At 39.3% G+C, this 288,358-nt stretch overlaps 1 protein-coding gene across 5 annotated transcripts; it reads right to left on the bottom strand.

Moving 5' to 3' along the window:
* Positions 1–95,313: 95,313 nt before the first annotated feature.
* On the bottom strand, positions 95,314–186,346 carry ZNF608 (zinc finger protein 608). Of its 5 annotated transcripts, XM_072860386.1 has the most exons (11): positions 186,028–186,228; positions 183,031–183,113; positions 181,860–182,907; positions 143,571–143,826; positions 106,662–106,749; positions 103,739–106,190; positions 101,549–101,966; positions 100,816–100,988; positions 99,762–99,915; positions 98,420–98,501; positions 95,314–97,375 (listed from the first exon to the last, which is right to left on the bottom strand). In XM_072860386.1, exons 3-11 carry the CDS (start codon positions 182,745–182,747, stop codon positions 97,369–97,371), a joined length of 4,518 nt encoding a protein of 1,505 aa, XP_072716487.1. In that variant the 5' UTR covers positions 182,748–182,907; positions 183,031–183,113; positions 186,028–186,228; the 3' UTR covers positions 95,314–97,368. The 5 variants fall into 5 exon arrangements, with proteins under 5 accessions (XP_072716487.1, XP_072716488.1, XP_072716486.1 ...); XM_072860387.1 differs by lacking the exons at positions 183,031–183,113; positions 186,028–186,228 and adding an exon at positions 186,248–186,346; XM_072860385.1 differs by lacking the exon at positions 183,031–183,113.
* Positions 186,347–288,358: the final 102,012 nt, after the last annotated feature.

Raw genomic sequence — 288,358 nt, 5'->3', positions numbered from 1 at the left:
TCCCTTTCAGTTCTGGAAGGGTCAAAAAGAACTTATCTTATTCAGGGAAATTGAGAAGGTCATCTGAGTCCTTCCAGGATGACCCTTCCAGTTGACTGGATGTCACTCATAGCTTCTGAGATCAGTTTTGTCAGACATATTGCAGTAAGGAGGCACACTCTGTGTATGGGGTCTGGACAGCATGGATATACGTTATAGGGCCACAAAAAGGGGCAACAAGAGATCTTCCTCCATTCCCTGCAATTCCGCTGTGGTGCCAAAGATCTGATTTTTGCCATTCCTTGGGGAAGGCATACCAAGCGGGTGTTTCTGAGTGCTTGCACTTCTAAGCAGAATGTAATTATTGAGGAAATTAACTTCACTGCTAAAGACTGTGGTGTCATGATAATTTAGAGGAGTGGGAAGGATGTTTTCTGAGCAATCACTAATCTTTTTTCCCCTTTCTTTTTGGTTATCACTTAATAGCATTCATTAAAACTGATAACAAGAATTGCTTCTCTTTAAATGTCCTACTGAGTCTCAGTTTAGTTGAGTTAAACTTTTCTTGGAACAATATATTACTGTCATGCTCAATTGACTTTCTTTATAAAAGTAATAAATCTTTTGTACAGGTTTATTCTTAGCAGCACTAGAAACTGCAAAAAATACACATGTTGCTGGTTTCTTGTTAAAATAATTGTGAATGCCAACTCTAGTTGTCAGGCACAACCTTTCTACCCTGGTGAGTAGCAGCTTATTGAAGTTCTTTCTTGCGGGTAAGCAGTCTTTGCCTTTGCAGTCAAGAAGAGGTTAGCAGACAGCAAAGGTGTAGGCTTCCATTGTTATCAAATCCTATTCTCATTTTTTCGTCGTTTTCCCACTGAAGCTTGCAGCAAGAAAACATGCTGACTTCCAGGGCAATTGTTTTTCCTCTGTTTAAGCTCAGTTATAGCCACTGGTCATACCAGAACAAATACTTTGGTCATCCTTCAGACAAAACCCTTCTATATAGGTTAATCCATAGTGAGCAGAGGAAATTTTGTGAGTTTTGATCCATGGTGCTTTTCTGTAATAGCTTCCTTTTGGGATGGCATGAGGAAAGTTGTTTCTCAAGACCCTCTCCCATTTTGGAACATAAAAGAGTGAAGTGTGTAATGGAGGAAATCCTTCACTCTATTTACTGTCTGTTGCCCTAAATTAAACTACTAAAAATGTAGCAACATTATGCGTACTTAGGAGGTGGCTGTAGTGAGTGGTGTCACTGGTTATGCCTATTATGTGTGCTAATGGAACCAAAAAAGCAGAAATAAAGATGAGTTGTGGTTTCCTCATGAGAATCACAGAATCACAGAATGCTTTGGATTGGAAGGGACCTTTACAGGTCATCTAGTCCAACCCCCCTGCAAGAGCAGGGACATCTTTAAATAAATCACGTTGCTCAGAGCCCTGTCCAACCTGACCTTGAATGTTTCCAGGGATGGGGCCTCTGCTACCTCTCTGGGAAACCTGTTCCAGTGCCTCACCACCCTCATTGTAAAACAATTCTTTCTTAAATCTAGTCTAAATCTGCCCTCCCTTAGTTTAAAACCATTGTTCCCTGTCCTGTCACAAGAGGCCTTGCTAAAAAGTCTGTCCCTGTCTTTCCTATAGGCCCCCTTTAAGTAGTGGAAGGCTGCTGTAAGGTCTCCCTGCAGCCTTCTCTTCTCCAGGCTGAACAACCCCAACTCTCTCAGCCTGTCCTCGTAGGAGAGGTGCTCCAGCCCTTGGATCATTTTCATGGCCCTCCTCTGGACCCGCTTCAACAGGTCCATGTCTTTCCTGTGATGAGGACTCCAGAGCTGGACGCAGTACTCCAGGTGGGGTCTCACCAGAGCAGAGTAGAGGGGCAGAATCACCTCCCTCGACCTGCTGGCCACGCTTGTTTTGATGCAGCCCAGGATACGGTTGGCCTTCTGGGCTGCAAGTGCACATTGTCGGGTCATGTCCAGCTTTTCATCCATCTGTACACCCAAGTCCTTTTCTGCAGGGCTGCTCTCGATCACATCACCCCCCAGCCTGTATTGAAACTGAGGATTGCCCCGACCCAGGTGCAGGACCCTGCACTTGGCCTTGTTGAACCTCATGAGGTTCACACAGGCCCATTTCTCCAGCTTGTCCAGGTCCCTCTGGATGACATCCTGTCCTTCTGGCATGTCAACTGCACCACTCAGCTTGGTGTCATCTGCAAACTTGCTGAGGGTGCACTCGATCTTGCTGTCAATGTCATTGATGAAAATATGGAACAACACCGGTCCCAGCATGGACCCCTGAGGGACACCACTTGTCACTGATCTCCATCTGGACATTGAGCCATTGACCACCACCCTCTGGATGCGACCATCCAACCAATTCCTTATCCACTGAACAGCCCACCCATCAAATCTGTATCTCTCCAATTTAGAGAGAAGGATGTTGTTGGGGACCATATCAAAGGCTTTGCAGAAGTCCAGATAGATGACATCCGTTGCTCTTCCCTTGTCCACTGATGTGGTAACTCCTTTGTAGAAAGCCACTAGGATGGTCAGGCAGGACTTGCCCTTGGTGAAGCCATGTTGGCTGTCTTGAATCACCTTCCTGTCCTCCATGTGCTCTAGCATAGCTTCTAGGAGGATCTGTTCCATGATCTTCCCAGGAACAGAGGTGAGGCTGACAGGTCAGTAGTTCCCAGGGTCATCCTTTCTACCCTTTTTAAAAATGGGAACAATGTTTCCCTTCTTGCAGTCACCAGGGACTTCACCTGACTGCCATGACTTTTCAAATATCATGGAGGGTGGCTTGGCTACTACATCAGCCAGTTCCCTCAGGACTCTGGGATGCATCTCATCAGGTCCCATAGACTTATTTATGTTCAGGTTCCTCAGGTGGTCACGAACCTGATCCTCCCTTACAGGGGAGGGGCTTTACCCCACTGGTCCCCTACATGTTGTTCATTGACTCGGGAGGGCTGAGGAAAGCGGTTGCCAGAGAAGACTAAAGCAAAAAAGTTGCTGAGTACCTCAGCCTTCTCCTCGTCTGTTGATACTAGGTCACCATTCTTGTTCATCACTGGAGGTATGCTTTCTTTAACTTTCCTTTTCTGGTTGATTTACCTGTAGAAGCCCTTCCTGTTATTCTTTGCATCCCTTGCCAAGTTCAGCTCCAGCTGTGCCTTGGCCTTCCTGACCCCATCCCTACGCAAGCGGGCAGCGTCCCTATACTCTTCCCAGGTTACCCGTCCCTGCTTCCACTGCCTGTGCAGTTCCCTCTTGCTCTTTTGTTTGACCAGCATGTCTTGACTCAGCCATGCTGGTCTCTTCCCTTCCTTGCCTGATTTCCTGCATCTGGGGACTGAGAGCTCTTGTGTTTTATGGAAAGCATCCTTAAAGATCTGCCAGCTCTGTTCTGCTCCCCTGTCCCTGAGGACCGTTTTCCAGGGGGTCCTACCGACTAACTCCTTGAAGAGCTGGAATTTGGCTTTCCTAAAATTTAGGGTCCTGACTATACTCCTCACCTGTCCCATATCCCTCAGGACTGAACTCCATCAACGTGTGATCACTGCAGCCTAGGCTGACTCCAATCTTGACATCGCTGATGAGCTCACTTGCACTGGTGACCATCAGGTCCAGTATCACATCCCCTCGGGTAGGGGTGTCTATTACCTGGGTAATAAGCTTATAAAATGCAGGGTAGTCTATGAAAAAAATGCACTGGCTTCCCAAAACAGTATCTTTTAAAAACAGTCATAGAAGAAGGGTTATGAAACTATACCCTATTCACTCCACCAAGCTTTTACCCATTTTGCTGAAAGAACATTTAATCAAGAGCAAAGCCTCTGTTAGCTGCAAGAAATTGCATAAATATAATTTTGCAAAAATGAAAGATATGCTCAATACATATCACGTGAACACTTTTAGTCATCCAAACAGCATTACATGAATACACAGGAATAAAATGAAAACAGCATTTTACATTATAAGTTCATTTTTATTGAAGCAGTAAAGAGTCACATGACCTTGTATCTAGCCCTTAGGATAGCAATAGAACTCACTTTGACAGCCAGGATGAAAAATATTGCCGTTTCACAGAGAAGGAAAAGTGCTAAAATTGATCCAGTCCTTGACTAGTGGTGATGAAAGTAGTACACGGGTGATGGCTATTACAATTTAAATATCATATGCAGACGTTTTTATTTCAATAGTCTCTACTCATGTATGTTATCAAAATGGAGATTGGAAGTCAGACCAAAATGCCATTTGTCTGTTTCTGACTGCTAACTGATTGGCTGCTAGAAAAATTCACTGGGCTGCACTCACAATAAGGCACAATATTTAGGACTTTGTACAGTGGCAACATCCAGAAGTCTTTGACGATGTAAGGTCTGTGTAGGTCTAGGAAGTGGAGATACTTGTAACCAAAGGTTAGGTGCATGTAGGAAACAGAAAATATAAACAATGTTTTCATAACACACAAGGTCTGAATTGCAGGTTGGAACGTGCACACAACTGAATAACAGATTCTGTTGTGGTCACAAGTGGTGCTGCATAAAAGCCAGCATGGCCAGCAGTTTATTTCCTGAACTAATGTGACACACAAGTGTTTTATAAGCAATTTTCCATCAGAATCTAAATTATACTAGTATGTATATCTGAAGTTAGTGGAAAAACTGTTATAAAGTTTGCATGTTTTGAATTGGAGTAACTAGTGCAAAAATCTAATAGTGCTGTCCCAGAGGGGAGATTGTGACTTCCTTGGTCTTTTTCCACAGCTTTGAAATTGGAAAAAACATAGGTGACACAAGAAACAAAATGTATCAGAAAATGTACAACATGGCAGTTCCATACTAATTCAATTTCTAAAACATTTCTTATTTCACATTCTCATGTATACATCCCAACGCAATTTCAAGAATGCTAACCATTCATATAAAGATTATACACACTTAGACACTTTTTAATATGTTTCAGTTGTACAAAGTACCCAAGAGACAGCCCTGAAGTGTGAAGCCCTTTGTTTATCTCTCTATAGCTATATTTATACATCAGAAATGTAAAGAATGGGCAAAAATCCAGCCACTTTAACTTTGCTATGTGGCAGGATTATCTGCTGAAGTGAAGTGATAAATCTTCTGCTAAATCCTTTAAATCCTGAAGCCAACAAGGGCACTATTCATGATGCTGGGAGGCAGCAAATTATGCTACCTGTAAATCTAACTTAATTTTTTTATCATAGGCCTAAATATCTTTCATTAATACTTTTGGCTAGTGGAATTTATGTAAACACCTCATAATAGTTTGAGTAGTTAAACTGGACAAAGTAAATCTCTTCAGATGAGTGCATTACTATTGCAAAGTACAAATTGGCTGTCTGATAGCGTTTAAGATTGTTCATTGAGTTCGTTAAGAGTAAATAAAAATAAAATTAATAAGAATCAAACTTTCTCTGGCATCTGTGGTTTGACTCAAGGTCCAAGATGTGAGTTGGAACCTATACTTGAAGAGGTGCTAAAGAGCTATTGTTATATCACTAGTGCTCCAGGTTGTCAGATAACAGGAATTCAACCTTCCCAAGAAGTTGCTATCATGACAGCATTCTGAGAAAAATGGTTATTTCTTTCCATGCCTTACAGACAAGTCTCTACAGCAAAAAGCATCATTTACCTCTTCTTTTTTTTCTTCTATTTCAATTGGTGATACTGTTATACTGGTGATACTCTTAATAATAGTCAACTTCACCATGCTTGTGTTTTCTCACTTTTTATTTTGCTATGTTCCAGATAGTTTTTATCACTTATATTACAACTAAATTATCTGGATTCTACTATACTCTGCTATACTTTCTCACTGTTCCCAATGGAAAACCTTTCATTAAAAAAAAAAAAAAAAGAAAAGATAACAACATGAACTTCTCAGCTGCCAACATTGAGATAATGGTTCCTGTTGTCCAAAGGTGCTACTCATACTGTGCTTCTTTTGTAATTAAGATATTCAGTAAAAACTGCACAGAATTTGTATGGCAGTCACAGGAAAGTTAAAGATCTGAAGACTAGTGCAGATGGGTGTGTTACAGTTTCTGGGAATGGAATTAATTATTTCTAATTCATTCTGTGTTTTCTATCAAATGGTCAATGGCCTGAAGATTTGGAGACAGGTCTAAACTGGAGTGTTAATGATGATATTATTCAATACCTTCTGAAGTTGTATTAACCTATTGTACTGTACATATTCTAGTGTCAGTATATTGCATCTAAGAGAAAGGGGCCAGTGATCTCACATTAATGAAAGAACAGAAAGCTTTGCTGCTATCAGGGAAGCTGCTAAGCAGAACCAGGACAAGAAACTGGGCTTATGTTAGGCAGAAGGGTAATGAAGTTTCCAGAGAAGAGGCAACACTACGTTTTCCTTCCCATCTGGGTGGTTAACATATCAGGTCACAGATCCTGTGTGTTGATGATTCTTTATTTATTGTTCCTGGACTCTCCTGTGATATAGCTGCATGAATAACATCCACCACTTGAAGCCAAAAGCCATCCATTTCTCCGAGGGCTTTTTTAGGGCTTTTTTTGTTTATTTTTTTAATCATAGCAAATTATTAGCTCTCTCCATTGCTTTTCTTGGTGGTGTGACAATTTTATAGCATAATCTTAGTTTTCCTATCTTTAATGTCTTTGCTTGCCATGCAAACTTCTAAAGACTATTGAAAACATAGGCTTTTCATTGTTTGTTCCTTTTCATATCTCTGTTTTGTTACTATTACAGCCTTTTCCAATATGAGAAAGTTACAGGCTTCCCAAGGGATGTTTTATATGCTTGTTCAGATGATGTCAATATCATTATACTGAATTAGCATGATATTATGAAATTTGAGTTTAACAATTGTTGTTAAAATATGTTTTAAATATTGGTGTTTCCATTAAGATTTGTGCCAGGTGTTCATTACCTAAAACATTATAGGTGAACTGTTAAGTAGAAAGTGAGAAAAAGTCTCTTTTGTTATTTTTAGCTTGGTCTGATTACTCATATGTAAGAGAAAATGGGGGAAAGAGGAGTTAGGTCTGGCATCCCTAGGTGTGATACCAGTTGGGCTGACAGCAAAATGGGGATTGTAAACTGTGCTACCATTGCTGAGATAATACGACCAAACAAATCTTTAGATATATCATAATGAACACTGGGGCCTCGAGTTGGTAAAACTGGATTTAGCTTTTGATGCCTGGGCAAGTTCTCCCTAAAGAGTGGGCAGAACCAAAACATTAGGTCCAGACAACCAAGAAAACAGTGAAATTGTGGAAGTCTCTGGTTCAAATGAAACCAGCTCAGAGTTCTAACTAACAGTTTTTAAAAATGTTAATATTGCAATGCCTTTATCTACGGAGCCGGACATATGTAATCATATACAACATACCACACTGTGCCATAAGGAAACTACTTTCATATCTAGAATATAACTTTTTCAATCTTTTTTGTATCTCAGTGCAGAAGAACAAAAATTCTGACTCTGACCACCTCTAAACTTCGAGATATCAGTGTTCCACATCAGATATTAATATATACTTGAATTTAATACATAAGCCATATGTCAAGAATAGTCCAAATAAAAACAGTATTCTGACTACCCATACTAAACAGTGTTTCCTTAGATGGAATCTGGTAGCACAGGCAGGGCAATAAAATGTACAATAGGAAAAGAAAACATAACCATTAATATTTGTATTGAATGCAAGCATGACAGAATCTTTTCTTTACTTGTAGTGCACAAAATAAGAATGCTGATGGAAGCAGAACATCCTTGTAATCTAGTAAAATTATGTTTTTGCACTGAATTGAAATAGTATAAAATTGTAATTGAGTTTTGCTAGTAGATCCAAGCTGAAAGGTAGTTGGTGCATATTAGACCATCTCAGCGTTTCAGTTTTTCTCAACCAGACTACACAGGAATGCTGGTCTTTAACCTCGGGAGATTTGGGCTAAATCTTAACCTAGATTGCAACCTTGTATTAGCTTCTCATTCATACGAATGATAGAAATCTATTCCTGTGACAAATTTCCCGCAATGTGATTGACAATCTCTGCTAATAAGCAATCTGGGCTGAGCTGAGATGTAAGCAGAATTTAATTTGCAGTAAGAAGTTCTGTCCTGCCTACACCAGCATAATGCCCACTGTGAACAAAGTGAAGTATTTTGCAATTTCATAATCACCTCAAACACCAATAAGACTACGCAAATTAAATAAAAAATCAGGATTTATAGCATAGTTACACTGCTATGATCTTTCTACTTTGCTCTATTTTATTGCTTTCTGCTTTCTTTTCAGCTGTCCACCATGTTACAGTACCAACTTACAAAGTAACATGTGGAGAAATACTACCGTGAATGGCCTCAACTATTAGCAAAGTAGGCAGATGCATAGGAGAGTGGATAACGTAACAAAGTGCACATGGAAGAATCATGAGTAATACCCCTGCTGTTCATATTCCCCAAGTTGTGTCTTGAGAGCACTGTCCTCTGGGATCCACTGCAGATCCCCTTCCTTCCTACATGGAAACTGTCCTATTCCAAGGGCAGTGACTCTGAGGTTTGCCTACATGGTTGAAAAACCTTGAACCAGCATTAGAACTGTGTTAAGGTTCACTAACAGAGTTGAGATATATATAACAACTGGTCTCTCATTACAGTTTGTGTAAAAATCTCCCTCTGAGTGCTAGTTGTCGATAAATGCATGCCTACCAGACATACACCAAAAGAACTGGATGAAATCCAACATCTGCTAGTGTAGGAGGACTTTACATTTCCAGAAATTCAAAAGTTTGCATAAACATTTTTAAGTTTTTACTGGTTTACAGACAGAAAGTAATCCACAAAGAATGATCTTATCTTCTCAGAATAAATAAATCCAAGTTTTGTTAGACTGTTAACTGTGAATGTGCTCATGTGATGAAAGAGAGCAAATTGGGGCATGTCATTTGGACCTTAGACTGGCCTCTAATTTAAGCTATTAGCAGCTTGTGTCCTAGAACAAAAATACACTTTTGAGTATTTTGTTCAGGATGAAAGCTTGGAATTTTCGTTTAGTTTATTTTATCTCTTACAGCATGAAAATGATTAGTAAGTACATGCACTTCTTTCATCTTTTGTTTTTAGGAAAACTAAGTTGCTTCAAATTTACACAGAAATTTTGGTGGTTGATCACACAAGGCTAGTTTTGTAGTTCTGGAGTAAGGTTATTTAATGCATACTTTCTAAAATATCTAGAAACAGGATGTGAAGGAGATAAAGACAGTGAAAGCTGGATGATATATATGTTGAGGCAATAAAGTATAAAGAAATTTGCAAGGAATTATGCTCTGCACATTTTGTAGACAGGACTTTCTGGATATCAGTTTATATCTTTTTCTGTATAGGCAGCTATGCACAAAACTAAAAGAAACATTATTTATTACCGAGCTGGAAATAGAAGCAAAGACACTCCAAAGAACAGGTATCTTATTTAAGGGAAATTTAGAGTATTTAATTTCAGCTGGAGAGCAGTAATACACTGGGTATTTCCAGAAACAGGCCCTAATATCTTTCAGTTTATATGCTGGGCTAGATACTGCATGTGTGCACTTAGGGAGCTAATACATTAGAGAAAACATGCACAGAGGAAGTGGCTTACACAAAAAAAAGAGAAGTCACCTCATTCAAAAGCATAAACCTGAGCTCTGAACACTTGGCATTGTGGCTGGCCTCAAACATCAGAGCATGTGTATCTTGGTTGAGGTCTGACCTGTTGATTTGCTTTGTATAACATCACATTCAGCCTTAGGCTCCTGGTTTGTCCCTTTTAGTTTCCCTGCCTCGAAATGCTTGAAACCTCTCTGTGTTGTCAATATCCAACAACTTTCTGAAGAGCGCAGTTATAATTATCAAGAATAAAGATGTGTGAAAAACTGTCACAAACATCACTAAAATGGTGACACTTGTGCTTTGGATTTATGACTGATTAATTTTGCTGTATGCAGGGGGAAAATTCTAATAACTTTTTCTAATCAGAAAACCTGCCCTGTGCATAATTCAGGGAATTTAACTGTCAGACAAATGGAAAATTAGCTAGAACATAAGGAATGAGCATGAGCATGTCATATGAAATAGTTGAACCACGTGACATGGAAGACTTTATTATTATTTACTTGTTTTTAAAGGGTTATTTCCCATAGGAACTTAGTTGTTTGACAGTCAAGGTACTGAGCATTAGTAAGCAAAGGAAATGGTTGAAACTGCAACCTCACAAGAACAGCAGTAACATTCACTCCCTTCTGTTATCTGCTTGTATTTCTCTTCCACTTCTGGAATTTCTACATGTTTAATGTGATAATTAGTGCAGCCTGTTGGTGTGCATTTCCAAAGGGGCAAAACTGGCTGGCTCTCATTTTGGGTGTGCAGTGCGTTCTCTTCTTTCTTTCCTGTGCTGACAGGCTTGCTTGCTTGCTTCTGCTCTGAGGTGCACGTGACTTGGATGGTGCTTTGGAGAGTTCAGCTGGTGGTGCTGGCACCTACTGTCTGGCTGGTCATCTCACTGGACCTTCAAGGGAAACAAGATGCCACTCTTCTGGCAGAACAGGTGGCTTTCAGCCAACATTCATGGTTAGGTCCCCATCATAAGCAGCATAACATAAATGTGTTTGGGAAATGGAAAAGCCTATTTGTCCACAGCAGGTAGGTCTGTATGCTGCCACCACTGTCAGGATTGCCTGGGGTCAGGTTTTCCCAGGGGGCCCTTTACCACAGCATGTATTTACTTATGGGGTAGCATCTGTCTCCATATTCCAGTGAGCTCTTGGAATTGTTCCTTATAGCACAGTTCTTGATGGACAGCTGGACATCTCACAAATCATTCTTTGATAAATACATCTACTACCCACGTTGCAGAGGAAGTTGTTGCCCTGGAACTGGGAGCCCAGGTACATGTTGGCTCTATCCAGGAAGTTGTTTCTGTCATACCCTGTATGGAGACCACAGATTGCATGTGCGTTTACGCTAAAGTTCATCCTTGAATGACCAATTATAATTTCTCTTGCAAGAGGAGTAGTATTTCTTTTTTTCTTAACTATTCACGTGTTGGAAAAATACTTTTGCTAATAAATTACAATTTAGTTGGATACAACAGGGAGAAAAAGTGATTTTAGATATCAGCTAAGTCTTCCTTCCTTCTTAAATATTCACTGCTTTTTGCCATCTTTTAGTTATTCAACAATCCTTGATTGGGTTTACCTTAGTACTTTAGCAAGACCCAGTATACCTTCTTTTCTGTAGGCTCAGTAAAAACTATATGCCCATCGTTCCACTATCATCCCTATGCTAAATATGTTATTATAGCAAAACTGTACAAGTCTCATTGGGTGCTTTCCTGAGGTCAAATACCTGAAGCTCCTCACCTGAGATCTTTACTATACTGGTGTTGTCATTCAGAGACTCCAGTCTCAATGGGAAAGTGGCTAAAATGTTGTTCTTCTTCCTTTGCCTGTGAAAGTTACCCTAGTATTTCCTCTAAAAGATTTTTCTAAAGAACTTAAATGAAAAAACTCAGGTTCAATTCCCAGCACATGCTGTGCACCTTATCCTCTCCTGCCACAGTGTTTGGTTCTATCACTGTATTTCCCACTCTTTTGTAATTGCAGCTCATGATTGTCCATTTATAAAGCAACCTGGGGTTTGACAGTTTCCTAATGAGATGTTACAAGCCCTCATTACAGCTACTTTCAAACAGCTGAATGTGGTGTCTTCGGGGTTTTTTTAGATCTTTTTTGTCACGGTTTTGACTTCAGTGAGAAGGTTAAGCAAGCAGGGATTCTTTTATTTCATTTGTAGCCCCTTATTTTCAGTTCTCTAGAGAAGATGATTAACAGAGCAGCCCTAGAGAGCTTTCAGTTTTAAATGCTGAACTCTACCTAAAGCAGTCAGTTCCTTTTCCCTGTTTCAGTCATAAGTTTTGACAACTTAGAAATACATTTTCATTCTCAGGTACTCTGAACAATAGCTTCTCTCTAACCCGAGCTAATCTTTGGAGGGCTGTCTGATGCCCTTCTTATGTTGTTTGGCAGACACATGAAACAACTGTTAATCATCCTCCAAGCCCTACCTTGTCAGCTGTATCAGAGGAGCCTATTTTCTAGGCAGATTAATCTATCTGTTGCTACCTCATAACCTACTTTGAGACTTCAGCCCTCATTCTGCTAGAAATACACAGCGTAGTGTTGGAGAGAAATCAGCTCCTTTGCAGACTGTAAGGCTGTTACCAAGTCACTATTTTCTGAACTGTTGCAGGACTGTAGTATTCTAAGAAAACAGACAGTGGAAGTTTCAAGTTGGACACCCAAAAAAAGTGGACATACTTCAGGATTTGGCCATAACATTTCAGTGATACCAGGCTTCATTTGCAAAATGGGTGTGTTCCCATGGATTAGGTTTCAGGCACTAGATCTCTCAGTCTGCTGCTCATACTGTATACATGAAATGAACAAGTAAATATCCACTCTAAGTGACTTAAATTTTAGGTGTCCAAACAGAAATACTTCAGAATATGTATTTTTAAAAAGCAAATATGCAGTTCTGTAAAAATGTTCCAAGTACATCATTGATTTATTCTGAAAAATAAATGTGATGTGCAAACATTCATTTATACACATATCTAATAGTGGAACAGCAGCAAACACACACATAAATACATTCAGTCACATATGCACATTTACAAAGAGAGGTGGAAAAAAGGTAACCTTTTTTTCTGTGAGGAAGTAATTTTTTATTCAAATATAATCAATTACCATTTACAGTGCCTATTTAATCTCCCACTACATTTAGCTTCAGTGATATATTTCCTTAACTTGCAATTACCTCTGGAATGATAGTCCTGTACATTCTAATAAACAATTGTCTATTAAACTGCTCCCTACCTTTACAGAATTTGGAATACATAGCGAATGAGGTAAGGAACAGTAAAACAAATAAATGATATCTTTACTTAACTAGCTAAAAATCAAGCTAGTTACTGAGTCTCCCCCTGATGAGGTACTAGCTAGTTGTTTAAACTGATTTTTTACCTGAAGTCCATTGAAGTTCCTTGTTTTCTAAGCACTCAGCTTGAGACGTCGGTGATGTGATTAGCAAATTTCAGAGCTTATTGCTGTCTCTATCAAGGAGGCTTTCTTTTGCATTTACCAACTGATGTAAAAATCTTTAATATTCTGAGAAAACCAGCTGTAGATGTTCCAAATTGGGCACCCAAAAAGAGTGGGCATACCTCAGAATTCAGCCTTAATGTCTCTGTGATACCGGGCTCCATCTTCCACATAAACACAGCCGCACCTGATACAGAAGTCCCTAAGAAAATCTGCATCTCTATGTTGACAGGAAACTTTAAATAGTGTGCAATGAGTAGGACCATAACTTGAATAGAGGGAAACAAAATATTAGCAAAAGCACCAAATTAACCGAGAGAATGTTTTTTCCAGAGAGGACCACTCATTTGTGGTAATGAGTAGGTAGGTGACCTGTGGAAAATAGCATCTAATTTCATATCATGCCCAATGTATTCAGTTAAAACTTTCATTTCACTTCCAACCAGAATAGGAAGGAAACTCAAATTATGATGGAATGAAAGACCAATACCACTTATTCGCCCAACGATTGCATTTGTTGCTTCACTGTGAAATTGTATTATTCCAATTATACTTTAAATCATTCTAATTATATTTCCTTTAGCAACCATTTGCCTGGCAGAGTCCAGATCACTTCAGAAACTAATAAAAAAAGATTATTTTTAGCTATAACTCTTACTAAATTGTGGACATCCCTGTGGCACATGGATTCTTATACAGGAAATAAATGAGAAACAAAAAGAAAAATTGCCTTTTGCTTATATTGTGGGTATGAAACTTAGGAAATAATGTAATATATGTCAACATAAAACTTCTCTACCTTTCTGTTACCTAAAATAAAACAGAAGTGCCTGGAAAAAAATAGCTCACCTGCACCACCCCCTACACGTGTCTTAGCTCCTGTGTGTCCTTTGTGGTTTGAGCAAAACTCAGTTTTACTACACCCTTCCTGATCAAAAGCATAACACAGATGTGGACTATTTCTTTTGCCATCTGCCTTGATGTATATTCTCACAGCCATGAAGGATGGGAACAGTTGTTTAAGTTGACCTCTATTAGGCTTTTGGATTATTTGCTTAAAGCATCTATAATTAAAATTCTTTGTAAATTTTCATGTGGATGTAAGATCTTGACCTTGGGTTCTCCTATTGTTCTGGGTGTTTGATCCCATATAAACCTACTATGTTATGAATCCACCGAACTTACCCATTACATGCTGCTCCTTACTTAGCAGAGAACTCACTTTCAGAACTAAAATTTGGGACTGATGCATCTTACTAAAAATCTTCTACCGAGAGCACATCTCTGTTGTGAAACTTCCACAAAGTGCTACAGGGCATTTTTTTCAATTATCACATACAATAGTATGAGCCATTATTTTGTAATAGCAAATGCAAATACCTAGAGTATTTCTGAGGCACTGTTCCTTTGTTAATGGAAGTATAATGCCAGAGTGAAGATAAAACAGGAATGGTTTAGCACACAACCGTTTTCAAATAAATAAATAAAAATAAATTTACCATTTTTCCTCACCTCTTACTTTATTATTGTGTCCCAGGTTCTGGAACTGTCAGTGGTTTCCTACAGCACTGTTAGTTAATAAGTATACCTTTCTTCTTTCTTTAGACAGTGTAGGCCTAAAGACAGCATATCAGTCAAACTAGACTGAATAAGAGATTTCAGGCTGCCAGAGATTAAGAAACCCTCACACTGTAATTCTTCTGCTATAGATAAAGGATTTTTTTGCTCTTCTTTGGTAGCTTTTTTTTTAAGGGAAAGTTGCTTTGCACATGATTTTTACTTACAATCTCTTTTTAAATCTCTTTAATATGCTTAAGATTATTGCAACCATTTTTTCATATCCAAAAACTAGACCATGATACCATTTTATCTGCAAATCCTAAGTGCACATTTTGGAAGGTATCCTCTGGGATGATTCAAAATAATCCTTTATTTTATGTTACTCCGTTGTCTGGTCTCTGTAATACAGCTATTTTTCTTCTGCAGCTGATATAAAGTAAATGGAGAGGATTCTAATTTTACTTTGCTGGTGTATAAATGTGTCATTTCATACAACTAGCTGTTTTTCTTTGTTGTAACTTCTTTCTCTCTGTTTTAGCCTGCGGCTTCCCTTTTTATTTGATCAGTATAGTTTATATCATATTCCAGGCATCACTTCTTCCCAGGAGAAAAACAGGATTTCAAATTGCTACTCATGATTCCTAAGGCAAACTGAAAGGGCGCTGACTGAATTAATGTTTCCTTTACTGTTTTCAGGGCTTATTGGTTTTATTTCCATTAGCTCATGGATGCATTGTTTTTTCTACCTCTAATAACATTCTTTATCCAATGATTGGCAATTATTTTTTCTCAGTAGTTTACAGTTCACCAGAATACAGTTTCTGTTAACTAGTAAATTAATCAATCTGATTATTACCTGACAAAAGAAAAGAATTAAAAATACACAAAGCCTACCAAATTCTCTATCTATGTCTTCAGAGGGAAAGTCATATAGCCTGGTATTCAGGTTATCTACTCTGCCTCCATGAACAATTCTTCCAGAACTGAAACTGTTGCTATGAATTTCTTAATATATCCATAAAATAATCCATAAAATGATTTATTTTTATGCTTAAAATGGTTTCCTACAACACAATAAAACAACTATAATTAATAACACTTTCAAAGAGAATCTTATTCTAAGACTAATTAAATTTCCACTGAGGAAATTCCCACCCCTTACAGTCTAATGTTAGAAGCTAAAGTTTGGACATTGCCATTATTTTTTAAAAAATTAATCTTTTTTTTTATTTTCTCCCTCAAAATCACTGTGCCTCTTTATTGTAAACTTGATGTTACAACTTTGAAGCCATTGGCAAATCTGCCATTGACATGAGCAAAACAAATCCAGACTTTAAAAATACTATTTGTCTTCCATATTTGTATACAACAGCATAGATATAGGTTCCTTATTCCCCATATAAGTAACATCAGAAGCTGTAATTGAGACAGATAGTATAACTGAACTTAACGTTGAAGATCTATCCTCCTTGTCAAATATTCAGTTTACAAGAAGATCACCTCACAGAAAATTTTCTGTAGTCCAAGGTTTGGTACTAAGTAGTTTTATTTATAGAAAATAAGTTATATCAGTGCTCTTTACTTCTGTTTTCCATCTCAAATCCAACTACATATCATACTATACTCCTGGAATTTAAGAAAATGTATCTTAGAGGGGTAACACAACTGCAACAAAAGGCAGCATTCAGACCACCTGACTCCAGATCTTGTACTTACAGGACAGACTATTAGATGTATTTACAATGAGGGTGGTAAGACACTGGAAGAGGTTTCCCAGAGAAGTTGTAGATGCTCCATCATTGTAAGTGTTCAAAGTCAAGTTGGACAGCGCTTTGAACAACCTGATCTAATGCAAGATGCCCCCACCCATGGCAGAAGGGTTGGACAAGATGATCTTTAAAGGTCCCTTCCAACCCAAACCATTCTATGATTCTGTTTTTCTGTATACCACTGTCTTCCAGCTCACACAAAAGGATGATTCCGCACAGTCCTGGGCCAAAAAGTCGGACCATCTGTCTTTCATCAATGACTTTGACAACTTTATAGATTTCAAGCTTACATAGATTTATTGATACTCTGTCATTTCTGTCCAGGTAGCTTTCTCTCAAACAGTTATTCATTTTTTATGTTGGCCTGGAAATTTTTTCAAGTAAATGTTAACCCTCAATAGATATGTGGAAAAAATAAACAGGCAGAGGGGAAAAAAGGAACTCAAATCACCTGTGAGGTGAGAGATAAGATTTCTTCACAATTTCATGTTGCAGTGCAATGTATTTGTGTTTTTTTCATGCCAGTCAGGATATTGTTTGTGGATAGGTCACAAAAAAAAGCTATTTTCTGGTAACAATCTATTTAGTGTTTTTCATAAAGATGTTTTTTAACATCTTCAATAGCCCTTGTTCATAACTATTTCACAATACCTAATGAAAAGATATGTAAAGTTATGGGTCAATTTTAAGTATTTGGCACTCTGTGCATTTTAAAAATGCTATTAAGTTAGAAGTCTGACTGTGTTCCCTTCCACTCTTAGCCTTCAGCATTGATTGGAGAGAGGGGCACTTCCAGTGGTTACTCAGATCTCAGCTGGACTGAATCTAGACCTTGAAGTCTATTTTCTATTCGTTCTGTCAGGTGGACTTAAAAATTGACTCAATGCACTGACGTGTTTTACCTTTTCTTGATTAGATTAATATACTTGCAGTAAGTGGAGATGACAGGATCAGTTCACTGGGTCTTTGATTATCTGTGGGAAGAATATGGAACTTGGAGAGGCTGGGAAATTAGGATTAAGCAGTTACTATGATGTTCTGAATCTTTTGTTTCGCCTTTTGATGTAACCTTTGACAGAAAAGTCAAAGCTTGAAAACATGTGCTATTACAACGTTGTAGGCCAGAGTCCAAATTCCAACTAATTTTCCTTCTTCGTATTCACACAAATTAGTTGTGTCTGCCACAGTCAATTTTGTCTGTTTTTTTTAATTGACTCTGTATCAAGGCTCTGGCCAGGGGTTTGGTCTGTCCCTGCTGTGAAGGGCATGTTTGTGTTTGCCACCTTCATCCTATTAAAATGCATCAGCATCCTGGTTATTGCTTTTGTGAAAACAGTCTGCGTCACTGATGCTGAGCACTATTTCTAAGCAGGGGTCAACAATATATTGTATACCTACCACATTAACTCATTTTAACCATCCGTAGTTTACTAGAAGTCATCAATACCACCAAAGCTAACACTGAATGAAATGTTGTGTAACTCTACGAACAGATGCAGATAAGTCTGCTGTTGTTGTCAGGGAAAAGAATTAGTAAGTATGATGTGTGGTTAGGTGCTTCTCTTGATGCCTGTAACAACTTCCAAATCAGAGCCCTGATCAGGAAGACACTGCATCCCTCTTGCTCTGTGTTAAATAGCATCCCATATCAAAATATTCATTTATAACAGAGTGTTTCTCTGCACTAATCTTTATTTTTTTGATGGCAGTGTGGAAGTTTATTGGATTATTATCACTGGGGGTATTAAAAAACTTGGGAACAGTCTTGGAAAAGGGGTAGCAGATACTCCATGCTGCTTCCTATGTCCTGATTTGGAACAAGAGTGGAGCTCAGCAAGTCCATTCTTTCCAGCATATTAGCTTGGTTGTTTGAGTTTATTTTTAGGGTCTTTATTAGATCATACTTAATTAATAAGAACAATATGAAAAATAGCAGAAGAGTGAAGATGTCTCTGTCAGGCAAAGAAACAAAAAACCAATACAGGGAAAATCTGATAATCTTTGCAGCATTGCTTGGTCAATGCAACCTAAAACTTCCCACCCCCACCCTGTTTGGAAGACCCAGTAATCTTCCCCATTTTCCTGCCTCCTGCTCCTCCCTCCCAGCCCCCAAGCAGTCTTTCTGTCTCAAGATTCTTTGGAAAAATTGCAGAATCTACAGCTTCTGTTGACATCAGAACTTGTTTTCAGGTAATCACAAAGTAGATGTGAGCAGACAGCTCCATACTCAATTTCTCTGAACTTCAATATATTTGCCTTATAAAGGTGCCTGTGAAAGGTGAATATAGCTGTGCCTACCAGCGTAGCCAGTGAGTTCAGAAATTACTTTAGGGATATTACTTATAATAATAGGACACATGCAGGAGTAAAAATCCACCTACGTAGCTCATTGTAAAATTTACCTTTTAAATACTTGAAAATGACTGCCAGACCTTTGGAGGCAATGAATTACGTAACTGTTCTGTATAAAGAGGATCGTTTTCTCTGCTTCTTCTCCTTGGCTCCACAATATGACAATGTCAGAGTGACAGCAGCCAGCAGTCCCTGGCCTCCTTGTTCTAATTCTATCAGATACCAGTTGACAACACCACAAAATGTTGACATTTTTTTCACTGACATTACAGTATGTAAAACTTTACCTTGGGATGGACTGCAAAGTTAAGAAAAAATGCTGGTGCAGCCAAAATACTGCTGTGTAGTGCTGTTGTGGCAATAAGGGACCTATTGTTTTGTATTATCCTTCGCTGAACAGAAGCACCTTATAATAAAAAAAAAAGGCATTTGCTTTATGAACACATTTCAAATCCTATTTAAAAGCACAGCATTGATTTTTCTATACTGTATGTTGTTAAGGATTGCTGTATTGTGTAATAATGTTCTTCAGCTGTATCATGCTTTTCCAGAAAAAGTCTTAGATTAACTAGGGAGTCTTTCCTTTTTCAGTAAACTCTTCACTTCCCAGGCACCACTTATAGCAATGTTACTCCAGGAGCAGACTCCAGAAGAACCCCTGATTGTATGAACCCTGAGACACCCAGATATGATGGTTCCCACCATTTTCCCAGACTCTCAAACAGCATGTCTGATGCATCACTGTAGCTTCCCACACTGAGGACAGAACTAGCATGTAGCTTTCTGATAACGGATCTCAGTGAGAAAGAAAAGCAATCAAAGCCAAACAGGTCAAATTAGCAGTCCTGGAAAATTGTCTAGCAAAGTGAAATATAAATGAGAAGCTCTGAGCTGCAGAGGACATCCCAGAGAACAGATGAGTCAAGCAGTCTTGACTTTTAAATAATGTTTCACCACTTGTCTCACTGCATGGCCTTGCACACATTACTCAAACATTCATTTCTTCCATCTGTAGCACAGGGAATCTAATGTTTATTTACCTGCCTAATAGGTATCTTGTGAGAATTAAGGAATCGATGTTCAGTAACACATTTAACTAATGTAACCAAATGAAGCTAATTAAATGTTTAAGCACTGTTGTTAAGTGGCTGATCCAAAGGAAGATAGAAGTCATACTTGAAGGCAAGCTGGAACCATAAAATTTGGAGCGAGGAATCCCGTTCTGTTTCAGTTCATCACAGTCCATGATCATGACATCTGCATTTGAACTGTACAAGTGGATTTCAAAGCATTTCTGTGATGTTATAAGTTCCCCAGATCCTGAGTTCATGTTAAGTAGCTTGGAAGTCAGAGAGCCTTGCTGGTTTACTTTGTGCTGGGGAATCAGCTAACCAGACCTCTAACCATATAAACTGCTCTGATTTTTTTTATATAGGGGACCATTCTTCTGTCTACAGAAAAGAGTAGGTTGATTAGACTGCCACTTCTGACTGGAAAGTCAAAATACTCCAAAAGACTAGCTAGAGTCAAAAACTCTAGCTAGTATTTCCCCTTGAGACTGGAAAAATCTAGTCAAGATGTGTTATAAGTTGGTCCATTCCTTTACGCCAGGAAACACAATTGCTGACTGTATTCTGCAGCAATTAGTAATTGGACTCTTCCAAAAGAATGGTTGAGTACCTGGGGAAAATGTTCCCCTCAAAAGTATTTTAAGAGCCCCAAAGGAGATTTAAGCATTACTCTGGCAGAAGACAGCAGTCGGAAACTGGAAAATTGTCACTGCAAACCTTATTTGAATTCAGTGATTCAGATTTTGGACCTTGCAAATTTCCAGGATCTCTTTTCAGGCCATTACAGTTAATGTGGTAATCTGCTGCAGGAGGTTTTCCTGGCTAAAACTAGGTGTCCTTAAATGCTGAAGTAATGGTATTAACTAAAGCAGACTTATTTTGATGTGACTGACCTTTCAAACGTATGCTTTTTTCTTACCAGATGAGATACCTAAGAATTGCCAAACCAGGTTGGAAGAAAGGTGTATCAAACATGTATCCCATGTTTGAAAAATACCCGTAGCAGACACTTTAGAATAAGGAATAGGTCATACAAGAAATGATTGGTCCCCTCTCATCTTCTTCCAGCTTCTTCCCCACAGCAATTTCTGGACTTTCTGTGCTAGAGATTGAATTTGGACAGTTATGTTTAACAGCCACCAGCAAATCTATCTTCTAGTTCCTTTTTAAACCTCGTTATACATTCAGTCTTCTGGAAATACTTCTATAGTCTTCATTTTTATGTGTCCCATGAAAGAATATTTCATTTTATTTGTTTTAAACTTCCATCCCCTCTTTCTTTGGAGAAGCCATGAATAATCTCACTGCCATTCATCTTTTTATAGATCTCTAACATGACACCTCTCATCCAACCAGTATTATTCTAGACTATTTCACATGCACATGCAACCCACCCCATGCATCTGATCACACATGTGTCCCTTCTTGGTTGTGTTTCTGTATCTTTTATGAGAAAAGCAACCAGAACTCAAGTGCAGTATTCAAGAAATGGGATTTAGACAATGACCAAGATGGTGATTTCTATCTACTTTCCAGCTCCTTTTCAATTAAGTGCAAATATTCTACTTGCATTTCAGACTGACACTGACCATTAAACTGATGTCCACAGGGAGCTATTCAAGTGATTCCAAGTCATATATTTGTTTTCAAAAGCAAATGTAACCAATACATACAGTTTACTATGATTTATAGCTACTGGGAAGAAGTTATTTACATTTCTGGTATTCCCAAGCCATCTTAAAATAAAGCATACTCATAGAGCTGTCTTGATTGCAAATTACAAAAATTAAAAGAATGTCAAATGTCATTCCAGTGTGTATTTTATTGCCATGGTAACACAAAGGTAACTGAGTAGGTTAAGCTACAAATTATGTACTCAGCTATTTAAAGACCTCAATGAAATAAAGTCACTTAATCAAGCTTATCATTGCTTGTGCTGTGTAATCAAGACAACCCTATTAAAGCCAAAGTCAAAATGCTGGATGTGTCTGTGTTGTCTCTCTTCAAACAGCATTCTGTATGCTCTAGTATATCAAACAAGGCCAATCAATGAACACTACTCGTTGTTACAAGCTATGTTTTGCAACCATGTTAAATAGGACTGTGTTTTCTTTTTCAGATACTCCACATTGTGAGTTTTCCTGTATCATTTATAATTAAAGCTTAATCTTTTCAAATATATCCTTTCATATGCTAGATGTTCTCCAATTGCACACTTCTCAAGCAACAACAAAAACAGATGCACTGAAAAGTACACTCCTGGGTTTTCTACTTCTAACTCCAAATTATATGCATGGAATACAATCTTAAGCTGTGGCTGTTGCCAAGCAAAATTGCATTATAATCAAAAGCACACAGAACAAGGGCAGAAAATAGAAAACCCCTTCTCAGCTGAATTCAGATGCTGTGCCAGGATACTAGAAAAATATTTATTTGGAAAAATCAGTAAAAATATTTGCTACGATTTATTGTCCCAGTATGGCAGTAGAAGTTTACATTATTTAATCACATTAACATCAGTAATAACTTACATATGCATAGTACCTTCCATCATGAAGTACCCTGTAGGGTTGTTCTGCAAATTGTAATACCAATTACGACTCACTCCACAGATACACTTGCCCTTAGCAAGTGTCCAGAGTTTTGTGGTCCCATGAACTCAAATGCTGTGTTTGTTTTTTATCCATATCTAGAACTTTACTTTACCAGAAATTGAAAAAAAAAAAAAAAAAAAACCACCTGTTTTTCCAAGTTAAAATACAAGAAGAATTTTCAGAGGCCTGGCCAATCCTTAGTGCAATGTTCGGGAAGAAGTCTGCAAAAACCCAGAGAGGAAATGTCCACTTGAATTTAACTCTGAATATACTAATGGAAACATTTTGTTCCTCTATGACAATCTCATAGGCTTGACACTTACGTTACCCTTTATTAGCATGAACAGTCTACACCAGTGTTATGATAGCTAATTAATGTAATAATGTCTAAATAACAAAGTGGCTACTCAAGTGCTACTACTTACCCTATCTTTACAAAGCATGTCACAGGAACAAAAGTGACTACTGTGTCTTGTTAGGGACTCCCTTTCCATTGTCTCCTAATGGACAACTCCTGCAGTGGAAACCTACCGAAGGATTCAGACCCCAATCCAGAAAATCAGCGATGCACCTATTTAAATTTAAGCAAATTTAACCAAATTAAATTTAATACTTAATGCTTAAACTTAAGCATATGTTTCAGTTAATGCTGATGAGGACCTTTGGTGTACTGCAGAGAAACGTGCCACCTACCGTTTCATCAACATCATGTCCTACAGCACCTGGGTTTTCTTTGGAAATTGTCCATCTTGTTAAAAAAAAGGGCCAAACTTGATTAGCTTATAAAATCTTGAATAGCTTGCAGTCTGAGGTAGCTCAGCTGCACATGAGTGGGCAAAAGAAGTTTTGTGCCAGGAAAATAGATTCCCTTATTTTTCAAAATGAGATAATTTTTTCCAATGGCTTTTCATTCATATCAAGATAAAGTATTAGAAGGAAATCACAGTTTATTCACCTCATGAAATATTTACAGTCTTGTCACTATTTTCATCATATCGATTTGGGCCTCAATCCCATTCTCTGTGATTTCAAAGGAAACAAGATCAAACCTATAGAAAATAAAAAATAGCTTTCAGCAACATAGTTCTGTTAAAATCATTATCCAAAAATGAATAATTTTACTTTATTTATACAAGAACAGGAATGTTTTTTTCACATTCGTGTATATTTGAGGTTTGACTCCACTAAACCAAAGGGAGAAAACCATAGCTTTAACTTCCCAGAGAGTTCGGACCAGGTTCATGTCTGGCCTCACTAGCAGTGACTAATCACTCATTCCAGAGCAGCTCATTGTATCTTGTGTGGCACACAATGTGAAAAGATCTTCTTAATTTTGTATGATTTTAATCAATAATACATTGAGGTGTAGGTGTATAGCAAGACAGGAAAAAACCTTTTGAGGTAATCCAGAATAACACTTGACTATTTATAAAAAAGTTACCTTTGCTGTAGCTCCAGTATTGTGTTACACAGAGAATCAGTTTTATGCACATGTGCATGTCTATGGTTAACAACTCCATTTAAACATCGATGGAATTTTCTACTGCATTTGCTCTGGGGCACACTTTAAAATGTTCATAACTCCATTATTTTACAATCAACTCTTATACAACCTAGCAAAATATGTACTATTCACTGGAGACTAGTTACATGCTGAGTTTCATATATCAAAGTTTTGTCATTTCTAAGTTATGCTAAGGAGAAAAAATCCAGTTGCAACAACTTTTCTCTTTCTTTATTAAAAAGAAAAGTGCAGTGTTTTCACTCAGGCAAAAATCAGAAACAGCTGAATGCATTTTACTCTAACTGCAAAAGGGGGAAAAAATCACCTTTGAGCAGAAACTAGTTATATATAATCATGAGGCAGAAAGGTGGGAATTTTGGAATAACGAGCATCTGCAAACAGGTACTTTCAGCAGCAAATGTTTTCAATCTTAACCACATCTCCATCTCTTTTCCCTAGTCTCTCTTCCTCCTCAGTGCCTTTCTGGTCTTTCTCTCTCCCTTTGCTTCCCTTGCTTAGGATAGTTACCAATTTGTCTTTGCCCCTTTTCTAACTTAGTAACCTTCCTTCATCCCTCCTCTCATTGCCCAGTTTTTGTTGGTTCTGTGGCTGTCTGTTGATACCTGGGAAGCAATAAACTCATTTGTAATTTCATGGCTTGAAAGACCCTGGTAGCAACAGGAGTTTAGTATAATTAAAGCTAATGTTTGGATTTCACTGAACTAGAAGCACTAGAGTTGCCTGCATGGTTCTAATGCCTACAAACCAAACTTTTGAATACGTACTTCAAGTCATCCTTGGAGGATGGCAACATCAAAGCTAAGGAAGGGGAAAAGAGAACATGGCAGAGAGGTGCACGGCAAATTCTAACTGCACTTAGTACATCCTAAAAAACTATGATTTGTGGGCATGATTATATTATCGCCATGAATTACACATTTTCAGAAATGCTTATCTGTAATTAATTTGCCAATTACACACCATTAATTTATCATGCAACTCTATTTGCCCCTCCTCTTCCCTCATAACCCCCTCTAGTGAATTAACCAGATGAATCCTTGGTAATGAACTGAGAGACATGAATGATCCTAATAGCCATAGGCCATCCTCATTTTTCTTTTTTGTCAGACATAAGGTATTTCAGAAGAGGTCTTTACAGTGTGCTGGTTATGTGTGAATAGAAATGGTGCTTGAGCTTCACAATTGCACTTCAGAGGCAGTTTTTTCTGTGAGTAGCCCAGGAACATTAAATGACCCACTTTGGTGGACTCAATCAAGTTTATCCCAAGGTAATCGGTGAGCTCTCTGACAGAGCCTTAAGAAAGTTTCAGTGCTGCTGTGCTGATCAAAACCAGATGGCTGTCATTAGGAGTTTGAAATCTGACTCTGTCATGTTGCTGTACATCAAGTTCAGCTCTTCACGCATCCTTGTATGTGACCATGACCTCTTAACTACTTAATTTAAATCTGAAGTCCCCTGTAAGCTAAATACACCAAATTGCTGATGTACACATATACGAAGTGTGTATGTTTACAAAAGGACAGCTCCAAATACATGTGCACCTCCCCAGCAACTGCTTCTCTGCTAAACGGTGTGCATAGTGCTTCATTTCATAATGAATTTGTTCTTCTCTGGCTATAGCATTATCCCTGCCATTTCTGTAAACAGAGGTGTAATACAACCAAGTCCAAAAAATTATGTATCTGCAACTGAATCTGAGCAGAAAGCTATCAATCCACTAACATACAAACACACTGAAAGATAATGTGTGACACCTCATTCACCTTAATTAGAGCTTATTAGAACCTGCTTTGATTCTTACAATGATGATTCCAATGCTCTTATCTGACAGGTTAATGAGGATCTGAAATGAATAGTGTTACTAATGAGGATCTGCTGAAATTAATCATCTGTTATTATTAACAACTCCAAAAGCTAAATTCCTAAAGATTAGATTATGCAAGATAAGGTACAAAAGGGAAGCAGCCAAAGTGAAATGTTATCAAGCAGTAGGTTATTTCCAAGCCAAAAGCAGGGCATCAGTTGTATTTTTGAGGGAGGAAATTCAGCTATTTATTTCTAAGAGAAATTATTTTGATCCTTTCAGAAGGTTTCTTTATAATCAAAATTTGAAAAAGGGAGAAGTAGAAAAATTTCTATGAGAAATCAGTTAAAGTTGAATAATGAAACACCTTTGTCATAGTGGATGGGGGGACTGTAGGATTCAAACTGGACTTGATTCTACAGGCCTTGAAAAGTGAAGCTGACAAAACTGAAGCCTCTAAACCAATAAAATGCCAGGTGTACTAGCCATACAACCCTAATTTAAGAACTGTCTCTGTTTATCACCTTCTTCAGCCTTCCTGGGCATCACCAGTCCCTACTTTTGGAAAAACAGCTTCTGAGCTGTGAAGTTGGCTTCTGTTGTCATTCAAAATTTCATTTCTCTATAAAGCAGACAACTGGGGAGGAACATTCTAAAAAAGGTTGTTCCTTCGAATATTGTAGCTTCAGATCTTTAAAGGAGTTGCTTCTACTGACATCATTGCAGTATTGGAAAGAGGACACACGAGAAAAAAGAAAGCGTATGTTGGTTTGATAATACTCTCCTGATTCACTCAGTACATAATTTTTATCCTTTTTCTTCCTCTGTCTGAACATATGGTGGTTTTAAATCAGGTGGGTTAAGCAATAGTGGGAAGGAAAAATAACTCTTCTTAGCAATTCATCTGAATTTAGAACTAATCATCTGCTGTGTATTCTGATTCATTTTCTGGTGAAGTGGAGTTGCGAGATGGCCTTTTCCATTACTTCCATGACATAGCTCTATTATGTCCTCTCTTATGCCTCTTCTTCCTGAGCTAAACAATCTTTTCAAATAACTGTTCAGTGAGCATTTTCTATGTCATAACCATTTTCATTGCCCTTTCCTAGACTTTTTCATTTTTCTCTTGTTAGCTGATATTTTATCATCTGAGATAGGTTGGCCAGAACTGAACACTGTATCCAAAGGATTCTGTGCACTAAAATAACATTAGACCACTTTCAGTGTTACTTGTACTTTTCCTAAGACAACATAACATCTTGCTTTCTGCTGTTTTTTTCCCCTCATTGCTGCAGATTTTTTTTTTAACAGCATGCATGGTAGGATGCACTTTTTTCCTGAATTAACAATTCATGTGTTGTAAGATGCTGGATGGTTTCTTTCCATTACAATACTTCACATTCTCTTTCATTCAGTTGCATTTCCTTATTGATTCTTCTGAGAGGATCTTTAAGATTTCTTATGGCACTAATCTTGCCTGATATAACTAATTTTGACTCATTTGAAAAGGCAGTAACATTTTTCTTGGTTTATCCACCCAACAGCAGGCCAATGACTTCCTCAGCAGAAGCATTGTTTGCGACTGTCATCAATGAACCTATCCGCTATGACCTTGTCTAAATTGATTCTTTTTTTTCCAATCCCCCAATGTCCTGTGCCAGAGAATTTCACCCTCTAACCATGTGCTGTGTGGTTTGTGTTAAACGTGCTGCTTGATAAATTCATTGAGCACCCCAGTCCCTATATTGTGAGACAGTGAATAAACATTCCCTCCTTATCTCCTTGATCCATTGATGGTTTCATAGGCCTTTCTTTTCCTCTTTTCCCTTCCAACTCATGTCTTTTCCAAGCTGAAATTTCTTACTGTATTGACTCTTTGGAGATAAGATGGAAAAAACTACTTTCTGCAGTGTTAAAAAAGGGCCTACATCATGGATTTATACATTGGCATAATGTGGTTTTCTGTTTTATTTTCACGTCCTTTCCTGATAACTCTTAACATCATACTTGCCTTTTTTTGATTCCCATTGAAATTACTTTTTATAGAACTATCCACAGTGCTGATAAGCCCTCTTTCCTGAACCAGTTAACAACCTCTAACTGTACATGCATAATTAGGATTTTTTTCCTGCATGTGCATTACTTTGCATTTATAGGCACTGAGTTTCATATACTGGTTTATCACCTGCTCACTCAGTTTTGTAAAATTATTCTGCAACTCTTTGCAGATAAATGCAAATATCATTCCAGACTTGAGGAAAGGAATGAAAATCTATTCTGGTGAAAATCTGTGTCCAGACAGAGTAGAGCATGTTTTTTGTGTAAAACACATGGACATATTTGGAGCATCTATACAGGTCCTGGCTGTCCAGTTGGTCTCCCCTACAGTCAACCAGACTTTAATGGCCCTACTGAAAGGTCTGAAAAACTCCTGCTTACTTTACAGTGCCTGAGATTTCACTCATACACTTTTGATCCAGGGAGAAGAAAGTTGTTGGAATAGAGTGGCTGGAAAAGGAATTCATATAAGTATGAAATCAGCTTTGTACAGTTGCCTCCAAGGAAGCGGACTCTCAAAGAAATGCGAACAGCCCTCACTTCTTAATACCTAATACTTTAAAGGTATTTCTTAATCCCAAAAGAAAGACCCACAGGAATGCAATCGCAGATTTTTTCTTTCTCTCTCTTTCTTTCTTTTCTAATTTTTTTTGACTGTCTCATGTTTTTGTCACACTTTAGCCAGCTCTAATTAGCATATTTTTGCAAACTGGTGAAACAGGCAACATTTTCAACTTCCCTCTGAACATTTTGTGAGGCAAAACACAGAAGTAACACCTACATATAGAGGGTTATGCTATTGGCCTTGTTCCAAGCATCATTTGAAACTAGCTGTAAGAAATCTAAGAGAATTAGACAAGTTGGACCTTACACACCCATATGGAACTAGAAAATCTAATGACAACACAGGAAACTGTCAGCTGGTTCTTGAAGTGTCACACAAGAAAGCAAAGCATTACCAGAAAGCTAGTTTATTGAACCTAACTGACATGAACAACAACAAACCAAAATTAGTAAAAGCATGTGCCTAGGGCAATCTACTGCTGTTTATTTATGTTAGGTTTCCTAAAGCTGCTTATTCCTTAGGTTTCTTTGTTGGATATTGCGATACTTGCTATAGTAAAATGCTATATTCTGAGGGGAAAATTAATGACAATCAAACAGAAAATACGTTTCTAAAGAAATAAAATAAAACCTATATTTATTGCCTAATAAATGTAATATTTTAAAAATTCTATTGCAAATACATAGTTTTCCTGTCATGGCCTTTTATTTCCTCTAGTATCAGAAAAAACAAAAGGTAATGGACTTCTCAAAGTACTAGCTTGCTTTGTAGATGAAACTGAGAAGGTATAAAGATTCCCAGTTCCCTTCAAGTATCTACATCTCACTGCCAGACCTGAAGAGGGCAGAGCTCTTTGCTTTGAATGTATGATCCCCACTTCATTCCCAAATATAAATGGATCAGAGGATGAATTCATCCTCTGGTCTGCTGAGTTCAAGCTGGAGATAGTTTGCCAGTTATTCATGATCTGTCTCTGTTCAGACCTTCAGATGAGCTAAAACATTCTTCTTCATAATTCTGCTTGGTTTTTATTTTCCTCTGAAATACTCTTGTCTCATTCATTATTTATTCAATAAATAGATTCTGAAGGAAAGCTTAAGCACAGAGGACTCCCTCAAGCACCACATCCAGCATCCAGATGCCACTGGCACACACAGTCCCTGGATAGGATCCTGAAGCCTTCCAGCACCTAAGTTTCAAGGAGTAGTCCCCCAGGGTGTTCAGCTCCTACACATTCCCAAGCTCAGCCCTGTCCTCTACCTATCTCAGGCCTTGACCCAGTAAGATGTGACTGAAACACGCTCTAACCAACCCCACAGAAGAGGCAGCTGGAGGGGGTTCAACCAGTAGCTTTAGCCCAGGGATCAGTGCACTCAGATGAGAATGAGGTAAGCACTGTTTCCACTGTCTTCTCTGTCTGAGAAGGTTTGAACCACAGCCTCCCATCTTTTTGGTAAATATGCTAGGTGGTAGATTATTAGGCACATATTACTTCTGCCGAAGTTATTTCTGTGATATGTTCAGGCTTTCTTTAAGGAAAAACACCTCCTACATTATACAGCAGCACTTCATATTGGGAACATAGCTTTTGTTTGAAAGACATAGAGATGCTGGATTTGCAAAGTCTTGTGCAACTGGCTTTTTCTTCCCTTTCCCTCTGTGAATCCATGTCTGCTCTCTCCCTGGTACCTCCCAGTTAACTAATGCTACCTCAGACATTTTCCTTGCAGGCTCTATTCACCTTTTCTACATAGGCTATAATTTCAATGCTTTTCCTGCAGCCCAAAAGCCAGTAAGATATATGGGCCAAAATTTGGCCTTGGTGATATCAGGTGGACTCCCATTATTTCTGTGGCTTTACTTTTATTGTACATGGATACAAACTCTAATTGATAGGAGAATTTGGCCCACTATATATAATGACATGTATTCACAACATAAACCAATGATTAGATTACCACACTGTACAGCAAATTGTCTTTTAGGCAATAAAAAGCATTATCAGCTACAAAGGAGCAATTACACTGCATACTGTGAATGCATATTAAGAATAATACACAGAACTCCTCTTGGTCTAAATTAGTGTATTGACATGATGGTGGATCTGAAGATGGAAGAGTGCAGGAGACCTGGGCATTCTGTACATTAAATTCTCATCAGGGTAACTAAATTGACATAAAAACATCAGTGAAGACATTGGAAGCAGATCTTCCTCTGATGTAAAATACTGTTGATTTCAGTAAATCTAGGTTAGCTTAAACCAACTGTTCTTTACTCTTTAACAGAGATAAAGTAAACTGGTACAAAGGGGGGAGGGGGGTTACGCTTTATTTACCTAATCAAAGAGAGTTTGCCAGCCTAACTTCTACTTTGTACCAGTGCAACACATCTGCCTTGTATTAACAACTCTTTAGTACTCATTCTGCAAATGCACGGGGCCTTACCGACAGGTCTGACCCTGCCTTCTGTGCGTGTCCTCTGAAGGCAATAGGAGTGGTGTGAGTGTAAAGGAGAGGAGTGTTTGAGACCAAATCGTTGTCTTACTGGGACAGATGGACCTTGATCTCTTCCACTGCTCCACTGTTCCACACAGAAGCACTCCTGTTGTTTTTATTTTGCTTTCTCTTTTAGGCATTACCTTGAAAGTATGAAAGGCTGGAAGGAAGATTACGGGGGAAGATTTAACATTACACAACCCTGAAGAGAACATTTGTAAATCCCCTGATTCCACTTACGTTGTTTCATTCAAAAATCATTGTTTCTCTTGTAAACTGCAAGTCGATTACTAGCTTTGTAGAGCTGGTTTTAGAATCTGCCATATTTATTAAATTTGTTAAAGCACAGACATGGAAGACTAACTATGATATGTGAAATCATGTTCTTTCACTGCTGCACTGCAAATCTCGTTGGAAGCAATGAATTTCCTTTATTTAGACCTATTCCACATCAATAGGTAGGGAAATATTTTTTTTTTCATTTGTATGAACAAGAAAGACTTATTACTGATTTACCACTGATGTTTATGGATTTCTCTTTAGCACATGCAGTATATAGCAAATTGTTTTTAGGCAATAAACAATAAGTGCATTTTAGGACTCAGAGGTGTCAGTGCCATATCATGTTCAGAACCCTGGTAAATTTCTCTGTTCTACCTTTCTTCTGCAGACAGAAAAATATAAGACAAATAAAGTTTCTTGACTCCCAGCCTATCTTTTCTCTTTCATGCTACATTTTTAGATTAATGATACTTATAAAAATATATTTTAAAAATGTTGCAAATGAAGTTTTGTAATTATGGTGCCTGTTACCCCTCAAGGACCCAGTAGAAAAACAGAAACTTTTAATCTAGAGCAACTTTACAAGCCACCAGAGCTAAAAGTTAATTGGAAATTAATTCCATAACCTGTGTAAATTATTTGTGTTAAATCATGTGTTACTGTATAAATAATATACATTTAAACAGGCTATTGTAAGCACAAGATAATTAACAATAAACAGAAAGCATTATTCTGCAATAGAATGCTTTGGCCACGTCCAATTTATTTTTCTCACTTATAACACTAAAAGAACATCTTACATTTGTACTTTATATGCAAGTCACAACAGTTCTGTTCATAACCACACTGTGTCTCTTTTATATATTCAAGCCATTCGCAAAATTTCCATGATCTGCACAACAAAAACCAGACATTACCAATGGTTTAAGGGCTTGGGTTTTTAAACCCCAAAATAATTTAAACTGGTTTTATTACAAAACAAATGATGGTCTAAACTGGGAATAATTTCAGAGCAAATTCTAGTCTCTAATCCTGAATCCAGTCCATCTGTACAGAAAATAGATGTCATCCATGACTCTTAGATTTTGGACAACACTCTTTTCTGATCAGGTTACTGACACATACATAATGCTCTATGCACAGTCTGTGTTAAATATAATCCACAGATTTTCTACCTAAATGCAGACACCTGAAAACGGCTATATGAAACATTAATTGATTTTTTTTTTTTAATTCATGTCTGGCAGTAACAAATACTGAGCAGCTTTTGCTTTGTTAGTGTAGGTGTTGTTAACACACTTTCTGCATCCATTTAAATGCAAATCCTCATGCAAATAATCATCTGAAGGAGGAAAAAAAGGAGTATGTTCAGCTGAAAACAAAGCTGGAAGGATAATAGAAAGCATGAGCAGAGTGTCAGTGAAAGGCTTTACAATAAAAAACCCTTTTGGAATGCCAATGAAAACCCATTAACGACTGCATTGAAAATTTCTCAATAGAATATTACAGTAGAGTAGTATTTATACATGATTTCCAGAAAGCAAAATGAAACAAATTAAAATATATATATGTTGGATATGTGTTTGTGAACATGTAGTACTGCATATGCATTCATGTCAGAGCCATAAACAGAGCCTCAAGTATTGGCTACAGGCAAATATTTGTTATTTGAATCTAAAACTGGAGAGTAAGAATCATTAAACAGACTACTGTATAACCAAATAATGCTTTGGGGTGGCATTTGTGCAGAAAACAGGAAATGAACTGGGACTTAATAAACATAATTAAACTAGAGAACAGTAATTTTGGACCTGTTTACTCTGGGGAAGCATGGTCTTGGAAAAAGTTGCAGTTTACACATTTCTCAAGGCCACTTAAGTAGCTAAAAACCACAAACCCCTAGACTGTGCTAGAACATAGGAATAAGCTTCCTGCCCCCTTTTTAATATTTCCAGCATCTCTCACTGAGTCTGTTAGCCTTTCTGACATGCATTACCATGGATAGAGAGAGCACTATAGTTTTAATGCACTGCAAGCTTCCTGGCTTACCACTGACTCATTTGATAACAGCATCATGATGATAAAGCCTGGAAATGCTGTTCAGCCCATAGGCTGAAAGACAATAATTAGTCTGTCTGGAGCCAAATACTCTCCAGTGCAGGGCAGGCACCTTCTTTCTTGGAGATCAGTTTCTGGAATTCCCTGCCCATGAGCTTGGGAATCCAAGAAAGTTAATAATTGAATTTTGAGAGTGTTTGTCTAGATTATGCTGCAAAGGCCTTGTGCCGGAAACTGTGCTGAACACCACCAGGTTGAATTTCTTAGGTCTGTGAAGTTGTTTAGTTTGAACCACTGGGCAGAATGGCACAACCATACTTGGACAGCCATATACAACCCGGAGTTGTTGGCTGCAGAGAAGGAAGGGGTGTACAGTAGGGAAGTACAGAAAGTGGGAGGTCTATCAGGGACTGGGAGAGGTGGAAAGAGTAGGGGAAGAAGGAGATAATTTGTTAGAACGAGACCAAAATAGAGATTTATTCCCTTGCATGGTGGACAGAGGAGGAAGGCAGAATGGAAAACAAACTTTCTGAGACAAGGGAGCCAGAATACATTTAACGTGCTGGGTGTGTTTGGGTAAAGTGTATTAAGTTGTTGCTTACAGAGGCAGGAGAAAAGAAACTCTATACAGGAGCCCATGTGTGTATCTGTCTTTCTGTCCATCAGCTCAAGTACAACTCTCTCTCAGGCATCCTTTCTCCATTAATTAACTCTGAGCTGGTTCTTTCTTCTGTGGAAATGACTATATCTTTAGGAATTTTACAGGTTCCAAAAATTGTCACTCTTTTTCTTCTTCTCAGACATGGAAAGAAGACAGCTTCAGAGATTTGTTTTCCCCCTTCCTGGCCAGGGGCAGTAGTAGCAAAGGGGATCCTTTGTCTCAAGCTTGAAGCCTGGGAAGAGAGGGAGGGAAGGGACAAAACATTGATAACCAACATGATTTTCCTATAGGACAGGGAGAAGGATGAGGCAAAATAAAAATTTCCAACCTAAGGCAAGCCTTGGAAAATAATTGTCAAATATGACCCTCTACAGTGAGAGGATTTTTTCCATTGCTGGACATGGCAAAATACCTTACTGATTAGAGGCAGTTGGTGGCCTCCTTCTGCAAAGAGTGTGCAAGAGGCACATTGTGGCCTTCAGGTGATAGACGTGTTGTGAATCAAATATATAGCAATAGCATTGTTTTTATCCACCTTCCTTGTCTAATGCCTTTGCTTTTTGCTGTTCTCCTTCTAGATCAGATAAGTACTAATCAACACAATTAGAGTTAAGCGAATAATTTGCAATGAATAATTTAGCAGATGAATTTAGCTTATTTTCCTGACTATGGAATATTGCTGAGCAGATCATGATCTCCTTTAACATATTCATTATTCTAATTTATTCTGAAAATGTTCTCCATGAAAGCTTCTGTATACTTGGCACTCAACATTTCCTCTTATGTGTGTTGCCTGGCTATGACTGATCAAATAAATCACATGGTGTTGATATTGTTGCCTGACTGGGTAAACACTTGAATACAGTATATTAAATTAATATATACTAATTTATGTTTAATTTAGTTACTACTTAGAAATTAATTTTCTGTTAAAAATCCACAATAGAAAGATCTTGTCTTCTTCATCTTTATCATCCTTCAAGAGACCGAAGGGATTTTTGGTTCTGAATGTAGCTTGTGTGTGTGTCTCACCCACCCCCAATGAAGGTAAGTGCAGAAAATTCTGCAAAGTCTGGAAAATGCTTCTCTTTCCATAATCTCTTCAACTAAATGACTCCCAATTGTGTGATGCACCAGCTGTATTTGTATAATGGTTTTGACCAGTCTCTTTTCCATCTTCTAATGCAATAAGATCTTGTAGCATACACTGGTGGTATTGTTGGCACTGATTTGTGTACATCTTTACGATCTATTCCTTGCTGTGGTGGTGTGGAATAGCTGGAGAGTGAACTGATATAAACACTGATAGACTGTGTAAGAGGTATTCCAAAATACAAAGCAAAAGTAAATCGAATAATAAGCATAAAATGTAACATCTCAGATGTAATCAGTTGACTGTGTCTGTAACTGCTTGCAAAATCACAAAGGGTATCATTAAAAGCCATTTCAATCATATGGTTTGAAACCAACCCTAAAATGTGTCCCAAAACCCACCTGAATCTAACTAGATCAATTAAAAAAAATGAAAAATATGAGCAGAATTATGTCTTCAGAATTTGGCATTTTCTATAGGCTTGTTACAAAGCTCAGAACTCTATATGGATAAAATTGAAGTCAGGATCAAAACCTTTGTTAGGGCACATAAATATTCTTAAATCCACTTCCTACCATGAAGACCAAAACAGAGAAGCCACTGGCTTACCCAGAATCACACAAGGATAGAGTAGTAGACTTACCACTGCTGACCACTGAGTGATGGCCATAGCAGAAGCAAGATCTTCAGGCCCTTTCTAAGAGACAGGACACAGTTTTCTAGAATTGGTTCAACAGATCTGACCCATCCCTACCAACTCAAACTATCTTGAACTGATTTTAAAACATACTTAAAATAAGTAACACAATATCAGCCAAGAATTTTCCTGTGGAACAATATTCATCACATGCTAAATGATGGCTAAAGCGTTGGTTTTGACACAGTTGTGACATAACACACTGGAGGATCTTTGTGTTTCCCAGATATTCCAGGCGAATTATGTTGTCTCCCATGATGAAGCCATGCCCTGCATGCCCTGGTAATGCTGCCATAGGTCTAAGATCCTGGAAACACTTATGCTGCCCAGTGTCAAACGTTTCAGCCTGACAATGACAGGAAAGGTTTCTGCACTCTGGGTTTCTCACAAATCTGCCAAAAGGGAGAGTTAAGAGCCTTGAACTTGAGTTTCCAGGGTTATCTTCAGCTTGAAATTCTATGGACTATTTTTAAAGTATTATTTTTTCCCTTCTATAGGAAAGCCTCAAATGTATCCTTTGTGTTTCAGGGTGGGACAATTGCCTCTCCTCTCCCATTCTCCTCCCAAATCCAGAATTTCCTATGAAATGGAAAGGTCAGCTCTTGACCCTGTCACTTATAGAGAGCTGACCTCTGTGCTACGCACATGAAACACAGCCAGTTCCTCCACACGCAGACAACTCAAACTATTGTATGGGTTTGACCCCAAGTTGTTACTCTACTTTCTGTAACAGCCCATACGGTGATTTCATGAGCAACCACACTGGGCTTTTTCAGATTTCAAATTTACGGATGTTTGCAGAAACATCCTAAATGTTACAGGTCAAAGGGTATATGACAAAGAAAGTTCATCAGAGAATAACAACAGTGTTTATTTTGGGAACTGGATTTTCTCATACTTTGTGAAGCAACATTTTGAAGTGTTGGAGATGTGACATTCTGTTCCATCACAAAGACATCAACTTCATGTGCTCCATCCATCTCAAACTGAGCATTACTATTTATTCCCTTTTACAGTTTACAGGAGCAAGTTCACCAGTCTCCTTATCCCCTACTCCCACCCAGTTTTCATTCCTACAATGGCTGGGAAATCCAACACTAATTTAGGCAAGCTCTCTGTTACTCTGTGTCCTAACTCACAGCAAAATGCTCAGGTCCAACAATGAGACTTAATAATGAGCTATTTAGCTAAGATTTTTAATGGCTTAACCAAGTATAGCACTAAGGAGCTTTAAAAAGCCGCATCCCAGCATACAGTGGACTCACTCTGTAGATCTTGTGTTGGATTCTCTATGAACAATCTCCTCTGCCTGCCCAAAAATCCAAAAGAAAAAAAAAGCTAAGACTCCTTTGGTATAAAATGGATCATTCTTACTCTTTCAATAGAATTTACATTACAATTCAATGGAGTTTGTAATACACATGGTGACAGTATAGAACTCTTACTTAGTATCCACCATCACAGTAGTCTACTGCAAATCCTAACACATTGTCAGCTACACATTAAGGACATTAAATATGATTTTGTATCTAACTTCAGCCTTACTTATTGGCAATATATTTGTTGTAAAAGTTTATACCTATAGGCATCTTGCTGCCACTGAAGTAAAAGAGAGTTTCGTCATTAGCCTTTGAGAGAAACTGTGAGAGTAAATATATTCTCATCAGTTTTGAACTGAGCAAATAGGCAAAGGAAGGCACATAATAGTACTGGGTTTGCTAATCTAATGGCAGCATAATTATGTGCAGGTCAGGTTTGTGGTATTTTGAAACAGTACTTGACTTTCTTTTAAATGGCTTTATTTATTTATTTATTTATTTATTTATTTTAAGGAGCTAGTGTGCTAGTAAAAATTCTGATTTTCAGCAGTGATGTCAGTCTGACTGACTATCTGAAAGTCTGTGTTTACTTTTGGAGTTAACAGGTTTTTTTCTTCTATTCATCAGTTACTTAACAGCTGTCTTAATTTTTGATAGTTTTTTGGGAAAGCAAATTTCCTCTGTTAAAATATAGTCAAAGAACAAAAACATAACAGTTGTATTTGTTTTCAGTGGCAAACACATACACTCCCCTCATCAGAGCTCAGCCAGTAGTGCCAATAAAACTTTACAATCCTAACCACTCAGATTAACAAATTGCAGTTCACACTGTGTTACAGTTTCACTTTAATATTCTGGTTTGTTGGGGTTTTTTTTTGTTTTTTTTTTTTTTAATGCTGATCCAGGGATGGTGTTAACACACATCAAAAGGGATTTATTCCACTCTGTATTGAACAGATGGCAGCTAGAAGACTGTGTGAGTAAAAAAGAATATAGCTGTGGGGTGTGTGCTTGCTGATACTAGCTGGGCTAACAGTTCTCAAGCTCCATTATGTGTCTGTGTGCTTGGGAGTGTTGGTTTATGAGGATTCTGCCATTCAGCAACTCATTGAGATATGAGTACATGAAACAAATTCCTCCCTGTCAAATAGATATTAAAATTAAAAAGCGCTGGTTTAGTTCAAACATAACTTTGCTGTCATTTTGGGCTCACCTGTACTTACTTTGAAGGTCAACATAGGAAAGCCACACACATGCACATACATATGCAAACAAAGATTTCAAAAGGAAGTCCTTCCTGCAGCTTTCAGTAAAGCTTTTGTTTTGTTTTGTTTTTTAACAACTAACTCTCCTCCCACACTCCAGGCACCTGGTGACCTCCTCTCTGCTAATATGGGCCACAAGGACCAGGTAAGCCAGGATTACATCAGACTTCAGATGCTCTCCCTTATGCTACAGTACTTGCGGCAATTGCTTTTTCATGAAAAGCCTTTTCATGAAAAACCTCAGGAAAGTGCTATAAACACCATTATATACAAATGTACAAAAACATTAATACCTGAGATACAAAAAGGACAGAGGAGGACACAATTATTTTAGACAAGTCTATATAAGACTATACAATCTTATCTTGTATCTTGCCTTAATAATGTTACAATATGAATTTGTGATCAGAACTTTAGAAGGGGCTTAGAGACTATAGAAATGATCCGAATACAAAGTCCCTCTTTAAAAACATGCAATTGTGATACAATTAATGAAAACTGTGAAAATTTATTAAAACATGTCTATTGTCTGCAGGGATATGATAAGTTAATGGTTCAGTTATCAGGTAATTATACAGTAACGTTGGCATGCACTGTCATGTAATTACCATGCACTATTTTACATTAGCCCATGGCACCATTTTATTCTATTATTTACATGGGGAAACTTCATAAGTAAGCATGTGGCCCTGAGGAATCTTCAAGCTGTGATGGAGAGCTTACTCTTCTTATGTTCTGTTGGTGCAAATAGGATTTAATTTCCATTAGCTATTGTCCTGCCAATACCTGGCACAGACAGGATAACAGTGCAGGCTTACAAAATTCTTGCAAAATATAAATTAAAACCAGCATGGCAACAGTGACAACTTCAGCTTTTGAGTGCTTCATTCAGCTGGGACGGTCAGACTTCATGTGAGTATGGATCCCTTTAGACAGGGTTAATGTTAGGATGGAACAGTGAAAGGCCAGATTGGCATACCTGCAACATGTCTGTATGCATGTATTAGCTTTTTGGCATCTTCTCCCATATGAAATTTACTCTGTTTTTTAACCCAAATGCACAATCATGTCCTTATACCAAATCACTTGTCTTAGACCCTTTTACTTGGAATTTGCTTCAACTTCCATACCTTCAATGCCATACCTACTATACACACACTACATACTAGACACAAAAGCGAAAATCTTTCATTTGTGCTGTTGTGTAATGCTGTGCAAGAACTGAATGCAAAGAATTGAAATAAAATTCCACTCTAGCAGAACTGCATCATAACTTACGGTTTTCATAGCACCTGAATTAACTGTGTGCATGATATCACACAGAGGTTTATATTTCAAGGTAAACAATCTTAAAATATCCAAATGTGAATCCTTCACATGATGATCTACCTCTCTTGTGAATACTGGACCAGCCCTTACATGTCCCTGTTGCTGTAATGTTTCTTAAATTTGGTCTTTCTGCAAACTGTTTAACAAGAGAGAAATTATTTTAACCAGTCATCTTTGCATGTTCTTTCAGCTGCCTAGTGGCATGCCTGACAGACCTTCTGGCTTCATTCTTGTGTGTGTCTGAAATATTTTCCTCTTCTTTCTTTGGTAACCCTAGAGAGAAGCGTTATTAAATTCTGACAAATCTTCACACTTGTCATCTATCCTTTCCATTTAATAGCTTGTACTTTTCAAAAGCATTTGTGTTCAGATATGCTTGATATATGTATATAAGACCTCTAACATATCATATGGTAGTAAACAGCGCTTGATTTCTAACTTTTATTTCAACATAGTAATTTTATTTTTCCACAGATCAACCTATGTGAGCAGGGACCTAGAAGGGACATTTTAATTTATTTTCTTCCTTTATTTTTTTTTGTTTTTAGATTTCATGACACTGTCATGTCACTCTCAAATGGTCTGCACAATCTGTCTACAAGATAGGTACACAGAGATTTCAAAGTTGATAGGATTTTTTTTGATGAAGGGATATGAAGTTTATAGCGTATTCAATTAGGCTATAATACGACTTAAAATACAAACTTGCATGTGTGTTCGCATTCAGAAAAGTAAAATTTCTCTTGCAGGTGCAGCTGGGATTAGAAAATGTAATTTTAAAAGCTGGGTACTGATATCCTTGCTTTTTAAAAAGCTATATATTTAGCTAATGCTAATAAGGATAGGCATATAGCCCTTTTTTGAAGATATGATGTGTTTCATGACACTAACAAAGAACGACCAATATCACTATTGTGCTGTATTTGAGCATTTGTTAGTAGACACTTCAAACAGGTCGGGGCATCATTGTGTGAGAAACTGTGCAAACATAACAAAAGATAAGCCACACTATGCCCTAAGAATTACTTTAGAAAACAGCACTCGGGATGAAAGATATATCTTCCCTATAATAAGTTGTAAGATATCTTTGTATTTTCAGTTTGGGTGAGTCAGGGATCACTCATTTTCAGCTCACTGTTCTTTTGGACTTGCATGCCTGCACAACTAATACAAAAACATTCTGTAACAAAAGAGAGATGCAGGTGGATTGTGTTTTCAATAGCTGTTGTGGAACAAAATACTCATATATGAGAACTGAAAGGATCTCAGAAGAATATGAAAAGTGTAAAACCCAGTGTCCAGAAAGAGATGCAAAAGTAAACTACACTGAAAAGTCATCTATTCAATGCCTCTGTTACTTGCCTGTTTTGTAAGCAATGTGCAATACTTTCTGATTCTATTAACACATTTATATTTGTAGATGTTAACAGACCTTAAGCTGTTTGTACAATACACTGGAATTCTTAGCTTCATTGTCAAAACTCTTTTTATTCCTTGTCTGAGAAATGAATATATCAGAGTTCTTCAATTATGAGAATACAATAGTGCCATCAGGCTCTTTTTAGCTCTGTTTTCTGTTACTGATCATGGCCAGTTACATTTGCTAAGGGCAGGATTATGAGAAGCAAAGCTACCGTAGTTCTTCCTCCTTGTATTTGTTGTCAACTTGTTGATGCAGGGACATGGACCATTGTTCTTAACCACTGATTATGCATGTGTATCCTGGTGAATCCATCTCCAGAAATGTATGTAATTTTATGTTCATACGGCATACATTAATATTTTTGTCATTTAAAATAAGTGGTAGTGGTAAGTTCCACAGTTCTTCACACCTTTTTTCAGCTTTAAGTCTTCTGCCTGGTAGTTTTCTTTGGGTGGGAGCTAGTTCTTATGTTGCATTAGATGTGAATCATTGCTTCATACCCACGATCTCCGTGTCATTCAGCATTTCAGAGGCTTCTGTCACATTTCACAGTCAGTCAAATTCTGCTTCTTCTCAGTCTCCTCCGGGTGTATTCATACAGAAGTTGTTCTCATCTCTGATTATCTCCTTTATACTTTTTACAGTATTCAGTCATGTAGCTCAATATTTTCACATTTCAGACAGCTTGAAATGCTTATCTTTACAGCTCTACAGACTCATGTAATTTCTTGTATTTAGCTTACCTGAAAAAGATTATTCTGAAACATAAAGCAGTGGGAAAAAATGTTGGAGAAAAAATAATATAGTGAGTTTATCTTGGGAAAGTGGCTTGGAAAGCAACAGCGGGCTATCATATCTAACATTTTTACCCAGTTTAATGTCTATAAAAATAATGAGGTGTAAATTTTTAAAAACAAATATTTTAATCATGATACTTCCAAATAGTAGGGAAAGGCTAGTCAGATTAGACTCATTGGGTGTTCAAATACATGCACTGCAACTCTGCCAAATTGATCTCAGTATCTCCAATTTGTTCACCCACACAGATATACAGCTGATACCCCCACAGCTATACACAGCTGATACTACTGTGTGTAAAACAGCAATGCATGTGTTTGACATTAATGAGACTGTATAGGCATATTTTTTTTGTAAAGCAGACCCACTAATACTTTTATAGCTGAAAAAAATCTCATTTCAAATTTTTTATCTATAAATATGTTATGAAACTTGGCCTGAAGTGATTTGGTTAAAAGATGGTCAATTTGTAATGATGTTGTTGCATATAATTTGCATTTCTCAAATTACAAAGGTATACTTTAAATTGTTCATTCAGAAAGCTTAATTTTCCCATCTAATCATATGCTTGCCACCTATATAGTACCTGGTGCTCTCGTCACCTCCTCCCAAACATTGACGTAGATGTCCTCACTATGCCTCTGGCATTTAAAATCATCATTCTCCGTATTTTGTAGACAAAAATATTCAGGCATCTAAGTATTGTGTCTCTTAAACTATTAAGTATGTCATACAATATGCAAAAGTCAGGCACCTAAGAACATCAGTGGGTTCAGACTAAGTGATTTCCCCAGTTTCAAGCTGTGAGTAGAAAAACAACCAACACAGTCTGCCAAGCAGATGAAGACACATGGCTCTTCCTCCTTTTCAGACATTGTCTTCTACTTGAGACAAAATATGTCCTGTTTTCAACCCTTTCTTGAAAGACTTCATTCTTCAGCTCACTTGCAGACTTTCCAAATGCAGTTTTCCTGCTTTTGCAAAATTTAAGCTCGACCCTGTCTTTGGGGGAGCCTTGCTTGTTCTTGCTGCATCGTGCATCAGATAGCCAGATGGGGAGAAAAAACCTTTGCTTGTCAAGGGAAACAAAGATTCAGCAAAGATTTAAACATGGGTTTAAGTATAGCCATAGACAAGCAAAAAATTGAGTGCGGTCAACTGTAAGTACTGCTTATTTGTCACTGACTTAATGGGATTTCAGCAGGCAATTTAAGATGCACTTGTACTTATTTGGAGTCAGTGGAATGTAAATCAGTGGGACCTATATATAACTTATGTGTTCTGTGGGAGAAGGGTAGGCTGCTGAGTGAGATGTCCATAATGTTTTTTAACTCCCTGAACATGCTGAGTCTCAAATTTAGGCACAGAGAATTTTAAAGCACAATAATTATAATGCATATCCTTCCTTTTTTTTTTTTTTTTTAACTAACTCCTTGGACTGTTGCATCAGACTTAATCTGATGAGGAATAATTATTTCATTGTTTTCTTATATATGTTACAGTAGATGCATGTATATAGCTCATTCAAAAGACACCCTAAGATCAACAGTTTTCCATTATGTAGTATTTCCTCTACCCAACGGCCAGAACAAAGACATGTAACTTTGCTTTACGTCATTTGGTAACTTCACTTTGAAACACAGGTTCAATCCTAAACAGATTTTGAAGTGCCATATAATGCAAGGGCAGATGCCTACGGGCTTTATGTAAATGTAATTAGTATGTAAGGTTTACATTTTATTGATTATTAATAAAAAGGGACCACATGAATTTCTAATGATTTCACAGAAGAATACAAATATACTTCTTTCTGGAGTCTCCAAAACCATATCCAGAGACATCTTTTTAGTTTTATCTATAAGTTTCAACAATAAACAGAATTAAATTACATGAATTATCCACATTGAATGATCTAATGCATCTCTAAAGTGGACTGCACTTATGGGATTACATTGTTTTGGGAAGCAAGAAAAGCAAAAGTCATTTTGGAACATATAAAATCCCAGCTATTGATGGACTTCAGTTCTGCATTTCTTGCACACAAAAACCTCATTATCCTACACCATGTGTTATGCAAGAGCATGAATGTAAGAAAGTGTGTAATTCCGCAACTGTAGAATAACAACAGGACATCAACACCTTTAACCAAAATAATTTCTTAAGATATTCACAAAACAAAGATGTGTTGTTCACCACTGTAAAACAAAAGTGCTTTCCTGTAAAGATGTAGTGTGGAAAAGCATCGAAGGCTAGCAATGAGGTGACTGTGGACTAAGAGCAGTGGTAACTTAGAGCAAAAATACCTTTCTCCACTTCAGCTCTTCTAGAAAGATAACCATTGAGCAATAGATTTACTTCACTCTAAAATTAAACAAGAAAAAAAAAGAAATAAAATCTCCTCAACAGACTGTTGCTAAAAACGTTGAACTCACTCCTGGTAAACTCTTCCCTGTTGTGTCTTTTTTATCTAAAGCAGGAGCTGTGCACTATTTGGTGGGATGTAAGGGAGGTGCATCCACACCCTGATGCATGGCTGGCACTTGGGAACACAAAAGAGATTCCACTTTGCTATCTAGTCAGGGTGGGGGGCAGAGCCGCTTTGTCTCCTCTTTGACCTAGGGCAGCATCTCTTCTCTGAGAGTCACAGAAGTTAGGGTGTCTCGCTTGTGAGGGTCATATTCATCCCATTGTGCTTTTCCTGCCAAGAAGAAAGAAGAAAACATAAAAAATGTAGAACTTGCACAGAATCTGCTATGCCTACAGTAGCTGTTCCTCCTCTTCCAGCACCTTAATTATACCTTTCAGAGACTGAATTCTTTCTGAAAATTAATTATTATGTAATATTTTTGCTTCAAAGGAAAACTTGTTTGTTGGACAAAGGAGCTTTCTCTTTTCTGTTCATTTATGATAGGGCAATTAGACTTCACCAGAAGCTTCTCTAATAATTACACAGAGCAAAGAGAAAACCTTAATTAAATTTTAATGATGAGTGTGATTGTGCTGATAATAGTGGTCATTATACACTATCGCAAGACTTCTTGTTTATATTGTATGTTGCTAGTACCACGAAGCTTATCTCAAAGTTTGTATTTATCTTAATTTGGTAATCTCTGTTATTATTAATTGCAAACTCCATTTACACTGTCTACAACTCATCACTACCATAATATTGCTACATGTTCCTCAACTAGGCATGTTTATATGAATGACAACAACCTTTCTGTAATATACGTAAACATTTTTCTCATGTAGATTCTAGGAGCTTGGTCACCTGAAGTAGATTGGACTTTAGATTTGAGTAAATTAAGTGCCCAAAATGTTGACATGGACTTTGTCTAAAAGCTTTGTTTGCTCTCTTTTGGTAAACTGACCAGATATTGTACAAGGTGGGCTGCAGGACTTGTATTGATCTCTTTTTCTGTGACCATCATTGTAATACCTTTGAGGCTGGCAGAAATAATTGGAGCATAGGGCCCTGTGTTGAGAGATGTTTAGACACAGCCATGGCTCAGCCCCCAGAGTTGTAATGCAACACATCTGGTGTGTTGTGATTCCCAATAACTAGGCACCTGAGCCATGAGAGTTATTCATGAGATGGGTAAATTGAGAGATGCTGAACGTCCAGATGCAGTCAATAGGAAAAGCTAAACACAGATCTGTTTGCAAAGGTCTATAATGCTGACCTGTGCATTTGGTCTCTTCATACCCTTCAGATGTACAGAGCCAGACTTTCTAGAGTAGCAACAGCAGCCTCATAAATGAGAAACATGATGAGTCACACTACATGAGATACTAGGCTACCTTCCTCTGATAGTGTTCTTATGTAAAAGCAAGATCAGATGTACAAGGTCAACAGGAGAAAAAGCAAAGCAGAGACTCATTCAAAAAATCCCAGTGACAGTGCACCCTGGGGAGAAGAGAAGTCTGCAGCCTGGTGGTAATATCTCTGTGGAAGCACAACCTCTGGGAAAAACAAGTAAATTAAATCAAGGACTTCAGCCTCTTGTTTGAGGGTGTAAACCTCTGACATTAGCTGTAAACACTCACCTACAGACTAACAAAGTGTGGAAAATTAATACAGTGTCCCCTTTTGTTGCAAGGCTTTGTCCACTGCCTTGAGGTGCTGGGAGCCCAAGCACTTTATATAGTGACTTAGATCATGCTCAGGTTTCCACATTGCCCACTAGAGCACCAAAAATGCATGGAGTTAGAATTTGAGCATTTAAATGTAAGAGAGCAATGCACATTGCTTATTTCCACATCTCAACAGAAAAAAGGAGTCGAGGAGGACACTGTAATGTTACAGGTGGCTGTGGGTAAATACGAAGTATGAAGGCATCAGTGCTGTATCAAGGGCCTCTGCAGGATATCTGAGGCATATTGAGTCTTAACTTACTGGCCCCACTGATCCCTTTTGCATCAATATCAAGGTAGGACACTATGTCCTCCAGCTTCCCTTCCCCTTGTGGACCTCCCATCTGCACTGCTGGGTAGCCTGGGCAATAATTCCTGTGTACCCTGATACAAATGATCACTAGCAACCTTGTTGTTTTGTCTTAATTCACAAGGTGGACAATGCCACAAGTTATGGCATCACAGCATCCACTCAGAAGAAATATTTGGTTCCTTGTCCTCCCATGTCATTAGAGTATCAGTCAGTCTCAATTGCCTCCATATGCACTGCAATTACCTTCGTGATGGGCACCCTGCAGGCTGCTGCTTGCTGGCTTACATACAAGTGGCGTCCCATTTGCGGATAAGGGCGTATGATTTTATATCAATGCGAACGTAAATGACAAAATCAGACTGAGATCTAATTGGCTGACGAACATGTTCATGCTCTAAGGTGGCTGAACGCAAACAGCTTTGCAGTGTCAATGACTAGCTGCAGCTCACAGTCCCACATGCAGGATGCAATCCTCCAAAGGAGGGAAGTGTGAGTTAGCAGGAACAGAAACAAATGGTTTGGGATGAACGAAGGGCTCAGCCTTTGTAATTTAGTATTTCAGATTTCAGTGACAAAGGTACAGAGGACCACGTGGGGCCTTTATTAAAGGATGTCTAAAGAAATAATGAACCGTGAAGAAGTGACATGATCAATAGATTCGCTCCAGTTTACATTTGTTATAATTCTCACCTAATTGCTTGCTTGGGTCTACCCATGGCCTTAATTGCATACTGGTATGTCACCTTTGAACTCTGCTCTGTTAATTTTAATTGTAAACAATGGATTGTCTTTGAAATATTTCCTCCAGTTTTCTTTCTTTTCTGTCACAACTGAACCTCTGCCTCCCTGATGTATTATAAAAAGGAAATATTTTCTCCCTGCTGTGCCTGAAGACTGACTCTAAGTCAAAATTCAGAAGCTTCTAACGGCCTAGACCTAACACTGGCCCAAGAAACACCACCATTATTTACAATAAGCAGGAAAGGTGAGTCACCAAGTATGGCACCCGTTTAATATGCCCATATACCTGTGAGCACATGCACACCCTATGTTCAAAATATTTCAAAATGCCATGGCAGATAGGAGTTCTCTCAACTGTACAGAAAATGCTGCAGAATTTGTGGATTAGGCTTTTTTTAACATTGCTTGCAGACCTTAAAGGATAATGTTGCACCAGTAAGGTCCTTCAACTTGTTCTAATATGAGCCAGGAACAGATCTTTCTATCCACAGGGTAACATTTACATTTATTCCTTTGTATGTCATACAGAGCCATTAATCATTCTAGCGGCCTCTCTACCTCATAGGAGATGTAGGGCAATGATAATGTTTTATGTGTGTAATTAATCCTGTGGCAGATGTGTAGTTTCCAAGACTACTGCCATTAGAGTATTGACAGGATTCAGAACAAATATTCAGGCACTGGGTTAGTAATGATTTTAATATGATAATATCCAGTTACTCATAAACACAGAATATTCAGAGCTTAAGTTTTACATAAGTGTTATTATTTGTAAAGGCTTTCAGAGAACTAGTGAGGAGGGTTTTACATTCCTAATGCTGCTGTTGAACAAACAGCACACAATTAACATAGCAGCTGGGTGTGCATAATTCGTCAGTTCCCCTCCACTCTATGATAGTCACCATTTGTGAAGTGAGAAGGGTAATTTATAGTGAAAATAAAGGTTATCCAGGGAAAATAAATGATGCCAAGCAATCTTCATATACCTTTAAAGGTTTGCTTTTAAAATTATGCTCCCTTTCATTTCTGCTAAAAAGACTTCCTGAGCTGGATTCTTGGCAGAGACAAATTCAGTTACATATCATGATAAAATTGAGGAAGTAAAAACCTCCTAATTTTCTTTCACAAAGCAAACTCTTTGCAATGTGTATGGATCTTCAGCTGAGGATGGGCAGGACTGCTCCTTTTCCATGTTTTGATGCCTTTTCCTCTATTGACTTTTCATTATCTGTTACTGCCTTATTCCCTATTCTGCTGGGAGGTAGGTATGCTGGTGAGCCCCACGAATTTGAAGGCGACACTTTATACAGACGTGATTTTTCACACAATTTTAAAACAGTATATGCTTCCTAAAATGCATAAAAGTGTGGACTGGTGGCAGTGCCTCCTAATTTCAAATCATATATGCAGCTGATACACCTCCTTACGGAGTGGAGAAATGTATTTTATATTTAGTTTGGACCATTTTGATTCTCCAGTTTGGTGGGAATAATGAATGTATTAATCAACTAGTCCTCAGTTTGGGGGCTCTCTGTCAGACTTGCTCCCCAGACATAAATGTGGACCAATAGAAGAAAGACAGAATTTACCTGCAATGACTCCACAGCATGGTTATTGAAACTGATAAATAGCTATAAATCCTCTGCTCTCTATTTCAGACAGAGGTTTTGTGGAAACTGTTGCAGAGTGGGGGAGAAGTAGGTCTGCAGTGTTTGTTTCCAATTCTCTAAGCCAGATGAACAAAACAGAGATGGAGGGAATCAACAACTTCTCATGTTCAGAAGAGGACTTGGGGAAGGTGACTATTCACCAGAGAAAGCTTCATGAAGCTCTTGTGGATGATGAACACTGCTCACTCTCAACTTTTATCTGTGCTCCATTGTGTAACATTTTCAAACTTGAAAGGGAAAACACCCAGACGTCTATAGGACTTGGCAGACCAGCTGTCATATGCCATGTGCAGCAAAGATGAGTGGACAGGAATTTCAGCCCTACTGTGAGCTATCTCCACATCTGCTTTCTGCAGTACAGCCATGATTCACTTCAGATTTCCTGCTTCTTGCCTCTTTCATTGCCCTGAAAAACTCTGTCCATAGTACTCTGTTGCCATTGGGACATTTTCATCTCCTGCTCTGCCTCTATGCCATTAACTCACATGTGGAGACAGGGAAAGCATGCATGCCTCTGTGGACAGGGGTTAGCCTCAACTGCATGCGTATTGACCCTCCCCCAAAAAATGCATGTGACTTTGGTGACTGAATGCTTTGGATCTGCTTAGGAAATGTGAATTAGGTAGGGTTTCTATTAATTGTCCTCTGTCACTGCTCTGTGTGAGGACATTTTGACCTATTTCCTTGTAATAGTCTCTAAGCTATTTTGCAGGTTCAAGGAACTGGATTGTCAACATTATTCACAGACTTGACTCAGGATGAAGGTAGTCTCAGTAGTTCCCCCAAAACCAGGATATTCATCTTGGAGGCACTGGGAATATATAGCCAGTTTCATCATCTGTGTTAGATGTGCTTATCTGTTCTCTGATATTTGCCTCACTTGATCCACTTACTGAAGAGGGATTTTTCCCTTTTACATTTCCTTCTGCAGAAGCAGTAGCTACAACTTGCTACATGATTTTCCATATGCTGAAATAAAAAAAAAGTTCACATCACCTAAATTAATGTTTTATGGAGAATTTAGTTTAGCAAAAAGTTATACACATTGGAATGTATGTATGCTTTATTATTGTTTGATTACCTTTCATTTATACAAAACATGTTTGACTCTCTATTTCCATTTTTTTCACCAAGTCTATAGCAATATATGAGTTCTGCACATAATATTGAATTGCTATTAACAGCATAATTAACTGTAGGGATTTTTTTAAATGTTAAAATAGTGAAAGAAAAGATAATAAACACGTTGTCAGAAATGTTTGGAACGCCTGAATTCTGTGATTAATACCTGTGAATCTGTGAGTAACTACTTGCCAATTTGTTCCAATTAAAATGTGAAAAAGAAGGTTATTCATTATAAATAGCACAATTATTATGTATACTGCTCCTTTGCTTTTTTTAGGTTAGAATGAAGCTAGGTTCTTCATCACAGAAACAGTATGTGGCAAGGTTGAATTTGGTGCCACATTTTATCCTATGTAAATCATTGTGTTTAAGAAAAAACAGATTAGCCCCATGTTCTGTCTTTACTCGTATAAAGAAATAAGAAGGACTGTAACAGGTCAAATCAAGTGTCTGTCCAGCTCAGTAACAAACAGTAGTTGTTAGTACAAGGTGGTTCAGAGTGGTATACAGCATAGTGTAGCACTATGGACCTACAGCATAGTGTAGGTCCTAGTTTCTGGCAATCCATGGGTTAGAGACTCTCTGAGTTGGAAGTTGCATCAAGAGCCTCATTTTTAATAGCCACTGCGTAGCCTAATCCTCTGAATTTGTCAAATCTCTCCTGGAATTCACTTACCCTCAAGGCCTTCACAGTCTTCTGTAGCAATTAGCAGTATAATGTTAATTATATGTGGTATGGAGAAAGAAAATTATTTTTGTTTCTTTTAAAGTTGTTGCCTGGGATTTCTGTTAAATGCTCCCTATTCCTGGTATTACAAGAAAGAGTGGGGAAACATTTCCTTTTCACCCTTTCAGTACTGCTTATTATCTTACAGATGTCTGTCCATCACGTTTCTCTGGAGTTGTCTCTGATCCTACAGAACCTTCCAAGCCAATTTAGTTTCTTTGTTTGAAAATCACTCTATATGTCTGAGCATCTCTGGTGTCCCTTCCTGTGCTTTCCTGCAAAACCTCCTCAGATAAGGTGACCAGATCTATACTTAGGAATCAAGATTAGTGTTTTTAGGTGTAGTCAAGGATTTATACAGTAGCATAATTATATTCTTTGTTTTGCTCTAGGTTCTTCATATGCTATTGTCCCCTTTGCCTGGTTAGTGGTTCATCACATTCGTATCTGATTTCTTTTGGAAGTCTTGAATTAATGCTGGCAACAAGGCTACAGCAAGAGGAAAAGACTGCATGAGTGAACTGTTCACCTTCCTGACCCTTCAGAGATGCCTAATGGAGCATCTGAGCACTGGAGCTCCATCAACTGCTGGGATTGCTTTCCAAATTACAATGTCAATAAAGTCTTTTTTAGAACAAATCCACAAAGGGGCTGCAAGTCTGTAATAATGGGATAAATGGAAGCAGGTGGAAGGAGACAGAAGAGGAGTGAAAACAAAGCGCAGAAACCAAGCACCATCCTGAATCTAGACTGTTTCAAGGGGGTTCAGTTTAGTAACTGGCTCCCATTTCCCCTCTTGATTTGCTAAAAGCAGGTTTTATTGACAATTCAACCTGAGCAGTTCCGTAGACCTATGTCATGCAGAATGGACCCAATCAGTGAACCTTTAGGATTTTCTCCTGAGTGAAAGAATGAAAATAACCCATTTTGCTTTTCTGCTATGATTTTTATCTTCTACACCTCAATCACGTACTAGTTCCACTAGCTCTCTAGCCAGGTTCCTGGTTCTGAGGCAGTTAAATATACTTCATTACAAGTCTTTTTGCTTTTAACAATTTGCTCCTCAAAATCTTTTTTACCTGTTTTTATTTCAGTTTCAAATTTGACTTGTCAGAGCTAATATTTTCTGTTTTTCTTTTTTTAGTATCACTTCTATATTCTTTTTAAGGATGATTTCTTTTTAACTGCCTCCTTTTTAACTTCTGTTTTTTAATTGTGAAAAAATATTTTTAAAATATCTTTTCTTTGTGGGAAGAGAAGGGTGGGTTTTGGTATTTGTGGTATTATTGTCGCTATTTTCAATTTTTTCCCACAAGCTTGGAAATAGGGATACTGCAACCTCTTTCTCTTCTCTCTAGCTCAAACCTCTGTTAATTCTGCTGGTTCACTTAGTTTTAGGACTCTTTCACTCTCTCATGTTGCTTGACCTGAAAACATACAGTTAACTAACTAGAAGACACAGTCTACAACGGAAAAAGAGAAACATAAAGAGTCAAGTGAAAATAAAGTTGCACTCAGTTAGGTCTCTGACAAACAGCCTCGATAAGAAAGGCGATAAACATAACCATTCATATGCAGACTATTAGTAACTTTGTGCTTAATTTTAGCACAGAATGAATTATTAAAGTACTACTTCTTTCAAAAACAGAGCATGCAAAGAAAATTCAAATAATAATGCAAAAATGTAATGGGATACTTGTTAGTCATTTCAGGCTAAGAAATAGTTGGTATATGTAGATTTTCTGTATTCCTCCAGTAAATCCAGGTATACTTTTCTTTTAAGTAGTTTACTAACATACACTGACAACTGGGTTATAACTAATTGCATGACATGGTTTATTTGGAATGTATCCTCAGATTTTTCCATACACATTTGCCAGTCCTATCAATCATTTCCAACATGAAAGACACATTGTTTAACTCCTGCCCAGCTGCACAGATTTTCATGTTACTAATTTGAATTATATACAGTGTATGAGCTTACCCTAAGAACCATGCAATGCAGTATATTGTTTCCTCTTGGCAGTGATTATAGCTGTAAGAGAGGAACTAGTGTAATTTTTGCAAATTGACATAATATCTGTTTATGATCTCTCATTAGCACATGCTGAACCCATTTGTACTATCACCTGCTTTTAAACTAGATACCATGAGCTGTGGAGAAATGTTGGCTATTGCAGCATGTCAAGATATAATACGCCTTCATGCATCCTCTCATCCAGGAGTGTTGGGCCAGACAGAAATGCCTAAGAAATTCCAGGCTGTTAAGCAGATTTCAGATTTGCTTTTTGAAAATCCCTGTCATGCAATAAACCATGCACTGAATAAACTGTGAGTAAAAATAGCTTTGTTATGCCTTTAAGCTTCTGGCATATCTTACCAAAATATGTGGAGCTAAGGCAAAATGGCTCTCCAGTTTTAGGGAGATCTCCTACTGCTGACCAAGTAGCAATGACAGAAGTAGTGTTGTCTCACAGACTGCGTTTTTATCACTGTATTATCCACTATTACTCAGAGCAGATGCTCCTTGATTTATGCCAAAATGCACTAAATTCAAGCCAGTGATGTCCATATGAAACAGTTTAACCCACAGTTAATCTAGTATACTATGTGGTCCCTGTTTCCTTGTGCTTTCAAGACTGTCATTGCATACAAGAGTAAAATGTTAGGTAATGCTGCTTCAACAACAACTGTAATTAAAACCCTATCAGAATGACAATCCACAAAAAATAAATTATGGAGGGGAAGCACAGGGGTTTTTTTCATGGCGAAAACTGCTGTGGGATTAATGCCAGTGGTACTCATAGTGTTAATACATAGGGTAGCCTTTGCACAGTTAATACATACTGATCAATATTACTGTAAATTAATTGACAGGAATTTACTGCCTCTGGTTAAACTTGAACAAGACCTAGAGAAAATGCTTTTGAATGATTTATTTTTCTTCATCACTCATTTCACCGTTGCAGCAAATATCTGATTTCTTTTTGTTTAGAAAATAATTTCACCCAGCAAACAAAAAAGCACTATGTAACACAAATGTTTAAAATAAGTCATTTGGGGGTTGATCCAAAGCCCTTTGAAGTCAATGAGAGGTTGCCATTGACATCAGTAGCTTTTGAATCAGATCCTCTAAGGGATAAATATAATAAAAGCTGATGACAGAGAAGAAGGTTAAAGCTAAAAGGTAGATAAAAGGAGATGAAAGGAGGAAAAATTGCCACACTCACCCAGCTTCATACCACCTGCGATGAATCCATCAGGATATTTAACCACTTAAACTAAATAAGAGTTTATCTTTATCATGATCTATTAAATGATAGGGAGAATACACAAACCGTGTCCCAGATTTTCAATCAAGGTAGGCTCCCAAATCAGGCTGTGTGATGTTCAAAAGTGTTGCACTTACAGAGGCTGCCATTGATTTCAGAGACAGTAAAGGCTTCACTGAAACACGTATGAGATGTTTAGTGTCTTTCATGGGTGGGTCTTTTCTTGAGAATCTCTGTTTAGCCAAGAAATGAGATGCCAAAGAGCTATAACATGTCACAACTGAAAAGAAATGTAAATGCCCTTTCAAATATATTATTCTCTTTTTATGGCTAGGTCTTTTCTTCTTGAAAGATTCTCCTTCCAAATGCTACCCTTTAAGCACATTTTGGTTGGCTTTTTTTAGTAGAAACATTTTCTCATTCATTTCCACCCTTCTGTAGCATCCGTTCTTCAGCCTTGTATTTTAAGTATGCATTTTTCAGCTGGAACAAGCTGAAGTTTAAGCAAACAGAAAATAATTTTTTCAATCATTGCTGGCATTTTCAAATATTAATATGCATTTATGGAAAGACATGCTGGTAGAAGGCATCTCATTAATATCAGGACAATCTTTGTCAAGGTAATTTTGAGACACTATTTTCTGAGCTACGTGACTATAACAGCATGGGCACTTCCTGTAATACTTGCCTGCATTTTCCTGAAGTATATACATAGTTCAACTGGGAATTTATATGACCTCTTCCAGCTTTAGGCCAGGTCTAAATATCTGATTCATTTAAATGTTTTTAATTTTCATATTTGTATCAACTATGAAGTTTATGTTTAGTTCCTAAAGAACACTCCTGTTTTTCTTTCCTTAAGCAATATGCCTTACACTCCTTTCTATTGAGCCCACAAATATTTAACAGTTATGTCTTTCCCCAGATTTTTCTAATAGCTCTTTTGGAATTTTCAGATTTGAGTATAAATAACACAATACACCAGCTGTGTATAGTATGTTAGAATCTGAGTAATTTGAGATCGGGTTTATTTTGAAAGCTCACAATCTAGTCTTTACTTTCATGATTTATCATGTCAAAGCTGCAAAAAATTGGCATTAAGTACAACTAGGACTAGGACTACTTTATACAGTCTGCTGTGAACACATGTACCTGAAATAAATAAAATGACAAAAATTTTCCCCAAGAAGTGCTAAGTTCTGGTGAAGATTTAGAGAGCAGAAGCATTGACCTATTTAGCACTGTGTGCTGGGGAACTGGACAGGCATGCCATCCCTACAGCCTTAGATGCAAAGAAATCACGTGAGAGTGTAGTATTGAAGTATTTCATATTTTGAAAGTTTTGTAATTTTTATCCAGCCTTTATTAACAATCAAGGCACTCTCAGCCAAAGGGAAGAGGTATAGTTCAATCCAGCCTTTATTTTCATGGATCAAGGTCCAGATTAATTAGCTTACGTTCACTAAAGTTATCAGTAAGGGTCAAGTAATGCCCAGTGATAAATTTGGCACAAGTGTGGGACCAACACTTTTGATTGTACAATAACCACAGAGCCTCCATCTTTTGTAGTAAGACTTACAATTTATAGAGGGAACTCACACAGGTAGGGAGGAACATATATTAATGAGATTAAATACTTCTGCTAATGAAGAATCCTGGGCATTTTTCCAAGGATCTAATGAACATTCTGGAAGATTTTGCTCCATTCTAAATGTGCAAAAGCAAGTAGGCAAATTTTTTTTTCACTCTGAATTTTGCTTTATTGTACAGAACTTTCAACTTGAATGATAAAACTGGTTAAATGGATAAGATTTTTTTAATTTCTTGCAATTTTCCCCTGGATTCAGTTATCAAAGCTATAAGTTACAATGCATAATCATATTTTCTGAATGCTAAACATTCTTACAGAAATTAATGCTGATAAATATTAAATACTATATTGATTCATTAAAAATGAATGAACAGGCTTTTTAATTGTATTTCTATAACAAATAAATATGTGCTTACACATACCTGTTCTCTGAAAATATACATTCTCAGCAGCATGTACAGAATACATATCAAGGGTATAGTGAAATGGGGGGAAGAAATCAAACCATTTGGGGGCATTTTTCTTCTCTGTGGCATTATCTGCAAGGGCTTCAACAGATCAAAACCCGTTACTGTGCTAAAAGACCACTTGGATCAACATCATGAACTGAGCAGTGTGCATCTCAATAAAAGGGATCTTTTGAGATGCATGTTTAGTGATTTTTGGAACCTTTAAAGTTTTGTCACTGCATGATAATGGCTTCTTTTGGTTGGGTTTTCACATTAACAGCTTTGGTTTTCTGAGACCAGTCAAGTACATGACGTAAGCTTACCATGCTGGAGTTGCACAGTCTGCTATTTGCTGCTTTTTTTATGCTATGCGTGACTTCCTTTTATGGAAGAGACATAATTATAAAGTTGTCATTGTATCCTAGCACCCTTCAGAAACGTTAAGATGTAGATAGAGTTAACCTGGACTTTTCAAAACAGTAATAAAACCTGAACTAAATCAAAACTGAACTAAAATTATTATAAGGTATTTTAATCATTCACATGACCACTGTTAAATAAGAAATGGTCCATGCGATAGAACCCCACCTGCAAATGTTTAGCAACTTAACTGCTAAGGAATTAGAAAGATGCTTTGTAAAAGCTTTTCCTTGCTATTACATTCAAAACCAAGATCTTACAGTGACAAAATGTGAGGAAAAGCCTGCTCTTCAGATGGCCAAACTGTGTGCCATGTCACCACAGATTTATAGTCTCAGGATAGCCAAATACTTTCCATGGTGGAGGCCAAGTGGCAGCATAAGCTGGGAGCCGGGATGCTGCGTGACTGTGGTGAGAAGGGCTCAGCAGCACATACATGTGGCTGAGTCTCTGTTCATGGCCCAAAACCTTCTGCTTGTTCTTCTGCTGGCCCATGTGAAGGGGACTGGGCCCAGCCTGGAGGTGCCATGGCTCTTGGATGGGGGCTCATGAATCATGGACTTGCACAGTGGAGAAGGGATGTGGGGAGGTCATCTGGGCCCACCTCCTGCTCAGAGGTGGTCCTGTTAGATCAGGTTGCTCAGGGCTGCGACCAGTTAAGTTTTGACTCAGTTCCCTCAGCCTCTCCTGGCATGCTAAGTGCTCCAGCCCCCTGACCACCTTGGTGGACCTCCTTTGGACTTGCTCCAGCGTGCCCACATCTGTCCTTCAGTGTGGAACCAAAATAGGACACTGCACTCCAGGTGTGGTCTCACAAGTGAAACCCCACAGCTGAACAGTTACCCAGCATCTCCAATCCCACTTCTTTCTCCTCCCACCCGGATGCAACAACTCACGAATCTAAGGACTCAGTTCCGTTGCCTACATATAGGTGCCTTGCACTGTTAAAAGAAGGCCATTCCCAGACTTTTGTGTATCTGAGATACCTGCTAGCTTCATGGATAGGTGATGCCGGAGCTTGGGAGGACTGTGGCTTTCTGGAGTGGCAGCTGGAAATCGGCTCAAAGGTGTTTCAAAGGACACTAACATCAGTGTGTGAGCAGCTGAATCCCTCCTTCAGTGCCTGATTGTACAGAACCACTGTAGGAGATGCTCAGATGCTGGATGTTAGGAGCTGCCCTAACAACTTTCCCTGTCTCTTTCAAAGCAAAGGTGATGGCCTTCAAAAAGTCATGCTGTGGCACACACCTGGCCACCCACTTGGTTTACAAGGTGCTTTTAGTTGTGCTTTTTATCGGTCCATCTATGTGAAACGCTCTTCACCTCCACGAACTTCAGTGTTTGTCTGTCCTTTATTCATCTGATAGATACTCCATTCCTCCCTGTCATCAACACCAATATGTCGTGATTTGGAGCCCTGGGTTACAACTATGCCAAATAGCTGTGTTTAGAGTAGGGTATGTGTGTGGGGGTATGTTGAGTTTTTATTCATGTACTTCTGAGACATAAAACTGCCAGGTGGGAACTGAGAAAGGAAATTTGCAGTTAGAGTAATAAGGAGGAAAAGGCATTTAATGTAAAGCTGTAATTCTGCCAATTCAATTGAATTTAAAAGCAGACTGGAAATCTAGGATAATAAAGTTCCTAGAATTTGTGTGAAAATTGGCAGCTGAGTAGAGGACAGAAATATTCCCAGTGCCCCTGCAAAAGGGAAGAGTGGCTGCTCTCAGCCATAGCAAGTGCTGTCTGACAGCAGCTGGCTGGCCAGCGGCCGTGCGAGGGGCTCCAGAACAGCCTGTCCCTGATTGCAACGGGATCGGGAGGAGCGTAGAGGTGCAACACTGACGAGACGGATGGCACTGTGCAGGATAAAGCATGCTGCTCTGTAGAAAACCTGGTTTCATTAATTCTCCTGTTCAGTGAAAACCATTTTTTTTAAACAGCAGCAGCAACCCACCAGCAAGCTCATGGTACTAGCAATAATGTGGGACTTAATTACTCTATTTGTCTAAATGCGTTCACCTCTAGCCCTTCCTTTTCCTGCCAATTTAGATTGATGTTTTCAGAAGCAGAGCTTGTCATGCTGCGGGACCTTCACAATTATTAAGAACATTTGCTAAGGCACAAAAATTATGTCTACTGTTTAGTACAGTGTGACTGACTTGGAGCCCAAAATAACCCAGATGAGTAGGAGAGCTGGATTTGGTAGCTGATCTGGAGCTGTCAAAACTGGCTCAGCACCACAGATATGTAGAACATCAAACTGAATAGCCAGCGACAAGAGAAACCAATACAGCATCAACACAGGGACTGACAGCAGGTGTTAGATCCCACAATTAGCTACCTACAATTACAATGCAATTAACACTTGATGCTACAACAAGCTAAGACCATTTAGAGATCAGCCAAGTGAGGGGTTTTTGTGGCAGGGAGGACAGAGCTCATGCTACAGCTCTGGAAAAAAATGGAGACTGTAGTTTCATGTTTGGTGGTAGGGCCCACCTCATTTTTTTTCTGCAGGATTGGCTCCTTAGTCCAGGGTCACCTTGCACCCTTGTGGTCTCCTGTGCTGGCACTGAAATGAGTGATGGATGAATGGGGAAGACTCAGCGTTCTATGCCTTCATTGCTACTGAAGACATTGTTGTGAGATCGTAGCTTTAGTTTCCACTATTTCACCATTTGGAATAACCTGGAGATCATCACCTTTATGGAAGGGTTTGTAATTAGCAGGAATGGCTCCCAACAGCCTAAGGGGGTTATGCAGACTACTACCAAATGCCGAACTCATTTTTCAAATAATCTCAAAACTGTTTTCACCCAGTCCTTCTAAAGTTCAAGAACAATCTCTTGAACCCAGTGTAGCTTAGGGCTAACGAGACTTCTCCCTTACCATTTCTCTGTTCCCTGACCTAGCTTCAGAAAAATCTTCCCATGGAATACGCAGTGGAGATATCACACCATGCTTATTTGGCTTTCTGATGATACCAAAACAGTCCTAGACACTTCTATTTTGCTGATCAATGGTACTGTACCTCCAAACAAGCTGTATTGCACTATGAGCTGGTCTCTGCCACAAAAATGCACACATGATGTATATAAATACATATACATACATTCATTTATATTCTCAGCACAGAGGATGAAATGATTCTGCACCATGTATGTTTTTGTGCTGTTAAGGCGCACTGTTGCTTTGCAAGCGAAACGGTAGATCTTTCATTTGCTGGTGACATTGCACAAAGTGCTTATAATTCAGTGTTAGCTTATCAGCCGTCCAATCTCCCACTCCAGGGAATGTGTCAACCATCAAAAGGAGTAGAGGAGGTGTGCTGAATCTTAATGGCTTCTATTTCATCAGACTCACTTTCTTAAGGGCATTTAATCAATGAGGACAAGTAGTAGGCAGATTTTTAAATAAATGTGTCACTTTAGGTTAATCCGCAGTACAGTTGAACGTATTTGTTTACGCGATTCCCCGAATATGTTCCTCTGCTGCTCAGCTGAATTGATAATCTGTAAATCAAAACATGTTACAAGTAGTTTTAAACTAGCCCTTGAGCAAGAACTTCATTTGACCTACTGCTATCTAAACCATCCAGAAGTTTCAGATCCAAGGGTGTTTAATGTCAGTGTTTCATATTCAGCAGGGTTTCAAGCAAGCTTTTGGTACAGTGAATCAAATTGTTTTTTGGTCATTGCAGGTTTATAAGAATATATTTGTGGATTGTTTTTATTTGAATTTTTCTTTTTTTCTTTTTCCTTTTTTTTTTCTTTTTTAAGCAGTCTTTTGGGAAAAAGAAAAACCAAATGAGAAAGTGGAAAAAAACCCACAAGCATTTGCACTATTTAAGCATTGCCTCTCAGTATTGCTTATTACTAATTATTTAACAACTAATGCAACCATATGATAGGATAACATATATAACTTTAAAAATTCTACTTACTTTTAAAACAGTAAAAACACACAAACAGATAAAATGGGTTGTATGGATATGTAGATACATTTGTTTGTGCTTGTGCAGGTGATAAGCAGCTATCCACGAGTTCTGATTTACTACGTTAACTCCCTGCTAATTAAAACACTGAAACTGTTTATCCTTCCTGCTCAGATATGAAACAAAGATTATCAGAAAATTCATGGGGGAAAAAGCACAGTGCATTAGCGTACATTAATCATGTTTAGTCCATTGTAAAATGGATCTAAATTAGCCACTGTTACAATGATACCAATATATATTGGTGTTCAGAGAAAGGGAAACTGACAAACTAGTGGAAAAAACAGGTAGCCTATCTGTACTTGAGATTTGCACTGATGCGAAATATTGGCAAAGCTGCTTTGATTTACACTGATATGAACAAGATTATAATCAAGCCTAACAGCTAGACTGAATGCTATTTGTGTTACTCAGCTGTGAGAACATATAAGGCCTGACTGTGTAGTTAAAAACCTCCTTGGAGACCAATGCTAGTTTTAACCTGCATAATGACCATACAGCTGTACTGTAATAGTGTAGAAATTATTCTGTGCTGTAATAGAAAACTTTTACCTACAGCCACTTATTGAGGTCTCTGGTAGAAATACTCTGCAGATCGAAGCGTGTGACATTGCAAAGGACATCTGTGACTACGAGAGGCTGCTTGTGTTACGTAATATAAATCATTTGAGCATGGGCATCCAACCAGAATATGACTTTCCAGTCCATGTGAAGAGTAATTAGATCAGCAAGAGTGCACCACGTGCAGTGAAATAAAATAAAATGCATCAACAGATCTCATAGACAAAACAGAAAATAGGGCTGAGGAGGTGTTACAGGTGCTCTCAGCAATGTTCTTAGGATTTTAAGGGTGATTCTCACATGACCTTAGTCTGCCACAACTGCTCTGTTTCCAAACCATGCAGCACTAGCATTGTAAGTGCTCCCATAAACATACATATAATGGGTACTTTCAAATGTATATTCATGTGCCAATTTGTACCACAATTTCGCTCTTCTCCATTCAAGACAAATTAAACTCATTCCTGTGCATCCTACTGGCAATGTACAATTAGCTTCCTAAGACTGCAATCTATTTTTCTCTCCTACCTTGCAGGAGGCTTTGAAGACACCAGGTAAAAAACACCTTATTGTTTTAAGAAGGACCTTTAATATGGATCTGAATGCCATGTAAATCAAACCATTTTATAAAATGTGCCTCAATCTCTTTAAACGTATCTCCATGTTAGCTTTAACATCATTATGTCCCATTGTGATGAAAATGGACTTTCTGTATCCTGTGATAATGAAAATAGCCACTTTATGCAGTTTCTGTCTGCAATTATCCAGGCTTTTCTCAGACTCTAGAGAAATCTAAGCTAATTGCTTTGGGACTTTTTCTACATTTCCAAAAATTCTTTGTTAATTTTTCATGAGAAACTGTTATTGCAGTTGGCCTTAAAGTTCCCATTGTATTCAATAATGTAAAGAAGTCATTACGAAAACATAACCAATTCACTAGTGCCTCCATCAAAGCTACACTCTTTTATCTACATGTATTCTCAGGTGAGGCTGAATGACTCATCCAAACCCTTCAATGGCTCTTTTTTTATATTTTGATACATGCTTTTCTTCATCTGAGCTTACTCAAAGCAAATCTAAAAGTGGTTCTATGTGGTGCGTGACCTTGTCATTACAGGACATGAACTGAGTTTGCATTATCTGACAGTTGGCTGTGGAATTGCTTTTATACCTACTCATCAAGCCAAAGACAAAGAATTCTGTTTTAAGTGACATTGTAGTAATAAAAATGAGGCACATTTCCAAGGGAACGCTTCACAACTTGTGATGTTGTATTTGATTTATTGATTATTTTGAACTCAAAGTCATGATTTCTGTAGACTAGAAACAACAATAAAATATTAATCTGAATCCACTGTAGTGCACTTTGTGCAGATATTCAGTAATAAAAACACAGGCTCTACCTTGATGGGTGTTGAGCATTTCTTACCACGATCATTTTTTTCTTTCCTTACCCAGCTGGACTTCAGTACATTGATGCACATTTTCCTCTGCAACATTCCCTTAAAATGCAGCGATTATGAATGTTAACTGTTATTAATTAGATAACGCCCTACAAAACAGTGAGAAAACTGATTTTGGATGAGGGGTTCTGGGGTAACTGCAGTTCTTTGCAGGCTCCTGAAATAACAGCAGCTCCGTGCAGCTGGCTACAGCTGGTCAGGCGCTTTGCGAAAAGAATACTACACAAATTAGAAAACAAGAACTGTCAAAAGCACGGCTAAAGTTGTGTTAATGACTGTGAAAAGGTATGTCACTATCTTCTTCTGCAAGCTGCAGTGTAAAAGCTTTGACTGCATTCTTGTCCTCAGAATGCAGTCTCAATACAAAAATCAGCAGATTTGCATTCATTCTGGTGGCACCATGCCAGTTTACAATCGCTACACCACCAGCCTCAATGAGGTCTGTACTTAAACAAAAGCATCAGTGCAGTCCACTGAAATGCCACTTTTAAAGTCCCCGAACCGTATGAAACCTGCTTCGCCCCCCCAGACCCCTGAAAAACACTAATAACAATGAAAGCATCTACCCCATTTTCAGAGCTTCTTGCATATTACAGATTTTCAGCATTTAGCTCTTTCTGTTGTGATCATAAAACATTGACATCTTTGTAATCAGATGCATGCCACTGCCAGCTCTGAAGCAGTTAATGTAATTTGCAGTGCAAGACAGACTTCTGCAATGATTTTCCCTTGAATGTTGCAATAGAAGAAAACATACACTACTAAGAAACAAAAGAAAATGAAAAGGATCAGGGTGAAAAAATCACCCTGAAAAATCAGGATAAGCCAGTATTTGTCTAGTTAGAGAATATTGCTTAGCGATGTGATTTATGGAAAGCACAGGTTTTGCTGATATCAATAGTAACCATTATAGATTAGAACTGAATCATTTAATGACCTATCTTTCTCTAAGGTCCTCTAACGTCTGATTGCTGAAAAAGGCAAGGGATTGCAAGCAAACCTCAGAAATCTCTAAGGTTTGACTCAGAAACATGCTCACAAATCCCATTGCTTATCCTAAGCTTTTCTAAACCTCTTCTGTGTGGTAATGAAGCAGAGGATCATTGTATGATTGGATCTCTTATTCTCTTGTAGGTAGGTGGTCTAAAATACAAGAAAACCAATACTTCTTGCGATATTTATCTTAATCTTAACTAAGCAAAATGCAAAACCCTTAAATAAGTAAAATGTTAGCTGTACTTTTTACTTTCTCACCAAAAAGATAAAGCTGGCTTCAATCTTGTGCACAGACTCAGGTTTTTCACACTTGTTAGTGATTTCCCTGTGCTGGAGACTATCGATTTGAGACCTGTGCCCTTCCCATACTTCCCAGGAGCTGTGGTGCTTTATTCTCCAAGGAAGTGACTGACGTGAATGGGAATATTGGCAGCATATGGCACCACTCAGGACGTCTGAAGTGGATGGTGCGTTGTGCTGGAGGGAGATTTACTCTGTTTTAGTTCTCGTTGTGCACGCTCCCGAGCGGTGCACATTCACAGCCTCTCTGAGATGGCAGTTTTACTAGCACTGCTTTTTGAGGATTTGCTGCCACTGATGCTAATGGTGAGACAAGTGAAAGAAGCAGTACAGTAGCTAGCAGGCTGAGATTCTGACTACTAAGAGTCTTAACTATTGGGTTTTTCCTTACTGCAGAAGTAGCAAAAATGGTGAGTGGTATTAGGAAGCTAAGCCTTCCATGTATATCACTTCAAAAGTGCTTGAACACAGTATAGCTCTACTTCATCCAGAGCACTGGATATGTATTTTTTTCCCCAAGAGGTACAGCCACGCTCTCCACATTGGTTTTCTTCCACACAAAACCGGGTTTGCTTTGAAAGAGAGAAATGATTGAAAGGCGTGCCCTCATCCCAAAAGTCTACACCTGTTGGAAGACTAATGGTCTTAACAGCTGGTCTGCCTTTCTTTTCACCGTCTTCCCTTCAACTTCTGCTCCAAGCAGCAAATCCAGCCCCGTGTGTTCAGAGTTGGCCCAGGGAGGAAAAACAGACCCACTGGCAGGGGTGGAGGGCCTCTCAATTCATAAAGGATGCGAAAGGCAGGAAAGTGCAATTATGTTTTTCCCTGTAGTTGCTGAGTGGATCTGAGGAGACAGGATGTTATTTGGGATTGGGCTAAACAAGGCATTAACTGAGAGGGGTGGAACAAAGATTAGTGGAAGAGACATGGGACATGACATGCTGGAAACTAAGAGATCCAAATACAAAAGGAGATATAAACACCTATGCTTGCATGACTGTGTGTGCACATCTGTCTGCTCACACAGAATTGAGGTGGGAGCCAAAGGAAAGAAAGGAAAGAGGAGTGGAAAGGTGCAAATGCAGGGAGCACTTCCAAGTCTTTTTGCTTCAGAGAACAGCAACAGCCAATGTTTCTTGTACAAACACTGCTGCAGTAATGCAGGAAAACAGACTTTGAACTTCTGGGGACTAACTGAATGGTTTTGCTGTGCTTCCCTAAGCAAGTCATTCTGCTTTGTTTGTACACGATAATTGCAACAGGCTTTACAGCTAGTAGTCCCTTTACTGGTAAAGAAAATTTCACTTGGGTAAATTCAGTCCAGCAGGCCAGGTTTCTTGTATCTTTAATATATTCACAAGTTCAGACTAGGTAATTCTTTCTTTTGTAGCTGGGTCTTAATGGTGTTTTCTTTTACATATCCGTTACTTTCTAGCTTTTTGGTATTTTGTCGCTCTGATACTGCCTGAACCATGATAGCAAATGAATTGATTACATGAGCTAGTGAATATGGCTTGGTTCTTTTCCCTTTCCTTTGCCTCAGTATCTGCTAAATAAATGAGAGAAAGACAGCTGCCTGAACTATTTGGGAAAAAAATAAACAAGAGCAAACACATACAGTAAAGTAGCCTTAGATTTTTCCAGAGCCCTTAGCATTTAGTTTCAGTCTACCAGACAATAAAGAATATTATTTAGGAATATATACACAAGGCACACATAAAATTTTCTCTGAATTGTCAGCTGGATATGAGACTGATCACCAAAAGCAACGCAAAAAAGTCCTTTCATTCTTACAATAATCATTCTTTTTCTATTAGCTGAGTGTATGGAAAAATCCCTTGACATACATACATATAGCACCGATTTCCATACAAGTGCCGTCCAGCACTACCACATTCCAAGTAGCGCTGCTGTGAAGACAATTGTTCATTGAAAGCTGCTGGGAAGATAAAGTTCACATGTTTTCAAAAAAAACCCCAAACCAACAACCAAAACAAACAAAAAAAACCCCTGCAAACTTTTGACTGTTAAAGTCCATTATGCATTACGTTGTTCTTTACTTCAATGAAGGATCTCACAGAAATGCTGTTACAATAACAGTGAAAAACACATTGCTTTACATGATGCTTCATTTGCGAATTCCCTGTGGCTAGTGCGTTTCTTCCCCAAACTGAAAGAAATAGTGTCATGTGTATCAGCTTGTTCTTCTTTGCTCACATTCCTCTTTGTGTTGATGAGAATTTTTCAGTACAAGAACGCAAGAATGGTACTTTACTTAAAGATACTGCGTTATGTTAAGCAGACAGTATTGTCATTATTTAGCAGCTATGGTAGACTGTGGATGCAGTCCTGTTGATTTTATTAAAGAAGCTGTCAGAATCTATAATTCACACATCATTAACTGCTTCATTAAGACTACAGCAGCTCTGTGAGCCCTAAACTTGTAGCAGTTTCAAGACAATACAAGTAAATGCTCACTGGCTGAGACATACAGGCATCTCCAGTGACTTGTTCACTGTATAGTTAAAAGCCAGTACTGTTTTTTAGGAAACACTTTTTTCAAACTATAAGCATAAATGCATAAAACATGTTCACTTAGAACTGATTTGATTTAAGTTAAAAGCATTACTTTGCAATGAGGTGTGCACTCTCACATCGTCAATCAAAAAAAAGGCAATAACATACCAAAATGTACAGTCATTTAAGTATTTTCATATGGTTTAGGTTTTCTTTACTGGAATATGAAGCAGCCTGTGTGCTGAAACAATGTGAAGCAGAACTCTAACAGACATGAACAATATGGATCATATTTATTTAAGAATTTAGAATTAATGGAGCATTAATTATATAGAGAAAAATTTTATTTTCCTATTACTTTCCCCAAGTCCTTCTACATTACCATTCTACTATACTAAGGACCTTGTGAGTGCTTTCCCTTCCTCTCTCTTTCAGTAGACACCTCCTTCCCTCTCTCCTTGCTTCTTTTGTTAGAGCTACCAACTCAGACATAAATACATAGCATGGCTTTTGAGCTGCACTTCGGAGCCTGATAGACTTGAGCAGATTTGGAAACAAGCAAAAAGATTTGCACCTCCATCGATTATGCAGAGCCGACTCTGGAAGCCTCCTGGGTGGGATGCATGTGCAGCTCTCACAGCACCGCCCCTCTTCCCCTCTCTTTTCCCTGACCTTTTTGCCTTCTTCCATTGCCCCCCGTTGCATGGTCACCGCCATTTGCGCACCCCCTGGGGTGCAGAAGCAGGGAACGGATCCAGGGGCCAGGCACTGCTGGTTTTGGCTGTCACCCCTGGTGCCTCCTCCCCCAGCAGAGCTCTTTGATACCAGGGCACTGCTCATATTCTGCAAACGCATGTGTGCCAACAGGGAAGGAGCTTTCCTTCTGTTGCCAGCAACCACAAATTTCCAGCCTTCCCCACCTCGGGAGCTGCAAGCACAGCTTGCTGGAACAGAGCCACCAGCCGTTTCTCCTTCCATGTAAGAGGGCACTTTGCTCCATGGGGTCCCTGTGAAGATCCTGCCCATCTGCCCCCAGAGACTGCCAGCCTCCTCCCACAACTCCTTCACCCTGAGCACCCCGGTCCTTCAGGATAACCCAGCAGCTCAGCCCCACGGCCACCCCTGGAGCTGCCCTCGCTTGGGGCCACAAGGCCGTGGGGCAGTCACTGGGCTGGGGCCAGAGGACAAGGCACTACGGCTGCTCACCACCATTGATGCTCCAAGTCTATGTGTCCTGACAGGACTGTAGCAGCATTTCTGGGGCCCAGCATCTTGTACTGGGGCTCTCCAGCAACAGCAGCTGGGCACCCCTAAACCAGTGCTCAGCCCAACCTACAGGTACTCCCTAACAGACAGAAAACCAAAATCTACTTTCTTTGCAAAAAACAAACAAAAGTTATGCTGATGGCTATTAAGGGCTGGCGGTCTTCTGTGGGGCTCAGCCCGCTGCTAGCATTAGGGTTAGGGTCAAAAGAAGAGCAAGCCCAAAGCTACACTAAGAGTGGGGTTGCAAAGGGGCTGCCAAAAGAAACCAAGGGCTGCCTGGCAGTCACACTTTTCACAGGTTTCTATCATGCACTTTTTGAAGGCTGCTAAACAAAATAAGTAGCATGATACTGTATTTGTTGTTATCAGCCCAGGAGCACTACGCAAAGCATAATTGATTCATGTTACCCCAAAAGTCCACTTGAATTTTGCTAACTTAATTCCTTGCAGCTTTACTGACAATTTAAATAGCATAGTTGTTGCCATAAAGTAAATCTCTAGGTAAATGTACTGTCAGCAAATATACTGTACCATTCTTGGAGCCAGTATGTGAATATCTGTATTGATATTTTTGTAGGGAAATAAGTCAAATTTTTATTTTCAGGTTTTTTTTTCTCCTCTGCATTTACCTAGAGAGACGTGCAGATAGATTTCTGCTCAGTCACGGCAGATTCTTTCAAGGTTAAATCCCAGGTCTCCAGGGGAATGTATTATTCTCTCTGTGAGATGTCAATGTTCCTGAGAATGGTCTAATCAGGAAAAAAAAAAAATCTTTTACCAACAGCACAATGCTGACAACTATTTTTGCTTTGGGAGAGTGGTTGCATAATGGTCACCACTTACAACATGCTTAGAATTTATTGGGATGTCTGGGCTGTAAAACTCTGGCTAGGGTTGAGATTATTCTATGTTTTGGTGTACTAGTGGTTACTGAGAAATAAGATCAGCTATGGTTTTCCAGACTTTGTCTTTAGTGCCATCCAAATGTGTCAAATACTATACAACAAAGCTGGCTTTTGTAAAAGGGGACTGAATGAGGAGCTCCATGTTTTTTTCCTGTATTTATCATTGGTGAGTATTTGTGCTCTCAACAGCAAAAGTACTGGGTATGTTGAGAGCTGGTGGATTTTGTACAAACCGCAAGGGTAGTCACTGTGTAAACAATTAGAGGCCAAGATTTTTCACCGTGACCTTGCACTGACCTCGGCCTTGAGGTATAAACTTCTTTGCGAGAGGTAAAACATGATGCCTTCCTGTCTGTCCAGGACAGATGGCCTAAGACATGGTAGTAAATTCAATGTGCCCAAGGCCATTCTCTAGCAATGAGGCCACAGAACAGCACACAGCCTTTCCTTTAAATTATCCTACTGTTCAAAACAAGGCAGCCAAATCCAAACCTGCAACTTGGGTACCGTTGCGTCCCACGCCCAGCAGGCAGTACGGGCCAAAACTGGGCTGAGGCAGCCCTGGCATTGTGTCAGTATGGATGGGTAAGCCTAGTCCCCAGCACTGTCCCCCAGCTCTCCTTAATTTAACAGTATAGAAATAGCACGGTGGCTTCTTCTGGTAATCCTCCCTCCTTCTGGGGAGGAAATCTACTCATTCCGTGTTCATTTTACTTAGAAAACTTGAAGGAAATACAAGCAGTTACCTCTTAAAGGAAGGTCAAGAGTCACCACAGAAGCATCTGAGCAAGTCAAATCACATCCATACATCTTCCCAGCATAACTAGCATATTCCTTTCACAGCCTCATCCTTTCCCTGCAACCTGTATTCATTCTCAAGTTTAAAAAAGATGAGAAAAAAATCAATCAGCTCAGATATTCCTAGCTGACCTGATTGTGTGGAGGGCTGTTTGTATCCAGAGCCAGGATGGCAAGAGGATTGCATCCATGGCAAATCAGTGAGCACTAAATGCTACAGAAAGTTAGCAAGGCTTAATTAATTAATCCTGCAAGATACCATTGGGCAAGTCAACAGCAAACTATTTTTCCCTAAGAGATCATCCAACTTTGCAAGAGCTGAAAAACCCAGCCATCTGTGATTATGCACCGCAAACAGAAACAAAACCAAAAAAAAAAAGAAAAATAACTGGAAAAAAGAGAAATGTTTTTCCAATAGGTGCATAAAAAGCTAAAGGGGAACTGCCCTATCCATCCCATGCAATTCCAGAAACCTGCAGACATAATGAAAAGATACTGTGAAAGCAGCGAGTATATCTGTAACATTCTCATGGACACTTCTCCCGCTGACAGAGGATCATCACCATTTAGTGTACTAAAGCAACCATGGTCTGTGCTTAAGCCATGCGAAACTAAAAAGCCCTCTTAGGAATATTTAGGTAGCACCATAACCTTTTTAATTAAACAAAAAAATTTAAAATAAAGTAGATACTGGATGCTGGCTAGATCTCAGCTCGAAGTGTTAGCCTCCAGAGCTCATACCTTACCAATGCTTCAAAAATCAGCTATAGATGATGGCCTAGATGGCCAGTATTTTGGACTACAAGAACTTTTGGTAGGACCTCATAGGACAGTCCTTAACAGTCTGCCTTTCTGATGAGTAATGTAAACCTCCCTTACTGGAACCTCATTCCTTTACTTCTCAGCCTATCCACAATAGTCAGGCAGTAAAGTTACTTTCATTTTTTGTTTTTACTTTTATCCTTTTTTAAGACTTTCACCTCTGATCAGATTCTTCTCAAAACTGAAATCCTTCATTTCTTATCATTCTCATTCTCCTTCGGACTCACTCTACTTAGTCCATATCTTGAAGTGTAATGGCCAAAAGACAGACAGGGCATGGAGCTGACCTTCTTCCCATTGCTCAGTAGAGAGGGATCGTTAGTTCATGTTTTATAGACTGTGCTGTTTCATATCCCAGCATGATGTGTTGATGCTTTCACAATAGCATGACATTGTTGACATTGTTCACTTTGATCCATGATAAACCCCTACAGAGTCACTACCTAACCACTACTTCCACAGTTTATTTTCCTTACCTATGCATCACGTTTTGTCTATGTTTTGCACTGCACTTTTCCAATTTATGAAGATTATTTAGCACTCCAGTCCCATCCTTTTTAATGCACTTCCAGCCCATTCCAGTTTGGTAGGAATCATATATTTTAAAAGGGTATATACTCTATTTCAGTATGTAAGTTATTGATTAATATACTGAAGAGTGGCCTCCGGGCAGCTGAATGGGAATCCCCTCTCAGTACACACTCTAAGTTAGACCAAGAAGTGTTGATAGCTATTCTCCAAACTCAGTCTACCAGTCACATTTGCTCCTATTTCACAACAGCTTAATCAATAGCACACCTCCCTCACCTTTATTTGGGAGCATTGTGTAATACACAAAGTCATACTAAAGTCAAGATAGGTAACATCTGGTCTTATTCTCTTAATGTCCTATCAGAGAAGGAAATTCAGTTGTTTTGTCTTGATTTGTTCTTGTTTTGTTGAATTACTCAACTTCTTGTTCCAAGTGATTACACAGTTTATCATTTGTTGTAGTATTACTCTGTGATTTTGAAGATAAGTTAGCCTCCTAGCCTCAGCTAATAAGCTGTGCTAACCCTGGATTCCCATTTTCTCCTCCTTGCAAAACTGGTGGAATTATTTCTGCACTGTGACACACAAAACAAATCCAATGGGTCCAACTGCTTAGGCAAAGAATCATTTTTTGCACGCTTGCACAGACACACTCCAAACACTCAGAGATTTGTAAGCATCTTGTGGCAGTCAGCTGTTTCAAGCCAATTATTTCAACCATAAACATTTACTCCTCTCTGATCTTACAGCAAGTTTTGCAGATGATCTCTCAAACATCGTAACTTCCAAGTCCGAGGCTTGGGAAGAAAACAAAAATCAGCAACTGATGATAAAAGAAATAGATAAAAGCCTATTAGGAACTAAATAGAAGTCTCCTGGCATAAACACTTTCTCCCCTAAGGTCCTTGACCTTCTCACACTTCCAAAGTCAGACTGACAATTCAAACGGCTCACCAGCAAAAAGTGAAAACACCTGCTAAGTTTCAAGGTGGAGCTTGACTATGGCTTCAATTTCGTTACTGCTTCAAATAGTGTCATGATACTCAGCAGATGCTGATTAAGTTACACTATTAGCTAAGCAGGTATCAAAATCTCTCATCAAAGTCCTAGAACAACTCTACAAGTTATAAAATTCAATTGCTTACATTCAATTGCTTACAATCCGGCCCAGATTTCTGACGTGTTTCTGAGGCCCTACAGCATACACCAAATCTGTGTACACAGCCAGGATGTATGTAATACACAGAACATGCACACCAAGCAAAGCATTTCTCACATGCAGCACTGTGCAAACACAAGCCCTTACATGCACACAAGCCTGAACAGTGTAGTGACCTCTTCTTATACATTGATGGTCTTTATCTTTCAAATCCTTGCTATTGTTTTTAGGCTTAACATTAATCAAACAGAGCAAAACTTTATTTACAGATAAGCAGGTTTTAAATAAATTAAAATGGCAGTGGCTTTAAAAGTGCCTTTTCTATAATGGAAGTAATGTGAGGACAACTAATTCAAGATTATAACATTAATGGAAGTTGATAAAGTGTTTGAGTAGACAGTTGTATGGATTTATCAAGTGAAGCATGCATCTTAAATGTATTAGAAAATTATCATCTCACACTGATTAAGGATGTAACATTTCCTTCCATCGAGATGTGCTTTACATCTGGGAGGCTGTAATGTGTCTTGCAAATGGCTTCCTTATTTCACAAATTACATGTTTCTCACTTCCACATGTTCTGTCACTAAGTAAATGGAGACACTGAAAACTCAGCTCTAAAAAAAGTTCACTGGTTTTCCATCCAAAACAGCCTTTTCATTACAAACCAACCTTTTTGCAAGGGCTTTAATCCATTTTGAGATGTTTCTCTTATATTCCCTTAGTAAGCTATGACACAGTTAGACAGACATGAGGAAACTTCAGCCCTGTGAACACTTGCCCACCAGAGATATGTAATCCCTGGCAGTAGCGCTTAATCACATTCCTCAGTCAGGTGTCAAACAGAGCAAAGGCACAAACACACAAGCAAGTTTTGTTTAGAGGACCTCAAAAAACCAGCCAAGTGGCAAATTTGGACATCTGTGCTAGACTGTGGCTGTCCTGTTTTTTCAGTCTAATCTGTCAAGATAACCATTTCCCCATTCTCTTAAACAAACACAGACTTCCTTGTTTAAACACTGCAACAGCTCTAACAGAACACAGGTTTTAATCATTCTCTGCTAAGTACACTAGCAAAAGACTCAGAAAAGAAGCAAAACATCTCAAACGTAAGCTGCTGATTTTGCTGGGTGCAAAAGAGCAGGGCATGTGACCCTCAGATTTCAGATGGACTCTAAATGGTGGGCTTGTAAGAAATAAGTGTGACTCGAAAAGAGATGAGCTCTTTTTTGGCCTCAAATTCAATTCCACTCTGAAAGAATAATTAGAATAATTAATGGGTGGGTGTCACTTTTCATTTTTTATAGGGTATCCTTTCCTACAGATTCCCTCGCTACTCAGATTATATTAATGTAGCACTAGTAAAAGCTTTTCCATGGACAATATAATCACAAGATGTGACAAATTATGAACATCAGTCTATAGGTAGCCACTGCTTTTAATACCAAAATCTAGGAAGATAGGCCTCTCACAGAAAGGCTATTAAATCTAGACAAACAAATAAATCCAATTAAAATCAGTCCTCTATTTTTTCTGAATATTGACTTATCTTTTTATTTTCTTCAGGCTTTTCCCCCTCCTTTTCTTCTCTATTAGTTCTGATTCATTGCATTCACTTCTGTATTATTTATCTTAGATTTCTATTGTTCTGCACATTGTTCTCTTACCTTTCTCTTCTGTAACTATTTGGGTTTTTTCTCTCTGAAAGGAGCATTTCTTTTCTATTCATTCTTTACTGCTTTTATGTCCAGCGCCCTTTACTGACCCACACACTTTCTCTCTCCTTCTCCTATGATCTTTCTCTTCTTTTGTCTGTTTCTTTTCATTGCATTCTACTGTTTCTTTCTTGCTCTTCCCTACCACATTCATCCCTCTGTATCCTTTATCCCCAAAGTCTCCTTTTTCTTGCCATTGAATCCCTCCCTTTATCTCTTTCTCATTCTGGAACTTCCCCACATCCTAATCTTCTCTCTTTTCCTGTCCACATATGGTGCCTCCTACCCTCTCATTTCTCGTGGGGTCCTTCTTCCTGTCCTGCTCCAGAGGATACATTTCCATTGACAGAAATGCTACCCTCCCACCTTGCTCTTTCACCTCTTGCGTTATTTACACTACAGCACCAGCTGAGTCTTACCACATGCTTGGGAATCAGTCAACCCAGCATTTGGATCTTGTGATTTCCCACACAAACCTGATTGTTTTCTACATGCGAGCCACCTGGGTATACAGTGGGTGTGTATTCTTTGACAGGAGCCTCCTTCTCCCTTGGGATGAGGGTCTTGGCCACGTCAGTGCAGAAGCTCCCCATCACGAAGTTTCCTTGGTAGTTCATACAGACTTTCAAGAGCTCCTCTTTTGTGGCACTCTGGTCAAAAGCATTTCTCCTTGGAAACCATCATTAAAGAAAAGAATACACAAGGTCTACACAGGAATTTTTGAAACACTTTATTCTTGGACAATACAGGAACCACACAGGACCATGCACAAACAAGAACACCTAAGTATGTCTCTCAACTAGAGTTTATCCTCTCCTCCTTAGTGATTCTGCAAGTTCAGTTGATGGTTGAGGCAGCTATACTCCTTTCCTCTTCTTTCCTCTCTGTTTTCCAAGGCCAGTTCATCAGTGAAGTAGGGAGAGAGAGCAGGTAGGTCTGGAGAAGATACTCATATTCCGGTCAAACTTTGCTCACCCCTGTCAGGCTACTCATCACTTTGATACCCTGGTCAAATGGCTCATATCCAGCTCTCAGGAAAAGACTACGACAACTGGCTTCCATTAGCTTAGTCTAACTGCTCTTGGCAAAGACAGTTAATGAAATATCTCCTTTCACCTCTTACATTCAGGATAAAAAGAATTAGGCACCTGGTTTTATAGCACAAGCAGGATGAAGCAATCCAGAAGGAAAGTGTCATGGACAGTGAGTCTGAAATATAGTCTTTTGACAAAATGAGATGCAGACAAACCATCATGTTTTCTTGCACAGTAATGTATAGACATTACTTCATCAGTAATGTATAGACACTGGAAATAGCATGTCACATACCTGGAAAATGTTTCTTCTAACCAAAAGGTGCAGTGATCTCCTCAGACCAGTACTTCAGATTGAACAAAATAGTAACTCTTAAGTGCTCCAGTGATACAGCTATTCTTTTTGCTCATTGCTGAATAGTGCCAACACCCAAACTAGCATTCAGAAAGAAGTAGTAGCTGAGGATCATAGGCAGCTCAGATTCAGAAAGAGCCAGAAGGTGTGCATGAAAGTCCTAGCAGGCATAAAGTCTCAAATGCTTGGAAACTGGAAACAAAAGACTGCAAATTCACCTAGAAAGTATCTCAGGACCAGGGAAATACTAGTCCTAGCCACATGAGGCAGAAGTGAAAAAAAACAGCCCTGAACTGACTAATTGGAAAAAAAACCCAAAAGAAGCAAGACCTGGCTAGGGCTTGTAACCCAGGTTCTGATTGTCTCAAGGTGAGTTCCCCTCATACTATGCTCATCAAGCCCAAACTGCAGTTTGCTATAGGGGGTGACTTAAAGTGCCAAGTGCAGAACAGCTGGTTGTCCGTAGTCTCCACCTGAAAACAGTGATTTTAAAGCTTTGCAAAGATTTCTAGCAGTACTTACACAGAAATCCCTTCTGTTGCTGAAGAATGTGAGCATCCTTAGAAAATCTTTGACTCTAGAACTTATTTAAAGATAGATTTCAGAAATTTCTAAAATTGTACTGTACTTCTCCGTGCTTATAAATGTATGTCCATCTTTGGGTCTTCTATTCATGGTATCATCTCAGCATTGTGAAAAATAGGTTGCATCCTTCAAAATTATGAGGTCTGTCTTGGAAGATTTCTTCCAACTACATAGTTGAGGTCATCCATCAAAACAACACATCATTGCTGTGTGGAGTCTTCCACTTAGCGTTAGAAACTTCTGCTGAGGGCTTTTATGTTTATGCAACATTATGGTGCCTTCCATCAGTTCTGATAAGAAGACTAACAGATTCATGGAAGGATCATGAATTAGAGACACAATGTTCAGATTTCCTTCCATATGTTCCTTCCAATCCTGCTCTACAAGGGATTCTGCTAAACAATTTCATAATCCATCAAACACTTGAACATTCTGCAGTTATTAGTCACCTGGAGAAATTTATAGCTTGGGGAAAAGGGCATAGTTCCAACATGAATCCAAATATTAGTGAAGGCTGAGGTTACAGAGTTAAAGGATTTTCTCACAAAGGGAATATTGTCCTGAAGATTTAAATGTCAGAAGTTTATGTGGGAAAATACCATCTCACTCAGTGGGAAAAATTAGGTTTTTATAGAACTAGATGCAAAAAGCATGAAGTAAGGAATTCAGAGAAAGACAGGATGGATGCTGCAGGAATCCAGAATTGGAACTGAAACATCAGAGGCACCAGAATGGAACAAGTGACCAGAAAGGAGAAATCTGAGAATGAAGAAATAGGGTTCCGACAGACATGGTATATGAGTCTGACTATCCAGATTTCAGGTTGGTGTCAAGGCTAGGATAAAATTTGGCCTGACTGTGGCCCCGGACAGGTGTGCCTTGCTGCCAAGGCACACTGCTAGCTCATGCTCACCTTGGTGCCCACCAGGAACCCCAGGGCCCCTCCAGTCAGCCCCCAACCTGTGCTTTTGCTTACTGTGTCCCAGGAGCAGGAATTCACATTTACCTTTTTAAACCTCACACAATTCTTTACGACCCAATCTTTCAGCCTGTCAATGTCTCTCTATAGAGTGGCTATTCCTTCCTATGTGTATGCATAGCTTCTCCCATCTTGGTGTCAAACACAAACTTGGAGCAGGTGCATTCAGTCCTATCATCTGGATCAGTTATAAGGATATTGAGTACCACTGGTCCCAGTATTCACCCTGAGGTTCTCTGCTTCTGAGTGGCAGACAGTTTGACTTTGAGCCACTGATCACCACCAGTCAGTTCAGACAGTTTTCCATACATCTTGTGGTCCGTGTGTCCAGTCCATATCTTAATGGCTTGCCATCAGCAAGGATGCTGTGGAAGGCTGTGTCAAACACCTGCTAAAATGTTTGACATCATGTAAATGATGTCCTTGGCTCTCTGCTCACCACTGAGCAAGTTGTTTCACCACAGAAGGTGACCAGATTGGTCACGCACCCTTTACCCTAGCTATATCTGCGTTGGCTTTTCCCAGTCACATTCATGTCCTTCACATGCCTGGATATAATAGCTTGCAAGAGGACCTGTACCACAATTTTCCTAGGGACAGTGGTAAAGCTTGTAACATCCTGGATCTGTATCTGCTTTGACCCAACTGTGATTTCCTGTAACTGTTTTCAGTTTAACACCATATATATTGGAAGGACACAAAGGAAGTGCCTGCAAAGTTCATGTACAGCACTTGAGGACAGGTCACACAAAATGGCACAGGACAGACAGATACTCCTGTAACTCATTTCGTCCCTAACAAGCTCTTTAGAGCTTCATTTGGGTCTTAGAGCATCCTGTAGTGTAGCTCATGGAACAACCAGAGAGCTGTACAAGAAAAAGAGAAGAAAAATCCTGTCTGAACTGTGAAGAATGTCTTCAGTACATACGTCAGGGCAAGCACCAACGATGGTACCTCTCCCCGTTTCCCAGTGACCCAATACATGGCCAATACTGTGTTGCCTGTGCACGCATGCATACAGAATCTGAGCATGGGGAGGTCCTGTGTGCCTGTAACATCAGTACCTTCACTAGCCTGCCTTCTAAGGAGAACATACACATATACTTTGGGGGTTTTGTTTGTGAATATGCTGTGTGAGAGTGTTTATTTATGATGGCCACAACGTTTTGACTTTACACCTTAAGATGTCTCTGTTGAGGAGCTGAATCTCTTGTCTGAACACCCTAAAAACCCAGGAGGAGAGGATAAATATTTGCTTGATAAATTCAATAGAATAGATACCTGAATGCATTTCTTACAGGGCAACATGAGAGAGATCTTACAAAATAACAAAACTTTACTTTGAATATTTGCCAAGAGAATAAATAGGCTTTGCAGAATAACATAATAGTGAAGAAATAAAGTTGTCGCTAACATATTTCTACCATCATATATCCCTGTGTCACAGAGGTGCGTGCACAAAATCAAATTAGGCAGGTGATAAACAGAATAAACTTTATTTGAACCAAAATTGCTTAGCACAAAACTAACTAGAAACGAGGCTTATCAAAATCATTCAACACTCTGACAACATCAGTAAACCACAGGTTCAGGATAATGTACAACAGAATTAATACTGCACAGCCAGCCTTAGAAATGAGGATCCAAAATGCACGCAGTCACTCACCCATGAGATGAGGGCTCAACCTCGAGGAGCTGCCTTGGGCGGCATCCCGACCCAAGGGGAGAGTCCCCCCTGCAGAGCCACTGCTCCGAGGAGGACTGACTCCATCTGCCCTCCGGCGGGGCTCCATTTATACCCCGGTCTAACCTGTGACCAATTCTGATGGCTGAGGGCCTCAACTTCTGCTCCTCGCCCAAGGTGTGTACGTGCCGGTCCGCACGCGTCTCCGTAAAGGCGCCAAAGTAAGGGCGCGAACAGTAAGGACGCAGCGGTCCTAATGCCCCCGGTCCTCCATCGGGGCGGGTGCAGCTGGCACACCCTGCCTTTACTTTTAGGCAAGGTAATTTCATCTTTTCTACTGTACAGATAGCACATAAAATCCCAGAAAGGCTGCATTCTTTTTCAGAGGAAAGTGGATATTAGCTATGCAACAGTGAGACAGATTCAAGACCCATGTTGGCACAATCGATATAGTTTTATGAATACGTAGTTTATTAGTGTCATAAATAATTAATTCAATCCAGGTAGACTCCTTTAAAAAGCAATTTACTAAGCTGTCCAACTATACAGCAAAAAAATACCAGGAATACACTTTGCTAAGAGGCATAATTTTAAAGAAGGATTTGTTATTATATTAAAAATATGATAAATACCTTTTTTCTGAACCAGCAATTCAATTGCAGCATTGTCTTCACAAAAATTCACAACCATGTAAGGTGGAAGGACAAGCAAAATATTTTAAATAATAAAGATTTTTTTTAAAAGTAACATACTATAAGAGATATTTCCCTTCTAAAGGAGGTGGTAAATGAATGTATTACCTAATTCAGAATGATTTAAATATTGCTCAATAATTAATGTGCTGCTGTGCTAACGTGGCATTATAGAGAAGAACTAATTCAAAGGCAATTAGTAGCATTGGATGAAAGTTTTGCTTTGGGGACTTTTATTATTTAGAAGCTATTTTTTGTCACTAATTTGAACTCGGTAGCTTACGCCTAAGTTTAGGCGGCTGTGGCTGCGATGCCACAGGCGGAGATGCGTAGCATTCTCAAGCCAGTCAGCCCTCGCAGTTCAGAGACAGCGATGCCAGAACCGCTCCCTGCATTCAACCGGTCCCATGGGTGTGCAAACACTTTTAACCCCGCCACCTCCTCGCTATTGTAGCTAAGATATAAGGGAAGAATACAGCGTCCCGGCTTTGTCTTGCACTTCAGTCCCACGGAGAGGCAAAGGTTAAGAATGAGGAAAATTAGGCAGACAGCCCTGTGTGGCCCAGAGAAAGACATGCTATTCTATGGGGGCCAACTCCCCTTACATAAATGGGAGAGAGCTCTATGAATGAGATCATTTTGACTTCCCTTGCTCACATGCTAATGCGGGCTCTCTTTCCTTTAGTTAAAGCCGGTCAGCCGTGCCGCAAGGCTCAGCGCCGCATTGTGAACCGTTTCCGAAGCCCCGGTGCCCACGCTGCCACTCGGCCTGCAGGCCGTGACTGGCGCGGCCGCTTCCCGCGCTGCAGCCCGCCGGTGAGGGCCCGCCGTCCCCAGAGCCCGCCGACCCCAGAGCCCGCCGCCCTGCTCCCGGCCAGATCCCCGCGGCAAAGCCCTCGGCCGTCCGCAGGCCCGGAGGAGCTGGGGGCAGCGGGCTGGATTTGAGACCACCTTTCAGGGCCTTATTAAAATCGGATTTGTGTACGCCCAGCCCTCATGGACAGCACGTTGAATTTTCGCGGGGGGCAGCTCCCCGGCGTTTAGGAGTGCCGGTCATCCCGTACTAGTCACAGTGGTAAGCTGTCAGACAGACACTCTTTCTGCTGCTGTTTGTTTGTGGCTTTTTGTAATCCTTGGATTACTTTGCCCCCAAATTCTTTTATGGTTTGCTTACTGAATTATGTTCACTCCAGAGAAGTGAATCCAGTTTCTTCTGTTCCCACAGTAATCATCAATTCAAGCTGAAGTGAAAGGGTCAAATTTAGAGGCAAGTAAATGGTGGTGTAAATTTCTCATTAGCAAATCAATGCAAATCTGTGAAATTCAGTGTCATTGAACCACAGTCTGCCCTGCTTTAAGTGAAAACAAATTCCATTAATTTCTGTGGGAATAGCAGGCTTTTTACTTTGCGTTTGATCCATGGGGCCAAATTACCTCTACGCCTTTGACATCACTGTGAATTTGAATTAATTAGGGAGGTCAGCATCTCTGACACAGAGAATGTAAATCCGTACAATTCACCTGCTGAGAGGGGAATGGAGCTGAAGTAGCAAAAAAAGAATCAGAACAACAAAATAAACTTGGCCACTATTACATTTTTATCATCCCCTTGAACCTCACTGGTGGTGGCAGCTTCTGCCTTCTCAAAATGCACGCAGCATTAACAGATTCATACACTCTATGGACTTGATGAGCAGATGGCTGGGAGGTGGGAGATAAAGTGCCCAAAAGGAGGCTGTTGTGCATGCAAAGAAAATCCCATCACTGCTGCCCCACAGCCCACCCTTGGCTGGCACTGCCCCAGACCGAGTGGTGCTGCTGGGGGAAGGAAAGTGGCAGGACCTCTCTGGAGTATTGGCTAAATACGTGCTGAAGGGCACTAGGTTATCTTACACGTATTGAAATATTTTAAAACAAATCAGAAATAGTGATGAATTAGGAGAACCCCACACACACCCCAAAACCTGTAAGATGTCCTTCAACCAACTAAAGAGTCATCCCACAGCTCTCCACCAGCACATGCTGTCTGCTTGACTTCCCAGTGGCTCACAGTGCCTCACGTGCCAGGGAGGGTGGTTTATCCCATTGCACTGATGAGAGTGGTGCAATTTATTGCTTCTGGTACAAGAAGGCAAACCTGTCACAGATGTTGGCCCGTGCTGGGGTGCACTCTGGACCAGTGGTCAACAGCAGTTCACCACTTCTGCATCCACGGTCTCTGCATATGCTGATGAGACTCCTTAATCCCCACTGGTTTATTTGAAAAATAGCCTTTAATCAGGCTTCTGCACTTATGGAGAAGTCAATTAATTATTTTACTTATGCCTTTGAAAATATAACATGTATTTAACTGTTTGAAAATCTGTAATGTAGTTTTACATATATATGTGCATGTATACATACTTATATATACATATATATCTATCCATACAAAATTTTAAAAGTAGACTTACATAGAATATGTCACACATTAGAAATAAGAAAAATAGAAAGGGAAAGAAATACACTTTACTGTGTATTTCTAATTAGGTCTAACTATAAGCTTTTTAATGAGTCTTTATTCATTTAAAGTTTGCATCAGATCCAATTTTCTCCTCTTTTTCAAAAGACACCTTACCGATGCTCTATCATATTACAACCCACCATAAGAGACTTAAATTGTTATGAAATGGATGCACAAGTCAGGTTAGGTCATGTTCAGCAGTAGTGTTGTCAAGGACAGCCTTGCCTGCCTTTTTTTTATTATTTATTTTTCACATTGTCCAGATTTCCTTTATATTGTTTTGCATTTGTAGCACTGTTATCTCTGAAAGCCAAAATGACGCATTATACTACAGTCTTCTTATTATCTCTGAAATATATATGAAAAAAGGCATATGCAAAGCATAAGCAATTTGGAAAAAATACTACATTCAACACTGGAAATATTTACTGGGTCAGATTCCAGTTGGTCCCTTTAGGTAGAACTGTTTCTTCCCCACAGACGCATGCAATTAATACTAATATGCTTTTAAAGGAGATTTGTGGGTACTTAGCTCTATGTACTTGCCTGCACCAGAGCCTTACAGAACTCCTGTAGTGGCTAAAATGAATTTGTGAACAAGCCAAAACAGGATGATAGCACCTACAGGTGTAAAGGCCACTGAACTGTATGCCAAACACATGAGGCCTTGCCCACTTTTCCTGCAATAGATATCAATCTATGTTCAGGCAGACCATGTTGTCTGGAGTTGGCACTGGGGTCTGAGTTGCTGTCGTGTATCTGTCTGCAAGAAAAGCTGGAGCTTGGTTTGCATTCTGCAACACTGTTCCTCATCTGACACTCACTAAACACACTTTTTGGAAATGGTAGAGAATAGCAATAAATTTCAGGACTGTAGATGTGAGGACACACAGCCTGGATTAAAATTCTTGGCTCTGAATGTTTTAGATTTCAGATCTGGATCGCAATCTAAGCAGACAGTCAATGTTGGATTTGCTGTGGTCAGAGTCTCATGTGAGCTGCCAATTGTATTTCCTATCAAAATAGCAGGAATTTTATGAAAGCAGCTGTTCTGGAGAGATTTTTTGCTGTTCTCCATACTGACTTCAGCTGATTTGCCTTTATCTACCTTGCACCGTACTCAGACTCTGGGAAATGTACTTCCGTGTGCTCTGTGGAGTGACTGAGAGATGAATCTGTCCATCACCAGCAGACTAAAAAGACTCATCTCACCTTCCCACTTTACTTGCTGGTAGGCTTATATATGTGAAATAGTGAAATGGCAGAGGAGAGCTGTGTGGTGTAGTATCGCACTGTCAGATAGAGGAACAAACACCCAGCACCGTGGTGAAGGCTCTCCCTGCCTCCCTGATGTGAAGCCGCATCCCTTCTGCTGAGAAGCACAGGAATATCCAGAGCAACACACAGCTGCTGGAGAGTGCGAGACCTCAAGAATGTGAATCAGCAGTTAAAACCTCAGCTGGTCTTTGCAGATCCACTCTGATGGTTCATGGTATTGAAATCACTTCAGTCTAAGCTAGAGCATCCTGAATTGCTTTAATTTTTACTAGCTTTTGATGGCCCCCTCTGGGGCCATTATTCTATTAGAATTGAACTTTGTAGCACACACGCTCTCTGCCCTGGTACGTACCGTACATATTACATCATTCAGCCAATGCTTCAGGAATTATTAGTCACTGACTTCTAATGCAGTTCTTCAGATCTAACCACCTATTTTTGAGTGTCGTAATTAAAAAACTTGTTAAGGATTTCTTCCAGCTCCGTGTGGATAACACTCGCATCCTGGCCCTGTCCCATTCATTATTAAGAACAAGAACTGAAACATGCTGCTGCTGCTGCTGTCAAACCAATGCCTCACCTCTTTTTGGCTAAAAAGAACTGGGTTTGTTCAGCCTTGAGAAAGGAAGGCTGAAGGGAGATTTGACTGCTGTCTATAGCTACCTAATGGGAGGATGTAGAGAAAGTGGAGCCAGACCCTTCCCAGAGCTAGACAGAGGTAGGAGAAAAGACAAAAGATACAAGCTGGAACATGGGAAATTTCAACTAGGTACAATAAAGGCAATTTTCACTGTGAAGGTGGTGAAATACTGAAACAGAGGCCTAGAAAGGGGTGGGATTTCCATCCTTAAAGATATTAAAAAACCAAGTGGGCACAGCTCTGAGCAACCTCATCTAATCAAACCTTCTTTGAGCCAGATGTTGGACTACAGACCTCCACAGGTCTCTTCCAGCACAAATTATTCTGTGATTCTAAGAGCAAAATAAGGAGGTGGATTTAATAAAATATGGCTGAGGGTACATGGTTTCTCTTCATCCTAAATTGTCTCCTGAAAAGTCTCCTAAGGACTATGCCTCATCTGCCCTATTCCAAGTCTGTATAAAATCTCAAGACTATTCGCAGAACTAGATTAAAACGTCAAAGTTCCCATAACTCTAAGTGACTTCACTTCGCTTTCATGCTGGATACAAACGCGAAATGCACTTCCAGGCTTGGCTTCTGTATACCATTTCTGTCAAAGGAAGTCCTGTCCTGCCTTACAAGCCTCTTGACAGTCAGGGGAGCAACAAGCATATGGAAAAGGATGATTCAACCAGATCGCCGCTTTGACATTGTCTACTTGGCTTTCCAAAAGGCTTTTGACAGGGACCTTCACCATGCCTTTTAAAGAAACTCACCAGCATAAAAACACATATAGGAAAAATAACTGGCTAAAATCCAGGAAGTTAAAGGTGGGAATAAATGGGCTGTTCTACAGTGGAAAGATAGATATGAGTCTCTACAACATAAAGGACATATTAGAAATAGAAAAGGTTCAGAGAAGAATGACAGGGATGATTAATAGGTTCCATATAGGAAAAAGAAAAAAAAAATAAAAAAGATTAGGCTGGGAGTGTTTAGGGTGGAAAAAAGATGACTTAAGGTGGAATACGTTAAAGTCTATAAAATCACGAGAGGTATAGGGGGAAGATGACTAGGGAAGAAATTGTTAGCTGTCACTTCCAATACAAGAATCCCGGGTCATCAAATAAAGGTAGGAGGGACTGCATCCAGGACACACAGAGGGTCTTTAAGCAATGGACAATGCATGTGGGAAACTCCTTGGCAAAGGAGGACATTGTGGATACAAGAAGCTTATACTGAATTCAAGAGGAGATTGAACAAGCACTTTGGAAAAAAAAAAAGTCTGTAAATTATTGCATAGAAAAACCACAACAGAAAATGCCGTGGCTGAAAATTGTCAGAAGATAGGAGAGTATTAGTATAGATACGTGCTCTTGTCTAGGCATTTGCTTGTGGCCACTACTGATGACTGAGCTAGCTGGAAAGTGGTTGGGTTTGTGTTCTTTGACCTTCCTTTACCCAGAGTACAGAGAAGAGTGTTGAGTGAGTAGATCCCCACACCATGCCTGAGTGCAGCTGGCTCACCCGCGGCCATCGGCTTTCCTGCCTCCTGATAATTCCCCAGCGCTTTGAACTCCCAAGATGGCCAATGTATGGGTATCCTCCTGAGCAACGTAAGAAGCACGTCCAGAGGCTGCCACATGAATCTTTGCCATGAGGCTAAATCTCAGCAGAGGCTAAATCTCAGCCATGAGGCTAAATCTCACATGAGGCTAAATCTGAGACGGTGGGAGTGGGAAAGTGAAACCACTGGTGGCCTCTGCTGTGTGGCCTGAACCTTCCTATGGCAAGAGCAGCTGGATTTCCAAGAGCGTTCAGGCTCTTTGCAGGAATCTCAAAATGTGTTTCACAGGATAGTTGCCAGATGCCTAACTCCTCTTGATTGCAGTGTGATAGCACTTCTGAAAACACATAAGACACTATCTACATCTTTAGGTGCTTAAATCTCTCTAGCGTGCTGACCCTGTGCTCTCCAGAACTTAAAAATAACTTTGCCTAATTGGACTCCTACTTGACCCTGTGTGGTTTGAGGCCTGCTCCATCTGCATAGGTTGACAGGGCAAATGAAAATATATTAAACTGAAGTGAAAAGCACTTATTGCAGATGGAGCAGGATCCCTTGAGGTACATTTCTGTTATGGACAGTCACAGCAATTTTAATATTAATACTATGTTTTAAATAATAGAGAAGATGTGAGATTATCAATTTATGGCCTAACAAAATAGGAATCACACTGTTATATGCCAGATTAAAGGACTGCAGTCTATAAATTTTCATGGTTCTCTGTTACAACAATACTATAGTGGTAAATACTATTAAACAGGAAATTGATATATGTGGGGGTTATTTTCCTCAACACAACAAAAGAGAAAGAAAGGAAGAAGGAAAATGACAGGGACAGGTCTCTCTCCGTAAGTGTGTTTGTGCAGCATTGAGCTGAGCAGGCTGGAAGCTTTGGTGGGTAGGGTAAAATAATTTAAACTCCAAACAAAAGATCTCAGAAAAGCAAAAGACAGAGCAGGAGGCATGTCAGACAACAGTATTACACTCACTGTGTGTGCACATGTGCCGAAGGTATATCTGATCACCAGATGATCTCACACGTATGCATATTTATCTAAGCGTTCCACTCTTTTTTTCTCTCTGAGAGTAGTTTTGTTATCAGACACAGGCATTCCCATGTTTGGCATATTCAAGATTCATTCCCATGTCTTTGCTATTTTTTTTCCTTTGTTTTTTTCCATTGCAGTATGAGGCACTGTAAGAACATTTTTTTGGCTCCCGATTAGGCAGAGAGATCTTCTTGTCCAATTCAAGGATGTATTCGCTCACATTTTCAAAGCAGATCATTAGCTGTCCCAGGCTTTGCCAAGACAGTGGGAGTTGCATAGCTAAATCTTTGTGCAGGTCTTTGAAATTATTCTCTCTTGATAACTAATTGCAGCAGCTGACCTTCCCAGTTTCACATCCATCCACAGTTACCGAGCAACAGTGCAATGCACCACCTACTATGCCAGTTATCCGGTGGCCATTATTTGCCAAACTGCACAAAAAAATTTTTTTGTCCTCTGTACTTAGTGCACTGCTTTAAACTCAAAAGCAGGTAAATGGGTAATGTTGCGATCCTGGGTCTGATCCTGCTCATCCAACTTCAGTGGTAGCTCAGAGCTTTAGGATGTTGGTACCCCCAGCTGCCCACCTTACCTTTTTAAAAGAAAATGTCATGCCCACGTGAGAAGTAGCCAGCCAGGTGGTGTGGCTGTGCCTCCAGTCTCCCCCACTGGGGTCGGTGCAGCCCGGGACAGACGTGGGGCAGCTCTGTGCTATGCCGCAGTGCCTGTCCCCAGCATGATGGGTGCATTCAGCCATGGGGCAAGCGAGGCACGCATGGCAACAGCATCCTAAAGCCCCAGAGTTAAAATTGCCACAGCTCTTCTCCCTGCCTCCTGAGGTTACAGCTCAGGAGGAGCAGGATATACGGAGGAAACTCTCCTGTTGCTCTCCCAGCCTCGGCAGAGGCAGTCTGCAGTGCACTTGAAGGGCTTCTCTGGGGTACAGTAATTATTAGCTGAATGTTTACTGGATCACTTCAAATGGAAACAGCATGTCTTCAGCAACACTACAAAGGGCATTTGATTAGCAGTGGAGATGAGCCTGTACCAAAAACTCGGATTAAGAAAGTTCATGTTCAGCCTTTGTGGCTGTAACCCTGCTCAAGTCAGGATGTACTCTTCCCCCAGCTATTTATTTAGCTGAAACACATAAAACTCTTGTTAGTGCAGCTAGGGTTGGATATTTCCTTTTTCTCTGTTCCAAGAGAAGCATTGTTCTACAAGAAGAAACAGCTTGTGTCTAAAAGTAAATAGGTTAGCAAAATAGCTGGTGTCAATGGGCAACAGGAGCACTCTTCCCATAGAGAACAGCTCATTCATTTGGGTACTTAAGTAAGAAAATAGAGTCTGACTTTAGATGCCCAGATTTGAAAATATTGGCCTACGTTCCTGAACTGAGTCCTCTCATGCTCTAATTCAATTCATATTGACCTTTCTGTACAGCAGACTGGTGAATCCTAAAACTGGATGTTTGTTGTAAACAAAGAAACAAAAAAATCACTCTGCAACTTCAATGACAGTTATCTGAGCTCAGCACTGTCGTTCAGGTATGTTCTTTGCTTGATATTTCCTAAAACTAAATGTACATGTGCATGAAAGGGGAAAAAGATCCCCAGCAGCCGCACCAACCTCATTTGAACATTAGATTATTCACTTTCCCAACTAATCAATAATTGTTATAATTAAAATTGATAGCTGCAAATAACATGACAGAGTGCTGCTGCCAGAATACTGATTGTGTATTTGGCTTGGAAAGATAGGCAGTAGCGTGGAACACTTATTTTCCAATTTGCTTTTAGCTGTGTGCAAATTGCTTTAGCTGTATCCAGCTGATTTAGACCTTGCCTGGAGGTACACTAGATTAATTGGGAGCCACACATTCATTGCTTACAGAATGGACTCTGTAATTGGTGAAATTTGTTAGTGCCAGTTATAAAATAACTATATAGTTCTGCTTTTTACTTGTCCTTTCATTACTCTTTCAGGAAAGGAGAAAAACAATTAGAACCTTTCAGACAATCAAGATTGCTTTTAAGTCTTTATGTAAAACCGCCAGTGTGACTACAGTCAATATTTTATGCAAGCAAACATTAGTGTGAATATGGTATTGATTTTTTTTCAAGACTGAAAAGCTCTTCAGCATACACAAGTGGGATTTTTTTTTGTCCTTGTTGTGACTGAACTTTAGATAATGAAACCATTATGTTGTTACTACCCAGAGCTTTCAAAAATAACTTTGTTCTTTTTTTGTATCTGAACTGGCTTATTATTAAACTAGAAAAATTCATTGTTGTTTGTTGGTGCCCAAAAGCATTAAAAAATACTATGGCCATAGCTTTTCTTAAATCCCGGCTCCTTTTTTGCCTATGTGTATATAACAGGGACACAAAGCCTACAGCTAAATACATAAATATAATGGACTACTTCCAAGTTACACATTCTTGTGATCATTGATGGATTTAGGAGTCAAGAACCATGAGCCAAAAGCCTAGGCTTATTTCAGTTTCCCTTGTTCATAGCTTTACCCTAAAACCAAACCAATTATAAACCAGTTACTTTTCTTTACAACAGCTATGATGCCAGAGATCTTCTGCATCTTACTTGTGGTGCAGAACATGGTGCAAGAGACTGGAGTAATTTCACAGAGGGTCCACGCCTGGCCCTGAACACACCCCAACTTTGTGAGGGGAAACAATGCTGTTATGCTCGCTGCCACCTCTAAGGTTTTTGATTACTCAGGATACACACACAAGGCCATGCAGAGGAGACCCTTGCACAGCTCTCATTTACAGTTCCTGTGATCACCCCATACGTATAACCTTTCCCTTGCACATAACATTTGAGCCCATTGACCAGTTGCAATTAAACTAGATACTCCAAAGACACTATAATTTCACAAGTATTGGTAAGCAGGCAAAGGAGAGACAGCCTGTTATTGGCCTCATTTAGGAAAAATTTAAGACATTCACACTTTTTTGAACATCTGAGAGACTAAACAGGCAAGAAAGCCATTGAAAACTGGTCTTTATTAGCTGCATTGGTCACAGAACTACTTGCTGTTCTTCAAGTCTCTTTTCCTTGGTGATTAGCTAGCAATTTGCTTTTGATGGTGTCAGAAGACAGGAGTAATTCAACTGTTGATTCAAGCAGAGCATCCGACCTTGATGCTATCACTAGGGACTAATGGATAGTAAATATAAGAAGCGAGCCAGGGGCAAAGCATAATCTAAAAAGGGGTGTCGGGGTGTGAAAGGGAGACAGGGAAATGGTCTGCATCCCTCACAGCCCTTAGCTACCCTGATAGAACCTTCTCCTGAAACCAGCGTCATGTGTTTGCACAGAAAATCTCACATAAAGAGATTTTCAATTCTCATCCTGCTGATCACTGTAGACTAGTCAAATGAGCTTTAGTGTGAGTTAGAGTGGTAATCGTATTATTGATAAATGTTGTCTCCATGAAATCAGTGACTTGTTTTGAAATTTGTTTTCCTTTGGATCTGCTACCAGATGCTGCCATGAATCTGAATGATGTGTGAATAAATTTTGTCCTTTTAAAGAAATTGAAAAAAAAACCCAAACCTGTCAATGTTGAATTCCTGGAAGCTTATTTTTCCCCTTCAAAGGAACAAGATTTAAAAAAAAAAAACAAACCCAAAACAACAAAACATCAGTAAATATATGTGGCACTTAATATGAAAGTCTAGTACCAATTTTGAACTTACGAACATATGAAATACTGCATCCTGAAGATTCAGCTGAGACCTCATCTAAGCTGCATGCTGAAGTGCTAATGTCTAAAAATATAGCAGCCAAAACAAAAGCATCTAGTAAGGACAAAACTATCATGTCCCATGTTGGAAGTATCTTTCTTAGAGAGAAAAATACTCAAGATGGGTTCTTAAACACGTCTCAGCCAATTAATGAGGAGATATGGGTCCTTTATACTGGTGGCTAGTAATCTAATACTGCCATTTAATGGTCCCCAGAAGAATGTAAGAATCGATCTACTTAATGACAACAAACAATGAAAGAGAACGGGACCAAAGGTTTCAACTTACTGCCATGAGAGGAAGTGTAAATGGAGACACACACTTCTCGTTTGCCACATATGGTCTCCTGGCTGATAATTTTCTACTCTGCAATAAAGTTCTCTTTCTCTATAGAAGAGGGACTCCTCTTTACTCCTGTCTTCACATGGCAGACAGAAAAGACTGGTTCTTGGTGTATAGCAGTTGGAAGCAAGTGAAATCATGTTCCCTTGGGGTAGGGGAGTTGCATGTGAGTAATGAGACAGGTGTAGTGCGTTCCAAAGACAAAGTTGTCAAGGCCATGCTTGAGCTTTAAGGCTGCCTCTTGCTTTATCCCGTCTCATCTTCTGTAAGTTGCTCAGACTTAATAAGATAACTCTCACCATTCTTTGGATCGTAAACACCCTGTCTGTTGATGCTGCAGACCTGTGCCACTGAAGAAAGCAGAGCATATTGAGAGAGCAGCTCATAAGCCAGCACCATGTGAGCCTGTAGCAAGTACCCGAGTGCTTCAGAACAGTCCGATCTGCTCCGAGGGCATTTGCTCCATGTTAGCTGCATGAGGAGCCACTGCAGTGAGGAGCCCAGTGTCAGTGTTTGGGGACTCACCTGCGCTTGCTCAGCTCAGTGACTTATGCAATGCCACTGTTCTTTGTGCTGCTTGGATGACCTTGCAGGACCCATGACTCTCCAGATCCCTGTCTTTCGGTACAGAGGTCAGCACTGGAGTCTTTAGAGCAGACTCAGAAGTTTTCAGCCAGGTCATTTTTACGTCAAAGCCTCCTGTCCTCCCTACCCATCAGGGCCAGCTTTAATCATTCCCTCCCCTTTCTGTATACATCTTGAATGATTTGCCAGGCCCATACACTGACATATACATACTACTCTTCTTTAATAAAACAGAATTTTAGTGTATCCACAACTTAGAATTAACCCTTTTACAAGTGGGACAGGTTTTAAAAGCTCACAACCTAGTGTCAGGTGCAGAGATAAAACTCCAAAGCTGAGCAGTCATTAGTACCCTAGAGAGCTATTTTATTGCCAGTGGGCTACAGAAGGAACCCCTAAGCAAATTAATATCAAATCATGCATATAGCATTTATGTGTGACCCTGTAACAAAAGACAGAGTGAGTACATGAGCATCTGAGAGAGACTTACATGTGCATGTACTCAAGGAAGAAGAGCTGTACGGAATAGCAATTACTGCTCTGCCTCAAGGGACCAAATCCTTATCTGAGTTGCGGAAGCAGAACCCACCTAAGGCTAATGAGAGGTGCTCTAGCATAAAAAACAGTGGACTCTTGCTATTTTTAGTGTTTTCTTTCTATAGGAGTTTCTTCTGTACCTTAGTTCTTTAGGGAAGTAACTCCAAAAATGGGGACAGACTTTTGGCAGATAAAAGGGAAAGTGGTCAGCTGGTTTCATCAAAGCCACAAGCCATTTACAGAGGCCAAGCATTTGGCAAATTCTCTATTAAAGGAAGCCAGCTTCTTTCCAAGTAGGAAGATCATGAATTAGTACAGCAGATACTTGCGGCGAAGCTTGGTATTAAATTGTTATGTTCCAATGTACAGCATGGGGAGACATATTGTGTCATTGACATTTTAATGACCTTTTCTGTCTGGAGCTCTGCTTAAAAATCAGTGGCTTGATGAGGCTCATCACTGCAAACACTTAAACTGACTTAGTGACAGAGCTGGGGAAAGGTGCGGACAAAACGAGATTATAAAAGCCTTACTCTGGCATGTGTAAGCAATGGAAAAGCAGAAACTTCAACTGTCCCTGCGGTCTGTCTAGCCCTTGATCTGGTTCCTCCCACTTTCCTCTGGGGAACACAAAGCCCCAAAGGAAGGATGCAGAGTCACGTTTCTGAAGCAGTCAGCAGAGCTGTCCACTGCTGAATAGGGAGCTTATCAAGGAGAAACCTGTTCTGTGGAAGGAATGTACCTAGTTTGAGCACATGTATTAAGGGCCAGCTCCTTTTAAAGCTAATTGCAAATCTTGTCCTTTTCAGTCACCCACCCACATTAGATGCGGAGAGGAAAAAAATCCCCTCTCCCTTCAAGTTATTTCTAGTGTCACTTGGACTCTCAAACACAAGTTTATACTATTGAGGAAAAAGGGGAAAAAATAAGGAAAAAAAGGACTTTTTGCATGGCAGCCTGTTAACTATGCAGGAGGTTCTTCAGTCAGAAAACTCTGGGGCTTTTTATTCCACATCTCATTTCCACTATTCTGTAAGAGTTTGATTTGAAGCATATAAAGACAAACTTCGTCGTCACCTGTCTAATTAAGAAAGTATTAGTAAGAGTCTTACTGAAGTCCATTCCCTGCATACCATTCTATTAGAGACAGCCTAAACCCAAGTCCTCTAAGAGCAGAAACTGCACATCCTTGTTCACAACCACAAGAGCACACCCAGGGCTGGGGTCTGCTGGGGGCTCCTGGGGGCTGGCAGGTCCCATCCCACCAACCCCAGCCAGGGAGCAAGACAACTGGGGTACAGCCCCAGCCCAGGGCATCAGGCGGCCCTGGGGCAGGGATGGACAGCCGTGGGCTGAGCTGAAATGGAGTCCTGGGCCCCTGAGCAGGGGTGGAGGGAGGCTCCATGGGAGGCTGGGCAGGGCCAGCAAGGCTTGGTAGTGCCCTCAGGGCCCTGAAAACAATGAAGAGAACTGCAGTCATTTACTCTACCTGTCAAGAGGTATGCTTTAAAACAGGCTTGCCGAGAATCTTTGCTTCCTGATTTAGCTCTTTTTTTAGCAGGCATTGCTGCACCGTTCAGTTTAATGAAGAAATCCTGTAGCATTATGCTCAAAGCAATAACCAAGCACTATTCTACCGTCAGCAAACTCAAATGATGGAATTGTGTAATTAACATACACCATTATACCATCCAAAATGGCTGCAGAATGCTGCTGAAACGACTATGAGGCTACTGGAACTGAATGACAGGTACCAGCCTAGTCTGCAGGAGTTCATTTGTCTGTAACAAAATCTGCTTTCAAAGTCCCCAGAGCACTTCTCTATAATATTATGGTGGAGAATAACACGTTTTCTGCATGATAAATATTGCCAGGCTGCAAGTAATAATTACCTTTGCTAAATCCTTAAGTTTGCTAATTTATCAGTCCGGACAAGAAGTTTCAGAGCTGCTACTTGAGGTTGAAAGCACTATTTAGCATACGCTGCACAAAAATTACTAACAGCCAGTATGGGGATTTTAATGGTGTCTACCTTCCCACCACTGCAACATGTGTAACTTCAGCTGATGTCTCCTCTCCTGAATTAAAACCTCTTGCATTTCTTGGTAAAAGTAACAGTAAGATTCCCTCCAAAAAAACTTACAGAAAAGGCTGAAGCTATGAGAACTTAGGAAATACTGACCTAAGAAAAAAACCTACATCAAGGAGAACTGTAGTTCACAGTAATGCTATAGACTGTTTAGTACAGAAAGCTAGATAAAGGCCTAAAACTGATACAAATTAAGAAAACAGCTCTCTTTCTAAAGCAGAACAAAGCTGGTTCATTAAGTAATGACTGTATGTCTCCAGTTCCCTCTGATACAAGGAGATACAGCTTCAAACTTGCTATGTGGGTTTGGTCTCATTCCCAATTTTTGGGGCATTAAATGGTTTCAAAACACCTTTTAAAACTGTAATGGTTTATGTCAGTTATCTTAAGCTCCTTGTTAATAATGGTCTGCTCTACATACTCATGGCATCTTGTGCTATCATCTATGAGATTCTATAGCTATTATTCAAAGGGAACTATAAATATGAACTACGCTGTATGAATTTGAAGTGAGACATGTTCTCTGTCCCAAACACTTTAGGCTGGAGAGAGACAGGATACATTAACACAGCGTAAGATACAGAAAAAAACACAGGTCAAAGGAGGGAGTATGATAAAAGGAAAGAGGGAACTTATCAAGGACTGAGATCATAAACGTATGCAGAAGGTTTTTAGCTGCGCAAATAGAGCGAGTTTTGATGATATCAAATGGATGTAAGAGGGTTTATGAAGGGGGCAAGTGGGGTAGAGAGGGGAGAGAAGAAAGGAGGAGTGAGAGAGTGTGGCAAGCAAACACTAGAGTGAGATTCTGAGGCAGAAAGCTGAGGACAGTACATTTGTCAGTTGTGATAAAGATAGTGACAAGACTGTGATGCCAGAAGGAATTATGAACTAGGTTCCCTGCTTGACTCCTTCACTGGTTCCCTGAGAAGAGCCAGGGTGGAGAGCTGCAGAGGGGTACTGTGGTGTTCTTTGCTTATGCCAGTTTTTGTGCAATCAACAATCCCTGGTGTGTTTTAGGATGGATTCAGGGGTTCTCTAACTTCATGTCCTTTGGGGGCACTTGTCCTGCCAGCACTTGTCAGAGTGACAAGTGGGACTAATGACCCAATGGTTAAGCCCAACCAATGCACCTTTCAGAAGCAAGCAGGGGATGGCACAGCACAGAATCAGCTCTGTGAGTTCTCAGGTGTTCCCCAGGGCCACCAGGGAATCTAAAATTACAAAACTGGAGAACTGTTACTCGTAGCCCCCATTTTCACCAGCTCTAGTCTAGCGCTGCTCGCCAGCCAGCTCACTCAGTCAGCTCAGCCCTGTCCTGTTTCAGCCTCTAGAGCTACACGATTGCTCAAAATACCCTAACCCCTTCTCTGTTCACATCCATTTTTTCCCAGTGCAAGCACCACAGTAGCTCCCTGGCTGGGTTTTTTGGGTCTGTGTGATGGGCTCCCACTGACAGACCTTTCATTTCTCTAGCTGCATTCCATGGTCAGGCTAGAAACTCAAAGAAGTAAGTGCAATGCATAAGCCCTGCTTCACCTTTGCAAGACATCCAGCATGAAAGATAGGAGCAGGGTCACTGATTGCTGCTGCTAGAAGAGCAGAATGGTAGCGGTGTCAGCTGGAGGTAACAAAAAGTACAAGCCCTTCCTGTGGAAAACAGAGTGCAAATATATCTGTGTCATGCTGCTTCAGCTGCCCCTTTCCAGTGACCAGCCTCTGTAGTTCTTAGTTCCCAGGTTTGTAAATTGTCTTCCTTGTATTACTGCTTCAGTTTGCTCATCCTTTGGATGCTCACACAGTGGTGAAACAACCGTAACAGCTGCATGTCAATTCTCAGTCATGTGGGTGGATACTTTTTGGCTTTGGGGAGTGTTGAACCAGGGAGTCATGCTCACTGTTGCACAGCCTTTAAGGAGGTCAGCACGGCAAGTGTTAAACCAAAAGGAAAGCTATAAAGACAGGGGGAAGACAATAACCTTAAGTGGAGGAAGACAAGAAATGGCAATGGATGTTAGCCCCTCTTACAGACTTCAAGGATATAATAAAGGTATAACATTAATTATCATTTTAACTGTTGCTTACCCTGTATCAATCAGAGTAATTCATTCCAGTTACTTATGACACTCAATCTTAAACACCACTAAATCAAAATCACCAATAGTGTGAATTTATAGGATCCGTTTTGCTGCAGAAGCATTAATGGTCTAGGCTGAAAAAAAAATCAATGGTACATTTCAATACAAAAGCCATCTGAGCCTTTACTATAGAAGTAATAAGGCATTTATTATTTCAAGAGCCCTGCATTCACAATATCCCCTTTCCAAAGAAAACACCCCTTCCTTCCCATTTTTTATGAGGCTAATTTGTAACATGTCACCACTGTGAGACTTCTGAATGTATTCAGAACAAGACAATAAGAGTAAGCCACAGATGAATGATGTGTAGTAAAAATCAATAAACCTTATAACTAGTCACTAAGGGAACAGATTTTATGCCTATAAAAATAAAACAATTATAGCAATATTAATGGCAGATTCATCATAGTAATATAAAAAGTCCAAGTGTGCTTGTCTGTTGGGAATCTTTAATTCATCCTTCTGTATTAAGTATTCACAAGGTAGGAGAAATGGAACCGACTTCAAGAACAAGCTTTAACTTGTAGTAATTCACCCTGTCAAAAAAACAGACACAAAAACACAAAAAGCAGTAAAACTTTAAAAAAAACTTTTGACAATCAATATAACTGGGATATGCAGGAAAGGACAAAAGTTAAAGCCTCAAAAACCTGACCAGTAAATCTGATTTTTTTTCATCTCATGATTAGTGATTTCATATTACTGTGTACTGTGTTAACCGCACTGTAACGAAACAGGTGGTCTAGCCACATAAAATATTTATTTTGTGGTAATGCAGGTTAAGCACAGCAAGGGACCTTTTTTTGTTTTTAATTGACAGGTCCTCTGTTTTTAGCCATCTATTAATTGGGGGGAGGGGGGCAGCAATACAGATATAATAGAAAAAATTTGCCTATAATTTATAGCACGCAGAGCTGCTCTAAAACAGGTATTAGAGACTTAAGTTCCACTAATACTATCCAAGGTGTTACTATGGGCCTTTTTTGAGCCGATCAGGGTCAACTGAAAGAGGTCCACTGCCATCTGGCTTGGGCCCCACGTCACCCGCTGGGAGAGGACAACACGACAGGCCCAGCAGGGAGGCACGGGAGGCTGCAGGTGCACACCAGTAACTGAGCCTCAGGGAGAACCTCTGGGGATGCAGACTAGTAGCTGTGTGGTAGCTGCAGCCTCTGCTACCTACACCCATGATACATCTTTCCAAGTGGCCCTTAGACACCAGGAAAGTACAAAACCAACTTTTTTTCTTTATTCTGATTGCCAAATTAGTTAAGGCAGGTATAAAAATGAAAGCATTCGATATAAGTTTTACATAAAATAAACTAGATTACAGCATAAACCAAGTAACCAGGCAATGGCATTGAAGTCTCTCTTCTAAAACTGGGTAATTGTAAACATTAAAAAAAAGACTGCAGGACTATTCAAGTAATAGAACAATCACAGATGTCTTCTGGTATGCAGGCTATTAGGTTATCTGCCATTCAAGATTATCAAAAAAGACATTTCATTATTCACAGATGCTCATTATCTCCATTTAAAATCTATACATTATATACAACACAGTTTTTGTGGTACTAGAATCCCCATGCCTTCCAAAGGTATATTTTTCACAATACACAATTACAATGAAACAGTGAATACAGTAACATTTTACACTGATGCATCTTAATAGGAGCCACCAAATAGACGTCTACATTGTACCAAAGTGTCATCACAGTTAGCCTCTCTGAGAGCTTGTGGGAAATATCAGAAGGGTATGCAAGGTTCAGGCACACTGATACATAACATTATTTATTTACAATTGGAAAGAAACAAAAAGAAGAAAAAAAAAGGAAGAAGAAGAGAAAAGAAACAAACAGCCTTTTGCGGTTAACGCTTTCTAAACATGACAAATACATATCTCCTTTTACTGTGTGGTTCGCAACTTAGCAGCAGACCCTGTGTGCGAGCCTTGGTACTGATACAAAAAAAGTAAAGAATATATATATATTTTTATATATATATGTATATATATATATATACGCATATATATATATAAAAACAGAAGTCTAATTACAGCAACATTTGTTACTCTGTGATAAAATCTGCAATTTACAAAAATGAAATGACTGGTTTTTGCCTGCCATTAAGGCATTTCAAATTAACACCATGGAACTGATGTCTGTAATAAAGCGCTTCCTCATGTGATCCAGTCACATGACAATGTTCATCTCCAAACTCATCATTCTCTGAAAAGAGAAAGAAGAATGTTTTAGTATGCAGTATCCTTTCCTCCTAGGTTTTTTTTGCACCTTGGACACACTATGAAATGAAATCTGCACAGTACTCTCAATCCCAAGAAGGAAACACAGCAAGCCATGTCCTCATCCCTCCCCTGCCAGGAACAACATACTAACAAGTAACCTGTGCTGGGATTTATCTTCTGGGTTCTGACACCCTAGCATCCATCAGCTCTTTCAGGGCTACAAACCTTTCTCACTCTAATAATTCCAGCTAAGAGCCTTACATGTTGCTTCTTTTCAGAGTCAGCTTTCAGAAAGACACCCATAACCATGGAATGTTACAGTACTATTTAATACATTAAACTCTGAGGCTTAACATGACAGCGATGAAAGAAACCCTAGTGTTAAGGATGCTTTGGGTTTTTCACCTGAGATATGATCATTATAATACAGAAGAGTCTCTTTCCTCTTGAAGAGTAAGGGTCTTTCCTCTTAAAGTACTCTTTCCTCTTGAAGAGTAAATTCTACTGAAAACCTAGTAAATAACTGAGAGGCAAATGTGTGGAACAGGTATGTAACTTAAATACAATGTCACCTCTAATGAACTCCCAAGCAAACCGCTCTGAAAGCAAAATCAGCAAACAAGGCAGACTTGCAGAATAGATAAAATCTTAAGTTTTCCTGGTAGTATATGGATCTAACTGAACATGAACTTTAAACTCCTTTATAAAAAATTTGGATCTTAAATTATATTTCATAATCACTTGTTTTATCTTAATACCAATCCTTAAAACATAGCCTAGTGAAAATCTCAGAAGACAGAGTACTTGTTCCTTCTTAATGATCTATGTAACAGTTAAAGGACACAACTAATGACAAAATGTCACATTAAAGAGAATAAAACTACAATTAACCCAAAGTCCCGAGTTTTTCTTCATCCTTAAAAACGGTGTCATACATGGAACTGCAGACCATCAGGCTACAAAATCTATGATTTGCTTTCTTCTCTCTATGTTAAGATACGTAATTTAAGATGTACTGGCTATTTACCTTCTTTGTGCAGGAAACATACCAGATGCAGATGCCTGTGCAGCCACCTGCTGAGTGGCAACAAGGGCAGCAGAGGTCAATCCTGAGGGAAAGAAGAAACAAAGGAATGTTGATGTACTTCTGGTTTTAATGGATTTTTGTGCTCAGAGAAATCTTAGGAAGTATCTCTAAGGCAAACAGACAAAAAACCCCACCATCAGAAAACAGTGGGGTTTTAACACTACATAAATGGCAAATATTTCAGGCAACAGTGTTAAGACAGTCTGCCCAGTATGATCAATATGCCTTCATTTAGTAAACTGAATTGTCCTTGATAGATATTTTACAAGAAAATACAGCATTCCTACTTATTGTATTCCTTTCCAAGTAGTGCACTGCGTGATGCTAAGTGGTTTGTATGAGTTCCTGAATAGGAAGCTCAGTAGAAATAATAGGTACCAGGAAACAACAAGAATCAAAAGTCACAGTGAATTACAGAAACGACATGCCAGCTGCTCAGAATACAATACTTCCATAATAACTTATCATTTTTACAGTTTTCCTACTGAACAAGCATAATGCATCCCAAAAGGCATATGGAATCACTAAATCAAACTGAGAAATGTCAAGACTTTTACACAGGAAAAATAACTGCTGAGGCACCAAGTGAACATAATGAATTAATGTCATTTAGCCACCAATTGTGATAGCATGTACTTTTCTGCATGGGAGGAAATCACCTTTTAATTCAGCTAGAGTCCAGGGTTAGAGAAAAACAGTCAAAGACTGGTATAAAACCTAGGGAGAATGAATCGTATCTTACTGTGCTGCTTTTTCCCTGACTGCAACTTTGTGCACTGCATTTGCCAAAATACAAAGAGTCCTCTTTCAGACGGTCAAATTATAACGAGCTCAAACCCTTGTGACTGCAATGCCTTGTACATAAAATATGTTCAGTATAAAAAGCTTTTGTCTTTGCTACACTTCTTCCATTGCTTACACAACCCTAATTATACAAAAAGGAGGTTGTTTGGTTTGGTTTTTTTACTGCCTTTCAGCCAGTTAATGTCAGTTTGTAGTAGGAATCAAAACATTCACATGAATGACAGCCTAAACTGGTACATCTTTAATAATGCTCTAACACCCAGTTTGGGAAACAAAACTTGGTATTTCTCAGGCATGAAGCTATTAATTTGCTGTTAGCCCATGCTGTGAATTTTCAAGCCTTCTTCCTCAATGTAAAGCACTTCTGATTTAACAAGGGGGTCTCTATTCAAAATGCTTCACGTAGGCCTGATTTCCAATGTCAAGGTAACAACTCCCTGAGGCAAGCTAATCCCACCATTGGAAATCTTCTGCTCACCTTGAAATGGGTCATACTGTCCAGGTATAAGGGGGTAACCCATTCCAACATGTGTGTGATGGTGCGTATGGAGATGCCGCTGGCTAAAAGGAGAATGACGGTCTCGTTCCCTCTCTGCTTCCCGTTCACGCTCAGCTGCTGATTTTTCCACAGGCTAGTAATAGAAAGTGAAAGGAAACTGATGTGAGAATTTCAAGAGGGACGAAATCACAACAAAACCACACTTGCCATTACCTGGCAACAACCTTTTTGAATTCAAATGATGAAACTGATTTTTTTCTGAAGAAGTATCTTTACTGGATTATTTGCACTTGATTCTACTCTAAAGCTGGTGTAACTGACTAATGGAAGATTTTCCAAGGCACAGAGGTTTTGAGGCAACACAGTGCAGCTTGAAGCCACCATGACTTCTAGTTTTGGGCTCCCTAAAGCTTGGCTGACTTGCCAATGCCTGAACAACCTAGTCGAGCTGCTGAAAGCTGATGTAAATGAATCCTCAGCCCTCTTTAATGCACTCTGGGGATCAAGCCTGCCTGAATAGCAAGAAAGCCCTAGTGAAAATAGAATCAGAGTCAGTGACTTGCTTACAACTAAAACTAGCACCAACTTATCTGAAAGTAAAATAACAGTATTTGCTCCAATATGGAAATCTTCAGAAATGGGGGCTGGTAATCTGCTATTTGTAAGATATGGCTTCCTGGCAAATATAGGGACGGGTTATTACCAAATCCCACAGCCCAACTTCTCATTTCATTATGTTTCCAAACAGGAGCTTCCTGTTTAACTGCAATAAACTGTGTACCAGGAGGTATCTCTGAATCTATGTTTCTACATAAATCCATTCATTTAAGATAGGAAGACTCTGAGCACAGAACTGTCACTTCCAGTTTATGCCATGGAAGCATCCTGACTATAAACTGCTTTTATTTTAAGCAGCACTATAAAGAAGAATAATGCATTCAGAGCTTGGTGCCAGATTGTGTGCTTCTTAAAATGATGTTCTCTACCCCTCCCCATATGTACTACTCTTCAGTAACAACAGATGAAGCCTTACAACAGGGGACTTGCTGCGATACTGGTTGGCATGCTGCTGGAGCAAATCCAGTGCTTTGGACTCAGTGGTTGCTTTCGCATTGATGCTCGGGCTGGTATTGACTTTCTCTGCCTCTTCTCTCCCTGACATCTTCCCATAAACTGGATAATGAAATCCTGGAGAGAGATAGGCCCCTGCAGGTAAACAATAAATACCACATCAAGTTATTGTTTTTACATTTTGGTTATATCAAGGTGGGAGGAGGGGATGCCAGGACAGAGGATAACATCAAAAATGGATCACGTGACTATCAAACGGCATCTTTGCTCTTCAATTTCTTCACCTAATTTACCCTGATGAATGGAGGTTATAAAGAGGGTTGAGCTGATAGCCATTTCAGACATTTATGGGTCCTCTTTAAGTGAAAGGAATAGTAACTATAATGGTTCTGACAGTAAGTGCTTAGAATATTTTTATAGGCAATAAACTATGTGTCAGTCTAACAGCAATAGCAGACTGTCAAGGGTTGAGAAAACTGCAGCTGGGAACTGTGACAGTTCATAAAAGGAACATCTTGTATTAAATCAGTTTCATCTACAGAACTTTCCCTAGTGGAAGCACAAGCAAAACAAATGTCACCCATGAAGCTTCTAATTTACCCTAGCTACTAACAGAAATATTAAAATGCAGGCTTTACTGCACTTTGAGGGTGTAAATCTTAACTAGCGAGCAAAGCAAATTTCCGAATACATACCAGGATAGCTGTGCATTAGGACAGGAGAGACTGCGCGATAGGCTGGATGGTTGGGATCGTACATCTGTGGATAAGGATAAGCATGCAAGTACTGGATATATGACTGATGCTGACTCATTGGTGAGGAAACTGCTACTCTAGCACCCCGAGAGTCCTTCCAATTTACAGGAGTCTTTCGATCATCATTTTTTATCTTGCTGTCATCCACTGATTGAGAATCAGAACGCTTGACCTCTTTAGGCTCCTCTTTAATGCTTGCTAATGAGACAGGAAGGTTAGGCAGGGAACTTTCCTTGTTAGGTGTTTTTCTAGGGCTGTCTTCTTTTAACTTTTTCTCACGATCAAGTTCTTCTGATTTTTGCTGATCAAGGTATTTGGGCTGATAAACATAATGATGCCATGTTCGTGAATCTGGATCCTAATATGGAGGAGAAAAAACCTTTTATTCTGAACTTAGATGTTGAAATAAGATCGTTATTGATATTTCCCATACTTCAGTTGATGTATTTTTAATAGCTGTTTTAATAACATATCCCTATTACATAGAGGAGAGGTTTGCTTGCTACAGAGTGCCTTGAACTCAAAGTCAAACCAATATTCCCATGAAGGAGCAAGAGACTATTATCAAAATTTAATTCAATTGCTTCATCTTATATCCTTCTTCATGCCTTTAACTAGTTTAATCATGAAATACATATGCATTGTATCAAAGTTCTGAGACCACGCTATTCATAAAACATTTTAATTAAAGCCCACACAGAGATTTTCCCACTAGAGAGCAAAAAATATCTGTGAACCACAAAATTAAAGCTGGCTAATGATATGCCAGAGCACTCAGGTTACCTGGAACAATGAACCTGAAAAACTGATCTAGCTGGAAAGATGCTAATGCTGCCTCTGATATTACAACCATTCAGGAATCAGTGGAAGTCAGACATTAAGGCAGACTTCTTCAGCTGACAGTCTTATTTCAAGTTTGTAAAATTACACATGGATAAGTATTTACAGGATCAGGACCACATGGTTTAAAGAACATGTATAAGATATCATAAATAAATTTTTGCATAATATATGATATAGACCAGTTTATAAACATGTTATATAATTAGGTAGGTGGGTTTTTTACAAGACTACACCAAATCGGTAGTGAGCAGTAACAGGAAGGCTTTTTTTTCTAATACAGGATACGCAAGAGCCAATTGTAAACATTGTCTCCAGTTGATACACATTTATGGCACATGCAACAGAAACATAAGCATACAACTAGATGCTTGGACACTCTGCTTCAAGTACTCATTTGAATCAGCAGAAATCTCCTCCTACTCGGGGCTGTACCATCCCACTTCCTTTAGAGCTCCCTAACTCCCACTCACCTCACCCCACCGTATCTTGAAAGACAGCCCGTAAGGGTGAAGTCTGGGATGTACCGTACACCAGAACATGAAAGCATCAAGCACTGAGGCTCGGGTTCAGAGCACAGAGACAGTCACATTGCCTCGAATGAAGGCAATGTGACATCTAGGAAGGTCAGCATGAAGCCACTGGATGAAATTCTGATTCCACTGAAGTCAATGGCAAAACTATCACTGACTTCAATGGAGAGAGGATTTCAGCCATTGTGTAGGTCTGTAGGGGCTTGAGGTTGGTTGAGGAGAGAAGGGGAACTTAACTGCTTCAAAAAGGTCACCTTGGGTTAAGATAAAGAGCTGAGCTTCAAGCCAACTCTTCAAAGAACGAGCTCACCCATCTTTAGTAAATGCCAACTGTCATTTAACAAAAAAAAGAAACACTTCAAACCATGTTTCAAATCTACTTTAAGTCTCTCACAATGAAAGCGGCTTATTTTGCTTGAAATTTCTCATTTCTGAACTAAGCAAACTGCTTAGAATTTACATCTAAAAGAGAAATCTAATTCTATTTTATTCATGCATGTAATTTAAAATAGTCTGTTCAGGTCTTAAGCCTGGGTTCTGTCAGCACCTTGCTAGATTTTTTTTTTTTTTTTCCCCTCAAACAGCTCAACTGAAAGGTCTATTGGTCTATTCACAGACTACAGTACTACCCAGCATGAAAAAAGGATGGTGGAGCTTGTTTGGCTGCAAAGGCAGAAGAACATAGCAGAATCAGGGACAAAATCTCACATGACAAGGATAAATCAAGGCACTCTTGTTGCATGTCCTGTGATCTCACCTGTTTAAATCTTGTGGTTGGATCTACTCCTGTTTGCTTCATGGAGTCCATAACAGATTTCATCTCCACAGCCTCCTTTATGAGCTGGTGGTTTTCCATTTGTTTGGCTTTGAAACTGTCAGACTGAAGCTGCTGCTGGTGATTGGAAAGGATCTGTGATTTGCTTGTTTCCTCACCTTTGTTAGGGACTGATGACCCTATTTTAGTGTTATTTTTGCTGGACTCTGGAGTTGAAGGGGCCTTTGAAATAGTGGCAGATGGAATATTCTTCTGCTTGTTGTCATCCTTCCCAATCTCCTTCAAGGGGGGGTCATTCTTCCTTTCACAGTCCCTCCCAGTTTGTGCCATTTTCTGTTCTGCTAGTCTCTGGTCCTCATAGTATTTTTCATACTGCTGCCTGTAAGCAGGGTTAGAGGCCATTAAGGACTTTTGGTCCATATAGAGCCCATAGGCATACTGTCCATAATAAAGTGACTGAGCAAGTGCAGGGTGTCTTTGCGTTATTACTGACTGATGTTGTGGCTGCAAATTAGAGGAAGTGCTTTCGCTTTTCTTGGCATCTGACGGTTCTGCCTTCTCTTTCTTTTCAGCCTCTTCCTCAGCCTCTTTTTTGATCTTCAGTCCCTGTGGGGTACTGCTGTTCCCACCTGCTGGGGCACTGACCTGTCCAGAGTGCATGTAACTTGGGGAATAATAAGGATCGTAGCCATGGTAATAGGGAGAATGGGACTCTTTCGCTTGAGCCGATTGTGCTGTGGTTGAAGAATGTCCTTTTACAACACCGTCCTTATTAGAAATAATATCCGACGGAGAGCTGGCCTTTGACCTCATGCCCTCTGACCTGCTGTCAGAGCCACCATCATCAGCTGCATCAGAGATATCCGAGTAAGCAGGGCTGTTGGTTTTAGCGGCTGCGCTATCTGCACCGTTTTGTGTCAACACGTGCAGTGGCGCCATGGCAGATTGTCCATTCACCAAAGTGCTGCATTCCATCCTGGAGGCACTCCCTATGGAAGGGCTGGGCGCATTGTCTGTGAACGTGTAAACCTTATCAGCTTCAGCCTTAATACTTGCCATCCTGCTCTCTTGAGACTCTGACAGTCCATTAGCTAGCACTTCATTCTTGTTGAGATGGTCCTTTAAAAAATGTGCAGACAAGTCTTTCCCAGACCCTTTTGAATCCTCCAGCTTTCCCAGCTTACCGTCCATCTTGGGGCTTCCTGTCTCCTTGCTTTCTTTGTCCTTCAGCTTTCGTTTCTCCTTTTTCTTTTTGTCTTTGAGTGATGTGAGAGCTGGGTTTACAGTGCTTGGTTCTCCCATAATTGTGGGCTTTGGTTGAATAGGTTTTAGCGGAGGGCTCTTTGGTGTAGCCTGAACAATAGTTGTTGTTAGAGAGGGCAGACCCGGTATTGTCCCTGTAGTGGTGGTTGTAAAGGCTGTAGTAGGTATAGCTATTAATTGGGGAGGAGTCGGTGCTGGCGCTGGGGCAATGGGCCTGGCTGTTTTCAGTTTGGAAAGGTTTTTATCCACTTTGCAATTGTTTGCTTTCTTGCCTTTATCACCCAAACTCTTCTTGTCGATTAACCCTTCAGCCTCCAATTTTGGCATTTCGGTTTGCAAATTGCCATCTGCTACCGAGCAATTATCCAGTGTGGCTGCCATATTAGAAATTACTGGGAGGCTGTTCAATTCACTGTTCAGACCCTTCTTTTTGCCAGAATTCTTGCCAGTTTTGGAACTGATAACTGAACCGGGGCCATTGCTGGTCAGTTCCCTTTTTCCCTTGGGGGTCCCTGGGGTAGTGATGGAGGAAGGAGATGTCGGTGCTTTCAGTGGATCAAAGCCTGGCAAATTTGTGCTTGGCTCACTGCATTCAAGTGCCACGTTACTCAGTGCTTCCTCACAGTCTGAAATTTTGTCTTCACTGTCAGGCTCAAACTCCAGTTTGTTTTCTGGGTCTAAATGTGCATGAGCCTGATGGTATCGTAGTCCGTTAATGTGCTTGTACTTTTTGTTGCAGTTGGGGTGAGGACAGTCAATCAGCACCGGAGAAGAGCAGCCTTGGTCCAAAAAAGTAGTCTCAGGTTTCCCCTGTGGGGTGGTGGGAGTGCTTCTAGAGTTAGTACGAACACGTTTTCCAGATTTATTGTCCTCTGAACTGGAGTTCAAATCTAGCTCCATTGGAGGCTTAGTTTTCCTCTTGTTTGTGGATGAGGGGCTGGCTTTGACTTCATCCATGGCGCAGTTTGGGGGTGTCCTGCGCCCACTTGAGTTAAGGCTGCCCCTCCTCCCCTTCCCATTGGCACCACCTCGATTCTTATTCTGAAGTCCTCTGGACTCTGCAAAACTTGCATCATTCCCAGGTACAGCTGCAGCTGCAGCAGACCTTGCCCGCTTTCCCCTGCCCCGTCCTCCGCGCATTTCCAGGTCACTTGTTGGCGATTCACAAAACCTATATAAACAAGAGCAGATTTCATCAGCAGGAGCTGTGAACTGAATAAATACCAAAACGACACCACTTCCCATAACAGAATCTTCATACAGGGAAAGGGAAGATGTCCTTCTTCCAAATGAGAATGTTACAGTCTCAAAGGGAAAGTCATTAAAAAAGGACAAAGATGGTAAGAAGAAACCCACCTAATCAGAACAATGGAGAGAAAAATTTTCCGAACTTACAGAAATGCATTTTTAAATTGCCGTCTGATTGAATCCCACATATTTCCCCTTCCCTCTCAAAAACACAAACCAAAAAGAAATAAAACCTCCCACCCCACACTTCAGTGTGGACAGAGAATTAGTGGTTTCACTGGTGCATGTTTTCAATTATAACCAGTTGTTTTTTATTAATCTCAGTACCGTCTCTTGACAGAGATTGGGGGTGAAAATACAGCAGAGGAAAAACAGACTCAGAATGATTGCCTACCTAGGAGGGGCCCAGTCATGCTTTGTGCAGTCCAGCAGTGTTCCCACATAAGTCTTGTTCCTCCACGTAACATTTACCACTAGGACACCTGCCAGTGGGAGAAAAACAAAGTATTATCACAGTCAGAACAATAATTGGGGTAGGCTTTTTGTTTTGCTCTTCTTTTATTTTTTCTCTCCTTTCCCACAAAGTGAGAGCTTTATTCTCATTTGCTTTCAAATGCTGTGGTCTACACTCTTCCTCTTTTCTGGTTTCAGTGACCTCTAGTTAAAACCCACAGGAAAGACAGCAAAAAAAGACAACAGGCGTGTGTATGCGCATGTGTATGTGTGTAAAAGAGAGCGTGTGCCTTTGTGACTGTGTGTGTAATCAAGATACAGCTGACAGAAGGAAATGGGTTTTACCATGTCCTGCTGTAAAACAGCAACACTCACCTCTTAATTTTGCTATTATTGCACATAATTGCTTTCGCTTGGCAGCCAGCCAGCATAAACTAAGCAGCAGTTAGTGTTTAAATCAGTAGGTGACTGAGAAGAATCTGCTTTGAACAATATGATAATGATGCTTCTATTTATTTGAAATTGCATATATCCAAACACAAACACACGTATGCATTGCAAGTTTTGTGCAGCAGATATAGATGGGAATGTGTATTATTTGCCTTGCTTTTTCTTCTATGGAAAGTGAGGGACTAGAGATGAAATTGCAACCATACAGTAAGGCCAAGAGGAATAGCAATACCTAGAAAGAGGGCTCCTTTAAAAAATGTACTGTAATTTAATTGCTTTTCCACGTACGACTTTTGTTAAACATAAATTCATCTGCCCACGTAAAGCAGACTTCTAATTTTGGTTTATTTGAATTATCCCTGTAAAATGTGTACTTAGGGTATCCTAAGTAACAATAAAATAAAGGTGGGGGATGTAATTCAAATGCTTTCAGGTTGCCCTCAAACAATTCTTCACATAATTTATCATCGTGTGTATGGACTAGCCAGCATAATGACCCCTTTAATTCATTCACTTCCACAGAAAAACACAAAGTAGTGTTATTGAACCAGCCATCTTTTCTCATTAGAACGTACACTGAAATAAAGAATTTATTTTACCTAGCAAAGAAAGGCATGATGCAAAATGTTTCCAATTTGTGAGAGGCGTGAAGACACTAACTCGCAGCTGCCAGCCTTGTGATTTGTTTTTCCTCTACACTTCCCTCCTTCTAGCTGTAGCGTTTCTGTAAGGGATATAATAATGGCATCGTGCCAGAGAGCTTCCAGCCAGTCGTTTTGCTTTGTCTTACCAGTGTGATTTCTAATTTTGCACTAAAGCATCTAAAAGCATCTAATTTTGCACTAAAGCATCTAAAACCATCCCTCTCTGCTGCACCAAGGTAAAGTAAACATGAGACCAGCCGCTCGTTTCCTCAGGGGCCTTTTAACAGCGGGGAAGTATGTGAAGTGTTGTTAGCAGAGGTACCAGGGAAGAAGGGATTTCCTTGAAAATTCTCTGTAGCAGATTTTGAAATTATTCCCCACATGGTTTTAAGTTGCCATTATGATAAGGCGACTAGGATTTCGTACTCTGGAACGAGCTGGTCTGAAGGTTGACAGACAAACGGCTCTTCCAGCCAGGGTCAGAGCCAGGCCTGGAACACCTAGAAGGATAAGGGTTAAATCGCTATGCCGTGTTTTTATGACCTACGCAAACCTGGCAGCCTGGAAAAAAAACAAACGCATTTTACCCTCGCCCCCTTCGAACGAGAACCACTGCCGTAAGAAGCGGCGGAGAGGGCGGGGGCGCTGCCGGGGGCCGCCCGCCTCAGCCCGCTCCCGCCCGCCGCCGCCCTGTCGCCGCCAGCCCCGCGGGGCGCCCCGGCCCCTGCCGCCATTGGCCCACGCCCGCCGCCAGCTGCGGCTCCTGATTGGCCGCGCCCAGCCCCGCGGCGCCCGCCGCCGCCAGCCCATTGGTGGCGGGGGCCAGCGGGGTGGGGGTGGGGCCGCGCGCGCCGGCAGGCAGCGCTCCCCGGGCGGGAGCGGCGCGGGCAGCGCGTGGCTGTGGCCGCCGCTCGGCTGCGCGGGCAGCGCCGAGCCCGCCGCGGAGGGCAGCCGCGGCCCGGGGGCGCGACACCTCGCCGACGGCACCCGCGCCCTGCAGCGGAAACCGCCCGCTGCCGCTTCCCGGGCCCGGACGGCGCCTGCGGGGTGCTAGGCGGGCAGAGGCCAGCGGGCGGGCGGAGGAGTCCGATCGCCAGGAATCGGCTGCTGCGGCCGAGGGCGGCCCGGCGGGCTCCGCCGGAACCGGCCCCCGTCCGGGAGGGGTGCGGGCGCTTCCGCAGCGCCTCTGCCACTGGCGCCAAAGTGGAGGGGAGCGTCTGGGCTCTGGGACAGCAGATGCCGTGTCGTTTTCCTCGAGCGCTGAAATCGCGCCCTGTCTTGAAACCTCTGCACCTACTCAAACGGATGGGCAAAAAACGTGAAGAGGAGAACACGTCAGTAGATCCACAGAGGAAATACCTGTCAGTGGAAATCGGGTTTCTCGCAACAAGCAACTCCACGCTATGTTCCCAACTGCCACTCGCACGCTAGAGAGAGAGAGTAAAAAGGTGTTTCTCTGGTAGCCTTGATGCTTTCCTTCCGCCTTAATAGGTTGTCAGCTGTGACTCCGTAATGCTCCGAGTGAAAATCACGAGTGTTTTCCGTCGCTAAATTCTGTCATGTTATGCAGCCCATCCCCCTGCAGCAGCACCGTTGCGCCCTCCTGTCCATTTACAGTGTTTCTCCGATCTCCTAAATGTACACAGCAAGGAGGGCTTTCTGACTTACCACGGAGTAGTGCAGGAGAACTAACGGTGCCATTCATTTTTCCCCGGCTAGTTCTCCTTTATCCTTTTGTTAAAATTTGTTAGGGTTTGTGGTGGATGTTTGGTTGTTTTTTGTTTTTTTATATCAAGGTGTATTCCTAAATAAGTCTCCGTCTTCCTCAATATTTGTCTTGTCTACCTCTACGTGTGCTTTGTTTATTTATTAATTTATATAACAGACCTAGGAATAGTCTGTTACCTATTAATAGAAAAGAGGGCAAAGTAGAAGGCATGGAGTAGATATAATAATAAAACCCCCTGAAATCAATACACATTTCAGTAATTCTAACTTAGAAGATATTCGAGTGACCTTCCAGAGTAGGAAAGTCAATACTTCAAACACAAGTTAAGTTCCTCCCTTAAAGTCAGTTACATTTAGCATCTCATTAAGTTTGTTAGTCTTAGCAAAAGCCCCAGTATGTAAGTAGGAGGGAAGGTTAATCTCCATGCTGCGTTAGAATAAATTTCCTTTCCCTAATGAACAGTACATTACTCAGCCACAGGTAAGACTCCACAGAACTGGCAGTGAAGGTAGCTCACTTAATCTTCTAAGATTATCATAGAAGTGGATCAAGAGAATATAAGTAACATGGGAGTAACATGGGACTGACCCCTAAGGAAACATGCAACTGGAGGCTTATTAGACCAAAGCACTGGAAAATGAAAACGGAGATGTGCAAAAGGTAAGTAGTTCACACTATATACTAGATGCACTACTGAAGAGAAAGGATTATTCTTGCTGCACCCAGCCAGCGTATACTATTACAGGTTTCTTTTACAGGACAGGATCCAAAATATTTGTCCTGGCACAGAGTTCAGGCCCAAAACAAGAACCTCTGCTGGGACTTTTCTGCACTGAGAGGCAGTACACAAATAGTACTACAGCAGTCTTCAGTTCACCTCCGAGTATTGCATCTGAGTACACTGTGCATGCAGTCATAGATGCGCTAACCCTTCCCTAAGTTGTTCCAACTCCTCTTTTGAGTGTGTGTGTGCTGGGGCATAGCTCTCCACATACTCCCTCTATCTTACGAAGTACCATGTCACATACAGCATCAAACATCACTGGGGCTGTGTCAAGTCATAAGAAGTCCCTGTAATGAGACTTCCCATTACATTAGACTATACATTAGACTACACATCATGTAACAATCATTTATTTAGCATTGCCTGAACAAAAGTGAAAATGCAAAGACAATCTGAGGAACCTGCGGGTTTCATACTGTCTGAATATAGAGATGTAGTTTCACCTTAAAAAAAGCCCAAGAGGCTAAACTATTTAAAGTAACCATTACTGAAGAATGAGAGAAAAATTCAGATGCTCTTAATGCCATGTACCTGAGGGTATGGGAACTCTTAAGATTCCAATTCAGGAAACCTGGCCAAATATCTAATCCTGTTCTTGTGAGGTTGGATTAAACAATAGTGAATATATTTAGACTACATGCAAATGTTTCTTCCACCCAGTACAGGTGTCAACTCAAGAGCTTCACCAATGACCAGAGCACAGTTCACAAGATTTGGATGTAATAGAGCAAAACTTATCTCAAAACAAGGGTGTAAATTTCTTGATTTAATTTGGTTTATCATTCCATTTGCAAACTACATAAGTATACACCGTTGCAGTATATCTGAAATTATCAATATCCTCCGCAGTCTTCAGTGTCAAATATCCTAAATTAAAGCAGACAAAAATAAGAAAACGAAAACTTCAAAAGTTACTACCCATGCTACTCTTTATCATTAAAGAGTAGACACAGTAAGTGGTGAACGTGTTATGTGTAGGAATTATGAAACGGTGTCTAATGCAAGAAAATGGGGTCATGTTACCTAGAAGTTTTACAGTTCACCTACGCTAGTCAGTACCTTTTCTGCTGAAATCCATTATTAGCCAAGGCAGGATCATACACAAAAACCTTCATGTACGGCAAAGGTACACACAGGATGTTACCTACTGCCCACCACTGTCAATAGAAGTCCCTCCTTTAGCGTCAAGGGGAATTTCACTAGCCTTTTAGGAGCAAGAAAAGATTCTGTATTTTTGGCATTTTCCTTCACAGTGCATGTACCATTACGAGCTTTTTTCTTTACTTGTCACATTCATAACCACAATGTTTATGGGAAAAAATTACCTAACAACAGATAGGAAAAACTAATGCATGTCTAGAGCACAAAACCATTTTACATAAGCAGTTCTGATAGATAAAATGTAATCTGTACAAAATAACTGTGACAATTTGTACTTGGATTTTATTATGGAATGTAAAGTCATATGTCCCAAAAGTGATTTGTAACAAAATCATTTTCAGAAATCTACAGAAAGAAGGACTTTTTCTGAGTTCTGTGGATGCGATGGATCTGTTCTTTTTCCTCTCCCCTCCAGTCCTTCTTTTCAGTGACTGCATCACAAAGACCAGAACTAAAATTGGCTATTTACTATTAACTAAATTTATAGAATGAAGTATGTAATCACAAATTGGAAATGAACTACCTAAATTTGTGGTTTACTATTTGAAAAAAGAGCCATGCTATTTTAAAGTCAGCCTAACAAATGCAGATGTGCTATTTTGACGTAAAAACATCACAATCACAAGGCATCTTCAGTACCAAACCAGGGTACCATTCATGTGGACTACTTTGACACTGCATTTCTAGCAGCCACATCAAGCTTGTAAGGATCTACTCAAATCTAACAGGATACACTCTCGCACATGTTCCTTCATCTACAGAACAAAAGACTGAAGGATCTAGTCTAAACCAGATACTAATCTTTTTGCTTTCTTGACTTAGTTTTCTGCAATGCACATAAGCCAAGAATTTTTATGCTTTGTATTCAGAACTTTGAAAATGAGATAATGTGGTTAGGAATCAAATTATCAGATTACTATCTTAAACGAAGGCCCCAGTTTTTGAAAATACTGGCTTTAGAAAGCAAGCACGTTCAAATTCCAATATAAGTAGACATTACTCAATTAATCAGACTGGAAAGCCTGACTTAATGTTTACAGCATAGGCTGCTTTTGTGTTCAGATCACAGCAACTGCTACAAAATTCTGTTTTCATTCAAGTTGACTATTTTCCCAGAAAACTCAAAAGACCAGTTATCTGAACAGGTGAATGGGTACGCCTTTATTTTTGTAAAAGGAGCTGTTCCCTCTGTTCTTAGAGAATCTGGCCAAAAGTATCTGCAAAATTCTGGAGAATGCAGATCTGCACAAAGTCTTTCTCAACACTTCTGATTTGTTGAAGAATATTTAAATGATATTCCAAAACTAGGAATAATTTGTTTGCTTTTCAGTCACCAAAAGTCACTTACGTTTAAAAAGTCACATAAGTCACCTAAATTTAAAAGTAAGTGGAGTCCTACTTGCTCAAAGTTCCCATTTGGTTAACAGTACTGTCTACTGCCTTTCCTATTGAGTGTAATTTTAAGACAACTTTTGCTGATGCCAGAGGAAGATCTCCCAAAGTATACTACACTTTGTAGGAATTTTTGCAAGATTACTTCTTTAAAAGTTTAATACAACAAATGCTTGTAGCAATATTCCTGTGTCATAGCAGCTTTTCAATGCTGAGATGCAATTCTCAGTATTGAGAAGGCATCACATCATCATTTGACGTAACATTAGAGCAAAATCAATTCCTCAGATCTTTCTGATCAGTGAATCCACAAATTTGTTTGCAAACCAAATTCCATTTCCCTTTTGTCCCAGCCTTGCCAAATACACATAATACAGACATGTCTGCAATAGCCAAACCATGGCATATCTGTCATCAGTGAGTACACCGCCACCATGGATTAAACACATTCTGCATCTGGCACTGCGAATTTTTTAATCCCACATATATCTATTTGACATCACTGTTCTAACAGTAACTAAAGTATATGAAGTACAAAAAGCTGCGAGATGAACATCTATCATTTTAGGATTATCTCAAGCTTTTTCATTGTCATTGGTCTAGTAAGACCAGTATAACTCATTTGCCTCACAACATCCACCACATCATCATCAATCCCAGATCCACATATACACCTGCAATTCATCCAGGCATAAAAAACCACAGAACTATGTTTATATTAGACTTGCAATGCAAATGGCTTATTTCTCCCTGATTGCTTCCATCAAGAAAGTAATCTAAAATTAACAGTAAATATTCTACATATAAAGTCAAGTCTTCTACACTGAATACTGATCTGGTAGACATACAGTTTATTTACTACTTTAATCACACTCTCTGTCTAGCATGGCACAAGAACTTAACTACATCTACAGCAGGTGCACATGTAACAGACATCAACATCAGCAAGCCTGAGAATGTAATGACTGTCAGGTGGCCTGGAAATACAAGACTGGTGGGGTTCTTTTGGTTTTGCTGGTGGGGGTTTTTTTTGTTTTGTTTTGTTTTAAAGAGCCCTACTGCTGTGCTGAATGTTTGAAAAGTCACTTTAACCACATCCTGTAATCAAACCATCTGGAGCACAGATCTGCAATTAGTCATCCTGGACACTGGACTTCATCTGAACAAATACTGTATAGCAATGAAGCTGAGAAGATTGGGTAGCATTAAGGAAAAGAAGCATAATGAAATACTGCTGGTACAGTCATAAACCTTTGAGACGTTTAGCTGTGGTGTTAATTTACTACTTTATGAAAGCATAGTAAGCTTAAAGGTTGAAGGGCTGAGAGGCTAAAACCTGCTATTTTAGTTAATGTTGCCCTGCTGGTGGCTAAAGTGGGTTGGCATTACTCTAGCCACATAAACTACAGCAGCTTCTTCAACAGCATAACAAACTTAGTTCATAGCCATATGATTTCCAGTAAGTTCTGAGTAATGTCAACCTAAATTTCATGGATACTTTATTCAAATGGCGTGTCCTTTCTTTCCCCTTTCATTATGAAGTGATCAATTCAATATATTTAGAGTAGCAACCACCACCCTAGCTTGAAAAAGCTGTCTTATACCTTTAATGATATGCAAACAAAACATATATTCCCTGGACTTGCATTACATACTTCCATTTGCATTCAGAAAAGAAGCAGCAATGATACAGTGAGGAGTACCTCTTGGAAGCCATGGAGTTGGGCCATTAAGGAGACAACTTCTTCATCCCACCTAATAATAACTGTAATATATTTTCTTAATCTAGAAGTTTATCCCAGAGCATATAGAAGAATAAACACTGAAATAACTGAAGAAGGCCTGTTTCCCCATGAGCTTAATACACAAAAGAACACACAGCCACTTCCATCACTGTCGCATCTCCCGCAGCCTTTGTTCTGAAGCCTGATGAGCTGTATTGATTTGGGAAAATCATTGAGCTTCTTGGAAAACTAGACTCTAGCTTATTCACCACCATCTATTTCTTTCTCATGAAGACAGTTGGTCAATATTCAGTTGAATGGTCTGCTAAAAGAAGCTCTGGTTTCTTTTCTTTTTCTTGCCTCCCTAGTAACATTATCCTTTTCCAGCTTTAGTATAAAACAAAACAGCACATTAGGAAGACTTGTTGCTGAGGGTGAGCTGAAATGGTAGTGCCTCTGGACAAAGCTATGACTGAAATGCTAAAGGCAGGTTCGCTCTGGAAAACAGGACAGCATCTAATCAAAGTGCTTATGTCCCTTATCAGTTATAATAACAATGCCACTATAATTTTTTCAGTGTATGTTTCTTCTAAAGACAGTCTCCCTAACAAATAACTAATAAGCAAGATCTAAATGCATATGGAGAGCTGAAAGAAAAACAAATGGTCCTAATTGAATACAAGGCTAAATTTTACACTCATTAGAAGAGCAATTAAAGACTCAATGAAAACTGGGTAATACCCCAGAAAGTACATCAGATTGGGTCCCAAATGGCTTGTAAGTTTATCCACAACTGAGTAGTTTTACTAAAAATACGAGCTACTTAGAATGGTGATTTTGAAAACTATGAAGCCACAGCAACCAACATAGTTTTTTCCTGTCAGATTTATATCAAAATGATTAGATTTTGGCAGGACTAGGAAAACTTTTGGATAAATCGCTATTACACCTCTTGAATGTCAGACCACATGTTTGCAGTGTTTACAGGAAAATGTGCAATTAATGTTATTATAAACTGACCATAGGATTTTGAGCTCTGGAGTACAACTAAAGATTTGTTTTTCTACAAACCTTACCTTTTCTTTGGCCAGAATAACAGTGCCACTTCACTGTTCTACTGAAGCTTGAGAATAAAACTGCACTCTTACTCTATTTCAGCTGACACTAAAAATGCAAGTTGAAAATCATTTAACATCTGTGTGTTCTGAAGAAAACCAAATCTGTTTCAGAAATAAAGTATTTTGTTTCTAGCAGATTTTTTTCCCTTTTACTTCAGTAATCATAACTGTGATTCACGTAGCCTGACGCTGAAAAATGTCACATAGTCTCAATTTTAGAAGAAGGAAATGCTGTTCTGTAATCCCCGGAATGTTCCACTCGCTTCTCAAGGAGTGTTATTTCAGCTCCTATATTCCTGCCCTGTGGAACACACAGACACTCTTCTGCCTTCTACTAGAGCGAAAGAAAAAGAAGCCCTGCAATCCACTGCCTTTGCTCGTACTCTAGGACCATATGTCACTTGAGATAAGCAACGGAACATAGGGCTTTTCAACTCATCTGTCACACTCGCTTCCTGCAGTTTATATTAATTACAGGATCTCTTCAGCTAGTTATTTCTCTCCCAAACTCTTTCACCCTTAAAAGCAAGTAAATAGCAAAGCAAAACAAGACTGGAGTGCAGGGAAAAGCACTAGTGTTTAAGTATGAGAAGTAAGACCAAAAAGGGAAAACCAAACCCATTCTTTCTCACCCTGACAAGCATTCAGGAGTTCCTTTAATAATTGTCTGCCTCATTTCTATTCTTCATCTCAGACACCAGACCACAGAAATACTGTTTTCATCAGCAGACTGTTGAGAAACAGCTGCAGAAATAGGGAAGCTGTTATAAATTTATGTGTGTATGCATGTGTGTGTGTATCTCTCTCTCAAAAAAAAAAAACTTCTAAAGGAGCTCTTTTTTTTTTTTTTCCTGAGGTATTAGGACATCTCAATAGGAGTTTGTGTCCCAGCTCTGAACTCTGCTACTGTAGGAACAATTCTCTTGGAGAGTAAAAACCAAGCAAATAACAGATGACAAAATGTACCTATAAACCTTCAGGTGTCTCTGGTGATTAGTTCCCCAGTGCTCTACATCATGATAAAGAGCTGCCGGGTGCAAACAGTGGTACAATTATTTATCAAACAGTAGAGCAGCTAATGAAACATAAAGGAATGGAAGACAGAAGAGCGAGAATTTGTGGAAAAGAAACAGCATGGATAAAGAAACAATTCCAAGCCCAAACCATGAAAATGCTTCCAAATCTGTAGACTGCAGATACCAGAATTGCAGTCGAGCCAGGCAGACAATTCTGCTCAACCTCAAAGAGCTGCTGCTGATCCATGTACCTCATTGGGATTGAGAAGCAGAGCCTCTTATAAATTATGATGCTTTATTAAAGTCAAAGCATTTATTTGCTTTTGTGCCAGCTTTGGATCCTTTTCATCTCTAGGTACCAGGCCCAAGAGAGAACACATTCCTGTAGCTCTGCTGGCAGCCAGCTGTGGCCTCAGTAAATCATAAAGCCTCCTAACAAGCCATTCTTTACAAAGGCCAACTGCAGTTACTAGACATGATAATTTCTCTATTATTCCACTCACTGGAATTTAAAATGGCAATTTAAAGCAGTGGCTGAAAACACTGAAATCTACTGAACTGCATTTTACATCTCTCTCTCTCTCTGCCTTAAGCTTCACTTATTTCATGAAGACTTCATTGTCCTCAGCCTGGGAAAAGGGTAAGTAAACACCTGAGACAGACACTTCCAAGACAAAGGGGAGGGGAAAAAAACATTTGGGATTTCTTTTGCAGAACTCCTTCAGGATTTCTTACTACAGCTAATAGGAGACAAGTACCTCTTCTTCTTTCATTCAGTTTGTGGGACTTGCAGGCACACATCTTTTATATTTGTGGAGGTAAACTCTATGAAGAGCTTAATACAGTAATACCCTACCATGAAATACCTACCATATTTTACTTCACAGTAAAATATATAAAGCTAAAAGTGGTGTATAGTCAAGCATGGGATGTAGATTAGAGTCCTATGAATACTGCAACTGTAAATGAGGAGTGGTGTCTCTTCTACCCTCTTTCCCACACATGCACCACAAAGGAATCAAGTATAGTATGGTGAGGCCCACCATTCCACTTTTTCCTCTTTCTAGGAAAAGCGGATCAAGAACCTTACACATCTGAGGCTCTTCTTCCTATACAATTGCTTCAGTTTAGGATTTGGAGTAACCTTATTGTAAGGTCTTTTGTTGCTATAGTTAACAGATTAAAAACAAAACTATGCTTGAAACTCCACCTTCTAGATTTGAAAACCACAAAACAAATATTATGCATTGCCAAGGCTAAATGCTACACAATTTTTACAGCTCTTATCCCACAAAATAGTTCTTTTCCTTAAAAAATAGTAGGCAGTGCTGTCCTTCCTATTATAAAATTCTTGTATTTTAGTGGGGAAAAAGATGCCTGGAACAGTTACAAGTATTTCAGTAACACACTTAAGATACCAGTTCTGTTTTGTAAACAAGCCTAATGAACTATGTCTAATAGTGTTCTCCTTGAGCAGAAGAAAGGTAAAAGGGCTTTTGTTAGCATCTACTGAAGCAAAGTAGTCATTTTGCTGGGACAGAACTGAAGTGAGCTACTTATCAACTAACCAACTTCAATAGATTATAGGGTTGACTGTGATTTTCTTTCCTCTGTTTTAAGTTACGTCCTAAGTGGGTAAACTAGTACCCACTTAGTAAAACATCTAGTTAACCAGTTGGCTTATTCCAGCTGTTCATCAATACTGATGCAATGCAAAGGCAAGCCACCAGCAAACTGATTTCCCACTAGTGACCAGTACACTTTCTGCTAGGCTTCTCTTCTCTTGCCAGCGACTGGTTGGACAGTTCTCCTGTAAGTGTGCTTTGTGCAGGCTGTCACAATTTCTCCACTTATTAAGAAGAGCCTAGCTAGTTTTCCCTGACCTGCTGTGATCTATGCTGCTATTACAGCTTCTCTTGGCTTTTTCATGCACTAGAGCTGACCAACCTTTGACCCTCATAGGTTTAGAAACAAAACTATTCAGACACTGAGGACAGACCAGTGTTGCATAAAATCTAAGTAAAATCTTAGGGTTCTAAGAATCCCAATATAATTGGTTAAAAATCTCTACATTTGTTTTGGCAATGAAACATCCCTCAAAGGATCATCATAGGCATGCCCTCCCTGATTAAAGTACAACCAACGTGATGACAGAAACACATATTTCAATATTAGGAGACTATTTTCCCATGTCACTAAAAGAAAAAAAGAGGCTGGACTTTCAGACATGACTTAATTCTTTCCTTGGTCAGACAAACAATATCAAGATAAAGCTTGCTTTACTCCAGAATCTCCACACAAATTTCTGTATAAATTATTGACTGCACTTTGGCCTCATCTGAAATGTTGGCCCCTGAGGCTGATAGGCTCTGACCCCAGGTGGCACATCCAGCCCTCTCACAAGAGGCAGGAACATTATTGCTTTGCACTGAGGACTGCAGCCCGAGAGCCAATCAGTCAAGCTCCCCGACAGCTTTTACAGCCTCCTCACATTAGGCCTAAGTCAAACTCCATGGCTCCTATTGTTCACATTATTCTTTTTTCCTCTGCTCTGATGAAGTTAGGGCAAGTCCAAGGCTTCAATGAGAAAGAAAGGCTATTATGAGCAGCTCAGAGTTTATTGACTCTGAGCTGTACAACAATAGCCCAGAAGCCTTTTCCCTGAAAGTAACACATTCCTAATTGCTAATCATCATCAGTAACAAAGATCAGCCCTTAGAGACATACTTGTATGAAAGAAAGGTATAACATTCAAACAGCTAGACTCATCATCTTTACATACGAAGAAAGATTTCCTAACATAATTTTATGCACACCAAGAACGATAACCCTTCAGTCACACAGAACTGTCATACAAGTGTTGGTATGTTCTGTAACTTGTATATTAGAAAACCAGCGACCAAACCAGATTTGATTTAAAATATCCCTTGTGGAATCATGCTATGCTAACTCTGGACAAATGGATATGTACTTCTTTAGTCACTCTATAGTATTTCAAGATCAATATCCCATTGTGCTCAAAGTGGAAAAACACTTTCAGAACTAATCATGATGTCATTATTTTTCCCTAGTGTTCTCCTGAGGTCTGAAGAGCATTTAAGTGGGAGTCGTACATGTCTGACATGGAAGAATACTGACTTGTCTTTGAGAAGATTCACCCTTAATTATTACTATTATTTTTAAACAACTGTGTATCACTTCAGCTGCATGCATACTAACAGGTTATTTACAGAGTCATAATGTGCTGTCACCAAATGCGCAGAAACCCTTTTTTTGTGTAAGAATTTCAACATTGCGTAACATGACTAGATTTTACAGTTAGCAAAGTCTTCTACGTCTTTTTTCCTATTTATCAAAGTTAAAACTGGAACAAAAAAAAAGGAAAGCAGTTTTTTAAGGACTCATTTTGATAGGAATGGAACTTGTGATCAACTAGTAGAAACCAACTGCAGTAACTCAGAGACCCCTTTCCCTGGATGTTGAAGAAACAGAGAGTGTCTCTTTCTTTCTTTCTTTCTTTTTTTTCTTTTTTAATTAACTTAGCTGTAGCTTTAGATGATTCTGCCATTATAACTTCAGCTTTTAGGAACAGATAATCTCATGTTAAATTACAGAATAGAAATTTATAGCCATAAGTGAATATTTATTTATGTTCTTAAACCTGAATATCAGTACGAAGACAGGGAGAGGTACTTTCAATTAAACTTTTTCATCTGTGTATTTGTTAGTGCACCGACTTCACAATTGGACTGAAATGGTAAGAGATTCAGAGAGCTTCCTGGGAAGGTGCTGGCTGAAAGAACAGCAGCTTCCTTCTGCTAAATCCCCTGATACAGCAGCTTGCCTTTTCAGCTGTCATTCAGTCCAATGTGGCTTTTCATACAAAACCAGAGGAGATCAAGTGCAGACTAAAAGCTTGTTTCAAATGAAGTATTCCCCTCCATCCCTGGCTTTCAGCTGAAAGCATATTTACACCCTGAAGAATAAGAAGAACTCATAATTTGTAGTCCATCTAATAGCTTGTTTTCAGATTCTGCTGAAGATGAAGTTTCACAGTTATTTAGGTGGACACCTGAATAAACAGAGCAGTAAGCACTGGTAGTGCTGGAGTTGCATAGCAAAAATTAAAAATACAGCAGGCCTTTCAATTTATTTATGTAGCTACTGTGGATCAGTCACAGTATTAGTAACTCAAGTTTTTATAACCTTATGAATATTCTCTTATTTCCCTTCTTAAAAATAGTAACAATGCATGCAACATTAAATTTCTTGTCCTTACAGGGACATAAGACATGGCTGAGAAAAACTGGCAGAGCAGTGTGAAAAGGTAAGCACTGCAGCACCCTGGACTGTACACTTGCAGTGTACAAGGATTCCTGTTTACAGTGCTGTCAATTAGCTCTCAGTCACAGGCACTGCATTCAGCTTGAGCATTCTTTTAAAGGGAAATAAATGTAATGCTATTCTTGTCAACTTACAAAGCTGAGAAGTAATGCTGCTATATTTAACCTAAATGCTGTTTTTCATGGGTGCTCTGTAGGATGAATGATATCTGATTTAGAAAAACAACAGTGATTTTGCTGAGCTTTCCAAAATCAACACCCATTTTAGTTGAACAAAACAAGAGGCTGCTGAAGCACATTTGTCTCTTTGATGATGTATATTCACTAAGTACAGCCCATAACCCACCTACTCACAGCAGCTTCAGACAGCTAGCCTCACCCACAGATCCTTGCAATTTAATGAACAGTCATATCCAACAAATCTTTTACCAATAGCCTGACAGTAGTTATTCTTTTAGACTCCAGGCCCAAAAGAGAAATTTGTCATTGCTTAAATAAATTTTACAGATGTAATAGATAAAGGCAATAAAGACAACAGGGCTTTTATAAAACAAAATCGACAGAGCAGAAAGCTGTTCCTCTAGACTGTGCGCAGGCGCGCTGGTCTTGTGTGTACCGAAGGGAAATAGACAATGAAGGTTAGGAAGCATGAAATGACAGCCTTCTTTGCTTTTCAGGGAACGTAAATTTTATTCACAGAACGTAAATCTCAAAGCCATGGTTTTCAATCTGCATGCGTGATCACACAAAATTGATTTCAAGGAGATTTGGAAGTATTTAACTCATTGCTCAGAGATGCAAATCCCATCTTGTACAATCATTATTGTAAAAATAGAGAAAAAAAAATGTGTGACGTTTCAAGGGCTTTGCCTATACATTTTCATTTTTCAGATAGTCACAGCTCATTAAGCTTCCATTTCAAATACAGACCTGTCTGTATTTAAGCACCCAAATAAAGCTGTGTATGTTCCATATGCTTTAGGGCAGCTTAAAACTCTTAATGAATAATAAAGCTTAAATGAAAGACATTCTTGAATATGTTTGCCACAATGTAACACACCCATGCTTATGTTCCTCTCTAAATGAGCAGGAAAACATTGTTCAAATGCTTCAGTAAACATGGCAGCAGCCCTAATGTGGATGCAGTGCTGAAAAGTTTTTGGAAATGCATAAAAACATTTCTTGACTTTGGCACGTCTGCTGCATCTCACAGTGGTTTTCTTATAATTTGATACCTCTTTCTTGATACTTCACCGCTTATCACAAAACCAATCAGGTAGAAAAACTGTTGTTGTTAAATTAAGAAATCCCAAACCACAGATTCTTAAGCATGCTGTGTCAAGTTAATACACGATAGTATTAAAAATATCTCTGAAGTGCAGCCTTTTCTAACAGAAAACAGATCTATTCTTGAACACAGATGAGCTTCCCCTGTGTCAATAAACACAAACTGACTCTGTTTAAAACACAGAGGAAACTGGTTAATTTCTATCTCAATAAAATTTATGAAGCAATAAAAACTTTGTAGTACAAGCTGTGTGGTTTGTTTCACTTCCTTGTCACATGAATTAATGAGGAAAATTCTTCCCTTCATTCTGTTACACAGAACGGAGAGGGCTGGAGAGGGCACCGTACACTGACCAAAAGCCCCGAGAGCATAATTCTGATTTCCACTCCTCAATTTCTTTATAAAGTTTGGCAAGGAACATTTTAATTTCCTATCTTTGTGATGACAGTGTTTGTGAACTCGATCACCACTACACTGTGAATTGTGCTTAGTAATATCGTGTAACTGACAGGGGAAAAAATGAAAGAAATGGCATGTCTGAACTAGGGTAACTGTCACCAGATCATACCAGTATAACCCTTAATCCTCTATTTCTGATACTGAAAATGTCAGCTAATTTAAATTTCTGCAACCCCTGAACAGGAGCAAAAGGGAGGGAGGGGGAAAGGTACTGAATGTCTGAAAGTATATGCCTGCAACAGCAGGAGCAGAGAAGACTGATAAAGACTTTATGCGTAATATTTAGTCAGATTACGTAGAACTCTTCGCTGCATGTTTTATTGTCATTTATGTTTTCTCTGACCACATGAAGAAAGCTGCTTCTGACAGGCCACAAAAGGAAGGCTTCTGGGAGTGTTTTGTTATTTCTCTTCAAATCCTCCGATGCATTAATTTCTTGACCTCTCTCCTAATGCAAAACTACAGCTCACTCCTTACATGATCATCTTTGTCAGAACAACTTCCGCTCAGACAGCAGCTTATTCACTACAGCTAATGGTTTCTGTCAGGAAGGAAACAAGTGAAATGGTGCCAGCACTATACTACATGGAATAATCTACATACCTCATGTGGGCCTCCTCTTTCATGAAATACCAGTGTGATGTATCAAAACAATATAAAATCTAGCTCCCTCAGTCCTAACATGTGAATGCAGTTCCATTTAGCCAATGCATCTTTTGTTATACCCCTGGAGATTGTGGGGGTTCACGGGTGGATATTCACCCTCCTGTAGGCTGGAGGAGGGTGAATATCCACCAACAGCATGGAAAGACTGCTCCCTTGCTCCTGGTCCTCCACACTATTTGTATAGTTGTTATCATCTTTTAACTCACCTACCTGCCTTATAAAGAGTCGTCTTTGTGCTTCAGGACACAAGATTGAGGGGAGATGACCATCTGAAACCTCAAAAGTAATTAGCAAAAACAATACTGTATTTTTCTCTCCCTTATACCTTCTGTGCAATATTCACCAGCAGATTAAGGCCGCTTAGAGGGAAGGATGGAGTAGAATCACACAGAATTGGGGCATTTCGTCAGGAAAAGAAGGCAGCACTGACAGAGAAAGGGTGCCAGTGGGGAAAAGGTCAGACCTCCATATGTCTCCACCCACAGGTTCCTGTTGATGGACCACATCTCTGAGCAGTAGATAACCAAATGCAGTAACAACAGATGCCCCAACAAGAAGTTTGTATCACTTCAGGAAGGTGCGAAAGGAATGACAGTTGGCTGCCTTTCTCAAATCTTTGGCAGAAGCCTCTCTCCTCACCCAGAAGGCAGCCGAGGCTGTGGCACCTTTTCCTCACAGTTTCACTGTGTTCAGAGGTTCTACTCATGATCTTTGTGTATTTTAGTCAACTAGTTACTTAGATTACAGAGGCTGGGATTCTTTCTCATGGACCCTCCTCTGTGACAGAGACAGGAAAGAGTACTAGAGATCAAGGTAAGACCATACATTTGTTTCAACTGTTAAGGAACACAAGAACATGGAGGTCTTTCTATCTCTTTTGGGAACTGAACGAAAGTAGGTCTTTTGTCCATTCGTAATGGGATGTTTTCTCCTGAAGGACCTTTCCTATTCTAGTTGAAGAGCTTCTGCAAATGCCATTTTGAGAAATAAATGTTAAAATTACCTATGAAAACCCCACAGAAGGGGAACACCTTGCTTTTGAAACAGAGAACATCAGTGGAGATTTTGAGGACTGCAGATTTAATAACAGGAACTGATATATTCTTCTTAACAAAGATCAAAACCACCTAAAATAGCTACCAGACTACTCAAAAAAGAGAGTAAACTATTTTTTTAATGAATGTCCATGTAAAACATTTGTAGAAGCTATGTCTTTTCCTCTTCACCATATTACTGACAGCCCAGATCCAGTTAGCATCTTGCTCATGAGAAGCCTTCTTTGTTTTTGCAGAGTCCAATGCACTATGCGCAATCAGAAACAACATTTTTTTAGTAGGAAACCTTTTGGGGATAGGCAGATAAAAAGGCTGCTTGGTGAACTGAATCAGATTCCAGGGAAGAAGGCTTAAGGATACAGAAGAGCTACACCAAAGGAAATCCACGTCAGGTTTTTGTGGTCTCTTTCTAGTTGACAGGATTGGTAGGCTGGTAGAAAGCTGCTACCTTTACCCTTTCATTTGAAGGTTTTGAAAACTGAAGGAACGCTATGGAAAAACCGCTTGGGCAAACACTCCCTGTTGCCCAACAGACCCATTCTTACTTTCCTTAAGTTTTGCAAATTCATTTTACTTTTTGCTTCTCTGCTCTGAAAAGGCCCTTTTTTCTTCTCTTGATAAAACTGCTTAGTGACTGAGAACTATTTCTGAGAACACAAAAATCTGCATTTGGCCCATCAGAAATGCAAACTTGACTGAAGAGTTCAAAAAGACTATTAATATAGACATTTTGTTTACACTTATAGGATCCTGAAGGTATAGCCACACTCGTGAAACAATTTGTATTTCCTAAACAGTGATGAATTTAACAACCATTCTTTTCAAGAAGTTTCTGTTTTTTTCTGAGAAGAAAATTTTGTATTATCATTAATCACCTATAGACTAGTGCAAAGACATGACTCAGTATTTCAGATGACAAATGACAAAAGGCAAATCTGATAAACTTGAAAAACTGGGAAGTGGAAGTAAAACATCCTTAAACCAAAAGACTGCAGGTGATTCTTTCAGTAGCTAGCCTTTAAGGTAGTTCAGAAATTATTCCATGCAAAATGGCAGCCACTGAGTTTATTTCAAGTACTTTTAAATTTCACAGATCAACACCCACTGTTTTAGAAAAATTAAAACCTATTCTTGTCTCTGATATGTCTGTCTGTAGGGGTTAAATATATCCACTTCTAGTACATTTGGGAATTGCTGGAAAGGAGCCTAGAGACACCCATGGATTGGAAGCTTTACCTGACAGGAGACTATCAGAAACATTCAGAGAGTAGAAACATAATTTCTCTCTCCAAAGGTTTTCCCACCTACATAACTGACAGTCCCCTTGGCAGTCAAGGCAGAATGCTTCAAAAAAAATTTGAGTCAATTTTAGTCTTTGTTTTTGAAAGCAAAGGCACTGCATACGGAACCTTCTAAATTGCTCCGGATTTCAGATATTCACAATGATAGGGGCTGCAGACATAAAGGATGAATTTGTGTCTAGATAAAACTGCTTTAAGCTTATTTTTCTGATTCTACCATCTCACCTGTCCTGCCTAGAGAATGTAGCAGGCACAATCAAAAGTTAGGCTGTAACTGGCTGAAGATCTCTTTTCTTCAAGGCCTTCTCAATGGGAGATAAGTAAATTATCTACATAAAATACTTTTAGAGAAGTGTGGGGTTTTCTCGTTATCCATGAGAAAACATCCTCTTTCTTTTAGAGATTCTAGACAGAGAGAAATGTAATGTATTTGCAAGCCAGTTGCTCACTGGCAAAAAGGTTCATGGTTAGATAATCAGATCGCTAGACTGTTATTTGACAAAACTATATGGCTCACCAACTGAGAAATTCATATGAGATCTTTAGACTTCATAAAACTTCAGGAGTGCAAGGGAGGACTGCAGAAAGAACCCAAATGAATGATGAATCAAAGAGAACATTGTTGGTAAAGCTCACTGTATTCTTTCTCTGTTACAGGAGAGTCAGCTATACAGAAAACAACACAGAACTAGGAAAACCTTAAATACTATTACTGATAGGTGGTAGGAAAGAATGAGAGAAGTGGAAAGACTAAGAGTGAAATTCTGCCTCTTTATGGCTGGCTGCCAATTGTATTATAGATGTCATAAATAAAATATACCTGACCGTGTCTTTGAGACCTTGAAGAGATTTTTTTTAGTTCTCTCCAAGCAAAAACTCAGCATAAAACCAATACCCCTCAAAGAAACAAACAAACAAAAATGTTAATATATATTTACAGCTGGAAAAATACTCAATTTAAAATAGTTTGAAAAACTGAAGGAGAAGAGCAGTATATCTTTATTACTCTCCAAACTGAAACCAACAGCTGTCCTTAAAGAAGGAAGATTAGTGTTATTTATGTGCCTCACTCAGACTCAACGGTATTTGTGGATCTCAATATGCTGTACTATGTTTATAACCCTGCCTTCCCCCATTCCTTGTAAGACAGCTTTAAAAGATTACGTTACAGAAAAGCAAAGGTTACTGGAAAAGCGTCCTTCAAAATGATGAGATACTTACTAGCTAGGTATTGGTATGAAAAATTAAAGCTTAAGCCAAGTGCAGGGGTAACTTTCCAGCAAAGAGTACCTGCACACTCTCCTTCTTTTTCTTTCAGCTGTATAGATTCAACAGTTGGTCTCTTCATTACTAGGCTGTCCATAAGAGAGTTGTTCTCTGTTCCATATTTGGTTCCCATGAGCCCTTGATTAATAGCTGTCTGCTATAATTTATATATAGCCCTTGTTTAGGCAGCACAATTTCCTTTTTACTGCCATTTTTAAATATTTCACTAATGCTGTTCAACTAATTTAAAATAAAAAAAAAAAAAAAAGGTGACATACTGTGTCCTAATTTCCTAGGAAATCCCCGTGTGAGAAGTAAAAAAACAACCAAATCAATTATGAACTATCCTGCTCTTAGAAACACTGACCCATGGAGCTGAGAGGACCACAGAAAGTTGTCCAGCCCACCTCCCTCACTTTTGAAGCAGTATCAGCGTCAAAATGTTTGCATAGATTTTCCTCTAATGGAAGACTCCACAAGCTGCTAGACAACCTACTCCACAGCCTCATTATCCTTGCTGTTAGAAATGTTTTTCTAATGTCTCACTTGAATCTCTCTTGCCACAACTTAAGATCATTATTTCCTGTCCTTTCTGCCACGGTCACAAAGAACAGACCAACCTGTGATAAACAAGATCTCATCTGACTTAATACCCTCCCCAAACCAAACAAACAAAAAAACCCAAAACCCAAACAAACAAAAAAATCCTAAAGCAATTAATTTATTTCAGTATTGTGATATATTTTCTAACCTATACTGTGAGGTTATTTTCTAACCTATGCTGACCTTCTTCAGTCAAGATTTGGGTTTAAATAGAGCTGGGGGGCAAAATGGAAACTTGTTAAATCCTGTGATTAGGAGCATAATGCTATTTACTAGTCTATTTCCATCAAACCTGTATTTCCTACATAAATGCACTGTGGCTGACCCAGACTTTCTGTCATAAACACCTTATACTACACCAGCAGTTAAGTATTACGTATTTTTCAAAAAGTATTTCAAGGAATAGGTGTGGAGGGCACGTTTTTTTAAGGACCAAAGAGGAAGGACTGTTGCACTGCTTTTTTTGCACTGCTTACTATAGAAACCTCTTGTGAGGTCTTCTAAAACAACAATTCAGCAGAAAGCGAATGCTGAAGCCACTGAGTCAGCCCCTATAAGCCTTTTTTTCAAACAGGCAGCTTTCAATGAATCCATTTTAAATGTTTCTCACCACCCCCCCACCCCCCCCCCAGTTATTCTTATATAAAGACTTTCCCTCCCAACCCTTTCTCTTTGGAAATTTGGTAACCATAGTTTCTGTGTCCTGCTGAGACTTGATATGTAGAGCTGTATTCTACCTGCTATTAAGCTGCTGATAGCAGTGTTTCTGTTGCAATTTATGAGAAATGTCAGTTGAAGGCAGAGAGTATTGTACACACTATATTTTCCCAGCTGGATACCTCCGTGAACAGAAAGCAAAAACATGAATACACATGCACCATACGTTTGGGGGAGGGGAGGAAAGAGACTGCAGGAAGAAAAGGCTGCAGGTTAAATGTGATGTTGGGTGGTCTAAAGCCAGTAGAAAATGATCATGTGAATGGGAAGATACCTCTAACATTATTAGAAAACACCAGAGGTTCTTAATGCAGTCCTTGGTGCTACATCACCAGTACAAAGACCCCTCTGTAAACTCCTCAGATGCCTCTTTCCCTTACACATATAAATTGAATTATTGCATTTGGAAAACTGTCACATTCATCTGTTTGCTCCTCTGACCCAGGCCTGCAGGTTCGTGTTTAATGTTTGGTATGAAGACATTTTAATCCTGAATACAGCTTAGCCACTTCAGTGATAATTATACCTGAAGGTCTTTTGTTTTTGGTTTTTTTCTTCCCCCCTTCAGTAGAATGAAAACCAAGTCACCAAGCACAGGAAATATAATCGTGTCTCATCATGCTCTTCCATGCTCTTCAACAGCAGTTTCCTTGCTTCAATGATAACAATATCATTTAGCAATACATTTGTTTGTGAAAGTACTTTAGCCTTTCCTGGACAACAAGGATAGCAGTTTTCATGTTTCTTCATCACACCGACAGCTGAAGGTAATAGACTTTACAAGAGAGGAACTGAAGTCCAATTCAGCAGGGAGTAAATAGGAATTAAAGCAAAATCTTGGTTCTGTCTCCTAAAAACATAATGGGACCATAACTTTTTCTACACCAGAAAGTACTGGAGATTACAGTAAAGTATTCACTAAAGATTACTACTCTTCAAGCACTGCCTCCCTGGAGATCAGTTTTGTGGCCACAACCTTCTCTCCAGAGTACTGTAATGCACCGAAAGTTTGCAGGCAAATAGTTTAACAAATCCCATAATTTATGTCTACTTCACAGTCCACACTATACAGAAACATTCACCTGTCAGTGACGAACTACTCCAGATGTAAAAGTCACCAGTAAAGAAGAGAGAGATTATTACAGGAGCAAAATCATTCATTATGGAACACATGTTGCTCAAATAGCATATGTGCCTTCCCCAAAGTTATCAACTCTTGTCACTAGTAACTAGCTTCCAAATTTGCAATTAATCTTTGTCATACCCCAAATCACCTCCTCCATTAGAAGCACAGAACTGAAAATAATGAAAATCCCAAAGCTGCTAAAGTTAAAATGCTCACAGTCAAACTGCGGATAGAGCCAATTACCATTTAAATAACAACATGAAACTCTTTGAAGGAAAGGCCTTTTGATCTCAAAGATTCAAATGCTGAAGAGTGAGAATCTGAGTTCTTTAAATTTCCAGGGAAAAAGCTACAAAAAAAGAACTGTGACCCAAGCCGTCAGTCATGTGCTTAAATCCCTAGCATTTTTTACTGTTAAATGTAGCTCTCTTGGCGTGTAATTAGTGGCAATGTCATCATCAATACCACAGTTAATAAATGCTTAAGTAACTCTTTTCTTGCAGGTCATTCTGGTGTGGAGGTACAGGGAGTAGCAAGAAGTGAAGGGGATACAGACCAAGGGTGAAATGTGAGTTGTATTTTTCATCTTTCCCCTTGTGGAACATTAAATTTAAGATTTCCAAGTTTTGATCAACTCACACTTAGTTGTTAATGCAGATTTTGCAAATTTGAATGCCTTGTTAATTTCAAATACAAAATAGTGTAAGGTCAAATGGCATTAGAAATCTCATTTGGGTAGAATTACAAACCTTGTGCCTTTTGAGTGGTAAAGGCAAACAATAAAACTGTACTGAACTGCAGTTCAAATTTCTGTCATCTTTTAATCCTTTCTCTGGAGAGCTGTGAAGGAATGATACTTTGAAAAGTGCTCTAGCCTTTGACAGCCTATGGAGTTTGCTGATGTCACACTTCCTAATTGACACAACACAGGGTCTGCATGGCACGTTGCTACATTTGTTTTACAAGTGCACATTTCACAGGAAACCAATGATTAATTTCCCAAAGACTTACAGGCATACATTTCCAAAAAGGGAAAAATAAAACTGTTACATATCCACACAAATCAAGATTTACAGAATCATGGCAGCCAGCCAGCAAAACTACTCCAGGTCTGCTTTCCCATCTGCTTGGCCTGTTAAATCCAAGAAAATAAAATCAAATTGCTCCTTCTGCAACTAATTCTCAGAAGAACTCCCTAAAAAACAACTTCTATGACACAATTTTAATAATGCAGAATGCCTTATGACATTCAGTAAACCTCTTAGCACTGTGCAATGTAGACGCAATAGCTCAGAAATGGGTATTGAGACAATAACAGTTCCCTCTTCCCCCAGCATTGAAAAGGTGCCTGTGCCAAGCCACTATGGCTGATCACAAAACAGACCTCTCTTTATCCTTCTAGCAAACTAAGCCCTCCAGCAGATAAACTTGGCCAAATCTAGATGTAGGGGGTGATGCTACCCCCTCCTGTACATCTGCCCCAGCCCTTTGCTTGAGGCTACAGCCCTTGGAGCAGGGAGAATAGAAACAAATGTGTGTCAGACCCTTGGTCACCTGCAATCAGAGCATTAATGTAAATGAAACTAGCGCTGGCTTATGCAGGTTTGTGAACTTGCTGGCACTGGGGAGCACCCACAATCCCTGCTGTTGCCTCTGCTAAATGGGAGGTAACTTACACAGATCAACTGGCTGAGCAGTTGAGGTCAATAATGCCTTCAGCTATTTCTGCTGGAGCCCTGACAAGTGATTCTCAGTTTATGGTAGTGTACCATGTCAAAATCATTACTTTTTCTTTTAATCTATAAATTAAAAATGCGTAGTAAAGAGTTGCACAGCTTTTGTCTGTCTACCATTGCAATGGTAGACAGTAATTAATATACTACAGGTTTCTACTTCGCAGATGAAAAAATAATTTGACTAGGAGCACTTTCAACAGCTGCCCATAAATCAGCCCACTCTCAAGAGTTCAACTCAAGAGTTATTGTGTCTATTGTGCATCTTAAGGTTCAAAGAAAGATTATTCATGCATTCATTCATAGCCAAGAATGTATCCCAGCAATGAAATTTACCCTTCAAAGCTGACCCAAGCTTAACCACTGGATTGACTAAATAATTTAATTGCTCAATGATATGCTATATCCCTCCTCTGAAGATTATATTTTTGGTGAATTGAGCTAGGTTTATACCAGTGGTATGTTAATGCACATATTCCAAAAGTGTAAGCAGCTGCTGCCCACAAACATTGCCAAATTGAATAATAGGAATGCAAACAAATCTCCTGGTGCACAGTTAAGTTTTTAAAAGTATTTAAAAATTGTAGAGTTACAAAATTACTTTTGTGGAAGAAAGAGGCAGAAAATAGATGAAAGCAAAGCTGTTATTTACAGAGAGCCCCTAATAACTGAGTAACATTGCCAGTGTGAGAACATTAATTCTGTCACCTCCTTTTCATACCCAACAATTTATTTTCCTTTCTGTGCAAAAGGGTTTCTACAACTAGACGGAATCACTAAAAGAACAGAGAGTGTTCTCCTCACATACTAGAAAGTCAGAAGAGTCCCGGAGTAACTTCTCCTCGCCTGTTAGGAGAAGTTACCCGGTGCAGCTAATTCAGTCAACATTCCAGCCTTTCCTAGCTACACTAAGCCAATGCAGATAGACTGAAGATTAAGGAGAAGGGAAACAATTACATTGTGCGTTACTGCCAAGGATGCAAAGACTCTAAATCTCCTTGAAGCTGAAAACAAATTAGCAGCTTTGCCTGCATCAAGCTGTCTGTCCAAATGGAGGTTTCTTTTCACAACAGCATTACTAACTGTGCTCCTTGAAGATAACGCTTTGGGGATACAAAAACATTTTCTCTAAGTTATTTCCTGTCACTTGCTTGTCTAGACCAACAGAACCATTTGTAACCCAACCACCACCCACTGCCTTGAAGCAAAACCAAGCACAGATTTATTCCCGCCCCTCAAGAGTCCCTCTCCCCCCTTACTTTTACTAATTTCATGTGCCACTTCCGTGGGCACAATCAAGGTAAGAAGAAATTGAGTTAGCCTTCTGGTTTATGTTTCATTAAAATGCACCACCTGTTGGTAAATCCGAACCTCTGTGCCACCTTTAATCTGTATCTGAGGGAGAAACTGCCTGTCAGTTCTTGTGAAAAAACCTCCAGACTGGGTATCATGAAATAAATTACTAAAATGCTGCACAACTTCATTCCCACTGTCAATAGGAAGGTGTTTGCAGGGGAGCTGTAGTAATTCAAAATCCGTTTTAAGTCTGCTGGCATCTGCAGTTTCTCTGGCCAGCAAGAAGCTGTACCTCAGCATAACAGTGCAGCGGTTGAGCCTGTCAGAACTTAAAGTGCTGGAGAAAGGAAAATCCAAATAAACCAGTCTGCACAGCTTTTGGGACACACACACACACACAAAACCTAGGAGACAACTCTCAAATAAGATGTGAAGGTTTGTTGTGGGAAGTTTCCAAAAGAGCTAGACTGGAAGAAAATGCATGCGGTTCAATGAATCCCTCTGCTCTCACACACTGGACCAGCGAAGCTGGAAGCACTGCGGAGATCTCTCAGCCTTCCACCAGCACTTGTGAGGACAACTTCGCTGCTGCCTTTTCTCTCCCCACCAGAACTATGTTTGAACACTTTCCCAACTAAATCTGTTTCTAACAAACCCCAACTAGCCAGTTTAATGACAAACAAACTACTATGTCACAACGTTTCAAAACCAAAATCTTTGATGCCCATTAAGTAGCCTTCCACTCTGGAAGAAATGGGGCCTAGCTGGTGTTTGCAAAAAATTGGTGAAGTTGAAAAAGCTCAGAAATTGGCTAGTGTCAAAGAACTAAACTGTACTGCCTCTTAAGAGTCATCCAGGTCTGATGTGCTTCAAAATACTGAATTCTTATAAAACTACCAAGGAAAACTTTTTCTTTCCTTTATACAATAACGGAAAAATGAAAGGCTTTTCCAAGTGCATGCAGATTGTGCTGAAATCTCATCCTCTCAGAATTCAACAAAAATAATCTGATTTTCATTAAGTAATGAACATTAGTAGCTTCCACTGGCCTTAGTTCAGGTTGTACCACCTCTCAATACAGGTCTCTAGCTGGGAATTGTTGCAACCCAGGAACATTTTTTATTATTATTTATTTATTCATTTAATTGCTCAGGCTTGTAGCCAGTGATACTTCTTACTCTGAAGCTAAATGAAGTCTACCAACAGCGAGCAGTTCTTCTGGATGAAACTGGCTTGGATGCAGACAAACTTGTACTGGCTTCACTGCCACCGGTAGTGGTTTGAACAAAATTTCTCAAGAAGCAAATATTAATTCATTGCAAAACTTTATCAGAAACCACAGAACCTACAGTCATAACTTTCAGGACTTTAATAAAATTGTAGAGAATAACCTAAAAGGTAAGCTTTTTTTTTTAAATCCATAACACACATTAGAAGTCATACTCTGCTAAAAGTTGACATCAGCTTATCTCTTCCCTAAGGAAAACAGCTCCTTAAGTGAAACCTGAGACTCTTCTTTCTGTTTCTAAAATCTCCCAACTAGAGGGGGTTGGTCACATAGCCTCAGGCTTTAAAAGATCCACAAAAGCCAGCTCTATATGAATGCAAGGTTAAGAAGTACAGGTTCAGTCACTGTAGGGGAAAGCAAACAGGCAGTAAAACATAATTACTTGTTTCAACCTACTTAAATGCAGAAGTTTTAAGTGACTGGGGAAAAAAAACCCCACCTCTAGATTAATTGAAGATTGATCTGGAACTGGCCCCGCTTGAAACCAAGTCTCCACAACACCTGTCCTCAGTGTTAGGGACTGGCTACAGAATTGCCATCTACTGACAGCTAACTTCAGTTCCATTTTATTAATGGAGATCTTTATACTATTGGCCAAGTCACTAGAGAAAAAGCAAATGGCCTGATCTGCCTGTTAATGCTTATATAGAAACAACAACAACAAAACTCAAACAAAACAGTGTTACTTAAATACACTAAAATATCACCCCAAGAAAAGCCCTTGTAAACTTCCCAACTAAGCTTAACAAGTAACTGACAGCTATTAAAACAAACAAACAAAAGTAAGGGAAAAGAAGGCTTTTCTTAAATATTCTTTTTTATTCTGATTAAATCTTTAACAAGGGTAGTAAATTCTGCCCTTAAAAATTAATTCTATGGCCTTGTATTTCCATAGCTATATCCCCTTTAAAAATTCTTTGATATTTAAATTTGCAGCTAGGAAATACAAACCAGTGTTAATTTTGATGGACATTTAAGTGTTTCTGCTTTAGTTGATACTCCTAAAAAAAAAACCAAACAAAAAAACCAAAAAAAACAAAACCCCCAAATAAACATAATTAAAGCAAAGTCCTCTAATACTGGCCTTTTGGTTTTTATCCCAGATGTTTTTTGGGTTTTTCCCCCCTAAATCTCATGGCATTTGGGGATACAAAATTGATGAACCTCAATTGTGGTTTCCATTGCAACACTAGCTTTAATAAATCTAGACCTAGTTTTTCAGTCTAAATCAAGAAAGCTATTTCACTTGAGCTTTTCTTTTTTGATATTCTTTGTCTTCACCCTCAACCTCTACTTTTTCTGTCTCCCTCTGTTAGAACAAAGATACAAGCTGTAATCTTTTAGTAACCCTGAAGGCCAAAGAACTCTTCACTGTTCCAAATTTTTAAATTGAGGTTTTCTTTCTGCTTTTTGGATTGCTTTTTGTCACGAAGAGTTCCAGACTAGTAGCTAGTTACTACTGCATCAGTAGTAACTGGAAAGAATTATGAATATGCCCTCAGGGTGACAAAATGTAAGTTTCCATTGATTCTAAAAAATGAAAAGCTGGATGTTAGGCCAGCCACTGATCTTATACAGGCAAGTTAGTCCCAATGCCAAAAGCAGCTTCTCGCTACATAGGCTGAAACGCAGAAAAAACCATAGGCTGAAACACAGAAAAAAAATATTATTAAATTTATAATAATCTGTATTAGTGAAAGCATACAGTCCAGCAACCGAGAGAACCTCTCATTCACACTGCAGAAGACCAGCAATACTTAGGAGTGTAACAAACTGGAAGACCACAGCTTGTCCTAACTAGTTAAACTATGTACAAAATTAGAGTGACTGTGAGAGCATCTTTAAATAAGTGCTTTAATCCCTGAACCACATCAGTTAAAGATATCATTTCAGTTGTGCTTTCCTTCCTTACTCCAGTGGTATTTATTTAGTAGGAAAACACTTGCACGCATACACACTTTCTTCATTAGCAGTCATCTCTCCCCCCTGCTATCTACAAATCCAAACACCACATGTTGCAAGTATTTTGTACTGGAACGGTTTCATTTCTAAGCAATCTGCTGCTATTGAGATTTTGCTTTTGAGCAGTAAATGCTCAAAACTGTTGCTTTTCTTAAAGCAACTCCTTCAGTGTTCGTAACCTCACTGCTTGAGCAGGCTCAGTTTCACATTCAAATAGCTCCAAGCGAATGTTTCCAATCTCAATTATCCTCCTTCCTTTTTCTATGCATGCTCCCTGCCCCCATATGCTTGTTTGTAAAAGGGATAATTTTCTATGTATGTACAAGCAGCGCAGGGAGTCTTCCTCTGCAGCAGTCTGGCAATATACAGATTTTTATGTAAGCACTGTCTGGAATTTGTTAAGTTTTTCATTCTCTGCTTTGGGTTATACCAAGAGAGTTGCACCCAGTCTTCTCACTTAGCTGTAAAATGTGGCATTGCCAGGTCCGTTTAGATAAGCTGGCCATTACTACCCTGGCTAAGTAAGACACTTGGGATATCTTTGGTCAGTTATTGCAACTGTACTGTGGCTATGCTCTGCTTAGCATTACATCTGTCCCCTTTAGACTGAAGCAACAAGACAAGCACTAGGCAGTAAACAAATCATGCATCCCTCCATGCAATAAAGATGTACAGCCTCTCTGAAGAAAGTTGTAGGACTAGCACTAGTTAGACCCTGCGGTGTGTATATGTTCAAGGAGGAATGCTGGCATTTAAATACCAAATTTAACATTCAACAGGATCTTTATACAAATTTCCTAAGTGCTTTTCTTCCAGTGGTGGTCTGCAGTCCTTAAAAATCTTCTGAAGCAATGGTGTTGGGAAGGAATGGAAGGGTGATGAACTAGCTTGACTCCTCTGCTGCATTAAGAAAGCCTGGAAATTAGCAGTGGTTCTGTTTTCACTTCATTTTTTTCAATTTTTTTTCTGTTACAGATCTTCACTAATCTGTGATGCTTTCCATCACCTAGACAAACAGCTTTAAATGTAAATTACTGTTTAAATGAATGACTAATTGAACATTTCTGGAAAAAGGAGTGCTTTGTAGAAGAATCAGAATTAAACTCAAGGAAGTCAAAATATCTCCCATCTGACATATAGCTCTGCCATTAGGGAACATCCATAACCTAATTTGCATTTCTCCTTCACTGAGAGGGTTTATACTGACATGATTTATTTACTGTTTGCTGTGAACAAAGAGCCTGCAAAGGTTTGGTTATCATAGCCCAGCTGATTCATGGCAACTCATTAAAGCCACATCAACTCAACCATGTACACCTGGTTTGTAAAAGCCAGTCCCAATGGTTTAAAACCATTTTAAGGGGCTTCTGTGGATATATGGGGGTTTGTGTCTAAAATTACTATTTGCTTCATTTATTTTAGATGAAAACAGTATCAAATAGACTACAAGTAGTTGTCTAATTGGGAAATTGAAGGTTGTATGTGACAGTGTCTTATGAGGAGCGGCTGAGGGAACTGAGGTTGTTTAGCTTGGAGAAAAGGAGGCTGAGGGGAGACCTTATCGCTCTCTACAACTACCTGAAAGGAGGTTGTAGAGAGGTGGGGGTCGGTCTCTTCTCCCATGTAACAAGTGATAGGACAAGAGGAAATGGACTCAAGTTGTGCCAGGGGAGGTTTAGATTGGATATTAGGAAAAATTTCTTCACCGAAAGGGTTGTCAAGCTTTGGAACAGGCTGCCCAGGGAAGTGGTTGAGTCACCATCCCCAGAGGTATTTAAAAGACATGTAGATGTGGCGCTTAGGGGCATGGTTTAGTGGTGGACTTGGCAGTGCTAGGTTAACAGTTGGACTCGATGATCTTAAAGGTCTTTTCCAACCTAAATGCTTTTATGATTCAGTCAAAAACAGTTCCCTTTTTTATTCTCTCAGCACAAATATTTTGTGTTATAGCAATAAAATATATCAAAATTAAATTACTGCCATACTGGCTTTGACCAAGCAGTTTATCTGGCCCACTCCTTGCCTCTAACTGGCCAGCACCATATGTTTCAAACAAATACACAGAAACACTGCAGAAACCAGTTACAGGACAATGTCAGAATTTATGTCCCTAAACAAGCGCATACACTGATAAGGTCAGGCAAACTGTTGAGATGATCAAAAAGTCCCCTCAGACCCAACAAACCTCAGTGTACCTTGAGCTAAATCCCTCTCACAGTCCGAATCCTGTAACGTTAAACTCTTAAAACTTTTCTCAGTCTGTGTACATCCCAAAGTACAATCTCCCAAACTCCTTTTGTAAAGCAGGTAGAGCTTCCATAAACCACAAACATTTTTGTGCAACCCTGTGGCTTCCCATTGTGAGACACAGCCCATTTCTCTTTTGTTACAAGTTTCTGCGTAACACATACTAGCTGTCAGGCTCCAAGTGCCTTAGATAATACAATGAGACAGTTGAGGTCTCTAAACAATCACCTATCTCAGGCTTCCTTAAATCCATTGATTTACTGGGTCTGATATCACGGACGGTAGAAAGAGGAAAAATTAAACATAACATCTCAAAATAGAAACACATGTATAGGCTTTTTCTGAACAGATGACATTTTGATACCGGCTGAGATTCATACTGGTCAGCAGATGACACACAACAGTAGAAAATAGCTGGATTTTAGGTGTTCCATTAATGTAGCTAGTCAAAAAACCTATCTTCTCCGCAAACCACTTCTCTGGAACATGGACATAACGAAGCCTGATTTTTGAGCAATGGGTATCTTTATGCTTCTTTCCTATAAAAATACCCACTGTCTTCCAGTTCTGAAATGAATATGGTGGTTAACAATAACAAACCACTGCTTCCTGTATCCAGTAAGTCAATGGTCTACATCACACAGAAAGGACAGAATATAAATGCACCCAGTCTGAAAGCTTACCTGTCTTTTACAACTGTACCACTTGGTTTAATAAATGATATTAACTCTCTCTATAAGCCTTGCCTGAGCTCAAGACAACATTGTGATTTAATAATGTTTATCTGAATTTCTATGAATTATTGTAATGTTCTTTGAGAAAACAGATTTTTAAAAATCTTTAATTTCTGCATTTGTTTACTTACATATTTGACATGGCTTTCAACATTACAAGTTTCATTATTTCATCATGCCTTTGTATTTGTGAAAGTAGGAAAATGTGGTTGTTAAACCACAAAAATTGCTAAGGGGAATCAGAGGCAGTCAGACTACTTCTCATTCTTCTAATTCTATTTCTATAGACACATACACACCCTTACTTATACACACATATACAAACACAGATATATAACCAAAGACATTTAAAACAGACTGTTCTTTTAAAATAGTTTTTGCAAAACTAACACCACACAGTAAGGCAGGGAGGAATCCGCTTCAGCTCTGTGCAACAAGGTATCTTTTCACAACAACATCTATGCATATTAGTTGCAAACGTGGCAGGCTGGGAAACCCATACACAACAAGTACCAGCAAGCCTCTTTGTCATCTAAGCATTCTCCTTTCTACTGAAAATTTCTGCAAAATAGTGTCAGAACTGATGCTAGGATAAATTTGGAATACCCTGGAGATGATCTCATCAGATTTCTGAGATCCAGCAGGTTCCTATTTCTTACATTTGACAACTAGTCTCAAGTTATAAAAATCCACAAGCTAACCCTGATAAGAGGACACTTTAAAAATACAACTCATTTCCCCATTATTTGTTACTGAACAAGTTGTACCCAAACTGCACAAAGAGGAAGAATGTCAGTGCAGCAATGCGAGAACTCCAACACCGCATGTAGACAGCTTGTTCTGCACACAAAGGCAGCAAGGTGACGGATGGCTGTCTCCTACACGGTTTTCAAGCAAACAAGACATCATCAGAACTAGTGCTTCCCACATCTAAAGGCAGACTCTACTACTAGATGCAGAACCAAAAACAGGACATGACCCAGGGCAACTGCGTGTGAGAAACTAAACAAAAAAGCAAGCTCTAAGTAATTTAGAAAGTTGGTTGGTGGTTTCCCTTTTTTCTGGGTCATTTTTATTTCCTCCAGGCAGTAAGAAACAATTACTGCTCTCTTCAAAACTGTCTTCCCAGAATAAAATTACACGATTTAGCAAGTACCTGATTCTAGATAAACCTTATTTCTCAGTATAGAAATACAGACTTTTAGCAGCTGTTTCCCAGCGTATCAGAAGAACCTAACAAACAAAAAAAACCACTCCAGTAACACTACCAAGCTGCTTTTTGTGAAGGACTTTTACTGTTACTGGATGGTCGTCAAACATCCGCATCAGCTGCCAACTTTCAGGTTGACTTGCCTGTAACCATTTCTCATTCCACTACTACAGGGTAGCCTCAACTAGTTCCTTCAATATTCTTTTCTACAGCCATTAACACCACTTTAGACACATTATCAAGTCATGTCCAAACAAGGTTGTTATGCAGATGAAAATGCCTACTGCATACATAAGTAGAAATTAAACACTACACAACTTAGTAGTGCAACTGAGAAATGCCCACCTGATAATCAGCAGTCTCAGTCAATTATATGAGTAACCAGCTATGGTTAGTTACAAAGCCCTGTAATAAAATGTGACAGACTTCAGATGCCAGCTTCCCTCTACATGTCTTCAGATTGAAACACTCTGGGAAAAATGGTCTGATTTATTAAATCTGCTGATCAAGTCAACTGAATAGATTGGCATGGAATAAATGAAAAAAGCTGCAGTAACAACGCTCTCTTTGATCTGCCACAGTTTTGACTGAAATCCAATGCTGCTCCCCCCCGCCCTTGGATTGATTATGTTAAAAGTATGACTAATAAAACCCAACATCATCCTTTTTCTGACCTTGAAGAACAAATGCAACAGAATGTGACAACTTGTTTAACATTCCTAAAAGAAAACTGGTTATTTCAGATACCGAAAAACTTCAAAACATGAATTCTCAAGTATATGCTACGCCTTCGCCTCTATAAAGCATATATTACATTTAATAATGAGTTCTACATAAACTATCTGATTTCATCTTTCTCTACTCACTCTACTATTCTTATTATAATAACTGTGATCACCACATCCTTTCTGTATTTGCATTCCCACAGATAGTTGCTGCAGCACATAAAGGATGCTCAGCAGCATGTTTGGTTCATAGTTCCCATATGCCATAGAGTATGCAGACATCCTACAAGCCTATTCCAATTACCTCACAACTCATCTTACAGAGCGGCTAAATCAGATACAAAATAATTTAAATATGTCAAAACACAAGCCAAGGTCTTTCAAGGTAAGAAATTTTCATACCTTAGCTTCTTAGGATTGTTTTACATTAAAAAGCTATCGGATATATAAACAGCCAGATAGATATCAGTTTGCATGTATGTTTTTATTAGGTTTTGGAAAGCAGTGAAGGGAGTGAATATGAAAGAAACATATGGGCATCAGAAAAGAAATTTGTATTTCAGCTGGTCATTATGAACATCAAGATGGTTTTAGATGCCACTAATTACAAATATTTCAGTTAAGAGTATTCTGGATTTACACCAATTTAGGAAGGGTCATGTTCTGGCCTAATTAAAGTCAAAATCATAGCTGGAGAAAACGAGTATCTGATAATCTTAATTCTTTTAAAGATAAATAGAAGACCCATCTGCACCCCGTTTTTCTAAAATTTGGCAGAAATGGCTTCATGCAAGCTGTTATACAGCTGCTTTCATGAACATGTCAGAAAATTTGAAAACAGCAAAATAGATACATATATGTGTGCCCCAAATGTCAAAATTAAGTAAAATGCAGAAATGTTATTAGGAACTCATTTTTCATAATACAGTGTTCATTGTGAACACTGGGAAAACCAGAGTAAAATTTATGTTATTTTCTTCAGTCAGCAGGGTCTGAAACAGTAAAATACAAAGAGCACAGTGCAAACCATACAATATGAAATCATAACAATTACCTTCAGTCTCTTAAATCTATGTTCTAGCTATATTTCTAGAGTATTTTAGAATCCCATTTTATCTATTATTATAGTCACTTATAGCTGTAGTGTCACCAAACAATATTTGTAAAGCTGTGAAAACAGGCACATTCAAAACCGTTTCACTCAAACATGCTGTCATTGAACTCTGAGTTGTTTCAGAAAATTCTTTTAGACAAACTGGGAAAAGGTTAGGGGAGTTAATTTCTATTAACTAACAAGAGTTTTTAAACCAGTAGAGTGCTGAGAAACTGGTAAATGGAATGTCATCCTGACCAGAATGCACTTTTTTTAATACTTCATTTCTGGTGCCAAACCTTTAACAAGGCAGGCTTCTTAAATTCAGTGGGGGTCAGAAGTTTAGTTTATTCAGCAAGAATAACACTATTAACAGCTACTGCTCTTTCATGTCAACACAGCTAACGCCCACACATTCCAACTCTGGTTAATACAAGCCAGTCAAGAAAGATTGGAGCTACTAAGGGCAGTCATCTCTGCAGGGATATTTTAAAACAGAATTTATACCGTGCTTTAAAAACAATCTAAAAGGATCAATCTACCTTATGAATCTGCTGTAGACATACAGAGAGAGAAAGATGGATGGATGAAAGCATATAAAAGCAAGTAAATCTGACTCTCTCTATTGATTTTTGAGAGGACAGTGTAGAGCACATTGGTGAGGTCTTATATATCACTGCAAAGGACCAAATGCCGTTGTGCGTATGTCTGAAGGATGCCAGGATTTATCATGAAGCAATGCACTGCTGTATTCTTTCATTATATCGTTTTGTAAATAATCTTGTTTTCACTGTTGAGGGAGGTAGGTCACTAAAAATTAAATAATCCTCAAAACAAACATAAGAACAATCACAGGAAGACTCAAGCAGCTATAACTGGAGAAATCCACTACTAGTAAACCAAAAATTGCAGAAGTTTTGTGTACACATGCAGTATTTTTAGCATTAACAGGAGAAAGCTGGTATTTTAATAATGAGCTTTTGAAAACCAAAATGGAAAAATCTGCATGTCACAGCATAATCCTCTTCCTACTTACTTTGTTCTAAATCATAGCAAATCAATGTTTAGTATTCCCCAAAGCTCTCCAGCACTCCTACTTGGCCAAATGCCTTCAAAGGATATTAAAGAAATCACTCTGGTTTAGATAGCACTTCTTCACCAGATGGAACACTTCTTGTCAAGCAAGAATGCTTTCCTCTTAAAGCATGTTTCAAATAACCAAAATGCAAACAATAATCACATCAAATTGAATTTCTGCAGGGTCTCTGGGGCTTCTATTGTTATGTAATGGTGGCATTTTTGATCATAATGTCTGAATTCCAAAATATTCAGCTTTCTAAGTTTTCATCTAAATTATTCACATATCCACTCCCATCACATATACCCCCCTCATGATGTACATTCAAATAGCACATTTATGTTATTCTGTTAGCTATTTCTTCATGTGCTTTTCTCAATATAGCAATAGGAAACAATTCTATTGTTAACTGGGGTTACATGGTAGGTCATTTGGAAAATACAGTTGCTTAAATAATAAAAAACCTGCCATTTGTTTTTAAAAGAAAAAGTGACTAGCTGAGCTATAAAGCTGTGACTACCATTGCACATAATGGTGTCCCAACAGACTAGCAAACCCTTAGTTAGCACCTAGGCAAATACTGCAAAGTCTCCTCCTCGTTAACATATCTCACAGACAAACCTAATGGAAAAAACAATTTACCTTCTTCAGTTTCATGCCACACAATTCCTTCCAAGTTCACGCTGGTCCCAGGCTCACACGGTCCAAGGCATTCGGGTTCTGTTACTACTCCAACCTCGCAAGTATTTACACCCACTGAACGAGTCCGTACCAAAAGCTGCTCGACTGGTGCTGCAATATTGGATGAAGATGGGGAAAAGTAGGAAGGCAGAATCTGAGGTGTGATACTGCTGGAAATCGGAGGTGGAGGTGCAGGCACTGTAAACAGGGGATCAACCTGAAAACAACAGACAAACTTACTATAATGGTGCTGTGAGATTTAAAAAAAAAGATAAATTATTAAAAAAAGAAGAAGAAAGCCCAGTTTGCTGAGACTGCATTTGCATATGCAGGGATTTGGTGTATCATGGGTAATTTCAGTCTTATGAGTTTAATTTTTTTGACATCAGCCCAAATGCTGCACATGAAAAATTAAGTACAAAAATACCTATCATGCTAAACAAGGCAAATTGCTAAGGTTCTACAAGACTATTCCCTGTTGCATTGACTACTAGTATGAAATAATAATAAATTTTAAAAACAAGGATTAAGGCTACTTTTTTCTTGGCACTGACAGAGACTGATTTGTGGATGGAAATTAATTTTGCAAACTGGGAACTTCATTTTCTATTTAAAGAAAAACATTTATAAAGACAGAACAAAGACATATAAATGCCATTTTTTCATGTGCATCATAGAGAAATTAGCACTTGGAACAATACTAATATCCATATGGCATCAAATACAATCTCTTGTCATCCAATCATTTAAAATACATTAGGATCACCCACCTAACAGCTTACAGATAACATTTACATCTTTCTACTTGAAGTAACAGATGAAGACTTTTACAAGAATCTATCCAAACCATCTGATTTCTTAGGGTTTCCAAAATGCATATTTGGAAGAATACAACTCGGCAGACAATCAGTCTGCACACAGACAATTCACACAGAAACAATATCTATACATGAACTGAAGAAGTTATCTTTCCTGTATGACTTCCAATATACCCAGTAGCAGATTTTCTATATACAGATTTGGCCTGAGGGTTCTCAGTATTTTACTGTGGCCATAAGGTCCTTTGTCACGTAAAAGGTAGCTAAATGAGGATATGAGCGTGCCTACTCAAATAGCTAAACCACCTAAAATTCATGTTTCTTTGGCCCATTGGATCATAGATATCACACCAAAAAATCATTCTTCAATCCGATGATTTTTTAAAAATGGCTGCTTTCTAGGTGCTTTCAAATAGATGATCAAACGTCTTTAAGTCTATGCTGTTTTTAATTTTGGACCTTGTAAGAAGACTCAATAGAAAAGACATAATGACTCACTGTACATTGTCATCTACATTTTGTTCAAATGTATCTTAATGTAGATCAAAGTTAATTTTGCTTTCTTTTAAAACCAAGTTGGCAAATGGGGATACAAAGAGAAGAAAGGACTAAAGAGTATTATCCTTGTATTATATATCCTTTGTATCACAGATAAGATCACTTCATCACATGGCCACTTTTCATAAAGAGAAAATAAAATGGAAATCTAAAATTAAAAAGAACTTTTTAAAAATTGTAACAATTGTTACAATTGGCCTTTGTAACAACTCTTTTGCTTTGAGCATCATTCATACATAAACTGAGAGCCAACACTTTTAATTGTGCACACAAGCCTTGTGTGCTAAATATTTAACAAAAATGTTTTGTATGATCTTTGTGTGATGAGATCAGCCTGGATTCTGATCTCAATTACACTAGAACTAGGGAGGAGAGAGGAGGGACCTATAACACATTCTCCTCCAAACTCTGTCTCATTTTGGGGGGATTCTTTTTATATAGGACTGAAATAATCTTCAGGTTAGAGATAGAACAAAGTAGGAAAAAAAAATCAAAGCAAAACGTGAATACTAAAAGCATCTATTCGGAGTAAAAACCTGCTAATACCAGCAAAACTCTACTGAGTAAAGCAGAGTTCCTGTGGCATAAAAACAATGCAGTCAAGCAATGATATCCTTATTCTTCTCTTTATGCCATCGCAATTGCAGAGTTAAAGCACAGGCAAGACTGCTTTGCAGAGCAGACTTGAATGCACGCAGGCAAGTCAAATACCAACTGACCCCCAACAGCAGCTGTTACTTGCAATATCTAATAGCAAGCATAACATAAAACCATAACCGTGTATGCCTAGTACAGGGGGGACACTGGTTCTACGCTATACAGATTCTGGCTGTCTGATGCCAAGTGGAGGCAAACAGTTGGATGGCACAGAGCCCTGCTCCCTGGCACTGGCTGCATAATGGGGCTCTGTCAATGAAACGGGGTCATTATGTACCCCGGGCATAATTTAGAGTTGTTCTTAACGTATCTTACTTCAAGCCAGAAGAGAACCAGGATCAGTAACTGGCAGGTAAATAGAGCCCGGTGCTTAAGAAAAGCTAAGCCACATCCCTTTATAAAACCAAGAAATGCTGATGAATGGCCTGTTTGATAGTTTACATGGTGTTTTTTGTAAAGCTGTGCAAAACCTCCTACTACACATGCAACAGCATTCTTCCGTAAAACATACTCATCACAACATCAGAGAAAAAAAAAAATGTTTGCTATTATCGTACTAAACTAGCCAATGTTTTAAATGAATGTAGACTAAATTGGCAGATGTGTCTTCCATTTTCCAAGTATTATAAACAGTGAGGGGCAGCTAAAGAAAGCACGGATCTGACAGTGTACCCTACTAAGTTCTTTGTTACAAATATTTGTACTCAGTTCTGGCTTATTTAGACCTGCTAATAAATGTTCATGTTTTCCACTAGAAACACTCACACAGGACAAGGACAAAGAGTAGCTATTGCAGTAAACAGGGCTGTTGCTCTGTGAATTAAAACATTAAGCTTTTGGTCGAGAATTAAGTGGACATTTACTGTCCCTGAGGTTCACGTTCGTTGCACAAATATGACCTTACTCATCAGTAAAAAATATGCTGAGCTTAAATATTGCTCCAGTTTTCCATGTTTTAAAATTATCCCATCTTGTTTGATAATCATAACGTCAGCACAGCAAAGTGGTGGTTCTCAGCGATCATTGTGGTGACACAACTGTTTTCATGAATTCTCCAAAGGGCACTGATGTAAGCTATTAGTGGCAAAGAGAGAGGCAGGAAGGCCGCCATCTCCAGTGGAAAAAAGGCACATAAGTCTAACATCTGGTGGTGGCAGTCTGTCAAACTGAGGAAAGTTAATGTCAAGAACAGATGCTCTGCAGTTTCTCACTGTTATTTTTGCATGATTATTCCCAGGTGTTGGCGCATACTGAGCGGTAGCCTTGCTGTTTATCACACGAGAGATTCCAATATAAGAATGAAAATCTAAATCTGAGGAAGGTTATTTACATAGATGCTCTCTTTATACATGTAATCAAAGGGCTCCAAAAAAGGCAGAAGTATGCAAGCAATATTTTCTTCATTCACCTAATTCCAAGAGCTTTTGAGAGCTGATTAGTGACAAAGGCTACAAAGCCAGAGTGTTATTCACGGCAGCTTTCCACTGCCAAGTGTTTGATTGTATCAGAGAGCTATGGCTCTTAGTAGTAGAAAGCTCACAGAAAATGAAGAATGCCTGCCAAGCAATGTAGTCAGTGCTCCATGGAGTGCTCCTCTATCTGAACACGACCAAAACCAAAAAAATTTTGGTGGCTGCATAACATTAGTCAGGATGAGGAAGAGGGTACAGAAGAGACAGGAAATACCATCCTAACTAGAAATAGGCAAGACTTTCTAATAAGCAGGGTTCTCCTTCAGTTACTCAGGCACTTTACATGCTGGAATTCAGTTCAGCTCATCAAAACTCATCTTCCGGATGCAGTGTAAGCTTCTAAAATTATGTCTGAAAATTAACATTTTGTGTCCTTTGCACACAATTTCCTGACAACCAGGAGAGATTCCTGTGGGTAATGCTAAGCTCACAGAAGGCGGTACACAGATTTGAGGGGACTTCCCAGATCAGAGCGTGTCCAACATCATACTACTGCAATCAGCCATATCATATTCCCATTCCTGCAGGAATGGGGGAATTTTAAGTCTTTATGGGGCAGAGTCTCTCATGTACTCCTGTGTAAAACTCACCTGAATGAAAGAAGAACAAGACACCAGGAACACCAATGGCCCTATTTGACATGGTACTAATCTGGCAGAAGAGGATTTACAGTAGTATTGGAAATAAAATCACTTTTCACAGACATTTAAACGGATAACTTTTGATCATATTATCAAGTGGAAGTATTCTGTATCTATGTATTTCATTCATTTCAATTTTGAAAACTTTCAGAGGGTGTGTATCTTAAGTGTGAAATGTTTCTGTCATAAATCACAAAATGCAAACTAGAAAATAGCTGCCATGCAGCCAGGCCACGTGATGTGACCCATCAAAGTGTGCTATCACTTCTATAACTATGAATGTATGTGTAGTTCCACCTCATTAGTGAAGGTATATCTTTGAAGATATATGTCAATGATGACAGTCTACCAATCTAAGACCAAACAGGGTCATACACTACTGCAGTGTCACCCACCAGGTGAAATGAATGAATGAAATGTTTGAAATGTACACATCAAAAGCCATTTAATCCATCTACCAATATACTGCCTGGAGAAAGGCAGAGGAGCAGGTTTAAGGCTCAGGATAAGCCCCTCCAACAAAGCACTGCTTTTTAAATTGAGAAAAAATCTACTGTAAGCATTCCCAGTGGGAACGTCTGCACTAGCAGAAAGAATGTGGAAAGAAGATCCAAATCCTATTATGGGACATACCTAAAAAACAAAGCCTGACCCTTTGCAAAACTAAATCCTTCCTTAAAGAAAGACACCAACATAAAGACCGAAAGGAGTAAGAAAGCTCCAACCTTGAAAATGACATGGACAAGTTCTTCAGAGTTATGAATTAATACTTCACAGAATCACTATGTCTGAAATGAAAAACAGGAAATAAAGGAATTCAGCCCGATATGGAAGTTTTGCTTTCTCTACATTTTAAGGTGAAAGGCAGATTACCTTGTTTTTTATATAAAGTATGCTTGCCCCTACCTTAATTTTCTAAAGCAACAGTGACCCCAGAAGACCTCCTTCTGAGACCACTCTGAGACCAGCATCATAAATCAGAAGTAATTCTAACTAATTCAATGAAACTACTTTGCAATAAAACAAGTGTGGATAATGTGACATGGAAAAAATGTTTGTGTGCTCAGGAGTGTGTCTGCATTTCTAGGCATCTCATTGATCTTTAAATCTCTTCTTGCTACAAAACTTGCCCCACAAAGAATTTACACATCTAAAACCAAAAGCTATTCCTTCATATTCTACCATGTAACAGAAATTACCCCTATGAAGAATCTCCATTGCATCTGAAAAATCTCAATTTAATCTCAAGTCAGTATTTCTTGCATTTAAATTCACATAAGAGGCCGCTCAGAAGCGTTTTGACACCATACATAGCAGAACTGATGTTTTGTTTTCTTAAATAAACTTGTATTAATTTTGAGATGAGAAGGATTTAATTATACCTTTGAAATACTGGTCATTACCTAAAGATATTTTATTTATTAAAACCCATGCTTATTATCTAATAAAGGCATTTTTGGCAAACAAACATTCTACATCAAATTGTTGGAAGAAAAGGTTGGTGCCATGAAGGACATGCTTAGAAAATAAGAAAGAAATACTACAAGACATGGATGTAGAAAAGAATTTTGGTGACAGGATAGACATATCTATTACAAGCCTTACATTCAAAATACAGGAAAGTAAGAGGTACTAAGGAAGTTACTTATTTTGGTTAACTTAGTTGAGAATCACAAGAGTTTGCATATAAAAGAAGGATGAAGGATATTCAGACTAACTAAATTTCATCCAAATTTTAGTTTTAAAAACCTACCTTCAAGAATAATCAAAAAATAATAAGCTTATGCTTTACAAATATTGTAGTTGTAGTATGGACAAAAAACCTGACATAATTGTGTTGAACTGAGTAACACAAGTAGCATCTGCTTGGAGATTCCAAGTATTTCCTACTCTTAACATGAACTTCTCCACTTCAATCAACTGAGTAGCTGGAGAGAAAGGGGGAAAAAAAATAGCAAGCAAAAAGACACACTAACAGAAACTGATGCTTTTTTTTCCAGTAAAACACTCACAACTGGAATAATTTCAATATTCTGAATATTTGTTATTATACAAAAAAAAAAAAATCCACTTAAAACTTTTACTGTGCTACTAATCTTTTACTACAAGGAACAAGGAAAAAATTCCCCCTTTTATTCAAGATCTTCTATGCCACTCCCATCAGCTGCTGAACCAGCACACACAGTTCTGCAAACTCACAATCTTTTGACAGTTACATATTCTTTTTACATGTAGACCTCCAGGCCTCCTCAGACATCATGTGACTGTACCTACAGCACCTCTACAGACACAATAATGTTAGTATTTTTTATGACAGCATTAATATACAATGAAGACCGTGATGAAAACTCAAAGCTTTGAGTAGGGTCTAATGCAGAAACAATGGAGCTAAACAACAGGCAAGGAAAATTCCTTGTCCTCTCTTATATCTTCTATTCTACCTCAGATGCTTGGGATTTCCCAAAGCCATTCACCCGTTTTACTGTGGGAAAGATTAGCATTTGACAACTGCCAGCAATATCCTTCTGCCAAAGGCTGCATCTGTGAAAAACTGTATGTCAACTCTAATGTTTGGCAGAGTCCTGGGAGGATGCCCAGATAACCACCTGCAAATTTCTAGTAAAGACATTTCTCCTCTTTCAGCCCAAGAAAATTGTATTCATTGAGATAATTTTGTCCATAAGTCTCTAGAACACCTTTCTCCATTGAAACTTGATTTCTCCTGATCCGCTCCTCAGTCTGCACTTCCAAACTTTTCTTCAAGTCAGCCTAGGTGCTTAGCTAAGCTTTAATACAGAATAAACAAGCACTGTAATTCGCTAAAGATACCTATCCTGTCTAAAGAGATACACTGTATTCCACAGTGAAGAAAGGAATTTCTCTGAACTGTTTGGGTTTAGACAGAATGTCCATAAGATGATCTCCAGTATCAGATGGTGTCATGAAACTGAATACGGTAAAAATCGAGGCACAGACATTTGCTGGTAAGGGCTAGGTACTGCTTTATCGAGTTCTGTGACCCTTTAGGAGCTTTTCATTTTAAAGAAAAAAGTTTTTCATTTTAAAGATTACAATCACCTCTTTTTCTTTCCCAGTTTCTGCTAGACGCAACCTTTCAGGGTTCTGAGCCTGAAAAAAAGATAAGGTATTTCCTTATGGAAATCTCACAGCATTATTAATAAATGGTACCCTGAATTTGCCAATGTTTATTTCTAACAGGTGTGAGACTTTGACCCAGGAATGAAGCTATGCTTGCTCTGACATATCAAGACACCAACTGACCAAGGAAAAGTTTCCCACTCTTAACTGTACATGGGAAGATAATGGATAATTTAATTGCACCATGACTGAACGCATTTAAGTGTTACATTTCAAGTTTTCATTCTCAATGTCCAAGCAAATCATGCCACAACCCTATGACCCTGCAGCAGAAGTTCTCCATTACCAAAAGATGGTTTCAGTTAGTCAATGGTGTGACTGCAGCCTGGTGGAATAGCTGTCTTTTCAGCCATTCAGGAGTGCAGGGACATAGAGAATCAATATAACTTTGCAAGTTTTTCCAGGAATCTGCCATGTATAATCCAGTGGCAAACAAGACTCAGAAGAGAAATGGCTTCTCTGCACGTCTTCAACTTTCTGCATGTCAATGGCCTACCACTAGGTTTTTGTTGCCTTTTACCCATTTGCTGACTACTCTGCGAGTGCAAAGTTGCGTACATTATGATTCAGACTGTTGCTTCCTCAACTCAGTTAAGTTTTTGTTGAGAAAAATCAACTAAACGATTAATTTCTCTTCCAAGAGCTTGTCAAAGAACCTCTATAATCTTCAGAAACAGAACTGAACTTCCTTGATGGTCTATATATACCAAAAACTTTTAGTTGCCTAACTAGATTCTTATGGATGACATTTTTTAGCATGTTCTGAAAATTCATCATTTGACTTCATGGCCCTATATTTATCAGTGTCTACAGACCCCCAAAATTTTAATTTAGCTAGCCCTTGGTCTTCTTAGGCAAGACAAGTGGATCTTTGGTTAATATATTCCTGTATTATTGCCCTAGGTCTCCCACCTGGGCTTTTCAATAGGAAGTAGGATCCCCTAGCAGTTACTTTTTCTCTGTATTTTAGACCAACTTCATGGTATTAGCTACAAACACTACCAAGTGTATGATACCATGTCCCAGTTTTATTTAAAAAACAAGACAGTATTATTACTTTTAAGAATGGGACATACACATTCATCATTATTTAGGAAGTCACTAAAGGAAATACTTCTAAAATGACCTTTCAGCTTTCCTTTTCACTGTGATAGTTCAACTGAAAAAAGAGCTGAAGCATTACTATTTAGCCATCCCTGCAACCACCTGCTGTTGAATACCTGTAGTTAACAGTAAAAATAAAATCTGTATTCTCAAATGCAGTTTGAGGTATTTACAGTATCTTAGGTCTCTCAACTGGTGTACACCTTTACTCTGGTGTAAATCCAGAGTAGTCCCAATGAAGCATAACTACGGGCACAATTTGGACTGTAGTGTTTTTTTTACCAGGGAGAAAAGTAATTAGCATTTCAAATAATTTTTAAAGACCTGTAAAAAAAATCTGAAAATAATACATGTACAGTGAAGATTTTTAAGAGGAAAATAATCCTTGTGAGGAGGAAACCGCTAATACCTATTCCCTCCAAATTGTTGTTGGTTGTGTTTTTTTTCCTCTTTCTAAACTGAACATGGTACTGACGCAAAGTGTCCAATAATCCTTAACAATGAGACTGAAGGATTAAGCTTACAGTATGAAGGCAAATACAAGAACTGGAGTCATCAGGGAAGACCTTTCTAAATTTACTTACCTACTTGTCTCAGCTCTGAGGCCATTCAGTTTTGGCAGAGAGGAGAAACCCAGGTTAAGTGTTCTCTTAATTCTCTTTCATGGGAGCATCTACACTATCAGCACCAAATAATCTGATTACAGGCTACTGAACAGACAGCCAAATCTTGTCCTTTCTGTGGCTTAGAAGCAGGTCACCTTGAGATCTCTGTTCTCATGTCCCTACCTCAAAGACATTTTTCCCTATTGATTTTGCCTTAGTACCTTGGGATCCTCATTAGCATGCTCTCTAAGCACCCAAACACAGACAGAACTTTACATTTGCAGAGTTTCAGTAAGGGCTTATCATTCCTGTCTTGCTGAGAAAGAATGGAGGCATGCAAAGGACCCAATTTCACTCAGAAAATCACAGACACCATTGTTGAAACACCTTATATTTCAGTACATCAATCTAACCTTTAACTTCCTCCTTTCTTAGACTTTTTTTATAGTATATAGACTATTTTTATAGTGTAACAGTGTGACCAACACCTGCTGCAAATGAAGCTCCCTTTCTGTTCAAATAAAGCAAAAGAAATGAGTAGTCCAAATATTCCATTTTTCTTGTGTTATATTCTGCAGTTACTTGCACCTTCTATTCTCTGCTCTGCCATAATTGTACATTCTATCCACTGCATGATGAGCTTATAACAAAGACAAACAAAAGAAACTTTTTTGTACGCTTGGTAGAAATTCAAATATTTTGCTCAACTGAAATAAAAAATAAACCTAATCTAAGCTGTCACGAAATCATGAAATGACTCTGGCAGTTCTATCACACTATATAGACATGTACAGATCCTTTGAAGAAATGAAACTGCAGTTTATCAAGTGTGATTTATAAGCAACACTGATTTAGCTGGGAGATAACACTGCTGTCTAATCATTAGTAGTCAGACAACAGCCATGTGAACACATCAATTATGGGCCACTGCCAAAAGCCCTTGAGATCCCAGAGATTAACAGCCAGTCCTCTGTTTTACAAGCTCACATCAAAAAGAATATTAATAAGAGGAGGGGCAATGTGAAAGCTTGTCAGAGTAATTCACGCACTAAAACAAGGCATTTTTCCCTTTGCTCTGCCTTGAACTGGTCCATGAAAAAAGCTGGCATCAGCTACAAAGCACAAAGCTGCCAATTTCTCAGAAAATGTTTTTCATTAACATATGGGAAGTTGTGAAAGGCTGCAAAAGCTCTATTTGGTGGATAAAGGCGACAACTTCTATGTGTTCCTTTCCTGAATGTATCAATTATACAACCTCAATCATTATTCAGATACTTGGAAATGAACATCCATGCACAGAATGCACAGAAGTGTTTGATGGCTTTTCTCTCCCTCAAAACCAGAGCTGTTTACTATTATAAACAAATTAGCCAGCCTTCAAGGCATCCATTTACCATGTCCCGCTAATGACTTAGAAAAACTAAAGTAGAAACCAACTCATCTTCAGGTTCATTTCGGTCTTCAAATGTGTGGAAAAAAAATCCCACAATTGTGCCTTTCTTACTGACTTTTATGCAGGGTGGCTGACTAAAGGTTTACTCTTCTTACATATAAATGCATGGAAACAAGACAAGAATATACCTCCAAAGGGAGCAGTTATTCCTCTGTACAAATGTAAACATTACTATTGAGATGGACCTCAAACAACCTGTTGCTGGCATTTTAAATGCAGCAATATTAACTGAATAGTCTTTAAGCTTGGTCCAGCCACCAATTACCCTGTCTGGACTCTACTCAAAGGGTCTAAAAATAGAGAGATGTCTTAAAGCATGGCTGCAAACAACCTGCATTCAATTCTACCGATACAGTGTTTAAGGGTATGCGATCTGGAAGAGAGAATTCCTTTTGTGGGGACTTTCCAGAGCTACCTTTATATAAGCTATCTCAGGTACTGCCAGCAATTAACCTCTGAGCAAAGAGGGGCAAGAAGCAGGAACCTTTTAGACTGTCTCTGCTGCCCCAGAACCAGTAATGTGAAAATTACACCATTAGGCACAGCTCCAGAATACATATTCTTTGTCTGATCAGCCAGTTTTAAAAGTTCCCACTTTGCCGTGGTCTTCCAGACACTCATTCCCTTCACTTGTTTTTACCTGGAATATTACACGTACATATCCTGCTGGAGGATGGCATATTGTTAGTCAAATTGACACAGCTATGAGGGTCATAATCACATGTGGATGGACACACAGGCAGGAAGCGTTTCAAGCAGCAGATTCATATTGTAGAACTGCCCCTTTAGTAAACAGCTGTAGCAAAGAGATGTCAGTCCCAGATTGTTTGCTCAGGTAACCATGGCAATGTTAGCTTCCACAGCTTTACTGTTTCAGGGACACCTGTAATGGCAATTTTAACTAAGGGTACAGTCTTGTATCAGTCCTTGTGTTCCTACAGCTGCACAGGTGGACAACTCATATCTGGCCAAAATAAATCCCACAACTTGTCTCACACTTTTGGTGGGATTCATCTTGACATGCCAGTTAGTTATCCAGGGTCCGTGGGAAAGTGCGACAGTGACAGCTCAGTTTGAAATCGTTTTCTGCAGGGGTGGAACCACAGGCTAAGTGTATGCTTTGCACAGAAGGGGACAGACAACTCTCACACAATCATTCTGCCAGCACAGCCACGGAGATGGCAACTGCTGGCAGAGACATGCAATATCTTAAACTCACACTGGTGCTTGATAGCTTAATACTGTGCATGAGAGTTCTTTGCTCACTTACGTTTGCGCTTTATTTTCCCACAGCAAAAGCAATGCCTGGAACACACCAGGTCATTAAAGATCTATCACTTGCAGCTTAACAGCTGACACAATTTTAGAAATACTTTTTATCTTATGCTAGACATGTTTTGGGAATATATCCACTGTTTTAAAAGAAAATATTCTCTCTAATATATATCCAAAAAGGATAAGTCTTACATGTCCAAAAAGAACACCATGCTACGAGAGCCACCCTAAAACATCTCAAGTTTTTAATTTCAGTGTATTCTCTCTTTCTGTCATTCTTTGAGGACTAGTGGTTTTGCGATTCAATTGCTTAAAAGCTAACCTGGGAAAACATTTATCAGGCAGATGTCTTCCAAAGCAGTAACTTCATAAGCACATCATAAAACAAGAATGTGATTCAACCATTGTGCAGCTGATAATGGAAAAAAAAAAAAAAATTGGATTGAAAATAAGTTAAATTTATTAAGAGGCCATGTTTTTGTTCAGCTGGCTGGGACAGGAAATTTGTCTTCCAAATGTTCTCTAACATTGTTTTCAAATTTGAATGAACTAATACAAACTAATACCAAATGTTGGACTTAATGCGCCAAGTGACATGAGTTAAGCTTGACAGGAGTGGCCTCCCAGTATCTAGCAAATTAAAAAGAGAGACAGTTTATCTATTTTTAGACTGTATTTAAAACAGGGTCAAGATTTCCTAAATTTCCAACTTAAAGACATCATTTTCAGAAAGCACTGAGCAGTCTATGTACAAAAATCTGGGACTTTTGAGATGTCTCATAGCAGGCAATTAGAGATCTCTTAAATCATAATTGAAAATTTTTATTTAAGAGCATAAACAACTAACATAGCGCCTGGATCAATGGGATCCTATTAGAAAAGTGGAGACTTTAACTGACTCTAATGACTCTTAGATTGGCTCTTACTATGCCTTCTAACTCACTACCAATAAATGCAGGATAAAACAGTAAGTGAAAAGAAACCCTTTCATAAAGTGAAGGGTAGGACTTAAATCAATTAACCCATTTTTGGTGGCAATCCTGTACAAATGCTCCGCAGGTTCTACATGGCACACTTCTCAAGGAAGTGTCAAAATTATACATATGAGTGCTGTAAAACAGGGAATGCATTAGAGTATCATAATTGGATAACAGCCCTAATACAGAGTTCCTGAAGATGCACAGCAGCAGAATCTTTATTCCAAGCAACACCGGTTACTTTTTAAATTCACTATTAGAAAGGTTTTCAGCACTAAGTCTGTCAGGCTCTAAACACTTATTTGCTTTAAGACAGTGTTAATGACTTAGCTAATCACACAATTTTATAGTCCTATAATGTACTGTGCTGTAAAAATTAAACCAGTGTTTATTACACCTCTGCTACCTTTCCTTTCCTTCTTACTGGACTGACTCTTAAATGGGTTAAAGCAAATATTGTACTACAATAAAACATAAGAAGTGCACTGGTTGACAACAGTTCTCAATATGTAACTCAGTATTTTAGTTCAAAGCCTACTTGCAAACAAAGTAGTTCAAACCACTACTCTCAGATACTGAAACTAATGGCATACTTATTTTTCAATTTTGAGGGAGCTACTCCATCTGAAAATGTAGAAAATGGTATCAATGCTAAATTACATTAAAGGGATACTGACAGATTAAAAATGAAACTACTGTAATGTATTATTACTAGCATTTTGGGTAACTGAAAAAGGACGAAGTTAAATTTTCTTGTCATTGTTAGAATGTCTTGTCATTTCTTTCTGGAATTTCACTCCTTTTGGACACTAAAATGAACCTAGTCAGTTTTCCTTTTTGTATCTGAAATACAAAAGGTGAAATACAAATCAGTTTGTATTTTTGCAAAATTACACGTTTTTGCAAAGTCTCTTTGATGTCAACAATGTTTATGTGACAGGCCCTGATACTGTACTGTTAAAACTGCATTGAGAACAAAGCTTCCTTTATCACTGGAGAATCAATATGACTAATGGCCAAGCAGAAAAGACTAGATCAAAGATATCTGAAGATGCACCACTTGGGTGTTGAGGATAGGGAAAGGAGAAAAGGCACACACACACACACGCAGAGACACACAAACATTGGAAAAAGCATACATTGACATCCAAGATACAGAGACAGAGTTGGTGGATCTTTGAATATAAGCAAAGCATTCTTAGATTGCAACCTAGCTTTTCTATAGAGAAAAAATGGCAAAAAGAATCAGATAAACACAAGCTGCTTTGATCACGATAGGCATGATACAGAAAATTCTTCACTCTTACACAGCAAAGAAATAGGTATTTAAGCTACCCTAGACTGGATTAGCTTGAGTACCTATTGAAGACTGCCCACTTGCTTTCAATACTCTTTATAAATAAAACGCATGGTGATTCTCTTTTAATAAAATTAGTGTCACGGCATTCGAATTCTGAGGAGTATTTGTTTACTGCTCCATAGAAAGAACACAGTATCTGTTGTTCTGCCCCCGAACAAGGGAATATTATTTCACATTCCCAAATCACGTTAAAGAGTCTGATGATAATGCAGGAATGGATACAGTCAGTGCTTATGGCATAGTACAGCTAATTTCCATGCTGTAATGCAAACAATTTGCTTTATGGTTCTAAACCCTAGGAATATTGAGATCACAGTTGCATTTCTTTTGGTCTGAATTTAGGCTCTAAAAACCACTTTCGATGAAGCTATTCAATATGGAAATATATTAGCAATTTTCAGTAACTCTATGATCTCGCCATCTCAATTTCACTGACTATAAAATGGGGATAGCTTCCCTCCCGCCCCCTGCCTTCTCTTTGGGTATTGTGAAGCTTATGGCCAGACTGTGTACTATATTTAATTAGAACTTAAAACCCAGAACTGATGCCAGATTTTCAAAATAGCTCACAAATCAAAACAAGAGGCCAGATGTTCAAAAGAACAAAGCACACTGGGTGCACGGGTTTCCCTCAGATTCTCATAATGGCAAAAGTAGGTGCTAGACTGTTCAAAAGTCTTACCATAGTTGTAGGTGTTAATCACATCTGCCCTTCAGAAATGAACTTGTAAGGCCTCCAATTGCTTTGAGATCCTTGGAAGAAGAATTAAATAACCATGCATTGAAATATTTAGACCCAATTCCCCTTTTTATTCACATAAAAGGAATCTCAAGTTTGGTCTTCCATCTGTTTGGGAGCAAGGAAGAGACTGTTTCTTGGCTCGTTTTTTCTTAGTATAACACAGCCTTCTGCTTTTTTTGCATGTGTTTGTTCTAAGCAAAATGAAGAAAGACGGCTAAAACTGGAGTAGGATAGGATGTGAGTGGATAACTCTGACAAATTAAGCTATGTTTCCTTCTCCCACACACAAGCCTTCAGCTTAGTCCAATACATCACAGGAGCACAAGGGAGGAGGATGTATTGGCTTTTTCTGCTACACTTACATTTCCATGAAAAGGAGCAGTCAAACGAAAATTAAGCACTTAAACAGCTTAAAAAAGCACTGGTTCAGAATACTGTACTTCAATAAAACATTCATTGTTATTCAATGCTTGGCAAATGACATTGCCATCACATACTAGTAGAAGAACCGTGAAGAATAAATGCTATCTGAAAAAGAGGCTTGTACTTATGCAGCGCTAATGACCATCTAAAAGAGCGATTCTGCATGGTTACATCCTCTTTGAGAGTCACAGCTGCAGCTTCACAAGAGCAGCCATACATCATAATCTGCAGCCATTTTAGGCTACCCTTGTGCTTTGGAGAGCAATATGTGCAGTAAGGAACTGCTAATCTGTAAAGTTACAATCAAAAACAAGTTTATTCAGCGGTGATGACTGAGGAGGCGGAGGTATTCAAATTTTAATACTGACAACACCTTTGACTATAACAGCAGCGACACGGGGAAGAGATCTCCACATTTAGTTTCACTAGAGAGAACACATACTCATTATTAGATTTTGATTTCCAATTCATTATAACCATGGCACAGAGTAGCACACAAGCCATTCTTTTAAAATGTCAGATAACTGCATTTTAAGATCGTAACACTCACGTTTTAATTAACGTGAGGAATTTGCTTATTGAACAACATGCTGATCCTATAAACATCATTAATTAACTGATATACAGTGACTTTTCAGAAAGTTAACAGCTTAGGAACAAACATTATTTCACTGTACTTTGAAACTGCTTGATAATCAAAGGCAACGCTAATATCCACTAAATTAGTCACAGATTTTGTGGGCAAACCAAAGATAGCCTCCACTTTGTAGATGCACAAGATTTACAGCCACACCCATCACACCAAAATATTTTCTCCAATTATGCACACTTCTTCAAACTCAGTTATATGGAAGCAACTATAGGTCTCTGCACAGTACATATCTGTGGCTTATTAATACAACTCTTTGGATCTTTAATTACGTTAGACAAAGTAAAACAGTCTGGAAACTCTCTTGTTATTACTGTGCTCGTTTGCCTCACACATTAAATATCTTTGTCTCTTTCTGCAACTACCTACAGCACATTTCTCAGTCCAGGTCATTCAAGCTAGCCCTCCACTGCCCTGTAAATGGCATCAGTTATCATCATGACAACTCCCATGATATCTGTATGCACAAATTTGGAAAAGGAAGCTCCAGAAGAGAGAAATGGGACTGGTGCCAGTTTAAGACGTCAAGAATTCAACCAGAGGTTAACTGTAACCAGGAAATATGGTATTTTGCTTTCAGCCCCGGTACTGTAACAGCCAATATACATTTCTTGTGCTTCTTAGGCTTCTCTTGCTGAGATGAAAGTAGGTGGAAATCCAAGTTACTACAAGCATAAGCATCTATGTGAAAATGCTGGCATACTGAAGAAAAACTAACCCTTTGGTAACTACTTACTGCCATAGGCTCCTCTCCTCTGCACTCCTAGATGTGTGGAAACACATCTAGGAGGAATGAGTTCATACAAAATGTTCATTGATTTATATTGGTTACTGAGAAGCTACATCTCAGCATTAAACATAGCACTTGCAATATCTGGCTAGGGCCACAGAAGGACGACGAAGCCAAGATTCATGAGTCACTCTGTGTCACAACCTCAAGTGGGCAACACAGAGAGTCAGTGAAGACACTGTCCTTCCCTCACCCAGGGCTTACACTCTTTCTTCCTCTTCCTTTCCAAAGAGGTGCTTTTTTATTTCCTCATCATGGGATAGCTTATAGAAAGCTAGCTTAGGTGCATTAAATGCAGAACAAGAGCATGCAATTTCTACAGTCACATCACAACCTGGCTCCCTGAACAGCATAGATTCACACATAAGCACATAATCTATCAAATTATATCACTTGCACAAGTGTCCTGGTTTCAGCTGGGATAGAGTTAACTTTCTTCCTAGTAGCTGGTATAGTACTGTGGTTTGGATTTTAGTATGAGAATTATATTGATAACACACTGATGCTTTAGTTGTTGCTAAGTGGTGTTTACCCTAGTCAAGGACTTTTCAGCTTCCCCTGCTCTGAAACAATTCTGAAACATGAAAGAAGCTGGGAGGGGGCACAGCCAAGATGGTTGACCCAAACTGGCCAAAGGGCTGTTCCATACCATATGACGTCATGCCTAGTATAGAAACTGGGGGGAGTTGGCCAGGGGGCAGCGGTCGCTGCTCGGGGACTGGCTGGGCATCAGTCGGCAGGTGGTGAGCGGTTGTATCACTTGGGTTTTTTCCTGGGTTTTGTTCCTCTCGCTGTCTTGTTGTTTTCCTTCTCATTACAGTTTATTATTATTATTTTGTTCCAATTATTAAACTGTTCTTATCTCAACCCACTAGTTTTCTTACTTTTGCTCTCCTGATTCTCTCCCCCATCCCACCGGGGGGGAGGGTCAGTGAGCAGCTGTGGGGTACTTAATTGCCAACTGGGGCTAAACCACAACAGTCCTTTTTGGCACCCAACGGGGGGCACAAAGGGCTTGAGATAATAACAGATTAACCAGAGCGTATTAAGGAATTTAGATCTGTTAATAGTTGTGGGCCATGATATTGGTTCATCTGTTCTCAATATTGGTTTACCTGATCTGCACCATGCTCATTTTTTTGCTGTACATGTTAGAGATAGGTGTTGGTGTTTGCAGTTTGCTGTGCTCTGCAGTGATTAGTGTTTTGCCTGCGAGATTTGTTATTAAAACAGTGACCTTGGCTTTACTTTGGTATCTAAGTGTCATAGTGAAACCATTACTGTACGTCCGGTACCACCTCATGGAGACAATTAGCAATTATACTTCTTCCTCTGAGAGGTTTCTTATGGCAGAAATACAAAATGGCACCTTCGCTACTGTCTTCTACAATGTTTCCTCCTTTGTTACAATAACTTTTCAGTATCTCCAACATCCTTGGGTAGTTAAGATACATCTATTGGTATTGCTTGGGAACAGTGTTTCAGTTTTGTCTAACACTAGTAAACAATTTAAGAACATCATCCAGAGATCTGCCCCAAGACTGGATAGTTATGAGTGACAGGGTGTGTGGGATGGCATAGGAAAACGCCTAGGACGGTGGGCACCTCCAGTGTTTTGGAACTTCACCCCTGAACAAGTGCAGAATCCTGAAAAGTTAGTAGAATATTTGGAAAAAGTATGTTGTCACCCTGACAATTCTAAGAAGACACAAATCACTGCAATGTGCTGGGGCTTGGCCCATGCCTACCGAGCACTCTTCAGAACCCTCAAGGATCTGGTGACAAAATGACAGACACCACAGCTATTCCAGCCCCCCCCGTGACAGGCACTGCGGCTACTCCAGCCCTCCCTGCGACTGGCCCAGAGGCTCTGTGCATCCTTGGCATAGACCACCTCAAGAGAGGGTATTTCAAGGACCCAAAAGGGTACTGGTGGGCTTTTGGTACAGCTGCCTTGGAGATGGAGGAAATTAAACAGCTGTCTACCTTGCCTGGTCTCTTGTCTCTCAGAGGATCCTTCTGTTGTGGAGTTGCTGAGGGTTGAAGAACAACAGGTGCCGAATTCTACCACAAAGGTGCACCAGAGGCAATATCATACCAACCGAGACTCCCTGATTCCCATCCATAAGTGATTCGTCGACTGGAGAGCCACGCAGTGATCAGTAAGACTTGTTCACCTTTTAACAGCCCCATACGGCCAGTGCAAAAGTCTAATGGAGAGTGGAGACTGACAGTAGACTATCGTGGCCTGAATGAAGTCACGCCACCGAGTGCTGCTGTGCCGGACACGCTGGAACTTCAATACGAACTGGAGTCAAAAGCAGCCAAGCGGTATGCCACAACTGATATCGCTAATGCGTTCTTCTCAGTCCCTTTGGCAGCAGAGTGCAGGCCACAGTTTGCTTTCACTTGGAGGGGCGTCCAGTACACTTGGAATCGACTGCCCCAGGGGTGGAAACACAGCCCCACCATTTGCCATGGACTGACCCAGATGGCACTGGAACAGGGTGACGCTCCAGAACATCTGCAATACATTGATGACATTATCGTGTGAGGCAATACATCAAAAGAAGTTTCCGAGAAGGGGAATAAAATAGTCTAAATCCTCCTGAAAGCTGGTTTTGCCATAAAACAAAGTAAGATCAAGGGACCTGCACAGGAGATCCAGTTTTCAGGAATAAAATGGCAAGATGGATGTAATCAGATCCCAATGGATGTGATTAACAAAATAACAGCCATGTCTCCACCAACTAGCAAAAAGGAAACACAAGCTTTCTTAGGCATTGTGGGTTTTTGGAGAATGCATATTCCAAATTACAGTCTGATCGTAAGCCCTCTCTACCAAGTGACCCGGAAGAACGATTTCAAATGGGGCCCTGAGCAATGACAAGCCTTTCAACAAATTACACAGGAGATAGTTCATGCAGTAGCCCTTGGGCCAGTCCGGGCAGGGCGAGATGTAAAAAATGTGCTCTACACCACAGCCGGGGAGAATGGCCCTACCTGGAGCCTCTGGCAGAGAGCACCAGGGGAGAGTCGAGGTCGACTCCTAGGATTTTGGAGTTGGGGATACAGAGGATCCGAGGCCCGCTATATCCCAACTGAAAAAGAGATATTGGCAGCATATGAAGGGGTTTGAGCTGCTTCGGAAGTGGTTGGTACTGAAGCACAGCTCCTCCTGGCACCCCAACTGCCAGTGCTGGGCTGGATGTTCAAAGGGAGGGTCCCCTCTACACATCATGCAACTAATGCTACGTGGAGAAAGGGGGCTGCACTGATCACACAATGGGCTCGAATAGGAAACCCCAGTCGCCCAGGGATCTTGGAAGTAATTATGGACTGGCCAGAAGGCAAAGATTTCAGAATATCACCAGAGGAGGACTGGGGCTAAACCACAACAACAAGGAATTTCTATTTCTACAGGTTATTACACAGGGCAATCAACAGACCAATGAAAGATCCCCAAAAGACTGTTTAGCACTCAAGAGTGCCATAAAGACAAGGCTGTTCCTGTCTTGCACCAGCCCCAAAAAAATGTGTTTTCCAGAGTCTGGTGCCAAGTGTGGAAACAGAGGCAAAAACAACAACAACAACAAAAAATCCTTCCTCACAACCATAAGACAGATGTTGCTCCCCCCACCCAAAACAGCTTCCCCTGAAGAACTGAACGGTGAATTTTCATCTTATCTAAGAGAGCTTCATTCATATGAAGTGACTCAGTTCTGGCTCCTATCATTATGCCTGAAAACCCTGTCCTTCTTGCTATCTGTGATATTCTTCTCAGCTACCTCCAGAGCACCTGGCCACCAGAGAGCCCGATGAGAAGTTTCAAATGTTGCCAAAGAGGAGGTCTAGATGGAGACTTCCAAGACAGGACAGCAAAGGAAACACAGATTTCAGCAATCAGGTTTCTACAGGCACTGTCCCTTCAAGCTAATGAAAGCTTTTTAAAAAGGAAAGCCCTGACAGCGTTGTTCCAGATACACAGCTTACCCTGGAGACTTCTATACATTTTTGCTGTTTCACGACACTTTTTCCTATTAATTTGGAAATACTTTTCTCTCCTCGGTAACCGGTTGATAAGTCCACAGAAACCACAGGGGAAAGTTACAGAATACACCAGGGAATCAGGGATTTGACTATGTATACAACCTGTCAAATGAACAGGAGGGTCTTAAGAAAAATTTTCTCCCAATATTCCACCTCTTCTACTAACACTGAATACAGCACAAGATGGGAAAAAATTTAAAAAGGCATTACAACGTTTTAAAGAGAGAGATTAAAATGCAAGGAATTAGTATCACACAAATGCAAGCAAAAGTAAGAATAATCACTCATCTTGTGGAAATGAGGAGAAAGAATTACACATAAAGTAGTGATGGCCTTCATGAAGAAAGCAGGCAATGTGATAAAGTAAAAAGACTTTCAGTGCTCATTTCTCTTGATTTTTTTTTTTTTTTTAAATAAATTGCTCTGGTTAACCAGGAGATTGCAAATGTCAGTCTAAATGCTCAAATAAACTCAATACATTTAGGCTGGAGTCACACATCTTGTTATAGCTGCAACTGAGCTAAACTGAAACGAGGGTATCAAACCCAGCTACTCATCACCAACCCCACCTCACCTATTCTGGACATCGCTGCCTTTCCCTCCACACTGCCCATGTCACCCCACCTTTCATATAAGCCAGGCTGGACACTGGGTTAGAAAAAGCTATTGTGATCACTATTGTGATCACCCTGACTTCTTCTTTTTTTTTACCCTGACAGAAGCAGGCTAGAGAATGGCCCACCTTGTAGAAAATAAGGAGGGAAACTAAGAAAGTACTCATCAGCGATGAGGGAAAATAAGAAAGTACTCATCAACGATGAGTATTGATAGCGTTCTGGGTAGATGCTGTTGGAACCCCACATGGGATTACAGCTCGAGTTTCATTTTCAGAAATGTAACAAAAGTTTCACTGATACCTGCAGGCTGAGGCACGCTCTGGCAGTCAGCTACCAGTTTTGTCCTGGCACTGCTCCATTCACACCCACTTCACAACACATCCAGATGCAAAGACTACAGTACAGCCAAGACATTTGCAGACACTCTTTTGTAAGACAGCTGTGCAAAACCTTTGTGAGAGAAAAATGTGACTTTTTGTGTCCAGAAACCAAGAAAATGATATTTACCATAGCCCACTTCTGTACTAGCAAACCCATAAAGGTATCAAAGAATTTCTGTAGTGCTCTAAGAGGAGTTAGTCTTGGAGGTACAGATTCCTCTAAGTGCAACCTGACCTAAAGCAAACCAATAAATGATGTTTCCCTACTCAGAAGACTTGTAATGATACTTTGCCTCTCATACCCCAAACCAATGAATGCAGTAATTCAACTCTAAAGTGGGCTATGAGTTTATTTTTAAATGAAGCTGTAATTTAAAAGGAGAGTCAATTAATCTCAAAGTAACTAGTATTTCCTCCCTGCTTGTAGCCTTGTCTCTTAGTGAATGCTTTACAAATTTAGTAATGACTAAAACAAATTAGCCTAATTACCTGGAAAATGTGGTATACCGACTTTCAGTTTCCAGATCAGATGACCTTCTCTAAGTCGAAACACTGAAAATACTGGAAGTATGAGAATGAACAACAAAGGTGTCACACTCCTCATCCGTGGAGCTGGTGTTTATTCGCAAAGGTAAGTAAACACAGTGACTCCTTTGTGCAGCAGAGGCAAGATCAGATCAAAAATACCCACAGGCCATACAAATACAGGCCAAATAGGACAGAGAAAGATGTACTCTGACCTCTGTATTTAACCTTAGCAAAGGTTTGTCTCCTGCAAGATACTGAAAATTTGTTAGTGCAGGTTAAACGACTCACCCCCCACTCAGTTCTGAAACTAATATTATATTTGCATGGCTTTTCTCAGAAGAATTAAAAGTTGATAAACAGAATTATAAGAAAGAGGAGTTCTTAGTTCTTATGCCACTATAAATATTATCCAGAGCTATTTTTATCTTAATGAGTTAAAATCATGTCAGCAAATTCCTTTTTCTCAGAACTTTACCAGCCCCTTGGCTTTCAGTACAACAACAACAACAACAAAATCAAACTAAGTCTGTATCAAATTTCCCAAAATCCTGAGATTAAATAATTTCTTGGTCTGAAATTGCTGATTTAGAATGCAATTTTCCTTTTGAATTTACTGAGACCCACATTCAAGGCAACATTGCTTAATTATTGTTTTTTACTCTACCAAGGAGACAGAGAAGTTAAGTCTATCAAGCATTTGGATAGGGACTACTGATAAAAAAATCCCCCTTAACTTTCTATTACATACTTCACTACATTCATCAAAAATGGAAGACTTAGCCTGGAGTGAATTTGTCTACTGATAGTTAAGCCTCACCCACAAAAAAATAATAATTTTGTCTTGAGAATTTATGAAACTTCACCCATTATTTCAATGCTATTATTTTTAACCTGCAGTGTGAAGACTATCCATGTATCTGTTAGAAGCAGTAACAACAATAAAATTATATACTTGTAAGTAGAGGCAAAAAAGTATTACCAGGCAAAGGCTATGCCTTAACATTTCCTATTGCAAATTTCCTATTACAGACTGGTTTTGTAGCTCTGCCAGTCACATTATACAAGTTCTAAAGTACAACATGAACAAAATCACAATACCAGAACATAATGTAAAGTTCAGTTCTTTAAGGTTCACTTAGAACACTGCTTTCAATCACTTAAAATACCATGTCAACGCTCATTTTACCAAATATACATCAAGTAACAGACTGGTTTAATGCTCCAATGGAAATAGTCATTTCACTGCCTAGGGAGAAAACAAAGGGACATTAACGTACACAAATATGCATATAATTAGACTACATAAGAGACCCAATTCTTACATAATTTTCAAGGCAGCATATTCTGCTTGCAGAGATGTTAGTGCTAATGTTGCTACTCATTTCAAAGCAACCAGATTCTGCCTCTAAATGCAATGGGTGAAGTGGCCTGTTACTTGGGAATACAGCTAACATGCTCTTCACCATGTACAATCTCTCATTCTCTGGATAAGGAAATACAGTGTAAATGAAATATAAAGAAAAAAACACTCTTAAGAAGAATACTGTTGTTAGGACTACTACTGAGTAACTACAGTTTGCGAGAGTAATATTTCTAATAGCACAAGCTACTGGCAATGCTCTTTATGTTTGTTTATACATAAGCGGAGAGTAACATTTTATATAGTCAGTAAATTTCAATCAAGCAATATGAAAAGAAGCAACACACTAGGCACTTAAAAAGCCACACCTGAAGCTCATTAATTTTTTTCTGTCCCTTGACAGAAACTATACAATATAATGTACACTAAAACCTCTCCTATTCCTGTACTGGATTTCAAATATGAACAACGGACAAATTCTTTTTTTCCTGCATCTTTTGATTTTTCTTCACATAAGCCTGCCACTAGTCAAAGGGATAAAAAGCTCAATGTCCATTTTATTATAATTTAAAGGGGATCAAACTAAAAGCATATTTTATAATGACTTCAGATGACCAGACACAACTTGCCAAACTCAGCTATGCCTACTCCCTCTCTCATGCAGTTACTATGGCCACTGAAGATGGAAAATGGAATATTTATAGCCAGTTTTACATAGGCCAAACATATTCTTCAGAAGGCTCATAATCTGATCAAATCAAAGCCAATTTTCACACAAACAGTCATGACATTTTCCAAGAAGGCTTTGCCTACCAAGCTATTGGCAGCAAGGACGTTCTGTATAAATAAAACGGGGGGTTTTTTTCCCATGATGTTTTTCCCCTAATACACATTTTTACTATTCAGACTTTGTAAATTCATTTGCACGGTGGTGATGGTGGGGAAATTACAGTAAAGAAGTCACAGAAAATTCAATTCAAAAGGTAAAAGTTTTGAAAGGCTATAAATTACTAAAACAGAGGAGGTTCGAATGAAGAAGCTTAAACAACCTTTACTGTAGAGGTTACTCCATTTCTGCTATAATGCTTCCTTGACTTTGATCTTTAAACCAATGACTCATGAAAATGATATCTTCAAATTTACAGGCCACCAGTAAGTCGGTCTTTAAAAAAATGTTGTACAACAATAAAGCAGGAACCACAAGCACTTCTTAACCATTTGAAGTGTCAACTAATTAATTATGATACTGAAACAAAGGCCCATTTAAAAAACTTGGCCTTAAAAAGGAGAGAGGAGAAAGAGAGAGAGGAAAAAAAGAGGGGGGGAAGGTCTTGTGAGCAAGCCAAACTGCATTTCAGGGAGAGAGGTTCAAGAAAATGTATTATGTTTGCTCACATTAACAGAGACATTTCTCCCCCACCCCATTCAGATGGAAAACAAAATAGGGCAGCTCTTCTTGCCACCGACTGGTGCCCCTTAGCTGGAAGCAGCTCCAGTTGTCAGGTTCCTGTCAGAGCGCAAAGCGCACCAACACTTCCCTTCTCCCACCCTTTTGTTCCTACTTAATATGTGCACTTTGCTCAGCGGTCTTTGCTGTTAAACAATTCATTTTTTCCTTGCCTCCTCTGCTTTAGGAGGAGGCAAAAATAGCAGGACTTAGTAACAAAATATAAAGCTCATTTCCTGTACCTTAGTGCCTCATTCTTTCACCTCCTTGTCCATAGGATTTGGCTACCAAATAGGTCTTAATCTGTAAACAAATGATTTGCTCTACAATTAAACCATTCAGTTCTTCCCCCCCCCCCCCCCCTTCTTCTTTCTTTGGCTGCTTGGCTGCTGTCCAATGTGGAGGCTCATAGGTTCTTCTATTATTTAGCACTGGTTAAAAGGCAGTAAGCTCATTTAGAGTTTATAAAAGTATAAGCTATCAACAAAAGCATTTAATGCTGCTCTGAAGCACTGTGGCTTTTGCCTGAAAAATTAATAATGTGTGGTTGCATGTGTGTGTGTACACATATGTGTGGATGTGTGGGGGCGTTTTTTTATGTGCTTGCCTGGTTAAACACTCTGGATTTCTTTTAAGTCAGTTATTGTAAGCTACAAATACATGCATTTCACTCCAGTTTTAATTGTCATGTACTTTTTTCTCAACAACTGACAATCACAGGAACTGCAATTCACCGTGGCTACAGAGCTGAACCTCAAAGGCTTTGATGTTGTATGAGGAAAAAAAAAAAAAGTCATGCTGCTGCAGCATTTCACAATGTTTGCAAATATTGTTTCCTCATAAAATGATGTTGTGAATCACAGGAGTCTACTAGAGTAAGCGAAACCTTTAGAGAAATAAATAACATGTTAGGTTTCTCATCTCTGCAGTTAAAGAGTCACTCATGACCCAAGAGAAAACAAAATAACAACAAGGTCATTTTCCTTTATCTCTATTTTTACATTTTTGTTCTCAGTGGAAAATAAGTTCTCAGGGACTATGAACCGGAACACAGCGTATGTGTGTTTGCCTTCATTCAGACGTTTATACATACAACATGGGGCTAGCAGGCTACCACCTCAATGTGCGACCGTAAAGACAATGAAATATTTTTTAAAATGTGTCTATAAATAAGTGAATTATTGTAAATGAAAATATAAATTTACAGGTGTAAATCTCATTTAGAAATGACAGGTACTTAGCAATATCAACTTCAGCAATATACTTTCAATGAAATTCTGCAAGCCTATTTAAAGTCTATTACGGCTGCTGACATCAATCTGCCAAGCTGCAGAGTGCTAAGCTCCACTAAAGATTTGCACCTATAAATTTAGCTATTGATATATTTGAATTAAATACACTGTGTTTCTCCATATAGGCAACTACAGACATAAGGCACTGAGGTGGATGGACAATAAAGCAGAAGCCTCTGATGTCAGGAGCCTCTGAGCTCAGGAGGCTCTATCATGGAGCCTCTGATGCCAGTTTTGCCTGAACAAGGACTGAAGTTCAGAGTCCCACTTGGGTTTAGATACCAGTCCTCTCCACAGTGTTTTAGTCTAGATTTCCACACTTTCCACTCAAAATTTCACTTCTTCCCCAATGAATACAACAGTAAAGGCCATATTCCTACTGCAACTGCTCATAGGAATATGAACACTACAGGAGAATCCTGAAAACTCAATTTATATAAAATATTTTACAGGTACACCCATGTACTCACGTCTATGCATGCACACACAAGTATAGACACATACAAAGGAACACACACAAACAGATTTTAATTAGCTGTACCTATTAAGACTCAAAGACCAAATGAGTCTCTGTCTCCCTCCCCCCAGCCAAATGACAACTTCTGGAGTTGCAGATAATAGGTGGCAGGCAGACAGGTGGCAGATCAGTTATGTTCGTCCTGAAAAACTACTTAAAGGTTAAAAAAAAAACAGGTTGCAGTAGGCCCGCAGAAAAGAAATGCCTCGTATCCTGAATTGGTACAGCAATCAACCAAATTTTAACCTTAGTTATAGGTATTGTTAATTTTTTAAATTTATCCATATGCAATGTATCTTCAATAATTACCGACGAGCTAAAAGGTTTTGTAAAAATTAAGCAGTAAGAGGCATTTTAAAGCTATAATAAATATTACAGTTTGAGGAAAAATGTAAATCTTTGAAGCAGTTTGGAAATAGTTGGCAACTTTTCCTCCCAGAGTAAATCTGAAGGCTCAAAAATAAATATTCAAGAGCATTAATTTGTTTCTAGATTTGTGCGTGCAAGTAAAACAGCAGCCATAATGTGGAAATTTGAGTCACATTTTGCAACTAATTGGAAGCAGATTAGAATTCTGCCTCAGGGGAACATTGTCAAACTAGAAGCTGAAGCAAATGAAGAAAGAGGTGAAAGCATCGTGAAGAGCTGACAGATTTACAGTGCTCAAGGCAATAAACGGGTACTAGATGAAAATGAATGTGCTTCACTGTACTGCATGCAGTTTTCAGTCATATCTCAGCAATAACAGCGTACAGCCATGAAACTATTATTTTCAGAGAGATGGCGAAGGCAAGAGTAAGAATGAAAAAAACACTATTCAGGCAGTGTGCAAAAAAATATAAATCATACAATGGCTCAAGTTGTTACAAGAATAATCAAACTGGTCATACTGGGTCCTGTTTTGTAACCTGGACTTATCTGAAGCAGGGCTTACACAGACATAATGCAATGAACTACTTATTTGAGTTGGGAAAGGGCTGTAAGCCCTTGCTCACTGTGAGCAAGAGTCAAAGCATTAAGCTCTTAAGAGAAAAAAAATAAAAATCACCCAGATTTTATATTTTTAAAGCTAAGAATAACACAGAACCCTACAGACAGATAAATCGGAGACAGGAGGAAAAAATCCTTTTTAAAGGGTGATTAGGAAAGGTTGGAGGGGAATATAAAAATGAAAATAAATTGTAGAGGCCAATGTACCAATGCTGTAATGGAAACAGCTGCTAGCTTTCTCCTTCAATGTTTGGCATCTGCTGCAGCATCACAGGAAAGATTGTTAAAGGATCTGGACATGAAATGTAAATATAGACTATTAGCCAAAACTCAGTTTCTGTATTTATAAAACAGTAGCAGCTATTTTTGTGTGTGTGTGTGTGTATATATGCATATATATATACACACATATACACCTCCCCCATATATATGAGTGTGTATAAATATATAGATATATGTACACACATACATGTATACAATCCTGTCCTTGAACAGCAACTAGTAACACTATTACATGACACTGCACCTTACTACTGGCTGAAGTGGGTAAGGACATTAATTTAGTTTTTTAGTAACACTGGGTGCGGAACAACCATCTTCATTGTTCTCAAACTGCAGCAGTATTTTTTCTTCAAATTCCAGAACTGCAGTGCAATTCAACATACACTGCCTAATGTTAAACCCAGGGCAAAAATTAACCAGTAAAACTTTATGTCAAATATGTTCAATATATCCAGAAATACTCCTGGAATATTAGATCCTTATTGTCAGTGCAAGCTAACTAAACAACTCCCTGGACATTTACTAAATCAGATTTAAAACTCCTAGCAGCAAAACAAAGTTCAAGTGAGTAATGAGGTCCATTTCTAATTGTATTTGCTTCTGACTATTACCTTTTGTCGCAGAGATACAGATCTAGTTTCACTTCCCTCCTTCAAAAAGGAAGAATTGGCAAGCACATGAATGCAACTACTGCCATTACTCCACTGCTATAAGCCTATAATAAAGCACAGATTTGATAGTACTATCCATGTAGTGTGGCGAACCACACACAAATAAACAGTTCTCCATGAAGAATGAAAACCCAAAGACCAAACCCTTCCAATTCAAACATTATTGTTGCTTTTAACATAAGCCATGCACAGAAATCAGCCAAGGAGGTGACAGGAAATCCAAAAATAATTTGGTCTGGCCCTACACACTATGAGAAAGGAGATTACAAGTTGCTTTTCACTCTTCTTACTGGTTGAGGGAAGCAGTGAAAACTGTAAAATCTATGCTTATGTAACAGACACCTGTGGTACCATTCCCGTGACAGACGTATTTCTACCATAGTTCAGCACAGCATCACTGAAATTCATCAATAAAGGTGGCATTTGAGTAGTGTGAATTTATGGTTGGGGGGGTGTGGGTGGACTTAACAAAACCCCTGAATTCATTCAATGGCTAATGCAAATGACTAAATGTGTGCAAAATCAAACTGTCTAGTGCACACAGTTAAAGAGGCCAGATGTACCTCAAAATTTCCTGGGAAACTGAGCCTAAACTTAGCGTTTTCTTTTATCAAAATGAAGAAAGCAAGCTCTAAGAGTTTACAGAAGTGTGACCAATTGGAGCTTAGTCTTCTGTTGCTAATTGAAGCATGAAAAAAAGAGCCAGTTTCTGAAGGCAAACTACAAACATACACTTTTTATATTCCACTGCCACATGATAAAAAACAGAATCAAGCTGACTCGTAGAAACTTGACTGGCAACCAAAGACCAAGCTATTATTCCAAACTGTTATGGGAAAGCAATAAAATTGCTACCAGGTCTCCTCATGTTACTCTTCAATAAAAAGAAGCCATCAGGGAAATAAGAGGAAAAGAAAACACATCAAAACCTCTGAAGTTCCTTTAAGTAAAAATACACTTCTGTGGCATAATGCCACCTGCTTCCTGGTTAACATGATAAGACAATTCAACAACTAAAATACCAGTGTTCTGAAAACACCAAGAAACCACAATCAATAGATTTTAGTTTGCTCTTTTGAATGCAAAAACAGCATTCACATCCCACTATTGGCAAATGCATCAAACATCCCCATGAGGACATTTTTCTTATGTTATTATTTGGTGGAGATTCTCAGGAGACAGAAACACCTCAGCCAAGTTGGGTTTGTGCCCAGGAATAAGATTTAGGCTAGGAAGACTCAAAAACTGGGAGAGGAAGATAGGAGAAGATAAGAGAAACAAACGTTCAGTATTTATTTTTTCTGAAGATCGGTAAGTCAAAATGGTTGAGGAAGATTTATCATAAAGGACATACAATTCAACATAGCACGTCTTCACTTCAAAATTACTGAAACAAAGAGCTTCACATTTAATTCCCAATGGCTTTGATGTGAATAGCCTCAGTGGTTGTTACAGGTAGATGCTAGAAAAGTTGATCCCTTCGTTTTGAGATTCAGCATTATTTGCCAACTTACAGGAAAAGCAGACAAACTATAAACTTCTGTCATTAAAATGCAACTTTTTTTACTTGAGTGTTGCCTTAAGATTTCAGAAAATTTAATCAACACCATAGCTACTCTACAGCTGGAAAACCTACATATACAGTCAATCCGATTTATTGCATCGGTGCTCACTACCCTACGTGCTCACTTAAGTTGTTTAATCAAGTAGTCTTATATACATATGTGTACATCAACATGCAAACAGGGGCATCACAGGAAACTACCTATTGCCACCCCCTTGAATTTTCTCTCAGCTTTTTCAAAAAAGGGGAAAAAAAATTACAAAGAACTTGCCTGTCAGTCAAGTCACTCTGAATAGTTTTACAACCTTTCATTCAAATGTAAAGGCTTTGTTCCAATTGCCAAGACCATTTAGTCAGAATTAAAAGAGAAAATGCAATAGAGTGTGCTGACTGAAACCCTGGCTACAGCACAACCAAAAGTCATAGTCTGATCTTCATATTTGCCCAAATGGCTACTCATAGCCTGCAGTAAATTGTGGTTTAAATTCAAGAAAGTAATTTAAAAAAAAATTAAAATTGTGATTTAAAATCTTGTTTTAAGAAAATCCCTCAAGTCCTGCTATGAAAACTGGTAATTATCTTTATTCAAATTAGCTCATTTCAAACATATTTTTAAGCAAATTAAAAAATGATGGCTTGTATTATTATTCACTTTGGCAAAACACTGCACCACAGAAGAGGTCCACTGGGCACAAACACTCTGGTGCACAAAGGGAAAAAGAAAAAAGTTCACCAAATGGAAAAAAAAAAAAAAAAAAAAGAACTTTTCTACATTTTAAAAACCTATTTACTTTTTGTAATTGTCATCATCAGAAATTTTCACAGAACACTATTTTGCTGTCTTTCACCCAAGAGAGAACGTTATGTACAGACCAAAATTTTTAAAAAGATCAATATATTTTCTGTGATTATTATTAAGAAATAAAAATAACTCCTTGACATGTAAACACACTAAAACAAACACTATTTTTTAGCAAAATTATGGCCAAGCCCTTCAACTGAAGTCACTGCATCCACAAATCCACAGGTGTGACCCTATCTGAGGACTCATGGGAGGATGTATTTCTGTTGCGAGAAATAAAGCACAATTAAGAAGTTAGATAATTTCTCAAGCCTTTCAGGAAACGCAGTGACATATCACCATGTATGTGGGAACATTACATAAGTACAATATAAAGATGGTACAGTGCTAAGCATATTACGTAAAGAATAACCTGGTTGTTAGATCATCTGTACAAAGTATCCTAGCTCAGAGCAAGGCAGTCTCTAACGCCTGGTTATATCCAGCAATCCCAGTTGTATACCATGGAACAAATCTGGAACATGTAGCTGACATGCCATTCAAAAAGTGAGTACTGTATCTGAGAAATACAGAACATGTGGCAATGACACAAAGCTGCCTAAGGAGCTGCGGAAGTAATCTAACCTTTTTTCAAGCGTTGGAGATGGAAATCCAAAATGTGTATGTCTTTATCCAAAACAGAAGTAAAGGTGGTATTTCTGTTAACGGAAATGTTAGTATTTCTGAGACCATATTCCTGATGATGCTTGTAAAATGTGCTCAGATACCACATGTACCAATAACACCGTGTAAGATGTGGAGAAACACAGATTTTTTCACTTTTACTCTAAATAAGTAAAAAGAATGCTTCAAAAAGATCATTACAACCAAGACCATGGCTCCAGGGGTAAACAGGCATGCATAGGCTGTCAAGATACTGCTGACGCACTGGGCATTTTGAAGGAAATTCTAATTCTAAGTATATTTGGCCCACATCCCCAACTCCATTTCTTTATACCCTCTCCTCAGGCAAGTCTTCTCATCTACTGTTTCACAGACTATGTTTGTTGACCTTTAATCCCACATGTGGTTCCTAGACACATGCATCATCTCAGTGGCTTCAGAGGGGAGAAAAGGGTGCCAAGATATAACCTCATGCTCATTATTAACCTCACACCTGACACCTTTTTGGGGATATCTCGGACATCTGCTCTCCTACCTGTCCAATGGATTTTAACAAGTGGATGCATGCAGTCTAGCTCTCAACTGGAACGGTCTTGAGATGGCCTGGGTAGTCAGCAGGACATACACAAGTGTTCTGAGATCCAGTTACTGACCATGGAGACCATAGCAAATTTAGAAAGCACACACAAGGTACTGGGACTGCCATCCATCAGGCCAGCAGGTACAGAACATGCTGGTGGATTTTCTGGCATGTGTAGCAAAGTGGCACAAGGGAGAAACAGAAGCAGATCTGCGTAGCCCTGTACAATGTCCAGTTTTCAATTTATAATGGGTACCATGCTGTTCCACCCTGCCACCTACTCTCAACAGTCTTTTATCTAAGGGAACATGATTTTCACTGTCATGGATTGTTGGGTTTTTTGAATACACCTGTTGTACAAAGCAAGCACAAGACTTGCTACTGAAGTAGCAGCATTTAGCCTACTTTTACAAATGCAAATCGCATGGATAACACAGAGCAAATAAAGGGGAACCTGCATTCAACATGCAAAGGATGTGTCCAATTAACAGAAAGCAGGCCACAGGATCTCCCACAAATGTCAGTACTACGGAGCCTACAGATGATACCTTTTAAAAACGAGATCATCCATTTCTTATGCAAAAAAAATAAAAAACCCCACGAGTTTCGGCATGCAAGAAAAACTACACATTTCAGATTTATTATTTACGTTGTTGTCGATAAAATAGCTTTCCAATTATCAAGGCCCTTGTAGGAGAAGCTGGAACGCATTATGTGTTAATGATCACAACCAGGGGTCCAAGCTTTACTCTTTTGTCAGAGCTGTAGCAGATCCTCCCCGCAGCTTCACCATTAACATGTCTGTTTCCTGTCAGACCACTCAGAGATAATGTCATTTATCTCAGGGCGGCACAAGACCAGTCATTAGCTTCAGTAAAAGACCTCAAACAAAGGCCGGATGGCGTTTTATCCAGGGCTCGTAGGCTGCAGCCAAGAATCTCATTGCTTAACAGTTCAGAACTTAAGTTATCTTTAAAACAGTAATTTTCCTCCTATCAACAATTCTAGAACACTTCTCTGAAGAGCAGAAGAGTCTCTGCATGGAAAATTTTAGTCAATGGTTTTATCATATGCAATTAGGTGACTGATAAGAGCTTGCTAAAGTTATCCTTTGAGAGGCGTGCTTTTTTTTTTTCCCTTCCCTTCGTTTTACCTCTTAGGGAAAAATTGACAGAATAGTTCAGGTTCTATCTAAATAGTAAGACCTTTGAAGAACTGACCCTTATTGTGCTTGCCTGCAGGAGGTGATTCACTATTATAAATTCTTCAGTGACTGAGCTTCTGGAAATCTCTTTAAATGAAAGTGGAACTGGTTAACTGTATGTACGAACATGTGTTTTCACAGTCTCTCCTGTATTATTGCATTTCAGAAAGCTTCTATAAAGTGCCAGGTGAACTTATTTTAAATAATGATAATAATAATAAAAAAAGAAAGAGAGTCGAAAAAATATGAGCAGATCTCAGCTATTCAATTCCTGTTTTTATGTTGAAAACTAGGAACAGATGGTAGTTTCCATGTTACTTGAATCTGGTTATTGAACACCTCTATGGTTACGGGAGATTTTGCTTAGCACTTTTAACATACATTTCATTTATTGGACTATAAAATGCTACTTTGGAAAAACAAGTCTTTATATAGCTATAATTAAAACAGTCTTGCAGCAAAGCCCTTCAACATGGAGAACACGGTTAACCTCATGACATCTGGACAATCAATCCTTTCCTTTTTACTGGGTATTTATGAAGTTATTAAAATTGTAAAATTACCAATGCCCAAAGTGAAATACTTTCCCAGTAGTTCCAAATAAGGTTATCAGCTTCCCTACTTTATTTTATAAACGTTCTACACCAGCCTCCATTGTACCATGCTAACTCTTGCCTTGCACAGGAATTCAATAGCAGATCTGGTCATACATATTGGCAGAGGTCAGCAGGTTCACATGGAAAGCTTTCCTCAGCCAAAGGGCAACACCTCTTCACCCAGCTCAAAAAGCACCGTCACACTACTAGACAGCACTACAGAACTTTAAGAACCTTGAGCTGTGCTTATTGTTAGACACCCATAGTTATCAATGTTTTTAACAGCTAAATCCCTTATGTAGCTTTCAAAACAGTTTGCTGTCAAACAACAATAGACTTTGTTCTTTAATTACAGCAAGTGACCTCCCTGCCCTTTTATTTCACAGTGAATAAACTACACCCAAGACCAGCAAGAAAAGTACATGAAAAGCATATCTCCATAACATCATTAATCAAAGCATGTACTCAAATGATTTACATCAATAGGTAAAATGCACACAGAGTTTCCTGATGAAGTGTAAAACACCCTCGACCCCCCTATAAAAAAAAAAGTGAAGATAAAATAAACAATAACAGCCAACATGTTAATTTGCTGAACAACTTTCAGATGTGAAATGCAGTCTTAATGAGAAGCAATAAGCTAATACAAGAGAAAAATTCAATCTTCTAGATGCCCTGAACACTTTTCAATGTAACAGCTGTTAAAAATACAAAAAAACTTAACTAAAACAGATTGAGTTGATGCTGACAAACAGTCAGTAACTGTGCTAAAAACGGTATGGATGAAAAATGGAAAATGGAGACAGGTTTTAACACCAAAAATCTTAGGAGTGGTTAGCCTACCTGTCAAAGCTACTTATTCAGACATGTCACCAGTGGCTTAACCACAAAACGGGCTGCACGAATATAGCTCAAACATCTTAGAATTACAGCATACTTTGACTTTATCCCCATATTAGGGGAGTGGCGACTTTTACAACATACTTGCGGTTTCTGCATAAAAGAACCAGCAGAACACAGTCATTGATTTAATTAGGCTTCATAAGATCCAATTTATCATGTTTTACATGACTTTCTGCAGCAAGGAAACAGAACAAATAGACCAAAAATAGACATTGAAGCATGCTGTGAAAGCTAAACAGTGACTACAACTCCTGGGAATCTGCTCCAAGCTTTTCACCAATAGTAAACAAATGCAATATTGTATTCCACACCCCATACAAAAACCTGTAGATTTTGAATCAGCAAGCATGAACTCATTTGTATCTATGTGGAAACATCCAAATTCACAAGACATGTCTTTCACCACATTAAGATAACTGGAAATTGATTTTAACATGCAGGCTTGAAAATTGTGTATTTATCTCCAGACACAAGGTGCTTTGTGCAAGTACAACATATGTGTTCTTGCGTATAAACAGTCAAAGCAAGAACACTTAACAAATCGAAAACTCTTAAAAAAAAAATCTTTCTAATGATTATTAAACAGCTGGGAAATAAGCCAGAACAACAAACATAAAATACTTAAGTTTCACTAATAGAACCACAGGCTGGGCTTAAGGTTGCAACCATTGTCAGCAACGAGCTTTATTATTATTGTATGTCTAGAAGGGAACATTCTTTGGGAAGAGCAATACTAAGGGATGTTATTTAAGACAGCAAGCAAGCACACCGTTGTGCCAGACAATGGCCAACACTGCACGACCCTAATGGGTGAAGCCTATATTAAAGTCGGTGTGTGCCAACAGCAGTGGCTGTCACTGGAAATGCAAGCTCCAAACCTCCTCCTGGAGCAACAACTGCAACACGAAGTGTACCACTGGCTCTAAACCGCTCCATATGTGTCTGCTCTGAATTTGCGTGCCATCCAATTTACATTGCACGTAAGATTACTCGCATGTATATGGATTCTTCATATAATTTCCTGTATGACTAGAGTGAAAAGAACACAAAACCGGGAGAAACCACACCACCCTCTAATCTCTGTTGCCATGACAGCAGCCTTTGAGATACTGAAATGTTCAGATTGCCAGCTAAACAAAATTGTTGAATGTGAACATTTGGCTGAGAGATTAAAAGGCTAAGGGGGTTGCAAAAGGGCAGTACCTCCCACATTCCAGGCAGCCACTGAATCCAATCAAATGGCTCTGACTCTTTAACCACAGCCATTGTGAAGACCGGATTAGGGCAATTTATCTAGATAGTTAAAACAGATTAGAGAACTGCAATTTGAAGACTATTGGCAACAGAAGTAAATGCCTACTGTACTAAGTTAATAAAGAGACCATGAGATTTTAGGACACCTTTCCACTGCGAACAGAACGTTCATAAATCAAAGCAAGCGCAAACATATACACATTAATTACAGCAATCTGGTTTTCTCATCTGCATTTAGAAAAGGTCACAAGGCTCATTCAAATTCATCCGTAGACATGCTATCTTAAAAGCAATAATATGCATACAATATGAAATGTAATTTGCTCCTTGCCTTGAACAGAAGCCCTTGAAATTATCTTCCAGTTTTAACAAATATCTGATGTCACAAACACCCAAATCTAATCCTCCAGTCGACTTAAATATTACAAAAACTTCAACATGACCAAAATACAGAAAAGGCAGTAACGGGTCGTAAAAAGACGTAACTTTTCCCTAAGCCCTTCAGCCCTCCCAGACACTTACAGACCATACAGTTAACACTGACCCGAAAGTTTTCCCATTGCTGAACATTCACTCAGGGAAGTTGTAAAAGCAGGTAATTCAAGACCAACAGCTGACAATAAAGTCACAATCTAACACCCTGAGATTGTACATTTGGGGGGTGTTGCTTTGCTTTATTTTTCAGGCAGACCAGGTTATCTTTAACAACCTGTAGAATTCATCGGACTCGTAATCCTGGGCCAACGCTAGCCCCCAGGTCTCCCAGCAGACACCTTCTGCCCTACGGACAGAACAATTCCTGCGGACACCAAACCTCCTTGAACCAGCGGTTAACAAAAGCCAAGCTCTCCCTCCACCCTTCCCGAAGAATAGAGTCGTGGCCATCTATTCTTACAGAAAGCATCCTTTGTAACGTAATAGGAATAAAAACACACACCCCCATCTGATTTCTTTCATACATTTCAACCACTCAACAAACGAGTAGTTCACATCCAAGAGCCAGCGGAGCTCAGGTAGGAAAGCTCCCCCAGACAGGAGACAAACTGCTCCCCTCTGTTCTGAAAGCTGTTTTGCACACATGCATCTCAGCACAAGGTGCATTCCCCTCCTCCCAGCCTCCTCCTTCCAGGAAGACGACAGACACCGCCTGTCTGCTGGCTCCTTCCTCCCCGTCCTCACACCAGCTTCTAGGGCCTCTGGGCTGCTGTACCACAGGGCCCCCAGTACGACAAGCATCCTGCGTCTCCACGAAGCGCAACGGCAGAGCCCGGGTCTCTGCCGATGCCTCCTGTTTCCCCCCCCCAAGCACAATCTCAAGCCCAGAGAGCGGGTCAGAGAAGGGAGAAGCGTCCCTTTAGACTTTGGGAGAGGAATGGCCGCGAATCCCTGCTGGTGTTGTGGAAAAGCATCAGCGCATACAAGACCTGCTGCTCCTGGAGCCTGAGCTACGCACCCCCCTAGGCAAACACACAGACCTCCAGCCTGCAAACACGTGCCACCCCAGTGGTACCAACACTGCTGCTCTCTGCAAAAACCAGGGACAGCTCAGTCAGGGTCATCTCGGGGTCTCTCCTTCTGGGTGAGTGCGATCAGAAGGAACAGGCAAAACAGAAACGTTCTCCAGGTCTGAGAATAGGGAGGGGAAATCATAAGGAAGAGCAGCACACTCAAAACGTGGTGTCTTCTGCCTAGGGAAGAGGTCTCGGGGTTGTTTCTTTTTTTTTTTTTTTAGAAGAAAGAGGAAGAACAGATGCATGTCACAAATACAGAGCAGAGAAGGACACAGGAGCCAAACACAGAGTTGTGGGACATTTATTATAAACACAGGGAGACACAGAAGAGGAGCTGGAGAAGAGCTTTGTCCTACCTTTTCTGTTTTCAATTTCTTGATTCGCCTGTGGCTCTCCTCCTCCTCCTCTTCCTTCTTTACCAAAATAGAGTTCCCCATTAACCCTGAATCCGGGGTACTTTTGCTCACCTCCCCCACGGCAGAGGAGGTGCTGTGGAAGGGGCTGCTGCTTCCACCACCGCCTCCCTTGGCCCCGAAGCCATAGAGGTGCCCAGGGGGAGCTTGGCTGCTGCCACCCCCACTGCCGTTGGGGTGGCCCTGCTGCAGGTCGTGCTGCTTGTCCTTCCTGGATTTTCCTGCATCCTTATCCCGCTTGGAGCCTCTGCTGCCCGGGGCTTTACCTGGTTTCTCCTCTTTGTTTTTCCCACAAGAGGCAATGGTGGTGGTGTTGCTGGTGTTGTTATTATTGCCGTTTGGGTTACTGCTCACGCTTTGACCCAGTGCTGAATTCATGCCAGTTGCCTCTCCAGGGCGCCCTTGGACTTCCTGCCTCTTGCCAGCACTGCTGATCTCAGGAATCCCATACAAGGCAGCAGAAGGCAGAGATTTATTAGCATCCTTAGAAGTTTTACTCCTTTTCACTTTTGATTTGCTAGTCTCTTTGTGAGAAGAATTCCCCTGGGGAGCAGAGGGCTGAACAGAAGCAAATTTTAGGCCATCAGCTAAGGCTGAGGTAGCATTAGCCCCACTGGAAGCCAGACCCCCGCAATCCTTGGAGCTGGTGTTGCTGCTGCTGGTGGTATTAGTAGAATTATTCATCTCAAATTTCTGTCTGTCCTTCTCCAAATCGGCGTCCAAATCGATTATTAAATTCCCAACACCGATTTCCCAATCATCGCCACTGTCGTAAGTGTCAACCGCGTTTGGATCCACACCTTTTCCTGCAGCGGAGGTGTTCAATGACATCCTGAAGATGAGATCTCTAGAGTAAAAATCCGATGAACTTTCCTTTGGAGATGTGGGGACATTCGTTTATCTCCGTTGGGCTCTCTTAAGTTCAACTCTTCTTGTCTTCCTCCCCCAGGTGTGTCTTGGTTCACAACCTGCAGTCCACGTCCACCTTGTCCTGTGAGGAGGGGAAAAGTCGAATATTACTTGTCTGGGTGTTACCAGAATATAACACAACTAATAAAAAGGGGGCAAGGTAGGGGGAGCGAAATCATTCACCGTTACCACATTTTTTTCTTACGTTTGTTAAACCGGAGGCAATGGCCGTGATGCTTTTATAGTGAGCATCTTTAAGCTAGTTGTGTACCAACATCCACAATCGCACTTAAAAAGTCATGTCCACAAAAAAGAAAAAAAAAAGAAAGAAAAAAATTAACTACACTATTTAAATCCACAAAGCTCAGGAAACACAGTCTTAGAAGTGGTGCCTAGCTGTTGGAGCACATGTTGTAATCTAACCCCTTGGACCACCACCTAGGCACGAAAGGGAGAGAAGGAAGGACACAGATTCACTCTTCACTGCATTCCATGGATTTTGTGGCTTTAAACCAGACCCTTGAAGTTTTGTGACTCTCCTATATTATCCTTTACCCCCCTTCCACTTAATCTCTTGGGGGGAGGGAGAGGGAACGCTAAGGGAAGTGGGAAACCTAATTTTCCATGCCACAATACAGCTTCTGTTAAAAACCAACAACCTACAAACACAAATGTTTACTGGAACATATTAAACTCTGTAGGTTAAAAAAAAATAAGAAAAGAAAGGACTTTTTTCTTAAAAAAAATATTCTCAAGATAACAGTTCTAAAAGCAGTTCTAATGTACTCCTAGGTCATACAATTGTTAGGTCTGTTAAATATAGTATTACTGACTGTACAGGAAACTGATTAAGACATACACTTTAAGTGATCTGCACCAAGGTGGCCTCAGTGACCGCAAATGAGTGTGTGTTTGACAAAGCTTAGTTAAAACGATTTTTAAAGGGATCTCTCCCTTATACAGTCGACTGTCGAAATATTTATACATATATATATATGCATAATGCTTACCTTTAATCCTTTATCATTTTTTAATTAAACCAGCAAATCAAAATGCTGTTCCCACTCGTCTCAGCAACAACTCTGTGCCTCATTTTACTTAAAGAGCAAGTGATCAAGAAGTAGAAAGCAAGTATCATCTCAGCCAGTATAAATCGGTCAATAACATATCTCCCCCTACTTTGGCACACGAATCAGAAGTCCTTTTTTGTTTGTTTGTTTAGGTTTTTTTCCTCCTTGCTTAAAGAAAAAAAAATAATAAAAAAAAAAGCTGAGCCTCACAACTTTACCAGCTGGTAGGTAATATTTCACATTCAGAACTGAAGCATCAAGGACCAGATTTTTGTTTGTTTGCTTTTCCTGAATAAGCACCGAGAGGTAATAATCATCACAGTAATTAAAAAAAAAAAAAAATGTTTCCCCAACTTCACACTCCGTCTTCAGCCCCGGACCTGGGAGCCATCCTGATCAGTAAGTAATGATCCCATGAAACAAACCTACAGGCGCCCGGGTGTTAGAAGACAGAATGTGCTAACATCGGGATAAATTAGTGAAAGGGAGGAAGGAAAAAAAGAAGAAGAAAGGACTGAAAATCTGGGCTGGATTCCGCCTGTTAGTTGGGAAGTGGCATTTTTTTCGCCCGTCCTGACAGATCTGATTTCTTGGAGTAACTTGAGGGGAAACGGGGGGGAGGCGGGGGGGGGGGCGAGGAGGAGGAGCGGGAGGGGGGAATCACTGATCTGATAAACCGGTTATCAAAACATTTTGTGGGAGTGGAGGAAGGACAGCGTGCTCTCAAACGAAGTAAATTTTCCCAGGGATAAGATTTCGGGGAGGGGGGTGTCTGTCTCCGTTCCCCCCGCCTCAAATCAGCGCTTTTTAAAAATAGTAATAAAAAAAGCATAGGCACAGATCAGAGTTTCAAATTGCTGTCTCGGAAAAAAAAATAATAATGAAAAACCCGGGAGCTTGGGCTAATCAGTCATGCGGTAAGTAATTCAGTAATTAGAGTCCGAGGAGATAAAGCAGACGACCTTTTTTTCAGGACAGATCGCTCCCACCTTATTGTCTCGGCAACCCTCGCAGTCTACTTCTACCCCCCTCCCTCCCTCCCTCCCTCCCTCCCTCCCCGCGCCCTCCCGCCTCTCCCTCCCCCTCCCCAAGTCAGACGGTCTCGGAGCTTTAGCTTAGTATTTTTAATTAGCCGGCGATGGGAAGCTAAAAACCGTAATGAATTGCCGGTGGCGGGCGTGGGGGAGGGGAGAAGAGGGGGAGGAGGGGCGCTCGCGCCAGCAACCGCCAACCCCCGAGGCGCGGCGGTTCCGTTACAGTTCAGGCCGCCCGCGTCACGTGAGGCTGGCGGGCTCCATTGGTTGTCGTGAGAACAAAAATGGGTGACAAGCATATCCAGCGAATGCGGGTCGGGTGTTTAGCACGCAAAAACCACACCGCGACAGACAGACAGACAGACAGGCAGAGCCCGTCAGGCCTGCCTCTCGCGCCGGCCTCTCACCGCCACCCCCGCGGCCGCGGGGATCCCTGGAGCCCGGGGGTGCCGCGGCAAAGCGGGTGCTCCCGAGAAGCACCTCACGACCCCCCCGCCACCTCCCGGTGGCCCGGCGGGGGGTGCCGCTACCTCGGGGCTTTCCCCTCCTCTCGCCTCGGGACGGCGAGGGGCGGCCGGCTGGGAGACCGAGGCGGGGGGAAAACGGCCAAGGCACCGGCGACCGACGGGCGATCCCCCTCCCCCCCAGCTCCAGCCTCGCGTTTCTGGCGTCTCCGTGTGACAGGAGAAATGCCTCCCGTGCCGCCGGGACCTGTCGGTACCCCATCACTCCTCCTAACGAGCGCCTTGCTCTCGGGGCCGAGGGGGGAGGGGGACGTATGCAGGCTTGTCTGTAATTGTGTCACTTTTATTTTTCCCCCTTGGTTAGTTAAAACCCCAAAAAGGCACTATGCTTTAACGCCCCCCAAGTGCACCGTCAAGTATGATTTGTGTGACTACAGTGCTTTCACCCTCTTATTTCCCTCAAATAACTCATCCTGCTTGTGGGATTCTTCTTTTTTTTCTTTTTTTTCTTTTTAAACCCCAAAAAGCCCTAGTTATCTCAACTCCCAAAAGTCTTAACATTCCCCTTTGCAGAGAAAAAAAAAAATAAAAATCCCCTCTAAGTGCTATAGACACACCACGCAACCGTACTTACGGTCTGTATTGGATCGAGTTGACCTTTTCCTTCTAACTGCATTGAGTGTGTTTTTGTTGCAGCCGCTTTTTATTTTAGGAAAAAAAATCTAATGTCTTCAACAGATTTATTGTGTTTGGAAGACGAGAGCACCAGATACCATGAACCTTCCTTTCTCTCTAGAAACAAAATTAAAACAAAAATAAAAACGGGGGAGAGAAGAAGAAAAAAGAGCACATACATCTATCCCCTCACAGGCTGACACACACAGGGGACACGGGCGCTGCCCCCGCGGCGGCGGCCGAGGCGGGGGAGTGGGAGCGGGAGCCCGCTCCGGCGCGGTACCTGAGAGGGACTTTTCTTTGTTCACAATGCCCTTTCCCTCCTGGCCAATCAGAATCCAGCTTTTATGAAACCGGGCTCTCTGATTGGTCCGCCGCTCCTCCTGCCTGCCGGCGAGGGTGAGAGACAGAAACACGCACCCCCGCGCACACACACACACACACACTGTACACACAGGCATTAGGCGTACACGCACACACACACACACCGCACACACACACGCATACTCGCGTTAGGCGCTCGCACAGGCATGCACGCACACACAGCCCCTCGCTCCGCAGCCCTCAGCCTACGCCGGGTGCTACAGTCGGCAGCCTCCTGCTGCAGCCAGATACAAATCATGTTTCCCATTTCAATTATCCTATATAACATTTAGGGCTTAGGGAAAGAAAGAGAGAGGGAGGGAGGAGGGGGAAAAAATAGAAAACCAAGGTGGAGAGTAGCTCTGCCAAGACTCACACGTTGGGAGGAAGACTCCCTCATTTCATTTTAATTTAATTTCAGGGCAGTTTTCGAAGCGATGATGAATGATTTTTCTGTGCCGGTTTCAAAGAGGCAATTTAGGATCTCACTCATAATTTTTAAATGCCCCCTCATTCAAAATTATAACAGCTTGAAGCCAGGGAGAGAGAGCTGCTGATACACATGTGCGATTATTTTCGTGCTTAGTGGAGGAGAAAAGCAAACAGTGTCTGGAGGAAGGGGCTGAAGGGAGGTTCAGGGCAGGGCAGCACCCCCACCTCTGCTCGGGGGGACACCGAGGCGCTGCTGCGCTTTCGGACCAGCCGTCGTCCTTGCGTTCGCTCTCTTCCCCTCCTCACGTATTTTATTCCGTGTTCATTTTTACAATATGGCTTAAGTTAGGCAGGTCGGGTTTGTTTTTTTTTTTTTTTTTCCTTTTCTTTTCTTCTCTTTTTCGGAAGGAGGGGGAGCAGAAAATAACCCTTTTGTTTCCAGGCTGCTGATTTACTGCTGCACGCACTGAACTGTGAATGCCAGCGACCGTATAACTACCACGTGAACATCCTTTCACAGGAATTAGTAACACAAATCTTCCCTATCGGGCTTTGTGTAGCTCGAAAATATCCCCCTTAATCATTCCTTTTGTTTAGGTTGGGAGCCATTATGCTACACCACTGCGTTAAATTGCGTTTAACCCTTCGCAGACGGTGCTGGGGGCGGCGGCCGCCCGCGGGCACCGGGGCCTACCCCTCGCCGGCACCCGTCGCCGGGCACCCGCAGGCACCGCCGTGAGCCGGGCCGGGGGGTCGGACCCCGTCCTTCTTCGTACCCTTAAGCACGGTTTACTCTTTTTTCCCTTTTTCTTTTTTTTCCCCCCTTTTCCCTTGATCTCACTGGGCATTATCTCCCTGTGAAAATCGATAGGGGATGTTTTTCTTGCCAAACGCACGCGTTCCCCAAGTCAAGGTTTCCGGCGAGAAGTCAAAGCGTGGCATTTACGATGTCCTGCACACCCGTGACAGGGTGACAAAATACCTCTTTGGACTTCATCCAGCTGAGCAAATTACGGGCATTAGCGTCCCCGCGTTACACGCTTCCCATCAAAGGGGTGATTAGGGGAGAGGTAGTGGAGGAGTAAAACCTCCTAAACCTGCTCGCTGCGGGTGCGTCGAGGAAGGTGACGCAAGATGGGGGTTAAGAGCCGCCCGTGATGTGGCACCCGGCTGTGCCGCGGCCACCAGGCCACCGCAACCAGGGCCCCTGGGAGGCATGGTTGCCCTGCCGGTCCCGGGAGCCCCGGCTCCCCATCGCCCCTCCGGCCCCGCACCCAGGGCACTGGGGTCACCAGCACACGCTCCCTTGGGAGGCTGGGAAGTGGCCTGCAGAAATCCGGCTCCGTTCCTCCTGGTGTAAAAGCACTTCCCCTTCAGGGGCTGATAATGAAGGGTTTATTAGCAGGGGTAAGTTCATTGCCACGGAGGCCCTTGATCGTGTTAAATTTTTAAGTGATTACAAAGGGGGAAAAAAGAAAAAGCACGGCATGTCCATGGTGCAAACAAGCCATGCTGCAGTATGAAGGCCTCCCCGCCCTCCCGCCCGGGCATTCTGGCAGTGCTGGGGTGATTGCAAGGAGCGCCTGCGAGGGGCCGCTTCCCAGCCAGTGCAGCAGCCGAGGTGGCTGCGGACACTGCCAGTGGTACCCAGACACTGCCAGCGGTACCTGGACACTGCCAATGGTACCCGGACACTGCCAGTGGCACCCAGACACTGCCAGCAGTACCCGGACACTGCCAGTGGTTCCTGGGGATGGCCCGCTTGCGCCCAGGCCTTTGCAATTCGTGGGAGAATGAGCATGCATAATGTCACAACGGAAAATCACAGGTTCCCCGGGGTAACTTTTGGGTGATTTCAGTCAGTGGCTAGCGAAAATTTTAAGATCAGCACCACCAAGCCTACTTTTTTTAGTCTACTTAGTCGCAGATCACTGTTCCTGTTTCTTTACAGTATGTATTTTTCAGATTTAGGTAATGGCCCTGATTTTTCAGTATTGACCTCTGTTTAGACACGTTTCACTTTGGGCTGCTTCTCGTCTGCGAAATTACAGTCATTTTCACATTATTATACAGTGAGTAGGAGACAGTTTGTATTTAGCACTGGGTGGGGGAAGGGGTATTATGGGAAGTGATCTGCTACGGTCAGCACATAATTTCAGCCCAAAGAAAATTGCTTCTGAATAGATGGTCTGTTAACTAGCCAAGGAACAGTCACTCGGAGAGATTGCAAAAATGCTTCTGCTTTATCTGCCTTACACCATCATTTTAATTTCTGAAAGCAACGGTCCGTGGAAGAGCCGTTTCTCCAACCACAGCTGCCAATTGATGGGTACAATATCCTCGCAAACCTCCTTAGACCACAAAATTCGGAGGGGAGCCTCCCCTCTCGCCCCTCTCCCTCCTGGCTTTTCTGTATGACTATACAGGGAAGGAGCCTGCCCAAAGCACCGCATGATTACCGAAGCAGGGTTTTATCTATTTCTCTGGCAGAAATTACAGCAAGATCACTCGCAGGCCCGTGGGTGCATCTGCAGCAGTCGATTCCCATGAGTGGCTGCAAAAAGACCACTTAACTCACATTGTCTTGTCAGGCTGGAAATGTCCCTATTTCAAAAAGAGGCCAGTGCCCGCTGTGTGATTTAGTGGCTTATTCGCCTTAATTTCTGCCTGCTCGCCAAATTAAATTACAACTTTGTATTCGTGTACGTTGTACAAGACAGACAGAAGGCCAATAAATTAGTGGTGTTTGTCTAAAATAGGAAATCCGTTTTTAATTAATGCAGCTGCAGACCGCTAATAATCCCAGAGAGATCCCCATCCACCCTCCCCGCCCCCCGCTTTTCTTTTAATCTTGCCAGACATATGCATCACACACGCCAAGAAAAATTACCGGCAAACGCCTGTTTTTAGCGAAAGGAACGTGGGCTCTTATCTTACACTCCTGGACAGTTTAAAAACACGTTTGTTATGAGGAAACGCTCCCTCTTCCTTCGCCCGAAGCGGCCTGGCGACAAGATCAATCGCTGCGGCCAGGCGGGAGCCTCCAGCCAGCCGCGGAGCGCCGGCCACCGCTCTGCCCCCGCCCCCCGGCGCTCTGCCCCCGCCCGCCCGGCCCCGCTCCCCCGGCCGCCGGCGCCCCGGGCGCCGAGCGGGCAGCGGCCAATCACCGCTCCAGAAATCGCTTTCCCGCCCTCTCATTGGCTGAGGCTGGGCTCTGGTGTGCGGCTGGCGGCGGCGCTGCGCCCGGCTCTGCGCCCCGCCGCCCCCGGCTCTGCGCCCGGCCCCCCGGCTCTGCGCCCGGCCCCCCCGGCTCTGCGCCCGGCCCCCCCGGCGCTGGCCGCGAGGGAGGGTGTTGCTTCAGGCCGCGGTTGAGTGTTCGCCCGAGGCCCGGGGCACCTGTGTGCAGAGGCGGGCTTCAGTGGGAGCATAAAGACTACAGCAGATACTTAAACACGGGCAACGGCGGGAGGAGCTTTTTTCGATCCTTGCCGATGCCCCCGTCCCGCTAACAGGACGAGCTTTAAGGTCGTTGGTGTTAGATTTATTAATGTCTGAAAATGCCACGTGGTCCTACCGTCATTTGCAGCTGAGCCTTAATTACCTTCCCTCAGACGATCTCCTCCAACTGCACCCTTTGTTCCTGCGTTTCGTGTTGCAGGAGCAGAGGTACACGTACGTGCAGACAACCTGAGTATTACACACAGCATGTCTGCAAACATTAAACCATCATTATTTTTTCTTCAACTTTGCTCTAAAAAGAGGACAAAAACCTATTTCTCCTGAGGACTTATTTGCCAGATTAATTAGGTAAACAATGAGTGGCATTTCCGTCATACACAACGTTTTGCACATAAAGGGTTTCTCGCAGCAGGTTTGAAAGCAGTACTTTGGATATTATGATATTGATCCGAAAATTTTGGATTAGCACATCCTTACAACCCTCAGAATTTATCAGAGCCTATCCTGCAGTCTTATGAACAAACTTTTAATTGATGTGCGCAAACGACTGACTCTGCAGATTAGTTGTGGATAATGTATTACAGCTTTGCAGACTGCCAGTGATCCACAGACCGGAGTGTGGGAACTGGTGATACAAACATACAGAGGAGTCATTATACACTTGGCAGATACTTATGTTAGATACTACCTTTTTTTTTGAAAGAGGCAATGCTAACAATGTTTTCTTCTTCTTTAGAACAATCCATAGACTCTTTTACATTTATCTGCATATTCACAAGGAGTCTCAGTTTGATATCTAATGTAAAGGTCAGTGTCTCTGATGTTTCAGCACACAAATATAGGTTATATATGGAAACAAAGTACCGCTGTGGTGTTTATAGAAGAGCAACAAAAATGGCCTGGCAACTAGAGGGAATGATTTATGAAAGACTCTGTGTGTGTGTGTGTGTGTGTGTGTGTGTGTATTTATTTGGGGGTAGGGAGGGAGTCTAAAAGGTAGACAGGAGAGAAACTATCTTTCTGAGAGCACAGGGGATTAAAAAAAGAAAATAAGAACAACAGTTGATGATTTAAAAAAAAAATCCTAACAGCGAAATGTGCTAATCAGTGCAATAAATAATGTCCCAGAGGAAGTTCTTAAGTCCCATTGCATAGGACTTGAAAATTAGGCTGGAAAAAGCACTAAAAATAAATACTGTGGGGAATAACTCCATTTTGACATTAGAATGGACTGAATGACCTAGTAAGTCTTTCCCATTTTGTAACTTAACAGTTCTGTGAAGTTCTGCTGTAGAATTTGAACTACAAACCTTTTACTCAGATATTAATATAGCCTTTGGTTCACTTTATAGATACTCAATTTCTCCTCAAGTAATTTAAACAACAGCTTATTTATTTATGTAGTGCATTGTGTAAACATTCAGATAATATTTAAAAAGTGTATTTCTTGCTTAATAGACTGCGTGCGATGAGAATCAGGCAATACATGGTAAAATCTGTGTTATAGCCTTTTGTCATAGCCTTAGTACTCTATTACACAGTGTATTTTTTACAGCTAGTTTCATACAAAACAGCTTAATGTTTCACAGTCGATTATAATTCGTAATAGAAATGATGGATGCAGATTCAGTATTTTAGTCGGGCAGCATCCACACTGTAGTAGCGCTAAGGTGAAAAATGTACAAAAGGCCAAGTGGCTGGGTGCCAAACTTCAGAATTTCAGGAAGAACAAATGACCATGGGGAAATGAAACTGAGGGTTAGGGAGTAGGATTGGATTGTTTTATTAGAGAGAAGGCTAGGAGTCACAGGCCAGGGAGAGGGAAGATGAGTCTTGAAATGGAATTTGCAGAGAAGTAGCCAGTTAGACATAAGGAGTCCCAGCAGAAGCGGGGGTGAGAGGGATTTGTTGTCCTATGTAAAAGGAGAGAGAGAAGCATGATGCTGGATGAGCAGAAGGAATAGGCCAGAGATAAGATCAGATAGTATATACTAGGAGTAAGATAAAGATGACTAAGAGGCAGAGTGTACTGGCTGGTGAAGTGAGGAATGAATCTGTGAAAGTTTTCAAAGCTAAGGTTAGGTATATCACCCTCCGGGGAGGAATGAGGAAACAGGCTGCTACATTTTTGACAGAAAGGAGCTTGAAGAGGAATGACCCTGAAAACTCACCAAAGAAGTTACCAGAATGTGTTTGGGAGTTGACGTCTGGTAGACTTGAGCAGCTGCAGAGGTGTGGAAAGAGAAAATAAATGCTTTAGGATAAGATGAATGCCGGAGATCTTGATAATCAGGCTGAGAGGCATTTTAACAAATGAAGTATGTGGGCCACTGGAGCTACAAGTGAAGAGAATATCCTTAAGAACTTCTCTGTGTGTACCAGAGCAGGCAACTATGGCCTTTTGCTTTCCTGACTGTTCTTGTTGCTCTCCTGTAGTTTCCTTTGCTGTACTGGGGCAGGGAGAGAGAAACACAAAGAGAGCTTCGTACCCTCAGCTGCACAAGAAGGGACCTGCTGGAAAAGAAGTGAGAGGAGACGGAGATCAAGGCAGTAGGAAAGAAGGAGGCAGAGGTTGAGATCAAGAGAGGGAGACAGAAAAGAGGACAGTGTAAATACGGAAGGGGAAGAATGATCTCATTAGTGCAGAGGATGGGGAACTGGGGGATCTGTCCTCAGCTGTCTCACAATTATTATGTGACCTTGGGAAGGTCATGATACTTCTCTCTGCGACTTGGCCATCTTGCCTTGAAATGGTAACTAAAACAATGCGTGGATGTAAAAACATCCTTAATTCCTCAGCCAAAAATAATGCAGCTATGTTTTTTAGTGGAAGGGGAGCCTGGATCAGGTGAGACGTTACTCACTTTCAAGGCTTACGTTCTCTGTGGATTTACCTGAAACATTGCAGAACTGCGTTCTTGATGTTTGAGAAGAAGACCCATTCAGCCTTTAGATATTTTCTGCATAGATATGATTGCAAAAATTTAATTTAAAAAGAGAAGAAGCCTGATAATTAAAGAAGAAAATGGCAAGAAAAAAACTCTGAGGAATTCATAGATTTAGAAGTCTGGCGGTAAGGAATATCAAGTCACAAGAAAATTTAATGTTGTGAGAATTTCCCACAAAAGGCAATAAATCACCTGAGAATCCAGAAAATTTTATACAACATTCCAAAAGATTTCAGTGGTGTCTTACTCTGTCAATATGCGGTGTGTGTACAACACTCCAATACACTTGTTATCCTCCTTGGGTCAACGTCTAGGAGTTGTACCACAGCAGGGGCTATGAAACTTAGCTAGTGTTACACACCACAGCTGTGATACAAGAAAATAACAATCATCATCATCACTGGTTGATCATTCTTCTTATTAGGGAAGAAAGTTACGATTGTAGCTAAACTGAGTGCATCACTTACATCTCTGTTTTAAAGCAGTGGCCTGCAGTCAAGCTGGCGCTGTTCGTGTCAGACACAAGGCAGAGGTGATCTGTTTAGGTGGTAAGCCTCTGCGCAGTCTGGACTTTGAAACCTGTGGGTCTTCTCACAATGCTTCTGCTTCCTCAGTTGTAATTTCAGGTAACAGTGATTACTTACCTTACAGGGTGCCCTGAGGACTGTGTTTGTTAAGCATATTGAGATCAAGTGTAATGTGATTAGGAGTATCTGCATTAGATTTAGACACGTGTATTGCAAATTACTGTTAAAACAGACCTTCCAGTGACCGAAACTGCTCTCTTCTTTGGGACTAGAGAAAAGAAAGGCAATCCAAAGAGTCACACACAGGTCTCAGCTTTATCTGCCTTATGTAAAGACATTCTGTGCTTTCAAATCCTTTAAGTGGGGATGGCAGCAGACTTTTTGTCTTATTCCCTGAACAGCCATGGGGATGTGAAAAAAGACCTGGTGCACATTTTGTAATTCTGGTTAAAGAAGTCTTGAGTCCTTAGGAGATGCTCAGGGATCCTTCTGGAGCCTAAGGTTTTCTGTGGTGTCCTGGAGCCAGAAGTGCTATTTTTTTCAGCCACGGAAATACTATAAAAGAACCTGGAAGAAATGCTGTGAGGATCACTGCTTCTGCAGAGTGTATTCTAGCTCATATTCATCAAGAATGCCCAACAGAAGATTTTCAAATTGTACTTAAAAGATAACGATACTTATTAATTATTCCATACTCTGTATCACGTAATAGTATTTTGCAGAGTACATACTCCTCCCTCCCTTTCTCTCCAGATTTGAAATTTAGGAATAAACTACGGAATTTTTATTATAAAATTTTGCTCATATTACACTTCTATAAGTGCACAAATGTAATGGCCTCTTAATTAGAACACTTGTGTTAATATTTTGCCCAAAGCAAAATTTTATAGCTTTTAAACAGCATTGTTGGGTTTTAATTTTAATGGTGATATTAAAAGATATCTGTAAGTACATTGATATTAATAAGAAGTATTAAAATGCAGTGTTTTTATTTGGAGATATGAATTTGTGCGAACTATTTCTAGCTGTAAATCTTCTTATCTAACACTCTGTATTTTGCCAGTTAAAAGCATTCCTCTGAGGTCAAATAAAAATTTGTAATCAAATGCAGACCAACTTTCTCTTGTACTGCTGTTCAAAATAGTGAACTAGTTCTGAAATATAATCCGCTAGCATATTGTTAATGAAAACATTTAGCACGGAGGTCAAGGCTTTTGGAAAAAGAAAGGAAAGTGCACTTTTTCAGGAGAATATTTACTGTCTACTGTTCTTACTTGTTCTTTGTAAAAAAACTGGGTTATAATTTGTCTTTTGGGGGGAAAATATTGTTGACAAAGAATGCATTGCAAGTGCACAAAATAAGTGGACAATGGCATCTACATGATTACTTTGCAAGGAGTAGGTGTGAGAACTGTGCTTGTGTTGAGCACTCCCCTTATCACATCTGCAGTTCCACAGGCCTCAGGGTGAGGAAGAATGCCAGTGTGACCCTACGCAGAAAATATGAAACCCTAAGTATTATCTGCCCAACATTTTAACATGTTCACATACTTCAGAATGATCAGAAACTTCCAAGGATACGTTGCGGTATTCACAGAGAGTGTCACAACAACTCAGATTGCAGATAATTGTTCCTAAATTCAGTTCTCCAGAAGGTATTTATAGAAAGAGCTTTGAGGAAAATCTGATTGTGTTCCTTTTATTTCTCTCTATTTTAGCCTTATTAAAAGGAGAAACTATGCATCTGAAAAGAAAAACATGAAGAGGAGACCCCATTGCCATTACTTTGGAGAGCTGTGAGGTGGAGAATGAAAAAGCCATTGGTCTCAGTTTTACTACCACAATGGCCTTTTATGAGAGGGATTAGATACGCCTAGAGCTGGTGCAGCATTCAGTGCTGCCCTGGACAGCAATCTGGAAAGAAAGACGATAAAAATCAGTTTGTCATAAGGTTAAATCACCACAGACTAGCTAGATTGGCTCTTCAGATTGTTTTTCATTTGGGGAAATGAGGAAAAACAGAAAGAAAGAGAGAAATATGGCTTAAAAGCTGTTTGGGTTTTTTTTTCCTTCTCTCCTTTTTTTTTTTTTCCCCTTTCCTGCAAGCTGTAGCATTCAGAAAACATGTTGAGTGAGTTGAGGCATTAAAAAGATCAGTCTTTGGTTGCTGAATGAAAGACTGTTGTGCGTGTGACTCACATACTAAACAGAAATCTGCCTTCAAAGCCTATTTTACTGCCTAATTATATATACACAAAATGTAGCTGTCTGTTTCAATCAAATCCTAGGAAAAAGAATAAAACTCCTCTTAAGATGCAATTTTCATGGTTTTTCATAACCTTAGAACACACACTGCTAATGCAAAAGGGGGAAGTACAGCTGCAAGGTCCAGATAAGGCACCAGTAATTGTTTTTCTTTTAATTATTACTTTATAAAGACATTATACCTCCTACTCAGAATGAGGAAAATTAGTGTCCTCTCTTTTTTTTTTTTTTTTTCTTTTCAAGGTTTTCCTTTTTTTTCCCCCCCAAGAAAGCTTGTTGTTATGCATTTCAGGAGCAGCCAGCAGCTATGGAAAGTACTTTTAAGCACCCTCTGTTAATAACAAGCTTTCAGGAGGGATCTAGGAATTCCAACCCTCTACAAACCTTTGTATTGCACTGAGCACTCCATCTGAACAAAACCAAATATAGAGTGAAAGAATGCACCGTAAAATATAAAATAATTGCTGGCAATCAGCTCTCTTGGAAACTTTCAAGCTGGACAACATGTGTGAGCCATTTCTTTTATGAGACAAAAAACCCCAAACTTATTTTAGCTCTTCCTGCTAAATGTGAGTATGTGCATGTGTGCGAGTATATGTATATACATACACATATATAATTTTTTTAATCATCTACTATTCAGAGGTCTTTTTTAATAACTTCAACTGTAAAGTTTGATAAGCCATTACTAATTTACATCCTTTTGCAGATACAAATCATTAAAATGAAATGATGTTTTAATGGCTTATCCAATATATATCTAATTGCTCCTAAAATTTTCTTACTCTGAAGACATCACTGGCTATCTCCCTGGGAGACTGGAGCGGTAGAGACACATTTACTCTGCAAATCGCTGTGCCAGTACTGCCCATCATCTGCCTGGGGATAGTACATCATATTCTCCCTGACCTGAACACTACCTAGACCATTCCAGCCAAAATGAGACAAATTAGCAAAACTATTATCCCCACTGTTTAAGTAGTTGAACCCACTTAAGCAGAAGTGAGTTAGAGTGGGCTCTTACTGGAAGAGGTGAAGTTTAGTAACTTCTGGGAAGGGGCATGGGAATACAATGATAAACAAGTCACAATAGACTTAGAAAATAACTGTATTTCATCTGCAAAGATTGTTTACAGCCTAATAGTCATATCCTGAAGCTGCCTCTATTGTTGTTAAGCCATTGATTCTAGTAGAATATTCTTGCTAATTACTAGAGGGAATAAGGTCAAAACTGGTCACTGAAAATTTAATTCAAAACCACATTTTCTGTCCCAGCCACTGGCATTACTTGTGCTCACAAAAAGGCTGATGTCTCCAAAACTGGGCAATGTCTGTTAATTACAGAATTAATTAGATAAGGGGCCCGACATGTTCTGCTGTGCAACGTGTGTGCATTCAGCCAGAAGTTTTCTGGCAAACCTTTCTCCCACCTAATCAACGTCTGGTAATTTGAACTCTGACATAATGCAGCCATGGGGTGAATCGGTAAGATTTAGGAGTTCTGGTTGGTGTGGCAAGCTTGCAGGTTTGCTGTACTTCTGAATGCCCTGGCAAATGGGTATCCAACTCACATGGATTGTGTCTTCTCTGTCCCAGACTAGTTACAATGGAGGCTTGTTGAACATAATGACTGTACTTTAGCCAGACAATAGGTATGCTAAGGAGATTAGCTGAAGCTACTTCCCTTACCTGCCTGCAGGGAGGGAATTTGGAGAACAAACACAGAACAAAGGACTTATGGATCAAGTGAAGTTACTGCAAAGTACGCAGGGGTGTGACTTTACAGCACACTAACTACTGCACTCTTTCTCATACGGGCATCCTTTATGCACGGTAAGGGTGCAGCTCAGCCAGACACTTGAGCTGCTCTAACAGCTTGCTGCTGCCAAAAGGGGCAGTCCCATTCTTCAGGCCCTGTTTTCCCACTTTTTCTCCAGCCCTTCAAGCTGTGTGGTCTCATCCTCTCCATTGCACAGCTCTGGCACTCATTTGACTCCTAAGTGAGTCAGTGGAGTTTGTTAAGCCAACAAAAAACTGTTGACTGTTTTGTGGGTTTAGTTTGCTGCTGGCTCAGTGAGCTGAATCAGCTCACTCTGCAGTCAGAGGGGCAGTTGTGTCACCTCCAAGGGTGTCACTGGGAGCATGTAGGTTAGGTGGGAGTGAGGGAGAGGAAATTGAGCGCTGAACACGTAGTCTAACAGAACAGGACCATCCCTTTTAGTCACAGTAAACCATGTAATTGGGTTATGCCATTTCATCTAACTATACTGTAAGGACAGAGACCTGCCTCTTCTCAGACTGCTGTCCCAGCTGCCATCAGCAGATCTTCTGGCGGAATTGCCAAAAAATATGTTTTACGCATAAACCAGTCCAGTTCATTTTGCCAGGAGCAGACTAAGACAGACTAAGACATACTCATGAAAGCACCTCATTCAGAGGAACAGGTAAAAACTTTTGCTACCTAGGGATAGAAACCACTTCCTCTGGCACGGCTGCAGTAAAAAGAAATGATCTGCCTCTGTCCTTAAAGCATCCGCACTGTGAGGGATTTAGTGCAGAAGAATGACTGTGCTGTAAATTCACAACAGTATACTTTGCAGTAACTTTCTCATTGAAAAAAAAAAGAGCAAAGAAATGAAGGTTTTGGAACAGGGACTCACAGAGATGCATGGGAAATCCTAGGCAAATGAAGGGAAGAAATAAACCTGCTTTTGTAGCAGAGCAGAGAGATTTGGCTGTTAGATCAACATATGTAATAGATGATGAGCTGAGCTGAAGGCAGTAAATGGTTTGGAAGACAAATGGTTTGGAAGAATCACACAGAATATTCTGGGCCAGGCCACTGACTACAGAAGAATGTTCCAAAATGGTAAGAGATCGTGAGTAAGGAAATAATTGCAAGAGTTACAGTTTCTTGTCTTGTTCTGTGTATTTTTGTGTTGAGTGAAATTCATCCAGCGATTTTAGAAACACAAAGTAAATTTCTGTATCACTTCTTTCAGATACAAGGAACTCTATACAAAGTCATCTGATTTCTTGCCATGCTGCCCACTGGCTTCTTCCCTGACTTCTGGGCAGGCTACTTACTTGTTGAAGCATTGCATGCCTGTTTCAGACTCACCCATGGGAACTACTTTGTGCTTTATCTCCCTTGGCCTTCAGTGCATCAGTCTGGGATGCATCCACTGGCACACATGGAGGCACAGATTCATATTTTTTTCACAGAGGATTTCAACAGCCTTATTCTTCACTGTGAATTTAACAAAACCAGAGCTTTTTAGTGGTGTTCTTGACGTATTTGCTTTGTCTCTTCAGCTCTAAAGTTGAACATGGTGCAGTATCTCTAAGAGGCATCCCTACTTCTAGGACTGGCATAGACTCCCTATTAATTCCAAATCTGTAATGGGATATGAGTCATCCAATCAATCAATCAATTAAAAAAAAGGACTCAGAAAAAAATTGTCAGATTGATATGGTGGTGGAACTTTAACTGTAGTAATACTACCAACCCAGCATAATACTATAGTATCACCTAAAGCCAATGGGGCAGGTACTGGTGCAATTTAGTCTCAGATAAAAGACAGAAAAGAGGGACCAAAACTTCTTTTTTTCTTTTGCGTTTTCTTACCTCTTATTTTCTACAAAGGGTTTAAAAAAACCCCAAGAAAGTGTGGTTTATTTCTCAAACAGGTGTTCATAAAACCCCTTCAGAATATGCAGCAGAAGCCCAAATATGATAGAGATATTTTGCAGGCTAGATAGACAGGTAGTATGGACGAGTGCAAGTTCAAGTGTCATGCATGAACTCTGTGGCAGAACTAGGAGCACAGTCGAAATCATTGACTCCTAGCCATTTTGTAAGACAACACCAGAGTATGGGTTTGGAAAGGGCACTGTAGAAGAAGTCCAAATCCCTGCCATTGCAGGAAACCGTGCAATAAGTGTTTTAGGAGGTGCACAGAATATGTATTCTACGTACTATGGAAACATCATAGACCACAGAATTCATTCCCAAGTCCTACAGCAAGTATGAGACCTATATCCAAACAACGAAAGCCACACCTATAGTATGTCCCAGAAAGGCAGCAGACTTTTTTTTTTCCCGGTGTTGTAAGCCTCTGCAGCAGAGGGGAACTTGTTAGAGAAACCTCCCAGACAACCACTGGAAAAAGACAAATTCTATAGAGCAACATGGAGAGTACGTGCCAATCAGAACCGAATAAAGATTGTTTCCAGACATCAGTTTGGCATAAAGTTGTGGCAAACACACATGAAACAGATGTCTCGTAAATTTCATTGCTACTAGAAACATCTCCTGCCTTCAGCTGTGACCAGTGCCTCTGATGATCTGTAAGAGGAACATTCTTTTCTAAGTGCAGGGAAGCATTACACTTTCTTAATGCTTTCTGTGCTGGTCTACTACAAAAAGCACACTCTTGCTCAGTGAAAGTTCATAGGGAAGGAGATGAAAAACTTAATAGTGTCTGAACCCTTGCAGAAACATCATGATTATCCTAAAGCTTGTAGAGTTTGGTGCTAGGCATCCTTTTCAGGATGGGGGTCTTTACCAAGATGAGATGCCACTTACCTTTTCTATAGAAAACAGCCTTTCCTGTTGAGGACCCTGAGGTGGTGATATCCCTCCTGCACATCACAGAACTCAGGTAGGGAGTATGGGACTTTCCAAGGAGAGGAGGATTGCCTTCAATGCTCAGTCCATCCAGCCCCAGCCAGGAGTCTTTTTTGTGCTTCGATGAGACGACTGTGTGAGAGCATGTTTTATTTACTTCTATGAATCTGTAGAGCTGTATAAGGCCACAACCTTATACAGCTACAATTAAGGCAAGCCCAGAGTTTGAATGTCAGCTGTATGAAAAAACTTTCTGTTATCATTGAAAAAGAGAGTGTTTGATATTGCAGGACATTGCTAGGCCATTGCAGAATGCCAAAATAATGTTAATCTGCCTGCTTTAATTTTATAGTTCAGCAGTTTAGTTTCCATTCCTGTTGCTGAACTGCCTAGTTTCCTAATTTTTTAAAAACATGAATCTAGTGTTTTTGACACTTCAATATGTTCTCAAGACAGAGATAACTGACCGTAAACCTCATGTCACCATAGGTTTTTCTCCTTGGAGCTTTCAGTGGGAATTATTTGTACTTCAATTATCCTTTTATGACTGTGTAACATAATAAAAACAAACAAACGATTAATGGAAGTTTACAAGAATGGACGAAGGAATTATTACAGTCTACCATGTAGAACATAAAGGCATAGTGTAAAATTTGTGTTTTACACTTGCAGCAACATCAGCATGAAATATGAAGCATTATGGTACTAACATATGTGCACATACAGAAAGAAGAGAAAGTATGAAAGGATAACTGATTCTGAATATCTTTGATTATTAACTTTTCTGTCTTAAAATATTGCAGGATTTTATTACCTGGTTTTTAAAAATCGCAGAACCCTAATTTGAGTTACATAAGAATACATTAATGCTTTTAAAAAATATATGAATAATTAAAAAAGGGGAAAAATCACTCCTACAATCTAGAAAGGGTTTTAGTGGTTTTATTTAAAACTTCTAAAAAATGGGTTAAATGAAGGAGACAGCAACAAAGCCTTAAATATAGATGAGCTGACAACAACATAGTAGGAAAAATCTCATATCATTCTGAAAGCTTGCTACAGCACTGCTAACATATTTTGTTACAGTGCTCTCTCAGTCCTTCACCAAATGTCTAATTTCAGATCCGCTTCACGTGCTTTCCTTGGAGGGTTTAATGTACGTGATTAATCTTGACTTGGCTTAATACTGCTAGGAATGTGGCAATGACCTCAGCTGAACACTGGCAAAGTGATTAATGTTACATGAACTGCGATATTTTTTACTCAGGATCCTGAATAAACACAGACATGCTGTATTCCGTTACAGACCTTTGCTCAATTGAAAATGTACTGTGGTTTCAAAGAGTAATGTTTCAGATGCAATAAACAACGTTAGAGGAAACATGGCTCTTGTTAAAGAAAATGCTGTTTCAGGCTAAAGTCCCAGTGATCATAAAAGATATATGATGCAATAAACAAAATGAACCACAGGCAAGACAGGTCCATTCGATGACTAACCACTGATTGAATTTTCCAACACTCCTAGACATTCTGTGAGATAAACTATTCACAAAAGGTCCCTATTAAATATAAGGTTGTCATTTCTTTTTTATTTTTATAGTGAGGTCCAAGAACTGTATGAATGTCCCCTATTGGTTGGTTGTGTGTTTGAATTTTTTATGATATGGGAAGACAGGCAAACAGTTGCTATGATTGTCAAATGTCTTAAATCAAGTAGAGAAAATGCAATAAAACACGGTTTCCATGGCAACACATTGTAACCTAGTACCTCTGGATTATGAACCAGCTCACATCTATGATCATTATTTGTTGACAAGCATAAATTGAGCCTAAAAGCATTAATTTCAGAGATAAAACTGCAATGCTGAGCTAAGTAATAATAATATTTAAATATTTCCAAGGTAGTGGCAGCAAATCAAGGCTAGTTATGTTGCCATTTACATAATGTTAATAAGCTAAATGAAAATGCTTTTATTTTCAAGCCTTTCAGGAAAGATGTAACAAATATATACATCTCCAAACCTGCAAATAGTAATTGACATGTATTCCGTGCTGCTAAAGGAATACAATAGGAGCAATTATACAGAATGATATACAAGACATTGTAATCAAATAATGTGATTTTGATTTGCAGTTGTTTGACAAAAACCTGGAGAAAAAAAGAATATTTGAACACTTGTTTACTAACACCATCTCCCTCTTCTGCACACTATTTTCCCTATTGCCCATTGGACTTTTTTGTAGGTCGCTATGAACCACTAAAGCAGAAAAAGGGAAATGAACTTTGTTGGCAGAATTTATGTATGCCTGTCATCACCACATACATTTCAAAAGCATAAAGGTGATCGCTTTGTCTGTTTTTCACAAGTCAGTAAGAATTGACCAAAACAATCAACAAGGATAATGAATCTGTTTCTGAGTGCTTCTCACTCTTACTGCTAGTATTAACAATAACCTCAGAGCAGAAGCCCCTGGAGCTGCAGGTGTCCATTCACAGAGGCTCCAACAACCATTGCAGAAAGCTCAACACCAGGACATATTGCACATGCCCTACAAAGCTGCTCTGCAACCCCACAGGTGTCCCTGGAGCTGCCTGGGCAGCTATGATCAGCTGCCTTCACAAAGCAATGGAGAGTAGCCCCTGTACTAGAAGTCTGATCCTTCTATCTTACTGTGCATGCACTGAAACCATACACCATGCCTTTCAGTTATTTCAGATCATCCTGTTTCTAGAGAGGATCCAGTTTGTCAGTCTGCGGCTTTTCTCCATGAACATTAGGGTCTGTAAACTTTTTTAGAAATCTTCTGGTGGCTTGTCAACAGGCAGGAATGGATATTCATCTTTGTTGTTGCTGAATCAAAATCCCTGCCATTCAAAGGCTTTGGTATAACTTCCTTTAAGGCTGTGTGTCTTGAATATTGCCTTTACATTGTTGCTGGACTTTAGAGAAGAGACTTGATAAGATAGATTTTAAACATAGATTTATACTCCCATGAACTTGGCACCATAGCTGGAGGGGCTACTTAAAGAAAATTAATTGTTCCCCTTTTAGCTAAAAAAAGTCAGATTTGACCAGCACTAACCACTGGAAAAGGAGAATTCAATAAACATATGCAGCAGCTTTGGGAACAATGGAAGCATACAGCACAGCACAGCCATTTACGGCTTTAGAGTCTAGTTATGTGAATGAATAAATCCTTCTTAAAATACGGATTTTTTTTTTTCTGGCTAGATGGCAACAACTTTGTAGACATTCCTATAACATTTTGTAAAAAGCTAATGCCACTTGCAGAAACAAGTGACTTACAGAGGTTTGCCTATCAGAACACACCTACTCCTTCACAATCGTTATTATGTAAATATCCACTTGAAGACCTTTAAAAATACAAGCTTCTTGGGCTTCTTTATGTAGGACAATTGCTGTGACATATCTTAATGTCTATAAATAATGCAGTAAGGGCTCTAATTCTGACCGTCATTACGCCTTACACATTTTGACATTTTCTATGGCTTAGGGAAAAATACAGAATTGGCTTTCATACAAATACAGTGGAGCTGGAATTTTGTATTTTAAAGATCACAGACATTCCCAGACATTGTCTGGGTACCTGAAGGGCAACACCAATCCCTTAAGAGACTGGGGGAAAGTTGAAGTAAGAAAGCTAGTTGCACCTATTTTTGGAAAATTTTGTGCAGGCCTGAGATTCTTATAAGTTCAGTGATTCACTGAATGATGTGTTGTGCTTGCAAAGAATCTTCAGTACAGAGGGAACAAAGTGATATTTAAAAATCAGAGGCATGTAGTTCTTTTCACTTTACCAGTTGCCTACCGTAAATAAACTCCATGAGGGGATGAAGAATTAGCAATTAATCATTGTCATTCTAGTGTGGGCACAGTCAGACCATGCCTTTTTTTTTTTTTCTGTGAGGTGCAATGGCACCAATAGAAACCAATGGAAAAGTAGAATCTCTGCGCAGCAGGTTACCATTGAAGCAAAACTGTTTTTTCCTGATCTCTCTATGATCTGAACACCCTGTCCATAGTTTGAATCTCTCTGTTTTAGACAGAATAAGCACCCTACTTGCATTGTTCCTCCTGTATCAGTATCTACCTCAGGTGCTAGATGTCCTTAGCTTGGCACCTTTGCATCAAACAATGCCTGTGAGGTGCTCCAGTTTCCGCAGGAGCTCTGTGTTCTGCCGATATGCTGGATCTCAATACCTTCACCTTTATTGCATATTGCATCTTCTCCGTAGTTTGCTAATTATAAGGTGACTTTGGAGGTAATCAAAGCTAGAATTTTTGACTAGAATCTGAATTCTGAGGGTGATTTCTGAAGCATATTCCTATCTAAACGAGGAATCCCGTAATCCTGTATGTAGATAGATACCGCTACAGTTCTCAAGACAGTACTAAGTGTTCAAGCACTAGTGATGGACAAAGTATAAAAACCTATTCAGATTAGATAGCTATATATTTTTCTCAATTATTTTACTAAGAAAAGAGAGTTTAGAAGAAAGAGAACTATAAAGGCTGAACTTTGTAGCATCAAACATAGGCTTTCTTCAGAAAGGACTAGGCTGTTGTAATCTTTAGGGTGATTCTTGGGCTGTATTGCTTGAAGGAGATGCTTGTCATTTCAATGATGGGATCAAGTGTTCTTCAATGCTCTTCAACAGCATTAGCAGTCACAAAGTTTAGTTTCAGTGACAGTGGTTGAAACATCTCTCAAGGATCTAGTGCTTCTTTTGGGGAGGCTATTTCAGTGGACACCATAGTTACTTGCCTTGTTTTATAGCTGATCTGCTTGCTCCATGGTGGTGCAAATTCCACTGGTTTTCAGCAGTGAAGTTGGTGTGGGCCTGTTGCACTGCTACTTTTTTTTTCCTGTCCAAAGCGTGCCTTCCTCAAAGTCAACAGAGTTATCTGGAATTAAAAGCAGAAGAACATAACTGTGGATTGGAAAAGCACAGGAACATCTCTTTTGGCTGTTAAATTCCCAATTAAACACATCATTGGTCCAAATCATTTGCAAAGGCCAGTGCAAGGTCATGTAGTTTATGTTACTTAGGCAGAACAGTTTATAGTTGGTGTATCTGTCCTGCTGAGCAGATGATATGGAAACAGGCAATGTATACATACATTTTTAAGGGGCCAAAGCAAAATCCACAGGAAAGCTTTGGGCTGCAGGAACTTGTTTAAGGTTTGCAACATGATACATATTTAGAGTCTCAAAGGTTGAAAGACTGTAACAGATCTATTGAGCAGTTGTGCTAACTTTTCTTTCGAACTGCTTATATACTGTTATGGATATTCATAGCTCTGTATTCACTTTCAATATATCATGGCATATATGCTCACAGTTTTATGCTAAAAATCACTATGAAGTCTGTTAAGCATAATTAATAAACATATGAAGTATCCACTTTTTATATTAGCTATCATGTTTAAAGGGTGTAGCTCACTGAGTTCAGTGAGAATTTGCTCAGACAAAACCAAATTAGAAGCTGAGCGAAGCCAAATGAAATGACATCATACACGAGTTTAAAATTGGGCCTCCTGCATCTTGGCCATTAACACCTGTCTCTCTGATTCAAAAGCAGCTTCATCTACATTGCAAAGTATTTCAGCTAAAAGGGATAATCTATGTCGAGTTACAGAAGCTTAGAAGTAGTAACACAACATAAAACTCCAGGGTGTTTGTACTGCTGCTGCTTTGTCCAAGAGACACTAGAAGGGATGAATTTACTAGTGGTAAATTCATGGGGTTTTGTGCTGTGTTTTAAAATGCTGCAGCTTCATGTTGCAGCCTTTTGCTTGTCACTGTGCCCCTTACTGAATACTAAAGAAGGACCCACAGGTGCATTGCTAAACAGCCTGAAGCATCGTCCTTGGTTGCAAGACAAACCGCTGCAGTGCAGCCATAACCTCTAGGGTGAGGTCAAGGCCTCACCTCTTGAACACCAACAAGTCTGGTAGGGCAGCCCACGAGTTGCAGCTCACAACCTACTTTCTGAGCCCCGGAGGCCCAATAACAGCTGACAAAGCTGTTTGGAAGTCCTGCTTCCTTCACTGTGTAGGCCTGCCTCATGAACGGCGCATTACAACCCTAAAGGTTTATGACATTTGCATTTACTCTGATGCAATTATGGCTCTTGACTTGCACACATTAAGAGTATGTTGCACTGGGAGCAAAATTTTTCTGTTTTTTTTTTTTTCCTTCGTGCCTCACAGAGAATATTTTTTACTCTGCTTTAATTAATTGGCTCTTGGATTGGATTTAGAAGGTAAGTGACGTATTTGCGTAGCTGCAAGCGAGAGTGCTTTATTCTTTAACTCCAGCTTCACAGAATGAAGTAGTAGCTGTCATAGCCAATCCACAGCATTTAATTTTCTAAACTCAGTTTTGGGAAAAAAAACAACCTCTACTCCTACCTTGGGAAAAGAAATAAGACCAAACCAAACTTGAGATAGTTGAAATTATGGTCTATTCAGATTAGGTGGGTGAAGGAAAGGCTGCTCTACTGGCATGCCCTTGTTCCACCTCCTCTTATCATTAGTAATTCTATTCCATTCTTATCTGATTATGCAGGGACACATTAACTCACTGGCAAATGAATAAGCTATGGAAAAAACTCCCTCAAATGCAAATTAAACAGGAGTTGCTGATACTGAACACAAGGAAGCTTCTTGTACTCCTACCCGTCTGCTGACAAGGAGCTGCCAGCCACCCTGACAAAATCTACCCTTCCTACAAAAATAAAAGCCCTAATGTAGCAAATATTGCAGAAATTATGCCTTTCTCATCTCCTTGGATGAAATCTGATATTCAGTAAACCCTTAACATTCAGACTTATTACTTATCTGACATTATATTTTTGAAATGCCACATTTCAACCTTTAAAATAAAGCAAAGAGCAAATGTAGATTGCATGTACGCATCAAGCCCAATTGTTGAACCCATAGACACGCTTGAGCCCAGTCCTCAGGGGTGCATGATTTTTCCAGAGGCTTATCATCTCTTCCAGGTCAGTTCAATGACAACAGTAAAGCTCCAGCACCTTGCAGGGTTGGACAGATAGCAAAAGAACCAACATTTTAATGTATTTTTCAAGGTTTCCCTTCCAGTCATCTTTCTAACGTTCACCCCTTCCCCTCAAGCTTTAAGAGTCAAAAGTGTCGTCTGTGTGAGAACAACACTAATCAAAACAAACAAAAAAAACCCCAAATAAGGATTAAAGATAACTCCAAATAGACCATACACCAAAATGCACACACACACTGGAAAACTACTTGTATCTTTTCAATTTTGCTAGTGTTAGGTTTTCATTTTTGGACCAAAACAAAGTCTTCATAAAGTTGTTTTTAGAGCTATACTGCGTAATTTCTAAACATTTTGCTTTATCTACTAGTGATTTCATGGTGAACATACCACCATACTTGAGAAAAATGACATTTATTATTACTTTTTAATAGCGTGAAAGTCTAGGTGGACAGGAGAATGGATTATGAAGTATGCATTTCTATGCTATTTCAATACATACCAGGCCTGATTCACAGGCAAAACAAGGATCTGTGCCTCAAGCCAATGCATGCAAAGTACATTCCACATTCAGGAATATTTGGTTTTGAAAGTGCATGTGGTTGTATCTGTTCATAAACCATTTGTTTTAAGTGGGTACTTGTGTTGCGGAGAACTGCACCCATTGAGACTGCCAAAAAAACCTGGATACGTTGTCAGGTTCACAATCAAAACTCCTATTTTGTACCTACAATACAAAGCTTTTAGGAAGCAAGCATGGAAGATGGCAAGCACAAAGAGACACAAAACCCAAAAGTTACAAACGGCAGCTAGTGTTCTTTGAACTACTTTCAGAAAAAATACGCTGATTTGCTGAGGGTCTATGTGAGCAGATTGACTGAAAACAATTATTCTATTTTATATATGTCATGTCACATTACTCATACTTTTTAATTTTGTTTTGTTTTTATCTGACACAGTTTTATTTTACTTCATCCTTCAGATTAAGGCAATGAAAGCTAAGAACTGGCACAGTATGAACTCACAATTTATTTAATACTTTGACTTTCCAGTGCTCAAATACTTCTGATCCATTTGTTTCATGGTGTTAGTTGGCTTAACCTTTTTAGATTTCTCCAAACAAAATAACTTGAGCTGTAGCAAGCAAGCTGTTTGCCAGGGATTTGAACTCTGGAAAGAATGGGGAAAAAAGCCACTTAGCTCTTGCAGTGTGTTGGAGAAAAAATATATTTACTCTTGTTTATGTGTTAGACTCCTGCTCACCTGGCTTCATTCTTATTACTATGCCAACTCTGTCTCTACAATATGCTCATTTTTCCAACGCTAATCCTGGTAACTGCTTCTTGAAATGAACAGGGCATGAGTAAAAATAATATTAAAAATAGTATTCAATATGAATGCCCTTTCACTACAAGGTGATATGTAAATATAACAATTCCTGTCTATAATCTGTATTTGTTCCATGGAAAAACTATTGAAGGTATGGTAACTGTATGAAAGGATCCCCTGTGTTAGCACACTCAGGTTCTTTACACACGTTATTTTAAAAACATGACTTCTTTCACTTTGACACAACATTGTGGCTTTTCTTTTTCCAACAAAAGGGAAGAGAAAGGGACCAGCCATACCATATAGCAGTTCAGGTTGGAACCAATAATACAAGCCATTACTTACAGGGTAGAGGACTTCAGCAGCTCTGAAAATGAGCTGAGACTTATGGGGAATGGTCAGCTGAATGACAAAGCTGGGTGACTCAAATAAGATTCAAGAGATGAAGTCTTACCTTTATGGGGTTTTTTGCTGTGGGATGGTTTGTACAGGAGCACTGTGTTCAAGCAAGACGTTCATATTCTGGAGAAAACGGAGAAAAGAATCAGAAGAGAAATTAAAAAGCTGGAAAACAAGCCTCCCTGTGAAAGACTTGGGGTGTGCAGTCAGTTTTGCTTGTCACAGAGAAGTTAAATGGGAGCATTGGTCACAGTTGCAAAGTCCTACAGGGAATCAGAAATTTGATGATATGGAGCTTCATCAAAGACGTAACTGCATGGAACGAATTGGTGATAAACTTAGACAAAAAGACCATCTCAGTGCAACCTTGGTGGGGGCATTCCTTTTAACAATAAAGGTCATTAACTATTTTTACCATGTGCAAATATTTTTGATAGATTCTCCATTGCTGGTCCCAACACCCTGCCCCAAGCAATGAGGGGAATATGTGCCCCACTCTGGACGTGACCCACAACTAATCTCTTCAGCTTTATTGTTCCGGCTTCTTGGGCAGCAGTACAGCATCAATGTGGGGCAGGGCTTCTCTTTCTGAGCAGCAGTGACCTGATATAACCATCCTCTCAAGGTAGAAAATGCCTGTGAAGACATAGTACGTGCCTTCCCTGCTAGACCTGGAGAAGTGGAACAGCAAGAGGCAATGCAGGGCAGCCACTTGCCAGAATATTCTGGCCCTGCTGCCAGGAGGAGCAGCCATCACCCCCATCCACACCCTGGCAGGACATGTGGGGATCTCGCAGGGCTGGGGAATGTGTGACACGACTGCTGAACACATGATATGTGGTACGTTTGTCATCCTCACCCGACGTCTCGTCCTTGCTTCAGCTTGAGGAAACAATGTGAAAGTTTCTTTGTCTGTGTTTTAGCAGTGTTTTTTTGTGATAGGGATACACAACTGAGAAAAAAAAAAAACAAAGAGCACTGATTCATTTTGTATGAGTCACTAGGCAGCCTTCAAGTCATGATGACATTGAAACACTAGTGACCCAGCTGGGATACTCTCTGTTTCTAAATGAAATGCCCATGTTATTTGAGTCTCTTTTTGGATAGCTTCATTTAAAATGGACGGGCTTTGCACCATCAATGCCCTTTAACAGCTTCGCCTCAGTCTCCACATTATCCTCAGGTCAAATTAGAAACCTTGTTCAGTCAGTCATCATGGCTGGCTTAGAGCAAAGAAAGTTACAGAGTAATAGGAAATAATTTCAAACAATGCCTTCTTATGACTGTGAATTCTGAGGTTTTGGTTTTCTGAAATACATATATAAAAACACACATACATGAAAAGAGAGAGAATGTTTGCCAGGTGGTATGTTTTCCAGCCTCTTACAGCTCCAAAAATATTTTAAGGAGGATTTTATGGTGAATGTTTTCCAATTTAGCACAATTATAGCAACTGAATATTTGACCCATTTTCCTTGGAGGAGTATTTTCAATGGATCCTTATACAGCAACAATCTCTCTATTCTTGTGAAAACTGTGGGTTTGGGGTGGTAATTTTTTTAATTTTTTTTAAATTTAACGACTGCCACATTCCACTGCAAAAAAATTATCGCTGTACTCTTCTTTCTCCTTTGCTTCTCTGTTACTTTCCATTTCAGGTGGATGATGTAAAGTCTTATTAATGAAGAAGCAATCTGTGATCAGCATCTGAGAGCTCTTTATACCCTGTGCTAACAATGTTTTGATATAGCCCCCCCCCCCTCCCCCAGCTGGCTTCCTTCGCTGCCTGGCGGTGTCTGCCGTGCTGCTGCCGAAGCCCTTGCTGGCAGGCTGCCCGGCAAGCAGCTCTCCTGTAGATTTCAGCCTCTCTCCAGGAGTTGCCTGCCTTCAGCATAATGGGCAACATTGAAAGCAGCAAGGCGTTCGGTCGACAAGGTCAGAGTGCCTTTCATTCCTGCAATAATCAACCAGTGTAGCTCTTCCTCAGACCTGGGGAGAGAGAAGATAGAGGTCAAAAGAGCAATTACATTTCACGTTGACTCCAGGAAAGGCTTGGAACACAAAACTGAAAAGAAAACAGCATAGAGCCTCTCTCTCCCACATTCCTTTTCTGGTCATTATTAGAACAGTGCAGCAACCATGTCCATTATAAGCACTATAACACGAAGAACCATTTTTGTCCGGTGGATGAGATCTTTCTTCTCAGACGTTTAGTGCTGTCAGCATATTGCAAAGGAATGTAAATGAGAAACACCATGTATAACCAGATACAGTGAGTAAAAGCTATTAATTACGTTTAAATTGTTAACCCTAGCTAACTGCAGAGCAAGTAGTTTTGCTAATTTCATCGGTAATAAGTCTTTGAATTATTGTAACTTTATTTATTTAGTATTAAGACAATAATTTAGGGAATATAATTTAGATGGAAATGTCAGTAATTTTCTTCTGGCATATTGTCATTACAAAGCTGTCTTTATTTGACCCTACAGCTGCTGGGCCTAATTACTTTAATGGCATTAATTGTAGTGACCATTGTGGTATTGTAGCTTTTAATTGCTGTTACTGCATAGCTGAGATCATTGTGAAATGCGTCATGTTTGTTTCACAGACATCTTCTGTTGCTTCCTTATATTCTTAAAGCATAGTCTGGCAAAGATTTAGCCAAAAAAAGTGCCCCATGAAGCATAAATCGGAGCCAGCCCTTTAAGAAGAGCAACCTGCAAACTAATGTTAATATAGTATGATAGTAGAAGAATGTAACTGATCCATTTACTCATTGCCCTACCCTGTCTTTATGAAAGCTGAATTAGCTCAGTGTTGACAAAGGATTAAGAAACTTGGTAGTGACATTCCTCACAGTAAACAAAACCTCCCTCATTCCACATTTCACACTGAAGGCAGCCACTTCAAGAATATTCAGTTCTTTGTTTCCAGCTATAGAATGCAAACATGGCTTTATTCCATGGTTTCCTACGAAACGAAATGTGAATACGTCTCTATCCCACAGAACACCTGGTATTATTCATTCCTCTGTTGAAAGCACTATATCACTAACGGATTGAAAAACATATTTATTTTATCAACCATGACAAGCAACAGGATTTTTTTTTCCTTTGCAACATTATGAGTGCATGGTGAGAGGAAAAGAGCTGCAAAATTTCTCTCAAGATCTTTTGAGAGAGCTCAGATCTCTGAAAGTACAATACAATTAGTAGCCAGCACCTAAAAATCGCATGTAAACAGAGCATTGCTCTAGGCCAGGTTCTAAAACCTTAGACCTCACCAAGGCAAAACAAATTGAGGATTCAGGGGCAGCAGAATCAACAGCAAATAAGGATTTGGTTAGGTGTTGGAAGCTGTTCGCAGCCCAGTAGACTGTATTGCTGTAGCCGTACCAGCTCTGACATCTCTCTGGCCGTGTCAACATTTGACCCACTGGGAAAGGTGGTTAAGATTCAGTTGTGAGAGTTGGCACCAGTTTCTCTTCCATTTTAGTGATATCTGCTGGAGGCAAATTTATTCAAATGGTTGACATACATAACCTTTTCTAACTGTATATTTTTTTTTTCTGATGGCTACCACTTGCTAAAGGAATGAGTCTGAAGTGGGAGTTCTGTGGTGTGTATCATCAGGAAAGATATGGCTTTTAAAAGAGTGGTTTGGGATGGTATTGTAATGGAAAATTCTGCTCATTTCCCTTTTCCTTAAGTACAAGTGAACTTTACTGATATATGGACAGGTCACAGGAAAGAAAGCATTTTTAAAAATATTCCACAGGGAATAATCCTGCAATAATAATCATCTAGATAGCCTGTGTGGAGAAAGAGGAATTAAAGGAATACAAATGTTAACTTTCTCATTACTATTCTAAAAATCACACACAGTCCTTTCAGAATATAAGATGCATCAGTTTTCCCTTTTTGAAGATGTTTCCCTGCCATGATGACATTTTCGAATGATTAGAAATATAGATGATACACCTTGAAAATTTTCTCTTTCAAACAGACATATTGATTGCTCACCTCTGCATTACCTGGGATAACCTTAACAAAGGAGATGCTGCATAAATAAGTGATCTTGATTCTGTACTGTTGCCCTCATTAAAACAGGTGATAAGACAAGGCCCTCCTGTAGAACTAAGAAGAGATTACTTTATTAAAGAGGGACTTAACTGAATGACCTAATGTGACATGCAGAGACAGATACTATACAGAAAGGAGAAAAATGCAACACTGGTAAATTATTGCTAAGTCTGTATTACCTGTGTGTTTCCATTCCTAGTTTATTTATAAGTTCTGTACCAGTAGTGTATGGAATTTTTCAGTCATGTCTAATTTATAAGACAACAGAATTCATGGAGCCCTTGTGTCATGAAGCCTCACCATTTATTGAAAATCTTGGGCTGCAGATTTAGGCACCTGTAAGCTGGCAGTGCTGCCAAAATCGCAGCCATCCCTATGCACAGTGAATGCTGCCCATTCCCTCTGTTGTGCCAACCTGCAACATGCCAGAAGCAGCATTTGTGAAGCAGAGACCAAAAGCAGCTGAGAGAGCTGATCCATCTGAAACACACAGAGACGGTTCGTGCTGGGCTGTCTTTCAGCTGTATCAGTTTCCTGATCCTGGCTCACAACACAAGCACACAAGCACTTCTGCTGGCTCCAGCTGCAAGGTGGCACCAGCCTGGAGAGGAGCAGCCAGCAGCTAAGAGGGGAGAGACTTCTCCAGCAGCAGGAATGGCATAGGTGCACCTCAAAGTATGGCTTTAATATTCTGGCACACTTCTGTGATCTCTTCCCTTGACTCTTTTCTCTAATAGAAACTAACATTATTGCAAACAATATGCAACTATTAATTAGCTAAGTATGTCTGACAAGGGGATTATAACTGCTCAGAGATGTGCTTAAGCCTGGCATTTTTTTTTTTAAAGTAGGGACTGTGATTCATGTTGCTTAACTGCATACCTTAAAAGCTTTAATTTTCAGAAAACTGCATCCTATTTAATATGTCTTATGATAAAAAAGGAAGCATTCAAAAAGGTGGCCTCAGTGCGTGAAGAGAAGAGGAGCAAGGCCCAGATGTGGACGAGCTGCAGAGAAGTGAGATGTCCTGGCTGACATCACTCAGTGACTGTAGCAGAGCTCAGACTAGAGCTCATTTACTGGGATGAGCATTTGGGGTGGCTGACTGATGGACGTACTTCTCCAGACAAGACACTGTATTAGTTTACTCCCTAGTTTCTATATAGTCACTATAAGGAATAGCTTAGAAAAGTACAAACTTCCCCAACAGCATATGATATAGTTCAATCTGTTAAAAAATAATAAACTCTTTCCTATAAAAGTCAGGGAAAAAAATCTCATCAATGTTGTTCAGAACAGGAAAAAGACCAGTAGTCTATAAAACGTGTGTATGTGCTCTGTTTATGGAAATCTATGCAATATGAAACATATGGTAATGCCACATGGAAAGAAATATTTTAAAAAAATATTTGCTAAAGGAGTAAGCCCATCAAGGGAAGAGTTAGTGATGGAGCTCTTTAAACAATGTTAAACATTTCAATCCAGACTTGCCCTCATTTTGCAACTTCAGCTCTTATCGATGGGAATTATTTATTTAATTTCATTTTACTTTATTTTCTGGTACCTATCCAGACTTCTTGGAATCATCTAAAATTTAATACCCAATCAGAAAATGTAGCATTTTCCAGTAAAAAAATCTTTATTAATTAAATTGCCTATTATGCATTTTCCTGTTAGCAGATTCTCACAGAACCCTAAAGGAGGCCTGACAATAACAGACCATAAAAAATCAGCTAAGTCACTCATAATCTTCAGCTCCTTCTCTTGCAAACTTGCAGACTCCCTAAACACCTACAAAGATAAGAAGGACTTTGCAGCATGCCCCAAAGAGCAATGAATGTGCAGCATGGGACAAGGTAGAAAGAGTTGACTAAACTACTCCAAAGTCAAGTCTTTTATCATCAGAAACTGCTCTTGAAACCAAACTGAATTCCTTTGAGGTTGATTGTTATCTGACTATGACAACCTGTAGAACAACTGCGATGCAAAATCCCACTTGAGAATGACTGCACAAACATGCCTAGAATCTCCATGTTAGCAATCCCTAAATTTCCAGTGATGTCTTTCCAACAACCTTTCAGTCTCCATAAATTGCTAACAAGGTCTGCTTTAACACAGCCGGTCATCAGCGCTGGTTCTCACTGTTGTCATTCCCTACCTCTGACCACGTAGAAAAAAATGCAGCTTCTAAGAGCAGACCTCTGGAATCACTACAATAAACAGCGTATGCTCACACTGATCTATCTCTGCCATCTCTCCAGCATATTGTCGGTGGCCAAACTGCCATCAACACCATACAGACTACAATAGAAAATGGTCCGGCTTCTGCTGTCAGGAAGTGCATCAGAACATTTCTGTCAGTGCTTCAAGTCATGGCTTCATGTCATCTCATGTTTTCCTCACTGAAACTGAAAGACAGGGTAACCTGTCTGCACTACAGCTTGTAATTACATGTTTTCTTTGACGGTGAAACAAGCTTAAGAAGTTCTTCCCTCCACCTGTCCTCAGCTGCTTGTTTCTACCTGCACACCAAAGGTTATTGGCCCTCCAGCAAGGGTGGTTCAGCAATCTGGGGGGGTCATGCTGTTCCCTAGAGCATGAGATGACACTTTGAAAAAAAAAAAAAGTAAAAATAAAAGTTGGGCTTTACTGTTCAGAGGACATCTCCAACACTTACATGGAAAGTCGGTCTTCAGCTTCGTTGTTGTAAAAGAAGAGACGCTTCCTCTGGGACAGAGAACCTGGAGAAGAACCGCTGAGGAAAAGTGCCATGTAAACCTAGAATAAACTGTGTGTAGTGAAAGAATGCACATTGTGTCCCAGCAATACATTGTAAGATTTGTATTAACTAAAGGCTGTTTCATAAAAAGTAATATAAAATTTAAAGAAATTAATATGCAAGTGGTGTGTCAAGGAAAGTTGTGATTAATTTTCTCTGGTGGTGGTGTCCAACTTAATAGACAGTTATGACCTTTCAAAAATGGTTTTCCATATATTGTTGTTTTCCCCAAAGAACAGCATGAAACATTGTTGTGAATGCTGCAGGAGCTATTATAGATGTTAGGAAGTCCACAGGAATAAATGATGGACCAGTTCTTATACCATGAAGTGCAGCTAACTCAAATGTACTTCAGGACAGAGAATGTTAACTTATTAGAAATAGGAGCAGTGAATCAGCAAAGTCTTGGGGAAAACGAAAAAACTGTGAAAGCGTAGGGCATCCAGATGAACACCACATACGCATGAGAACAGGCATTATTTTTGTGTTTTATAAATCTAGGTACAAAAATGCTTCAGAGGGGGTGAGCAAGGCTGCTAAAGTCTTTCCAGTGACTCCTTATATGGTTGCTGAAACTTCTGCAGCTTCTTATTTGTCCTGGTTTCTCACAGTCAGTATTCTTTACTCCCTAATGAAATCCCTCTGAAGACTTTATAAAATCCAGGAATAATATCTCAACTCATTTATGTGCAAGGGCAAGGGGTACCTCTCAACGTGGCTCCTTAAAAGTGTGACTTGGTGTCCTGGTTTCGGCTGGGGTAGAGTTAATTTTCTGCCTAGTAGCTGGTATAGTGCTGTGTTGTGGATTTTAGTATGAGAATAATATTGATAACACACTGATGTTTTAGTTGTTGCTAAGTAATGTTTACACTGGTCAAGGACTTTTCAGCTTCCCCTGCTCTGCCAGGCGCACAAGAAGCTGGGAGGGGACACAGCCAAGATGGTTGACCCAAACTGGCCAAAGGGCTATTCCATACCATATGACATCATGCTCAGTATAGAAACTGGGGGGAGTTGGCCAGGGGGCAGCGGTCGCTGCTCGGGGACTGGCTGGGCATTGGTCGGCAGGTGGTGAGTGGTTGTATCACTTGTTTTTTTTCCTGGGTTTTGTTCCTCTCTTGCTGTCTTATTATTTTCCTTCTCATTACAAATTTTTTATTTTTTTTTTTTTCATTCCAATTATTAAACTGTTCTAATCTCAACCCACAAGTTTTCTTACTTTTGCTCTTCCAATTCTCTCCCCCATCCCACTGAGGGGGAGGGTAAGAGAGCGGCTGTGGGGTACTTAATTGCCGACTGGCGGTAAACCACGACACTTGGATGTCAGGCAAGAGAATCCTGCTGGCCATGGGATCCTGAGCTTCCCAGAATGTAAAGGGAAGATTTTCTCAGGCACAATGGACATTCACCTTATCCCTAAGACAGTAAATACATAACACAAAGATAAAATTTATATAAATACTAATATATTTTATTTTACTGTTTATTTGTAGTTCATATTTTGCTATTACTATATTTAAGGTTTATTACTTCATTACTTTCATTACTGTTTTATTTATTTTAATATAATAAATTAACTATAAATGATTAAATTAGTTAATAATATATTTGGGGGTTTTTGCTGCTGGAGACATCCTCTGGAGAAAGTCTCAGTGGTTCTTCGAAATGTTTCTCGAGATGAAAAATAATGCAGTAGAATTTTTTCTGCTGACTTATTTCATTTTTTTTCAAGAAAATATCCAGAATTGAGTTTTTGTTCCATGTTGCTGTTTACAAGACTGTTACTGAAGTGTCTTGAACAGCAAGCAATTGAAACAGCAATTAATGACTGAGTGTACCTGCCATCTTCGAATTTCCTATGAGGAAATTTTGCTCATGAGGAAAAGTAGAACTGAAAATACATCCAACAATGTGGAATTAAGCTTGGCCTGCTCATTTAGCAATTCAAGCTTGTGGCATGATTTCCTCTCTTGCTGGCTTTGACGGCAGTCTTGTGTGCTAAGTCTATGATGGATGCTATTCAGTCTAGGGACCTCCAGTTGTAATTATCCTCCTCTTTCAATATATAAGGGACACAAATACATGTAAAGAAACTTCAGAATAATTCCTTCAGGTGCGTTTTAATAATCATTGAATCAAAAGGTATTTGTTCAATTTCTTTCAACAATTTTCTTGTAACTTTTGATAAAATTGAATCATTATCCACAGAGTAGGTGGTATAATTTTGGTTATGATCCACATTTGCTCTTTTGCTTAATAAACGGAGGTAAGCCTCATTTTATGAGACAAAGTCAATCCTGCTTTAACAGTGGAATCATTAATGGCCCCATCCTTTTCACAAATCTTTTTACTGCTCTTCTGTTCCCTTTAGCTCTCTTCCTACTGTTTTTAGCTTTTTGTCCTTTTACAGCTTTGCTTTTCTGCATCCCCTTCACTTTTCTTCTTTTCTCTTGCCATCCTTTCTTTCTCAGTAAATATCTTCTGATGCTCCTTGGTACTCTCATCAGTTTGCAATTAACTTTGCCTGCTTATGTTTCTCCTTTTTAAAGTTAGTATTTCATGTACTCACCTAGTCCCACAGTCTTCTAACTCTGCCTAATATAACAAGAATTGTCAGATTAATAAGATGTATCATGTCTATCTTTGGCCCTTTCCATGCCCATATGAACAGCACTTGAAGCAGGAATCAGCACAAAGTTTAGACAATCTGCTCCCGCTCTGTGATCCTGCTAATCTTGTATTATTTTATTTGAAATAAGATGGCTATAAATACAGTCACGAGTGCCTCAGACTGTAAATGCCCTATGATTTGGTGATTTTGGTGGGGAAAAGGAAGAGGCAGGTGATGGTTTTGTTTCCCTCTGGCTGGAGGGGCACCTGGTGAGATGACTTTCTATGTGATTTTATACTTTCTAGGTGTATTTAAAAGAAAGAGAAATGATCCTGAAGGGAAAGATTTCAGATAGCCTTCTGCAGGAGGAGATTTCAGCCTGGAGATTCAGAACAAGGCTGCAGTGCCCATTGGCCTGCTAGGATGGTAACTTCAGTGTTCCTTGTGCTGGCTGTGCTGCACCGTGTTGGGACATGCCTAACTCCCACCAAGCCCTCCATAGGCATACCATGCAACCCACTCAGGGACCCCTCTCAAGGACCCCAGGTAACTTAAAGTTGACTGCTGTGGCTAGAGTTGTTTGGAAAATCTGGCCCTAAGTTAATGTGGGAACAGAGGTGCCATGATAAAATTTGGAAAACCACCTGAATTAAAGCATGTACGTTTAGAAGGCTATTTTCTCTACATTCCTTATCAAATTAGCAAAGAAAAATAGGTTCTGCCTGACAAAGCAGGTACTTAAACAGGCTGCCTCACTGCCAACTAGCATCCTGGCTTAGGCACTTTTGGTAGAAATGTAACATGACATATAGGGAATACTGCCTTCAGACTCCGCCAGCTTGGTGCATTAGATTCTACTGATTTTCCAGTGTCACTCTGCTGATAAAATATTTGACCTGTTGATCTTAGTGTAGTAGTCATAGATCTGAAAAAGTGTATTTATTTCATTTAGGAAGTATGTTAGCTTCCTAAAACAACTGTAATATGATACTGCAGCAGCACAGAAGTAGGAGGCAAGTTCTCTTGGGTATTAGAAGAACTATGTTCTCTTCTACAGCTTTTAAAAGAGTTACATATAAGCATATGCACATAGAGGTGAACACTGCTGACACTGGTGGAAGAAAGGAAGCCCTAATGTTAATACTTTCCCAAGAACAACTATTATTGGGTAAATAATTGTATTGAGCATATGGAGGCTTTATATAATATAACCAATCAGGCTATCCCAAATGCAATTTATGCATTTGCTATAAATTGTTCATGCTGAAAATCAAACAGGAATTCTTGTGGTATAGATGTAAATTGAGCTTTCAGTCATGTTATTGGCTGGTTAGGTGAATGATTTACCATTTGCATTTGCAAGGATTTAGGGAATGTTAAAGGTGTCTTTTCACATAAAATTGTGTCTAGCTAGATATATTTATAGCAGGTGAGGACCTGTCCTCAAGGGTAATGATACGACCATTTTCTATTTTTGGTGCTCTTTGAGTGAAATCTTTAAAAAGAAAACTGTGAAAAAAGATTCAAATTTTGCCACAAATTTAGTGAGAGAATTATATTTTGCTTTGCAGACTTTTGGAAGCACCATGAAAGGCCTAAAATACCTTGCGACAACAGACATCTGTAATAAGTATTATCCAAGTTCAGGGTACTATCTATAAGAATTCTATATAACTTCCCTTAAATTCCAGCTCCTTATTAATTCAACCATTTGAATGCTAGACAAAAACTAGCATTGTCCTGATGTCCTGGTGTGAAAGGATCAATGGAGAAAGCAAGAAGGGGCAATGTTTCCTGCATAGATAGCTGAGGAAACGAAGTAAGGAAAATAGATGAACAGATGGAGGGAGCAGCAAAGAAGGAAGCCATAACAACAAACAAACAAACAAGCAAACAAGCAAATAGGCACTCTCCATGAGACAGATTACAGTCCAGGCTTCAAGAATACTTCTGAAAACATGTAAAAGAAAAAGCTCTGCAAACCGTTTTTGTCTTGGCTGTCCTGTGAGCAAACAACTCCATGGAGTCATAGGCTCTTTCTTAACTGTGGCTACTTGCAACAGATTCACTGTGCTTTATTTTTGAGTCATGCAAAGGAAAAATGTGCACAATAAGCAAAATTAACATGTGCGATACAGCAAGCAACAGTTCCTCTAGAGTCCTGGGGTTAACCACAGATTAATAATAAAAACAAAGAGTAGTAGTAAAAAGAGTTACACAGCTAGAGTTGTATAACAAACAAAGATGGTGCTCACTGACATTTCAGGCTTGAATTTGAAAGGTCAAATATGCAATCATGCAGAAAAACCTTGCATGCAGTAGCTTGCCTAATCTGCTCCTGAGTTACCATAGCTGAGAGTGAATCAGTCTTAGTGCATGCAGTTGTCTCCCAACAATTGCATAACTCCCCACCTGCAAATATCAAATTCACATGCTCAGTCTTTTTTACTGAACATATGTGCTTACATACACAATGTATTTCTGACTCTTTAAAACAATCAAAGTGCTCAGCCTGTATTTGATGACAGAAGTTCTTGTCCAGAAAGTAGTAGGAACATGAAACCTGGGCTGCCACCTGCTCCCTTGTGATTACAGGCAACAGCAGAGCACCGAGTCCCACCCCCCATGCCTATGACAAACCCCCAAACACTTTGCTTTAGCAAGTCTTTCATATAAAACAACAAAGGGAGAAGGAGTTACAGGAAAAGAGTGAGGGAGATCAAAGACATCTCTAGTCTCCACCATTTCAAGGAATTTCTTATATGGGAATGCAGAGCAACAGGGCAGTTATTGTTACTGATTAAGAGAATGAATTGGTTGGAACTTTGCAGAAGCTCGGGTGTTACAAGTAATAGGCGTGCAACATAATAAAAGCCCCAGCACTACACAAGATTTCACAATTTCTTTTGGCTCCCTCTGCTAGTTTATCCACTAGTATTCAATAGTGTGCAATCATGATGCCCAGAGGTATTCTGATGAAGTTCTCAGTCATCTCTGCAAAGAAAACAAAGCTTTCTTCTCTAGCAACTCCTTGTTAATGTGGGATCTCTCTCCATGGCTCCTACTGAAGGTTTCAGTTGAAAACCAAAAAAGCTCAGCTCTTCTACTTTGTAAAAGATTGTACTAGTTCCTCAAAACCTTTGTGTGTAAATTTAAAAGAACAAGCAGAGCAGCTGATTTGGGTGCATACCAAATGTATGTACACACCTGCAGATACATGCAAAATCTGCGTTTGTAAGCCTAACTAGCCAGGCTGCAAGTTCCTGTTTGCACAGGCATATGTGAGTGTTAACATGCCTCATCAGACTAGATCTGCTAGCCTAAATCTACAACAAAGATGAGTTAAGAGAGCCTGTGTTAAGACAGCTTTGTAGTCCTCAAATAGTGTATCAGATATTCAACACTAGCCTGAAAGGGTAGGTAAAAGGGAGGATAGCTGTGGGCCGCTCAAGCATGGGACTCCACTGAGGTTCATGAGGCAGAGTTTTGCAGGTGAGTGATTTCTCCTTGGGGAATACGGCTCTGAGCTCTGGAAGGCAGTTGAACAAGGGGTCCTATGACTGATGCTATGACTCCATCTACCCTGACGGCATGAAGCTGCTGTGCCTGTGTGTGCCATGAAATCCAGTCTAATCCTTGGACCCAGCGAATTTAGTGGGGTTTGCTTGTAATTATGAACCAGAAGAAGTCAAGCAACAGTGACCTCCATAAGTACAGCTGTCCTGCCAAGGACCCTGGGCTGTTTTACAGATCAAGCAAAGGAAGGAGGATGCAGACATAATTCACAACTATCTCTCCATAAAGCAGAGCTCAGCTGACCCAAAGGCATAGCTAGAAAAAGATAAATACTAGAATCTTCTTAGCTTTGTCATATTTGTGCCTTGTAAGCATTATTTTGAGGTTATGCAAAACAATTGCGTCAAACCCACAGAAAAACCCCCTCTGGATCTAAGGTTTTACTGTTGCTTTTGTGAAGGAAGTCTGATGTGCTGTTTTGTTAGAAAATGAGGCTCAGTTCATGGCCATATGATTAAAACAGCCCCTTTCCTCTACCCTAAAAAAATAAAATCACATGAGCTCACTTACAAAAGCAACAGTCAAATCCTGGGGTTTGCTGTAGTATATAAAAACACTTAGCACCATTAACCATTTCCTGGGATAATCAACTCATGCAGCAGCAGGGTGAGTAAATGAATGAAAGGCCTCAAAGGATTTTTTTTTCTTTTATCCGAAGCCTGCTGTAGAAGCATATAAGGAACAGTTGCAGAGACAGTTCAGCAATCACAAAAACAGAAGAAACCAGGAGAAGGGGGAGACCGATCAGACATGAAAGAGGGCAGAGGAACATCAAACACACAAAACGTCATTTGGCAATTTCCTATGAAGGTTTGTCTTCAGGCTATGTGACAGTAGTTATTCTTTATTACTGTTATTGGCCTTGAAACTTTTTCCAAATTCCACCATGAGGGCAAAATGTTACTATTTCCCTGGCTGCAATTTTAAGAAATGTGCAATAAAGGTAATAAAGGGCTTTTTTTTTTTTTTCACTTCTGAGGATGTTGTTGCTAATGGCCTGATTCTGTGTGGTGCTGGGTGACCTCTACTCCCATTGAGGCAGCGAAGCACTCAGCAACATTCACAATGGGCCATTTTTTCCCAAAAGGTATGAAAAAAATGCTCAGTAAACCCAATACCTATTAAACTAGAGAGAGAGGAGAAGAAAGCAGAGAAAGTCTCATAGCTAGAATGTATAGACCTGCTGTAATGCCAAATGCTTTATCTTAGAGTGGCCTTGGCTTAACTTTCATGTGAGGACTGACTCTGAACTGTGCTCAGACAGCTCTGCCCACCAGTGCACAGGCTGTTTCAGAGAAGAATGAGCCATTCCTTCACCCCGGCTTCATCTTTTACCATGCTGTTCCATTGTGCAACATCAAGAGGTGCCGATTCCAATAAAGGTCATGTTGTTAATGGGGGGTAAAAAAAAAATAAAAGTGCTCTCTCTGCAAAAACTGCATATTAAACCTGTGGTGTTTAATCTGATTCTGCTGAACTTGGGCTGGCACAGGCAGTCCCAAACTCCATACGGTGTGGGATTTAATGCCATTAGGAGATAATTAATAACAATCTAATCTCCACCACAACACCTCTACAAAGAATGAGAGCCAGGGCATAACCGGCTCGAGTGCCAACTCCCTGCAGTGCAGTTCCTGCCAAGGCAACGTGTTATAATATGGAAAATGGGCACTGAAATGCTTATGTCAAATAAGGAGGTGTAGGAGTACTCCTAGCTGAAATAAAACAAAACTCAAAAAGGCCTTTGAAAAGGCACATAGCTACATGGGAAGAACCCTCGCTATCTGTTCAGATCTCCTTTCTTGCTGAAGGAAAGGGCAGCCAGGTGCCCGGGCAGCCTCTCAGCAGGAGTAGGTGTGGTGGGGCACCCTGGAAATCTCCGGTGCCACGCTGATTTACATCTGCTGAGGATTCAGCATGTCTTTTGAACAGCTGATCAGCATACACAAGCTCCATTTGAAATTTATCTAAGTCTCACAAATTATGGTATTTAAATAATTAAAAAATTACTCTTCAGCCAGCTGAATTCCCTAACTTATCTGTAGAAGTTAGAACCATAACAAACCTCTGGAGCTGTTCTCAGCCGGCTGGTTAGACTAAACCTACTCCCTGTAAAGTAGCAGGTATGTTTGTTGTGCAAGTAACAAGGTCACTGACTGTTCAGCTGTAGGAGCAGACTCGATTAAGACTGGTGATAATCTTTTGAAAGACAGTAATTTATCTCCATTTGAAGAGTATTATCTTTGTTCTGCAGCTATCACAGAGAACAAGGTTAACAAATATTCTATGATGAATTTTTGAAAGCTTTACTCGGATCTTGCACATTTAAGCCTTTCCAAACGGCTGTCAAAGGCAAGGAAACAAAGTGTCAAATTTGTACACAGACTTACCTAATGGCCTTTATCTGAGAAAGTGGTTTATGATTTATACAGTCTCTACCTTTACTTAAACAATTTCTCTTTTGCTCTGTAGTGAACACAATCTTCTAGCATTACTCACGTGGGGGAGATTAGCCCCAAAGACTGATCTTACTGCAAGAAGTTAGGAGATTCAAAACACAGAGACATGATGCAAACTGTATCATAATCAGCTTTTATTACTAGTTGCTTGTGAATTGTCAGTTAACTGTATTTGGATATAAAAGTCATAATTATAAGTGCATTCTATATTGAAAGGGGTTGTGTTTCTAAAATGTTTTCTATGCTCCTTAACTTTCAAGTAAACTGTCACCTTCAATGACATTGCATAAATCTGAATAAAAGTGCATATTTTCTATCCTTGAAATAACATTAGCAGCACAAGTAGACAAGTAGATAGGAGTAAGAGCTCTACATCATATACAAATTCATAGAGCTCCTACTCTCAAGAAAAAAGGGAAGAAATGATTCCTGGATTTCATTAAGAAATAATCAATATTGCATACTATGTATATATTTTTAGAGAACTTATTATTGTAGTTTCTTTCTGAGGGTCTTTTGTTACATATAGGATAGCTATCTGGATAACAGAAAGAAGCTATGTATCTATTTATGCATATAAATTACGTATATGTGTATAGGTATGCATATGTGTATGGGTATACATATTTTTTTATATATATACATACACATGATATATATATTTATGCACCCATATCCATATCCACAGAAATGATGTTTATTTAATCATAAGGTCTTTAATTTTAGGAATATATCAGAATGGAAAAGTAGAACAAGTGCATCAAGGCTATATGTTTCTTTGCACATATTCATTCTGGTGAAATTCCTATTCATTTGTTCCATGATCAAATGCTCTCAACTGGTTAGGTCATGCAGTAGATTTTGTTGATTTCAGTGAAAAAGATTTTGAGGCTACTTAAGCACAAAGGTATAATTTTAAATGCACATTCTAAATTGAGCTTTTGCACCTGAAATTTAAACAAGAACCTTGATACATTAGTGCCACTTGATCTGATAAGTTGTAACTCTTCTGTTTTTCTCAGGATCTAGCTATCAGACTGTAGATAGTATGTTTTTAGTGATGGCAACTGACTTCCTGGTGAGCCCTGTTGCCAGCGGTTTCAGCAGCTTTGCAATTGCCATTTGTTCTGAGAATTAGCACTATTGAAAGTGTGCCAAGGCCACCTTATACTTTGAGACAGTGTTTTCCTTTGGCTCCTTTTTGTTGACAGTCCTATTGCAGATATCTTGTGGAATTGCTAGAAAGGATTATGGACATGAGGAAATATATAGTACCAGTGGTACAGGTACACCCACGTATCAAGTATCAATCCTGTAAAATAAAAGGTACATGCAATAATATTGGTTGTATTTAATTTACATTCCCAGACAAGTCAAGGATCCATATCCCACAGGGGAAAGAAGAATAATAATGTGTCTGTCATGTCAAAAATGAAGCCAGAGTTGTCCAACCTATAGTTTACAAACTATATGGTATGGCAAACCAGTTAAGTATGGTTCCTAGGCAAATGCAGCTACAGTCCAAATCAGGAGAGAAAAATGGGACTGAGCCAGCCAGGACTGGAGCAGGTGATGTGAGACACTGCCCAGAACTTGTGAATTGCAGGAATGCATACACATGTGGTTTGGAAGATACTCATAGCCAGCCTACTGTAATAGCATGCACCAGACCTACAGGGTAGATGGCCAATGACTAAAAAAAAAAAAATCCTGCCAAGGCAGGCATAGTGAGGCACTCACCATGCATGCAGAGTAGCTCTAATCTATTAGACAAATGTCCTAAACAGACAGACAGAGGACAACAAAAGAGAGTTTTGGCCAAGTGAAACACTGCAACAGCTTTGCAAATCTGAACCTCACAATAACTCAAGCTAAAAAGCTTATAATCTAAATGTCAGGACATTAAATGGGTACACAGTTCGTTGCCTTAAGTGCTCGTACCTCCATGCACCCTGGACATGGAGTAATATACTAGTGAGTGTCTAGAAAGGGAAAGATAAATTGTTAGACCATCATTTTTCATTTCCATACTGTCTAATTTTTTTTTGTCTGTTACTGCTATAGTATTTGGCAGTGAGAATGCAATTCTTTTCAGGTACTTTGGCCCATGCCTAGTAATGGTTAACAAATGAGACAACAAGAACAAAGAAATGCTGCATTAACATTGGGCTTGACCTTATCTCCACCCCATTAGCCCTCCAAAATCTTGTTAACTTGTTAGCTTTCAGTATAAGAGAAGTCTGAAAATTACAGCAGCCTTAATTATCTCAGGCAGTTTAGCCTTCATGCATAGCGACATTTTTTTCTTTAAAAGTACATCAACAAAGCTGTAAAGCTGACTTCTAGTGTCATAAAACACAGACAAGGGAATGGATAACCAATGAGAGATGGGTGTTTCTCCACAAGGGGAGATCTCCGGTTCAAAGCTACGTAAGAGTGGTATGACCAAGAGTTGCTACCATGAGTAGAGTGCCAGGGTACCTCAGCAGATCTGTCCAGAACCAGATCTTAAGCAGCACAAAGCACACACTTTATGGTCCCATCTGGCTTTGCCCTTACTGTCTCTACCATCCTGTTCTGAACCAGATCCATGGCAGCCTGTCTAATGAAGGAACAGCAGAAGACTTGAACAAACTCTGTTATAAGGACCCTCCATAAACCCAGATGTCCTGTGGCAATCATGCAAAAGCGGGAGTTTCAGGTTGACTCAGACCCAGCAGGATGATGTTATCAAGCTGATGGTCTGAGCTCACTCAGTGAGGGCACGTTTAATGATGTGTCTGCTCCTGGTGGTCCCCTCCCTTGTCCAGAGATTCCAGTCCTAGGATCAGATACTATTAGATCCAAGTTGGATTTGGACCCATAGTGGGGATAATATATATTCTGGATTACTGATTGCAGATAAGAAAAATAAACTGAAGGATGTGTAGGTGCATGAGCAGTGGGGTATGTTATTCACAAATACATTTATGCTGGAATTAAAGAGATTGCTATTTGTCAGCACAGTGAAATTCTGCAAAACCCATGGAAAAAGCAAGAGGAAAATATCTTACCATTTTCAAGCAAGTCCTCCATTAATTTATGAAAAAGATAACAGGAAAGTAGAACTGATGACACAGAAATCATCACATTCCCTCCGGTCTTGTCCCAGAACACTTAATGTTCCCGGAATATTAAAATTAAGTGAATGGCAACCTAGAAACCTTCCCTAGAAACCTTCCCAAACAATTGAGTAATTCACAGTGTGTTTAATGAGATAGACACATACAATAAATAACATCTGCAAAATGCAAACAGATATGCAAATAAGACTCTTCATGGGTGAATCTGAAAACTGGCATGTTTTTGCACACTTGTAAATTCTTGCTCCTTTGCACAACTATGGCTTACACAAGTTGTCCTCTCTCACTTCATTGTACCCTTGTACACTTCTGCATTGTGGTAGGTTGACTGTGGCTGGCAGGTAAGTCCCCACCCAGTTGCTCATTCATGTCCCCCACCAGCTGGATAGGGGAGACAATCAGAAGGGCAAAAGTGAGAAAAACTCATGGGTCAATATAAAGACAGTTTAATAAATGAAGGCAAGAAAACCCCAAGTGATGCAAAGGCAATCACTCACCACCTCCCACCAGGAGAATGATGCCCAGCCAGTCTCTGGGGAATGGCTACTCTGGGAACCACCACACACACACATACATGCCCCCAGTTTTATTGCTGAGCATAGCATTATATGTTATAGAATATCCTTTTGGTTGGTTGGGGTCAGCTGTCCTGGCTGTGTCCCATCCCAACCTCTTGCCTACTCTAAACCTACTCTCTGGGGTGGACAGAGTGAGAGACAGAAGAGTCCTTGACACTGCAAGTGCTGCAATGGCCAAAACATGGGGGTTATCAACATTTTTTTGGCCACAAATATAAAAAATAACACCACATGGGCTGCGATGAAGAAAGTTAACTCCATCCCAGCCAGACCTGGTACACACATGAACTTACATATTAGTATTGAGAAAACATAGCTCAGTCGATAACTTACTCTTCTGAATAGCACTGGCAAGTGGGTGATGATAAAGAAGATGGTGCCTCCAAGTTGTTTCCAACTACCTCTTGAATACCAGGCACTGTTCCAGGACATGAGTTTTGCTTGCACTGGTGAGAAAAGTTAGTAGCCCACAAAATTAGTACCGTTTAAAGTCCTGCAGAGTATAAATAGAATGTATTTTGTGGCAGGACGGTATTCTCAAATCCACAGATTCAACAGATTACATATATTTGTGCTGCAGCTTTTTTTTCTGGATACTTCAGGGCATTCTTGGGGATACATTATGCATTAATGTATAAGGTCCACATAAATATTAGGAAAGAGCAGCCTAGCTACTGGACCACGCTGAAGTGAACTGAACCAAATTTCATGCAGTCTCGGAATTATTTATTTATGGGAGGTACTCATATGGGTTTTATCTGTTGTTTGGACTTTTTATGACATGTAAGACCCTTTCCCATTAATAAATGGATTTTTCAACAACATGAACTGTCAACACTGAATGCTGAAGCAAAGTAGATTTTCTGAAGTGTTCGTTGTTCACATTCACTTATAAAAGTGTCATTTCGAGGCGTCAAAAGCTAGAAGAGGTCATCTGGGAACAATGGGGTCATCATTAGTAAAATATTCTGTTTGGCTTCCTTTTTTCTTCTTTATCCAATAAAACCATCCTCTCTACTGTCATCTACTAGTTCTGATGTTTATGTTCTTGATTCTAGACCCATTTTGTAGATATTTAGGGAAGCTTACAGCATCCCTTATAAGTCTAGTTCTCATTAAACAAGAATGGTAGGAGAAATCCGGTCAGCACTACCCCAAACTAAAGTCATGCAAGTCCCTTGTGAAAATAGGCCATAGCTGGTTCAAGGAATAACACTTTGTAACTCACTCTCTACACAGCCATTGGAACCTGGTTATAGTCCAATAAATAAGACCTCTTAAACACTGTTTGAGAGGCTATACTTTTTTAGCTTAACTAAAATATCTAGAAATAATGGAAAATGAAACTAATACGTCAGTATTGACAAGAAATATTATCAGGCCTGGCTAAAATGAATTTCTCCTTCACGTATTTTATTTTATTTAATTTACAGGCCTTTTTGTTGCTCTCATCTCCAAACTACCTACAGCCTTCATAGACACCAATGAGGTTAGCATCAGACAGCACCTAGGAGACCAGAAAGATTAGTGTCTTCATTTCTCAGATGAGAAAATGGAGTCACACCTTGCAGAAGTGGCTTCTTCCATATCACAGAGGACACAAGAAGCTGAACAGAATTTGATCACCATGACAATATGAGTTGAATTTCAGGAGGTCTCCTTCAGAATTCAACACCTTAATTTTAACATTCTCTTTTTTAGAGGTAGTTGACATATATAGCCGATATAAATTGATTTGACTCAACATACGTAACAGCTATTAAGAGCATTTGAGATCAATGCAGAAAAAAATTGCTGATTGAAAGGGAGGAAAAAAAGTAAAAGAAAGCAATATAAGCTGTATTTTAACATTTTAAAGCATGTAGTGTAAATATTAATATTTATATTCTTCTATTTAGTGTTCCAAGCTAGAAGTTAGTAGTTCCACATTGCTCAAATATGAGTTGAGTAGACTCTTAATCTCTATTTACCTGTTTTCAAACATCCATTATGTTACATTTATCATAATGCTTACGTGTTATTTCTCTATTTTTGTGGTAAATTTAAATCTTAATTATTTTCTGCTACTGTGAACTTTTTTACTGTGGACTGTGCTTTTTTCACATGATGAAAGGAAAATAATGACCTAAAATCTGAAATAAGTGTATGTAAGGCCTAATCAATAGCTCTAGTCAAACAAATTCCTCTGGCCTTATAAAATGCTGTGAGTTCAGATGCTGCCTATGAAAAAGAGAGAATTAAAAATGACCCAGGATTATTTAGATGAGGAGAAAGACAATTAAATGATAACTTAGTGTTAACAATTTTGCTTATGACATACAAGCTTTATTCCATCTCATCCAGCAAATACAGTAATCCAGGCAAATTATTCATTAGGAATGAATCAGTGCCATTGTTGGGAGGTAAGATTTTAATGGCCAGTCAGTTTAAAGAAGGATTCTCTGAAAGGAATTGGTCAACAGCCAGAAGCTGTTTGCAATGACAAATTGCTCACAATGAATTGTTTAGAGAGAAAACACTACTTTTTGTTTATGAAACAAATCTGCATGCCAGTCAGTCGAGCTTGAGTATGAAGGATGTTTGGTGTAAGGTCATGAATGCAACATTGGTTTGCTTTCCTCAGTACGTGCTGTTTATTTCTCTTGAAGCCGTAACTGCTAAATAGCAGTAAAAAGTAGTTAGCAACTCCAGACTGGGTCCATTATTGTCATGGAGAAAAGCTGCCTGGCAGTCTTTTCATATCCATCTCTTTTCTTCATTGCCAATCCTCCTGTATTCAAAGGGTAATCTGAAAATATCTGTGTGCAATGACTTGTGGACATTTTCAGGAATTCTAATGATTGTGCTGGATCGTTTAAATTCAGTAACCTATCTTCCGCAGCTGCAAAGCCTCTCTGAGTGTTTAATTCAAACCATCTAGCTCCTGTGAAGAAGCAATATGATTGCCAGTGCTCCCTCAGAGCTGCAAAGAAATAACCATTAAAATTTGCTTTTAACAGTATTCCTTACAGCACAGTAATTTAATAAGATATGTGTTGTTTGCAGACGTTGCAGAGGTTGTTTGCACAATAGTCAGTAAGTACAATCAGATTAATGGTTTTGCCAGCAAATGTTATTGTAAATGTACTCAGAAGACTGCAATCAATTTTCTCCACAGCACAGAACACAGCCTATGTCCAATTGCACAACACTGTGTGACATTCTCCTCTTGCCTACACAGAAACAATTTCCAAGAGGCCATGCTGCATCTCTGGTGCATTTATCTTTGTCCTAGTATAAATATAATGTAAACCTGCCTATTCTTTAAAAACAATACTTTCACATATGGAATAGCCTCTGTGCAAGAAAGTTGCTATGGAAATCCATGATTACATTTTTTTCTGGCTGAAAAACCTTCCAGATAGCTCTGTGTCATTTCAAATTTTGCATTTCATGCAATAACTGCCTACAAGTGTGTTAATACATATCTGATGGGCAAGGGGGATGTTTTGCAGTAAAATAATCTATCTACTTTTCACCAGAGGGGAAAGGTACTTTCTGCGGTCAGTGACCGACCTTTCAAGAAACAGAATCCTAAACCAGTGTATAAGACAGACAAGGGAAATGCAACTCCAATGTATTCAAATGCTTTATGCTATATAAAAAGAGAAAGACCATCTATTACAGCTTTAATGGTTGTGTAGTCTAGCAGTGTAGTGTATCAGGAGCTGGTGGAAGGCCAAGGCTTACATAAAGCTGATAAGGAGGATTCAGGCTGGAAAGTGGAACGTCTAAACAAGAATTACTGTCCTTGGGAGAGAAGCACATCCTGAAGAAATATGTAAGCTAATTAAGATGTTTTGGGAACCATCTGAAACAACTAGTAGAAGTGTGATAAGAAGCACCCTCACACAAACTATCCTCATTATAATACTGAAAGTCACACCCCGAGAGCTGGAGACCCCGGCCCAAGCAGAGACCCCTCACCTTTGGGCATGCGCAGAATATTAAAGTAGCACTGTAGCTTTAAGTTGAAATAAGAGAAATGTAGACCAATAGAAAACTGGTTTGTGTAATTACTTATGCATATGCATAACTGGACTGTATAAATACTGTACCTGTATGACCAAACTTGGTGCTGGCTTTGCGGAGCTAACACCTAGCACCCATCTCTGCACAGACATGAAATAAAAATACCTCTGCCCTGTGTCTATACTGGCGTCTCGCACATCGAGTAAACGACCTCACACTTGTGGGATAACAGTTGTGATGTGAAACTGTGAGAGCTCTCTCTGCAATTGACTTTACTGAGCATGAACATAGAGTACTGTAGCTTTCTGAATTGTCCCTCTCCCCACAGTCTGGACAGTGATGTGCACTTAATATTCCTGTATTTGCCAGGCAGTAGATCTGTTCAGGCATCACAAAAACGTGGAAGAAGCAGCCAATAAATATAACCAATTCAGCACAAAAGCAGGCCAAATCAGTCAGATGTTAATCTGCTGTTACCAGTAAGCCAACTGCAGAGGTAACTACTGATAAGGCCTTGAGTACTTCAACAAAGAATCCACTGACATTCTGGTTGAAAAGTGTTCAGTCTGCTGTACTTCAGGGCAAAAATTATTATAATTGTTTTAGACATTTGCCCTTCAAATGTTTTCTTGAAGTCTTTTAGCTTGATATTTACATTTTAACATACCAGTATACAGAAAATGTAATGTGTGTGGGACACAAATCAGTGAAATTCAGAAGCTGTCATGTACCTCCAAGCTTGCAGTTCCTTAATGCACAGGTTTCTGCATCAGTGAGAGCACCAGGACAATGATCAGGTTTATTTTTACATTTTGCAGTTTTTATTCTTCCAAGTCAGTCACATACATCAGCTACCAGTATAAGTGTGATTTGATATTTGCAAAAAAAACAGTGATGTAAAGGCAGATCAGATTTAAGAGGATGTAATATCTCACTCTTCACCTCTACTCAGCTCCTTGCTCCTACTGAAGATTACTACTCAGTTCAATTGTTTGCTCAACCATGTTTTAAAATATATCTGTCCAGTAAATATATTTTGGTTAAGTGTGGTCATTTCGTAGAACCCGCATAGGGCACAGTCACAGTCACAAAAATAGTTCCTCAATACATTTCAGGGAGCATAATAGGGTAGGTGTGCATTGATATGGTCTAAAGATTAATAGACAAACCCCCCAAAACCCTAAATGTTCATTCACATTTTTGCCATGAAACTCTTTGCTGATTTGATTTACACTGCTACCCCAGAGGCAGTGATGGAGAATGTAGACAATCCTCCACACTGAGGCTGTTTCTGAGTCCCTTGTGTCATGGAAAAACATTCATAATTGAAGAAAACCATCAAAAAATTCAAGACGACATTCTGGTTTTGACCACAATGATAATCAGTTTTATAGTCTTTTGAAAACAAAACAGATGTCAAAGCTGATATAATTTCCTCTGTCACTGGAGTGTAAATACTTATTTTTTAACTTGTCTGTTATCTTATTCCTGATAAAATGTACATCTTGTGCCGAGTTTGGACTGAAAACTACTTATTTGGTAGTGAGCTCTGGCTTTACTGTAATTTTCATTTAGTTAAAAAGCTCATAGATAATTTAAAAATAGTTGCAACATGAACAAAAGAAATGGGAAGGCTTCTTTAGTCTCTGAACTGAAATATTTCCTGAGAGCTTTAGGATATTTGTCCCTAATTATTCTGAACACACATACAATGAATAATAGAGAAGAAAAATCATGTGCTCATTTACACATGCAAAATAACTCTACTGCAGTCAGCAGTCTTTAGATCATTGTACACATAACTTTTTTTAGGGTTGTGATGCTGTTGCAAACACAACTAACACTGTAAGTCTGAAACATCATGCAGCTTTGCTGTGACACATTAACAATGTGTATGAGAATTAGAGCAAGTTCATGTAGAATCTAACTGTGGACAAACATGCTGTTCCATGAAAAGTCATCATTAATTATAATAGTGATCATTACATCTGAAGCAGACTGCAGATAGGAATATCCCTCTTTCTATTTCTTTCTGTTTCCTTTCCAGCTTTCACAGGCTTTGTTTGTCAGCTTGACAGAAAAAAAAAAAAAAATTTGTATTCCTTTGCTAGGGAAAAGGGGCTCTGAGTCCTGCAAGAGTGAACCTTGCTCACAAGTATGGGCAGGCATTTGGAAAAGACCCTGAATTTTGTGAAACTTATTGCCTTGCCTTGTCAGGTAGAACTACTGAGCTGATGGGAATGGCTTTCCATTCCAGTGTCTAGGGATTACTAAGTGAGCTGCTTTTTTTTCCCCTTCCAAGTACTAATCTCCTTTCCTGCAGCTGAGTTCCTCCTGCAGCACAGGAGGAACAGTAAAACAGACATCCCCAATCTACGTAAATATTATTTTTGTACCTTTTTTAATATGGGTTTTGACATACTCAGCTATGAGCAGTTTTCTGCAGGCTTTCTAATTTGGTCCATCACAACTTCTCAGCAAGTCAAAGAGGTCTCTGTGACTAGGGTAGATAAGCATGACAGAGAAAGAGTGTCTATAAACAGAGGCAGAAAAAAATACAAGTTCACATCTGGGTCAGTGAACAATCGCTGGTGTCTGGGAAACAATGTCAGTGAACAGCAGCACTTAACATTACTTTACAAAATAAAGTGCTCCTGGTCTGATCTAACTCTCACTGAAATCAGAGGGAACCTTTATCCTGATTATAATGGGAGCTGGATAGAAATGTAATCCAAATACCAAGCTGATTACATCCTTAATACATTCCACAAATCTAGCTATTTATTAGAAACATGGAATACTACATAAATCATAATCTGGAAATCAGAGTTCCTCTGGACAAAAACAAAACAAACAAACAAAAAGAAATGGAAAATGAGGAAAAGCAGTTTGTCATTGGCAGAAGAGTTGAGCGAACTTGCTAGTACTCTGTTCATGAGCACTTGCAGAAATGTTCTAGGGGTTCATCTGTTCCTACTTTGCATTCAAAAACACGTTATGCAAATTAAAAATGAAACCTTAAATGTACACCAGCATTTTTGAACTCAGCATAAAGGGTGGTTTTGCATTGGCACATAGCTAAGCGCACTGAACTGGCAAATATTGGTAAACATTTGAAACTTGCTCATACAAGTCCTTGTTTGCACCTGGCGGGTGTGTACAAGTGCAGGGATTTGCAGATGCGCTGCATCTCCTGTTACAGCAAGCTTTGAATATAAGCTTCTTTCCAAATTCTGCCCCACCTTTCAGGGTAAAAGCAGATGAAAATGCTGATTTCAGTGGACAAGGAATGTAGTAGGTTGACATCCCTGTTGGCTGGCAGGGGCTTTTAAAAATTTCTTCGCCAAAAAACTTCAACTACATTTAATACTGGAGAAATGTCCTAGGAGTGCCTAGAAATGACAATTCAACCTACCTGCAAGTCCAATGACTAAATAGAAGAAAGGGGGGACACTGGTGTCAAGGGGAGTGCAGGAGTAGAGCTGTTGTTCCCAGATGCAGGCTGTTGCCGTCTTTCTGCCCATGCCCAGCACATTGAGAGGTCCAGAGTGTCACTGGTTCATCTGTCATGGGGAGAATTGTTAGATGTGTAAGTCAGCAAGGAATATTGGTCTCCATACAAAAATAGCCCCCTCATGTTCCCTGTACACATTCTTTCCTTTTGACATTTAAAACGTTTGGTAGAGGTCAGGCCTACTCTTGAAGGGCATAGCTTCACCTGTGGCATGAACTGTCCTGTTGAGTCTCCCATGAACCGTTTGGACATTCAGCCAGTCCATTCTCCCCATTTTCCCCCAGACTGATGAAAGCCACCTACTTCAGTTGACTGTACTGTCCTGACCATGCTACCTTTAGTTTTGCTTTCTTGATGGATCCCAAAATCACACCATTAATTAATGAGCTGCACCTACCGCAGTGATGAGCCATGTGGTTCTGGCAGATGAAGCTTTGCAACACTTACCTCATTGAAGCATTTGACATTTTTCCCATATTCTTCTATTTTTCCCTCTCACTTTGCTAGTGCATGAATTATGAAACTAGTAATTGTGTTACTGATCCCTCTGAAGTTTGAAATCTTTGGATGGAAAATAAACAATTCTTACCCCAAAGAAAGTAACCAGGAACAAATACATTGTGGCTGGTGAAACTGTGATAGAAAGGAACAGAAAAAGAGAGGACCAAAGACTAGGGAGGAAAACACAAGGCCTTCAGGAAAGTAGCAGAGGAAAAGCAAGAATGGATATTAGGTCATACACAGAATAACAGGTGGACAAATAAAAATACCTTATAGTTTACTAAGTGCTCAGGGGTTTTACATCTTGAAGTCCAGTTTCTGGCTACTTATTCTGACATTGGTACATTGTTCAGTGACTTTGTGCTCTCAGCTGTGTTGTCCAGGACTTTTTCTGAAAATTTAAAAATATGTGTGCTATAGAGAATCTTCAGATGATAATTTCTAAGGTTACTTAGAACCTGGAAGTGAAATCAGATAATACTTGAATATTTCACATGTATTTCAGCCATTTAAATTACTTACTGCCTAGTAGGTTTTCCATTTCTCTCTGTGTTAGGTAATATTGATAGCATAATTAAGTTGCTTAAAACTTTTCATTAAAGCTTCTTGGTGTATTTAAAATGTAATTAAATCATTGTGAATTTGCAGCCTTCATTAGATATTTTTAAGGAAGTGAAAGACTATTGCCATATAAACAACATATATTCTGTGATAGCTGTTCTGTTCTGCTGCTTAATGAAAAGGAGATAAAGCCTCATGGAGATGTTTTAATATACCACATTGCAGCCTGTTTCAGAAATTTGTAAAAAAAAAAAAAAAAAAATCCATCATTTTATTCCACATTGCTAATTATATTACAGCTGAAAAATCAAAGTAGTTATACTAATAATTTGTAAGATGAACTGTAAAGCTACAATGGAATCATGTAACTTCCCAAAAATCAGGTACCATGTTATCAGATTACTCTGTAGGTACATGTATGCTTGCAAAAGTTATTCTCAATATAGTTAACTTTTAGCTCACCTTTATTTAAATATTGTTTCCCCATTTCTATTAACCAGTTGAGTCTGATTTTCCAAAGTTGTAAGTTGTCCAGGAATCTGCCATTTATTAATGTTAATATCACTGATGTGAAATCCTGGCATATTTGACAACAGTGGGACTTTCTAGTACCTTCAGAGCAGAAGTTTAATACAACTCAGAGACTTACTGTGGAAAACCCATCCTGCCCTGTGCTAAGCTCAGTCAACTGACTGTAATGTCAAGAACGGCTTACCAGGTGACAGCTTTGACAAATCAGGAAGTATGAGAAAAAGAGAGAGAGGGAGATAAAGAGAAGGGAGAATATTATGGCAACTCAAATTGTATAAATGTAGAGCTACATCGAACTAATTTTTTTTTAAAGTAGCTCTCAAATTCTGTTTTCTCAAATAAAGAGTAATGCATTTACTACTGTCTTCTTTTGAGTAAAAAATTCCAACAGGATAAGGTCTTATTGTGCCTGTCCCAAAGAGCTTGCATTTTAAATTTAGAGAAGTTAAGAATCCAATAGACTAATCAATCTTTTTCTTCTCAGTGAAGATTTGTAATATTCATTGTTCTTTTCTGTTGAAAATTGAATGATGTAACTGTCTAGCAGTGAATGCTGATGTACACCTGAGCTGTTATTTTGTCTGGCTAGCAGTAAGCATTGATATTTACAGCTAACCCAGTAATATCACACGGGGAGAGCTAACAGTTTTCCAAAGGTCAAAGCAGGACCATGAGCAGAACCCAGATTCCCGAGTCCCATGCATGCACTAAGTGTAACACTATCAATTTATAATAGACCTAAAATTAAGCACCAGTTCCTGTGGCTTTGTTGCAAGTTATTGTAGCTGACTCTTCAAGAGTTGACCCTAAACTATAAAAATAAAATAAGTGGGCAGAAATATAGTGATCACCAAATGCTCAGTGCAATTTTTTACTTCCTCTTGTTTCATTTGGAAACAGCACTATTCGTCTTGCAACGTAAGTGAAATAATGCTCTTACAGGCTCTCAGCCTTTCCCTTTCAGATTACTATTCTGACTTCCAAATTAAAAAGCCATTTTTCAACCAGGAAGTAATACCGGCAGGCTAAATGTTTCATGTTGGGGTTTCTGTTCTACTAATTCTACAGTTTGTCAGTATCATCTCCTCCATGGCTGGCTGCTATTATGCAGCAATATTAAAAAAAAACCACTCAAGGAAACATCTCTGTGGTACATGGCCATATTCAGTTTCTATTATTGTTTGAAACATGCAATTCAAGTTCAAGTGGGGTTTTGCAACCAGACAGAAATCTTAAGAGCTAGAAATGAACTCTCTCTAACCCAGGACCTTTCTGCCTCTCGGTTTCTCACTCTTTCTTTTTCTCTCCACCAAGCCCAAAGCCAGATAACACTTTCCTGCTGTGAATTTTTTAAAGTCACCCAACAGCTCTGGCAAATGAGAGCTGTCATAGTTTTCGGATGAGAAAATCATCTGCAGCTCACACAGATCTATGAGCTGATAGGAGTTAATTGACAGCTTGCAGGATTTGGTCTCCAGGCAGAGTTAGAGGGAATGGGAGCCCTGTGGGTTTCATTTGGGCAGAGATAAAGCAGGTTTTTATGCAGTGCTCATGGAGAGAGCATAATTAACCTTTTAGAAGTTTTAAGAATGATCAAATTGTTATTCATTTTTGCAAATGAGAAAAGAGAGCTTCTTTCTCTGCCAGGAAAATGCCAGTGCAGATTTCAAGGTCACTTGATGATTTCCTTTGACTGAAAAGATGGAAGTTGGAAAAAAAAAAGAGGAGGAAAATATGAAGATTGAGAAATGTCACCATAAAATCATGCATCATTTAGGATGTGAAATGAACAAATGTCCTTTTCTAACATAATATACTTTAGCTAACACTTAACTGCATGTTCGTATTAGCCTGCTGGACTCTACAGGTGATGAAGGATTCCATTGTTATTGTAAATAAGAAACTTGGTGCTAGCAGCTGTCTTTTATGTTGCTGCTACAATTTTTTAAAATTCTATTCTTAACGGAGAAAATGGACCATTATACAAGGTCAGTGGCTTGGTTTTCAAGATGTGTAATATAATATTTTCAAATGCTGTAAATTCCTGGAAGGGTTATATGAGTACAGAATAGGAGAATTAAACATCCGTAAATTAAAAATAAATATACCTTAAGTCCCTTTAAACAATAATATAAAAAAACACCTAATAACTGACAGTCATGATGCCCTAAACAGTCTTTGATGGAAAAACAAACTCTCAGATTTTTGCTTGTTGACTAGGCAATAGCTTTTATAAAATACAGACTAATATAGCCATGCTTCAGTTTCTGTCTGAGTTTCATTTTTCTAGAGCAGCCAACACAGGGCACAACATACCTTGCAAAAGTATAACCCCTTTTCTCCTTGTATTATTTGTTGCTAATTTCTAGGACAATGAGAACAGCATATCTCCTACACAAGAATAGATCCAGACTCTTGTCTTGCTTAGAAGCAATATGGCAGTGAGCAATAAGAAACCATGAACAAGACTATCAATAAACCTGTTCTTCCAATCTAAGCTGTAGGTTTTATGATGCTCTCCTAATTCCAGTCTTGTAGAACATCCCTGTTTGTCCATCCCTGCATGGTGACACTCTCTACATGCAGGTTGACACTCTCTCTCTTCTCCTCCTCCCCTTCTCTTTCTCTTACTCTCTCTCTCTCTCTTTGCCCCCACCCCCCTTATTCCCAGACTTTTCAGACCTGAGTTCCATGCAGTATGATAAAAATCATTGCAGCATGTCACATCCCCTTTTTGGATCTGGAGGTAGTTAGCAACCTCCAACAACTCAAGCTACAGGAGTTTTTCTGCTACAATAAATGTATAAACTACTGGTTGTGAGAGTCCCTCCTGATAGACGGGCTCCTGGCCCCTACACTGTAGCTGATTGCTGTAGGATGCACTCTCTGCCCCTGTTATTTTTTTTCCTGGATGGAAATGCGAGTGCCAAAATTGTGGAAACTTTTGATGCACTCTTTTAATAAAAACCTTGTAAATAAGTTTACTGCTTAAAGGAATCAGCTTAGGGAAGGAGGGATCACAGACTTTGCAATGAGACATTAAAGAGTACTTCCTGTTAGCTTACAAAGATTATCTTATCTTGTTTTGCTTAAAGTAAATCCTTATTATTACAGTACATAAGGCAAAGATTATTTTGGCTTCCTAAAACCCACATGTGAGGACAAGGCATTCTTGGCATGATTTCTGTTTATGTTACCTGCTTCCCCCCCCCGCCGGCCGGCCTCCAAATGCTATTGTCCTTTAAATTTAGGCAGGCTGGATGGTAAACTGATACCTTTGGTAACTCTCAAAAAAGTGCTGAGACTGTGGCTGTCTTGAGCTACCTCTTTATTCTTAAAACATATTTAAATATGGTAGGATAAAGAAGTAATAAATAATCATTCCTTCTTTTTTGTGACACGGTTGTTACTGTGCTATTGTCTTTATTACCAAAGAATGTAGAGTGTTAGGCTATGAAAACCTGTTTCTTTCAAGTTTCAGTAATCCAAAATTCATGGCTTCATTCTTCACCCAAGTGAATGGAAAAGCTCTGCACATTTTACCTTAAAACATCTGTGCTTTCCATTCCAGTTAGGCACAACTTCTCTCCCAAAAAATAACGCAAGTCTTCCTACTGACGTACCAGAGCCCCCTGTTAGTGGGTGAAAACCATAATGCTCAACCCAGACAAATGTGAGTAGCTTTTCAGACTGAGTGCCAGTGGGTCCATAAGAGGAGAATACTTCTGATGAGACTCTAGAAGGCTTTCCAGGTAAATCCTTTTATTGCCATGAATTATTCATACTCAGATGATGGGTACCAGTAAATAGGAAGACTTTGCAGTACTAACACTGCCAGACAGTTAAATGTTCAACTATACATTTTAGCTTAAAACTCACACAATTTTACAAAATGTGTCTGTCATATCAGTTTCAAAAAACTAATAATAAGCTAGCTTATATCTTCAAACTTGCAGCAGGCCTTTAGGTTTTTCATTCTGAAAAACTTATTTAGTTTTTACAATATGAAAATTATAGACATGGTGACATTTAAACCTTTGCTTTTCATAGCATTTCACACTTACAGCATTTTAAAAGACAGCTATTAACATTTACAAAAATCTTTCAGAAACCAAATGTTCTAACATGCAGAATTCCAATTATACTGTGTAAGAGGGTTATCGACTATTCTTCTACAAGAATACTTTGAAGTGCTTGGTATTAAACCAAGAGCTAAAATGTCAGTTGCACATAGACAATAAATTAAGGTTTATAAAACCATGTAAGATTTATTTAATATTACAATTTTGACCTTTAGACTGCCTTAACCATAGCTTACTTAAGTTTTTCTCTCTCTTGCCTTCCTTCTTTATCTGCCTAATCTTACTTGAATGTTAAACAAAGGTTGTGATTCCAGTTATGTAAAGTAATATAAACCAGTCATAGTATTAGTACTTTCCTCCAACTGCTGTAACACAGTGCTGTAACACAGTCACATAAACCATGTTTTGTTCTTCAGCTGAGATGCTTTCTGAATTGCTCAGAGAGTTCAATGAGCAACATTCCAGGGCTGCCAAGACACAGCTGTTTAATTTTCAGTTTCTCATTACAAACATCCAAACTTTCAATGAAATGCAAAACTAAAAATACAAATGCAGGTCAGCTCTTGTATCCTACCAACAGACACTGAGAGGAAGACAGCCAAAGTCAAAAGAGAGGTGGCAACAGCAGGAGAAGACGAACTCAGTGTTGAAGGAAAAAACAATGCTTACAGAAGACAAGTCTAAATTAATGCTGTTTTGAAACACATTTCAGGTCACAATAAACAAAATGCTACCCTGCAAAGGTAGGGGATGAACTAACAATTTTTTTGCTGGCTGCACACTAAGGAGACTCCCTCTCCCCAGACAAAGACGCTCCTATGTCAGAAGCTAAGTATCTAAACTATTTTTGGCATCTCTCATATCAGTGGTATTATTGATTAGTAATAACCAGAAAAGTCAGGAGAGCAATTAGGGAAGGAAATAAATGCTGAACAATCTACAAATAATCTTCACAGCCACCTACCCCTGAGGAACCACGTACTAAAAGGCATAGCAATGCACACCAATCAAGACTGAGGAATGACCAGAGATTGTACATGGAAATTAGAAACTCAGCTTAATGATGCTTTTTTCTTTGCAGAACAATATGGGTGGTGCGAAGGAGAGTTCATACAGAAAACATGCCAGGCTTTCAGATGTCATGAAGGAAACAGACAAAGCAAATGTGGAAAACTGCATCGAAGCTCTACTCTAGATAATATTCTGCTATGAGCTGAGCTGTGAGACCCAGATGACTGAAAGGGCACACAAAGTGCCAGTGCAGAGTCACCACCTGGGAGCTTTCCCTAGGCACTTTTCTTCAGATGTCTCAACTACAGAGATAAGGTTAAAATGTTGAGATTGGCTGGACAAAGATCAGAAATTAAATTCAACTCCATGTTCATTTCGTTTTATCCAGACTGTAGTTTAAAGATCCAAAGAGGTCACTGTTATTTTCTGAAATTTGAAGAAAGTCCTCAGAGATCACAGTGTTCACTATGTCATAGCATGCTTCTTTCTCTGAAGTTGAGAGGTGAGCTATAGTAAATGGGAACACTACATTTTCCAACTCCACACGACAGCGCTTAACATTTCAGCTTCACGAAAGCCTCAACATTGTTTCTTCTAGCTCACCTTGAAAGCAGGGATTTCAAAACAACTTGGTTGGGTTTCTTTTAGTTTTCACTGCAGCTAAGTATCAGAATAACTATGCAGAACAAGATAATGCTGTTACAAGATAAAGTATTTTCCTCCAATGTGGATGTCAAACTTGAAAAATGTTTTTTTTTTTTTTCTGGTAGCAAGCCTTGATGAAAGTGTACACGACTGATAGCTGCTTTCCTTCCTCAACATCAACAGACAACAAAAATCAAATTCCCAGCTGTAATTTCATCTATATGAGGAGACTCTGCTCAGGTAGCGCGATTTTGCAGCCCTGCAAATCACATACTGAATCCTCCTTTTCTAACACTTACCATCTTCTCAAATTCTTTGTCTCTTTTTTCACCTTCTTTCTCCACTTTTGTGGTTATCCAAGAGAAGGCATTTCTGGGCAGAGCTCAAGCATGACAGGAAAGGGTTGTGTTGCCTTCTCCCATAAATCTTTCCTTGGCCCACACAAGTCTCTGTTTTAATTTGCCCACTGGCGTTCGTTCTGCCTTTCAGCATGCTGCAGCCTCCAGAAGGGCCCCTTTCCTTTCCTCTCCTCTGCAATCCACAGCAACAGCATTGTTCTACTATCAGATGAATAAATAGCCACCCTGGCAAGACAAGTCTCAAGTCACTGCAAAGGCTTAGGAATTTTTGGGTACAACTGAAGATTTTTGTATAATGTTGTGTTCAGGCAGCTTTCCCTCATCATTCTTATCTGTCTCAGTGCCTCAACATAAAACATAAAGCCCTGCTATGCAAGTTTGTCATAATTTGAGGTGCAGCATTCCTGATGTTACGTAAGGGAAAATTAAGAGTCAGATCATGAAAATAATTTGAACAAAATGGGTTTCGTAAATTCCGTGAAGAGCAATTTCATTCAGCCTGGCACTAAAATTGGTAGCAATTATTTGCAGGATTGAGGTCCCAGAGAACAGTCATCTCAGAACAATACAGTGGGCAACTTTTCCCAGAACAGTGTGGCACCCAGCAGAGAGGCAATATTAGGGAGCTGCAGGAGAGGCAAGAAAGTGAAAAGGTTTATGTTATTGATTGCAGAAAAGAGAAGCCTTCAGTCACATGTCAAATCAATCAACCACTCTATTTCGGTTTAGCACATTATTCATTCGCTACATTTAGTAGTGCCTTTAATTGTTTGCAGTACGATGAGATTTGCAGACTTCTTGAGAATTTCCACAAGATTAAATCTGGAGACCTAACAGTTAAGTCTTTATTATCTTTAGTCTTAGGGGTTTTTTTTAATGTTTCCTCTCCTCCCCACCCCCCACCCCCCGACCAGTAGTATATGAAGGGGGTGAGGGCACTCAATCAACTTTATTGAGCCACAGCAGTTTCCATACCTCTCAAGTGTCTGGATTTTATTGGAAAGTCCTCCACTTACAGGAATTTGAATTATGGGCTACGCAGTGTTTTCATGTTTTGTTCCAATTTTTGCTCTGTGGCCACTGAAATTGCAAGCAGATATCTCTAAAGGCCTAAGAAATGCAGTCAAATTCCTGTGAGTTAAATTTATTGTGTTGACTCAAATACTGTGCAAATTTTTCCTGCCACCTAGAACCAATATTGATTTAAAGAAGAAAAAAAAAGCAAAGATAACAGTGAACTAATCCATCTAATTTATGTGTCCAGCATCACCACTTCCATGCCCAGATTTTCTTTATTTATATTGGGCTGGTAAAGACTCTGCAGTGCATTCTGGAGTGGTAGAAATATAAGGCCAAATACATTAAAACTGGGATTTAAATACACTGCAACACTGAATTAGGGAATGATTAATGCTACTGAGAGTTATGGGATAGAAGAACTTGAGAATCTTAGTGTCATTTGACATGTGTGATTATTACGTGCATTTTTTAGTTTTCTCTCATTTACCCTGGTATGCTTAGCTGCATACTGAGCTAAATAAATAAGTGAAAGGAACCATTTTCATCTGGGACATAATAACGTTCCAGTCACTATGTGGTGCATTGTTGAACATTAAAGGACAGCTCTGTTTCCTGGATGCTAATGAGGATGTTGTTTGATTTAAATGGCACTACAGCCAGAGATCTTTAGTTACCATATGCTTAAGACCTTCCTCATATAATTCCTAATACTACCAGTCACCAAAACCAGCCAGTAGAACTCCCCATGTCTTTTCAAGCTGTATTTGTAACACCTGTACATTACTGGTTGGAAATGTAGGTTGCAAATTGGGTCATAATTCAGGAACATAAATGCAGTGATATAAAGATGAGGAGCTTAAGTAGGTAGAATGAAGAAAGTTGCTTCAGCCAAAGGCAATTTGTGTAGAGGGAAGCTTCTCTTCATTAGTGTGATATGTAATGAGCAGAACACAGGTAACTGGTAGTTTTTTGGTTGTTAGAGTCCTATTTTCTTATCCTGCACATGTGAATTGCACCTGCTGTGCAAGTGCAATTGAGGTGGTTGTATATATGAATAAAATAAGCACTTGAGCAATTGTGCTCACATATTGAGTACTGACTTCGGCTTTGTCTCTTTGAATCTCTAGGCCACCCACTGTCTGTAAGGACTGCTCCTTCCTTCATCTACTTTGATCAGATAAAAAGTGAAACTGTGGCACAACAATATGTAACAATTTGGAGCTAATCTTGGGAACATTAATGAATGCTCTCTCTCTGTAACATCAGGCTCTAGCCCCAGCATATAAAATGAAGGACATTGCATTTGAAGAAATTGAAGGGTAAATGCAGTCAGAGCAAATGTAATTGTCCTCCAACCAGTCCTGAGGGCCCCCTGTGTCCCACAACCTGAGTGAACTTTATGTACAGGCTGCCCTGTATTTCATCATGTCACCAGACCTGGACTACTTTTAGGAGAGATGGCCACCTGCTACACCATGAGGTAAGTAATCCCTCCAGAAGAGTCTGAAGAGAACCTGATGTGAAGGGGATGCAAAGCCAAGTGTGCACTTGTAAGACTGGTGTTGGGAAGACAGGGAGGTGAACCCCAACATGAAATATGAAGAGAAGGAGCTGCAGAGGGCATAGGAAACATGGAGAATGGGCAGGAAAGTGGAGGGCAGGAAGGAGTCAAGGGCATGCAGGAGGAGAAGCAGTGGTGCCACCAAAAAGATGGTCAAGGTAATGGTGAGGGTAAAGAGATGATGAAAATATAGAGGGCAGGGACCATGTGGCTGAGCAAGAGGCTTTAAGAGAATTAATACAGAGAAGCATGGGTGTAAATGGAGAGGGCAAGAAAACAGTCACAGAAGAAAAAAGCAAAGGAAGAAGAAATTTTCCTCCAGGTCATGGGACAGGAGGAGAATAATGCTGTTCCCAACAGCCACTGCATGGGAATACACTCTTGTGTGACTTTCGAATAATAAAAAGGCTTTCATATACAGCCTGTTAATTAAATAGGGAAAAAAAGAAATCTGAAAATTTTAAAAAAGAACAGTGAAACTTTCACTGAGCAGACACCTGCTATAGCAGCTGAGCTAGAACTAGGCTCTCTTATGGTTGTTACAAGGGTTTTCACTGTGCTTAACTTGGAATTATGCCAGGCACTGACCATGCAGCCTCATGTTTGTAAAATAACCGAGGGGATTTTAATGATTATGAATGACTGGAAGATCAGGTTTCTATCCAACACAAATGATATTGTAATAACAGGTATAAGAGGATGATAAAGGCTGAACATCAGATTTACTTTTTTTTTAAAGAAGCTGTGTGGTTTCTTTAGGACTTCTTGTGCTCTGCATTTATTTTTTTAAACAGATGTAAAAAAGTGGATGGAAAGTTAACTGCCAGTAATCGGAAATAAAACCACAATGCAATCTCCTGCTTGTCTGTCTTCATTCTAACATAATTTATCTAAAAATACATCACTTTGTACATATGGGAAGCTGGGATGAGTTCATTTGAGTGCTTTTCAAGTGCAATGTAATTGTACGTTTCTCTGCTGTAAAAGGCCAACAGAAAATTGGATACAGTGCACAAAACAGATTTTTTTAAAATATTTTTTTTTTCCTTCTGCATAACCACCCACTTTCAGGACTGGAAATTGCATAAACAAGATAGAGTGGAGTGAAAATCACTTAACATCAGATTTGTGCATTCTGCTTTAGGAACAGCTTTTTCAGCTTATGTTTGTATTTATAGAACCACCACTGGGCCAGACCCTTTAGTGAGCTGTAACTGAGAGCAGATTCCAGAGGAACATCAAGTACTTTTAAAAAAATTCAACCCAGTAACCAAAATTATTTGATCTTTTATGGCAGAGTGTGGCTGTTGTAAAAAGAAATGAAATACAGTGACCGGTCAACGCCAAGTAACTGTAGATGAATCCAACCTAAAATGGGTTCAGATAATTCTTGGAGTATGCTCTGCATTACAGTCAACTTCAGGTCAGACAAACACATGTGCATATGCATGCGTTCATGAGTTCATGATATTTGCATTTTTTGTCTTTTTTTTTTTTTTTTTTGTCTTGAAAGTATCAATTTCATTTTTATCAGGCACACTGATATTCTTGTGCTGATAGTCTTTTTCATGAACAGGTTATTTCTGGAGGATTATTCTATTTTACATGCAAGCAAATAAATAGTATGCAAATAACACACACGTGCCTCCTTTCTAACTGGAGGAAGATATTTTCTTCTAAACCTGATTTAGTTTGATAAATGTAAGAATATACTGCAACAAGATAATATAGGCTATGCAAAACACTGGACTGGAGCTACATTTAGTCATGCCATGGCAAATCCATTTATGAGTCCCCTGAGACAGCCTGGTGGACTAGAATAACAGCTCCATTATTCAGAGTTTCATGTCTATCACCCTACTTATTAGCATAGTTTTGAGGTTAAACAATGGTGTTAGTTTTCTGTGTGCATCCTCCTACTTACTCATTATCAAATTACTTTACAATGTTTATTTAGACTGCTATAATCTAGACCAAGCATACCAGGTCCTAAAAATGTAACTTCCCCGGTAACAACACAATTTTCAGTGAACAGGTTTAGCATCTAACTTTAACATGGAACTGGAATTACCTCAGAAACACGTTTTGAAAGCGTTTTTTCAAGAATGACATACTGAGTTTGATGAACTGGGAACAGTGGAAAGTCTTTCAGTGGTTTCAATGAGTTTTGGATCAAGACTAAGGTCTCATTTTTGGAAAGTACTTAAATATGTGCATACATCTGTCCCTATTCAACAAAAGCATTTAAGGACATAGGCCAGTGGATTTTGTTTCATGAGTGGAGGTCAAGTAGGCTTATAAGTGCTTTCCTGATCAAATATTCAATATTGACAAAAATATCCAGCACTAAGTACAAAAAAATACAAACAATGAGGGCCATGTCTAGGCTTTTGTCTATGCTAGAGTAAAACAAAGAAATATTTTCCCCTGAGTTTAAGAGAACACTTTGCTTCCAGCTACTGTTTACTCTCATCACATCTATCCAGTGTGCTGCTTGCCACCCTTTAGCTCATGAGTAACACACGACACTCCTCACCCACTTCATGGAACTCAGGATTTTTTCTGTAATGCCTTTAAGAGTGCCTCTATCTATCCACTGACATGGTCATGTCTAAAAAAGTTTAAAAAAACTGACCCACTCACCCACCCAAGAATTGTTAATGTTATGGATGCATCAGCCCCAATTTTTATGTACCAGTATCTTAAAGCTTCCTACTAGCCACTTATTACATTTGCATGATGTGAGACCTGCTGTAGGTGTGCGTACATGCCTAGCTGGGTGGTACCACTGGATAAACACAGAGACAAAAAAATTACTGTGATCTCAAATTATGAAATGTAGATAGTGCTCATTTTCTGGACAAACGTCTATAAAGTACACACTCATCCCTCTAGGACATGCATTATTTTGCCCCTTTTTCATAAGCATCTTACAGCTCCCAGGACCAGTGGCTGCTTCTCCAAAGCCTGGAATGGCAGAAGCTGAAGACAAAAAATTTTCTTGTTCAAGACATCACTGCTGTTTCTTGCTCCTCCATCTCTGTTTTTGCCTATGTCCACCAACAAATGGCTTAGGAAAAGTCTGAGCTGAGCTAATTTAATTCATTCCTGTGTTCAAACTGAACTACAGCTGAGCAGCATTTGATGGTGTTCCCATGGCTTGTGTGCGAAGCTACAAACAAGGGGAAATTGCAGATTGGAATGAAGCTCCTGTCAGCTGTCATTTTCCACTGATATATTTTACTGTAATTATTACTTTTTGAAAACTGGCATACATTGTAAACTACAAGGTTATTTAAGTTTGGAAGATGTACTATGTTCCTGCTCTGAAGTTTTGAAGAAATTATTTCTTTTTATGTGTTTACACTAAAGCTCAAGTCTGCCAGAGAGAAACTACGCTACGTTTTAGTGATGTGTATGCAATGCATTTCAATTTCTCTCTTTGGCATCTCTGCACATTTTTTTTAAGCAATGTATATATAAAGAGGAACTCTTCAGCATCAATCTAATGTTTTTATAAAATGGATTGCATGACACTCAGAATATATTATGATGCATCTGTTTAACATGCAGCCTTACCAGAAGTACGAATTTGATATGTTACACTTCTCTAACCTTATGTTTTCAGTACAACACTATGTCTTTTTAGCACTGACTGGGAAATCAGATTGAATATGTCTGGGAATACAGTTTCACATTGTGCATAATCCTGGTTCTGCCACTGAAGAAAATCAATGAGGGTGAAGCATTGATCTCCTTGCAGAGTGCAAATGCAGTTAGCTCTGAAACACACTGCTGGGGATTTTGTTATTCAAGTCATTCGATCGTTCAATGTGTTTGCTAACCAAGTTCTTATCATGCAGCACCTCACTAGCCTAAGCTTAGCTTCAGTTATGTATATAGTGAAAAAAGGTCCCTTTTGGAAGACGAAAAAGGCTTTACATATGCACAGTTCTTCTACTACATGTATGTTTGCTCAAGGCTAAACTGAAATGCCTTTTCTTCAATGACATTTCACAATGTCACCAAATATACGAAAGTCTCACAGAAGGATGTGTGAATATGAACCACTCCAGGAAAATATTCTCTTCTGTTATGATGGATTTTATTTTAGTCTGTGCTGGTTAGTCAATTTGTTTTCCTTTTTTCTTAAAGAAGGAAATTCGATCAAGTATTTCTAGATATTGTCAAAATATACATATTTTCTTGCATATAGATACTTACATAATTACAAGTATGACAAATGCATGCACACACACATACACACACTCCTTAGATAGAGAGATGTACTTAATTTTTTATTTATATATGAACTATATTTCATTCTTGTCAGCAAAAATATTTTCCTAATGCACAGGCTTCCAACTGCAGACAATAAATCAAGTATTTTAAAAGTGATTGCAGGTGATTAATTTAGTGCTGTCATAATATAGTGTTTTCTTTAATGAAAATTTATATCATTTCTCCTGGAATAAAACTCAGTTAAATAAATTTGTACTGAAAGATGCAAGAGAACTAATGATACATTCTGTGGTAAACACTGGCTGGTGCTTGACAATAGGCAGGCCACTGACCTGCTGAAGTACTCTGATGTTATTTAATGTATCTACTCTGAGTTAGGATTTTCCATGGTATTGCTGTTATACAAATATATGTAGCTGAACCAGGTGGCATTTGTATTAAGACATAACGCTCTCAGATCAACATTAAGCTGCAACTATATAAAGCAGTTCCTCAGGATATTAACAAGATTAAGATAATGAATTCTGCTTTAAAGCGTACTAAGAGCAGACAGCAGCTCTGGTAGTAGAAAGGGAAAAAATGGTCTCTGGTTTTATTGTTGTTTGAGTACTCAGTATTTAGAAAGATGAAATATTAACTCAAATATTATAGGAAGTATAGTAGATGAAAAGGGTGCACTGCAAACAAGTGTTATCTAAGAGACTAATATATATTATTCTTTATTTATTATGACCACACGTTTTGGCATAATTACAGTGAAAAAGTAAACAAAACAGGAGTGTTTCAAATGAAACATTTCCTCTGGCCATTCAGTGTTACACCAGGAGCAGCTGACATTCACAAGACAGCAAGGTCTTCTATATTTAAGCAAAGAGCTGCTTTATATCAGAAACAATTACAATAAATCACCAAAAACATCATGCAGAACTCAATTGGTGGTGAAACATTCAATACCAATTGAGCAGCAGTATAAAATTAATAGCTGAGCTTTTCATCTGTCTGTTATATCAGTGGATTAAATCTACTCACTTTAAAATGTGAATACTTTTGACAAATTTTGATATTGCATAATTAGGTGCTTTATCACAATGGTGTGTGAATATAATAAATACAATGTCTCTCATGCATATAGCAGTGCCTTCAAAGCACATACCACAAAATATAAAGGGTTACAATAAAAATGAATAAAGCACCCTGTCTCAGGGTGAAAAAGAAACCCTTAAAAATCCTTACAAGCAACCAAATTAAATAAATGGGTTTTTTTATGCTCACTGACTTAATTGTGTGCATCCAGTAGTTCAAAACTTGACCTCACAAAATGCACAATGATGAGAACTTCTTAAACAGAAGAGTAACAGATAGCCTAAACCCAAACCCAGTCCAACCTCTTTCAGCCGTGTGACATCCATGCCCATGCCACTACCTCTTTGCACTCTTGAACATCCAGCTGTGACTTCAAGTAACAGGAAAACTACAAACTAGGATAATCTTCGCATGGCAAAGTGAAACACCTCATCATCTTTTCATCCTCCCTTCTCCGTTACTACTGATGACTCAATTATTCATTACTCTTCTTTTCCTTTGGACTTCTAAATTGTGAATTTAATTTCTGCTTTTTTCCCTATATCCATGGATACTGCTATTCAAGGAACCTGCTAGGTATCTTGTCACAATGTCTCTAAAATCCATTAATTTTACTTCTACAACCAAAACTTGTGTGCTACCTTTCCCTGTGAATACTGCATTTCCAGAGAGAAGAATGAATTCTTCCTCATTATTTGCATTTCACTCAAAATTAAAAAAAAAAAAATCTTTAGCTCAGTGTTTCAGCTACCTGGATCAAAACACATCCCCACATCGAAACTCTTGATCCTTTTCTTCAAGGACAACTTACCTTTCACTTACATTTCTGTTACTGTCTTTTTCCACCTTCCCAATAATCCCTTTTCTTGTATGTCTACTTTCTTGTTTATGCGTCAACAGAAAGAAAGTACTTCCTGAACTCTGAGAAGCGGCCACAACCATGCTCTTATTTTCCCTTTCTTTTCCCACATAGGTTCCTAAATAAAGGAAGTTTCTTCCACAGACATGGGAAACACAGTTTGTTTCTTTGAGAAATGTGTGAAACACTGACAATAAAAAGACATTAAAATGAGAATAAAATAGATCTATCCCTTCCCTCATTTTCCCACAATAAACCCCTAAAAAATAATCTCAAGCCAACAAACAACTTCCATGGAAATTCTGGCAATACCAGAATACACCTTTTTATTTCACCCTTATCAGCTCTGAAACTGAAGTTCAAGTCAAAGCAAGGGTGTTCATCAGAATTGCTTTGCTTTTCTGTTTTTTATCCGTATCACTATTGACTCACCTCAGAATTAAACAGGACAATGTGCTGTTTTCTTTTTTTAAAATTATTTTTTAAAAATATAAAATAAAACCACTGGAAAACATGCTATCTTGATATTCTCAGCATCCTTACAAGAGATGGTTTAATTATTAATTGTGAATGAAATACCTGATGACTCCAGGTTTTTTCTGGATGTGAATCATTTGTAAACTAATCCTGATTTCCACAAAATATCTTTTATGCACCTGTGCTGAATAGTTTATGCAAACAAATATTAGCCCATGGCTTGTTTGCAAACTGCTGACTTAAACTGTTTGTTATTCATGGCAGATGACTTATCAGAGAGTTAACACTTTATTGATTCAGTGTTCTGATAGTTTTTAGATTTTAAAGGAACCACAATAGGCTTTGAACTGTATGGGGGGTGGTTTCAGTGGGTAGGAGGAGAGGAAGCATGGATAACCCAGATAAAAATGAAGCAAGGACAAAATTAAATTTATGAAATTAGTCTATAGTATCATAAGATATTTGACTTTGAGAATGAAGGTAAATAAACACAGAAAGAGGTTTTAAATGTAATATCTTTTTTTAAAAACAATGGCATTGTTAATCCACAACCCAGTGTGCCCAGTATACAGTTAATGATATTTCCAATACAGATTTTAAAGTGAATTTCTTATGTCTACAGAAATACTAAAATTCTCTGGCTTTGGAATGGGAAGCTTTCATTACAGAACTGGTGATCATTCAATTAATCACAGCCAATGATTAACACAAGTAATTTATACCAATGAGATGAACATACACTATAGAAATATAAGAACACAACTATCCCATACCATTCTCTAATAATTTTCAATCCCAGTGTTAAGAAACCAGTTCACTTTCAATGGTACCTCACCTAATGCTATAGAACTATCCACTTACACAAAAGTTTGTTTTCTGGACATGTTAATGAAACAAATGTAAATTTTAACTTGCATAACATTATGTTAGGCAACACTGAGAGCATAATCAACTTTCAAAATTATGAAAATACAAACAGAAACAAATCCAAGGTTTTCTAATTTTTTTGTAGCATAGAACACACTTTCACAAAAAGTGGAGAAATACAAAGCCATTCCTTGACTAGCTCCCATTCTGTAAAGCGAATGAAATAGAGGCAACACAGAAACATTTGCCAATAAGGGAATGGTGCCCAAACCCAAAGACCTGACATTCATTTACTGCCACCTTTAAAAGCAGCCTGCCTCTCCAGGCTCAACCTCCTGCTGTGTTTCATTGAGAGAACTCAAGAAAAAATGAGCGGAGTCAAGGCTTCATAATTTAGACCTTTCCAGTGAGTATATATTAGTTATATTTTTTTTATACATAAGAAAGTGGTGATAATCTTCAGTGACATCTTCATCTCCTTCTTTTCGTGAGGCGTAATTGACTATTACCTCGATGAAATACTATTGTGTAAAACTGTGTTTCTGCAAGTTTCTGAGGAGGAATTTTTACATAACACCAATTCTGAGTGTCTGTGGCTCAGGGGAGCAGGAACTGGCAAAGAATATGTTTCCTAGCATTAAAGCTATAGACCAACACTGGATGAGTGCAAACTCCATACTAAGTGTTTGTCTGAAACAATGTCAACAATGGTGAATTACTAATTAAACTTGACGTATTTATGTCATTGTTGTGTATACAGCACAGCAAGTGGTTGCTTACATTCCTAATACTGAAAGAACAAAACGCAACATTTCCTTCTTCCAGATAATACCAGAGCTTTGTGGTGAAGTGCACAGTGCCCTTGCTGGAACTCAGTCAATGTCAAATACTTAATCTAGACTTGAACTTCGTGACTGTGCAGTCACCTGTAGTAGATGCTTAGACACATAACAGGATTACAGGTTTAAATCTTATATATTGGTAGTTTTTGAACCTTCAAGTTGTTATCGAAACAGAAATATGCATCTTTGGGTGAACTCTCTGCTACAGCGACCTTCCTCAGCACACAGAGATTTGATCCAAGTCTGTGGTTCTTGCTGAGATACTCATTGCATCATTGTCTATTTCCAGCTTGTTACATTAATCAAAACCTATTCCATTTATTAAACTGCTTCCTGCAGCTCAGGCATTTGAAATTCAGAGTGCCAGCAAGCAGCTGCCAGGCACCATGAAGGAAAGAGATGGGGTAGATTTGAGTAATGTACAAATTGAATTTCAAGTGACTGAGCAGCCTCTTTATCTCTTAGTGACACAACCAGTGATTGTAACAGTATTCTTAAAGGAAATGAAACCTGGAGCCATGGTTCAATCATTGGGTAGTTACTATAGCCCTTCCCAGCAGTCTTTCCGGAACTACTGATGAGTGTGACCTTTGCAAAAATGCACAAAGCCTTGATTTCTGCACGGTTAACCTTTACAAGCTGGAATCCTCCTGTGGAACCTAACCACAACACAGGGATGCTTTGGAATAAAAACACACACATGCATATTTTATGAAAGAGCAAATTTCCAAAAAATAAGGAAAAAAAGAAAAGAATAAAGGGAGAAAGAGAAAAGATTTTGGATAGAGGCATTTGACAGTTTTCCAAATAGTTGATTACCTACATCTCTGTTTTGATCAGTACTTTTTGTGCTTCTCACATTCCACAGGTAACAGTCAGTCCAGAAGTCTAGCACCAAAGCTGTTTTTCTCAGAAATACTCTCTGTGCTTTAGAAGTCACTCAGCCAAGAAGCTGACAAAACAGAAATTCAGTACAATCTTAACATCAGGTGTTCCACCAAAATCATAGTGGATATAGGTGCCACACCCAGGTAGTTAGTGGGCTCCCACCTCTCCATCAGTGGTCCTCCCTTGTGCACCTGATACCTGTGAGAGACTCCAGGCATCCTGACTTGTGTGTGAGAATAACCATTGTAAGAGATTTTAGGAGAGGGTAAGTTACCAATCTCCTACCCTTGCACTTGAAAACTTGAGCTCAGCCATGGGCATTATTTTCTTGAGCACTCAAGAAACCATGTTGCCTCAGCCAGGGGTGTGTGCTTCTAACAATCCTTCAGGGCTGCTTGAGAAAGCAAAAGCCCATAATTTCCTTACCAAAATTTCAACCAATGCAAAACAAATTGTTGGTGACTATTTCAGCTGAAGCCACAGCAGGCAAAAGAGGATGCAAGCTGGTGGAATGCTTTGTAAAGATCTCTCCTAGAGGAACCTTGATGATGATATTTTATTCCTCTTCCAGGCTTTTTTCTTATTATCCTTGATGCCACTGATAACTGTTTGGAAGGCTTTAAATATGTCTTTGAACAATGTGAGAAGCAAAGTAATATTCTTTTATGTCTGGTTGATTTCGTTTCCTGAGTATATGTCTTTGTGGAAATGATCTTTGTGGTAAGATCTTTGGAAAAATGACTTTTTCAAAACCAAATCCTTACAATGTAAACTGTGCATTCATAGATTTGGCTGTATACCTTTTAGTTTGGTGTATAGAACTCTTCTCCCTCACATGTGCTGTCCATTGTCTATCCTTGTCATGCCGGTAGTACAAAATTCCTACTGTTGTATTTTCTTGGGTGATTTCAGTCGGGCCAATATATAAACTAAAGCATTTAACGTAGAAAAAGAATGAACAATATTAAAACACAAGAAGGATTAAATGACAGACGAGTGTCACTAAAAGAGCACAAACTGCACAAATAACTAACTCGCAAAAGTATTTTACTTTTAATAGCAAATTAGAAACTTCATCTTGGGAGGCCATATATTAATTGTAACAATTTTTGTTTCCCTGGACAGACTGAAAAAATATCACAGCTTTTTGCAATGTATTCTGTAAGGCTACATCTGTAGGATAAATGGGTAAGAACAACTTCATTCTAGCCTTCAAAGTGAAGCCACATGCTTGGACCTCAGCAGGAAAATGACTTTAATTCATTCTAGATGACCTTTTCATTGAAAAGCAAACCCCTGCCCTTAGGCTATTTAGAAAGGTTAGGTGTACCTTTTTCCTTTTACTATTATAAGACATATATTTATTAGTGGTCTCTAGAGTTTTTTTCACACCAACTCCAGTTAGCTTTTAGAAAAATCAAACAACTCCCACCTTCATTCTTATCCTTTTCACTTTTGTAGATCATTAACTACTTCCAGACTCCTGCTTTGAGATCTGAGTGTAAAAAAATTTCATTCAAAAAAAGAGGAAAAGGATCAACAGTATAATTGATACTATTCAGCAAACAATAGGTCATTAAATAGCCAGCCTTCCTATTCTTTAAAACTTGTTTTGATTGCTTTAAATAGTTAATTTAAAGGAAAAAAATCTCTAGTGGAATGGTATTAAATATGCTGCTTTTCATCTCTGCCAATAAGGATTTTGGTATGGATATATGGAGCTAGCACCCAGGGGACATTGTTAATTACCAACAGAGGAAATCATGTTCTGTATGCAGATTGGTGAAAAGTCTTTATTAACTGCTAAGAAATAGTTAATTTGTCATTAGTCAGAACACTGAACCAGAGGCTGCTGCCTATGAACCATTGATTAAAGTTTATGGTAGCAATAACCTCACTGAAAAACATTTGTTACCATACTTAATGACCAGATTTTAAACCATTAATCTTCCTTTGCAGGTTAACCAACCAAATGTGTGTAAGCTGTTTATAACAACCAATACCACCAATATTAATATTCAGATGTTTTAAATATCAAACAAGCTTCTTAATATTTAGTCTGTAGCGACTTGTGTATTAATAGCACCAAATGTGAAAGAAAAGGGCCTCCATTCTAAACAGACACAGCATGATATTGTAAATAAAAAGGTATAATTTGGCTTTTAACTAGCATGTTTCCTTAGATAGAGCGCATATGCTGTACAGCAGTAGAGTGCCATAGTCCACTTCTCAGAAGGACTGAGAGATGGGGGAATGCGCAAGAGCGCACAAGAGGTACTTATGATGGACCAGAGTCAGGGGCAGTATCCACTGTGACCGTAACTACTGGACAGTGTTGTAAGCACTGTGTTGCACATCTTCATGGTGATGAGAAGGTGAACTCGCCCTCTACCTTAGCTGTGATACAAAGACAGACCTGCTCTGCCTGAAAGGCTAGTCTCCATTTCCATAGGGAGTAGTGGGCAAATGATATATCAGCCAGTGCAAACACAGACAATACTAAAACTAAATTGTAGTTTACTCTGGTGGTAATTTCCTAATCAAGTCAAGATCATCTCGGACAAGTGCAAACCAATACATCCGTCCTCTAGTCTTCTACTGAGGCAGCTGCACTCCTTGTTTTTATCTCAGTGCAGATTTCCTGGTGTCCACTAGTATGAGAAGTCTAAGGTACAGAGCAAAATGCTTGTGTGAGTAATTCCTTTTGCTGGGATTTGTACTTAGTTCCTTTCAGTCTTGGAAAAATCAGACGGAGGATGTACTTCCTCTGAAGCCAGTCCAGCAACATTTCACTCAGGAGTACTTCTGGAATATGAGTGTGTCCCAGATTACTGCCTATACCCTCTAGAAATGTTTTGATTAGATTAGTGTATAGCATGTGCTTCATTCTGGATGTCTGTAGTCACTGGACCAGCACTCAAAGCAAGAAACAATGCTATTATTAGAAATCCCGTTTGAAACCATTGCAAGATGATATTTCAGGACAAGCTCCACCATGCTATGACCTATTGCAAACAAAGCTGAAGAACCTGCGGTGGACCACTGACGTTTTTTATGAACCCATTTTAGCTTGGTTGAACATGCATAGTGGTATGTACCTAAAAATGCATCCGTGGCAGCATTGTTAGGTTTAAGGTAAAGAACAGATAGCCTTGGCTGTGCATAAGCACCTGCCAGCTTCCACTGAACTTAACTAATGCAGCTTTACTATATACAGCACCTCTGGGATCTCAGTAATGAAGTGACCCATCTTTAATAATTCTCCAAATCACAGTAACACAATAACATTTGTGACCCAATCACTGAAGATAGTTACTCTTGAGTAGCAAAATAATAAAGCAGGAACACTTGGGGTGGTTGGATCAATAGAGATGGTAATGATGTAAATGGTAGCAAACTGCAGGGCTCTATTATCAGTGCAACAAGTACTTACAACCAAAGACAGCAGCTCTGAGCAGCTCTGCCTCTCAGTCATTTCCTTTTCTGATGGCTTTTCATAATTGTGGGAAATTTCATGTACATGTTAATTCTTCAAATATTTTTGGCCAACTTCCATCCAGTAAACAAGCTTTGCTGTTATCTGAGTATTTAACTCTGCCAAGCTCTCAATAATAATTTAATGACTGAATTTCATATTGCTTGGGGAATACTTGTTAACTGAATGGCTGCACTGAGAGGTTGCAATAAAATATTCCTGTAACCATCTTGGATTTTGGGTTTTTTTCTGTTTTTGAGGGTTGTATTGTTTGTTTTCTTTCCCCCATCCATTACAATACTGAAAAAAAAAAAGAGCGGTTCCTTATACAAAACAACAAATTTCAGCAGGCAAATTACTTTTGAGGTAAACCTCATCTACAATGGTAATTTTCCTGAAACCAGATACTTAGAAGAAAATCATGTCTTGGTTTAAAGTGTATATTCCTATAATTTTGTGAATTTGTCCTATGGCTCTTTAGTGAAATAGTAGTTAAGAATATTTGACTTTCAGTAAGGAGCTCACACCTGAAAATGACAAAGAATTGTTTTAACCCCAAATAACATGCGGATGATAAGCATGGAAAATCCATTTATGGATTTTCCATGTCCTAGTCTATGATGATACTCATAGGATGACTTCACAACATGCACATGGTGTGCTATTGATGGCTTAAAAAAGCACAGTTTCCTTAGTGTGGGCACTGTCATGGACAGGAGAGAAAGACTGTATGAATATATAATTTCCCTGCATTAGGTAAGGAATAAACTACAGAAGCAAACACACTGTCTTTTGACTGACATAAGGAGAATCAAACACAAAGGCTAATACCAGTGCAACCACACTGGTAAAATGTTACACCACAACTGTGCCGTAGCACTGTGCCTTGCTGAAGCCTTACTGTTTAGCTCTTAATGAGCTTTGATGCTCTCCTTCCTGAAAACCCTTTTATGCTTTCTGTTGACTCCATATGGCACTCTGATGAGCTCACACTTCTTCTTAAGTACTTCTGTATCAGAAAACAAGAGCAAAGCTGAAACAAAGTGAGTCATCTGTTTCAGTCTTTGCTTTCACTGCATGAGATAATGTGGAGGTGTTAATTACAAGACTTCAGTGAGTCTTGACTAATAACAGTGTGCAAACAAATGTATGTCAAACTCAGCTACAGAAAGCTTCTACTAATAAGGTAAAACTAGCAATTAGAGCTGACAATGAAGTCATACTTTTCCTTGAATATTCATTTATGAAGTCGTTGTTTGTAGGCTTGCTTCTATTTTCTTCAAGGAAACTAATAGGAACTCCTAGTCATTCATTAAAAATGACTTAAATATCATTTGGTGAGCAAGCACACTGGATTAATGCTCCTTTGTACTAATCCACTGACCCTTTGCATCAAAGGCAGAGAAGTAGTGTTCTCTAAGATTCCCCAATCTGTGACCTTGGCATAATAGGAACAAATTGAATTCCCAGAAGAAGAAAAATGACACTGACCATATAAAATCACTAACCGCATGTCTGAAACACCATTCATTTTCATTTAAATTCTACGGTGGAACTCCTTTGGTTACAAGAAGAACGAATATGATTAGCACACTAAACTTAGTCCTGTCACTTGGTCTGGGGCTTTTTTCCTCCTTCTTTACAAAGCAGTTTTGACATGCTTCTTTAAACACACAAGCTTTGCGTTCCCATGCTGGATGAATGCATACCAGGAGGAAGCAGGCTGTACGTTCAAATCTCTTTATGTGCCTGAATCCCCAAATAAAAACAATTGCAAGTTCAAACTCAGCCATGCTGTCTAATTCCATAACCATGGATTAATTATTCCCCTAAAATGATTTCATGATTATTCCAAAGTCTGTTACATTAAATACAGATAATTTCAGGGGTTTTAAAATAGAATTTCTAGTGGAAAATAGAAAATATCATCCTGGAAAACCATTCACTATAAAATATTTCATATGTAGCTGACAAATTGAGGACATTAATTTATTTAAAAAATAAGAAAGAAAATAAAATTATTCTGTTTGGAAAGATCCTTTCTTTGATCACCAATCTCCATTTTCTCCCTATGTTATAAAGTAAGCCATTCCCAATGTTAACATATGGTGGCTATACACCACTGCTGAGCATTGCTGAAAGTGTGCCAAATATAATGCTGCTCTGATGCGCCTTTCCACGCAGTGATATCTGTCTGACTAATAGTTTGGCTTCATATAATTTGATCTATTCCCAAATACACTTCTGTTTTTTATATCTATCTATGGAAATGTATAGGGATATCTATATCAATATCTACATGTACACACCAACATACATCATCAATCTGCAATCCTTTGGCTCAACTATCATTTTCCAGACCAAACTCAGGGTTCTTGTTGGCCTACTGCTCTGGGAAGGAGAAGATGAGAGGACTAAAACTGTGACCAGCCACTGCATGGTCTCATTTCTGCTTCCATTTGTATGTCGGCACCAATGATAACAACAGACAAGACTGACAAGCATAAATCTGCAAACCTAATGCAGAGACCTGGAGTCCATTCTATTCTGTGGGTGATTGAAGAGTGGGAAAGCTAAAATTTTAGTAGCTGGAGCCTCTATTTTAATTCAAATTACATCTACAGAGAAGGAGATATTTTAACAACTCTGTTACTTTCACAGCCAAAACCACACTGATATGAAACCTTTGTTTGATGTTGCATTTCCTTATCTGGTAATCTAAGCAAATATATTTGAAAATAAATAGGAATAAAGTTAATAAATTCAAGATGAAGTTTGCAGATAGGGGTAACAGACTTTATTAGGCCAATACAGCTGGAAAATGAGCAAATTATTCATTTTGAAGTACTTTATTTGGTTGTGACATTAACCAAAGCTTTGAAAAAATGATCACATCCTTCAGGTACTGTTCAAAGTGTGTATCATACCATTATACCTTTCATAGAGAGTTGGTGAAAGTGGTGTTTTATGCATTCTTATTTTATTTGCAAGTTTATGACTACTTACAGGCACTTAAAACACAGAGATTTCCTCCATTTTAGCAATGCAAAATCCACCATAAACCTCTACTGCAAAACAGTTAAAAACAAATAGTTTAAAGAGAACAAAATCAGGAAGAAAACTTTTGCCTTCAGTGAAACAGAATTTTGTAAGAAAGTGTTTCTGTTAATTATTTCTTGCAGCAGGTATTGGCTGTCAAGGTAATGCATTACCACACCATTTGGAAAAAACTACAGTTCTAATTAGATGAGCAAATAAATGTTCATTTCAATTTATTAATATAGCTGCAGGCCTTGTTGCAATTTATCTCTCATTTCTGAGACCAATGCATCGCAGGCTGGAAATCATTGTGGTGAAGTAACTGGTTTTAATAATGGATACAGGCGGTGAATTATTCATGCAGAGGGGAGCAAGCCTTGATGCTTTCCACTCACTCCTTTAATTAACTGTGAGATGCTGACGAACCCTATAGTGTGTCTAAGCTTTCTAAGTTTATCTCCCCTGTAAATGTGAATTCTCGTGTAGCTGCAAAAATATTCTGTTTATCAACAGCTTAATCCAGAAAATACAATCCTGACAAAGTAACTGCTCTACAGCTCTTATTTTTTTGTATTGCTTTCATGTCAGCACCCTTTCTATAACCCAAGTCTTCAATTTCAGCCCCCAAATTAACTCAGCTCTCCTCTGCAAAAGTTATACAGCTTACAAATTCTGGAAAAGGTTGCCTTACAACTTTGATATTCAATGCTCTTTCTCCACTGAAAGTGATGGATAGGAAATGCACTAGTGAGAAACATGGTATACCCAAGGCATGTCCTCAGATCCCACAGAAGCACAGGGTAACTTTGCAGTGTTTTATTTTTTTTATCCTAAGGGTTGCACCAGGGTAGCTGACTAGCAATGGCAATGGTGAGGAGAAATTCCTACCCTCTGTGAGGCCCAAATGATCAGTCAAAGGAAGACCTTTCAAACTCCTGGGCATAAAACTGTGTAGTTTTGATTGCGCTTCATTCAACAGAACTGTTTCTGTGAGCCCAGTTATATATACGCATGACAGTTTGTTGGATCTGGCTCCAAACCAGAAAAAATCTGAAAAAGTATAGTTCAGGAAAACTTTACTAAGGCATACGAAGTAATTGAGCTTTTCCTCTCAGTATATTGGACTAAACTTTTGTTTAAAACTGTCAGTTTGTAGCTGCTTAAAGTTAATGAACTACAGAAGACATTTTTGAGCCTGTATTTGGTATAGCATCAAACAAACATTGCAAACTCATACCAAATGTAAGTGCTGCAATTATTTGTATGGGGCTCTGTGTGCTATTTATGTGGGTTTACCAATGTGCTTTAACGGTTTCCTGTAGGCGATCAATGATTATGGTTTCTTAATGAAAAAAGAATACTAAAAAAAAAAGCCTTCAGAAATTTTTCTCCTTTTTGTTTTTACAAGTTTCTTAATTACATGTACAGAGTAGAACAGGAGAAATGCACTTCAGAGACACTTTCTGCTGAGGTATAATTCAATAGTTTTGCTGCAGTCACATTAACGACATGCTTAGATAATTGATTGTCCCTTATCTGACAGATCTACATTGCTATTAGCTGTTACTAAGCAAGTAAAATATGTAGTGCACATGAACACTTATTGAGCAATTTTTGTATTGCAATGGTAGGCTTCCTTTGACTTTCAGCATTTCTGAGCTAAAGAAAGAATCTGAGGGAGGTCTTATCCTACCATTTCTTTGTAGAAATTGAATCACTATTTCTATAAATCAAATACCATGTTAAAAGCTCAGTGAAGTAAACAATGATGTATGTGAATTAGCAGCACAACTTTAGTCAATACAAATCAAAGTGGCTTTATGAAGGTATTGATGTTTTCAGCTCTTGCGAAGGTTGAATACATTTAAGCATTTACCCCTGGAGGGACTGTTGATCCAAATGAATCTATTCACTTTGAAACCAGATCATGGTCATGGCAGCCAACAAGCTTACGTATACCAAACTAAACATGGCACTTATATTAAGCATAGTAACTGTTAAGTTCATAGCAATACAAGTGCTATTCTTAATGCAACAAAATGGGGTTGAAAACAAATACTTGATTGCAGTATACAGGCTGTATTTTCATTCGATTTTCCATTTATTTTTGTAATTTCAGGTAAAGGGAGTGGTGGTAGAATGCAATTACAATAACATTTTCACATATTCCACACAAAAATAAGAGATTTTTATTTTCTCATTTTCCATAGTAGATTCAAGTAATGCCTGCTTTAAAAGAGAAATTTTATTTTGTTTTTATGCAAATGTTACTCAGGATGTGCCCAATCTACTCCTGATTGCATCTGTGTAAACCAAGAGAAACTCCAGCAAAGCCCTTCCTGAGTAACACCATTGGTTTCAACTGAATTACTTGACATTGATGCCGATGTGCCAGGTCTAGCTGGCCCTATGTGTTGAACATGGTTAGCATGGAAGCAGTGCATGCCAAAGGTGGTATTTATTTCTACAGAAATAATGACTGTGTGAAAAATAATACCTTATTTCTGTTTGAATAATATAACAAAAATGGCTAGGCTTTACAGGATTAGCTGTGGGACACCAAACCTCATCATTGTAATCATATGACGAGTGGGAAATACTACAGAATGTCTCAGCTGATAAAGAAAACTACTCTCTTTGGTTCAAATACAAAATACATGCTGTAAGCCTTCACCTGACAATTTAAAAGCTTTTTCTTTCTCTACACTGCTCTGAAGAAGTTGACCAGTACCCATGGGCTTAAAAGGTAACATATTGCCTGTACTTCAGTGTACGAAAGGGCAAACCTCCTTTGAATCCCTTTGCCTTTTCCTCCAAGAATATAAAAACTTATAAATATCTCTTCAAACCCATCATGCTTAATAAATGTCATCTTGCCTGAGGGTGCTTGCAAGAGACAAACGTGTATTAGAGGAACCTTATGGAATGAAAAACCAGAATCCCTGTGTAGTTGGAAGCAATAGATCTTTTTAAGCACATATGAAAAAAGAATTGTAAATTAAAATGTCCTCCACAATGTTTTTTTTGTAGGTCTCTCCTTCGCTAAAGAATAGTGCAGCATTCAAGTGTGGGAATGTTTCTCTTAAACATGTGTAAATCACACATTTCGCTTCGCAGGCTGCAGCAGAACCATAGCGGTGGTGGGGGTGGGGAGGACGAAATACTGGTCAACCAGTGTGCTAATGAAACATTTACACAAGCAGTTTATGTGGTAGTATTGAAAAAGGCCTCTTTCATCCCATCCTTTCATTACTTAGCACAATCTTTAAGAGGATTAGTTTTAAAAAAAAAAGGGAGGGGGGAGAATGTGCTTATCAGTTGATTCTCAGGATCGGTGGTGCTGAGTTCTTAATAGATTGCCCCTGGATTTGGGATTACTGCAGTGCAAACTCTTTCAGGCATCGCTACAGAAGAGAAAGCAGTTTGTTTTTGCAGCATTCTCACCCTCGGATGAAGAGAGCTATTGACTTAGTGATGAAATGACACGGGACTCTAAGTTGCTGGGGACTGATCCCTTCTGTTGCTCCATCTTTCCCTAAAGAAGAAACTACATATTCATAATGGTTTCTTTACGGTGGATGATGCAGATTGCATTGAGACATGCACTAATTCCTCAGCTAATATGATTAAAAGCTGCTGACACTGTGAGTTTAGGCACAGCAAGCAGCAGACTCTCATGAAATCCCTGAGCTGGGATTCACCTCTACAGGCAATTTACCCTGGAGCAAACCAGTTACAGCACTTTGTGCAAATGTGGACATTTTAGTTCTGTTTGGATCAGCAGTCATTTTGTACTGGAGCAGATTATGCTGGATGATATGTGTGCATTTGTCTCCCTCTTCCTAAATTGTTCAGTACTCTGCTTTGTGCACACAGCATTGCTCTGCCATGTGGCTCTGAGCTTGCTGCCGTCGGCCACCACAGCTTTGACCTCTTGCATGTGGATACTAGCATCATTTGGGGGCACTCCCAAAAGTCTCACCTGTGCCAGACATGCTTGCAAATAGACCTGTGAAGGCGTCTCCAACTCAAATGAGAAAAAACATGTACTTGGACCATACATCTCTTTTAACCATGCAAGGCCAGATCTGCAGCTGGCACAGACTGCAGATTCCCCCAGACCGATGCAGGGCACTGAGAGCACATGTTGGCTGTGCACCCTGGCCAAAGCAACACGTAGCAGGGTTCAGCAGGAAGGTAGCACAGCAATGAGCTCCTGCCGTGTAACACAGCCTAGATACAGGGAGCTGCCCCAGGCTGTCCTGATGGGTGCTACTGCTCACCTGGTCCTGCCTCTGATTAGTTTGCATTTGATAAATGCATACATATATTTGATAGTGTCAATTAGGTCTTGTTGTCTACTGGCCCTAGCACTGGTGCTGGCTTCCCAGCATTATCACCCTGTTTCAAATCTTTGCTTTCCCACTGGCTTAAGGAAATAAACTAACGAGAGGAAAATGGGCAAAAATATTGACTGTTTGTGAAATTAATTTCCATTCTTACTATAATTTCATTATGCACTGTCATGAAGAGATTTTATTTTCCATCAGGTATGGGGAACAATGACAGAAGAAGATAATCAGATATTCATCTTCAATTGTCTTTTCACCTGGTATCTTTAAATGTGGGAGAAGAATACTGGATAACAAGAGAAGAAGTAAACATTTCTATTGATAATTCCACTCTCAATTGGAAATGGACTGAAATCTAAAAAAACCATGGGAATCTTTAAAAATACATTCCTACTGTCAGTTAGGAAATCAAATATTTTATTTTCTCTCTAACCCTTAATGATATTGTATGAGAACAGTTTTCAACAACAATGAAACAGATTACAATTAATGATCTAGTTAAAACAAGATTAAGTAAGTTTTTCAGTGGACTTAAAACAGTTGCAATGGACTCCTTGCATCTGGAATCACCAAATGAGATGAAAGTATTTCATAATTAATTAACTATCTGCCCACTGATGACAGTTTTGGAAGTGGTTTGGACAGATCATCTGAAGTAGGCCTGGAGCTTTTTAGTATTAAAACGTGCTCTCTTGCCTTTAAATCCTCTATTATTTTAGTTTCTATGCTTTTGTTTCTTGACAGAGAGGAAGCAAAGTTAGGGGTTTGGGTGAAGGAATAGGAGAGAGTAGAAAACACAGAAACATTTCCAGATGACATTTTTTCTGTTCTGTTTCTAATTTTGACCTGGAGTTCTCTCTTTATTTGGCTTTTCAGTCGAAACGGAGCTTTTAACTAAGAGCATGCACCTCACAATTGATAACTGCTCGAGCTAATTATTTTGCAGCATTGAGGATTTCCCTTTTATTCCACACAAAATCTATATTTAGGAGAACATTATGGTACCATGGTTAAGCATTCAATACTCAGAATGCACAATCTTAGCTCTGTGCCATGAACATGTGTAATTATACTAGACCTTAATTACAGAATTAGTCTTCAGAATTGCTGAACAATTTTTCTACAGTCTGTGTACAACATATGGTAAGATCCCCCCCAGTATTTTATAGTGCATTTATTTTAATATGATAACAATTCTGTGTATTTCACTAAGTTAACTTTCAGATTGCAAGTTCTATGAGCCAATGGTTTGGTATTTTAAGAAGTTTATAGGTTTCTATGGCACCATAGTTCTTACTATAAACACTCCATAGAGGTGGATCAGGGCATAAACACAACGTTAACGTAGTTGGAGAATGCCACAGACTATGCATGGATGTATGTTTCTGTATATGTGTATGTATACACAAACACACAAATGTGTGCAGTGCACACATGCGTACCCATGACATTCTTAAAACATAGCAAAAACAAAACCTCAAGTTTTACTGGAAATCGAACTGTCAGTGTCTCTTGATTCAAAACGAATTATTTGTAGACCTTTTTTCCATTTAATCTAGTTTAGATGGTATTTTAAATTATATATAAAGTATTATTAAAAACCTATTTAAAAAAGAAAAAAATAAAGATTCTAGAGATGCAGACTGACAACAGCTGAGCAATCTAATGTCATGGTGTTCTGGAAATGAGCAGCCCCATCCTCCCCACACCCTGGTCTTCCTTTTGCTGGCCATGTGCATGAGTAAGTTCAGCTCACTAAATCTGCAGAAAACTGACCTGGTGGGGGTGGAAGAATATATCATTAGCTAAATTAGCTTATTGGGAGGTCCCGGAGCGGGTATGTGAGGGTGATTGGGATTACACAGCCAGATGCAGGGAAGTGAAAGGAAATGAAAGAGGAGTGGGAGGATGAGAACTGCCCATTGCAATGGCAGTGACATGTTAGAGAGAGAACAGTACTGAAAAAAATGGATGTCTTAAATGCATGTGTTGCCAAAAAGTTGTTTTTATATGAAGTCTTTCTGTTAAAAATAATAATCAAGGAGCTTAAGTAGTTTTTAGTCATTGAAATGCATACACAGAGTCTGTGTTTCTTTGAGCATTTCCTATACACAAACTTCTAAGCATGATTTTGTTTAGTAGTATTTGTTACATGGTATCCCAAAACAGTATACCCCTCTGTCTAAAACACTAGTCTTGCAAAAACCTATGCGTTTGATTTGCTTTATGTGCTGTCAGGTTTTGAGACTGTGCAGTCTCCATCCTTGGAGGGTTTCAAACCCCAACTTGGCGAAGTCCTGGGCACCCTGCTCTGACCTTAGACCGGCCCTTGCTGTGAGCACCACATTGGACCAGAGACCTCCTGAGGTCCCTCCCGACTTCAATTATCCTGTAATCCTAAATTTTCTCACGTGACTTAAACCTAAACAAGCACACAAGTATTTTTTAGGATTGGGATATGAAAGTTCAGAGACAGTGGCATAATATCCTAAAAAGAGAATGACGTGTGACCACATAGTCAAGCACCATATTTAAGTATTAAAAGGCAATAATAATACTGGAAATATTAGTGCTAGAAATGGAAAGAAAGGCAGAAATGGTCAAAACGAACACAATCTGAAAAGACAAAAGCCATACTAGGTCAGAAAGTAATAAACATGTTTGGTAGGAGCTCCTGATTGTACATGATAAACTGGCTCTGTTTCTGCATACAAGAGCAGAAAGGATCATTGTGAAATTCTTGACAGACCATAGAAGAAAACAGCATCAGTCTACTTTGCTACTTCAAATGCAGATCAGATGAAAGAAAGAAATAGCAGAGAGTTTATTCCATCTGGCTGGATCTATGCCCACAGAAAGATACAGATGTAAATAGACTAAGAAGCTGAAGTTTTAAATTTAAAGTCTAATTGGTCAATTTTGAAAGAAATTGAGGAAATTAAAGGCAAAATATTTGGAAAACATAAGCCAATCAGTCACTGTCTCACAAAGAGCTTAAATTAATAAAGAACTTGGATTTCAAATTCATTTTCAAAACAGCTCAAAATCCATTGCAGAGCAAACCTCGAACATTTCTCTGTCCCCCTCATATGCATGCAAAAATCTCTCACACAAGTTTGATGATAAATTCAGTCCAGGGTTACCTCAGTGAGGATGCATATAATCCCCTTGGTTTCTCCCACTATTTCACAAATCAGGAAATTATAGAACATTTCCATTTACCTCAGGAAAAATGAACGGCGAAATTAATTTCCCAGTGTTATCACAGCACAAATAAAGAGCACATTAGCCTGGGAGTGGGGCTGCCTACAGCTAGGCTGGATTGAACTAACTTGGGTCCTCTGACAAAGATATAGCCATAAACTTGCTATGTGATCTACATATGTCTTTTAAGGGAGCAAGGCCAATACACTTCTTATTTCTAATCCCATTCTCATCCATCTCCCCTAAACTCGAATAGCAGGAGGTGTAACATGATCAAGACCCTTTACTGTATGATGGAGCTGCACAACAGCCCTCTACCCACTACTGCCTCTATGCAAAAGTGCAAGCAAGTTCACAGCAGTATCCACCTTAACCAAAATTTTCTCTCACTGTGCTTAAAAATGGAGAGTGTTCAAGAACCCTCATTCAAACACAGCTAAGCTTTAGAAAATAAAAGACTGTGATGTTCCCTTATCATTGTAATTAGTAGTTCAAGGCCAAAAAATTCCCAACCTTGGATCCAGTTCACCCTTAGCATTGTAGATGCCTCACTTTTGTACTAAGAGTTGACACAGAAAAGGAGGTGAATAAAAAACTCCAGTGACACCTTTTGTTGTCATGTTATTCCTCCTGATCACTTTGGATACATGTCAAACAGTTAATTCACCATGACATTAAAAAACTGTGACTAGGACAAAAGAAAGTAAAGATACAGTGAGCATATTGAATGTGAAGACTCTTTTTTTCATCATGTTTTCCTTCCTTCTTTTCTTTTTCTTTTTTTTTTTTTTCCTTCTTTTTTTCTGGGAGCGTAAGTAATTTCTACTCAAAGCATCTCTGCTAACTTTATTTTCCACTCCTAAAATGAATTTAGAATAATGCTTTTGTTCTGTGGGCATTCCCATCCTGAAGTAGCTTTCCCTTTCCTTTTGTTCCTACAACAAAATTCTTCACCAGCAATGGTTTACAATAGCTTTGTTATGTTTAGTAATAACACAGAATAAGCACAGCTGACTTGATTTGTGTGGACATGGAGAAGATTGTTAACCTCTCTGTAGCTTAATTTCCTTGTTGGTAAAATATTTCTACAGGATTACTGTGAGGGTTTATCAGTTAGCATTTGCACAATACTTTGAGATTTCTGGATGGTCAGAACTACATATGTATCTTATATAAACACATATATGATATACATATGATATATATGTAGGTGTATCTATATGTATATCTATCTATCTGTATGAATGTATGTATGTACATATGTATACATAAATATCACAATTAAATTGCTATTTGATTGATGATATCTTCCTTTGTCTTAAATGTTGCTCATAATGTATTTTCCCTGCATAGTATGAATAAGGATTTTTTGTCACTGAAAATCACACTGAACTCCTTTTTATCCCTTTTTAACCCCTGAATGCCCCCAGGAACCCACAGTAGAATGTTTTGCCTTGTCATGTGTTTTATCTGATGAATTAGGAAATAGCTTCCCTCTGCTCTCCCAAGCTGCTGTATTCTAGAGCTTATTGAAGCATTAAGTCTACCCTTCTTGGCCTTGCTACAATGGCCTTTCTGAACCAGAAGTAGAACAGTTTTGCAGCCACTGATGTCTTCCATATGGCACAGCCTGCTACCTTTCACAACTGTCCTGTTAACAGACCAGCATCTCATGCAAAATTTCAACTCATAATTTCTTAAGAAAACAAATGCACTGAGAACACAAAATAAAATAGTTTAAAAATTCAGATTCCAAAGGTTCAACTGTTAATGCATTTAGACAAAGCTTGTTGCCAGAACATATTTTCAGTATAGTAGTAAACAGTGTATCAAAATAAAGATGAGCTGGAAAAGAAAAGAAGTAGGAGAGATCCATCTTCTAGAGGCACTGATGTCTTTTTAGTGATATGAAGCACTGAGTAACCAGAATCACGAGTGTTATAGAAATGGCTTTACATGTAAGAAGTGTAGGGAATAAATTACAGGCTTTAACATGTGGTAGTAACACAAAAGTGCTTACAAGTTCCTTATCCTTTTTACAAACAGGAAATTATTCTTAGGTACAGGATAGAATTCTGTTTGGGAAAGAAGATAGGGTAAAAGTTCCAGTATACCAATATGGGAGCCAGATTATTGTCAAGTACTGCCAATAAGGAAAAGCAAAGCAGCACATCATGGATAAGTGCTGTAATGACTAGCTTTTGGACACTGTGAAATTCATTTCAAAACTAAATATTTTTTTATAAAACTGATTCCATTTTCTTCAAAATCTCCTAACACCCACACCCCATAGAAAAGTATAGGCCTTTCTATTTGTATTAATTTGATTCATTATGACAATACTGTCACATCACAGTCACAAGCTATAAAGAAATCCCCAAGTATGTGCCGTGTTTTATATCATCCAGCAAACAAACAATAATGGAAAGAAGAAAAGATGCAAATAGATGAGTGATACCACCCCCACATACTTGCTGATTTTCTAGAAAGTGAAAACATTAAGAAGCATAAAAGACAAACACACAAATTTGTCTCCCACAGAATGAGTAGCTGTTCAAAGACAAATGACAAGACATAAAATAGCATCCATAAAAGCAATGAATCATCCAACTCTACAGGAATTTACCAGCATCATGCAGCTGATAAGTGAATTTGCTGTTGTTGATCATCTAGGGTAATTTCTAACAAAACATCAAACAATTCATAGGTGTATGAGGATCTCAATGGGTGTTTTCATCTGCTAACAAATACATGGAGAAATTTCTTGAAAGGCATTAGAGAGGAATGTGCTAATTTACACCTGCCTCTCTTCTTCCGTAGTGCTCTGTTCTTTGGCCTTTGAAGACTAACATAAAATCCTGAGAAATCGATGGAAAGACTCTCTCGTTTCAGTGGGTTTAGAACATATCCTGAACAAAGTTTTGTAGCATGGTTAAGGTACTTTCAGTCAGAGGAAGACAGAGAGTAGTATTCATTCAACTCTCAGAGCTGTGAATTAGCAATATGAAGTTATGTTGCTATCATCACCCATGCGTACAACACAATGCTAAAATATACACTTCATCTCTTGTAGTTCTTTACAGTGTGTTAGAAGAAGAACAATTAAAGCAACAGTTGAAAAGCCAACATTGCAGTATAAATTTCTCCATTGCTTTTCACTAGCAAAAGAAACAAAGTAAATCTATGATATGGCATTTATTGTCATGACGGGAGGGGACTTGGAGTCCAAGCTGATTATAGATCCCTTTACTAATTGAATTGTTTGAGCAAGAACAATTTATTGCAAAAGAATGGAAATAGATGAGTGATTGCTGATTGCTGATTGCTTCAGCCATGTCTAAGGGGCAAATATATTGATATCTTTCTTTATTCAAAAGCAGAACAGATCTCCAGAGGACCTATATGTACACACAGATTGCTGAAAGCGTAACAGTCACATTGACAGCCACAACACTGGAATTCCATCTATTTCAGTAATGGTAGATAAAAGTTTCCATGATGAAGTCTTCTATTGTCAGGCAAGATCCTGCTCAGGATCCTGCTCTTCTCTGATGAAAGTACACATCCTTAAACTATTATCTATCTTACAGCTGGTGACACCATTGTGGGTGTCAAACAGGACACTTATAGTGTCTTAATAGCACACCTTAAACACTCGAAGTGTAAGAAAAAAAAATGCAAAAGCAAGACAATAGCACTGCATATACGAAGAAGTCTTAGCAGCCTGACAAACCTGCTGGTTTTCCTCTTTCACATAACAATTTTTTGATGTTTTTTGCTTTGGGGAATTGCTCTCTTTTACACACACTGTTTTGCCTTCTACTCTTTACATGATATACTATAATACTTGTCAAATGTTTTATGTTTTCACAGTGATCTTCTGGAAGGGCTAATTCTATTTTAAAGGCAGAACTCTATGATAGAAGTCCTGATTTCTCTAAAGCCTCGATTTTTCTGCTGAGGGTCAGTGAACCACACATGAACAGTTCACGTGCACATGAACACTTCTACAATTCCTTCGGTGAAATCAGATCAGTTTCTGTGTTTACAGTGACATTTGAGACAGCCTGACTGGCAAGATTTCCAAAACTGTTATTGAATGTTCTAAACTTCAGAGAAATTTCTGGAGTTGTCTCTGAGTAACAGAGCAGAAAATTAAATAGAAGAGGCCACCCTGAGTTTTTACAATTGAACTATGCAAGGGGTACAGAACATGTACAGAAGTAAATGAAGTTCAGTTTACAGAGTATCTGTGGTATCTTAGATTTCTGCAACTTAGCAAAAGTGATTCATAAGATAAAATATGTCGCAATATCATCAGATGACAGACTTCTTAATTCATCATCATTATATATATGTGGGATTGGACCAGTAATACTGATTCAAAACTGATGTGAAATTCCACAACTCATTCAGAGCTTTGTGTCAACACTTGACAGATTACATCTCTGAGGACATTAGCATTACAGGGAGCTCATAAAAGCCCATCGAACTCATGACTCCTGTTAAAAAAGTCCCCATGTTAAAATAAACTAATTGTTCTCCAGGAATGAATTTCATCCCTCTGTGCAAGAAACTCACTCATGGCCTTCACATTTCTCAAGTCCCAGTTGGATCCTTAAAAGAAGGCAGAAATGGTGCTAAACGGTGTCAAAAAGATGGCACAGAACCACTAAACAGAGGAGGGTTTTATTCCCTGTGAACAGTACAACTGCAGAGTGAGGAAGCTGATCTAACCAAACATGTTTTTGTCCCAGGAACTTGTATCCTCAGGCTCACTGAAGTGAACTCACATAGGCATGTGTGTGTGTGTACTCATGCCTGCAAATAAGAGCCAAAACATCACTCAACTGTTGTTGCAAGTCTGAATTAAAAACAGAAACAGAAAAAAAAAGGGAAAATAAAATATGCCTTGTTCAGAAATTAGCCCTAATGTGACACCATAAAATAAATGTAAAAGCCATCAGAGCCTTCATCTTCCTCTTGACCAATACTAGCCCTTGGGAACTCCAACACAGTTTAGAATTACTTATCCATGAGAAGAAAGGAATAATACATGAGAACTTCATACTTCAAATACAGTATCTAAATCAATGTATGAGAAATTATGGCTTTGCTCTAATCTAATATAATCAGAAGTGTGATCTTTTTTTCTTTTGATGAAGAATCTTGGGGGGGGGCAGGGGGGAGAAGAAGACTCAATGCTGAGAAAGCACCAGCAAAGAACAAGTCACTCCCTATGACATTTCATTTCTTAGCAGCTTGAGAGATTAATGCTCTCTTCTGCAGCTCATGCATTACTATTCCTAGCTATCCAGAAATGAAAAATCGTGTACTCAACTCATTCTTTACTGCATAAATATTATACAAAGAGAATGGAAATTTGCATTTAGGTCTTCTTTTCTGTTAAAATATTACAGACTTGATAACATTAGGGTGAGAAATACTTTAGTGCCTGTGCACTTTCATATTCAGGATCACTGAAACAGCTAATATATTCTAATTACAAGGTGGGAAATGAGAGACTTAAATTATATTAAATTATGTGGGGGCTACAGCAATGTGAAAATCTTGTCATATCTACATTACATAGAAAATCTAATGATACATCCTTCCATACCCAGAATCACTGAGGGCAGAACTTCCCAACTTATCAGCAGCTGACAACTAAAGAAGAACATAACGTTGCCAGCAGCTTTTTATGGTAACCAAGCATCAGAGACAAAGGCTATTACAAGGACATTTTAGTGCAAAGAGCTATTCAAACACATGCAGTAAACACTATTGTGCTAGTAGTATACATAGCACATCCACACTTTGGTAAGGAATGGCTTGTTGGGTGGATAATACGGTTCAGTTATGCCTCCCCTTGAAGTGTACAACTTTGTCCTGTCAGAGAAATGAGTGAAATTTGAGCTTGACAGAATAAGCTGTTATAGAGATGAGATTGCCATTGATTAATTTGTTACTGGAATCAACAATGTAAAGCTGAATTTACTTGATCTGAGTGTTGGGGTCAGGAAGATAAAGTGGCTCCATATTCAATAGTGTCAACAAAGACACCTGAGTTCTCATAGATCCCACTCTGCAGTGTTCTTCTTTTCTTCTGCAATAGCTTTTATACCCATATAAGAAATTCCTGGCATACGTTTTTAGGAAAGCCAACACTTTCATTGATATGTTATGTTGTTTCAAGACAAAGAAACTCCTCAGTTTTGTATGCTTTTATTTAGCCTTCATACAACAAGCTATTCAGATGTTCTACTGAAGATGGGCCAGACCAAACAAGAAATTTAGTTTTAATTAATTTCTAAAGATGGGAGCAGAAACCTCATTGAGGACATCTAAGAAATATCAGTTTTAGCATTATTTCAGAAGAGAAGCCTTTAAAAAGATGTTTCTCTAGGCCTGGAGATTGCAGTGTGAAAGAAATGCAAATTTTTTCAGATACAGGTTTTGTCACATCCATCTACATAATAGAGTTTCATCCAGTAGTAACTAAACATTACTTGAGTTAGAAGAGGGTGTCCATGGGAAACTTGTACTCCAAGTTTCTCCCACAGGAAGATTTTACAAGCATGAGAGTGGAAGAAAATAAGATACTGAAGTTATTTGGAAGAACCAATTTCCCTTCAGACTACCACAGCTATGGTAATAATGTGGATAGAGAGGGGCCACATCTATCTCTCTCTCTTGTCCTTGACTTCAAACCCATCCTACTGTAAAGATGCTCAAAGATTTGTAGGAGGGTGTTGGTATTAATGTAATTTTGTATTCTAGCAATTAAGGATACCCTCCTGCATTTTTTTTTAAACTCTCCAGCTTAGATTAAAAATTTAATCAGACAGAAGAAAAGGAAATTGTACCAAAAAGGGAAAGGCAGGAAAAATCATCATCCAGCCTAACTTCATTTCATTGCTCTTAGTACCTACCATAAAAATAAGTCAGCTGGTTAGCACCTTTTCCTCTTGTGCCCTAATTTCTACCCTTGTAACAATGAAGATGACAGCTGGTGTTTACTAGACTGTAATTCCCACTTTTCTCACCAGGGCTCATCTCACAAGTTGAACTTGTCCAGTTCAACTAATGAAGTACCAAATGTGTGTATTGACCTTGGGCTTTCTGCTTCAGCAGCTGTTTTAAATCTGAGTCTGTAAAATTATAAGTGTGAGTACCTTCTTTCTGAATTACACACTTTGATGGGGCAAGCACTGGGATTATATATACATATATATTTTATTTTTTTCCCCAGTTCTAATCACTTAAAAATTACATGTGATATACATTATTTTCTATGATGTCATAAGTTTGGTCATTGCCCATCTGTTGTTAACTGGGATTTACTCACCCACATTTTCATTCCTAGATATGCTGCTTCTCTTGACATGATAAAAACTGAATTTTAAGTTCAGATTTTCAAAAAGCTGATGTCTAGCCTCATTTTTCATAAAGGTTTTTCAGAATTCACCAATTCTGTTAGCTAATGTGCTATGCAACCACATAGTATTGAAGAAAACGTCAACGTTTTCAACTAGTTGTGTTAAACTATTGAAGGACTGTGCCTAGAAAAGAGGCTATTGTTGTACTTCCTGAACTTTTGTGTAATAAATGTCTAAGAAGTTTGTGATAATTTCATTAATGCTTCATAACTACGAAGAGAAACAAAACATTCTGCAAATTAAGAGCACTTACTAGTTTTCCAGCTATAATTTCTACTATAGGTGGATCAGAAAGAAATAGAAAGACATTAAGAAGGGGAAAGGAGAAATAAGATATATAACAGAATAAATAGCAAAAATAGGCATATTTTATTCCTCTTGGCATGTTACTGCTAAGAAACAACTGTCTTTTGGAATACAGTTTTCCAGTTTCCTTTGGGAAAGTGGCAAATCTCCCAGGAACTTCAATGGCGCTTCCTGACAAGATTCCCCATGATTTTACTAAACATCTGGCCTCTGTGGTATGCAATTATATTGCTCTTTTCTCTTCACGCTGACCTCCAAGTTCAACTGGCTCTGACATGAGCAGCAGGAGAGAGCAAGCAGCTCAGTACCGTGTGAAAAGAAAATCATGAAGCTGGAAGTTGAATGTAAAGTCATTATCGGGGCAAATGGAAACACTGGAGAGTGGCTCAGCATAAAACCTAGGAGAAAAACACTGCACAGAGTCTGAACAGTGTCAACTGTGTTGTTTATTCATCAGTCTTCTAATGTAGGGATGGGGCAAAATGCCTTCAAAAAGCCTTATTTTTTGAATTCTCTTGTGGAATTATGTTTACACATATTAACAGGGTGCTGCAAAACAAAGACAGGAGACAGGGGCTTTGGATTAGGTCAAAGAATATAAGGCTAATTGAAGACAGGTTGCTCACTGATAGCTTTTACATCTAAAGAATGATGATGAGGAGGAATGGTTTATTTGCTTTGGCTCAAAAATATATGCCGGAGCCCTCATTCTGTCAGAGACATGCACTTGTTAAGTGTTCTCTGTGATTAGGAGATTAACCCATATAATATAACAGCAGCAAGTATACTTCTATCCAGCAACCCCCTCCCCAAGATAAATTACACCCACATCATGTTAATCTTCCTCTGTGGAGGGGGAGCAGGAAACATAGAACATTACTAAGACTCGCGGCAGAAGGAATGATGCATTTGATATGCGTAACACCAGGTGCACAGAAAGGGCACATCTTTGTAATACTGCCCCAAGGGTGAAAATTGGACAACCAGTGTCATCATTAATCTTGCAGCACTGTCTAAAATGGTACAGTCATTTAGTCCAACAAAGCCCTTCTTAACAGCCAGGATACATATTTGATTTTGATCCAGTGAAAAATGTCTTTTGATGGCTTTCTGGCAGGCCAATAACTTGCTGGATTAAGTATCTGCAAGAAAGCTGAACACAAGAATCACTATAGAGGGCTCCAAGTTCCAGATCCTTTCTGATAAGGACAGTAATTTTTTTACAAGACATCTGCAGAAGACCGTCTTTGGAATCTACTGTGTAGCACCAATATTTATTCATACTCCTGTAATTCTATTAATAAAGGAAGAATATGCAATCACTTGCATGTTTCTTGCATGTAATTCAATCAGTGTTTAAAAATTAGTTTTATGCTAAGTTTTCAATTCAGCGCTCTATTTGTGTAGCATTGAGAAACCAAACATCAGATGGGCACTGAAATCTCTCCAGCTTTTGAATAATGAAAACAATATTAAAGAAAGCATAACCTTTTCTCCACTAAATCATCCTTTGAACATTAAGAATCTGTTCACAGGATTTAATTAGGTTATGCACATGCCAATGCAAATGTTCTAGCTTTTAATCTTTCAAAAATATTTGGAAAGAGCTTTTTTCTCTCCATGTAGAATTTATTTATGTAATTCATCAGCAGAGGCCCAGCACAGCTGTACATTACAACTCTCTGTTTGCTCCTGTTGAAACGTATACTAGTTCCAGAAAAAAACCAGCATCAGTGAAAACAGAGACATAAAATGGGATTAAAATAGGAGTTCTGCAAATATTTCAAACGGTTTCATAAAAGCTCATGTTCCATTAACTACAGGTCTGTGGAATCGACAGCTCAGAATATGGCAGAAAACTGTATGCATTTTGTTTGCCTATTTACTCAACAGTTTGAATAGGAATAAGTACTTACCGTGGTAACCCTTCTGTGACATGGAGACCGAGAACTTTTTTAAGACACAGATGCTACACATAAGGTATGTGGCTTGTGGATTTGCACACTGCTCTATTCATGAACAGTGAGAATAACACCATCTTACCCTCAGCAAGCTATGTCTTGAAAACCATACTTCTGGAAAAGAACATTATTTATGTTACATATGAATAGTTACAGTTTGTGTGTTTAAGATGTGAATGCCTCTTTTTGGTTGTGCACCCACTGGAACACATAACATATCGTTACCTCCTTCATTGCTCTGGGAGGGTAATGTTGAACTTAATGACTAGCAATGTGGGATAGCCTTGTGAACATCACAAATGGGACTTTTATTCATTTTCCATAGTGAATGGAGAATGTATAAAGCCACTGCACATGCAGACAGCCTCGTGAATCCACAAAAGTTCAGAAATGGAGTGGTATAACTGGAAACAGATGATTAGGTGCTTATGCACACTAAAACTTAGCAGAGGGCTATTTTTTAAAATGGGTACCTTTTTGAATTAGGATAAGAAAAACTTGACTGAATACATGTTCATGTCCTTTTTACAGTTGTGCATCCTCTTGGGTGGTTGTGCAAATAAACATATGTAGAACCTAACTTCAACGTTGAAGCCATTAGTATTGAGCTGGGCTTACGGTTCCCAAGGAGAGGATTACTCATAAGAGAAGATATTTATTAACTTTGCATATGCTCCCTCTTATCAGCCAGCTGTTGATATTTTCTTGTCTTCCTCAAACACCACTTATTTTTCCCACATAAGTCCACATAGTCTTTTATCTTATGTTTGCCATCTATGGAAAGCAGATAACCATTCCTCAGCTGGTCTTACTTTATATGGATCCCAATCACTATTCCTCCCTAGAAAGCTTTTCAAATGCTGTCATGTAGGCACTCTCTCCCAAGGAGTCTTACAGGAGGCAGGTGTTATTCCACATTATTTTGTTTAAGAAGAAGGAAGGAAAATGCAGCTATCTGCTCCCCATCATGGGGACAGGATGGATAAATATGGCAGCAGAGTCTTTAGGTTAGGAACCAGTCATACAGGGGCTTGGAAGATATTCATTGTGAAGGACCCTCCACTACTCTCCAGGACCTGCCTGACAACAGATCCAACTCACTGGAGGCCACGTCATCCTACGAAACTCTAGAAATGAAACACTTTTCAAAATGCAAACAGACATGACAGGACAAGGGGTTGTTGTGAATATGCAGTGTGGTACACATGCAAATAATCAGCAGACAGTTATTTAAAGCGTACGTTCTTTGGTTTGTGACCATCTGTTTTGTTCAGCATTGGAAGAGGGTTTAGTGCTGTGAAAAATGAGAGGATGCCTTGATCCATCAAAAGGGTGCTATTCATAGAAGCTTCCTAACACAATACAAATAACAATGATACAACCCTGCAATGTGTCCTGCTACCTAGAGTACCATTTTGTTTCCACACAAACCATTTGTTGCAATTTGCTTAAACCAGGAAATTACGGAGCACAACGTGGAGATAAGGCATTTTTGCCCATCATCTCATTACTTCAAGAACTGCCACATATTACTGCCATCTTGTTTATGCTGCATTAACAGTTTTTAACCCCTTTCCTAGGAAACAAACCATATTAGAATTTAATACTTTGGGAAGTTTTCTGACAATGCACAGACAAAGAGGATATTCCCTTTAATTACTCTGAGGGGTATCCTAGAAAGGTATCCCTTCTAACCCAGGCAGGTCTGAACAGCTTCCGGTTGGAAACTGAGGCAAAGAATACTAGAGACAGAGAGGGAGCAAGTGAAGAGAGGTGATGGGTACAAGCTTGCCTTTCGGATTTGCTGGGTTGTTTGCTCAGCCAAACATTGTGGATTATCAGAAAGTATTGTAAACCATTGCCATTTTTCTAATGTAAAAAAACCCCACTCAGAGTGGGATGCCTACATACTTTCAAAAATACATCATGCTAAATAATTATTCTACAGATCCATCTGCACAAGAAAGCAAATAGCTCTTTTATTACCACTCTTCAGGACATAAGAAGAGCCCAGCCAAGAGCAGCTGAGCATGTTTTAGGGAGAGTGTGCATGTAAGAGAAAAATGGTTCGGTAATGAGTAATAGGAGGAGAAAGAGGTGTGAAAGACTTCTAATGTTACAGTGCTGGCTGGCTTTGATAAATTGCCACAGAGAACAAGCAAGAGTAAATATCAGAATTAAGAGTCTGCTGTTTCTCCAGGGGCTATGCTAATGACGCCACCCCAGCTCCTGCTGGAATCAAACCTCAAAGCTATTAACTCGTCCAGTTGACTGAAAAAATCCTGCCCCAAAGAATATTTTAATTTTTCATAATGTCTACAAGATGCCTAAAAAAGCTCAAACAGCCAAGCCTTTATTCTAACATCCACGGAAAGCTTCTGTTTAAGTGGCTATGTGACGGATGCAGTGTATTGGAGCCTCAGGGGAAAAATATCAAGACTAAATATGGATTCATCAGTTTTTAAAATGCAGCCACATTTCCAGGAAAAGGTACACATCACACTCTACTAAAAATTACCTTTTTCCCACGTTTTTCATGTATAAGCAATAGATGGCTGGTTTAACAGATGTAAAGATTAATATTAGTCATAAGAACGTGTAAACTAAATACTTCTTCTTTAAAAACTACTCTTTAAATCTCATTAGTTCAATCTGACACTGAAAGAGACCTGATTTAGAAATGATTTACACTGCACAGATTGTTTGTCCAGATTTAGAGTTCTTTTATGAAATGAAAAATGTGAAGATGAATTTAATATTTCTCAAATGAATAGGCATGGGGCTTGAAATCTTCCTTTGACAGAGGTAACTGCATTTTGTTTCAGTGTTAATAAATTCACTTTTGTAAGATTGTGGGGGTTTTTTCTTAGATTCATTTTCCTAGTTACTGCCCATCAGTCTCTGTGTAAAGCTATCTCCTCCATCAGAAAAAAGCAACACAACCAGCCAAAGAACAAATATATAGGATTAGTACATTATGAAGAGTAAAGAGCAGCTTTCAGCTCTCTGTCATGGATGGTATTTATCACATTTCTCTCTACCCAGCTCCTAACAACGCTGAAGAGATAAAGTAGGCTGGATGCATTTTTCCTGTGTACTGTGTTTTACAACAACAATAATAGTGAGAAGACTGGGAGATGATGCATGTATTTTTCTTCTTCCCAGTTTTTATTTTTCTTAGAAAGACAAAAAATACTTCTACAAAAAAAGTGGGCTTAGACTTTTCTGTCTGTTATGCTAATATATTCATAGAAAAAGCTGGTGCTAAGGGCGGTTCTCCAATTAAGACAAATGAGGCACATTGAATTTCTCCCTCAGGGCACAGCAGGGGTGCTGGCAAAATCTACTTTATTCTTTCTGTCAGGGCTGAACTGGAAACAAAAGCATGAAAATTCAACACATCCACTTACAGAATAATAAAGGCTGTTGTTTAAAGCGTGAAGAGTTTTGGCACCCTTCTGGGGCCTTATGCAAATCATTCTTCCTCTCAACTGCTACCAAACCATCGGTCTTGGAAATTAAAGATGTACTTGGTCGGTTAACAGCTGAAAAGCGAAGAGCAGCCTGAAAGTCAATTAGATTTGTATTAAGCAAATAAATCAGGTCTGACTGATATTGGCTAAACTAAAATGCATTATTATGGTCTGACAGTAATTCTAATTTGATTGACAAATGTATGTAGTGTATTATTAAGCTAAATGAAAGATGAGAATAATCCTATTATTTTTTTTAGAACCGCTTTCAAGCAAATAGCCTCCCCCTCCCCCAAAACACAATAAAGACCACCAATGTTGTATTGTTATCTACAGTACGGTTAAAAAAAAACAGAAGTGTATTTTATGATATATTAAAATAATTAAGACAGAGTATGACCTCTAGAAAATGACATTTTTGTACAGGTCTTTTGTGTGTCTGCCTAAATACAGAAATGTATGAGGTTAAGGTAAGTTTTTTTTGTTCTTTGTGTCTCCTCCTTACAGAAAGCCTTATTCTGAAAGTGATGGTAGTGTATATTATATGCTAGTAAAAATGCTAGCAGCTTCCTTGGAGTGGTACTGTTACCACCTATAACACGAACTGTAACAACAGCAGCAAATTTTAGGGAAAACAAAAAAGCTTAGCACATATGAAGTTAATAAGAACAATGCAGCTATTAATCAAATACTTTTTTTTTTTCCATTCTTGGAGCAAACAAGCCAAATACCATTGCAAATAATAAAACCTATGCAATTAAGAAAAATGCCCAAATCTGGCCATATAGGATGGTATATGCAACAGTATGTGAACATAATTTAGACGGACAACCATCCTTTACGCGTATGTAGAGCAGGATTTGTAATGTAAATGACGCTATAGGTGGCTCACTGCCTATGCTTGTGTGCTAACACCCAGTCTGTATGTTCCTGCCAAGGGTTTCCTTTCAGAAGCAAGGCACGTGCAAACATACTTGTGCAGTTGTAGAAGTCTGACAGTCAGAGCTTTATCACCCTTTCTACTTCCTGAGCATAAATTATTAATGCTGTACATCGTTTGTTTTTCTTGTGAAAGGGAAAGATACCACACTGCACTAATATGGTAGAGGAGCCAGGATCTGCCTGTCAAAATACAACACAAAACCCAGACAGATCAGTGTTAACTTTAAGACTATATGCTCAGAAAGTGTCATGGTAACCAATAAAACAGTGGTGGAGTGCTTTATATAACTGGCACACCAATAAGTGCAGAGTTTTGGTCACTGCTTTTTGGCTTAGGTTTTATATATTTGAAGGCTATCACAAGATTTTAATAAGGAAAACATGTCAAATACCTCTTTGCCTCAAGCTTTTCTGCGTTTGTAGTTTTGTGGAATCCTGTTTTTTCGAGATAACATATGGAAAACAGAAAACCAATGCAAGTGAGTAAACGTGGTGGTACAGAGGGAAGTGGAAAAGAATTTTGTAAATGCTTTTTAAACTCTAAATTCAAGGCTAGAGCTGGCAGAATACTTCAATAAAGTATTCACAAACAGATGCTGGGATAAAAATAATGTATCTACTCTGATGGTGTTCAGAGATGTATTTATTTGTTTTCCACAAACATTTGTACAAGTGATTTTTTTTGTTTCATGTTCAAGAATGTTAATTGAAAGCAAAGAGCTGGGCAATAGCCATACAAATCATTGAAATAAACAGGTTTCTTTCCTGAATTGAACAGGAGACCTTGTCTAGATGAAGAAAAAAAATTGTAAAAAAATGGCTGTTTGTTAAAAAAAATTTTATAAACTTGCTACGCCTCTGACTCTGCTTAAAATCCTTGCACCCCACCATTTTCATCTGACATGCTTCATTATAGGGTAGCATTATTGTAGAATAAAATGGTTTACGATTTTGAAGTGCTAAACAAATGTTTGCTTTTTTTCCTTCCACCTTCAAAAAGGTTTCTTACTCATCAGTCTCAGGATTTTAGAACCACAGAGTCAGGAGTTAACGCTGGTAGGGAGGGAGCTTGGGAGGTGCCCCCAGAGCTGCCCCCTCTCCAAGCTGAACCAGCCCTGGTCCTCCAGCCTCTTCTCACAGGGCAAGTGCTCCAGCCCTGACCATCTTGGTGGCCCTCTGCTTGAAATCCTTCTAAACTACCACATCCCCCTGATCATTATTTTCCTGCTAAATATTTCTGGGAGTTATATTTTTCTGAAAAAAAAAAAAAAAAAAAAAAAAAAAGTAAATATTTTAACTAATGAGATATTTTCTCTGGATCCACATGACTACAACATTACATTAATAAACAATGTCACCTCACCGCCTGTAGTTTGGATACATTTATACAGAAAGCGTACATACATATTAGTATTCTAGAAATAACTGTCTTCGAGTACTGTTACCGATTTTTAGAAAGGAGGAGATGTTGGCAGTTAGCACTGAGGATGCAGAACAGGGAGGCTGAGTTCCAAGCAATGCAACAAACCTTTACAAAAAATTGGTTCATTCCATTGTGATCAATGTTGGCCTTGAGAATAGGGGTTCCTTGGCATGCATCAATTTACAAGTTGGGAGGGAAGCAAGGGGGACTTTTGTTCTCCCCTAAGCACCAGCTGCTGCTCTTGTGGCTGATTTGCACCTAGCCAGGTAACATTTGCAGGCTGCTCACTTAGTGCAGCCAGAGCAGTCTACTATTTCTCCCTTGCATCTCATACCTCAAAACCGTGTAATCTGCTATTTCTTAACAAAGTTAGACCCACACAGGAATTAGAAAAACAGAAGAAAAAGTTTGCTCTTTTTTTCTTTCAGTTGTGACTGTCCCTCTTCTGGGAAGGAGAGAGGTCAGCTGTTTGAACCAAGTCTTTAATCTGTAATAAATACAGGAACAAAATAAAAAGAACCTGAAATTAAGCAGAAGAACTGAAATCTTATGGGAATATTGCTCAAAAAAAGTGCAAGACCAAGATTTGCACACTTTGGGTTTGATGCAAAGATCAGTGCCTTTCACATTATTATTAGCTAACTTTAAAAAAAATTAAGTCTTGCACACCATATTGAGTCACAGTGTAGTAATTCTTGGCAAGTCACAGACTCACAGGACTGAGGTCAGAAGGGACCTCTGGATATCACCTAGTTGAAACTGTCTGCTCAAAGCAGGATCCGCTGGATCAGGTTGCTCAGGGCTTTGGATATCTCCACAGATGGAGGCTTCCCAACTGCTCTGGGCAACCTGTTGCACTGTTTGATAACTCTCACACTTTTTAAAAAAAATTAAAAAAGCTTAAGTGGAATTTTCTGTATTTCAGTTTGTGTCCAATGCCTTTTGTCCAGTCACTGGACACTACTGAGAAGAGAGTCTGGCTCCATCTTCATTACCTGCCCCCTCAACCCCACCCCAATATTTATACACATTGATAGATTCAGCTCAGTCTTCCCTTTTCCAGGCCAAACAGTCCCAGCTCTCTCAGCCTCTCCTCACATGTCATGTACTCCAAGCCCTTAATCATCTTTGCAGCCCTTTGTTGGACTCACTCCAGTCCGTCCATGTGTCTCGTCCTGGGAAGCCAAGAACTGGACCCAGCACTCCAGGTGTTTCTCAGTAGCACTGTGCAGGGGAGGATCACCTCCCTCAACATGCTGGCAACACTCCTCCTAATGCAGCCCAGAAGGTACCACTTGCTGCAGATTTCCAGTTGAGTTAACAGGAGACATACACAACCATTGAATGTTCCACAATTATCTTTGGTACTCAGCTCTTAAATGCAATATACTAACCCCTTGCTTTGCACAAACTCATGAATAGAAAGTCAATTTTAATGGAAAGGAGAAAGAAAGCTTCAACAATCTTAAGGGAGTCTACACTGACCATTAGGTCAGTGATGCCTGTGTATCTCATAGTGAATGACTGCCTTTTCTAACCTAACTACAGACAGTGCAGCTCATCCAGGATTGAAAGGGAATGGAAGGTACTCCACAGCACCTAGCACTACTTGCACCTAGTCTCACTTGCACCTGGACCTCACATTGGGAGCTGAACATGTTTTCACAGTAGGTCTCATTTTCTTCTGCTAGTGCTACTTTGACCACTGACATAGGAAAGGGTATTAAACAGGTCTCCTTCTCACTCTGTCTGTCTGTGCAATGTGCAAACTCTTCCTCAGCCTTCAAACCTCTCTAGCAGTGAAACTGGAGACTTCTCAGGCTTCTCATCCTCCACTCTAAAGGGGAAAAAAAATGTACTCCAATCTCCACATCAGCTTTTTAAAAAAAATCTCACAAATATTGATAAGGAAACACCCAAAAGACACTAATGGATTAAATGGCAGACAGTTGGTTTTGCTGTTCTACCCACGAGGAGCCATTTCTTCCCATACACGGCAAAAAATATTTTCTAGCACCTCCAATCCAAACTGATCATCACTTGCCAGAAACAGTGTTGAGAGCTATGCTTTTCTTTAAACAGATCCCACAAAAGTCCTGGTATAGTCAGGTTTCAGATTTCCAGGTCAGCAATGTATATACACAACACCAAAAAATGCTTTCAAGACGTAAAGGTACAAAACAATGATCTGAAGCTGTTGTGCAGTTTTTTATGTCTTCTCTCTAAACTAAAATTTTAGAGTTGGGCTGCACAGGTATTGTTTTTGCTTTAACAGATAGCACCTGATATATACGCTACCCACTTAGATACCAGTAAGTCTAATCTATAGTCTATATTTAATAATGTCCAGTACTAGCAGCACTTTGATGAACCTAAAGCAAAAATGAAGAGGAAATTAATCTCATTTTTGACAGTTTAGGTCTCATAGTTTTATTAACAACAAGCTGTAATAAGTTCAATACAGCTCCAAAACATATTGGAAAATTTAGACAATTATTCCTTTTTTTCCCAGAAGGACCCCCTCCTCGCTTTCAAACTAGAGGCTGGATACTATTTTAATGAGATTTCTGGTTGGGGGCTTTAAAACAAATGAGAACAGTTCATTTAGTAAAACAGTAATTAATGTTGAGGGGATTTTATCTGTCTTTTGGGTTTTTAAAGGTTTTGAAAACTAATCTAAAAATTTGTTTTCTTAAGATACGATTCTTTAAAAACAACACCCTATCCTTTTACAGTTAATAAACTGAAGACTTGCAATTTAAGGTAAATAATACAATAATACTGTAAAACTCAGGATACCCAAGGCGTCTCTTATAACTATATAAATAATGCATGATTATATGATCACTTTTTAATGGCAATTCCCCATCTTAGCGCTGTATATTAAAGCTACAGTAGAATTTTTCTGTCTCACACACACATATATGTGAATAATATTTAATTTTCCTGCTAGACCTTTATTAAGATTCTTTTGCATCCGTAGGCATTTCCAAATTAAGAACTTCCCATTAACTTCAGA

The sequence above is a fragment of the Ciconia boyciana genome, chromosome 4, assembly GCF_034638445.1.
Source record: "Ciconia boyciana chromosome 4, ASM3463844v1, whole genome shotgun sequence".
Lineage (NCBI taxonomy): Eukaryota > Metazoa > Chordata > Aves > Ciconiiformes > Ciconiidae > Ciconia > Ciconia boyciana.
The sequence above is the reverse complement of the archived record's forward strand: the minus strand, read 5'-3'. Positions and strand labels throughout refer to the sequence as shown.

Excerpts from the sequence above, each read along its gene's own strand:
- ZNF608 (XM_072860387.1), bottom strand. The coding sequence starts at position 182,747 with ATGTCATTGAACACCTCCGCTGCAGGAAAAGGTGTGGATCCAAACGCG. Across the intron at positions 100,989-101,548 it reads CCTAATGCACAGCTATCCTG|GGGCCTATCTCTCTCCAGGA; the intron begins GTATGTATTCGG and ends GTTTACCTGCAG. Across the intron at positions 98,502-99,761 it reads ACAGTATGACCCATTTCAAG|GATTGACCTCTGCTGCCCTT; the intron begins GTGAGCAGAAGA and ends TCTTTCCCTCAG.